The following is a 282,155-nucleotide window of genomic DNA, read 5'->3' on the forward strand; positions in this document are numbered from 1 at the left end:
AGTACAACAGTAGTTGGATTTATCATATTGATTTAACAAAATATGTGTTACGTGGATTTTTATTATACTTAATATCAATCTTTGCACAAAAATTGCTCTAAGCCTGAGTCTTGCTGTTCGCTGGTTCCCTCGTTGGTGCAGTAGGCAGCACTTCATTCTCATATTCTGAAGGTCGTAAATTCGAGCCTCACACGGGGCACAGAGTTTTAGAAACTATCAAGTATCATGCATTGTGCCAATGTTTGTAAAAGAAATTGGGTATCAGTGCCATGTGTAAAGATTCTTGATTTCCAGGTTATCTTAATATTCTGAAGGTATTACTCATGAGAATCTTGTGGCTTCTGAGAAGAAATGACTTGACAGCCATAACACATGGCATTCTTCATTGAGTTCAACCGTAGTTAAATTTTTCATATTGATTTATCATAATACGTGTAACATGGATTTTTATTATACTTGATATCAATCTTAGCACAAAAAATGCTGTAAGCCTGATTCTTGCTGTTCAATGGTTCCCTTGTTGGTGCAGTAGGCAGCACTTCATTCTCATGATCTGCAGGTCGTGAGTTCGAGCCTCACTTGGGGCACAGAGTTTAAGAAACTAAATTGTATCATGCATTGTAAAAATATTTGTAAAAAAAATCGGATACCAGTGCCCGGTTTAAAGATTCTTGATTTCCAGGCTATCTTAATATTCCGAAGCTGTTACTTATGAGAATCTTGTTGCTTCTGGGAAGAAATGACTTGACAGCCACAAAACATGGCATTCCTAATTGTGTACAACAGTAGTTCAATTTGTCATATTGATTTAACATTATATGTGTAACATGGATTTCTATTATACATTAAATCGATCTAAGCGCAAAAATTGGTATGAGCCTGAATAGTTATGTTATTGCTGCCTCGTTGGCGCAGTAGGCAGCGCGTCAGTCTCATAATCTGAAGGTCGTGAGTTCGAGCCACACACGGGGCATAGTGTTTTAGAAACTAACGAGTATCATGCATTGTAAAAATGTTTGTAAAAAAATCGGATACCAGTGCCCGGTTGAAAGAAACTTCATTTCCAGGCTGTCTTAATATACTGAAGGTAAGACTTGTGAGAATCTTGTGGCTTCTGAGAAGAAATGACTTGACAGCCATAAAACATGGTATTCTTAATTGAGTACAACAGTAGTTGGATTTATCATATTGATTTAACAAAATATGTGTTACGTGGATTTTTATTATACTTAATATCAATCTTTGCACAAAAATTGCTCTAAGCCTGAGTCTTGCTGTTCGCTGGTTCCCTCGTTGGTGCAGTAGGCAGCACTTCATTCTCATATTCTGAAGGTCGTAAATTCGAGCCTCACACGGGGCACAGAGTTTTAGAAACTATCAAGTATCATGCATTGTGCCAATGTTTGTAAAAGAAATCGGGTATCAGTGCCATGTGTAAAGATTCTTGATTTCCAGGTTATCTTAATATTCTGAAGGTATTACTCATGAGAATCTTGTGGCTTCTGAGAAGAAATGACTTGACAGCCATAACACATGGCATTCTTCATTGAGTTCAACAGTAGTTAAATTTTTCATATTGATTTATCATAATATGTGTAACATGGATTTTTATTATACTTGATATCAATCTTAGCACAAAAAATGCTGTAAGCCTGATTCTTGCTGTGCAATGGTTCCCTTGTTGGTGCAGTAGGCAGCACTTCATTCTCATGATCTGAAGGTCGTGAGTTCGAGCATCACTTGGGGCACAGAGTTTAAGAAACTAAATTGTATCATGCATTTTAAAAATGTTTGTAAAAAAAATCGGATACCAGTGCCCGGTTTAAAGATTCTTGATTTCCAGGCTATCTTAATATTCCGAAGCTATTACTTATGAGAATCTTGTTGCTTCTGGGAAGAAATGACTTGACAGCCACAAAACATGGCATTCCTAATTGTGTACAACAGTAGTTCAATTTGTCATATTGATTTAACATTATATGTGTAACATGGATTTCTATTATACATTAAATCGATCTAAGCGCAAAAATTGGTATGAGCCTGAATAGTTATGTTATTGCTGCCTCGTTGGCGCAGTAGGCAGCGCGTCAGTCTCATAATCTGAAGGTCGTGAGTTCGAGCCTCACACGGGGCATAGTGTTTTAGAAACTAACGAGTATCATGCATTGTAAAAATGTTTGTAAAAAAATCGGATACCAGTGCCCGGTTGAAAGAAACTTCATTTCCAGGCTGTCTTAATATACTGAAGGTAAGACTTGTGAGAATCTTGTGGCTTCTGAGAAGAAATGACTTGACAGCCATAAAACATGGTATTCTTAATTGAGTACAACAGTAGTTGGATTTATCATATTGATTTAACAAAATATGTGTTACGTGGATTTTTATTATACTTAATATCAATCTTTGCACAAAAATTGCTCTAAGCCTGAGTCTTGCTGTTCGCTGGTTCCCTCGTTGGTGCAGTAGGCAGCACTTCATTCTCATATTCTGAAGGTCGTAAATTCGAGCCTCACACGGGGCACAGAGTTTTAGAAACTATCAAGTATCATGCATTGTGCCAATGTTTGTAAAAGAAATCGGGTATCAGTGCCATGTGTAAAGATTCTTGATTTCCAGGTTATCTTAATATTCTGAAGGTATTACTCATGAGAATCTTGTGGCTTCTGAGAAGAAATGACTTGACAGCCATAACACATGGCATTCTTCATTGAGTTCAACAGTAGTTAAATTTTTCATATTGATTTATCATAATATGTGTAACATGGATTTTTATTATACTTGATATCAATCTTAGCACAAAAAATGCTGTAAGCCTGATTCTTGCTGTTCAATGGTTCCCTTGTTGGTGCAGTAGGCAGCACTTCATTCTCATGATCTGAAGGTCGTGAGTTCGAGCCTCACTTGGGGCACAGAGTTTAAGAAACTAAATTGTATCATGCATTGTAAAAATGTTTGTAAAAAAAATCGGATACCAGTGCCCGGTTTAAAGATTCTTGATTTCCAGGCTATCTTAATATTCCGAAGCTATTACTTATGAGAATCTTGTTGCTTCTGGGAAGAAATGACTTGACAGCCACAAAACATGGCATTCCTAATTGTGTACAACAGTAGTTCAATTTGTCATATTGATTTAACATTATATGTGTAACATGGATTTCTATTATACATTAAATCGATCTAAGCGCAAAAATTGGTATGAGCCTGAATAGTTATGTTATTGCTGCCTCGTTGGCGCAGTAGGCAGCGCGTCAGTCTCATAATCTGAAGGTCGTGAGTTCGAGCCACACACGGGGCATAGTGTTTTAGAAACTAACGAGTATCATGCATTGTAAAAATGTTTGTAAAAAAATCGGATACCAGTGCCCGGTTGAAAGAAACTTCATTTCCAGGCTGTCTTAATATACTGAAGGTAAGACTTGTGAGAATCTTGTGGCTTCTGAGAAGAAATGACTTGACAGCCATAAAACATGGTATTCTTAATTGAGTACAACAGTAGTTGGATTTATCATATTGATTTAACAAAATATGTGTTACGTGGATTTTTATTATACTTAATATCAATCTTTGCACAAAAATTGCTCTAAGCCTGAGTCTTGCTGTTCGCTGGTTCCCTCGTTGGTGCAGTAGGCAGCACTTCATTCTCATATTCTGAAGGTCGTAAATTCGAGCCTCACACGGGGCACAGAGTTTTAGAAACTATCAAGTATCATGCATTGTGCCAATGTTTGTAAAAGAAATCGGGTATCAGTGCCATGTGTAAAGATTCTTGATTTCCAGGTTATCTTAATATTCTGAAGGTATTACTCATGAGAATCTTGTGGCTTCTGAGAAGAAATGACTTGACAGCCATAACACATGGCATTCTTCATTGAGTTCAACAGTAGTTAAATTTTTCATATTGATTTATCATAATATGTGTAACATGGATTTTTATTATACTTGATATCAATCTTAGCACAAAAAATGCTGTAAGCCTGATTCTTGCTGTGCAATGGTTCCCTTGTTGGTGCAGTAGGCAGCACTTCATTCTCATGATCTGAAGGTCGTGAGTTCGAGCATCACTTGGGGCACAGAGTTTAAGAAACTAAATTGTATCATGCATTGTAAAAATGTTTGTAAAAAAAATCGGATACCAGTGCCCGGTTTAAAGATTCTTGATTTCCAGGCTATCTTAATATTCCGAAGCTATTACTTATGAGAATCTTGTTGCTTCTGGGAAGAAATGACTTGACAGCCACAAAACATGGCATTCCTAATTGTGTACAACAGTAGTTCAATTTGTCATATTGATTTAACATTATAAGTGTAACATGGATTTCTATTATACATTAAATCGATCTAAGCGCTAAAATTGGTATGAGCCTGAATAGTTATGTTATTGCTGCCTCGTTGGCGCAGTAGGCAGCGTGTCAGTCTCATAATCTGAAGGTCGTGAGTTCGAGCCTCACACGGGGCATAGTGTTTTAGAAACTAACGAGTATCATGCATTGTAAAAATGTTTGTAAAAAAATCGGATACCAGTGCCCGGTTGAAAGAAACTTCATTTCCAGGCTGTCTTAATATACTGAAGGTAAGACTTGTGAGAATCTTGTGGCTTCTGAGAAGAAATGACTTGACAGCCATAAAACATGGTATTCTTAATTGAGTACAACAGTAGTTGGATTTATCATATTGATTTAACAAAATATGTGTTACGTGGATTTTTATTATACTTAATATCAATCTTTGCACAAAAATTGCTCTAAGCCTGAGTCTTGCTGTTCGCTGGTTCCCTCGTTGGTGCAGTAGGCAGCACTTCATTCTCATATTCTGAAGGTCGTAAATTCGAGCCTCACACGGGGCACAGAGTTTTAGAAACTATCAAGTATCATGCATTGTGCCAATGTTTGTAAAAGAAATTGGGTATCAGTGCCATGTGTAAAGATTCTTGATTTCCAGGTTATCTTAATATTCTGAAGGTATTACTCATGAGAATCTTGTGGCTTCTGAGAAGAAATGACTTGACAGCCATAACACATGGCATTCTTCATTGAGTTCAACCGTAGTTAAATTTTTCATATTGATTTATCATAATACGTGTAACATGGATTTTTATTATACTTGATATCAATCTTAGCACAAAAAATGCTGTAAGCCTGATTCTTGCTGTTCAATGGTTCCCTTGTTGGTGCAGTAGGCAGCACTTCATTCTCATGATCTGCAGGTCGTGAGTTCGAGCCTCACTTGGGGCACAGAGTTTAAGAAACTAAATTGTATCATGCATTGTAAAAATATTTGTAAAAAAAATCGGATACCAGTGCCCGGTTTAAAGATTCTTGATTTCCAGGCTATCTTAATATTCCGAAGCTGTTACTTATGAGAATCTTGTTGCTTCTGGGAAGAAATGACTTGACAGCCACAAAACATGGCATTCCTAATTGTGTACAACAGTAGTTCAATTTGTCATATTGATTTAACATTATATGTGTAACATGGATTTCTATTATACATTAAATCGATCTAAGCGCAAAAATTGGTATGAGCCTGAATAGTTATGTTATTGCTGCCTCGTTGGCGCAGTAGGCAGCGCGTCAGTCTCATAATCTGAAGGTCGTGAGTTCGAGCCACACACGGGGCATAGTGTTTTAGAAACTAACGAGTATCATGCATTGTAAAAATGTTTGTAAAAAAATCGGATACCAGTGCCCGGTTGAAAGAAACTTCATTTCCAGGCTGTCTTAATATACTGAAGGTAAGACTTGTGAGAATCTTGTGGCTTCTGAGAAGAAATGACTTGACAGCCATAAAACATGGTATTCTTAATTGAGTACAACAGTAGTTGGATTTATCATATTGATTTAACAAAATATGTGTTACGTGGATTTTTATTATACTTAATATCAATCTTTGCACAAAAATTGCTCTAAGCCTGAGTCTTGCTGTTCGCTGGTTCCCTCGTTGGTGCAGTAGGCAGCACTTCATTCTCATATTCTGAAGGTCGTAAATTCGAGCCTCACACGGGGCACAGAGTTTTAGAAACTATCAAGTATCATGCATTGTGCCAATGTTTGTAAAAGAAATCGGGTATCAGTGCCATGTGTAAAGATTCTTGATTTCCAGGTTATCTTAATATTCTGAAGGTATTACTCATGAGAATCTTGTGGCTTCTGAGAAGAAATGACTTGACAGCCATAACACATGGCATTCTTCATTGAGTTCAACAGTAGTTAAATTTTTCATATTGATTTATCATAATATGTGTAACATGGATTTTTATTATACTTGATATCAATCTTAGCACAAAAAATGCTGTAAGCCTGATTCTTGCTGTGCAATGGTTCCCTTGTTGGTGCAGTAGGCAGCACTTCATTCTCATGATCTGAAGGTCGTGAGTTCGAGCATCACTTGGGGCACAGAGTTTAAGAAACTAAATTGTATCATGCATTTTAAAAATGTTTGTAAAAAAAATCGGATACCAGTGCCCGGTTTAAAGATTCTTGATTTCCAGGCTATCTTAATATTCCGAAGCTATTACTTATGAGAATCTTGTTGCTTCTGGGAAGAAATGACTTGACAGCCACAAAACATGGCATTCCTAATTGTGTACAACAGTAGTTCAATTTGTCATATTGATTTAACATTATATGTGTAACATGGATTTCTATTATACATTAAATCGATCTAAGCGCAAAAATTGGTATGAGCCTGAATAGTTATGTTATTGCTGCCTCGTTGGCGCAGTAGGCAGCGCGTCAGTCTCATAATCTGAAGGTCGTGAGTTCGAGCCTCACACGGGGCATAGTGTTTTAGAAACTAACGAGTATCATGCATTGTAAAAATGTTTGTAAAAAAATCGGATACCAGTGCCCGGTTGAAAGAAACTTCATTTCCAGGCTGTCTTAATATACTGAAGGTAAGACTTGTGAGAATCTTGTGGCTTCTGAGAAGAAATGACTTGACAGCCATAAAACATGGTATTCTTAATTGAGTACAACAGTAGTTGGATTTATCATATTGATTTAACAAAATATGTGTTACGTGGATTTTTATTATACTTAATATCAATCTTTGCACAAAAATTGCTCTAAGCCTGAGTCTTGCTGTTCGCTGGTTCCCTCGTTGGTGCAGTAGGCAGCACTTCATTCTCATATTCTGAAGGTCGTAAATTCGAGCCTCACACGGGGCACAGAGTTTTAGAAACTATCAAGTATCATGCATTGTGCCAATGTTTGTAAAAGAAATCGGGTATCAGTGCCATGTGTAAAGATTCTTGATTTCCAGGTTATCTTAATATTCTGAAGGTATTACTCATGAGAATCTTGTGGCTTCTGAGAAGAAATGACTTGACAGCCATAACACATGGCATTCTTCATTGAGTTCAACCGTAGTTAAATTTTTTATATTGATTTATCATAATACGTGTAACATGGATTTTTATTATACTTGATATCAATCTTAGCACAAAAAATGCTGTAAGCCTGATTCTTGCTGTTCAATGGTTCCCTTGTTGGTGCAGTAGGCAGCACTTCATTCTCATGATCTGCAGGTCGTGAGTTCGAGCCTCACTTGGGGCACAGAGTTTAAGAAACTAAATTGTATCATGCATTGTAAAAATATTTGTAAAAAAAATCGGATACCAGTGCCCGGTTTAAAGATTCTTGATTTCCAGGCTATCTTAATATTCCGAAGCTATTACTTATGAGAATCTTGTTGCTTCTGGGAAGAAATGACTTGACAGCCACAAAACATGGCATTCCTAATTGTGTACAACAGTAGTTCAATTTGTCATATTGATTTAACATTATATGTGTAACATGGATTTCTATTATACATCAAATCGATCTAAGCGCAAAAATTGGTATGAGCCTGAATAGTTATGTTATTGCTGCCTCGTTGGCGCAGTAGGCAGCGCGTCAGTCTCATAATCTGAAGGTCGTGAGTTCGAGCCTCACACGGGGCATAGTGTTTTAGAAACTAACGAGTATCATGCATTGTAAAAATGTTTGTAAAAAAATCGGATACCAGTGCCCGGTTGAAAGAAACTTCATTTCCAGGCTGTCTTAATATACTGAAGGTAAGACTTGTGAGAATCTTGTGGCTTCTGAGAAGAAATGACTTGACAGCCATAAAACATGGTATTCTTAATTGAGTACAACAGTAGTTGGATTTATCATATTGATTTAACAAAATATGTGTTACGTGGATTTTTATTATACTTAATATCAATCTTTGCACAAAAATTGCTCTAAGCCGGAGTCTTGCTGTTCGCTGGTTCCCTCGTTGGTGCAGTAGGCAGCACTTCGTTCTCATATTCTGAAGGTCGTAAATTCGAGCCTCACACGGGGCACAGAGTTTTAGAAACTATCAAGTATCATGCATTGTGCCAATGTTTGTAAAAGAAATCGGGTATCAGTGCCATGTGTAAAGATTCTTGATTTCCAGGTTATCTTAATATTCTGAAGGTATTACTCATGAGAATCTTGTGGCTTCTGAGAAGAAATGACTTGACAGCCATAACACATGGCATTCTTCATTGAGTTCAACAGTAGTTAAATTTTTCATATTGATTTATCATAATATGTGTAACATGGATTTTTATTATACTTGATATCAATCTTAGCACAAAAAATGCTGTAAGCCTGATTCTTGCTGTTCAATGGTTCCCTTGTTGGTGCAGTAGGCAGCACTTCATTCTCATGATCTGAAGGTCGTGAGTTCGAGCCTCACTTGGGGCACAGAGTTTAAGAAACTAAATTGTATCATGCATTGTAAAAATGTTTGTAAAAAAAATCGGATACCAGTGCCCGGTTTAAAGATTCTTGATTTCCAGGCTATCTTAATATTCCGAAGCTATTACTTATGAGAATCTTGTTGCTTCTGGGAAGAAATGACTTGACAGCCACAAAACATGGCATTCCTAATTGTGTACAACAGTAGTTCAATTTGTCATATTGATTTAACATTATATGTGTAACATGGATTTCTATTATACATTAAATCGATCTAAGCGCAAAAATTGGTATGAGCCTGAATAGTTATGTTATTGCTGCCTCGTTGGCGCAGTAGGCAGCGCGTCAGTCTCATAATCTGAAGGTCGTGAGTTCGAGCCACACACGGGGCATAGTGTTTTAGAAACTAACGAGTATCATGCATTGTAAAAATGTTTGTAAAAAAATCGGATACCAGTGCCCGGTTGAAAGAAACTTCATTTCCAGGCTGTCTTAATATACTGAAGGTAAGACTTGTGAGAATCTTGTGGCTTCTGAGAAGAAATGACTTGACAGCCATAAAACATGGTATTCTTAATTGAGTACAACAGTAGTTGGATTTATCATATTGATTTAACAAAATATGTGTTACGTGGATTTTTATTATACTTAATATCAATCTTTGCACAAAAATTGCTCTAAGCCTGAGTCTTGCTGTTCGCTGGTTCCCTCGTTGGTGCAGTAGGCAGCACTTCATTCTCATATTCTGAAGGTCGTAAATTCGAGCCTCACACGGGGCACAGAGTTTTAGAAACTATCAAGTATCATGCATTGTGCCAATGTTTGTAAAAGAAATCGGGTATCAGTGCCATGTGTAAAGATTCTTGATTTCCAGGTTATCTTAATATTCTGAAGGTATTACTCATGAGAATCTTGTGGCTTCTGAGAAGAAATGACTTGACAGCCATAACACATGGCATTCTTCATTGAGTTCAACAGTAGTTAAATTTTTCATATTGATTTATCATAATATGTGTAACATGGATTTTTATTATACTTGATATCAATCTTAGCACAAAAAATGCTGTAAGCCTGATTCTTGCTGTGCAATGGTTCCCTTGTTGGTGCAGTAGGCAGCACTTCATTCTCATATTCTGAAGGTCGTAAATTCGAGCCTCACACGGGGCACAGAGTTTTAGAAACTATCAAGTATCATGCATTGTGCCAATGTTTGTAAAAGAAATCGGGTATCAGTGCCATGTGTAAAGATTCTTGATTTCCAGGTTATCTTAATATTCTGAAGGTATTACTCATGAGAATCTTGTGGCTTCTGAGAAGAAATGACTTGACAGCCATAACACATGGCATTCTTCATTGAGTTCAACAGTAGTTAAATTTTTCATATTGATTTATCATAATATGTGTAACATGGATTTTTATTATACTTGATATCAATCTTAGCACAAAAAATGCTGTAAGCCTGATTCTTGCTGTGCAATGGTTCCCTTGTTGGTGCAGTAGGCAGCACTTCATTCTCATGATCTGAAGGTCGTGAGTTCGAGCATCACTTGGGGCACAGAGTTTAAGAAACTAAATTGTATCATGCATTGTAAAAATGTTTGTAAAAAAAATCGGATACCAGTGCCCGGTTTAAAGATTCTTGATTTCCAGGCTATCTTAATATTCCGAAGCTATTACTTATGAGAATCTTGTTGCTTCTGGGAAGAAATGACTTGACAGCCACAAAACATGGCATTCCTAATTGTGTACAACAGTAGTTCAATTTGTCATATTGATTTAACATTATAAGTGTAACATGGATTTCTATTATACATTAAATCGATCTAAGCGCAAAAATTGGTATGAGCCTGAATAGTTATGTTATTGCTGCCTCGTTGGCGCAGTAGGCAGCGCGTCAGTCTCATAATCTGAAGGTCGTGAGTTCGAGCCTCACACGGGGCATAGTGTTTTAGAAACTAACGAGTATCATGCATTGTAAAAATGTTTGTAAAAAAATCGGATACCAGTGCCCGGTTGAAAGAAACTTCATTTCCAGGCTGTCTTAATATACTGAAGGTAAGACTTGTGAGAATCTTGTGGCTTCTGAGAAGAAATGACTTGACAGCCATAAAACATGGTATTCTTAATTGAGTACAACAGTAGTTGGATTTATCATATTGATTTAACAAAATATGTGTCACGTGGATTTTTATTATACTTAATATCAATCTTTGCACAAAAATTGCTCTAAGCCTGAGTCTTGCTGTTCGCTGGTTCCCTCGTTGGTGCAGTAGGCAGCACTTCATTCTCATATTCTGAAGGTCGTAAATTCGAGCCTCACACGGGGCACAGAGTTTTAGAAACTATCAAGTATCATGCATTGTGCCAATGTTTGTAAAAGAAATCGGGTATCAGTGCCATGTGTAAAGATTCTTGATTTCCAGGTTATCTTAATATTCTGAAGGTATTACTCATGAGAATCTTGTGGCTTCTGAGAAGAAATGACTTGACAGCCATAACACATGGCATTCTTCATTGAGTTCAACCGTAGTTAAATTTTTCATATTGATTTATCATAATACGTGTAACATGGATTTTTATTATACTTGATATCAATCTTAGCACAAAAAATGCTGTAAGCCTGATTCTTGCTGTTCAATGGTTCCCTTGTTGGTGCAGTAGGCAGCACTTCATTCTCATGATCTGCAGGTCGTGAGTTCGAGCCTCACTTGGGGCACAGAGTTTAAGAAACTAAATTGTATCATGCATTGTAAAAATATTTGTAAAAAAAATCGGATACCAGTGCCCGGTTTAAAGATTCTTGATTTCCAGGCTATCTTAATATTCCGAAGCTATTACTTATGAGAATCTTGTTGCTTCTGGGAAGAAATGACTTGACAGCCACAAAACATGGCATTCCTAATTGTGTACAACAGTAGTTCAATTTGTCATATTGATTTAACATTATATGTGTAACATGGATTTCTATTATACATCAAATCGATCTAAGCGCAAAAATTGGTATGAGCCTGAATAGATATGTTATTGCTGCCTCGTTGGCGCAGTAGGCAGCGCGTCAGTCTCATAATCTGAAGGTCGTGAGTTCGAGCCTCACACGGGGCAAAGTGTTTTAGAAACTAACGAGTATCATGCATTGTAAAAATGTTTGTAAAAAAATCGGATACCAGTGCCCGGTTGAAAGAAACTTCATTTCCAGGCTGTCTTAATATACTGAAGGTAAGACTTGTGAGAATCTTGTGGCTTCTGAGAAGAAATGACTTGACAGCCATAAAACATGGTATTCTTAATTGAGTACAACAGTAGTTGGATTTATCATATTGATTTAACAAAATATGTGTTACGTGGATTTTTATTATACTTAATATCAATCTTTGCACAAAAATTGCTCTAAGCCGGAGTCTTGCTGTTCGCTGGTTCCCTCGTTGGTGCAGTAGGCAGCACTTCGTTCTCATATTCTGAAGGTCGTAAATTCGAGCCTCACACGGGGCACAGAGTTTTAGAAACTATCAAGTATCATGCATTGTGCCAATGTTTGTAAAAGAAATCGGGTATCAGTGCCATGTGTAAAGATTCTTGATTTCCAGGTTATCTTAATATTCTGAAGGTATTACTCATGAGAATCTTGTGGCTTCTGAGAAGAAATGACTTGACAGCCATAACACATGGCATTCTTCATTGAGTTCAACAGTAGTTAAATTTTTCATATTGATTTATCATAATATGTGTAACATGGATTTTTATTATACTTGATATCAATCTTAGCACAAAAAATGCTGTAAGCCTGATTCTTGCTGTTCAATGGTTCCCTTGTTGGTGCAGTAGGCAGCACTTCATTCTCATGATCTGCAGGTCGTGAGTTCGTGCCTCACTTGGGGCACAGAGTTTAAGAAACTAAATTGTATCATGCATTGTAAAAATATTTGTAAAAAAAATCGGATACCAGTGCCCGGTTTAAAGATTCTTGATTTCCAGGCTATCTTAATATTCCGAAGCTATTACTTATGAGAATCTTGTTGCTTCTGGGAAGAAATGACTTGACAGCCACAAAACATGGCATTCCTAATTGTGTACAACAGTAGTTCAATTTGTCATATTGATTTAACATTATATGTGTAACATGGATTTCTATTATACATCAAATCGATCTAAGCGCAAAAATTGGTATGAGCCTGAATAGTTATGTTATTGCTGCCTCGTTGGCGCAGTAGGCAGCGCGTCAGTCTCATAATCTGAAGGTCGTGAGTTCGAGCCTCACACGGGGCATAGTGTTTTAGAAACTAACGAGTATCATGCATTGTAAAAATGTTTGTAAAAAAATCGGATACCAGTGCCCGGTTGAAAGAAACTTCATTTCCAGGCTGTCTTAATATACTGAAGGTAAGACTTGTGAGAATCTTGTGGCTTCTGAGAAGAAATGACTTGACAGCCATAAAACATGGTATTCTTAATTGAGTACAACAGTAGTTGGATTTATCATATTGATTTAACAAAATATGTGTTACGTGGATTTTTATTATACTTAATATCAATCTTTGCACAAAAATTGCTCTAAGCCGGAGTCTTGCTGTTCGCTGGTTCCCTCGTTGGTGCAGTAGGCAGCACTTCGTTCTCATATTCTGAAGGTCGTAAATTCGAGCCTCACACGGGGCACAGAGTTTTAGAAACTATCAAGTATCATGCATTGTGCCAATGTTTGTAAAAGAAATCGGGTATCAGTGCCATGTGTAAAGATTCTTGATTTCCAGGTTATCTTAATATTCTGAAGGTATTACTCATGAGAATCTTGTGGCTTCTGAGAAGAAATGACTTGACAGCCATAACACATGGCATTCTTCATTGAGTTCAACCGTAGTTAAATTTTTCATATTGATTTATCATAATACGTGTAACATGGATTTTTATTATACTTGATATCAATCTTAGCACAAAAAATGCTGTAAGCCTGATTCTTGCTGTTCAATGGTTCCCTTGTTGGTGCAGTAGGCAGCACTTCATTCTCATGATCTGCAGGTCGTGAGTTCGAGCCTCACTTGGGGCACAGAGTTTAAGAAACTAAATTGTATCATGCATTGTAAAAATATTTGTAAAAAAAATCGGATACCAGTGCCCGGTTTAAAGATTCTTGATTTCCAGGCTATCTTAATATTCCGAAGCTATTACTTATGAGAATCTTGTTGCTTCTGGGAAGAAATGACTTGACAGCCACAAAACATGGCATTCCTAATTGTGTACAACAGTAGTTCAATTTGTCATATTGATTTAACATTATATGTGTAACATGGATTTCTATTATACATCAAATCGATCTAAGCGCAAAAATTGGTATGAGCCTGAATAGTTATGTTATTGCTGCCTCGTTGGCGCAGTAGGCAGCGCGTCAGTCTCATAATCTGAAGGTCGTGAGTTCGAGCCTCACACGGGGCAAAGTGTTTTAGAAACTAACGAGTATCATGCATTGTAAAAATGTTTGTAAAAAAATCGGATACCAGTGCCCGGTTGAAAGAAACTTCATTTCCAGGCTGTCTTAATATACTGAAGGTAAGACTTGTGAGAATCTTGTGGCTTCTGAGAAGAAATGACTTGACAGCCATAAAACATGGTATTCTTAATTGAGTACAACAGTAGTTGGATTTATCATATTGATTTAACAAAATATGTGTTACGTGGATTTTTATTATACTTAATATCAATCTTTGCACAAAAATTGCTCTAAGCCGGAGTCTTGCTGTTCGCTGGTTCCCTCGTTGGTGCAGTAGGCAGCACTTCGTTCTCATATTCTGAAGGTCGTAAATTCGAGCCTCACACGGGGCACAGAGTTTTAGAAACTATCAAGTATCATGCATTGTGCCAATGTTTGTAAAAGAAATCGGGTATCAGTGCCATGTGTAAAGATTCTTGATTTCCAGGTTATCTTAATATTCTGAAGGTATTACTCATGAGAATCTTGTGGCTTCTGAGAAGAAATGACTTGACAGCCATAACACATGGCATTCTTCATTGAGTTCAACAGTAGTTAAATTTTTCATATTGATTTATCATAATATGTGTAACATGGATTTTTATTATACTTGATATCAATCTTAGCACAAAAAATGCTGTAAGCCTGATTCTTGCTGTTCAATGGTTCCCTTGTTGGTGCAGTAGGCAGCACTTCATTCTCATGATCTGCAGGTCGTGAGTTCGTGCCTCACTTGGGGCACAGAGTTTAAGAAACTAAATTGTATCATGCATTGTAAAAATATTTGTAAAAAAAATCGGATACCAGTGCCCGGTTTAAAGATTCTTGATTTCCAGGCTATCTTAATATTCCGAAGCTATTACTTATGAGAATCTTGTTGCTTCTGGGAAGAAATGACTTGACAGCCACAAAACATGGCATTCCTAATTGTGTACAACAGTAGTTCAATTTGTCATATTGATTTAACATTATATGTGTAACATGGATTTCTATTATACATCAAATCGATCTAAGCGCAAAAATTGGTATGAGCCTGAATAGTTATGTTATTGCTGCCTCGTTGGCGCAGTAGGCAGCGCGTCAGTCTCATAATCTGAAGGTCGTGAGTTCGAGCCTCACACGGGGCATAGTGTTTTAGAAACTAACGAGTATCATGCATTGTAAAAATGTTTGTAAAAAAATCGGATACCAGTGCCCGGTTGAAAGAAACTTCATTTCCAGGCTGTCTTAATATACTGAAGGTAAGACTTGTGAGAATCTTGTGGCTTCTGAGAAGAAATGACTTGACAGCCATAAAACATGGTATTCTTAATTGAGTACAACAGTAGTTGGATTTATCATATTGATTTAACAAAATATGTGTTACGTGGATTTTTATTATACTTAATATCAATCTTTGCACAAAAATTGCTCTAAGCCGGAGTCTTGCTGTTCGCTGGTTCCCTCGTTGGTGCAGTAGGCAGCACTTCGTTCTCATATTCTGAAGGTCGTAAATTCGAGCCTCACACGGGGCACAGAGTTTTAGAAACTATCAAGTATCATGCATTGTGCCAATGTTTGTAAAAGAAATCGGGTATCAGTGCCATGTGTAAAGATTCTTGATTTCCAGGTTATCTTAATATTCTGAAGGTATTACTCATGAGAATCTTGTGGCTTCTGAGAAGAAATGACTTGACAGCCATAACACATGGCATTCTTCATTGAGTTCAACAGTAGTTAAATTTTTCATATTGATTTATCATAATATGTGTAACATGGATTTTTATTATACTTGATATCAATCTTAGCACAAAAAATGCTGTAAGCCTGATTCTTGCTGTGCAATGGTTCCCTTGTTGGTGCAGTAGGCAGCACTTCATTCTCATGATCTGAAGGTCGTGAGTTCGAGCATCACTTGGGGCACAGAGTTTAAGAAACTAAATTGTATCATGCATTGTAAAAATGTTTGTAAAAAAAATCGGATACCAGTGCCCGGTTTAAAGATTCTTGATTTCCAGGCTATCTTAATATTCCGAAGCTATTACTTATGAGAATCTTGTTGCTTCTGGGAAGAAATGACTTGACAGCCACAAAACATGGCATTCCTAATTGTGTACAACAGTAGTTCAATTTGTCATATTGATTTAACATTATATGTGTAACATGGATTTCTATTATACATTAAATCGATCTAAGCGCAAAAATTGGTATGAGCCTGAATAGTTATGTTATTGCTGCCTCGTTGGCGCAGTAGGCAGCGCGTCAGTCTCATAATCTGAAGGTCGTGAGTTCGAGCCTCACACGGGGCATAGTGTTTTAGAAACTAACGAGTATCATGCATTGTAAAAATGTTTGTAAAAAAATCGGATACCAGTGCCCGGTTGAAAGAAACTTCATTTCCAGGCTGTCTTAATATACTGAAGGTAAGACTTGTGAGAATCTTGTGGCTTCTGAGAAGAAATGACTTGACAGCCATAAAACATGGTATTCTTAATTGAGTACAACAGTAGTTGGATTTATCATATTGATTTAACAAAATATGTGTTACGTGGATTTTTATTATACTTAATATCAATCTTTGCACAAAAATTGCTCTAAGCCTGAGTCTTGCTGTTCGCTGGTTCCCTCGTTGGTGCAGTAGGCAGCACTTCATTCTCATATTCTGAAGGTCGTAAATTCGAGCCTCACACGGGGCACAGAGTTTTAGAAACTATCAAGTATCATGCATTGTGCCAATGTTTGTAAAAGAAATTGGGTATCAGTGCCATGTGTAAAGATTCTTGATTTCCAGGTTATCTTAATATTCTGAAGGTATTACTCATGAGAATCTTGTGGCTTCTGAGAAGAAATGACTTGACAGCCATAACACATGGCATTCTTCATTGAGTTCAACCGTAGTTAAATTTTTCATATTGATTTATCATAATACGTGTAACATGGATTTTTATTATACTTGATATCAATCTTAGCACAAAAAATGCTGTAAGCCTGATTCTTGCTGTTCAATGGTTCCCTTGTTGGTGCAGTAGGCAGCACTTCATTCTCATGATCTGCAGGTCGTGAGTTCGAGCCTCACTTGGGGCACAGAGTTTAAGAAACTAAATTGTATCATGCATTGTAAAAATATTTGTAAAAAAAATCGGATACCAGTGCCCGGTTTAAAGATTCTTGATTTCCAGGCTATCTTAATATTCCGAAGCTATTACTTATGAGAATCTTGTTGCTTCTGGGAAGAAATGACTTGACAGCCACAAAACATGGCATTCCTAATTGTGTACAACAGTAGTTCAATTTGTCATATTGATTTAACATTATATGTGTAACATGGATTTCTATTATACATTAAATCGATCTAAGCGCAAAAATTGGTATGAGCCTGAATAGTTATGTTATTGCTGCCTCGTTGGCGCAGTAGGCAGCGCGTCAGTCTCATAATCTGAAGGTCGTGAGTTCGAGCCACACACGGGGCATAGTGTTTTAGAAACTAACGAGTATCATGCATTGTAAAAATGTTTGTAAAAAAATCGGATACCAGTGCCCGGTTGAAAGAAACTTCATTTCCAGGCTGTCTTAATATACTGAAGGTAAGACTTGTGAGAATCTTGTGGCTTCTGAGAAGAAATGACTTGACAGCCATAAAACATGGTATTCTTAATTGAGTACAACAGTAGTTGGATTTATCATATTGATTTAACAAAATATGTGTTACGTGGATTTTTATTATACTTAATATCAATCTTTGCACAAAAATTGCTCTAAGCCTGAGTCTTGCTGTTCGCTGGTTCCCTCGTTGGTGCAGTAGGCAGCACTTCATTCTCATATTCTGAAGGTCGTAAATTCGAGCCTCACACGGGGCACAGAGTTTTAGAAACTATCAAGTATCATGCATTGTGCCAATGTTTGTAAAAGAAATCGGGTATCAGTGCCATGTGTAAAGATTCTTGATTTCCAGGTTATCTTAATATTCTGAAGGTATTACTCATGAGAATCTTGTGGCTTCTGAGAAGAAATGACTTGACAGCCATAACACATGGCATTCTTCATTGAGTTCAACCGTAGTTAAATTTTTCATATTGATTTATCATAATACGTGTAACATGGATTTTTATTATACTTGATATCAATCTTAGCACAAAAAATGCTGTAAGCCTGATTCTTGCTGTGCAATGGTTCCCTTGTTGGTGCAGTAGGCAGCACTTCATTCTCATGATCTGAAGGTCGTGAGTTCGAGCCTCACTTGGGGCACAGAGTTTAAGAAACTAAATTGTATCATGCATTGTAAAAATATTTGTAAAAAAAATCGGATACCAGTGCCCGGTTTAAAGATTCTTGATTTCCAGGCTATCTTAATATTCCGAAGCTATTACTTATGAGAATCTTGTTGCTTCTGGGAAGAAATGACTTGACAGCCACAAAACATGGCATTCCTAATTGTGTACAACAGTAGTTCAATTTGTCATATTGATTTAACATTATATGTGTAACATGGATTTCTATTATACATTAAATCGATCTAAGCGCAAAAATTGGTATGAGCCTGAATAGTTATGTTATTGCTGCCTCGTTGGCGCAGTAGGCAGCGCGTCAGTCTCATAATCTGAAGGTCGTGAGTTCGAGCCACACACGGGGCATAGTGTTTTAGAAACTAACGAGTATCATGCATTGTAAAAATGTTTGTAAAAAAATCGGATACCAGTGCCCGGTTGAAAGAAACTTCATTTCCAGGCTGTCTTAATATACTGAAGGTAAGACTTGTGAGAATCTTGTGGCTTCTGAGAAGAAATGACTTGACAGCCATAAAACATGGTATTCTTAATTGAGTACAACAGTAGTTGGATTTATCATATTGATTTAACAAAATATGTGTTACGTGGATTTTTATTATACTTAATATCAATCTTTGCACAAAAATTGCTCTAAGCCTGAGTCTTGCTGTTCGCTGGTTCCCTCGTTGGTGCAGTAGGCAGCACTTCATTCTCATATTCTGAAGGTCGTAAATTCGAGCCTCACACGGGGCACAGAGTTTTAGAAACTATCAAGTATCATGCATTGTGCCAATGTTTGTAAAAGAAATCGGGTATCAGTGCCATGTGTAAAGATTCTTGATTTCCAGGTTATCTTAATATTCTGAAGGTATTACTCATGAGAATCTTGTGGCTTCTGAGAAGAAATGACTTGACAGCCATAACACATGGCATTCTTCATTGAGTTCAACAGTAGTTAAATTTTTCATATTGATTTATCATAATATGTGTAACATGGATTTTTATTATACTTGATATCAATCTTAGCACAAAAAATGCTGTAAGCCTGATTCTTGCTGTGCAATGGTTCCCTTGTTGGTGCAGTAGGCAGCACTTCATTCTCATGATCTGAAGGTCGTGAGTTCGAGCATCACTTGGGGCACAGAGTTTAAGAAACTAAATTGTATCATGCATCTTAAAAATGTTTGTAAAAAAAATCGGATACCAGTGCCCGGTTTAAAGATTCTTGATTTCCAGGCTATCTTAATATTCCGAAGCTATTACTTATGAGAATCTTGTTGCTTCTGGGAAGAAATGACTTGACAGCCACAAAACATGGCATTCCTAATTGTGTACAACAGTAGTTCAATTTGTCATATTGATTTAACATTATATGTGTAACATGGATTTCTATTATACATTAAATCGATCTAAGCGCAAAAATTGGTATGAGCCTGAATAGTTATGTTATTGCTGCCTCGTTGGCGCAGTAGGCAGCGCGTCAGTCTCATAATCTGAAGGTCGTGAGTTCGAGCCTCACACGGGGCATAGTGTTTTAGAAACTAACGAGTATCATGCATTGTAAAAATGTTTGTAAAAAAATCGGATACCAGTGCCCGGTTGAAAGAAACTTCATTTCCAGGCTGTCTTAATATACTGAAGGTAAGACTTGTGAGAATCTTGTGGCTTCTGAGAAGAAATGACTTGACAGCCATAAAACATGGTATTCTTAATTGAGTACAACAGTAGTTGGATTTATCATATTGATTTAACAAAATATGTGTTACGTGGATTTTTATTATACTTAATATCAATCTTTGCACAAAAATTGCTCTAAGCCTGAGTCTTGCTGTTCGCTGGTTCCCTCGTTGGTGCAGTAGGCAGCACTTCATTCTCATATTCTGAAGGTCGTAAATTCGAGCCTCACACGGGGCACAGAGTTTTAGAAACTATCAAGTATCATGCATTGTGCCAATGTTTGTAAAAGAAATCGGGTATCAGTGCCATGTGTAAAGATTCTTGATTTCCAGGTTATCTTAATATTCTGAAGGTATTACTCATGAGAATCTTGTGGCTTCTGAGAAGAAATGACTTGACAGCCATAACACATGGCATTCTTCATTGAGTTCAACAGTAGTTAAATTTTTCATATTGATTTATCATAATATGTGTAACATGGATTTTTATTATACTTGATATCAATCTTAGCACAAAAAATGCTGTAAGCCTGATTCTTGCTGTGCAATGGTTCCCTTGTTGGTGCAGTAGGCAGCACTTCATTCTCATGATCTGAAGGTCGTGAGTTCGAGCATCACTTGGGGCACAGAGTTTAAGAAACTAAATTGTATCATGCATTTTAAAAATGTTTGTAAAAAAAATCGGATACCAGTGCCCGGTTTAAAGATTCTTGATTTCCAGGCTATCTTAATATTCCGAAGCTATTACTTATGAGAATCTTGTTGCTTCTGGGAAGAAATGACTTGACAGCCACAAAACATGGCATTCCTAATTGTGTACAACAGTAGTTCAATTTGTCATATTGATTTAACATTATATGTGTAACATGGATTTCTATTATACATTAAATCGATCTAAGCGCAAAAATTGGTATGAGCCTGAATAGTTATGTTATTGCTGCCTCGTTGGCGCAGTAGGCAGCGCGTCAGTCTCATAATCTGAAGGTCGTGAGTTCGAGCCTCACACGGGGCATAGTGTTTTAGAAACTAACGAGTATCATGCATTGTAAAAATGTTTGTAAAAAAATCGGATACCAGTGCCCGGTTGAAAGAAACTTCATTTCCAGGCTGTCTTAATATACTGAAGGTAAGACTTGTGAGAATCTTGTGGCTTCTGAGAAGAAATGACTTGACAGCCATAAAACATGGTATTCTTAATTGAGTACAACAGTAGTTGGATTTATCATATTGATTTAACAAAATATGTGTCACGTGGATTTTTATTATACTTAATATCAATCTTTGCACAAAAATTGCTCTAAGCCTGAGTCTTGCTGTTCGCTGGTTCCCTCGTTGGTGCAGTAGGCAGCACTTCATTCTCATATTCTGAAGGTCGTAAATTCGAGCCTCACACGGGGCACAGAGTTTTAGAAACTATCAAGTATCATGCATTGTGCCAATGTTTGTAAAAGAAATCGGGTATCAGTGCCATGTGTAAAGATTCTTGATTTCCAGGTTATCTTAATATTCTGAAGGTATTACTCATGAGAATCTTGTGGCTTCTGAGAAGAAATGACTTGACAGCCATAACACATGGCATTCTTCATTGAGTTCAACCGTAGTTAAATTTTTCATATTGATTTATCATAATACGTGTAACATGGATTTTTATTATACTTGATATCAATCTTAGCACAAAAAATGCTGTAAGCCTGATTCTTGCTGTTCAATGGTTCCCTTGTTGGTGCAGTAGGCAGCACTTCATTCTCATGATCTGCAGGTCGTGAGTTCGAGCCTCACTTGGGGCACAGAGTTTAAGAAACTAAATTGTATCATGCATTGTAAAAATATTTGTAAAAAAAATCGGATACCAGTGCCCGGTTTAAAGATTCTTGATTTCCAGGCTATCTTAATATTCCGAAGCTATTACTTATGAGAATCTTGTTGCTTCTGGGAAGAAATGACTTGACAGCCACAAAACATGGCATTCCTAATTGTGTACAACAGTAGTTCAATTTGTCATATTGATTTAACATTATATGTGTAACATGGATTTCTATTATACATCAAATCGATCTAAGCGCAAAAATTGGTATGAGCCTGAATAGTTATGTTATTGCTGCCTCGTTGGCGCAGTAGGCAGCGCGTCAGTCTCATAATCTGAAGGTCGTGAGTTCGAGCCTCACACGGGGCATAGTGTTTTAGAAACTAACGAGTATCATGCATTGTAAAAATGTTTGTAAAAAAATCGGATACCAGTGCCCGGTTGAAAGAAACTTCATTTCCAGGCTGTCTTAATATACTGAAGGTAAGACTTGTGAGAATCTTGTGGCTTCTGAGAAGAAATGACTTGACAGCCATAAAACATGGTATTCTTAATTGAGTACAACAGTAGTTGGATTTATCATATTGATTTAACAAAATATGTGTTACGTGGATTTTTATTATACTTAATATCAATCTTTGCACAAAAATTGCTCTAAGCCGGAGTCTTGCTGTTCGCTGGTTCCCTCGTTGGTGCAGTAGGCAGCACTTCGTTCTCATATTCTGAAGGTCGTAAATTCGAGCCTCACACGGGGCACAGAGTTTTAGAAACTATCAAGTATCATGCATTGTGCCAATGTTTGTAAAAGAAATCGGGTATCAGTGCCATGTGTAAAGATTCTTGATTTCCAGGTTATCTTAATATTCTGAAGGTATTACTCATGAGAATCTTGTGGCTTCTGAGAAGAAATGACTTGACAGCCATAACACATGGCATTCTTCATTGAGTTCAACAGTAGTTAAATTTTTCATATTGATTTATCATAATATGTGTAACATGGATTTTTATTATACTTGATATCAATCTTAGCACAAAAAATGCTGTAAGCCTGATTCTTGCTGTGCAATGGTTCCCTTGTTGGTGCAGTAGGCAGCACTTCATTCTCATGATCTGAAGGTCGTGAGTTCGAGCATCACTTGGGGCACAGAGTTTAAGAAACTAAATTGTATCATGCATTGTAAAAATGTTTGTAAAAAAAATCGGATACCAGTGCCCGGTTTAAAGATTCTTGATTTCCAGGCTATCTTAATATTCCGAAGCTATTACTTATGAGAATCTTGTTGCTTCTGGGAAGAAATGACTTGACAGCCACAAAACATGGCATTCCTAATTGTGTACAACAGTAGTTCAATTTGTCATATTGATTTAACATTATATGTGTAACATGGATTTCTATTATACATTAAATCGATCTAAGCGCAAAAATTGGTATGAGCCTGAATAGTTATGTTATTGCTGCCTCGTTGGCGCTCCCCGTCGCCTGTGGGTCGAGGTAGAACCTACCAAGAATTGGCCAATCAGCGCTCGTATCATCTACCAAGAATTGGCCAATCAGCGCTCGTATCATCTACCAAGAATTGGCCAATCAGCGATCGTATATCGCGTGGCCTTTCGAGCGCCAATCAGCGCTCGTATTGCTACCAAGAATTACTTCACTTCAGTATTTTGATTTGCGAGTGACATTAGAAATTTACGAAAATCTTCACACCTTTCGTTTGATTACTTCACTTCACTTCTGATGAACATTTCCGAGGTAAGTCAGTCCTTTCTAGCTATTTTCAATACAAATAAATTGGATAATATCACGTTAACATATCCGTCAAATGCCAAAAGTCTGCTTCGACGATAGGTCGTCGTTCATCATTGTAACGTGTATGAATTATACGTATAAGGTAATGTGTATGTTCAGTAATGCATTTTATTGAATAGGTAACGTTAGTTGAATTAGTTTTAACATTTCAAAAAAATCCGTTACCGTTGGAACACGCAAGACCAGTAAACATAGCTGTGCAGTAAACACCAGTCAGAAGGCCCGTTACTACCAAGCAACAACTAGTACAGTGAATAAGCAGTAACTTGTTAGGTATCTAATAAATCGCTGTGTAATCAGTACTTCATTCAATGCCTCTTCCGTGGTCATTACAATACGGTTTGTTAAGTATCTAATTCTATCAAAAAAAATCGCTGTGTAATCAATACTTCATTCACTGCCTCTTCCGTCAGTAATGACGCAGTTTATATTTCCGTTACATGGCCTATATATGTTACAGCTTATATATGTTACATCTATACACAGCTTATATATGTTACACGGCCTATGGAGAGCTGCCTAGTCTTTATTCGTAATTTTGATCTGTTTCTCTCGTTTACTATTCTTAAAACACATTAGCCTATTATATAAAATTCATTCATTATATGTATTAGATTGAATAGGTCCAGTGCCGTTAAAACGATCATTTCATAAAGCCCACCGCGATTTAAAGCAGGTTAACATCCACTCTACTGCAAAATAGGCATGTAATATAAAATCACTATTCACAGAGCCTAATAATAGTCTGCTGTCGTGCAACAGGGCCATAACGAGGTGGTCACCCTAACTAACCCATAGTGACAAATATACAGAGAGCAGAATATTAAAGCAACATTACGAGGTGATCATGACTGAATATAACCGTTATTAATATAATATTCACAGCTGCCTTAAGTAATGTGTTCAAGTATTTGTTGTATTTTCTTTCTTTGTTCTTAAGATATTAAGTGGTAGGCTATATAACTTTACACAGTATTACTGGATTATGTCATAAGTATAACACTTTTATGAACTGAGAAGATTGATGTTGATTGTTGACTGTGTCTCTGTAATGGGAGATTTCTTACTTTATTATTGATATTTCCTCCACTTTCAGAATACAAAATGGATCCTAAATTTAGGAAGAAGGATGGCTGTATCTGCCTTTTTGACTCGGAGGATGCCAAGAAGGTCAAGGCGGAGAAACGGCCATGGACCAGAGCTCTTTCACCAGATGAGGTGAAAGAGTCTGCAAGGGAAGCTGTTGAGCATAAAGGTGGGGACCCAAACAACGAGGAGCATGTTCTTGGCCAGCATAAATTGCAGTTTGGGGCCTTCAGGCATCAAACATTTAAATGGCTGGCTGAGAACGCTCTGGGGTATGCTGGCTATGTGGTGGCATCCATGTCGGTGGAGTCAGGTCGCTCTGATTCAAACAACAATATGATAAATAAGAGACTTTTGGAGAAGTACGTATCTCAGTTTCCTGCTGGCCGCTATGCCATTCGGGTGAAGAAGGACGCACTGAGCTCCCAACCTGCCACTACAGCTTCTGCCTCTACACAGGCCGCCTCCACATCCCAACAGCCTTCAGCCTCCTTGCAGGCTGCTGTCAATGTAGCACCCGCCTTCTCTCCACGATCATCCGTTGTGCCTGTATCCTCCCTACGCGGCCTCTTGTCAAGGAGAGACCAGTCTCCCCAGGCTATCGCCAAAAATGTAAAGAGCCTCTTCACAAAACCAAGGTTTCAGCCATGTAAGTATGCAACAATACAATTAATTTGTGTTATACTGAGTTTTACATGTTTTCATATTTTTAATGTACACCATATTGATCTCATTATTTTTTAGCTATTCCTGCCCTGCCACGCGCTGGATCCATTACGGCATCATCTGCAGTGACAGTAAAAACGGAACCAACTGACAGCGAGCTCATGCAGGCTGCCGCAGAAGTTGACCCCGACACATCGCGTAAGTGTTTTTATTTTATGCACACAGCCCCTCTCTCTCTCTCTCTCTCTCTCTCTCTCTCTCTCTCTCTGTCTCTGTCTCTGTCTCTGTCTGTCTCACTCCTCTTGCTGTAAAAAAGAAATGTATGTCGTTACATGAGGACATTACAATCATGATTACAAATTTGAATTTAGCATACTTGAATATAATCAAAATGAAGATAGTGTGGTTTATCATATATAATTATTATTTCCATAATAACTTTCATGGTCTGTCTGTTTCCTTGTCTTGTTTTGGTGTGTTCCCTGTGTTTCCTGTTTTACTTTGGTATCTCTGTCTTGTTTCCACCCATGTTTTGAGCTAATAAATTATCCTTTACCTGAACAGAGAGCAGAATTTGCCTCCCCGCTGGTTGGATCCCCGCCCTGCCAGAGGTTGACCAGCACTGGATCTCGAAGGCTCTGTTCCGGTGGTCACCCTCTGGTCAACCAGAGTTTGAACTTGACAAGGTGGACAGAATGTGGTGGTATCCACCTCAGCAGTCGCTGACATCCAGTGCCATCCCAGCAATGGAGCAGTTCTTTGGGCACCCTCTGTTCCTGTGGATGCCCAGGAAGCTGTGGCGTGTGCGACTGCTCTGTCCACATCAAGACTGTGGGAAGGCAGAGCTCACCTCTGCGGGACTCCATCAGAGGGTCAGGCTGGTGGTTGGTGTCAGCGGCTCTTACTACCTGGTAGCCGAATACCTTGCATGTAAGAGTTGCAAAAGGAAGGTCATCAGCTGGAGCCACAACATCGTCTCTCAGCTAGACATTGGTCACCGCCTGCATTTCCCATGTCTGCTGACATACAAGCTGGGGTGCGACATGCAGGTTGTGCGCTTGATGCGTCAGCGGGGACTGGGGAACAGCAGCAGCCAGCTCCAAAAACAGCTGGAGGAGCAGCATGCAGAGAGCTGGCTGGGGAAAACAATTCAGTTCCTCACTGCTTACAGAGGAGTTGCACGTGCAATATCCTCGGGGCTGATTTTGCCAGTGCCGCTAGGGGACTTGCCAGTTATGCCTGCAGTGCCAAAACATCGCTGGTTGATGCAGGTGTATGCCCAAGATGTCCTTGGCAGACTGGACGAAGTTAAGGCTTCCATCACCTCACTCTTTGGCCAGGTCCTGAAGATGGACTCTACAAAGAAAATTGTAAGGAAGCTAGCTGGTCAGGCACGGTCTACAGCTTCTTGGGCCACCAACGTTGGAAATGAGCATGGACATGTCATCATGTCTGTTCTCACAGCAAGTGAGGGCTGGGGCCTGATGAAGATGGCAGAGGGTCTTGTGAGGCGTTACAAGGATGCTGGTGTGCCACCTCCAGAGATCCTTTATGTGGACCGGGACTGCTGTGGGAACTCTCACCTTTTAAAAATCTTTGGTGCATGGCCAGGCATGAAGATCCGGTTGGACATCTGGCACTTCATGAGGAGATTTGCCACCGGTTGCACCACAGATTCCCATGCCCTCTACACCAGCTTCATGGCCCAACTCTCCCGCTGCATCTTTGCGTGGGATCAGAGCGACCTGCAGCGACTCAAAGCTGCCAAGCGGGCAGAGCTGGAAGCAAGCCACCTGCGTCCCACAGTGGAAGATGTCGCACGCCATATCTCCAAGGCTGAGACTATGCTTCACTGCAGGAGAGCTGTCCGGGAAAGTGGGGAGATGGGTGACCTGCTGAAGGACTTGATAGAGGCATACTCTGGAGAGAAGGGTTGCAATACCCTTGGTGTGCCTCTGATCAACAGAGCAAGGATGGCAGAAATCTTGAAGGCCCAGCTAAAACACCTTCCCTGCCTCCAGGACCCTCCAGGTTTCCAGTTATACACCCAGACTGGGACACTGAAGAAGGCTGGTCATGTGCTTCCTACATTCCGATGTGCCAGAGGGTCCACCTCGTTGGAAAGTTTCCACTTGCACATGAATAGATTCATCCCAGGTGAATAGTTTACTCTGTTAGGTTACTTTCCATATTAATTGAAATGTAATAATAAGTACTGCATGCAAGGACTCACAATGCAAATATCACAATGCAAATATTCAATATTTTTCAGGAACCCTGGCAAGTGACACCTTTTTCCAGGCATATCTGGTTGATGGTCTATTCAGGTGGAATGAGGACAGGACCATAACAGCAGAGGGGACCGAGGGGCCTCGTTCATACAGTGGCCTCCTAAAGCATGCTGCCAACCAGTTGTCAGAGGAGGTGCTTGGGAGAAAACTGGTGGAGTACACGGCCCCACGGAAATACACTGGTGTGTATGTAGTAAATTGTTATTAAAAAAATTAATATTTGGCAGCTCAATCACTTATGACCGTTTTTTTTGGATTGTTGCAGGAGAGCTTATAGGTATAGAATACCTATACAACCAAAATAATGCAGTGATGGAGGACTACAAGTTGGCCTTGGTGACACTGGAGACAGAAGACATCACTGTTGCAGAGGGGGAGTCTTCTTTGGAGCCATGTGACATCGAGGATCCAACTGTCCCAACCCTGGAGACAATATGGCCTCCACAACAGCTCACCCCTCCAGCTGCCCGTCCAGCCACTGCTCTGCCAGCTGCCCGTCCAGCCACTGCTCTGCCAGCTGCCCGTCCAGCCACTGCTCTGCCAGCTGCCCGTCCAGCCACTGCTCTGCCAGCTGCCCGTCCAGCCACTGCTCTGCCAGCTGCCCGTCCAGCCACTACTCTGCCAGCTGCCCGTCCAGCCACTGCTCTGCCAGCTGCCCGTCCAGCCACTGCTCTGCCAGCTGCCCGTCCAGCCACTGCTCTGCCAGCTGCCCGTCCAGCCACTGCTCTGCCAGCTGCCCGTTCAGCCACTGCTCTGCCAGCTGCACTCTCTGCAGCTTTTACAGTTGCCCCTATGCATAGTGGTAAGTTTTTATTGAAATGTCAAAAGTAACAATTATTGTCATTAATATGAAACATTACAATAAGATGCTTATGATGTTCATTTCATCTGACTTCATCTTCACACATGTTCTCTTGATCTCTCTCAATTTTATTTTTTTCTAATTTAGCTCCCCAGCAAGACACACAGGACTTGGTAGACGATCAGCCTTCAACATCAGCTCTGGGCTCCACCAGTCATGATGTAGGTTTATGTTTTTGACAACATTGTAAACTTCATAAACTTAAAGTTCTATGTTTACTTACTTAAACATATGGATATAATATTTTACAATTTAAAATGCATATCTGATTTTAATCGCTCTGTTAATTCTAGGACTCGGTTGGACCTGAAAATGTTGAGGGCTTTCAAGCAGTCCAGGACTTGACTGTTTTTTTATTTAAATTAAAAGAACACAGTCTTGCCCTGTCAAGGGAGGAGGCTGAGGAAATAATTTCCCTGTGGAATTATTTGTCAGACTTTGACAAGTGTCGCACAGTGTACCCCCCACGTCACCAGGATACACTCGCACATGGCAGATTCAGGACGTCAAAAAAGGCTGTTGCGCCTGGTGTGGAGAGTACAAAGCGGTACGTATGTTTTTCTGAGCAAGCTTGACCATGCTGCATGCTATAACATCATGTCTTGTACTACACTAATGCAACCAATACCTTTGCAGATGCTTTGCAGGAGGGAGAAGCCCAGCACAGTGGCCAGACTGCAATCGGGTTTGTGAGGCACTCTTCGTCCAACTTTGTGAGGAGTACCGTGGATCGAGGCGGATTGATGGGGTCCGCCACGAGCGCTGGAGTCTGGTCATGAAAGCATACCTCCACATCCGTCAGGTTGTTTTAAACAACGCCACGGTGATGGAGAAGACCTCACTTCAGCTCCCGGTCGTGAACACGGCAACACTCTCGAGTTGGTGAGTTAACAAAGTATTAACATAGTAGCTGTGTTTTCTGTGTAGGTATATCTTGCTTTGGTATACAAAAAACACTTTTATATTTGTAGGTACTGCAAACGGGAAAGAGGACAGGAGAAGAGGATTCTCGAGCAAGGGATCTGTCCGCCTCAGACAAAAACTGTGAGCCCCGAGAGCCTGCCTCCTGCAGTTCAGAGGAAAGGCAAACCGTGTATGCCTCAAAGCATCGCGGCATATTCCCACGTGTTTGTTCTGCCACCTAACACTGCAGGGACGGCAACACTGCAGGGACGGAAGATCAGAAGAGTGAACCCTCCTTCTGATCTTCTGAGGCCACCATTCCTCGCAGCCCTCGAGCCTCAAATCCAGCCCCCCACACCTGTGTTTCCCACACCTCCATTCATCCCACCTCTCCTGCCTCAACCCCTCTGGTCTGTGCCTCAACCTCACCTGCCTGCCTTACAGCCTGCAGGAGCATCTGTGGTACATGTGCCATACTTACCCTATACCACCACCCACCATCGAAAGAAAAAAAGAGAGGAGGAGGAGAAGACTGGTTTTAAGAAGAGGAAATACTCAAGGAGTAGTGCCACCATTTTCTGCCGTCAGTGTCAGAGGGAGCGGGACCCTGCCACTCACAATCAGTACTTTGGGAACTGGTACTGCCACGCCACAGCAACCATGACCCTGGCTGAGTGGAGGGCTGCACTTGAAGCCAAGGGTTATGGGAGGAAGAAGGGAGCTCCACCTTAAATTGGCAGTGTATCGGGCACAAAAAGTTTTTAATGTTTTTTAATGTTGTTTTTAAGTTTTAATTTAAGTTTTTAGTTGTGACTTTTTGTGCAATAACGTTTTACTGTGAGTGTGACACAATCTTAATTTAATTTCCCTCTTAATGCTTTAATAAAACACAATATGACAAAATACAAATGTTGTTTATTCAAATACAATATACCACTGGAGAGCTTGAAGTTACAAAAAATCAAATCAAGTTATATACCCTTTATCATAATGCCAGCCTACTTAATCACAATGGTTAGCTTATACATTTTACATGACTTCCTATTAATTGTCAATGCTTTTGATTTAGTTTAATTTAAATGCAGAGCGCAAAATGCGTTCATATGACCATGCATAACAAACAAAGCACAACAGACAGTATTAATTATTATTGCTTGGACAGCATTTATAATGAACCTGATCACTTAGACACTGTTTTACAGTGATATTAACATCTCTATAATCACTGTTAACATGGCCTCTTAATGCTTTAATAAAACGGGCACTAAACACACCGGTGTAGGAGATCGTAATGAAATTAAGACGGAGACTTGATTGCCGGTGAAAATACCACGAGAATGATTTATTTCCCCAAACACAGAACCACGCACAGCCAGAGGTGCGTTCCTTAAGTCATGCGTCGCACCACCCAGGTGGGTCTCACGCCCCCTTCCCTTAAAGGGGGCACGCACCATCCATCATACACATAGTGAATTACGATACCGCTACACCGGCATGGTTTAGTTTCATTGGTGAACACAGCGACGACCGGCAAAGATATATATTTGATACAACATTATTATTCGTTTGCATAAGGATCTGGACATGTTTCTGACAATATGAATGTACAGTAGTCATGTTATGATCATAACAAATTAGGATCTACCAGGATTCGATACGATGAAAATCAGCATGTTTTTTGGTATATGATGGTACTTTACCTAGACAAACACGCAGCTTTCTTGGCGCAGTAGGCAGCGCGTCAGTCTCATAATTTGAAGGTCGTGAGTTCGAGCCTCACACGGGGCATAGTGTTTTAGAAACTAACGAGTATCATGCATTGTAAAAATGTTTGTAAAAAAATCGGATACCAGTGCCCGGTTGAAAGAAACTTCATTTCCAGGCTGTCTTAATATACTGAAGGTAAGACTTGTGAGAATCTTGTGGCTTCTGAGAAGAAATGACTTGACAGCCATAAAACATGGTATTCTTAATTGAGTACAACAGTAGTTGGATTTATCATATCGATTTAACAAAATATGTGTTACGTGGATTTTTATTATACTTAATATCAATCTTTGCACAAAAATTGCTCTAAGCCTGAGTCTTGCTGTTCGCTGGTTCCCTCGTTGGTGCAGTAGGCAGCACTTCATTCTCATATTCTAAAGGTCGTAAATTCGAGCCTCACACGGGGCACAGAGTTTTAGAAACTATCCAGTATCATGCATTGTGCCAATGTTTGTAAAAGAAATCGGGTATCAGTGCCATGTGTAAAGATTCTTGATTTCCAGGTTATCTTAATATTCTGAAGGTATTACTCATGAGAATCTTGTGGCTTCTGAGAAGAAATGACTTGACAGCCATAACACATGGCATTCTTCATTGAGTTCAACAGTAGTTAAATTTTTCATATTGATTTATCATAATATGTGTAACATGGATTTTTATTATACTTGATATCAATCTTAGCACAAAAAATGCTGTAAGCCTGACTCTTGCTGTTCAATGGTTCCCTTGTTGGTGCAGTAGGCAGCACTTCATTCTCATGATCTGAAGGTCGTGAGTTCGAGCCTCACTTGGGGCACAGAATTTAAGAAACTAAATTGTATCATGCATTGTAAAAATGTTTGTAAAAAAAATCGGATACCAGTGCCCGGTTTAAAGATTCTTGATTTCCAGGCTATCTTAATATTCCGAAGCTATTAATTATGAGAATCTTGTTGCTTCTGGGAAGAAATGACTTGAAAGCCATAAAACATGGCATTCCTAATTGTGTACAACAGTAGTTCAATTTGTCATATTGATTTGACATTATATGTGTAACATGGATTTCTATTATACATTAAATCGATCTAAGCGCAAAAATTGGTATGAGCCTGAATTGGCATGTTATGGCTGCCTCGTTGGCGCAGTAGGCAGCGCGTCAGTCTCATAATCTGAAGGTCGTGAGTTCGAGCCTCACACGGGGCATAGTGTTTTAGAAACTAACGAGTATCATGCATTGTAAAAAAATCGGATACCAGTGCCCGGTTGAAAGAAACTTCATTTCCAGGCTGTCTTAATATACTGAAGGTAAGACTTGTGAGAATCTTGTGGCTTCTGAGAAGAAATGACTTGACAGCAATAAAACATGGTATTCTTAATTGAGTACAACAGTAGTTGGATTTATCATATCGATTTAACAAAATATGTGTTACGTGGATTTTTATTATACTTAATATCAATCTTTGCACAAAAATTGCTCTAAGCCTGAGTCTTGCTGTTCGCTGGTTCCCTCGTTGGTGCAGTAGGCAGCACTTCATTCTCATATTCTGAAGGTCGTAAATTCGAGCCTCACACGGGGCACAGAGTTTTAGAAACTATCCAGTATCATGCATTGTGCCAATGTTTGTAAACGAAATCGGGTATCAGTGCCATGTGTAAAGATTCTTGATTTCCAGGTTATCTTAATATTCTGAAGGTATTACTCATGAGAATCTTGTGGCTTCTGAGAAGAAATGACTTGACAGCCATAACACATGGCATTCTTCATTGAGTTCAACAGTAGTTAAATTTTTCATATTGATTTATCATAATATGTGTAACATGGATTTTTATTATACTTGATATCAATCTTAGCACAAAAAATGCTGTAAGCCTGACTCTTGCTGTTCAATGGTTCCCTTGTTGGTGCAGTAGGCAGCACTTCATTCTCATGATCTGAAGGTCGTGAGTTCGAGCCTCACTTGGGGCGCAGTGTTTAAGAAACTAAATTGTATCATGCATTGTAAAAATGTTTGTAAAAAAAATCGGATACCAGTGCCCGGTTTAAAGATTCTTGATTTCCAGGCTATCTTAATATTCCGAAGCTATTACTTATGAGAATCTTGTTGCTTCTGGGAAGAAATGACTTGACAGCCATAAAACATGGCATTCCTAATTGTGTACAACAGTAGTTCAATTTGTCATATTGATTTGACATTATATGTGTAACATGGATTTCTATTATACATTAAATCGATCTAAGCGCAAAAATTGGTATGAGCCTGAATTGGCATGTTATGGCTGCCTCGTTGGCGCAGTAGGCAGCGCGTCAGTCTCATAATCTGAAGGTCGTGAGTTCGAGCCTCACACGGGGCATAGTGTTTTAGAAACTAACGAGTATCATGCATTGTAAAAAAATCGGATACCAGTGCCCGGTTGAAAGAAACTTCATTTCCAGGCTGTCTTAATATACTGAAGGTAAGACTTGTGAGAATCTTGTGGCTTCTGAGAAGAAATGACTTGACAGCAATAAAACATGGTATTCTTAATTGAGTACAACAGTAGTTGGATTTATCATATCGATTTAACAAAATATGTGTTACGTGGATTTTTATTATACTTAATATCAATCTTTGCACAAAAATTGCTCTAAGCCTGAGTCTTGCTGTTCGCTGGTTCCCTCGTTGGTGCAGTAGGCAGCACTTCATTCTCATATTCTGAAGGTCGTAAATTCGAGCCTCACACGGGGCACAGAGTTTTAGAAACTATCCAGTATCATGCATTGTGCCAATGTTTGTAAACGAAATCGGGTATCAGTGCCATGTGTAAAGATTCTTGATTTCCAGGTTATCTTAATATTCTGAAGGTATTACTCATGAGAATCTTGTGGCTTCTGAGAAGAAATGACTTGACAGCCATAACACATGGCATTCTTCATTGAGTTCAACAGTAGTTAAATTTTTCATATTGATTTATCATAATATGTGTAACATGGATTTTTATTATACTTGATATCAATCTTAGCACAAAAAATGCTGTAAGCCTGACTCTTGCTGTTCAATGGTTCCCTTGTTGGTGCAGTAGGCAGCACTTCATTCTCATGATCTGAAGGTCGTGAGTTCGAGCCTCACTTGGGGCGCAGAGTTTAAGAAACTAAATTGTATCATGCATTGTAAAAATGTTTGTAAAAAAAATCGGATACCAGTGCCCGGTTTAAAGATTCTTGATTTCCAGGCTATCTTAATATTCCGAAGCTATTACTTATGAGAATCTTGTTGCTTCTGGGAAGAAATGACTTGACAGCCATAAAACATGGCATTCCTAATTGTGTACAACAGTAGTTCAATTTGTCATATTGATTTGACATTATATGTGTAACATGGATTTCTATTATACATTAAATCGATCTAAGCGCAAAAATTGGTATGAGCCTGAATAGTTATGTTTTTGCTGCCTCGTTGGCGCAGTAGGCAGCGCGTCAGTCTCATAATCTGAAGGTCGTGAGTTCGAGCCTCACACGGGGCATAGTGTTTTAGAAACTAACGAGTATCATGCATTGTAAAAATGTTTGTAAAAAAATCGGATACCAGTGCCCGGTTGAAAGAAACTTCATTTCCAGGCTGTCTTAATATACTGAAGGTAAGACTTGTGAGAATCTTGTGGCTTCTGAGAAGAAATGACTTGACAGCCATAAAACATGGTATTCTTAATTGAGTACAACAGTAGTTGGATTTATCATATTGATTTAACAAAATATGTGTTACGTGGATTTTTATTATACTTAATATCAATCTTTGCACAAAAATTGCTCTAAGCCTGAGTCTTGCTGTTCGCTGGTTCCCTCGTTGGTGCAGTAGGCAGCACTTCGTTCTCATATTCTGAAGGTCGTAAATTCGAGCCTCACACGGGGCACAGAGTTTTAGAAACTATCAAGTATCATGCATTGTGCCAATGTTTGTAAAAGAAATCGGGTATCAGTGCCATGTGTAAAGATTCTTGATTTCCAGGTTATCTTAATATTCTGAAGGTATTACTCATGAGAATCTTGTGGCTTCTGAGAAGAAATGACTTGACAGCCATAACACATGGCATTCTTCATTGAGTTCAACAGTAGTTAAATTTTTCATATTGATTTATCATAATATGTGTAACATGGATTTTTATTATACTTGATATCAATCTTAGCACAAAAAATGCTGTAAGCCTGATTCTTGCTGTGCAATGGTTCCCTTGTTGGTGCAGTAGGCAGCACTTCATTCTCATGATCTGAAGGTCGTGAGTTCGAGCATCACTTGGGGCACAGAGTTTAAGAAACTAAATTGTATCATGCATTTTAAAAATGTTTGTAAAAAAAATCGGATACCAGTGCCCGGTTTAAAGATTCTTGATTTCCAGGCTATCTTAATATTCCGAAGCTATTACTTATGAGAATCTTGTTGCTTCTGGGAAGAAATGACTTGACAGCCACAAAACATGGCATTCCTAATTGTGTACAACAGTAGTTCAATTTGTCATATTGATTTAACATTATATGTGTAACATGGATTTCTATTATACATTAAATCGATCTAAGCGCAAAAATTGGTATGAGCCTGAATAGTTATGTTATTGCTGCCTCGTTGGCGCAGTAGGCAGCGCGTCAGTCTCATAATCTGAAGGTCGTGAGTTCGAGCCTCACACGGGGCATAGTGTTTTAGAAACTAACGAGTATCATGCATTGTAAAAATGTTTGTAAAAAAATCGGATACCAGTGCCCGGTTGAAAGAAACTTCATTTCCAGGCTGTCTTAATATACTGAAGGTAAGACTTGTGAGAATCTTGTGGCTTCTGAGAAGAAATGACTTGACAGCCATAAAACATGGTATTCTTAATTGAGTACAACAGTAGTTGGATTTATCATATTGATTTAACAAAATATGTGTCACGTGGATTTTTATTATACTTAATATCAATCTTTGCACAAAAATTGCTCTAAGCCTGAGTCTTGCTGTTCGCTGGTTCCCTCGTTGGTGCAGTAGGCAGCACTTCATTCTCATATTCTGAAGGTCGTAAATTCGAGCCTCACACGGGGCACAGAGTTTTAGAAACTATCAAGTATCATGCATTGTGCCAATGTTTGTAAAAGAAATCGGGTATCAGTGCCATGTGTAAAGATTCTTGATTTCCAGGTTATCTTAATATTCTGAAGGTATTACTCATGAGAATCTTGTGGCTTCTGAGAAGAAATGACTTGACAGCCATAACACATGGCATTCTTCATTGAGTTCAACCGTAGTTAAATTTTTCATATTGATTTATCATAATACGTGTAACATGGATTTTTATTATACTTGATATCAATCTTAGCACAAAAAATGCTGTAAGCCTGATTCTTGCTGTTCAATGGTTCCCTTGTTGGTGCAGTAGGCAGCACTTCATTCTCATGATCTGCAGGTCGTGAGTTCGAGCCTCACTTGGGGCACAGAGTTTAAGAAACTAAATTGTATCATGCATTGTAAAAATATTTGTAAAAAAAATCGGATACCAGTGCCCGGTTTAAAGATTCTTGATTTCCAGGCTATCTTAATATTCCGAAGCTATTACTTATGAGAATCTTGTTGCTTCTGGGAAGAAATGACTTGACAGCCACAAAACATGGCATTCCTAATTGTGTACAACAGTAGTTCAATTTGTCATATTGATTTAACATTATATGTGTAACATGGATTTCTATTATACATCAAATCGATCTAAGCGCAAAAATTGGTATGAGCCTGAATAGTTATGTTATTGCTGCCTCGTTGGCGCAGTAGGCAGCGCGTCAGTCTCATAATCTGAAGGTCGTGAGTTCGAGCCTCACACGGGGCATAGTGTTTTAGAAACTAACGAGTATCATGCATTGTAAAAATGTTTGTAAAAAAATCGGATACCAGTGCCCGGTTGAAAGAAACTTCATTTCCAGGCTGTCTTAATATACTGAAGGTAAGACTTGTGAGAATCTTGTGGCTTCTGAGAAGAAATGACTTGACAGCCATAAAACATGGTATTCTTAATTGAGTACAACAGTAGTTGGATTTATCATATTGATTTAACAAAATATGTGTTACGTGGATTTTTATTATACTTAATATCAATCTTTGCACAAAAATTGCTCTAAGCCGGAGTCTTGCTGTTCGCTGGTTCCCTCGTTGGTGCAGTAGGCAGCACTTCGTTCTCATATTCTGAAGGTCGTAAATTCGAGCCTCACACGGGGCACAGAGTTTTAGAAACTATCAAGTATCATGCATTGTGCCAATGTTTGTAAAAGAAATCGGGTATCAGTGCCATGTGTAAAGATTCTTGATTTCCAGGTTATCTTAATATTCTGAAGGTATTACTCATGAGAATCTTGTGGCTTCTGAGAAGAAATGACTTGACAGCCATAACACATGGCATTCTTCATTGAGTTCAACAGTAGTTAAATTTTTCATATTGATTTATCATAATATGTGTAACATGGATTTTTATTATACTTGATATCAATCTTAGCACAAAAAATGCTGTAAGCCTGATTCTTGCTGTTCAATGGTTCCCTTGTTGGTGCAGTAGGCAGCACTTCATTCTCATGATCTGCAGGTCGTGAGTTCGTGCCTCACTTGGGGCACAGAGTTTAAGAAACTAAATTGTATCATGCATTGTAAAAATATTTGTAAAAAAAATCGGATACCAGTGCCCGGTTTAAAGATTCTTGATTTCCAGGCTATCTTAATATTCCGAAGCTATTACTTATGAGAATCTTGTTGCTTCTGGGAAGAAATGACTTGACAGCCACAAAACATGGCATTCCTAATTGTGTACAACAGTAGTTCAATTTGTCATATTGATTTAACATTATATGTGTAACATGGATTTCTATTATACATCAAATCGATCTAAGCGCAAAAATTGGTATGAGCCTGAATAGTTATGTTATTGCTGCCTCGTTGGCGCAGTAGGCAGCGCGTCAGTCTCATAATCTGAAGGTCGTGAGTTCGAGCCTCACACGGGGCATAGTGTTTTAGAAACTAACGAGTATCATGCATTGTAAAAATGTTTGTAAAAAAATCGGATACCAGTGCCCGGTTGAAAGAAACTTCATTTCCAGGCTGTCTTAATATACTGAAGGTAAGACTTGTGAGAATCTTGTGGCTTCTGAGAAGAAATGACTTGACAGCCATAAAACATGGTATTCTTAATTGAGTACAACAGTAGTTGGATTTATCATATTGATTTAACAAAATATGTGTTACGTGGATTTTTATTATACTTAATATCAATCTTTGCACAAAAATTGCTCTAAGCCGGAGTCTTGCTGTTCGCTGGTTCCCTCGTTGGTGCAGTAGGCAGCACTTCGTTCTCATATTCTGAAGGTCGTAAATTCGAGCCTCACACGGGGCACAGAGTTTTAGAAACTATCAAGTATCATGCATTGTGCCAATGTTTGTAAAAGAAATCGGGTATCAGTGCCATGTGTAAAGATTCTTGATTTCCAGGTTATCTTAATATTCTGAAGGTATTACTCATGAGAATCTTGTGGCTTCTGAGAAGAAATGACTTGACAGCCATAACACATGGCATTCTTCATTGAGTTCAACAGTAGTTAAATTTTTCATATTGATTTATCATAATATGTGTAACATGGATTTTTATTATACTTGATATCAATCTTAGCACAAAAAATGCTGTAAGCCTGATTCTTGCTGTGCAATGGTTCCCTTGTTGGTGCAGTAGGCAGCACTTCATTCTCATGATCTGAAGGTCGTGAGTTCGAGCATCACTTGGGGCACAGAGTTTAAGAAACTAAATTGTATCATGCATTGTAAAAATGTTTGTAAAAAAAATCGGATACCAGTGCCCGGTTTAAAGATTCTTGATTTCCAGGCTATCTTAATATTCCGAAGCTATTACTTATGAGAATCTTGTTGCTTCTGGGAAGAAATGACTTGACAGCCACAAAACATGGCATTCCTAATTGTGTACAACAGTAGTTCAATTTGTCATATTGATTTAACATTATATGTGTAACATGGATTTCTATTATACATTAAATCGATCTAAGCGCAAAAATTGGTATGAGCCTGAATAGTTATGTTATTGCTGCCTCGTTGGCGCTCCCCGTCGCCTGTGGGTCGAGGTAGAACCTACCAAGAATTGGCCAATCAGCGCTCGTATCATCTACCAAGAATTGGCCAATCAGCGCTCGTATCATCTACCAAGAATTGGCCAATCAGCGATCGTATATCGCGTGGCCTTTCGAGCGCCAATCAGCGCTCGTATTGCTACCAAGAATTACTTCACTTCAGTATTTTGATTTGCGAGTGACATTAGAAATTTACGAAAATCTTCACACCTTTCGTTTGATTACTTCACTTCACTTCTGATGAACATTTCCGAGGTAAGTCAGTCCTTTCTAGCTATTTTCAATACAAATAAATTGGATAATATCACGTTAACATATCCGTCAAATGCCAAAAGTCTGCTTCGACGATAGGTCGTCGTTCATCATTGTAACGTGTATGAATTATACGTATAAGGTAATGTGTATGTTCAGTAATGCATTTTATTGAATAGGTAACGTTAGTTGAATTAGTTTTAACATTTCAAAAAAATCCGTTACCGTTGGAACACGCAAGACCAGTAAACATAGCTGTGCAGTAAACACCAGTCAGAAGGCCCGTTACTACCAAGCAACAACTAGTACAGTGAATAAGCAGTAACTTGTTAGGTATCTAATAAATCGCTGTGTAATCAGTACTTCATTCAATGCCTCTTCCGTGGTCATTACAATACGGTTTGTTAAGTATCTAATTCTATCAAAAAAAATCGCTGTGTAATCAATACTTCATTCACTGCCTCTTCCGTCAGTAATGACGCAGTTTATATTTCCGTTACATGGCCTATATATGTTACAGCTTATATATGTTACATCTATACACAGCTTATATATGTTACACGGCCTATGGAGAGCTGCCTAGTCTTTATTCGTAATTTTGATCTGTTTCTCTCGTTTACTATTCTTAAAACACATTAGCCTATTATATAAAATTCATTCATTATATGTATTAGATTGAATAGGTCCAGTGCCGTTAAAACGATCATTTCATAAAGCCCACCGCGATTTAAAGCAGGTTAACATCCACTCTACTGCAAAATAGGCATGTAATATAAAATCACTATTCACAGAGCCTAATAATAGTCTGCTGTCGTGCAACAGGGCCATAACGAGGTGGTCACCCTAACTAACCCATAGTGACAAATATACAGAGAGCAGAATATTAAAGCAACATTACGAGGTGATCATGACTGAATATAACCGTTATTAATATAATATTCACAGCTGCCTTAAGTAATGTGTTCAAGTATTTGTTGTATTTTCTTTCTTTGTTCTTAAGATATTAAGTGGTAGGCTATATAACTTTACACAGTATTACTGGATTATGTCATAAGTATAACACTTTTATGAACTGAGAAGATTGATGTTGATTGTTGACTGTGTCTCTGTAATGGGAGATTTCTTACTTTATTATTGATATTTCCTCCACTTTCAGAATACAAAATGGATCCTAAATTTAGGAAGAAGGATGGCTGTATCTGCCTTTTTGACTCGGAGGATGCCAAGAAGGTCAAGGCGGAGAAACGGCCATGGACCAGAGCTCTTTCACCAGATGAGGTGAAAGAGTCTGCAAGGGAAGCTGTTGAGCATAAAGGTGGGGACCCAAACAACGAGGAGCATGTTCTTGGCCAGCATAAATTGCAGTTTGGGGCCTTCAGGCATCAAACATTTAAATGGCTGGCTGAGAACGCTCTGGGGTATGCTGGCTATGTGGTGGCATCCATGTCGGTGGAGTCAGGTCGCTCTGATTCAAACAACAATATGATAAATAAGAGACTTTTGGAGAAGTACGTATCTCAGTTTCCTGCTGGCCGCTATGCCATTCGGGTGAAGAAGGACGCACTGAGCTCCCAACCTGCCACTACAGCTTCTGCCTCTACACAGGCCGCCTCCACATCCCAACAGCCTTCAGCCTCCTTGCAGGCTGCTGTCAATGTAGCACCCGCCTTCTCTCCACGATCATCCGTTGTGCCTGTATCCTCCCTACGCGGCCTCTTGTCAAGGAGAGACCAGTCTCCCCAGGCTATCGCCAAAAATGTAAAGAGCCTCTTCACAAAACCAAGGTTTCAGCCATGTAAGTATGCAACAATACAATTAATTTGTGTTATACTGAGTTTTACATGTTTTCATATTTTTAATGTACACCATATTGATCTCATTATTTTTTAGCTATTCCTGCCCTGCCACGCGCTGGATCCATTACGGCATCATCTGCAGTGACAGTAAAAACGGAACCAACTGACAGCGAGCTCATGCAGGCTGCCGCAGAAGTTGACCCCGACACATCGCGTAAGTGTTTTTATTTTATGCACACAGCCCCTCTCTCTCTCTCTCTCTCTCTCTCTCTCTCTCTCTCTCTGTCTCTGTCTCTGTCTCTGTCTGTCTCACTCCTCTTGCTGTAAAAAAGAAATGTATGTCGTTACATGAGGACATTACAATCATGATTACAAATTTGAATTTAGCATACTTGAATATAATCAAAATGAAGATAGTGTGGTTTATCATATATAATTATTATTTCCATAATAACTTTCATGGTCTGTCTGTTTCCTTGTCTTGTTTTGGTGTGTTCCCTGTGTTTCCTGTTTTACTTTGGTATCTCTGTCTTGTTTCCACCCATGTTTTGAGCTAATAAATTATCCTTTACCTGAACAGAGAGCAGAATTTGCCTCCCCGCTGGTTGGATCCCCGCCCTGCCAGAGGTTGACCAGCACTGGATCTCGAAGGCTCTGTTCCGGTGGTCACCCTCTGGTCAACCAGAGTTTGAACTTGACAAGGTGGACAGAATGTGGTGGTATCCACCTCAGCAGTCGCTGACATCCAGTGCCATCCCAGCAATGGAGCAGTTCTTTGGGCACCCTCTGTTCCTGTGGATGCCCAGGAAGCTGTGGCGTGTGCGACTGCTCTGTCCACATCAAGACTGTGGGAAGGCAGAGCTCACCTCTGCGGGACTCCATCAGAGGGTCAGGCTGGTGGTTGGTGTCAGCGGCTCTTACTACCTGGTAGCCGAATACCTTGCATGTAAGAGTTGCAAAAGGAAGGTCATCAGCTGGAGCCACAACATCGTCTCTCAGCTAGACATTGGTCACCGCCTGCATTTCCCATGTCTGCTGACATACAAGCTGGGGTGCGACATGCAGGTTGTGCGCTTGATGCGTCAGCGGGGACTGGGGAACAGCAGCAGCCAGCTCCAAAAACAGCTGGAGGAGCAGCATGCAGAGAGCTGGCTGGGGAAAACAATTCAGTTCCTCACTGCTTACAGAGGAGTTGCACGTGCAATATCCTCGGGGCTGATTTTGCCAGTGCCGCTAGGGGACTTGCCAGTTATGCCTGCAGTGCCAAAACATCGCTGGTTGATGCAGGTGTATGCCCAAGATGTCCTTGGCAGACTGGACGAAGTTAAGGCTTCCATCACCTCACTCTTTGGCCAGGTCCTGAAGATGGACTCTACAAAGAAAATTGTAAGGAAGCTAGCTGGTCAGGCTACAGCTTCTTGGGCCACCAACGTTGGAAATGAGCATGGACATGTCATCATGTCTGTTCTCACAGCAAGTGAGGGCTGGGGCCTGATGAAGATGGCAGAGGGTCTTGTGAGGCGTTACAAGGATGCTGGTGTGCCACCTCCAGAGATCCTTTATGTGGACCGGGACTGCTGTGGGAACTCTCACCTTTTAAAAATCTTTGGTGCATGGCCAGGCATGAAGATCCGGTTGGACATCTGGCACTTCATGAGGAGATTTGCCACCGGTTGCACCACAGATTCCCATGCCCTCTACACCAGCTTCATGGCCCAACTCTCCCGCTGCATCTTTGCGTGGGATCAGAGCGACCTGCAGCGACTCAAAGCTGCCAAGCGGGCAGAGCTGGAAGCAAGCCACCTGCGTCCCACAGTGGAAGATGTCGCACGCCATATCTCCAAGGCTGAGACTATGCTTCACTGCAGGAGAGCTGTCCGGGAAAGTGGGGAGATGGGTGACCTGCTGAAGGACTTGATAGAGGCATACTCTGGAGAGAAGGGTTGCAATACCCTTGGTGTGCCTCTGATCAACAGAGCAAGGATGGCAGAAATCTTGAAGGCCCAGCTAAAACACCTTCCCTGCCTCCAGGACCCTCCAGGTTTCCAGTTATACACCCAGACTGGGACACTGAAGAAGGCTGGTCATGTGCTTCCTACATTCCGATGTGCCAGAGGGTCCACCTCGTTGGAAAGTTTCCACTTGCACATGAATAGATTCATCCCAGGTGAATAGTTTACTCTGTTAGGTTACTTTCCATATTAATTGAAATGTAATAATAAGTACTGCATGCAAGGACTCACAATGCAAATATCACAATGCAAATATTCAATATTTTTCAGGAACCCTGGCAAGTGACACCTTTTTCCAGGCATATCTGGTTGATGGTCTATTCAGGTGGAATGAGGACAGGACCATAACAGCAGAGGGGACCGAGGGGCCTCGTTCATACAGTGGCCTCCTAAAGCATGCTGCCAACCAGTTGTCAGAGGAGGTGCTTGGGAGAAAACTGGTGGAGTACACGGCCCCACGGAAATACACTGGTGTGTATGTAGTAAATTGTTATTAAAAAAATTAATATTTGGCAGCTCAATCACTTATGACCGTTTTTTTTGGATTGTTGCAGGAGAGCTTATAGGTATAGAATACCTATACAACCAAAATAATGCAGTGATGGAGGACTACAAGTTGGCCTTGGTGACACTGGAGACAGAAGACATCACTGTTGCAGAGGGGGAGTCTTCTTTGGAGCCATGTGACATCGAGGATCCAACTGTCCCAACCCTGGAGACAATATGGCCTCCACAACAGCTCACCCCTCCAGCTGCCCGTCCAGCCACTGCTCTGCCAGCTGCCCGTCCAGCCACTGCTCTGCCAGCTGCCCGTCCAGCCACTGCTCTGCCAGCTGCCCGTCCAGCCACTGCTCTGCCAGCTGCCCGTCCAGCCACTGCTCTGCCAGCTGCCCGTCCAGCCACTACTCTGCCAGCTGCCCGTCCAGCCACTGCTCTGCCAGCTGCCCGTCCAGCCACTGCTCTGCCAGCTGCCCGTCCAGCCACTGCTCTGCCAGCTGCCCGTCCAGCCACTGCTCTGCCAGCTGCCCGTTCAGCCACTGCTCTGCCAGCTGCACTCTCTGCAGCTTTTACAGTTGCCCCTATGCATAGTGGTAAGTTTTTATTGAAATGTCAAAAGTAACAATTATTGTCATTAATATGAAACATTACAATAAGATGCTTATGATGTTCATTTCATCTGACTTCATCTTCACACATGTTCTCTTGATCTCTCTCAATTTTATTTTTTTCTAATTTAGCTCCCCAGCAAGACACACAGGACTTGGTAGACGATCAGCCTTCAACATCAGCTCTGGGCTCCACCAGTCATGATGTAGGTTTATGTTTTTGACAACATTGTAAACTTCATAAACTTAAAGTTCTATGTTTACTTACTTAAACATATGGATATAATATTTTACAATTTAAAATGCATATCTGATTTTAATCGCTCTGTTAATTCTAGGACTCGGTTGGACCTGAAAATGTTGAGGGCTTTCAAGCAGTCCAGGACTTGACTGTTTTTTTATTTAAATTAAAAGAACACAGTCTTGCCCTGTCAAGGGAGGAGGCTGAGGAAATAATTTCCCTGTGGAATTATTTGTCAGACTTTGACAAGTGTCGCACAGTGTACCCCCCACGTCACCAGGATACACTCGCACATGGCAGATTCAGGACGTCAAAAAAGGCTGTTGCGCCTGGTGTGGAGAGTACAAAGCGGTACGTATGTTTTTCTGAGCAAGCTTGACCATGCTGCATGCTATAACATCATGTCTTGTACTACACTAATGCAACCAATACCTTTGCAGATGCTTTGCAGGAGGGAGAAGCCCAGCACAGTGGCCAGACTGCAATCGGGTTTGTGAGGCACTCTTCGTCCAACTTTGTGAGGAGTACCGTGGATCGAGGCGGATTGATGGGGTCCGCCACGAGCGCTGGAGTCTGGTCATGAAAGCATACCTCCACATCCGTCAGGTTGTTTTAAACAACGCCACGGTGATGGAGAAGACCTCACTTCAGCTCCCGGTCGTGAACACGGCAACACTCTCGAGTTGGTGAGTTAACAAAGTATTAACATAGTAGCTGTGTTTTCTGTGTAGGTATATCTTGCTTTGGTATACAAAAAACACTTTTATATTTGTAGGTACTGCAAACGGGAAAGAGGACAGGAGAAGAGGATTCTCGAGCAAGGGATCTGTCCGCCTCAGACAAAAACTGTGAGCCCCGAGAGCCTGCCTCCTGCAGTTCAGAGGAAAGGCAAACCGTGTATGCCTCAAAGCATCGCGGCATATTCCCACGTGTTTGTTCTGCCACCTAACACTGCAGGGACGGCAACACTGCAGGGACGGAAGATCAGAAGAGTGAACCCTCCTTCTGATCTTCTGAGGCCACCATTCCTCGCAGCCCTCGAGCCTCAAATCCAGCCCCCCACACCTGTGTTTCCCACACCTCCATTCATCCCACCTCTCCTGCCTCAACCCCTCTGGTCTGTGCCTCAACCTCACCTGCCTGCCTTACAGCCTGCAGGAGCATCTGTGGTACATGTGCCATACTTACCCTATACCACCACCCACCATCGAAAGAAAAAAAGAGAGGAGGAGGAGAAGACTGGTTTTAAGAAGAGGAAATACTCAAGGAGTAGTGCCACCATTTTCTGCCGTCAGTGTCAGAGGGAGCGGGACCCTGCCACTCACAATCAGTACTTTGGGAACTGGTACTGCCACGCCACAGCAACCATGACCCTGGCTGAGTGGAGGGCTGCACTTGAAGCCAAGGGTTATGGGAGGAAGAAGGGAGCTCCACCTTAAATTGGCAGTGTATCGGGCACAAAAAGTTTTTAATGTTTTTTAATGTTGTTTTTAAGTTTTAATTTAAGTTTTTAGTTGTGACTTTTTGTGCAATAACGTTTTACTGTGAGTGTGACACAATCTTAATTTAATTTCCCTCTTAATGCTTTAATAAAACACAATATGACAAAATACAAATGTTGTTTATTCAAATACAATATACCACTGGAGAGCTTGAAGTTACAAAAAATCAAATCAAGTTATATACCCTTTATCATAATGCCAGCCTACTTAATCACAATGGTTAGCTTATACATTTTACATGACTTCCTATTAATTGTCAATGCTTTTGATTTAGTTTAATTTAAATGCAGAGCGCAAAATGCGTTCATATGACCATGCATAACAAACAAAGCACAACAGACAGTATTAATTATTATTGCTTGGACAGCATTTATAATGAACCTGATCACTTAGACACTGTTTTACAGTGATATTAACATCTCTATAATCACTGTTAACATGGCCTCTTAATGCTTTAATAAAACGGGCACTAAACACACCGGTGTAGGAGATCGTAATGAAATTAAGACGGAGACTTGATTGCCGGTGAAAATACCACGAGAATGATTTATTTCCCCAAACACAGAACCACGCACAGCCAGAGGTGCGTTCCTTAAGTCATGCGTCGCACCACCCAGGTGGGTCTCACGCCCCCTTCCCTTAAAGGGGGCACGCACCATCCATCATACACATAGTGAATTACGATACCGCTACACCGGCATGGTTTAGTTTCATTGGTGAACACAGCGACGACCGGCAAAGATATATATTTGATACAACATTATTATTCGTTTGCATAAGGATCTGGACATGTTTCTGACAATATGAATGTACAGTAGTCATGTTATGATCATAACAAATTAGGATCTACCAGGATTCGATACGATGAAAATCAGCATGTTTTTTGGTATATGATGGTACTTTACCTAGACAAACACGCAGCTTTCTTGGCGCAGTAGGCAGCGCGTCAGTCTCATAATTTGAAGGTCGTGAGTTCGAGCCTCACACGGGGCATAGTGTTTTAGAAACTAACGAGTATCATGCATTGTAAAAATGTTTGTAAAAAAATCGGATACCAGTGCCCGGTTGAAAGAAACTTCATTTCCAGGCTGTCTTAATATACTGAAGGTAAGACTTGTGAGAATCTTGTGGCTTCTGAGAAGAAATGACTTGACAGCCATAAAACATGGTATTCTTAATTGAGTACAACAGTAGTTGGATTTATCATATCGATTTAACAAAATATGTGTTACGTGGATTTTTATTATACTTAATATCAATCTTTGCACAAAAATTGCTCTAAGCCTGAGTCTTGCTGTTCGCTGGTTCCCTCGTTGGTGCAGTAGGCAGCACTTCATTCTCATATTCTAAAGGTCGTAAATTCGAGCCTCACACGGGGCACAGAGTTTTAGAAACTATCCAGTATCATGCATTGTGCCAATGTTTGTAAAAGAAATCGGGTATCAGTGCCATGTGTAAAGATTCTTGATTTCCAGGTTATCTTAATATTCTGAAGGTATTACTCATGAGAATCTTGTGGCTTCTGAGAAGAAATGACTTGACAGCCATAACACATGGCATTCTTCATTGAGTTCAACAGTAGTTAAATTTTTCATATTGATTTATCATAATATGTGTAACATGGATTTTTATTATACTTGATATCAATCTTAGCACAAAAAATGCTGTAAGCCTGACTCTTGCTGTTCAATGGTTCCCTTGTTGGTGCAGTAGGCAGCACTTCATTCTCATGATCTGAAGGTCGTGAGTTCGAGCCTCACTTGGGGCACAGAATTTAAGAAACTAAATTGTATCATGCATTGTAAAAATGTTTGTAAAAAAAATCGGATACCAGTGCCCGGTTTAAAGATTCTTGATTTCCAGGCTATCTTAATATTCCGAAGCTATTAATTATGAGAATCTTGTTGCTTCTGGGAAGAAATGACTTGAAAGCCATAAAACATGGCATTCCTAATTGTGTACAACAGTAGTTCAATTTGTCATATTGATTTGACATTATATGTGTAACATGGATTTCTATTATACATTAAATCGATCTAAGCGCAAAAATTGGTATGAGCCTGAATTGGCATGTTATGGCTGCCTCGTTGGCGCAGTAGGCAGCGCGTCAGTCTCATAATCTGAAGGTCGTGAGTTCGAGCCTCACACGGGGCATAGTGTTTTAGAAACTAACGAGTATCATGCATTGTAAAAAAATCGGATACCAGTGCCCGGTTGAAAGAAACTTCATTTCCAGGCTGTCTTAATATACTGAAGGTAAGACTTGTGAGAATCTTGTGGCTTCTGAGAAGAAATGACTTGACAGCAATAAAACATGGTATTCTTAATTGAGTACAACAGTAGTTGGATTTATCATATCGATTTAACAAAATATGTGTTACGTGGATTTTTATTATACTTAATATCAATCTTTGCACAAAAATTGCTCTAAGCCTGAGTCTTGCTGTTCGCTGGTTCCCTCGTTGGTGCAGTAGGCAGCACTTCATTCTCATATTCTGAAGGTCGTAAATTCGAGCCTCACACGGGGCACAGAGTTTTAGAAACTATCCAGTATCATGCATTGTGCCAATGTTTGTAAACGAAATCGGGTATCAGTGCCATGTGTAAAGATTCTTGATTTCCAGGTTATCTTAATATTCTGAAGGTATTACTCATGAGAATCTTGTGGCTTCTGAGAAGAAATGACTTGACAGCCATAACACATGGCATTCTTCATTGAGTTCAACAGTAGTTAAATTTTTCATATTGATTTATCATAATATGTGTAACATGGATTTTTATTATACTTGATATCAATCTTAGCACAAAAAATGCTGTAAGCCTGACTCTTGCTGTTCAATGGTTCCCTTGTTGGTGCAGTAGGCAGCACTTCATTCTCATGATCTGAAGGTCGTGAGTTCGAGCCTCACTTGGGGCACAGAATTTAAGAAACTAAATTGTATCATGCATTGTAAAAATGTTTGTAAAAAAAATCGGATACCAGTGCCCGGTTTAAAGATTCTTGATTTCCAGGCTATCTTAATATTCCGAAGCTATTAATTATGAGAATCTTGTTGCTTCTGGGAAGAAATGACTTGAAAGCCATAAAACATGGCATTCCTAATTGTGTACAACAGTAGTTCAATTTGTCATATTGATTTGACATTATATGTGTAACATGGATTTCTATTATACATTAAATCGATCTAAGCGCAAAAATTGGTATGAGCCTGAATTGGCATGTTATGGCTGCCTCGTTGGCGCAGTAGGCAGCGCGTCAGTCTCATAATCTGAAGGTCGTGAGTTCGAGCCTCACACGGGGCATAGTGTTTTAGAAACTAACGAGTATCATGCATTGTAAAAAAATCGGATACCAGTGCCCGGTTGAAAGAAACTTCATTTCCAGGCTGTCTTAATATACTGAAGGTAAGACTTGTGAGAATCTTGTGGCTTCTGAGAAGAAATGACTTGACAGCAATAAAACATGGTATTCTTAATTGAGTACAACAGTAGTTGGATTTATCATATCGATTTAACAAAATATGTGTTACGTGGATTTTTATTATACTTAATATCAATCTTTGCACAAAAATTGCTCTAAGCCTGAGTCTTGCTGTTCGCTGGTTCCCTCGTTGGTGCAGTAGGCAGCACTTCATTCTCATATTCTGAAGGTCGTAAATTCGAGCCTCACACGGGGCACAGAGTTTTAGAAACTATCCAGTATCATGCATTGTGCCAATGTTTGTAAACGAAATCGGGTATCAGTGCCATGTGTAAAGATTCTTGATTTCCAGGTTATCTTAATATTCTGAAGGTATTACTCATGAGAATCTTGTGGCTTCTGAGAAGAAATGACTTGACAGCCATAACACATGGCATTCTTCATTGAGTTCAACAGTAGTTAAATTTTTCATATTGATTTATCATAATATGTGTAACATGGATTTTTATTATACTTGATATCAATCTTAGCACAAAAAATGCTGTAAGCCTGACTCTTGCTGTTCAATGGTTCCCTTGTTGGTGCAGTAGGCAGCACTTCATTCTCATGATCTGAAGGTCGTGAGTTCGAGCCTCACTTGGGGCGCAGAGTTTAAGAAACTAAATTGTATCATGCATTGTAAAAATGTTTGTAAAAAAAATCGGATACCAGTGCCCGGTTTAAAGATTCTTGATTTCCAGGCTATCTTAATATTCCGAAGCTATTACTTATGAGAATCTTGTTGCTTCTGGGAAGAAATGACTTGACAGCCATAAAACATGGCATTCCTAATTGTGTACAACAGTAGTTCAATTTGTCATATTGATTTGACATTATATGTGTAACATGGATTTCTATTATACATTAAATCGATCTAAGCGCAAAAATTGGTATGAGCCTGAATTGGCATGTTATGGCTGCCTCGTTGGCGCAGTAGGCAGCGCGTCAGTCTCATAATCTGAAGGTCGTGAGTTCGAGCCTCACACGGGGCATAGTGTTTTAGAAACTAACGAGTATCATGCATTGTAAAAAAATCGGATACCAGTGCCCGGTTGAAAGAAACTTCATTTCCAGGCTGTCTTAATATACTGAAGGTAAGACTTGTGAGAATCTTGTGGCTTCTGAGAAGAAATGACTTGACAGCAATAAAACATGGTATTCTTAATTGAGTACAACAGTAGTTGGATTTATCATATCGATTTAACAAAATATGTGTTACGTGGATTTTTATTATACTTAATATCAATCTTTGCACAAAAATTGCTCTAAGCCTGAGTCTTGCTGTTCGCTGGTTCCCTCGTTGGTGCAGTAGGCAGCACTTCATTCTCATATTCTGAAGGTCGTAAATTCGAGCCTCACACGGGGCACAGAGTTTTAGAAACTATCCAGTATCATGCATTGTGCCAATGTTTGTAAACGAAATCGGGTATCAGTGCCATGTGTAAAGATTCTTGATTTCCAGGTTATCTTAATATTCTGAAGGTATTACTCATGAGAATCTTGTGGCTTCTGAGAAGAAATGACTTGACAGCCATAACACATGGCATTCTTCATTGAGTTCAACAGTAGTTAAATTTTTCATATTGATTTATCATAATATGTGTAACATGGATTTTTATTATACTTGATATCAATCTTAGCACAAAAAATGCTGTAAGCCTGACTCTTGCTGTTCAATGGTTCCCTTGTTGGTGCAGTAGGCAGCACTTCATTCTCATGATCTGAAGGTCGTGAGTTCGAGCCTCACTTGGGGCGCAGAGTTTAAGAAACTAAATTGTATCATGCATTGTAAAAATGTTTGTAAAAAAAATCGGATACCAGTGCCCGGTTTAAAGATTCTTGATTTCCAGGCTATCTTAATATTCCGAAGCTATTACTTATGAGAATCTTGTTGCTTCTGGGAAGAAATGACTTGACAGCCATAAAACATGGCATTCCTAATTGTGTACAACAGTAGTTCAATTTGTCATATTGATTTGACATTATATGTGTAACATGGATTTCTATTATACATTAAATCGATCTAAGCGCAAAAATTGGTATGAGCCTGAATAGTTATGTTTTTGCTGCCTCGTTGGCGCAGTAGGCAGCGCGTCAGTCTCATAATCTGAAGGTCGTGAGTTCGAGCCTCACACGGGGCATAGTGTTTTAGAAACTAACGAGTATCATGCATTGTAAAAATGTTTGTAAAAAAATCGGATACCAGTGCCCGGTTGAAAGAAACTTCATTTCCAGGCTGTCTTAATATACTGAAGGTAAGACTTGTGAGAATCTTGTGGCTTCTGAGAAGAAATGACTTGACAGCCATAAAACATGGTATTCTTAATTGAGTACAACAGTAGTTGGATTTATCATATTGATTTAACAAAATATGTGTTACGTGGATTTTTATTATACTTAATATCAATCTTTGCACAAAAATTGCTCTAAGCCGGAGTCTTGCTGTTCGCTGGTTCCCTCGTTGGTGCAGTAGGCAGCACTTCGTTCTCATATTCTGAAGGTCGTAAATTCGAGCCTCACACGGGGCACAGAGTTTTAGAAACTATCAAGTATCATGCATTGTGCCAATGTTTGTAAAAGAAATCGGGTATCAGTGCCATGTGTAAAGATTCTTGATTTCCAGGTTATCTTAATATTCTGAAGGTATTACTCATGAGAATCTTGTGGCTTCTGAGAAGAAATGACTTGACAGCCATAACACATGGCATTCTTCATTGAGTTCAACAGTAGTTAAATTTTTCATATTGATTTATCATAATATGTGTAACATGGATTTTTATTATACTTGATATCAATCTTAGCACAAAAAATGCTGTAAGCCTGATTCTTGCTGTTCAATGGTTCCCTTGTTGGTGCAGTAGGCAGCACTTCATTCTCATGATCTGCAGGTCGTGAGTTCGTGCCTCACTTGGGGCACAGAGTTTAAGAAACTAAATTGTATCATGCATTGTAAAAATATTTGTAAAAAAAATCGGATACCAGTGCCCGGTTTAAAGATTCTTGATTTCCAGGCTATCTTAATATTCCGAAGCTATTACTTATGAGAATCTTGTTGCTTCTGGGAAGAAATGACTTGACAGCCACAAAACATGGCATTCCTAATTGTGTACAACAGTAGTTCAATTTGTCATATTGATTTAACATTATATGTGTAACATGGATTTCTATTATACATCAAATCGATCTAAGCGCAAAAATTGGTATGAGCCTGAATAGATATGTTATTGCTGCCTCGTTGGCGCAGTAGGCAGCGCGTCAGTCTCATAATCTGAAGGTCGTGAGTTCGAGCCTCACACGGGGCATAGTGTTTTAGAAACTAACGAGTATCATGCATTGTAAAAATGTTTGTAAAAAAATCGGATACCAGTGCCCGGTTGAAAGAAACTTCATTTCCAGGCTGTCTTAATATACTGAAGGTAAGACTTGTGAGAATCTTGTGGCTTCTGAGAAGAAATGACTTGACAGCCATAAAACATGGTATTCTTAATTGAGTACAACAGTAGTTGGATTTATCATATTGATTTAACAAAATATGTGTTACGTGGATTTTTATTATACTTAATATCAATCTTTGCACAAAAATTGCTCTAAGCCGGAGTCTTGCTGTTCGCTGGTTCCCTCGTTGGTGCAGTAGGCAGCACTTCGTTCTCATATTCTGAAGGTCGTAAATTCGAGCCTCACACGGGGCACAGAGTTTTAGAAACTATCAAGTATCATGCATTGTGCCAATGTTTGTAAAAGAAATCGGGTATCAGTGCCATGTGTAAAGATTCTTGATTTCCAGGTTATCTTAATATTCTGAAGGTATTACTCATGAGAATCTTGTGGCTTCTGAGAAGAAATGACTTGACAGCCATAACACATGGCATTCTTCATTGAGTTCAACAGTAGTTAAATTTTTCATATTGATTTATCATAATATGTGTAACATGGATTTTTATTATACTTGATATCAATCTTAGCACAAAAAATGCTGTAAGCCTGATTCTTGCTGTGCAATGGTTCCCTTGTTGGTGCAGTAGGCAGCACTTCATTCTCATGATCTGAAGGTCGTGAGTTCGAGCATCACTTGGGGCACAGAGTTTAAGAAACTAAATTGTATCATGCATTGTAAAAATGTTTGTAAAAAAAATCGGATACCAGTGCCCGGTTTAAAGATTCTTGATTTCCAGGCTATCTTAATATTCCGAAGCTATTACTTATGAGAATCTTGTTGCTTCTGGGAAGAAATGACTTGACAGCCACAAAACATGGCATTCCTAATTGTGTACAACAGTAGTTCAATTTGTCATATTGATTTAACATTATATGTGTAACATGGATTTCTATTATACATTAAATCGATCTAAGCGCAAAAATTGGTATGAGCCTGAATAGTTATGTTATTGCTGCCTCGTTGGCGCTCCCCGTCGCCTGTGGGTCGAGGTAGAACCTACCAAGAATTGGCCAATCAGCGCTCGTATCATCTACCAAGAATTGGCCAATCAGCGCTCGTATCATCTACCAAGAATTGGCCAATCAGCGATCGTATATCGCGTGGCCTTTCGAGCGCCAATCAGCGCTCGTATTGCTACCAAGAATTACTTCACTTCAGTATTTTGATTTGCGAGTGACATTAGAAATTTACGAAAATCTTCACACCTTTCGTTTGATTACTTCACTTCACTTCTGATGAACATTTCCGAGGTAAGTCAGTCCTTTCTAGCTATTTTCAATACAAATAAATTGGATAATATCACGTTAACATATCCGTCAAATGCCAAAAGTCTGCTTCGACGATAGGTCGTCGTTCATCATTGTAACGTGTATGAATTATACGTATAAGGTAATGTGTATGTTCAGTAATGCATTTTATTGAATAGGTAACGTTAGTTGAATTAGTTTTAACATTTCAAAAAAATCCGTTACCGTTGGAACACGCAAGACCAGTAAACATAGCTGTGCAGTAAACACCAGTCAGAAGGCCCGTTACTACCAAGCAACAACTAGTACAGTGAATAAGCAGTAACTTGTTAGGTATCTAATAAATCGCTGTGTAATCAGTACTTCATTCAATGCCTCTTCCGTGGTCATTACAATACGGTTTGTTAAGTATCTAATTCTATCAAAAAAAATCGCTGTGTAATCAATACTTCATTCACTGCCTCTTCCGTCAGTAATGACGCAGTTTATATTTCCGTTACATGGCCTATATATGTTACAGCTTATATATGTTACATCTATACACAGCTTATATATGTTACACGGCCTATGGAGAGCTGCCTAGTCTTTATTCGTAATTTTGATCTGTTTCTCTCGTTTACTATTCTTAAAACACATTAGCCTATTATATAAAATTCATTCATTATATGTATTAGATTGAATAGGTCCAGTGCCGTTAAAACGATCATTTCATAAAGCCCACCGCGATTTAAAGCAGGTTAACATCCACTCTACTGCAAAATAGGCATGTAATATAACATCACTATTCACAGAGCCTAATAATAGTCTGCTGTCGTGCAACAGGGCCATAACGAGGTGGTCACCCTAACTAACCCATAGTGACAAATATACAGAGAGCAGAATATTAAAGCAACATTACGAGGTGATCATGACTGAATATAACCGTTATTAATATAATATTCACAGCTGCCTTAAGTAATGTGTTCAAGTATTTGTTGTATTTTCTTTCTTTGTTCTTAAGATATTAAGTGGTAGGCTATATAACTTTACACAGTATTACTGGATTATGTCATAAGTATAACACTTTTATGAACTGAGAAGATTGATGTTGATTGTTGACTGTGTCTCTGTAATGGGAGATTTCTTACTTTATTATTGATATTTCCTCCACTTTCAGAATACAAAATGGATCCTAAATTTAGGAAGAAGGATGGCTGTATCTGCCTTTTTGACTCGGAGGATGCCAAGAAGGTCAAGGCGGAGAAACGGCCATGGACCAGAGCTCTTTCACCAGATGAGGTGAAAGAGTCTGCAAGGGAAGCTGTTGAGCATAAAGGTGGGGACCCAAACAACGAGGAGCATGTTCTTGGCCAGCATAAATTGCAGTTTGGGGCCTTCAGGCATCAAACATTTAAATGGCTGGCTGAGAACGCTCTGGGGTATGCTGGCTATGTGGTGGCATCCATGTCGGTGGAGTCAGGTCGCTCTGATTCAAACAACAATATGATAAATAAGAGACTTTTGGAGAAGTACGTATCTCAGTTTCCTGCTGGCCGCTATGCCATTCGGGTGAAGAAGGACGCACTGAGCTCCCAACCTGCCACTACAGCTTCTGCCTCTACACAGGCCGCCTCCACATCCCAACAGCCTTCAGCCTCCTTGCAGGCTGCTGTCAATGTAGCACCCGCCTTCTCTCCACGATCATCCGTTGTGCCTGTATCCTCCCTACGCGGCCTCTTGTCAAGGAGAGACCAGTCTCCCCAGGCTATCGCCAAAAATGTAAAGAGCCTCTTCACAAAACCAAGGTTTCAGCCATGTAAGTATGCAACAATACAATTAATTTGTGTTATACTGAGTTTTACATGTTTTCATATTTTTAATGTACACCATATTGATCTCATTATTTTTTAGCTATTCCTGCCCTGCCACGCGCTGGATCCATTACGGCATCATCTGCAGTGACAGTAAAAACGGAACCAACTGACAGCGAGCTCATGCAGGCTGCCGCAGAAGTTGACCCCGACACATCGCGTAAGTGTTTTTATTTTATGCACACAGCCCCTCTCTCTCTCTCTCTCTCTCTCTCTCTCTCTCTCTCTCTGTCTCTGTCTCTGTCTCTGTCTGTCTCACTCCTCTTGCTGTAAAAAAGAAATGTATGTCGTTACATGAGGACATTACAATCATGATTACAAATTTGAATTTAGCATACTTGAATATAATCAAAATGAAGATAGTGTGGTTTATCATATATAATTATTATTTCCATAATAACTTTCATGGTCTGTCTGTTTCCTTGTCTTGTTTTGGTGTGTTCCCTGTGTTTCCTGTTTTACTTTGGTATCTCTGTCTTGTTTCCACCCATGTTTTGAGCTAATAAATTATCCTTTACCTGAACAGAGAGCAGAATTTGCCTCCCCGCTGGTTGGATCCCCGCCCTGCCAGAGGTTGACCAGCACTGGATCTCGAAGGCTCTGTTCCGGTGGTCACCCTCTGGTCAACCAGAGTTTGAACTTGACAAGGTGGACAGAATGTGGTGGTATCCACCTCAGCAGTCGCTGACATCCAGTGCCATCCCAGCAATGGAGCAGTTCTTTGGGCACCCTCTGTTCCTGTGGATGCCCAGGAAGCTGTGGCGTGTGCGACTGCTCTGTCCACATCAAGACTGTGGGAAGGCAGAGCTCACCTCTGCGGGACTCCATCAGAGGGTCAGGCTGGTGGTTGGTGTCAGCGGCTCTTACTACCTGGTAGCCGAATACCTTGCATGTAAGAGTTGCAAAAGGAAGGTCATCAGCTGGAGCCACAACATCGTCTCTCAGCTAGACATTGGTCACCGCCTGCATTTCCCATGTCTGCTGACATACAAGCTGGGGTGCGACATGCAGGTTGTGCGCTTGATGCGTCAGCGGGGACTGGGGAACAGCAGCAGCCAGCTCCAAAAACAGCTGGAGGAGCAGCATGCAGAGAGCTGGCTGGGGAAAACAATTCAGTTCCTCACTGCTTACAGAGGAGTTGCACGTGCAATATCCTCGGGGCTGATTTTGCCAGTGCCGCTAGGGGACTTGCCAGTTATGCCTGCAGTGCCAAAACATCGCTGGTTGATGCAGGTGTATGCCCAAGATGTCCTTGGCAGACTGGACGAAGTTAAGGCTTCCATCACCTCACTCTTTGGCCAGGTCCTGAAGATGGACTCTACAAAGAAAATTGTAAGGAAGCTAGCTGGTCAGGCACGGTCTACAGCTTCTTGGGCCACCAACGTTGGAAATGAGCATGGACATGTCATCATGTCTGTTCTCACAGCAAGTGAGGGCTGGGGCCTGATGAAGATGGCAGAGGGTCTTGTGAGGCGTTACAAGGATGCTGGTGTGCCACCTCCAGAGATCCTTTATGTGGACCGGGACTGCTGTGGGAACTCTCACCTTTTAAAAATCTTTGGTGCATGGCCAGGCATGAAGATCCGGTTGGACATCTGGCACTTCATGAGGAGATTTGCCACCGGTTGCACCACAGATTCCCATGCCCTCTACACCAGCTTCATGGCCCAACTCTCCCGCTGCATCTTTGCGTGGGATCAGAGCGACCTGCAGCGACTCAAAGCTGCCAAGCGGGCAGAGCTGGAAGCAAGCCACCTGCGTCCCACAGTGGAAGATGTCGCACGCCATATCTCCAAGGCTGAGACTATGCTTCACTGCAGGAGAGCTGTCCGGGAAAGTGGGGAGATGGGTGACCTGCTGAAGGACTTGATAGAGGCATACTCTGGAGAGAAGGGTTGCAATACCCTTGGTGTGCCTCTGATCAACAGAGCAAGGATGGCAGAAATCTTGAAGGCCCAGCTAAAACACCTTCCCTGCCTCCAGGACCCTCCAGGTTTCCAGTTATACACCCAGACTGGGACACTGAAGAAGGCTGGTCATGTGCTTCCTACATTCCGATGTGCCAGAGGGTCCACCTCGTTGGAAAGTTTCCACTTGCACATGAATAGATTCATCCCAGGTGAATAGTTTACTCTGTTAGGTTACTTTCCATATTAATTGAAATGTAATAATAAGTACTGCATGCAAGGACTCACAATGCAAATATCACAATGCAAATATTCAATATTTTTCAGGAACCCTGGCAAGTGACACCTTTTTCCAGGCATATCTGGTTGATGGTCTATTCAGGTGGAATGAGGACAGGACCATAACAGCAGAGGGGACCGAGGGGCCTCGTTCATACAGTGGCCTCCTAAAGCATGCTGCCAACCAGTTGTCAGAGGAGGTGCTTGGGAGAAAACTGGTGGAGTACACGGCCCCACGGAAATACACTGGTGTGTATGTAGTAAATTGTTATTAAAAAAATTAATATTTGGCAGCTCAATCACTTATGACCGTTTTTTTTGGATTGTTGCAGGAGAGCTTATAGGTATAGAATACCTATACAACCAAAATAATGCAGTGATGGAGGACTACAAGTTGGCCTTGGTGACACTGGAGACAGAAGACATCACTGTTGCAGAGGGGGAGTCTTCTTTGGAGCCATGTGACATCGAGGATCCAACTGTCCCAACCCTGGAGACAATATGGCCTCCACAACAGCTCACCCCTCCAGCTGCCCGTCCAGCCACTGCTCTGCCAGCTGCCCGTCCAGCCACTGCTCTGCCAGCTGCCCGTCCAGCCACTGCTCTGCCAGCTGCCCGTCCAGCCACTGCTCTGCCAGCTGCCCGTCCAGCCACTGCTCTGCCAGCTGCCCGTCCAGCCACTACTCTGCCAGCTGCCCGTCCAGCCACTGCTCTGCCAGCTGCCCGTCCAGCCACTGCTCTGCCAGCTGCCCGTCCAGCCACTGCTCTGCCAGCTGCCCGTCCAGCCACTGCTCTGCCAGCTGCCCGTTCAGCCACTGCTCTGCCAGCTGCACTCTCTGCAGCTTTTACAGTTGCCCCTATGCATAGTGGTAAGTTTTTATTGAAATGTCAAAAGTAACAATTATTGTCATTAATATGAAACATTACAATAAGATGCTTATGATGTTCATTTCATCTGACTTCATCTTCACACATGTTCTCTTGATCTCTCTCAATTTTATTTTTTTCTAATTTAGCTCCCCAGCAAGACACACAGGACTTGGTAGACGATCAGCCTTCAACATCAGCTCTGGGCTCCACCAGTCATGATGTAGGTTTATGTTTTTGACAACATTGTAAACTTCATAAACTTAAAGTTCTATGTTTACTTACTTAAACATATGGATATAATATTTTACAATTTAAAATGCATATCTGATTTTAATCGCTCTGTTAATTCTAGGACTCGGTTGGACCTGAAAATGTTGAGGGCTTTCAAGCAGTCCAGGACTTGACTGTTTTTTTATTTAAATTAAAAGAACACAGTCTTGCCCTGTCAAGGGAGGAGGCTGAGGAAATAATTTCCCTGTGGAATTATTTGTCAGACTTTGACAAGTGTCGCACAGTGTACCCCCCACGTCACCAGGATACACTCGCACATGGCAGATTCAGGACGTCAAAAAAGGCTGTTGCGCCTGGTGTGGAGAGTACAAAGCGGTACGTATGTTTTTCTGAGCAAGCTTGACCATGCTGCATGCTATAACATCATGTCTTGTACTACACTAATGCAACCAATACCTTTGCAGATGCTTTGCAGGAGGGAGAAGCCCAGCACAGTGGCCAGACTGCAATCGGGTTTGTGAGGCACTCTTCGTCCAACTTTGTGAGGAGTACCGTGGATCGAGGCGGATTGATGGGGTCCGCCACGAGCGCTGGAGTCTGGTCATGAAAGCATACCTCCACATCCGTCAGGTTGTTTTAAACAACGCCACGGTGATGGAGAAGACCTCACTTCAGCTCCCGGTCGTGAACACGGCAACACTCTCGAGTTGGTGAGTTAACAAAGTATTAACATAGTAGCTGTGTTTTCTGTGTAGGTATATCTTGCTTTGGTATACAAAAAACACTTTTATATTTGTAGGTACTGCAAACGGGAAAGAGGACAGGAGAAGAGGATTCTCGAGCAAGGGATCTGTCCGCCTCAGACAAAAACTGTGAGCCCCGAGAGCCTGCCTCCTGCAGTTCAGAGGAAAGGCAAACCGTGTATGCCTCAAAGCATCGCGGCATATTCCCACGTGTTTGTTCTGCCACCTAACACTGCAGGGACGGCAACACTGCAGGGACGGAAGATCAGAAGAGTGAACCCTCCTTCTGATCTTCTGAGGCCACCATTCCTCGCAGCCCTCGAGCCTCAAATCCAGCCCCCCACACCTGTGTTTCCCACACCTCCATTCATCCCACCTCTCCTGCCTCAACCCCTCTGGTCTGTGCCTCAACCTCACCTGCCTGCCTTACAGCCTGCAGGAGCATCTGTGGTACATGTGCCATACTTACCCTATACCACCACCCACCATCGAAAGAAAAAAAGAGAGGAGGAGGAGAAGACTGGTTTTAAGAAGAGGAAATACTCAAGGAGTAGTGCCACCATTTTCTGCCGTCAGTGTCAGAGGGAGCGGGACCCTGCCACTCACAATCAGTACTTTGGGAACTGGTACTGCCACGCCACAGCAACCATGACCCTGGCTGAGTGGAGGGCTGCACTTGAAGCCAAGGGTTATGGGAGGAAGAAGGGAGCTCCACCTTAAATTGGCAGTGTATCGGGCACAAAAAGTTTTTAATGTTTTTTAATGTTGTTTTTAAGTTTTAATTTAAGTTTTTAGTTGTGACTTTTTGTGCAATAACGTTTTACTGTGAGTGTGACACAATCTTAATTTAATTTCCCTCTTAATGCTTTAATAAAACACAATATGACAAAATACAAATGTTGTTTATTCAAATACAATATACCACTGGAGAGCTTGAAGTTACAAAAAATCAAATCAAGTTATATACCCTTTATCATAATGCCAGCCTACTTAATCACAATGGTTAGCTTATACATTTTACATGACTTCCTATTAATTGTCAATGCTTTTGATTTAGTTTAATTTAAATGCAGAGCGCAAAATGCGTTCATATGACCATGCATAACAAACAAAGCACAACAGACAGTATTAATTATTATTGCTTGGACAGCATTTATAATGAACCTGATCACTTAGACACTGTTTTACAGTGATATTAACATCTCTATAATCACTGTTAACATGGCCTCTTAATGCTTTAATAAAACGGGCACTAAACACACCGGTGTAGGAGATCGTAATGAAATTAAGACGGAGACTTGATTGCCGGTGAAAATACCACGAGAATGATTTATTTCCCCAAACACAGAACCACGCACAGCCAGAGGTGCGTTCCTTAAGTCATGCGTCGCACCACCCAGGTGGGTCTCACGCCCCCTTCCCTTAAAGGGGGCACGCACCATCCATCATACACATAGTGAATTACGATACCGCTACACCGGCATGGTTTAGTTTCATTGGTGAACACAGCGACGACCGGCAAAGATATATATTTGATACAACATTATTATTCGTTTGCATAAGGATCTGGACATGTTTCTGACAATATGAATGTACAGTAGTCATGTTATGATCATAACAAATTAGGATCTACCAGGATTCGATACGATGAAAATCAGCATGTTTTTTGGTATATGATGGTACTTTACCTAGACAAACACGCAGCTTTCTTGGCGCAGTAGGCAGCGCGTCAGTCTCATAATTTGAAGGTCGTGAGTTCGAGCCTCACACGGGGCATAGTGTTTTAGAAACTAACGAGTATCATGCATTGTAAAAATGTTTGTAAAAAAATCGGATACCAGTGCCCGGTTGAAAGAAACTTCATTTCCAGGCTGTCTTAATATACTGAAGGTAAGACTTGTGAGAATCTTGTGGCTTCTGAGAAGAAATGACTTGACAGCCATAAAACATGGTATTCTTAATTGAGTACAACAGTAGTTGGATTTATCATATCGATTTAACAAAATATGTGTTACGTGGATTTTTATTATACTTAATATCAATCTTTGCACAAAAATTGCTCTAAGCCTGAGTCTTGCTGTTCGCTGGTTCCCTCGTTGGTGCAGTAGGCAGCACTTCATTCTCATATTCTAAAGGTCGTAAATTCGAGCCTCACACGGGGCACAGAGTTTTAGAAACTATCCAGTATCATGCATTGTGCCAATGTTTGTAAAAGAAATCGGGTATCAGTGCCATGTGTAAAGATTCTTGATTTCCAGGTTATCTTAATATTCTGAAGGTATTACTCATGAGAATCTTGTGGCTTCTGAGAAGAAATGACTTGACAGCCATAACACATGGCATTCTTCATTGAGTTCAACAGTAGTTAAATTTTTCATATTGATTTATCATAATATGTGTAACATGGATTTTTATTATACTTGATATCAATCTTAGCACAAAAAATGCTGTAAGCCTGACTCTTGCTGTTCAATGGTTCCCTTGTTGGTGCAGTAGGCAGCACTTCATTCTCATGATCTGAAGGTCGTGAGTTCGAGCCTCACTTGGGGCACAGAATTTAAGAAACTAAATTGTATCATGCATTGTAAAAATGTTTGTAAAAAAAATCGGATACCAGTGCCCGGTTTAAAGATTCTTGATTTCCAGGCTATCTTAATATTCCGAAGCTATTAATTATGAGAATCTTGTTGCTTCTGGGAAGAAATGACTTGAAAGCCATAAAACATGGCATTCCTAATTGTGTACAACAGTAGTTCAATTTGTCATATTGATTTGACATTATATGTGTAACATGGATTTCTATTATACATTAAATCGATCTAAGCGCAAAAATTGGTATGAGCCTGAATTGGCATGTTATGGCTGCCTCGTTGGCGCAGTAGGCAGCGCGTCAGTCTCATAATCTGAAGGTCGTGAGTTCGAGCCTCACACGGGGCATAGTATTTTAGAAACTAACGAGTATCATGCATTGTAAAAAAATCGGATACCAGTGCCCGGTTGAAAGAAACTTCATTTCCAGGCTGTCTTAATATACTGAAGGTAAGACTTGTGAGAATCTTGTGGCTTCTGAGAAGAAATGACTTGACAGCAATAAAACATGGTATTCTTAATTGAGTACAACAGTAGTTGGATTTATCATATCGATTTAACAAAATATGTGTTACGTGGATTTTTATTATACTTAATATCAATCTTTGCACAAAAATTGCTCTAAGCCTGAGTCTTGCTGTTCGCTGGTTCCCTCGTTGGTGCAGTAGGCAGCACTTCATTCTCATATTCTGAAGGTCGTAAATTCGAGCCTCACACGGGGCACAGAGTTTTAGAAACTATCCAGTATCATGCATTGTGCCAATGTTTGTAAACGAAATCGGGTATCAGTGCCATGTGTAAAGATTCTTGATTTCCAGGTTATCTTAATATTCTGAAGGTATTACTCATGAGAATCTTGTGGCTTCTGAGAAGAAATGACTTGACAGCCATAACACATGGCATTCTTCATTGAGTTCAACAGTAGTTAAATTTTTCATATTGATTTATCATAATATGTGTAACATGGATTTTTATTATACTTGATATCAATCTTAGCACAAAAAATGCTGTAAGCCTGACTCTTGCTGTTCAATGGTTCCCTTGTTGGTGCAGTAGGCAGCACTTCATTCTCATGATCTGAAGGTCGTGAGTTCGAGCCTCACTTGGGGCGCAGAGTTTAAGAAACTAAATTGTATCATGCATTGTAAAAATGTTTGTAAAAAAAATCGGATACCAGTGCCCGGTTTAAAGATTCTTGATTTCCAGGCTATCTTAATATTCCGAAGCTATTACTTATGAGAATCTTGTTGCTTCTGGGAAGAAATGACTTGACAGCCATAAAACATGGCATTCCTAATTGTGTACAACAGTAGTTCAATTTGTCATATTGATTTGACATTATATGTGTAACATGGATTTCTATTATACATTAAATCGATCTAAGCGCAAAAATTGGTATGAGCCTGAATTGGCATGTTATGGCTGCCTCGTTGGCGCAGTAGGCAGCGCGTCAGTCTCATAATCTGAAGGTCGTGAGTTCGAGCCTCACACGGGGCATAGTATTTTAGAAACTAACGAGTATCATGCATTGTAAAAAAATCGGATACCAGTGCCCGGTTGAAAGAAACTTCATTTCCAGGCTGTCTTAATATACTGAAGGTAAGACTTGTGAGAATCTTGTGGCTTCTGAGAAGAAATGACTTGACAGCAATAAAACATGGTATTCTTAATTGAGTACAACAGTAGTTGGATTTATCATATCGATTTAACAAAATATGTGTTACGTGGATTTTTATTATACTTAATATCAATCTTTGCACAAAAATTGCTCTAAGCCTGAGTCTTGCTGTTCGCTGGTTCCCTCGTTGGTGCAGTAGGCAGCACTTCATTCTCATATTCTGAAGGTCGTAAATTCGAGCCTCACACGGGGCACAGAGTTTTAGAAACTATCCAGTATCATGCATTGTGCCAATGTTTGTAAACGAAATCGGGTATCAGTGCCATGTGTAAAGATTCTTGATTTCCAGGTTATCTTAATATTCTGAAGGTATTACTCATGAGAATCTTGTGGCTTCTGAGAAGAAATGACTTGACAGCCATAACACATGGCATTCTTCATTGAGTTCAACAGTAGTTAAATTTTTCATATTGATTTATCATAATATGTGTAACATGGATTTTTATTATACTTGATATCAATCTTAGCACAAAAAATGCTGTAAGCCTGACTCTTGCTGTTCAATGGTTCCCTTGTTGGTGCAGTAGGCAGCACTTCATTCTCATGATCTGAAGGTCGTGAGTTCGAGCCTCACTTGGGGCGCAGAGTTTAAGAAACTAAATTGTATCATGCATTGTAAAAATGTTTGTAAAAAAAATCGGATACCAGTGCCCGGTTTAAAGATTCTTGATTTCCAGGCTATCTTAATATTCCGAAGCTATTACTTATGAGAATCTTGTTGCTTCTGGGAAGAAATGACTTGACAGCCATAAAACATGGCATTCCTAATTGTGTACAACAGTAGTTCAATTTGTCATATTGATTTGACATTATATGTGTAACATGGATTTCTATTATACATTAAATCGATCTAAGCGCAAAAATTGGTATGAGCCTGAATTGGCATGTTATGGCTGCCTCGTTGGCGCTACCTAAATCCGATCCGTCTGCTTTCTAGATTCAGGATCGTCCAACCAAATCATCGGAATTCCAATATCTTTTCACCAGAATGACCAATCACACGTTCCACTGTCCATTTCTCTCCATTTCTCTTCCATATCTTTTCACCAGAATGACCAATCACACGTTCCCCTGTCCATTTCTCTCCCTGCGCTAAGCCAATCACGGACAGGCTAGCGACGCTCCGAATGCGGAATGGATTTAAACTGTAGAACAACACACACGTTTTCAGCATTCCTGAAAACGACTATGTAAGGTACGGTTTTGAATTACATTAAAACACATTTGACACATTTAACACATCCAATCGCGGAAATGATCCACCTTATAAATTCGGACAGGTCATGCTCTGGAAAAGGTAGCGGTATTAACGGTAGTAATTACGCTCTTCTGAAAACTAGTCTGCAATGTAACTGTTTGTAATTTACATTACAACAAATGCTTTACATTTAAGAACCAATAAATCGCGGAAATGATCGACGTTATAAATTCGTTCTACTGAATATTGGTATTACTTTATCCAAAAGTCTGACCGTGCGGATTGTCTTACCTTGTCCGGACATGTCACTAATTTTCCTTGTCATTTCACTGACTTTGGTTAATTTACTAGCATGTTAGCATCGGTTTAACTTTACTCACTTGGGTCAACTTCTTGTTAACTTATTGCATGTCAGCCTCAGTAGGAACTAGTAGTACGATTACGGTGAACGACCATTTTAATTCACCTGTACGGTAAACAACCATTTTAAATTACATGGGGATATCCTAGGGATTATTTTGTATGTATCATATGATTCATGAAGTGTAAAGGTAGGTAAAGGTAACTGTCCCATACCAAATATGATGAGTCCTAGTTTGTACACACACACACACACACACACACACACACACACACACACACACACACACACACACACACACACACACACACACACACACACACACACACACACACACACACACACACACACACACACACACACACACATATGTATATATATGTATAGCATATGTCTTTGACAATGTATGGTAACTTGGCCATTCTTCCCCTTGTCTTCAGATGTCTACTAAGAAGCATCGAGCCACGGGGTCCTGTTCCCTGTGCAGGGAACAGGCCATCTCCGAAACAGGCCAAGTGGCACAACCTCTACCAGAAGGTAAACTTTGCCCCAACAGTAAACCAAAACTCCAAAGTGAACCGATTGTGTCTAAGTAAATCATTCATTTCAATTAATTACAGATTGAGTAGTGTCCCACGATGCTGCGTGGGCAGACCTCTATCTTAAGGGTAGCGCAGACATGTACCTGTGGCTTTCACCCCCAGCAGGTAATATTGAGAGCCTGGTGAAATAAATGCATTTTGTAGGCTTACGACTTGTGATGTGGACAAAATCCCATTAGTATTAATGCGTGTTTAATGGTTTTATTGTTTCTGTCTGTCAGTCTGTGAGAAGCCCTGCAGCTACCTCTGCCTCCACCTCTGCTGCGCCTGCACGGAGCCCTGGGAGGCCTGCATTGACGCTGGCGATGGTGAATATTTCCATCACATTAAATACCATGTCATTCACCTGGTTAGCCATGATCAACTCATCTCAGATCTGTGTGTTTACATAACTTTCATGCGTATCACTGGTGTGTATAATGCCATTTTTAACACCATTTTATTAAGACTATTCTTGGTTGATTTTCAGTTTGAGAAAGCCCGGTTCGGTGGGACTTTGTCTGCTGCAGCCAAGCCGAATGTCAATCTGACTAGGAGTCCTGTTGAGGTAATTGATGTACCTATAGCTGTGCCTGATGCCTTAGAACACAGCCATACAGCCAACACTATCCTTGTTTTGTAATTGTACTTCATCGGCTCCGTTTCCCCCTCTTCCCAGCGTCCCTCCAGCCCTGCCACTGTCCCGTCTGGGAGAAGCACTCCATCCGCTACCCCACCTCGAGTGACGCCCCCTTCCAGTCCCAGCTTCTACAGGCCTGTCTCCCCTTTCTCTCTGCCTCCATCCAGCCCTGTCATGTCGGCGGTGAGGACCAGCTCTTCTCCTCTTGTTAGTGCAACTGTAATAACCTCTATACAGGTCTTACATACTGTAGCGTGTAGCGGATAGATGATTTATGATTTTTTTCATTTTCTTTATGTAGGTTGTATCAGATATGAGCCCTGCTCCTCCTGGTCCCCTCCCTGCTCCTCCTGGTCCCCTCCCTGCTCCTCCTGGTCCCCTCCCTGCTCCTCCTGGTCCCCTCCCTGCTCCTCCAGGTCTCCTCCCTGCTCCTCCTGGTCCCCTCCCTGCTCCTCCTGGTCTCCTCCCTGCTCCTCCTGGTCTCCTCCCTGCTCCTCCTGGTCCCCTCCCTGCTCCTCCTGGTCTCCTCCCTGCTCCTCCTGGTCCCCTCCCTGCTCCTCCTGGTCTCCTCCCTGCTCCTCCTGGTCCCCTCCCTGCTCCTCCTCTTGCTGCTCCAGATCAGTTCTGGCTGCAGGTGGAAATGAGGAAGACCATTCCCCAGCAGGACCAGCGCTGGATTGCGTCCACGCTGTGGAGGAACCAGCGGCTGCGCCCGGACGTCCAGCTCTGGTATGAGCCACCGGTTCCTGCCCTCATCTACAACCAGGTCCCGTCACCAGACCGCTTTTTTATGCACCCTGCCCCTCCTCCGAGTCCCTGACCAAGGAGCAGTGGTTGGCGGAGGGGAGGAAATAAGATCACCAGTGTTGTATACTATCTATGTTATATGTTAAAATAAACATGTTTATATATTAACAAATGTTTTAAGAATTATTTGCTGGTCATCTTATTCGAATCATTAGCCAGATCCACTCCACAAGAGGAAGCACCATACTACTATTGCAATATAATATGCACACAAAATGATTTATAGTTGAAATACTTGTAGGTTGAAGATGGAGGCTAAATTGAGCCCACAGGTCACAATACAAATAATAACTAAACAAGTAGCTTGCTAAAGAGTGCACAGGTGTGCTGTGAATAGCTGTATGGCTACAACAATAGTGGAATAGAAAGTAACATAGTAATTAGAATATTCCCATTAAAATAAGTGCATATGTGTGTCAATGGAGGGCAAGGGTAATTATATTTGAGAGATCTTGAGTACATCCATGAATGAACCAAACATTTTTTTTGTCACTGGTGGGACTTGAACCGCCGACCTTCTGTTCCAAGGCTGAAGAATTGCAAACAAAACTCCACATTCTCAGGTTTTTATTTGTTTTTTATGTCATGAAATGTTTTTTTTGTAATTTATGTCCTAAATTTCTCTCATTCCCTTCCCTTTCCCCTTTTTCTCTCTTTTTCTCCCTTTTTCCTCTCTTTTTCCTCTCTTTTTCCTTCCTTTTCTTCTCCCCCCCTTCTCCCCCCTTTCCTTCCTTCTTCCCCCCCCTTAAAAGACTATTGTTCCCCAGCTTTGGCGCAGTAGGCAGCGCGTCAGTCTCATAATCTGAAGGTCGTGAGTTCGAGCCTCACACGGGGCATAGTGTTTTAGAAACTAACGAGTATCATGCATTGTAAAAAAATCGGATACCAGTGCCCGGTTGAAAGAAACTTCATTTCCAGGCTGTCTTAATATACTGAAGGTAAGACTTGTGAGAATCTTGTGGCTTCTGAGAAGAAATGACTTGACAGCCATAAAACATGGTATTCTTAATTGAGTACAACAGTAGTTGGATTTATCATATTGATTTAACAAAATATGTGTTACGTGGATTTTTATTATACTTAATATCAATCTTTGCACAAAAATTGCTCTAAGCCTGAGTCTTGCTGTTCGCTGGTTCCCTCGTTGGTGCAGTAGGCAGCACTTCGTTCTCATATTCTGAAGGTCGTAAATTCGAGCCTCACACGGGGCACAGAGTTTTAGAAACTATCAAGTATCATGCATTGTGCCAATGTTTGTAAAAGAAATCGGGTATCAGTGCCATGTGTAAAGATTCTTGATTTCCAGGTTATCTTAATATTCTGAAGGTATTACTCATGAGAATCTTGTGGCTTCTGAGAAGAAATGACTTGACAGCCATAACACATGGCATTCTTCATTGAGTTCAACAGTAGTTAAATTTTTCATATTGATTCATCATAATATGTGTAACATGGATTTTTATTATACTTGATATCAATCTTAGCACAAAAAATGCTGTAAGCCTGATTCTTGCTGTTCAATGGTTCCCTTGTTGGTGCAGTAGGCAGCACTTCATTCTCATGATCTGCAGGTCGTGAGTTCGAGCCTCACTTGGGGCACAGAGTTTAAGAAACTAAATTGTATCATGCATTGTAAAAATATTTGTAAAAAAAATCGGATACCAGTGCCCGGTTTAAAGATTCTTGATTTCCAGGCTATCTTAATATTCCGAAGCTATTACTTATGAGAATCTTGTTGCTTCTGGGAAGAAATGACTTGACAGCCACAAAACATGGCATTCCTAATTGTGTACAACAGTAGTTCAATTTGTCATATTGATTTAACATTATACGTGTAACATGGATTTCTATTATACATTAAATCGATCTAAGCGCAAAAATTGGTATGAGCCTGAATAGTTATGTTATTGCTGCCTCGTTGGCGCAGTAGGCAGCGCGTCAGTCTCATAATCTGAAGGTCGTGAGTTCGAGCCTCACACGGGGCATAGTGTTTTAGAAACTAACGAGTATCATGCATTGTAAAAATGTTTGTAAAAAAATCGGATACCAGTGCCCGGTTGAAAGAAACTTCATTTCCAGGCTGTCTTAATATACTGAAGGTAAGACTTGTGAGAATCTTGTGGCTTCTGAGAAGAAATGACTTGACAGCCATAAAACATGGTATTCTTAATTGAGTACAACAGTAGTTGGATTTATCATATCGATTTAACAAAATATGTGTTACGTGGATTTTTATTATACTTAATATCAATCTTTGCACAAAAATTGCTCTAAGCCTGAGTCTTGCTGTTCGCTGGTTCCCTCGTTGGTGCAGTAGGCAGCACTTCATTCTCATATTCTGAAGGTCGTAAATTCGAGCCTCACACGGGGCACAGAGTTTTAGAAACTATCAAGTATCATGCATTGTGCCAATGTTTGTAAAAGAAATCGGGTATCAGTGCCATGTGTAAAGATTCTTGATTTCCAGGTTATCTTAATATTCTGAAGGTATTACTCATGAGAATCTTGTGGCTTCTGAGAAGAAATGACTTGACAGCCATAACACATGGCATTCTTCATTGAGTTCAACAGTAGTTAAATTTTTCATATTGATTTATCATAATATGTGTAACATGGATTTTTATTATACTTGATATCAATCTTAGCACAAAAAATGCTGTAAGCCTGATTCTTGCTGTTCAATGGTTCCCTTGTTGGTGCAGTAGGCAGCACTTCATTCTCATGATCTGAAGGTCGTGAGTTCGAGCCTCACTTGGGGCACAGAGTTTAAGAAACTAAATTGTATCATGCATTGTAAAAATGTTTGTAAAAAAAATCGGATACCAGTGCCCGGTTTAAAGATTCTTGATTTCCAGGCTATCTTAATATTCCGAAGCTATTACTTATGAGAATCTTGTTGCTTCTGGGAAGAAATGACTTGACAGCCACAAAACATGGCATTCCTAATTGTGTACAACAGTAGTTCAATTTGTCATATTGATTTAACATTATATGTGTAACATGGATTTCTATTATACATCAAATCGATCTAAGCGCAAAAATTGGTATGAGCCTGAATAGTTGTGTTATTGCTGCCTCGTTGGCGCAGTAGGCAGCGCGTCAGTCTCATAATCTGAAGGTCGTGAGTTCGAGCCTCACACGGGGCATAGTGTTTTAGAAACTAACGAGTATCATGCATTGTAAAAATGTTTGTAAAAAAATCGGATACCAGTGCCCGGTTGAAAGAAACTTCATTTCCAGGCTGTCTTAATATACTGAAGGTAAGACTTGTGAGAATCTTGTGGCTTCTGAGAAGAAATGACTTGACAGCCATAAAACATGGTATTCTTAATTGAGTACAACAGTAGTTGGATTTATCATATTGATTTAACAAAATATGTGTTACGTGGATTTTTATTATACTTAATATCAATCTTTGCACAAAAATTGCTCTAAGCCTGAGTCTTGCTGTTCGCTGGTTCCCTCGTTGGTGCAGTAGGCAGCACTTCGTTCTCATATTCTGAAGGTCGTAAATTCGAGCCTCACACGGGGCACAGAGTTTTAGAAACTATCAAGTATCATGCATTGTGCCAATGTTTGTAAAAGAAATCGGGTATCAGTGCCATGTGTAAAGATTCTTGATTTCCAGGTTATCTTAATATTCTGAAGGTATTACTCATGAGAATCTTGTGGCTTCTGAGAAGAAATGACTTGACAGCCATAACACATGGCATTCTTCATTGAGTTCAACAGTAGTTAAATTTTTCATATTGATTTATCATAATATGTGTAACATGGATTTTTATTATACTTGATATCAATCTTAGCACAAAAAATGCTGTAAGCCTGATTCTTGCTGTTCAATGGTTCCCTTGTTGGTGCAGTAGGCAGCACTTCATTCTCATGATCTGAAGGTCGTGAGTTCGAGCCTCACTTGGGGCACAGAGTTTAAGAAACTAAATTGTATCATGCATTGTAATAATGTTTGTAAAAAAAATCGGATACCAGTGCCCGGTTTAAAGATTCTTGATTTCCAGGCTATCTTAATATTCCGAAGCTATTACTTATGAGAATCTTGTTGCTTCTGGGAAGAAATGACTTGACAGCCACAAAACATGGCATTCCTAATTGTGTACAACAGTAGTTCAATTTGTCATATTGATTTAACATTATATGTGTAACATGGATTTCTATTATACATTAAATTGATCTAAGCGCAAAAATTGGTATGAGCCTGAATAGTTATGTTATTGCTGCCTCGTTGGCGCAGTAGGCAGCGCGTCAGTCTCATAATCTGAAGGTCGTGAGTTCGAGCCTCACACGGGGCATAGTATTTTAGAAACTAACGAGTATCATGCATTGTAAAAATGTTTGTAAAAAAATCGGATACCAGTGCCCGGTTGAAAGAAACTTCATTTCCAGGCTGTCTTAATATACTGAAGGTAAGACTTGTGAGAATCTTGTGGCTTCTGAGAAGAAATGACTTGACAGCCATAAAACATGGTATTCTTAATTGAGTACAACAGTAGTTGGATTTATCATATTGATTTAACAAAATATGTGTTACGTGGATTTTTATTATACTTAATATCAATCTTTGCACAAAAATTGCTCTAAGCCTGAGTCTTGCTGTTCGCTGGTTCCCTCGTTGGTGCAGTAGGCAGCACTTCATTCTCATATTCTGAAGGTCGTAAATTCGAGCCTCACACGGGGCACAGAGTTTTAGAAACTATCCAGTATCATGCATTGTGCCAATGTTTGTAAAAGAAATCGGGTATCAGTGCCATGTGTAAAGATTCTTGATTTCCAGGTTATCTTAATATTCTGAAGGTATTACTCATGAGAATCTTGTGGCTTCTGAGAAGAAATGACTTGACAGCCATAACACATGGCATTCTTCATTGAGTTCAACAGTAGTTAAATTTTTCATATTGATTTAACATTATATGTGTAACATGGATTTCTATTATACATTAAATCGATCTAAGCGCAAAAATTGGTATGAGCCTGAATAGTTATGTTATTGCTGCCTCGTTGGCGCTGTAGGCAGCGCGTCAGTCTCATAATCTGAAGGTCGTGAGTTCGAGCCTCACACGGGGCATAGTATTTTAGAAACTAACGAGTATCATGCATTGTAAAAATGTTTGTAAAAAAATCGGATACCAGTGCCCGGTTGAAAGAAACTTCATTTCCAGGCTGTCTTAATATACTGAAGGTAAGACTTGTGAGAATCTTGTGGCTTCTGAGAAGAAATGACTTGACAGCCATAAAACATGGTATTCTTAATTGAGTACAACAGTAGTTGGATTTATCATATTGATTTAACAAAATATGTGTTACGTGGATTTTTATTATACTTAATATCAATCTTTGCACAAAAATTGCTCTAAGCCTGAGTCTTGCTGTTCGCTGGTTCCCTCGTTGGTGCAGTAGGCAGCACTTCATTCTCATATTCTGAAGGTCGTAAATTCGAGCCTCACACGGGGCACAGAGTTTTAGAAACTATCCAGTATCATGCATTGTGCCAATGTTTGTAAAAGAAATCGGGTATCAGTGCCATGTGTAAAGATTCTTGATTTCCAGGTTATCTTAATATTCTGAAGGTATTACTCATGAGAATCTTGTGGCTTCTGAGAAGAAATGACTTGACAGCCATAACACATGGCATTCTTCATTGAGTTCAACAGTAGTTAAATTTTTCATATTGATTTAACATTATATGTGTAACATGGATTTCTATTATACATTAAATCGATCTAAGCGCAAAAATTGGTATGAGCCTGAATAGTTATGTTATTGCTGCCTCGTTGGCGCTGTAGGCAGCGCGTCAGTCTCATAATCTGAAGGTCGTGAGTTCGAGCCTCACACGGGGCATAGTATTTTAGAAACTAACGAGTATCATGCATTGTAAAAATGTTTGTAAAAAAATCGGATACCAGTGCCCGGTTGAAAGAAACTTCATTTCCAGGCTGTCTTAATATACTGAAGGTAAGACTTGTGAGAATCTTGTGGCTTCTGAGAAGAAATGACTTGACAGCCATAAAACATGGTATTCTTAATTGAGTACAACAGTAGTTGGATTTATCATATTGATTTAACAAAATATGTGTTACGTGGAATTTTATTATACTTAATATCAATCTTTGCACAAAAATTGCTCTAAGCCTGAGTCTTGCTGTTCGCTGGTTCCCTCGTTGGTGCAGTAGGCAGCACTTCATTCTCATATTCTGAAGGTCGTAAATTCGAGCCTCACACGGGGCACAGAGTTTTAGAAACTATCCAGTATCATGCATTGTGCCAATGTTTGTAAAAGAAATCGGGTATCAGTGCCATGTGTAAAGATTCTTGATTTCCAGGTTATCTTAATATTCTGAAGGTATTACTCATGAGAATCTTGTGGCTTCTGAGAAGAAATGACTTGACAGCCATAACACATGGCATTCTTCATTGAGTTCAACAGTAGTTAAATTTTTCATATTGATTTATCATAATATGTGTAACATGGATTTTTATTATACTTGATATCAATCTTAGCACAAAAAATGCTGTAAGCCTGATTCTTGCTGTTCAATGGTTCCCTTGTTGGTGCAGTAGGCAGCACTTCATTCTCATGATCTGAAGGTCGTGAGTTCGAGCCTCACTTGGGGCACAGAGTTTAAGAAACTAAATTGTATCATGCATTGTAAAAATGTTTGTAAAAAAAATCGGATACCAGTGCCCGGTTTAAAGATTCTTGATTTCCAGGCTATCTTAATATTCCGAAGCTATTACTTATGAGAATCTTGTTGCTTCTGGGAAGAAATGACTTGACAGCCACAAAACATGGCATTCCTAATTGTGTACAACAGTAGTTCAATTTGTCATATTGATTTAACATTATATGTGTAACATGGATTTCTATTATACATTAAATCGATCTAAGCGCAAAAATTGGTATGAGCCTGAATAGTTATGTTATTGCTGCCTCGTTGGCGCAGTAGGCAGCGCGTCAGTCTCATAATCTGAAGGTCGTGAGTTCGAGCCTCACACGGGGCATAGTATTTTAGAAACTAACGAGTATCATGCATTGTAAAAATGTTTGTAAAAAAATCGGATACCAGTGCCCGGTTGAAAGAAACTTCATTTCCAGGCTGTCTTAATATACTGAAGGTAAGACTTGTGAGAATCTTGTGGCTTCTGAGAAGAAATGACTTGACAGCCATAAAACATGGTATTCTTAATTGAGTACAACAGTAGTTGGATTTATCATATTGATTTAACAAAATATGTGTTACGTGGATTTTTATTATACTTAATATCAATCTTTGCACAAAAATTGCTCTAAGCCTGAGTCTTGCTGTTCGCTGGTTCCCTCGTTGGTGCAGTAGGCAGCACTTCATTCTCATATTCTGAAGGTCGTAAATTCGAGCCTCACACGGGGCACAGAGTTTTAGAAACTATCCAGTATCATGCATTGTGCCAATGTTTGTAAAAGAAATCGGGTATCAGTGCCATGTGTAAAGATTCTTGATTTCCAGGTTATCTTAATATTCTGAAGGTATTACTCATGAGAATCTTGTGGCTTCTGAGAAGAAATGACTTGACAGCCATAACACATGGCATTCTTCATTGAGTTCAACAGTAGTTAAATTTTTCATATTGATTTAACATTATATGTGTAACATGGATTTCTATTATACATTAAATCGATCTAAGCGCAAAAATTGGTATGAGCCTGAATAGTTATGTTATTGCTGCCTCGTTGGCGCAGTAGGCAGCGCGTCAGTCTCATAATCTGAAGGTCGTGAGTTCGAGCCTCACACGGGGCATAGTATTTTAGAAACTAACGAGTATCATGCATTGTAAAAATGTTTGTAAAAAAATCGGATACCAGTGCCCGGTTGAAAGAAACTTCATTTCCAGGCTGTCTTAATATACTGAAGGTAAGACTTGTGAGAATCTTGTGGCTTCTGAGAAGAAATGACTTGACAGCCATAAAACATGGTATTCTTAATTGAGTACAACAGTAGTTGGATTTATCATATTGATTTAACAAAATATGTGTTACGTGGATTTTTATTATACTTAATATCAATCTTTGCACAAAAATTGCTCTAAGCCTGAGTCTTGCTGTTCGCTGGTTCCCTCGTTGGTGCAGTAGGCAGCACTTCATTCTCATATTCTGAAGGTCGTAAATTCGAGCCTCACACGGGGCACAGAGTTTTAGAAACTATCCAGTATCATGCATTGTGCCAATGTTTGTAAAAGAAATCGGGTATCAGTGCCATGTGTAAAGATTCTTGATTTCCAGGTTATCTTAATATTCTGAAGGTATTACTCATGAGAATCTTGTGGCTTCTGAGAAGAAATGACTTGACAGCCATAACACATGGCATTCTTCATTGAGTTCAACAGTAGTTAAATTTTTCATATTGATTTATCATAATATGTGTTACATGGATTTTTATTATACTTGATATCAATCTTAGCACAAAAAATGCTGTAAGCCTGACTCTTGCTGTTCAATGGTTCCCTTGTTGGTGCAGTAGGCAGCACTTCATTCTCATGATCTGAAGGTCGTGAGTTCGAGCCTCACTTGGGGCGCAGAGTTTAAGAAACTAAATTGTATCATGCATTGTAAAAATGTTTGTAAAAAAAATCGGATACCAGTGCCCGGTTTAAAGATTCTTGATTTCCAGGCTATCTTAATATTCCGAAGCTATTACTTATGAGAATCTTGTTGCTTCTGGGAAGAAATGACTTGACAGCCACAAAACATGGCATTCCTAATTGTGTACAACAGTAGTTCAATTTGTCATATTGATTTAACATTATATGTGTAACATGGATTTCTATTATACATTAAATTGATCTAAGCGCAAAAATTGGTATGAGCCTGAATAGTTATGTTATTGCTGCCTCGTTGGCGCAGTAGGCAGCGCGTCAGTCTCATAATCTGAAGGTCGTGAGTTCGAGCCTCACACGGGGCATAGTATTTTAGAAACTAACGAGTATCATGCATTGTAAAAATGTTTGTAAAAAAATCGGATACCAGTGCCCGGTTGAAAGAAACTTCATTTCCAGGCTGTCTTAATATACTGAAGGTAAGACTTGTGAGAATCTTGTGGCTTCTGAGAAGAAATGACTTGACAGCCATAAAACATGGTATTCTTAATTGAGTACAACAGTAGTTGGATTTATCATATTGATTTAACAAAATATGTGTTACGTGGATTTTTATTATACTTAATATCAATCTTTGCACAAAAATTGCTCTAAGCCTGAGTCTTGCTGTTCGCTGGTTCCCTCGTTGGTGCAGTAGGCAGCACTTCATTCTCATATTCTGAAGGTCGTAAATTCGAGCCTCACACGGGGCACAGAGTTTTAGAAACTATCCAGTATCATGCATTGTGCCAATGTTTGTAAAAGAAATCGGGTATCAGTGCCATGTGTAAAGATTCTTGATTTCCAGGTTATCTTAATATTCTGAAGGTATTACTCATGAGAATCTTGTGGCTTCTGAGAAGAAATGACTTGACAGCCATAACACATGGCATTCTTCATTGAGTTCAACAGTAGTTAAATTTTTCATATTGATTTAACATTATATGTGTAACATGGATTTCTATTATACATTAAATCGATCTAAGCGCAAAAATTGGTATGAGCCTGAATAGTTATGTTATTGCTGCCTCGTTGGCGCAGTAGGCAGCGCGTCAGTCTCATAATCTGAAGGTCGTGAGTTCGAGCCTCACACGGGGCATAGTATTTTAGAAACTAACGAGTATCATGCATTGTAAAAATGTTTGTAAAAAAATCGGATACCAGTGCCCGGTTGAAAGAAACTTCATTTCCAGGCTGTCTTAATATACTGAAGGTAAGACTTGTGAGAATCTTGTGGCTTCTGAGAAGAAATGACTTGACAGCCATAAAACATGGTATTCTTAATTGAGTACAACAGTAGTTGGATTTATCATATTGATTTAACAAAATATGTGTTACGTGGATTTTTATTATACTTAATATCAATCTTTGCACAAAAATTGCTCTAAGCCTGAGTCTTGCTGTTCGCTGGTTCCCTCGTTGGTGCAGTAGGCAGCACTTCATTCTCATATTCTGAAGGTCGTAAATTCGAGCCTCACACGGGGCACAGAGTTTTAGAAACTATCCAGTATCATGCATTGTGCCAATGTTTGTAAAAGAAATCGGGTATCAGTGCCATGTGTAAAGATTCTTGATTTCCAGGTTATCTTAATATTCTGAAGGTATTACTCATGAGAATCTTGTGGCTTCTGAGAAGAAATGACTTGACAGCCATAACACATGGCATTCTTCATTGAGTTCAACAGTAGTTAAATTTTTCATATTGATTTATCATAATATGTGTAACATGGATTTTTATTATACTTGATATCAATCTTAGCACAAAAAATGCTGTAAGCCTGATTCTTGCTGTTCAATGGTTCCCTTGTTGGTGCAGTAGGCAGCACTTCATTCTCATGATCTGAAGGTCGTGAGTTCGAGCCTCACTTGGGGCACAGAGTTTAAGAAACTAAATTGTATCATGCATTGTAAAAATGTTTGTAAAAAAAATCGGATACCAGTGCCCGGTTTAAAGATTCTTGATTTCCAGGCTATCTTAATATTCCGAAGCTATTACTTATGAGAATCTTGTTGCTTCTGGGAAGAAATGACTTGACAGCCACAAAACATGGCATTCCTAATTGTGTACAACAGTAGTTCAATTTGTCATATTGATTTAACATTATATGTGTAACATGGATTTCTATTATACATTAAATCGATCTAAGCGCAAAAATTGGTATGAGCCTGAATAGTTATGTTATTGCTGCCTCGTTGGCGCAGTAGGCAGCGCGTCAGTCTCATAATCTGAAGGTCGTGAGTTCGAGCCTCACACGGGGCATAGTATTTTAGAAACTAACGAGTATCATGCATTGTAAAAATGTTTGTAAAAAAATCGGATACCAGTGCCCGGTTGAAAGAAACTTCATTTCCAGGCTGTCTTAATATACTGAAGGTAAGACTTGTGAGAATCTTGTGGCTTCTGAGAAGAAATGACTTGACAGCCATAAAACATGGTATTCTTAATTGAGTACAACAGTAGTTGGATTTATCATATTGATTTAACAAAATATGTGTTACGTGGATTTTTATTATACTTAATATCAATCTTTGCACAAAAATTGCTCTAAGCCTGAGTCTTGCTGTTCGCTGGTTCCCTCGTTGGTGCAGTAGGCAGCACTTCATTCTCATATTCTGAAGGTCGTAAATTCGAGCCTCACACGGGGCACAGAGTTTTAGAAACTATCCAGTATCATGCATTGTGCCAATGTTTGTAAAAGAAATCGGGTATCAGTGCCATGTGTAAAGATTCTTGATTTCCAGGTTATCTTAATATTCTGAAGGTATTACTCATGAGAATCTTGTGGCTTCTGAGAAGAAATGACTTGACAGCCATAACACATGGCATTCTTCATTGAGTTCAACAGTAGTTAAATTTTTCATATTGATTTAACATTATATGTGTAACATGGATTTCTATTATACATTAAATCGATCTAAGCGCAAAAATTGGTATGAGCCTGAATAGTTATGTTATTGCTGCCTCGTTGGCGCAGTAGGCAGCGCGTCAGTCTCATAATCTGAAGGTCGTGAGTTCGAGCCTCACACGGGGCACAGTATTTTAGAAACTAACGAGTATCATGCATTGTAAAAATGTTTGTAAAAAAATCGGATACCAGTGCCCGGTTGAAAGAAACTTCATTTCCAGGCTGTCTTAATATACTGAAGGTAAGACTTGTGAGAATCTTGTGGCTTCTGAGAAGAAATGACTTGACAGCCATAAAACATGGTATTCTTAATTGAGTACAACAGTAGTTGGATTTATCATATTGATTTAACAAAATATGTGTTACGTGGATTTTTATTATACTTAATATCAATCTTTGCACAAAAATTGCTCTAAGCCTGAGTCTTGCTGTTCGCTGGTTCCCTCGTTGGTGCAGTAGGCAGCACTTCATTCTCATATTCTGAAGGTCGTAAATTCGAGCCTCACACGGGGCACAGAGTTTTAGAAACTATCCAGTATCATGCATTGTGCCAATGTTTGTAAAAGAAATCGGGTATCAGTGCCATGTGTAAAGATTCTTGATTTCCAGGTTATCTTAATATTCTGAAGGTATTACTCATGAGAATCTTGTGGCTTCTGAGAAGAAATGACTTGACAGCCATAACACATGGCATTCTTCATTGAGTTCAACAGTAGTTAAATTTTTCATATTGATTTATCATAATATGTGTTACATGGATTTTTATTATACTTGATATCAATCTTAGCACAAAAAATGCTGTAAGCCTGACTCTTGCTGTTCAATGGTTCCCTTGTTGGTGCAGTAGGCAGCACTTCATTCTCATGATCTGAAGGTCGTGAGTTCGAGCCTCACTTGGGGCGCAGAGTTTAAGAAACTAAATTGTATCATGCATTGTAAAAATGTTTGTAAAAAAAATCGGATACCAGTGCCCGGTTAAAAGATTCTTGATTTCCAGGCTATCTTAATATTCCGAAGCTATTACTTATGAGAATCTTGTTGCTTCTGGGAAGAAATGACTTGACAGCCACAAAACATGGCATTCCTAATTGTGTACAACAGTAGTTCAATTTGTCATATTGATTTAACATTATATGTGTAACATGGATTTCTATTATACATTAAATCGATCTAAGCGCAAAAATTGGTATGAGCCTGAATAGATATGTTATTGCTGCCTCGTTTGCGCAGTAGGTAGCGCGTCAGTCTCATAATCTGAAGGTCGTGAGTTCGAGCCTCACACGGGGCATAGTGTTTTAGAAACTAACGAGTATCATGCATTGTAAAAATGTTTGTAAAAAAATCGGATACCAGTGCCCGGTTGAAAGAAACTTCATTTCCAGGCTGTCTTAATATACTGAAGGTAAGACTTGTGAGAATCTTGTGGCTTCTGAGAAGAAATGACTTGACAGCCATAAAACATGGTATTCTTAATTGAGTACAACAGTAGTTGGATTTATCATATTGATTTAACAAAATATGTGTTACGTGGATTTTTATTATACTTAATATCAATCTTTGCACAAAAATTGCTCTAAGCCTGAGTCTTGCTGTTCGCTGGTTCCCTCGTTGGTGCAGTAGGCAGCACTTCATTCTCATATTCTGAAGGTCGTAAATTCGAGCCTCACACGGGGCACAGAGTTTTAGAAACTATCAAGTATCATGCATTGTGCCAATGTTTGTAAAAGAAATCGGGTATCAGTGCCATGTGTAAAGATTCTTGATTTCCAGGTTATCTTAATATTCTGAAGGTATTACTCATGAGAATCTTGTGGCTTCTGAGAAGAAATGACTTGACAGCCATAACACATGGCATTCTTCATTGAGTTCAACAGTAGTTAAATTTTTCATATTGATTTATCATAATATGTGTAACATGGATTTTTATTATACTTGATATCAATCTTAGCACAAAAAATGCTGTAAGCCTGATTCTTGCTGTTCAATGGTTCCCTTGTTGGTGCAGTAGGCAGCACTTCATTCTCATGATCTGAAGGTCGTGAGTTCGAGCCTCACTTGGGGCACAGAGTTTAAGAAACTAAATTGTATCATGCATTGTAAAAATGTTTGTAAAAAAAATCGGATACCAGTGCCCGGTTTAAAGATTCTTGATTTCCAGGCTATCTTAATATTCCGAAGCTATTACTTATGAGAATCTTGTTGCTTCTGGGAAGAAATGACTTGACAGCCACAAAACATGGCATTCCTAATTGTGTACAACAGTAGTTCAATTTGTCATATTGATTTAACATTATATGTGTAACATGGATTTCTATTATACATTAAATCGATCTAAGCGCAAAAATTGGTATGAGCCTGAATAGTTATGTTATTGCTGCCTCGTTGGCGCAGTAGGCAGCGCGTCAGTCTCATAATCTGAAGGTCGTGAGTTCGAGCCTCACACGGGGCATAGTATTTTAGAAACTAACGAGTATCATGCATTGTAAAAATGTTTGTAAAAAAATCGGATACCAGTGCCCGGTTGAAAGAAACTTCATTTCCAGGCTGTCTTAATATACTGAAGGTAAGACTTGTGAGAATCTTGTGGCTTCTGAGAAGAAATGACTTGACAGCCATAAAACATGGTATTCTTAATTGAGTACAACAGTAGTTGGATTTATCATATTGATTTAACAAAATATGTGTTACGTGGATTTTTATTATACTTAATATCAATCTTTGCACAAAAATTGCTCTAAGCCTGAGTCTTGCTGTTCGCTGGTTCCCTCGTTGGTGCAGTAGGCAGCACTTCATTCTCATATTCTGAAGGTCGTAAATTCGAGCCTCACACGGGGCACAGAGTTTTAGAAACTATCCAGTATCATGCATTGTGCCAATGTTTGTAAAAGAAATCGGGTATCAGTGCCATGTGTAAAGATTCTTGATTTCCAGGTTATCTTAATATTCTGAAGGTATTACTCATGAGAATCTTGTGGCTTCTGAGAAGAAATGACTTGACAGCCATAACACATGGCATTCTTCATTGAGTTCAACAGTAGTTAAATTTTTCATATTGATTTAACATTATATGTGTAACATGGATTTCTATTATACATTAAATCGATCTAAGCGCAAAAATTGGTATGAGCCTGAATAGTTATGTTATTGCTGCCTCGTTGGCGCAGTAGGCAGCGCGTCAGTCTCATAATCTGAAGGTCGTGAGTTCGAGCCTCACACGGGGCACAGTATTTTAGAAACTAACGAGTATCATGCATTGTAAAAATGTTTGTAAAAAAATCGGATACCAGTGCCCGGTTGAAAGAAACTTCATTTCCAGGCTGTCTTAATATACTGAAGGTAAGACTTGTGAGAATCTTGTGGCTTCTGAGAAGAAATGACTTGACAGCCATAAAACATGGTATTCTTAATTGAGTACAACAGTAGTTGGATTTATCATATTGATTTAACAAAATATGTGTTACGTGGATTTTTATTATACTTAATATCAATCTTTGCACAAAAATTGCTCTAAGCCTGAGTCTTGCTGTTCGCTGGTTCCCTCGTTGGTGCAGTAGGCAGCACTTCATTCTCATATTCTGAAGGTCGTAAATTCGAGCCTCACACGGGGCACAGAGTTTTAGAAACTATCCAGTATCATGCATTGTGCCAATGTTTGTAAAAGAAATCGGGTATCAGTGCCATGTGTAAAGATTCTTGATTTCCAGGTTATCTTAATATTCTGAAGGTATTACTCATGAGAATCTTGTGGCTTCTGAGAAGAAATGACTTGACAGCCATAACACATGGCATTCTTCATTGAGTTCAACAGTAGTTAAATTTTTCATATTGATTTATCATAATATGTGTTACATGGATTTTTATTATACTTGATATCAATCTTAGCACAAAAAATGCTGTAAGCCTGACTCTTGCTGTTCAATGGTTCCCTTGTTGGTGCAGTAGGCAGCACTTCATTCTCATGATCTGAAGGTCGTGAGTTCGAGCCTCACTTGGGGCGCAGAGTTTAAGAAACTAAATTGTATCATGCATTGTAAAAATGTTTGTAAAAAAAATCGGATACCAGTGCCCGGTTAAAAGATTCTTGATTTCCAGGCTATCTTAATATTCCGAAGCTATTACTTATGAGAATCTTGTTGCTTCTGGGAAGAAATGACTTGACAGCCACAAAACATGGCATTCCTAATTGTGTACAACAGTAGTTCAATTTGTCATATTGATTTAACATTATATGTGTAACATGGATTTCTATTATACATTAAATCGATCTAAGCGCAAAAATTGGTATGAGCCTGAATAGATATGTTATTGCTGCCTCGTTTGCGCAGTAGGTAGCGCGTCAGTCTCATAATCTGAAGGTCGTGAGTTCGAGCCTCACACGGGGCATAGTGTTTTAGAAACTAACGAGTATCATGCATTGTAAAAATGTTTGTAAAAAAATCGGATACCAGTGCCCGGTTGAAAGAAACTTCATTTCCAGGCTGTCTTAATATACTGAAGGTAAGACTTGTGAGAATCTTGTGGCTTCTGAGAAGAAATGACTTGACAGCCATAAAACATGGTATTCTTAATTGAGTACAACAGTAGTTGGATTTATCATATTGATTTAACAAAATATGTGTTACGTGGATTTTTATTATACTTAATATCAATCTTTGCACAAAAATTGCTCTAAGCCTGAGTCTTGCTGTTCGCTGGTTCCCTCGTTGGTGCAGTAGGCAGCACTTCATTCTCATATTCTGAAGGTCGTAAATTCGAGCCTCACACGGGGCACAGAGTTTTAGAAACTATCAAGTATCATGCATTGTGCCAATGTTTGTAAAAGAAATCGGGTATCAGTGCCATGTGTAAAGATTCTTGATTTCCAGGTTATCTTAATATTCTGAAGGTATTACTCATGAGAATCTTGTGGCTTCTGAGAAGAAATGACTTGACAGCCATAACACATGGCATTCTTCATTGAGTTCAACAGTAGTTAAATTTTTCATATTGATTTATCATAATATGTGTAACATGGATTTTTATTATACTTGATATCAATCTTAGCACAAAAAATGCTGTAAGCCTGATTCTTGCTGTTCAATGGTTCCCTTGTTGGTGCAGTAGGCAGCACTTCATTCTCATGATCTGCAGGTCGTGAGTTCGAGCCTCACTTGGGGCACAGAGTTTAAGAAACTAAATTGTATCATGCATTGTAAAAATATTTGTAAAAAAAATCGGATACCAGTGCCCGGTTTAAAGATTCTTGATTTCCAGGCTATCTTAATATTCCGAAGCTATTACTTATGAGAATCTTGTTGCTTCTGGGAAGAAATGACTTGACAGCCACAAAACATGGCATTCCTAATTGTGTACAACAGTAGTTCAATTTGTCATATTGATTTAACATTATATGTGTAACATGGATTTCTATTATACATTAAATCGATCTAAGCGCAAAAATTGGTATGAGCCTGAATAGATATGTTATTGCTGCCTCGTTGGCGCAGTAGGTAGCGCGTCAGTCTCATAATCTGAAGGTCGTGAGTTCGAGCCTCACACGGGGCATAGTGTTTTAGAAACTAACGAGTATCATGCATTGTAAAAATGTTTGTAAAAAAATTGGATACCAGTGCCCGGTTGAAAGAAACTTCATTTCCAGGCTGTCTTAATATACTGAAGGTAAGACTTGTGAGAATCTTGTGGCTTCTGAGAAGAAATGACTTGACAGCCATAAAACATGGTATTCTTAATTGAGTACAACAGTCGTTGGATTTATCATATTGATTTAACAAAATATGTGTTACGTGGATTTTTATTATACTTAATATCAATCTTTGCACAAAAATTGCTCTAAGCCTGAGTCTTGCTGTTCGCTGGTTCCCTCGTTGGTGCAGTAGGCAGCACTTCATTCTCATATTCTGAAGGTCGTAAATTCGAGCCTCACACGGGGCACAGAGTTTTAGAAACTATCAAGTATCATGCATTGTGCCAATGTTTGTAAAAGAAATCGGGTATCAGTGCCATGTGTAAAGATTCTTGATTTCCAGGTTATCTTAATATTCTGAAGGTATTACTCATGAGAATCTTGTGGCTTCTGAGAAGAAATGACTTGACAGCCATAACACATGGCATTCTTCATTGAGTTCAACAGTAGTTAAATTTTTCATATTGATTTATCATAATATGTGTAACATGGATTTTTATTATACTTGATATCAATCTTAGCACAAAAAATGCTGTAAGCCTGATTCTTGCTGTTCAATGGTTCCCTTGTTGGTGCAGTAGGCAGCACTTCATTCTCATGATCTGCAGGTCGTGAGTTCGAGCCTCACTTGGGGCACAGAGTTTAAGAAACTAAATTGTATCATGCATTGTAAAAATGTTTGTAAAAAAAATCGGATACCAGTGCCCGGTTTAAAGATTCTTGATTTCCAGGCTATCTTAATATTCCGAAGCTATTACTTATGAGAATCTTGTTGCTTCTGGGAAGAAATGACTTGACAGCCACAAAACATGGCATTCCTAATTGTGTACAACAGTAGTTCAATTTGTCATATTGATTTAACATTATATGTGTAACATGGATTTCTATTATACATCAAATCGATCTAAGCGCAAAAATTGGTATGAGCCTGAATAGTTATGTTATTGCTGCCTCGTTGGCGCAGTAGGCAGCGCGTCAGTCTCATAATCTGAAGGTCGTGAGTTCGAGCCTCACACGGGGCATAGTGTTTTAGAAACTAACGAGTATCATGCATTGTAAAAATGTTTGTAAAAAAATCGGATACCAGTGCCCGGTTGAAAGAAACTTCATTTCCAGGCTGTCTTAATATACTGAAGGTAAGACTTGTGAGAATCTTGTGGCTTCTGAGAAGAAATGACCTGACAGCCATAAAACATGGTATTCTTAATTGAGTACAACAGTAGTTGGATTTATCATATCGATTTAACAAAATATGTGTTACGTGGATTTTTATTATACTTAATATCAATCTTTGCACAAAAATTGCTCTAAGCCTGAGTCTTGCTGTTCGCTGGTTCCCTCGTTGGTGCAGTAGGCAGCACTTCGTTCTCATATTCTGAAGGTCGTAAATTCGAGCCTCACACGGGGCACAGAGTTTTAGAAACTATCAAGTACCATGCATTGTGCCAATGTTTGTAAAAGAAATCGGGTATCAGTGCCATGTGTAAAGATTCTTGATTTCCAGGTTATCTTAATATTCTGAAGGTATTACTCATGAGAATCTTGTGGCTTCTGAGAAGAAATGACTTGACAGCCATAACACATGGCATTCTTCATTGAGTTCAACAGTAGTTAAATTTTTTCATATTGATTTATCATAATATGTGTAACATGGATTTTTATTATACTTGATATCAATCTTAGCACAAAAAATGCTGTAAGCCTGATTCTTGCTGTTCAATGGTTCCCTTGTTGGTGCAGTAGGCAGCACTTCATTCTCATGATCTGAAGGTCGTGAGTTCGAGCCTCACTTGGGGCACAGAGTTTAAGAAACTAAATTGTATCATGCATTGTAAAAATGTTTGTACAAAAAATCGGATACCAGTGCCCGGTTTAAAGATTCTTGATTTCCAGGCTATCTTAATATTCCGAAGCTATTACTTATGAGAATCTTGTTGCTTCTGGGAAGAAATGACTTGACAGCCACAAAACATGGCATTCCTAATTGTGTACAACAGTAGTTCAATTTGTCATATTGATTTAACATTATATGTGTAACATGGATTTCTATTATACATCAAATCGATCTAAGCGCAAAAATTGGTATGAGCCTGAATAGTTGTGTTATTGCTGCCTCGTTGGCGCAGTAGGCAGCGCGTCAGTCTCATAATCTGAAGGTCGTGAGTTCGAGCCTCACACGGGGCATAGTGTTTTAGAAACTAACGAGTATCATGCATTGTAAAAATGTTTGTAAAAAAATCGGATACCAGTGCCCGGTTGAAAGAAACTTCATTTCCAGGCTGTCTTAATATACTGAAGGTAAGACTTGTGAGAATCTTGTGGCTTCTGAGAAGAAATGACTTGACAGCCATAAAACATGGTATTCTTAATTGAGTACAACAGTAGTTGGATTTATCATATTGATTTAACAAAATATGTGTTACGTGGATTTTTATTATACTTAATATCAATCTTTGCACAAAAATTGCTCTAAGCCTGAGTCTTGCTGTTCGCTGGTTCCCTCGTTGGTGCAGTAGGCAGCACTTCGTTCTCATATTCTGAAGGTCGTAAATTCGAGCCTCACACGGGGCACAGAGTTTTAGAAACTATCAAGTATCATGCATTGTGCCAATGTTTGTAAAAGAAATCGGGTATCAGTGCCATGTGTAAAGATTCTTGATTTCCAGGTTATCTTAATATTCTGAAGGTATTACTCATGAGAATCTTGTGGCTTCTGAGAAGAAATGACTTGACAGCCATAACACATGGCATTCTTCATTGAGTTCAACAGTAGTTAAATTTTTCATATTGATTTATCATAATATGTGTAACATGGATTTTTATTATACTTGATATCAATCTTAGCACAAAAAATGCTGTAAGCCTGATTCTTGCTGTTCAATGGTTCCCTTGTTGGTGCAGTAGGCAGCACTTCATTCTCATGATCTGAAGGTCGTGAGTTCGAGCCTCACTTGGGGCACAGAGTTTAAGAAACTAAATTGTATCATGCATTGTAATAATGTTTGTAAAAAAAATCGGATACCAGTGCCCGGTTTAAAGATTCTTGATTTCCAGGCTATCTTAATATTCCGAAGCTATTACTTATGAGAATCTTGTTGCTTCTGGGAAGAAATGACTTGACAGCCACAAAACATGGCATTCCTAATTGTGTACAACAGTAGTTCAATTTGTCATATTGATTTAACATTATATGTGTAACATGGATTTCTATTATACATTAAATTGATCTAAGCGCAAAAATTGGTATGAGCCTGAATAGTTATGTTATTGCTGCCTCGTTGGCGCAGTAGGCAGCGCGTCAGTCTCATAATCTGAAGGTCGTGAGTTCGAGCCTCACACGGGGCATAGTATTTTAGAAACTAACGAGTATCATGCATTGTAAAAATGTTTGTAAAAAAATCGGATACCAGTGCCCGGTTGAAAGAAACTTCATTTCCAGGCTGTCTTAATATACTGAAGGTAAGACTTGTGAGAATCTTGTGGCTTCTGAGAAGAAATGACTTGACAGCCATAAAACATGGTATTCTTAATTGAGTACAACAGTAGTTGGATTTATCATATTGATTTAACAAAATATGTGTTACGTGGATTTTTATTATACTTAATATCAATCTTTGCACAAAAATTGCTCTAAGCCTGAGTCTTGCTGTTCGCTGGTTCCCTCGTTGGTGCAGTAGGCAGCACTTCATTCTCATATTCTGAAGGTCGTAAATTCGAGCCTCACACGGGGCACAGAGTTTTAGAAACTATCCAGTATCATGCATTGTGCCAATGTTTGTAAAAGAAATCGGGTATCAGTGCCATGTGTAAAGATTCTTGATTTCCAGGTTATCTTAATATTCTGAAGGTATTACTCATGAGAATCTTGTGGCTTCTGAGAAGAAATGACTTGACAGCCATAACACATGGCATTCTTCATTGAGTTCAACAGTAGTTAAATTTTTCATATTGATTTAACATTATATGTGTAACATGGATTTCTATTATACATTAAATCGATCTAAGCGCAAAAATTGGTATGAGCCTGAATAGTTATGTTATTGCTGCCTCGTTGGCGCTGTAGGCAGCGCGTCAGTCTCATAATCTGAAGGTCGTGAGTTCGAGCCTCACACGGGGCATAGTATTTTAGAAACTAACGAGTATCATGCATTGTAAAAATGTTTGTAAAAAAATCGGATACCAGTGCCCGGTTGAAAGAAACTTCATTTCCAGGCTGTCTTAATATACTGAAGGTAAGACTTGTGAGAATCTTGTGGCTTCTGAGAAGAAATGACTTGACAGCCATAAAACATGGTATTCTTAATTGAGTACAACAGTAGTTGGATTTATCATATTGATTTAACAAAATATGTGTTACGTGGATTTTTATTATACTTAATATCAATCTTTGCACAAAAATTGCTCTAAGCCTGAGTCTTGCTGTTCGCTGGTTCCCTCGTTGGTGCAGTAGGCAGCACTTCATTCTCATATTCTGAAGGTCGTAAATTCGAGCCTCACACGGGGCACAGAGTTTTAGAAACTATCCAGTATCATGCATTGTGCCAATGTTTGTAAAAGAAATCGGGTATCAGTGCCATGTGTAAAGATTCTTGATTTCCAGGTTATCTTAATATTCTGAAGGTATTACTCATGAGAATCTTGTGGCTTCTGAGAAGAAATGACTTGACAGCCATAACACATGGCATTCTTCATTGAGTTCAACAGTAGTTAAATTTTTCATATTGATTTAACATTATATGTGTAACATGGATTTCTATTATACATTAAATCGATCTAAGCGCAAAAATTGGTATGAGCCTGAATTGTTATGTTATTGCTGCCTCGTTGGCGCTGTAGGCAGCGCGTCAGTCTCATAATCTGAAGGTCGTGAGTTCGAGCCTCACACGGGGCATAGTATTTTAGAAACTAACGAGTATCATGCATTGTAAAAATGTTTGTAAAAAAATCGGATACCAGTGCCCGGTTGAAAGAAACTTCATTTCCAGGCTGTCTTAATATACTGAAGGTAAGACTTGTGAGAATCTTGTGGCTTCTGAGAAGAAATGACTTGACAGCCATAAAACATGGTATTCTTAATTGAGTACAACAGTAGTTGGATTTATCATATTGATTTAACAAAATATGTGTTACGTGGATTTTTATTATACTTAATATCAATCTTTGCACAAAAATTGCTCTAAGCCTGAGTCTTGCTGTTCGCTGGTTCCCTCGTTGGTGCAGTAGGCAGCACTTCATTCTCATATTCTGAAGGTCGTAAATTCGAGCCTCACACGGGGCACAGAGTTTTAGAAACTATCCAGTATCATGCATTGTGCCAATGTTTGTAAAAGAAATCGGGTATCAGTGCCATGTGTAAAGATTCTTGATTTCCAGGTTATCTTAATATTCTGAAGGTATTACTCATGAGAATCTTGTGGCTTCTGAGAAGAAATGACTTGACAGCCATAACACATGGCATTCTTCATTGAGTTCAACAGTAGTTAAATTTTTCATATTGATTTATCATAATATGTGTAACATGGATTTTTATTATACTTGATATCAATCTTAGCACAAAAAATGCTGTAAGCCTGATTCTTGCTGTTCAATGGTTCCCTTGTTGGTGCAGTAGGCAGCACTTCATTCTCATGATCTGAAGGTCGTGAGTTCGAGCCTCACTTGGGGCACAGAGTTTAAGAAACTAAATTGTATCATGCATTGTAAAAATGTTTGTAAAAAAAATCGGATACCAGTGCCCGGTTTAAAGATTCTTGATTTCCAGGCTATCTTAATATTCCGAAGCTATTACTTATGAGAATCTTGTTGCTTCTGGGAAGAAATGACTTGACAGCCACAAAACATGGCATTCCTAATTGTGTACAACAGTAGTTCAATTTGTCATATTGATTTAACATTATATGTGTAACATGGATTTCTATTATACATTAAATCGATCTAAGCGCAAAAATTGGTATGAGCCTGAATAGTTATGTTATTGCTGCCTCGTTGGCGCAGTAGGCAGCGCGTCAGTCTCATAATCTGAAGGTCGTGAGTTCGAGCCTCACACGGGGCATAGTATTTTAGAAACTAACGAGTATCATGCATTGTAAAAATGTTTGTAAAAAAATCGGATACCAGTGCCCGGTTGAAAGAAACTTCATTTCCAGGCTGTCTTAATATACTGAAGGTAAGACTTGTGAGAATCTTGTGGCTTCTGAGAAGAAATGACTTGACAGCCATAAAACATGGTATTCTTAATTGAGTACAACAGTAGTTGGATTTATCATATTGATTTAACAAAATATGTGTTACGTGGATTTTTATTATACTTAATATCAATCTTTGCACAAAAATTGCTCTAAGCCTGAGTCTTGCTGTTCGCTGGTTCCCTCGTTGGTGCAGTAGGCAGCACTTCGTTCTCATATTCTGAAGGTCGTAAATTCGAGCCTCACACGGGGCACAGAGTTTTAGAAACTATCAAGTATCATGCATTGTGCCAATGTTTGTAAAAGAAATCGGGTATCAGTGCCATGTGTAAAGATTCTTGATTTCCAGGTTATCTTAATATTCTGAAGGTATTACTCATGAGAATCTTGTGGCTTCTGAGAAGAAATGACTTGACAGCCATAACACATGGCATTCTTCATTGAGTTCAACAGTAGTTAAATTTTTCATATTGATTTATCATAATATGTGTAACATGGATTTTTATTATACTTGATATCAATCTTAGCACAAAAAATGCTGTAAGCCTGATTCTTGCTGTTCAATGGTTCCCTTGTTGGTGCAGTAGGCAGCACTTCATTCTCATGATCTGAAGGTCGTGAGTTCGAGCCTCACTTGGGGCACAGAGTTTAAGAAACTAAATTGTATCATGCATTGTAATAATGTTTGTAAAAAAAATCGGATACCAGTGCCCGGTTTAAAGATTCTTGATTTCCAGGCTATCTTAATATTCCGAAGCTATTACTTATGAGAATCTTGTTGCTTCTGGGAAGAAATGACTTGACAGCCACAAAACATGGCATTCCTAATTGTGTACAACAGTAGTTCAATTTGTCATATTGATTTAACATTATATGTGTAACATGGATTTCTATTATACATTAAATTGATCTAAGCGCAAAAATTGGTATGAGCCTGAATAGTTATGTTATTGCTGCCTCGTTGGCGCAGTAGGCAGCGCGTCAGTCTCATAATCTGAAGGTCGTGAGTTCGAGCCTCACACGGGGCATAGTATTTTAGAAACTAACGAGTATCATGCATTGTAAAAATGTTTGTAAAAAAATCGGATACCAGTGCCCGGTTGAAAGAAACTTCATTTCCAGGCTGTCTTAATATACTGAAGGTAAGACTTGTGAGAATCTTGTGGCTTCTGAGAAGAAATGACTTGACAGCCATAAAACATGGTATTCTTAATTGAGTACAACAGTAGTTGGATTTATCATATTGATTTAACAAAATATGTGTTACGTGGATTTTTATTATACTTAATATCAATCTTTGCACAAAAATTGCTCTAAGCCTGAGTCTTGCTGTTCGCTGGTTCCCTCGTTGGTGCAGTAGGCAGCACTTCATTCTCATATTCTGAAGGTCGTAAATTCGAGCCTCACACGGGGCACAGAGTTTTAGAAACTATCCAGTATCATGCATTGTGCCAATGTTTGTAAAAGAAATCGGGTATCAGTGCCATGTGTAAAGATTCTTGATTTCCAGGTTATCTTAATATTCTGAAGGTATTACTCATGAGAATCTTGTGGCTTCTGAGAAGAAATGACTTGACAGCCATAACACATGGCATTCTTCATTGAGTTCAACAGTAGTTAAATTTTTCATATTGATTTAACATTATATGTGTAACATGGATTTCTATTATACATTAAATCGATCTAAGCGCAAAAATTGGTATGAGCCTGAATAGTTATGTTATTGCTGCCTCGTTGGCGCTGTAGGCAGCGCGTCAGTCTCATAATCTGAAGGTCGTGAGTTCGAGCCTCACACGGGGCATAGTATTTTAGAAACTAACGAGTATCATGCATTGTAAAAATGTTTGTAAAAAAATCGGATACCAGTGCCCGGTTGAAAGAAACTTCATTTCCAGGCTGTCTTAATATACTGAAGGTAAGACTTGTGAGAATCTTGTGGCTTCTGAGAAGAAATGACTTGACAGCCATAAAACATGGTATTCTTAATTGAGTACAACAGTAGTTGGATTTATCATATTGATTTAACAAAATATGTGTTACGTGGATTTTTATTATACTTAATATCAATCTTTGCACAAAAATTGCTCTAAGCCTGAGTCTTGCTGTTCGCTGGTTCCCTCGTTGGTGCAGTAGGCAGCACTTCATTCTCATATTCTGAAGGTCGTAAATTCGAGCCTCACACGGGGCACAGAGTTTTAGAAACTATCCAGTATCATGCATTGTGCCAATGTTTGTAAAAGAAATCGGGTATCAGTGCCATGTGTAAAGATTCTTGATTTCCAGGTTATCTTAATATTCTGAAGGTATTACTCATGAGAATCTTGTGGCTTCTGAGAAGAAATGACTTGACAGCCATAACACATGGCATTCTTCATTGAGTTCAACAGTAGTTAAATTTTTCATATTGATTTATCATAATATGTGTAACATGGATTTTTATTATACTTGATATCAATCTTAGCACAAAAAATGCTGTAAGCCTGATTCTTGCTGTTCAATGGTTCCCTTGTTGGTGCAGTAGGCAGCACTTCATTCTCATGATCTGAAGGTCGTGAGTTCGAGCCTCACTTGGGGCACAGAGTTTAAGAAACTAAATTGTATCATGCATTGTAAAAATGTTTGTAAAAAAAATCGGATACCAGTGCCCGGTTTAAAGATTCTTGATTTCCAGGCTATCTTAATATTCCGAAGCTATTACTTATGAGAATCTTGTTGCTTCTGGGAAGAAATGACTTGACAGCCACAAAACATGGCATTCCTAATTGTGTACAACAGTAGTTCAATTTGTCATATTGATTTAACATTATATGTGTAACATGGATTTCTATTATACATTAAATCGATCTAAGCGCAAAAATTGGTATGAGCCTGAATAGTTATGTTATTGCTGCCTCGTTGGCGCAGTAGGCAGCGCGTCAGTCTCATAATCTGAAGGTCGTGAGTTCGAGCCTCACACGGGGCATAGTATTTTAGAAACTAACGAGTATCATGCATTGTAAAAATGTTTGTAAAAAAATCGGATACCAGTGCCCGGTTGAAAGAAACTTCATTTCCAGGCTGTCTTAATATACTGAAGGTAAGACTTGTGAGAATCTTGTGGCTTCTGAGAAGAAATGACTTGACAGCCATAAAACATGGTATTCTTAATTGAGTACAACAGTAGTTGGATTTATCATATTGATTTAACAAAATATGTGTTACGTGGATTTTTATTATACTTAATATCAATCTTTGCACAAAAATTGCTCTAAGCCTGAGTCTTGCTGTTCGCTGGTTCCCTCGTTGGTGCAGTAGGCAGCACTTCATTCTCATATTCTGAAGGTCGTAAATTCGAGCCTCACACGGGGCACAGAGTTTTAGAAACTATCCAGTATCATGCATTGTGCCAATGTTTGTAAAAGAAATCGGGTATCAGTGCCATGTGTAAAGATTCTTGATTTCCAGGTTATCTTAATATTCTGAAGGTATTACTCATGAGAATCTTGTGGCTTCTGAGAAGAAATGACTTGACAGCCATAACACATGGCATTCTTCATTGAGTTCAACAGTAGTTAAATTTTTCATATTGATTTAACATTATATGTGTAACATGGATTTCTATTATACATTAAATCGATCTAAGCGCAAAAATTGGTATGAGCCTGAATAGTTATGTTATTGCTGCCTCGTTGGCGCAGTAGGCAGCGCGTCAGTCTCATAATCTGAAGGTCGTGAGTTCGAGCCTCACACGGGGCATAGTATTTTAGAAACTAACGAGTATCATGCATTGTAAAAATGTTTGTAAAAAAATCGGATACCAGTGCCCGGTTGAAAGAAACTTCATTTCCAGGCTGTCTTAATATACTGAAGGTAAGACTTGTGAGAATCTTGTGGCTTCTGAGAAGAAATGACTTGACAGCCATAAAACATGGTATTCTTAATTGAGTACAACAGTAGTTGGATTTATCATATTGATTTAACAAAATATGTGTTACGTGGATTTTTATTATACTTAATATCAATCTTTGCACAAAAATTGCTCTAAGCCTGAGTCTTGCTGTTCGCTGGTTCCCTCGTTGGTGCAGTAGGCAGCACTTCATTCTCATATTCTGAAGGTCGTAAATTCGAGCCTCACACGGGGCACAGAGTTTTAGAAACTATCCAGTATCATGCATTGTGCCAATGTTTGTAAAAGAAATCGGGTATCAGTGCCATGTGTAAAGATTCTTGATTTCCAGGTTATCTTAATATTCTGAAGGTATTACTCATGAGAATCTTGTGGCTTCTGAGAAGAAATGACTTGACAGCCATAACACATGGCATTCTTCATTGAGTTCAACAGTAGTTAAATTTTTCATATTGATTTATCATAATATGTGTTACATGGATTTTTATTATACTTGATATCAATCTTAGCACAAAAAATGCTGTAAGCCTGACTCTTGCTGTTCAATGGTTCCCTTGTTGGTGCAGTAGGCAGCACTTCATTCTCATGATCTGAAGGTCGTGAGTTCGAGCCTCACTTGGGGCGCAGAGTTTAAGAAACTAAATTGTATCATGCATTGTAAAAATGTTTGTAAAAAAAATCGGATACCAGTGCCCGGTTTAAAGATTCTTGATTTCCAGGCTATCTTAATATTCCGAAGCTATTACTTATGAGAATCTTGTTGCTTCTGGGAAGAAATGACTTGACAGCCACAAAACATGGCATTCCTAATTGTGTACAACAGTAGTTCAATTTGTCATATTGATTTAACATTATATGTGTAACATGGATTTCTATTATACATTAAATTGATCTAAGCGCAAAAATTGGTATGAGCCTGAATAGTTATGTTATTGCTGCCTCGTTGGCGCAGTAGGCAGCGCGTCAGTCTCATAATCTGAAGGTCGTGAGTTCGAGCCTCACACGGGGCATAGTATTTTAGAAACTAACGAGTATCATGCATTGTAAAAATGTTTGTAAAAAAATCGGATACCAGTGCCCGGTTGAAAGAAACTTCATTTCCAGGCTGTCTTAATATACTGAAGGTAAGACTTGTGAGAATCTTGTGGCTTCTGAGAAGAAATGACTTGACAGCCATAAAACATGGTATTCTTAATTGAGTACAACAGTAGTTGGATTTATCATATTGATTTAACAAAATATGTGTTACGTGGATTTTTATTATACTTAATATCAATCTTTGCACAAAAATTGCTCTAAGCCTGAGTCTTGCTGTTCGCTGGTTCCCTCGTTGGTGCAGTAGGCAGCACTTCATTCTCATATTCTGAAGGTCGTAAATTCGAGCCTCACACGGGGCACAGAGTTTTAGAAACTATCCAGTATCATGCATTGTGCCAATGTTTGTAAAAGAAATCGGGTATCAGTGCCATGTGTAAAGATTCTTGATTTCCAGGTTATCTTAATATTCTGAAGGTATTACTCATGAGAATCTTGTGGCTTCTGAGAAGAAATGACTTGACAGCCATAACACATGGCATTCTTCATTGAGTTCAACAGTAGTTAAATTTTTCATATTGATTTAACATTATATGTGTAACATGGATTTCTATTATACATTAAATCGATCTAAGCGCAAAAATTGGTATGAGCCTGAATAGTTATGTTATTGCTGCCTCGTTGGCGCAGTAGGCAGCGCGTCAGTCTCATAATCTGAAGGTCGTGAGTTCGAGCCTCACACGGGGCATAGTATTTTAGAAACTAACGAGTATCATGCATTGTAAAAATGTTTGTAAAAAAATCGGATACCAGTGCCCGGTTGAAAGAAACTTCATTTCCAGGCTGTCTTAATATACTGAAGGTAAGACTTGTGAGAATCTTGTGGCTTCTGAGAAGAAATGACTTGACAGCCATAAAACATGGTATTCTTAATTGAGTACAACAGTAGTTGGATTTATCATATTGATTTAACAAAATATGTGTTACGTGGATTTTTATTATACTTAATATCAATCTTTGCACAAAAATTGCTCTAAGCCTGAGTCTTGCTGTTCGCTGGTTCCCTCGTTGGTGCAGTAGGCAGCACTTCATTCTCATATTCTGAAGGTCGTAAATTCGAGCCTCACACGGGGCACAGAGTTTTAGAAACTATCCAGTATCATGCATTGTGCCAATGTTTGTAAAAGAAATCGGGTATCAGTGCCATGTGTAAAGATTCTTGATTTCCAGGTTATCTTAATATTCTGAAGGTATTACTCATGAGAATCTTGTGGCTTCTGAGAAGAAATGACTTGACAGCCATAACACATGGCATTCTTCATTGAGTTCAACAGTAGTTAAATTTTTCATTTTGATTTATCATAATATGTGTAACATGGATTTTTATTATACTTGATATCAATCTTAGCACAAAAAATGCTGTAAGCCTGATTCTTGCTGTTCAATGGTTCCCTTGTTGGTGCAGTAGGCAGCACTTCATTCTCATGATCTGAAGGTCGTGAGTTCGAGCCTCACTTGGGGCACAGAGTTTAAGAAACTAAATTGTATCATGCATTGTAAAAATGTTTGTAAAAAAAATCGGATACCAGTGCCCGGTTTAAAGATTCTTGATTTCCAGGCTATCTTAATATTCCGAAGCTATTACTTATGAGAATCTTGTTGCTTCTGGGAAGAAATGACTTGACAGCCACAAAACATGGCATTCCTAATTGTGTACAACAGTAGTTCAATTTGTCATATTGATTTAACATTATATGTGTAACATGGATTTCTATTATACATTAAATCGATCTAAGCGCAAAAATTGGTATGAGCCTGAATAGTTATGTTATTGCTGCCTCGTTGGCGCAGTAGGCAGCGCGTCAGTCTCATAATCTGAAGGTCGTGAGTTCGAGCCTCACACGGGGCATAGTATTTTAGAAACTAACGAGTATCATGCATTGTAAAAATGTTTGTAAAAAAATCGGATACCAGTGCCCGGTTGAAAGAAACTTCATTTCCAGGCTGTCTTAATATACTGAAGGTAAGACTTGTGAGAATCTTGTGGCTTCTGAGAAGAAATGACTTGACAGCCATAAAACATGGTATTCTTAATTGAGTACAACAGTAGTTGGATTTATCATATTGATTTAACAAAATATGTGTTACGTGGATTTTTATTATACTTAATATCAATCTTTGCACAAAAATTGCTCTAAGCCTGAGTCTTGCTGTTCGCTGGTTCCCTCGTTGGTGCAGTAGGCAGCACTTCATTCTCATATTCTGAAGGTCGTAAATTCGAGCCTCACACGGGGCACAGAGTTTTAGAAACTATCCAGTATCATGCATTGTGCCAATGTTTGTAAAAGAAATCGGGTATCAGTGCCATGTGTAAAGATTCTTGATTTCCAGGTTATCTTAATATTCTGAAGGTATTACTCATGAGAATCTTGTGGCTTCTGAGAAGAAATGACTTGACAGCCATAACACATGGCATTCTTCATTGAGTTCAACAGTAGTTAAATTTTTCATATTGATTTAACATTATATGTGTAACATGGATTTCTATTATACATTAAATCGATCTAAGCGCAAAAATTGGTATGAGCCTGAATAGTTATGTTATTGCTGCCTCGTTGGCGCAGTAGGCAGCGCGTCAGTCTCATAATCTGAAGGTCGTGAGTTCGAGCCTCACACGGGGCATAGTATTTTAGAAACTAACGAGTATCATGCATTGTAAAAATGTTTGTAAAAAAATCGGATACCAGTGCCCGGTTGAAAGAAACTTCATTTCCAGGCTGTCTTAATATACTGAAGGTAAGACTTGTGAGAATCTTGTGGCTTCTGAGAAGAAATGACTTGACAGCCATAAAACATGGTATTCTTAATTGAGTACAACAGTAGTTGGATTTATCATATTGATTTAACAAAATATGTGTTACGTGGATTTTTATTATACTTAATATCAATCTTTGCACAAAAATTGCTCTAAGCCTGAGTCTTGCTGTTCGCTGGTTCCCTCGTTGGTGCAGTAGGCAGCACTTCATTCTCATATTCTGAAGGTCGTAAATTCGAGCCTCACACGGGGCACAGAGTTTTAGAAACTATCCAGTATCATGCATTGTGCCAATGTTTGTAAAAGAAATCGGGTATCAGTGCCATGTGTAAAGATTCTTGATTTCCAGGTTATCTTAATATTCTGAAGGTATTACTCATGAGAATCTTGTGGCTTCTGAGAAGAAATGACTTGACAGCCATAACACATGGCATTCTTCATTGAGTTCAACAGTAGTTAAATTTTTCATATTGATTTATCATAATATGTGTTACATGGATTTTTATTATACTTGATATCAATCTTAGCACAAAAAATGCTGTAAGCCTGACTCTTGCTGTTCAATGGTTCCCTTGTTGGTGCAGTAGGCAGCACTTCATTCTCATGATCTGAAGGTCGTGAGTTCGAGCCTCACTTGGGGCGCAGAGTTTAAGAAACTAAATTGTATCATGCATTGTAAAAATGTTTGTAAAAAAAATCGGATACCAGTGCCCGGTTAAAAGATTCTTGATTTCCAGGCTATCTTAATATTCCGAAGCTATTACTTATGAGAATCTTGTTGCTTCTGGGAAGAAATGACTTGACAGCCACAAAACATGGCATTCCTAATTGTGTACAACAGTAGTTCAATTTGTCATATTGATTTAACATTATATGTGTAACATGGATTTCTATTATACATTAAATCGATCTAAGCGCAAAAATTGGTATGAGCCTGAATAGATATGTTATTGCTGCCTCGTTTGCGCAGTAGGTAGCGCGTCAGTCTCATAATCTGAAGGTCGTGAGTTCGAGCCTCACACGGGGCATAGTGTTTTAGAAACTAACGAGTATCATGCATTGTAAAAATGTTTGTAAAAAAATCGGATACCAGTGCCCGGTTGAAAGAAACTTCATTTCCAGGCTGTCTTAATATACTGAAGGTAAGACTTGTGAGAATCTTGTGGCTTCTGAGAAGAAATGACTTGACAGCCATAAAACATGGTATTCTTAATTGAGTACAACAGTAGTTGGATTTATCATATTGATTTAACAAAATATGTGTTACGTGGATTTTTATTATACTTAATATCAATCTTTGCACAAAAATTGCTCTAAGCCTGAGTCTTGCTGTTCGCTGGTTCCCTCGTTGGTGCAGTAGGCAGCACTTCATTCTCATATTCTGAAGGTCGTAAATTCGAGCCTCACACGGGGCACAGAGTTTTAGAAACTATCAAGTATCATGCATTGTGCCAATGTTTGTAAAAGAAATCGGGTATCAGTGCCATGTGTAAAGATTCTTGATTTCCAGGTTATCTTAATATTCTGAAGGTATTACTCATGAGAATCTTGTGGCTTCTGAGAAGAAATGACTTGACAGCCATAACACATGGCATTCTTCATTGAGTTCAACAGTAGTTAAATTTTTCATATTGATTTATCATAATATGTGTAACATGGATTTTTATTATACTTGATATCAATCTTAGCACAAAATATGCTGTAAGCCTGATTCTTGCTGTTCAATGGTTCCCTTGTTGGTGCAGTAGGCAGCACTTCATTCTCATGATCTGCAGGTCGTGAGTTCGAGCCTCACTTGGGGCACAGAGTTTAAGAAACTAAATTGTATCATGCATTGTAAAAATATTTGTAAAAAAAATCGGATACCAGTGCCCGGTTTAAAGATTCTTGATTTCCAGGCTATCTTAATATTCCGAAGCTATTACTTATGAGAATCTTGTTGCTTCTGGGAAGAAATGACTTGACAGCCACAAAACATGGCATTCCTAATTGTGTACAACAGTAGTTCAATTTGTCATATTGATTTAACATTATATGTGTAACATGGATTTCTATTATACATTAAATCGATCTAAGCGCAAAAATTGGTATGAGCCTGAATAGATATGTTATTGCTGCCTCGTTGGCGCAGTAGGTAGCGCGTCAGTCTCATAATCTGAAGGTCGTGAGTTCGAGCCTCACACGGGGCATAGTGTTTTAGAAACTAACGAGTATCATGCATTGTAAAAATGTTTGTAAAAAAATTGGATACCAGTGCCCGGTTGAAAGAAACTTCATTTCCAGGCTGTCTTAATATACTGAAGGTAAGACTTGTGAGAATCTTGTGGCTTCTGAGAAGAAATGACTTGACAGCCATAAAACATGGTATTCTTAATTGAGTACAACAGTAGTTGGATTTATCATATTGATTTAACAAAATATGTGTTACGTGGATTTTTATTATACTTAATATCAATCTTTGCACAAAAATTGCTCTAAGCCTGAGTCTTGCTGTTCGCTGGTTCCCTCGTTGGTGCAGTAGGCAGCACTTCATTCTCATATTCTGAAGGTCGTAAATTCGAGCCTCACACGGGGCACAGAGTTTTAGAAACTATCAAGTATCATGCATTGTGCCAATGTTTGTAAAAGAAATCGGGTATCAGTGCCATGTGTAAAGATTCTTGATTTCCAGGTTATCTTAATATTCTGAAGGTATTACTCATGAGAATCTTGTGGCTTCTGAGAAGAAATGACTTGACAGCCATAACACATGGCATTCTTCATTGAGTTCAACAGTAGTTAAATTTTTCATATTGATTTATCATAATATGTGTAACATGGATTTTTATTATACTTGATATCAATCTTAGCACAAAAAATGCTGTAAGCCTGATTCTTGCTGTTCAATGGTTCCCTTGTTGGTGCAGTAGGCAGCACTTCATTCTCATGATCTGCAGGTCGTGAGTTCGAGCCTCACTTGGGGCACAGAGTTTAAGAAACTAAATTGTATCATGCATTGTAAAAATATTTGTAAAAAAAATCGGATACCAGTGCCCGGTTTAAAGATTCTTGATTTCCAGGCTATCTTAATATTCCGAAGCTATTACTTATGAGAATCTTGTTGCTTCTGGGAAGAAATGACTTGACAGCCACAAAACATGGCATTCCTAATTGTGTACAACAGTAGTTCAATTTGTCATATTGATTTAACATTATATGTGTAACATGGATTTCTATTATACATCAAATCGATCTAAGCGCAAAAATTGGTATGAGCCTGAATAGTTATGTTATTGCTGCCTCGTTGGCGCAGTAGGCAGCGCGTCAGTCTCATAATCTGAAGGTCGTGAGTTCGAGCCTCACACGGGGCATAGTGTTTTAGAAACTAACGAGTATCATGCATTGTAAAAATGTTTGTAAAAAAATCGGATACCAGTGCCCGGTTGAAAGAAACTTCATTTCCAGGCTGTCTTAATATACTGAAGGTAAGACTTGTGAGAATCTTGTGGCTTCTGAGAAGAAATGACTTGACAGCCATAAAACATGGTATTCTTAATTGAGTACAACAGTAGTTGGATTTATCATATCGATTTAACAAAATATGTGTTACGTGGATTTTTATTATACTTAATATCAATCTTTGCACAAAAATTGCTCTAAGCCTGAGTCTTGCTGTTCGCTGGTTCCCTCGTTGGTGCAGTAGGCAGCACTTCGTTCTCATATTCTGAAGGTCGTAAATTCGAGCCTCACACGGGGCACAGAGTTTTAGAAACTATCAAGTACCATGCATTGTGCCAATGTTTGTAAAAGAAATCGGGTATCGGTGCCATGTGTAAAGATTCTTGATTTCCAGGTTATCTTAATATTCTGAAGGTATTACTCATGAGAATCTTGTGGCTTCTGAGAAGAAATGACTTGACAGCCATAACACATGGCATTCTTCATTGAGTTCAACAGTAGTTAAATTTTTTCATATTGATTTATCATAATATGTGTAACATGGATTTTTATTATACTTGATATCAATCTTAGCACAAAAAATGCTGTAAGCCTGATTCTTGCTGTTCAATGGTTCCCTTGTTGGTGCAGTAGGCAGCACTTCATTCTCATGATCTGAAGGTCGTGAGTTCGAGCCTCACTTGGGGCACAGAGTTTAAGAAACTAAATTGTATCATGCATTGTAAAAATGTTTGTACAAAAAATCGGATACCAGTGCCCGGTTTAAAGATTCTTGATTTCCAGGCTATCTTAATATTCCGAAGCTATTACTTATGAGAATCTTGTTGCTTCTGGGAAGAAATGACTTGACAGCCACAAAACATGGCATTCCTAATTGTGTACAACAGTAGTTCAATTTGTCATATTGATTTAACATTATATGTGTAACATGGATTTCTATTATACATCAAATCGATCTAAGCGCAAAAATTGGTATGAGCCTGAATAGTTGTGTTATTGCTGCCTCGTTGGCGCAGTAGGCAGCGCGTCAGTCTCATAATCTGAAGGTCGTGAGTTCGAGCCTCACACGGGGCATAGTGTTTTAGAAACTAACGAGTATCATGCATTGTAAAAATGTTTGTAAAAAAATCGGATACCAGTGCCCGGTTGAAAGAAACTTAATTTCCAGGCTGTCTTAATATACTGAAGGTAAGACTTGTGAGAATCTTGTGGCTTCTGAGAAGAAATGACTTGACAGCCATAAAACATGGTATTCTTAATTGAGTACAACAGTAGTTGGATTTATCATATTGATTTAACAAAATATGTGTTACGTGGATTTTTATTATACTTAATATCAATCTTTGCACAAAAATTGCTCTAAGCCTGAGTCTTGCTGTTCGCTGGTTCCCTCGTTGGTGCAGTAGGCAGCACTTCGTTCTCATATTCTGAAGGTCGTAAATTCGAGCCTCACACGGGGCACAGAGTTTTAGAAACTATCAAGTATCATGCATTGTGCCAATGTTTGTAAAAGAAATCGGGTATCAGTGCCATGTGTAAAGATTCTTGATTTCCAGGTTATCTTAATATTCTGAAGGTATTACTCATGAGAATCTTGTGGCTTCTGAGAAGAAATGACTTGACAGCCATAACACATGGCATTCTTCATTGAGTTCAACAGTAGTTAAATTTTTCATATTGATTTATCATAATATGTGTAACATGGATTTTTATTATACTTGATATCAATCTTAGCACAAAAAATGCTGTAAGCCTGATTCTTACTGTTCAATGGTTCCCATGTTGGTGCAGTAGGCAGCACTTCATTCTCATGATCTGAAGGTCGTGAGTTCGAGCCTGACTTGGGGCACAGAGTTTAAGAAACTAAATTGTATCATGCATTGTAAAAATGTTTGTAAAAAAAATCGGATACCAGTGCCCGGTTTAAAGATTCTTGATTTCCAGGCTATCTTAATATTCCGAAGCTATTACTTATGAGAATCTTGTTGCTTCTGGGAAGAAATGACTTGACAGCCACAAAACATGGCATTCCTAATTGTGTACAACAGTAGTTCAATTTGTCATATTGATTTAACATTATATGTGTAACATGGATTTCTATTATACATTAAATCGATCTAAGCGCAAAAATTGGTATGAGCCTGAATAGTTATGTTATTGCTGCCTCGTTGGCGCTACCTAAATCCGATCCGTCTGCTTTCTAGATTCAGGATCGTCCAACCAAATCATCGGAATTCCAATATCTTTTCACCAGAATGACCAATCACACGTTCCACTGTCCATTTCTCTCCATTTCTCTTCCATATCTTTTCACCAGAATGACCAATCACACGTTCCCCTGTCCATTTCTCTCCCTGCGCTAAGCCAATCACGGACAGGCTAGCGACGCTCCGAATTCGGAATGGATTTTAACTGTAGAACAAACCACACGTATTCAATCGTCATTCCTGAAAACGACTCTGTAAGGTAAGGGTTTGAATTACATTAAAACACATTTAACACATCCAATCGCGGAAATGATCCACCCTATAAATTCGGACAGGTCATGCTCTGGAAAAGGTAGCGGTAATAACGGTAGTAAGTACGCTCTTCTGAAAACTAGTACAACAAATGCTTTAGATTTAAGAACCAATAAATCGCGGAAATTATCGACGTTATAAATTCGTTCTACTGAATATAGGGTATTACTTTATCCAAAAGTCTGACCGTGCGGATTCTTAAATTCGGACAGGTCATGCTCTGGAAAAGGTAGCGGTAATAACGGTAGTAAGTACGCTCTTCTGAAAACTAGTCTGCAATTGTTTGCAATTTACATTACAACAACAAATGCTTTAGATTTAAGAACCAATAAATCGCGGAAATTATCGACGTTATAAATTCGTTCTACTGAATATAGGGTATTACTTTATCCAAAAGTCTGACCGTGCGGATTCTTAGCTTGTCCGGACATGTCACTACTTTTCCTCGTCATTTCACTGACTTTGGTTAATTTACAAGCATGTTAGCTTCGGTTTAACTTTACTAACTTGAAATGATCGACGTTCTAAATTCGTTCTACTGAATATTGGTATTATTTAATCCAAAAGTCTGACCGTGCGGATTGTCTTACCTTGTCCGGACATGTCACTACTTTTCCTTGTCATTTCACTGACTTTGGTTAATTTACTAGCATGTTAGCATCGGTTTAACTTTACGAACTTGGGTCAACTTCTTGTTAATTTATTGCATGTCAGCCTCAGTAGGAACTAGTAGTACGATTACGGTGAACGACCATTTTAATTCACCTGTACGGTGAACGACCATTTTAATTCACCTGTACGGTAAACAACCATTTTAAATTACATGGGGATATACTAGGGATTATTTTGTATGTAACACACACACACACACACACACACACACACACACACACACACACACACACACACACACACACACACACACACACACACACACACACACACACACACACACACACACACACACACATATATATATATATATATATATATATATATATATATATATATATATATATATATATATATATATATATATATATAGCATATGTCTTTGACAATGTATGGTAACTTGGCCATTCTTCCCCTTGTCTTCAGATGTCTACTAAGAAGCATCGAGCCATGGGGTCTGAGGAGTGGGTGAGCCGCCTGAAGGCATTTGCCTCTTCTGGCACTTGGCCCTCCAGTGCAGGGAACAGGCCATCTCCGAAACAGGCCAAGTGGCACAACCTCTACCAGAAGGTAAGCTTTGCCCCAACAGTAAACCAAAACTCCAAAGTGAACCAATTGTGTCTAAGTAAATCATTCTTTTCAATTAATTACAGATTGAGAAGTGTCCCATGATGCTGCGTGGGCAGACCTTAATCTTAGGGATAGCCCAGACATGTACCTGTGGCTTTCACTCCCAGCAGGTAATATTGAGAGCCTGGTGAAATAAATGCATTTTGTAGGCTTACAATTTGTGATGTGGACAAAATCCCATATTGATTAGTATTAATGCTTGTTTAATGGTTTTATTGTTTCTGTCTGTCAGTCTGTGAGAAGCCCTGCAGCTACCTCTGCCTCCACCTCTGCTGCGCCTGCACGGAGCCCTGGGAGGCCTGCATTGACGCTGGCGATGGTGAATATTTCCATCACATTAAATACCATGTCATTCACCTGGTTAGCCATGATCAACTCATCTCAGATCTGTGTGTTTACATAACTTTCATGCGTATCACTGGTGTGTATAATGCCATTTTTAACACCATTTTATTAAGACTATTCTTGGTTGATTTTCAGTTTGAGAAAGCGCGGTTCGGTGGGACTTTGTCTGCTGCAGCCAAGCCGAATGTCAATCTGACCAGGAGGCCTGTTGAGGTAATTGATGTACCTATAGCTGTGCCTGATGCCTAAGAACACAGCCATACAGCCAACACTGTCCTTGTTTTGTAATTGTACTTCATCGGCTCCGTTTCCCCCTCTTCCCAGCGTCCCTCCAGCCCTGCCACTGTCCCGTCTGGGAGAAGCACTCCATCCGCTACCCCACCTCGAGTGACGCCCCCTTCCAGTCCCAGATTCTACAGGCCTGTCTCCCCTTTCTCTCTGCCTCCATCCAGCCCCGTCATGTCGGCGGCGAGGACCAGCTCTTCTCCTCTGGTTCGTGCAACTGTAATAACCTCTCTACAGGTCTTACATGCTGTAGCGTGTAGCGGATAGATGATTTATGATCTTTTTCTTTTTCTTTATGTAGGTAGAATCAGATACGAGTCCTGCTCCTCCAGGTCTCCTCCCTGCTCCTCCAGGTCTCCTCCCTGCTCCTCCAGGTCCCCTCCCTGCTCCTCCAGGTCCCCTCCCTGCTCCTCCAGGTCCCCTCCCTGCTCCTCCAGGTCCCCTCCCTGCTCCTCCTGGTCCCCTCCCTGCTCCTCCTGGTCCCCTCCCTGCTCCTCCTCTTGCTGCTCAGTTCTGGCTGCCGGTGGAAATGAGGAAGACCATTCCCCAGCAGGACCAGCGCTGGATTGCATCCACGCTGTGGAGGAACCAGCGGCTGCGCCCGGACGTCCAGCTCTGGTATGAGCCACCTGTTCCTGCCCTCATCTACAACCAGGTCCCATCACCAGACCGCTTTTTTATGCACCGGCTCCTGGTGTGGATGCCCTACCACCTGTGGAAGGTGAGGCTGTCCTGCCCCCAGTGCAAGGGGCAGCTCACCGGGGCCGGCATCCATAAGAGGGCACGGAAGGTCCTGGACGTGGACAGGTACTACCTGATGGTGACGGAGACCCTCAGGTGCAACTCCTCCAGTTGCGTATCAAATTACCTGTCCACGAGCCAGACCGTCCTGGACCAGCTGAGCTTGGCTCTCCGCGGGGAGTTCCGCCTCATCCTGACCCGCAAGTGAGTTCAGATCATGAAAGCAAATATCTTTTTTCAGTAATCAGTAATCCAGCAAATAGCAATATTTGATCACACTAAACCCCATCAATATTAGATCAAAAATATTTATAACATTTTGCCCATAGAAAACTCTTTGTCCAGCCAAACTAAATAATTTGATACAATCATACCTGTCCACAAAGGTATGCGTGTGACATCCGTGTCATCCGGATGCTACGGGAGAGGACCCTCGGCAACAGCTCCACACGCCTGGCCAAACAGCTGCGGGAGAACCACGGCGAGGAGTGGCTGCAGCGGTTGGCCCGCTACATGGAGCTGGCCAATGACTTTGCCCGCAGGCCCGGTCTCTTCCCTGTGGTCTGTCAGAGCCCCCCCGAGCCTATCGCTGTCCCGACCAACAGGTGGCTCCTGACGGTGTACGGGAAGGACTTGATGAGCCGTATGGGTCACATCAAGGCCAGCATCACCTCCACCTTTGGCTCCATTTTAAAAATGGATTCTACAAAGAAGGTAAAAAGGACATCAGTAATAATGCATCAACAATATATGAAATGGGTTTTCTCATAACACCATATCCCAGCTTGGGAGCCATTGAAGTTATAGTCACAAATGTGTCAATGTTTATTTGTGCATTTTTGCGTGTGTAAATGCCTCTTTTATATGTTTATTCCTAGATATATATTTTGCTTCTGTTTTGTTCTTATTCTAATTTATATTACTGTTTTGAAAGCACTCTGAATTAGTTTATTCTGATTAATTCCAGATGACCAAAAAGCTGGCTGGAGCCGCCAAGGGGACGGCGCTCTGGGTGTCCTCCGTCAGCAACGAGAAGGGGCAGGTCCTGATCAGCGTCCTGACAGCCCAGGAGGGACCTGGACTGGACCGGATGGTGTCAGGCCTCATCAGGCGCTACAGCGAGGCGGGCGTGGCTCCCCCTATACTCCTCTATGTGGACTGTGGCTGCTGCAAGGAGACGGGAGGGGAGAGCAAGCTGCAGGCCAGGTTCGGCGGCTGGCCAGACCTCGTCATCCGGCTGGACATCTGGCACTTCCTTCGGCGGCTTGCGGCCGGATGCATGACCGACGCCCACGCCCTGTACCCCATCTTCATGGCCACGCTCTCCGTCTGCCTGTTTGAGTGGGACCCTGAAGATGTGGCCCTTCTGCGCCACGCCAAGAGGGAGGAGCTCCGGAGGGAGGGTGTGCCCGGCATCTCCGAGGCTCTGGTGGACAGCCGGTTGACCAAGGCCCAGTTGGCGCTGTACTGCAGGCGGAGGACCCGTGGAGAGGAGGCCACCATCCGCCAGGTGGAGGCCCTGCTGCAGGAGCTGATGGGGGACAAAGGCAGGGACCTGCTGGGTGTTCCCCTCCTGGACCGGGTGAGGATGGAGCACATCTGGCGGGTTCAGAAGAGGCACGTCAAGTGCATCCAGGACCTGCCAGGTGTGCCTCTGTACACAAAGACCGGCACCACCACCACCAAGGACGGCGTCGTCCTCACCAAATACAGGTGTGCGCGAGGTTCAACGTCACTGGAGTCCTTCCACTGCCACCTGAACCGCTTTATTCCAGGTGAGTTTTAATGGCATCACCAGCGTCTAACACACTGACGACCATTTACTTTTATTGGTAATACATGTTTTACAATACAATATTCTGTACTTTCAGGGACCCAGGCCAATGACCTGAACTTCCAGCTCTACTTGCTGGACGGGCTGAACCGGTGGAACCAGGACCGGGCTGCTGCTGCTGTGGCTGAGAAGATGTCCGCTCTCCTCAGCTACTCAGGGGATCTGGTACACTGTGTGAACACATTTGGCACCAATGTGTTTGGACAGATGTTTGTCCCCTCTTTCCGCCTCCCCAGCAAGTACACTGGTAAGTTGCACTGAATACTGAATGCTTCACACTGGGACATGAAATGACGACCAGGCATGTATACGTTTATAATGAAATGTTGTTAATTATGCAAAACAGATTAGATTCACATATTTGCATATTCTGTCGTCCAATCTGTCATCATAAATATGTTAACAAGTCACAACAAGAAGGTGCTATAATCAAATAATGAATGGGGGCTGCTCACTTTCTATCTATATTCAGACCAACATTAATATGGGTTCCACACATGTTGATGTACTTATTCTGCTAATCACAATGTTGTTTTCATTCCCAGGAGAGTTGATAGGCATTGACTACCTCTACATGCAGACGGGGAAGTGCATGCAGGACATGGATCCTGAGGGGGAGGAGACGGAGCAGCTGCTGGAGGACCTGGGCGACGAGGCAGAGGATGAGGGCTTCACAGACGACACCGAGGCTAGTCTGGAGCTCTTCTCTGCCCTCATTTCACTACCACCTGCTCAGCCCTCCACCAGTGGTTCCTGGTCCGCTGCTCCACCTCCTCCTTCTCCTCCACCACCGGCTCAGCCCTCCACCAGTGGTTCCTGGTCCGCTGCTCCACCTCCTCCTTCTCCACCACCACCGGCTCAGCCCTCCACCAGTGGTTCCTGGTCCGCTGCTTCACCTCCTCCTTCTCCACCACCACCGGCTCAGCCCTCCACCAGTGGTTCCTGGTCCGCTGCTCCACCTCCTCCTTCTCCTCCACCACCGGCTCAGCCCTCCACCAGTGGTTCCTGGTCCGCTACTCCACCTCCTCCTTCTCCTCCACCACCGGCTCAGCCCTCCACCAGTGGTTCCTGGTCCGCTGCTCCACCTCCTCCTTCTCCACCACCACCTCCACCTGCGTCATCTGCTGTCACCGCTCCGGGTGCCGCCCCACAGGTTCCTGTTGAGCAGTTGGTAAGTACCTTTGAGCAATAGTGAAACATAACATTTAGATTTCTTTCCTATTTGTCCAGCATCAATGTTAAAATGGTTTTATTTTTCAGGCAGTGGATGAAAACAACATCCCGGGCCTGGAGAGGGTGGACCGCCTAGCCGAGTATCTGGTGGGGCTGAGGAGCCAGACCAGCCTGGCCCTCAGCAACCGGGACGTCGGCATCATCGTCGGCCTGTGGGAGGACCTGCTGCCCTACGACCAGCAGAAGGCGGTGTACCATGCACGGCACCAGGACAGGCTGCTGACGGGGCGCTTCAGGTCGCCGAAGAAGAAGGGAGAGTTCACGTCGGGTGTGGACAGTTTGCGGAGATGCACCATAACAGCGAGTGCATCTCCTGCACAGTGGCCTTCATGCTGCCGCCTGGTTGATGCCATCTGTGTTAGGCTCTGCACCCTCCACCCTTCCCCTACCAAGAAGGGGAAGGGGTACCTCTCAAGGTGGAGTCTGATCCTGAGGGACTACCGCAGGATCAGACAGCTCATCCTGGCCAACGGGGCCGTGATGTCCACCACCAGCCTGCAGCTGGTTGAGGTGAACCAGACCACCCTCATCCAGTGGCACAACAGGAGGGTGGCCAGGCAGGGTGTCTCCGTGTTGTGCCAGGGTGTGGACCTGCCTGCCCCTGTGCCTGTTGCCACCGTGGTCTTACCTCCGGGTATGGACCGCCCCGCTGTGGCTCCTCAAACCCCGGGCCTGGTGAAATATTCCTACCACCTCCCGGAGAGCACAGCGGGGCGGGCCAAAATGAACCGGAGGGCCACAGCCACTGCCACCGCAGCCGTAGCACCAGCACCGGCACCGGCACCAGCACCAGCAACGGCACCTGCAACGGCTGTAAGGCCCAGGATGAAGACAGCCCAGAGGCGGCTGTTTCCCTGTCCTCCCACCCCTACCCCTGTCATCAGCAGCACCCCTGCTCCATTTGTTTTTGCCCTCCCCCGGGCCCCTGCTCCATTTGTTTTTGCCCTCCCCCGGGCCCCTACTCTCTCCGGCACTCCTGCCCTCACCCAATCCCTCCCTAGCACATCATTCCTCCCGGTAAACCCCCTGTTGCGCTACCCTCACGCCCAGCCCCCCATTATGTTTGCTGTCCCCTCAGCAGTGCCTCCTGCAGAACGGAAGAGGCCTTACAACAGGACTGGGGAGGCAAATAAATGCAGGAGGTGTGGGGAGCCCCGGAGTGCAGCGACTGGCCACAGCCAGTACAAGGGGAAAATCTACTGCCCCTCCTCCGAGTCCCTGACCAAGGAGCAGTGGTTGGCGGAGAGGAGGAAATAAGATTACCAGTGTATAGTATCTATGTTATATGTTAAAATAAACATGTTTATATATTAACAAATGTTTTAAGAATTATTTGCTGGTCATCTTATTCGAATCATTAGCCAGATCCACTCCACAAGAGGAAGCACCATACTACTATTGCAATATAATATGCACACAAAATGATTTATAGTTGAAATACTTGTAGGTTGAAGATGGAGGCTAAATTGAGCCCACAGGTCACAATACAAATAATAACTAAACAAGTAGCTTGCTAAAGAGTGCACAGGTGTGCTGTGAATAGCTGTATGGCTACAACAATAGTGGAAAAGAAAGTAACATATTCATTAGAATATTCCCATTAAAATAAGTGCATATGTGTGTCAATGGAGGGCAAGGGTAATTATATTTGCGCAAGAGATCTTGAGTACATCCATGAATGAACCAAAAAATGTTTTTGTCACCGGTGGGACTTGAACCGCCGACCTTCTGTTCCAAGGCTGAAGAATTGCAAACAAAACTCCACATTCTCAGGTTTTTATTAGTTTTTTATGTAATGAAATGTTTTTTTGTAATTTATGTCCTAAATTTCTCTCATTCCCTTCCCTTTCCCCTTTTTCTCCCTTTTTCTCCCTTTTTCCTCTCTTTTTCCTCTCTTTTTCCTTCCTTTTCTTCTCCCCCCCTTCTCCCCCCTTTCCTTCCTTCTTCCCCCCCCTTAAAAGACTATTGTTCCCCAGCTTTGGCGCAGTAGGCAGCGCGTCAGTCTCATAATCTGAAGGTCGTGAGTTCGAGCCTCACACGGGGCATAGTGTTTTAGAAACTAACGAGTATCATGCATTGTAAAAATGTTTGTAAAAAAATCGGATACCAGTGCCCGGTTGAAAGAAACTTCATTTCCAGGCTGTCTTAATATACTGAAGGTAAGACTTGTGAGAATCTTGTGGCTTCTGAGAAGAAATGACTTGACAGCCATAAAACATGGTATTCTTAATTGAGTACAACAGTAGTTGGATTTATCATATTGATTTAACAAAATATGTGTTACGTGGATTTTTATTATACTTAATATCAATCTTTGCACAAAAATTGCTCTAAGCCTGAGTCTTGCTGTTCGCTGGTTCCCTCGTTGGTGCAGTAGGCAGCACTTCATTCTCATATTCTGAAGGTCGTAAATTCGAGCCTCACACGGGGCACAGAGTTTTAGAAACTATCAAGTATCATGCATTGTGCCAATGTTTGTAAAAGAAATCGGGTATCAGTGCCATGTGTAAAGATTCTTGATTTCCAGGTTATCTTAATATTCTGAAGGTATTACTCATGAGAATCTTGTGGCTTCTGAGAAGAAATGACTTGACAGCCATAACACATGGCATTCTTCATTGAGTTCAACAGTAGTTAAATTTTTCATATTGATTTATCATAATATGTGTAACATGGATTTTTATTATACTTGATATCAATCTTAGCACAAAAAATGCTGTAAGCCTGATTCTTGCTGTTCAATGGTTCCCTTGTTGGTGCAGTAGGCAGCACTTCATTCTCATGATCTGAAGGTCGTGAGTTCGAGCCTCACTTGGGGCACAGAGTTTAAGAAACTAAATTGTATCATGCATTGTAAAAATGTTTGCAAAAAAAATCGGATACCAGTGCCCGGTTTAAAGATTCTTGATTTCCAGGCTATCTTAATATTCCGAAGCTATTACTTATGAGAATCTTGTTGCTTCTGGGAAGAAATGACTTGACAGCCACAAAACATGGCATTCCTAATTGTGTACAACAGTAGTTCAATTTGTCATATTGATTTAACATTATATGTGTAACATGGATTTCTATTATACATTAAATCGATCTAAGCGCAAAAATTGGTATGAGCCTGAATAGTTATGTTATTGCTGCCTCGTTGGCGCAGTAGGCAGCGCGTCAGTCTCATAATCTGAAGGTCGTGAGTTCGAGCCTCACACGGGGCATAGTGTTTTAGAAACTAACGAGTATCATGCATTGTAAAAATGTTTGTAAAAAAATCGGATACCAGTGCCCGGTTGAAAGAAACTTCATTTCCAGGCTGTCTTAATATACTGAAGGTAAGACTTGTGAGAATCTTGTGGCTTCTGAGAAGAAATGACTTGACAGCCATAAAACATGGTATTCTTAATTGAGTACAACAGTAGTTGGATTTATCATATTGATTTAACAAAATATGTGTTACGTGGATTTTTATTATACTTAATATCAATCTTTGCACAAAAATTGCTCTAAGCCTGAGTCTTGCTGTTCGCTGGTTCCCTCGTTGGTGCAGTAGGCAGCACTTCATTCTCATATTCTGAAGGTCGTAAATTCGAGCCTCACACGGGGCACAGAGTTTTAGAAACTATCAAGTATCATGCATTGTGCCAATGTTTGTAAAAGAAATCGGGTATCAGTGCCATGTGTAAAGATTCTTGATTTCCAGGTTATCTTAATATTCTGAAGGTATTACTCATGAGAATCTTGTGGCTTCTGAGAAGAAATGACTTGACAGCCATAACACATGGCATTCTTCATTGAGTTCAACAGTAGTTAAATTTTTCATATTGATTTATCATAATATGTGTAACATGGATTTTTATTATACTTGATATCAATCTTAGCACAAAAAATGCTGTAAGCCTGATTCTTGCTGTTCAATGGTTCCCTTGTTGGTGCAGTAGGCAGCACTTCATTCTCATGATCTGAAGGTCGTGAGTTCGAGCCTCACTTGGGGCACAGAGTTTAAGAAACTAAATTGTATCATGCATTGTAAAAATGTTTGTAAAAAAAATCGGATACCAGTGCCCGGTTTAAAGATTCTTGATTTCCAGGCTATCTTAATATTCCGAAGCTATTACTTATGAGAATCTTGTTGCTTCTGGGAAGAAATGACTTGACAGCCACAAAACATGGCATTCCTAATTGTGTACAACAGTAGTTCAATTTGTCATATTGATTTAACATTATATGTGTAACATGGATTTCTATTATACATCAAATCGATCTAAGCGCAAAAATTGGTATGAGCCTGAATAGTTATGTTATTGTTGCCTCGTTGGCGCAGTAGGCAGCGCGTCAGTCTCATAATCTGAAGGTCGTGAGTTCGAGCCTCACACGGGGCATAGTGTTTTAGAAACTAACGAGTATCATGCATTGTAAAAATGTTTGTAAAAAAATCGGATACCAGTGCCCGGTTGAAAGAAACTTCATTTCCAGGCTGTCTTAATATACTGAAGGTAAGACTTGTGAGAATCTTGTGGCTTCTGAGAAGAAATGACTTGACAGCCATAAAACATGGTATTCTTAATTGAGTACAACAGTAGTTGGATTTATCATATTGATTTAACAAAATATGTGTTACGTGGATTTTTATTATACTTAATATCAATCTTTGCACAAAAATTGCTCTAAGCCTGAGTCTTGCTGTTCGCTGGTTCCCTCATTGGTGCAGTAGGCAGCACTTCATTCTCATATTCTGAAGGTCGTAAATTCGAGCCTCACACGGGGCACAGAGTTTTAGAAACGATCAAGTATCATGCATTGTGCCAATGTTTGTAAAAGAAATCGGGTATCAGTGCCATGTGTAAAGATTCTTGATTTCCAGGTTATCTTAATATTCTGAAGGTATTACTCATGAGAATCTTGTGGCTTCTGAGAAGAAATGACTTGACAGCCATAACACATGGCATTCTTCATTGAGTTCAACAGTAGTTAAATTTTTCATATTGATTTATCATAATATGTGTAACATGGATTTTTATTATACTTGATATCAATCTTAGCACAAAAAATGCTGTAAGCCTGATTCTTGCTGTTCAATGGTTCCCTTGTTGGTGCAGTAGGCAGCACTTCATTCTCATGATCTGAAGGTCGTGAGTTCGAGCCTCACTTGGGGCACAGAATTTAAGAAACTAAATTGTATCATGCATTGTAAAAATGTTTGTAAAAAAAATCGGATACCAGTGCCCGGTTTAAAGATTCTTGATTTCCAGGCTATCTTAATATTCCAAAGCTATTACTTATGAGAATCTTGTTGCTTCTGGGAAGAAATGACTTGACAGCCACAAAACATGGCATTCCTAATTGTGTGCAACAGTAGTTAAATTTGTCATATTGATTTAACATTATATGTGTAACATGGATTTCTATTATACATTAAATCGATCTAAGCGCAAAAATTGGTATGAGCCTGAATAGTTATGTTATTGCTGCCTCGTTGGCGCAGTAGGCAGCGCGTCAGTCTCATAATCTGAAGGTCGTGAGTTCGAGCCTCACACGGGGCATAGTGTTTTAGAAACTAACGAGTATCATGCATTGTAAAAATGTTTGTAAAAAAATCGGATACCAGTGCCCGGTTGAAAGAAACTTCATTTCCAGGCTGTCTTAATATACTGAAGGTAAGACTTGTGAGAATCTTGTGGCTTCTGAGAAGAAATGACTTGACAGCCATAAAACATGGTATTCTTAATTGAGTACAACAGTAGTTGGATTTATCATATTGATTTAACAAAATATGTGTTACGTGGATTTTTATTATACTTAATATCAATCTTTGCACAAAAATTGCTCTAAGCCTGAGTCTTGCTGTTCGCTGGTTCCCTCGTTGGTGCAGTAGGCAGCACTTCATTCTCATATTCTGAAGGTCGTAAATTCGAGCCTCACATGGGGCACAGAGTTTTAGAAACTATCAAGTATCATGCATTGTGCCAATGTTTGTAAAAGAAATCGGGTATCAGTGCCATGTGTAAAGATTCTTGATTTCCAGGTTATCTTAATATTCTGAAGGTATTACTCATGAGAATCTTGTGGCTTCTGAGAAGAAATGACTTGACAGCCATAACACATGGCATTCTTCATTGAGTTCAACAGTAGTTAAATTTTTCATATTGATTTATCATAATATGTGTAACATGGATTTTTATTATACTTGATATCAATCTTAGCACAAAAAATGCTGTAAGCCTGATTCTTGCTGTTCAATGGTTCCCTTGTTGGTGCAGTAGGCAGCACTTCATTCTCATGATCTGAAGGTCGTGAGTTCGAGCCTCACTTGGGGCACAGAGTTTAAGAAACTAAATTGTATCATGCATTGTAAAAATGTTTGCAAAAAAAATCGGATACCAGTGCCCGGTTTAAAGATTCTTGATTTCCAGGCTATCTTAATATTCCGAAGCTATTACTTATGAGAATCTTGTTGCTTCTGGGAAGAAATGACTTGACAGCCACAAAACATGGCATTCCTAATTGTGTACAACAGTAGTTCAATTTGTCATATTGATTTAACATTATATGTGTAACATGGATTTCTATTATACATTAAATCGATCTAAGCGCAAAAATTGGTATGAGCCTGAATAGTTATGTTATTGCTGCCTCGTTGGCGCAGTAGGCAGCGCGTCAGTCTCATAATCTGAAGGTCGTGAGTTCGAGCCTCACACGGGGCATAGTGTTTTAGAAACTAACGAGTATCATGCATTGTAAAAATGTTTGTAAAAAAATCGGATACCAGTGCCCGGTTGAAAGAAACTTCATTTCCAGGCTGTCTTAATATACTGAAGGTAAGACTTGTGAGAATCTTGTGGCTTCTGAGAAGAAATGACTTGACAGCCATAAAACATGGTATTCTTAATTGAGTACAACAGTAGTTGGATTTATCATATTGATTTAACAAAATATGTGTTACGTGGATTTTTATTATACTTAATATCAATCTTTGCACAAAAATTGCTCTAAGCCTGAGTCTTGCTGTTCGCTGGTTCCCTCATTGGTGCAGTAGGCAGCACTTCATTCTCATATTCTGAAGGTCGTAAATTCGAGCCTCACACGGGGCACAGAGTTTTAGAAACTATCAAGTATCATGCATTGTGCCAATGTTTGTAAAAGAAATCGGGTATCAGTGCCATGTGTAAAGATTCTTGATTTCCAGGTTATCTTAATATTCTGAAGGTATTACTCATGAGAATCTTGTGGCTTCTGAGAAGAAATGACTTGACAGCCATAACACATGGCATTCTTCATTGAGTTCAACAGTAGTTAAATTTTTCATATTGATTTATCATAATATGTGTAACATGGATTTTTATTATACTTGATATCAATCTTAGCACAAAAAATGCTGTAAGCCTGATTCTTGCTGTTCAATGGTTCCCTTGTTGGTGCAGTAGGCAGCACTTCATTCTCATGATCTGAAGGTCGTGAGTTCGAGCCTCACTTGGGGCACAGAGTTTAAGAAACTAAATTGTATCATGCATTGTAAAAATGTTTGTAAAAAAAATCGGATACCAGTGCCCGGTTTAAAGATTCTTGATTTCCAGGCTATCTTAATATTCCGAAGCTATTACTTATGAGAATCTTGTTGCTTCTGGGAAGAAATGACTTGACAGCCACAAAACATGGCATTCCTAATTGTGTACAACAGTAGTTCAATTTGTCATATTGATTTAACATTATATGTGTAACATGGATTTCTATTATACATCAAATCGATCTAAGCGCAAAAATTGGTATGAGCCTGAATAGTTATGTAATTGCTGCCTCGTTGGCGCAGTAGGCAGCGCGTCAGTCTCATAATCTGAAGGTCGTGAGTTCGAGCCTCACACGGGGCATAGTGTTTTAGAAACTAACGAGTATCATGCATTGTAAAAATGTTTGTAAAAAAATCGGATACCAGTGCCCGGTTGAAAGAAACTTCATTTCCAGGCTGTCTTAATATACTGAAGGTAAGACTTGTGAGAATCTTGTGGCTTCTGAGAAGAAATGACTTGACAGCCATAAAACATGGTATTCTTAATTGAGTACAACAGTAGTTGGATTTATCATATTGATTTAACAAAATATGTGTTACGTGGATTTTTATTATACTTAATATCAATCTTTGCACAAAAATTGCTCTAAGCCTGAGTCTTGCTGTTCGCTGGTTCCCTCATTGGTGCAGTAGGCAGCACTTCATTCTCATATTCTGAAGGTCGTAAATTCGAGCCTCACACGGGGCACAGAGTTTTAGAAACGATCAAGTATCATGCATTGTGCCAATGTTTGTAAAAGAAATCGGGTATCAGTGCCATGTGTAAAGATTCTTGATTTCCAGGTTATCTTAATATTCTGAAGGTATTACTCATGAGAATCTTGTGGCTTCTGAGAAGAAATGACTTGACAGCCATAACACATGGCATTCTTCATTGAGTTCAACAGTAGTTAAATTGTTCATATTGATTTATCATAATATGTGTAACATGGATTTTTATTATACTTGATATCAATCTTAGCACAAAAAATGCTGTAAGCCTGATTCTTGCTGTTCAATGGTTCCCTTGTTGGTGCAGTAGGCAGCACTTCATTCTCATGATCTGAAGGTCGTGAGTTCGAGCCTCACTTGGGGCACAGAGTTTAAGAAACTAAATTGTATCATGCATTGTAAAAATGTTTGCAAAAAAAATCGGATACCAGTGCCCGGTTTAAAGATTCTTGATTTCCAGGCTATCTTAATATTCCGAAGCTATTACTTATGAGAATCTTGTTGCTTCTGGGAAGAAATGACTTGACAGCCACAAAACATGGCATTCCTAATTGTGTACAACAGTAGTTCAATTTGTCATATTGATTTAACATTATATGTGTAACATGGATTTCTATTATACATCAAATCGATCTAAGCGCAAAAATTGGTATGAGCCTGAATAGTTATGTTATTGCTGCCTCGTTGGCGCAGTAGGCAGCGCGTCAGTCTCATAATCTGAAGGTCGTGAGTTCGAGCCTCACACGGGGCATAGTGTTTTAGAAACTAACGAGTATCATGCATTGTAAAAATGTTTGTAAAAAAATCGGATACCAGTGCCCGGTTGAAAGAAACTTCATTTCCAGGCTGTCTTAATATACTGAAGGTAAGACTTGTGAGAATCTTGTGGCTTCTGAGAAGAAATGACTTGACAGCCATAAAACATGGTATTCTTAATTGAGTACAACAGTAGTTGGATTTATCATATTGATTTAACAAAATATGTGTTACGTGGATTTTTATTATACTTAATATCAATCTTTGCACAAAAATTGCTCTAAGCCTGAGTCTTGCTGTTCGCTGGTTCCCTCGTTGGTGCAGTAGGCAGCACTTCATTCTCATATTCTGAAGGTCGTAAATTCGAGCCTCACACGGGGCACAGAGTTTTAGAAACTATCAAGTATCATGCATTGTGCCAATGTTTGTAAAAGAAATCGGGTATCAGTGCCATGTGTAAAGATTCTTGATTTCCAGGTTATCTTAATATTCTGAAGGTATTACTCATGAGAATCTTGTGGCTTCTGAGAAGAAATGACTTGACAGCCATAACACATGGCATTCTTCATTGAGTTCAACAGTAGTTAAATTTTTCATATTGATTTATCATAATATGTGTAACATGGATTTTTATTATACTTGATATCAATCTTAGCACAAAAAATGCTGTAAGCCTTATTCATGCTGTTCAATGGTTCACTTGTTGGTGCAGTAGGCAGCACTTCATTCTCATGATCTGAAGGTCGTGAGTTCGAGCCTCACTTGGGGCACAGAGTTTAAGAAACTAAATTGTATCATGCATTGTAAAAATGTTTGTAAAAAAAATCGGATACCAGTGCCCGGTTTAAAGATTCTTGATTTCCAGGCTATCTTAATATTCCGAAGCTATTACTTATGAGAATCTTGTTGCTTCTGGGAAGAAATTACTTGACAGCCACAAAACATGGCATTCCTAATTGTGTACAACAGTAGTTCAATTTGTCATATTGATTTAACATTATATGTGTAACATGGATTTCTATTATACATCAAATCGATCTAAGCGCAAAAATTGGTATGAGCCTGAATAGTTATGTTATTGCTGCCTCGTTGGCGCAGTAGGCAGCGCGGCAGTCTCATAATCTGAAGGTCGTGAGTTCGAGCCTCACACGGGGCATAGTGTTTTAGAAACTAACGAGTATCATGCATTGTAAAAATGTTTGTAAAAAAATCGGATACCAGTGCCCGGTTGAAAGAAACTTCATTTCCAGGCTGTCTTAATATACTGAAGGTAAGACTTGTGAGAATCTTGTGGCTTCTGAGAAGAAATGACTTGACAGCCATAAAACATGGTATTCTTAATTGAGTACAACAGTAGTTGGATTTATCATATTGATTTAACAAAATATGTGTTACGTGGATTTTTATTATACTTAATATCAATCTTTGCACAAAAATTGCTCTAAGCCTGAGTCTTGCTGTTCGCTGGTTCCCTCGTTGGTGCAGTAGGCAGCACTTCATTCTCATATTCTGAAGGTCGTAAATTCGAGCCTCACACGGGGCACAGAGTTTTAGAAACTATCAAGTATCATGCATTGTGCCAATGTTTGTAAAAGAAATCGGGTATCAGTGCCATGTGTAAAGATTCTTGATTTCCAGGTTATCTTAATATTCTGAAGGTATTACTCATGAGAATCTTGTGGCTTCTGAGAAGAAATGACTTGACAGCCATAACACATGGCATTCTTCATTGAGTTCAACAGTAGTTAAATTTTTCATATTGATTTATCATAATATGTGTAACATGGATTTTTATTATACTTGATATCAATCTTAGCACAAAAAATGCTGTAAGCCTGATTCTTGCTGTTCAATGGTTCCCTTGTTGGTGCAGTAGGCAGCACTTCATTCTCATGATCTGAAGGTCGTGAGTTCGAGCCTCACTTGGGGCACAGAGTTTAAGAAACTAAATTGTATCATGCATTGTAAAAATGTTTGCAAAAAAAATCGGATACCAGTGCCCGGTTTAAAGATTCTTGATTTCCAGGCTATCTTAATATTCCGAAGCTATTACTTATGAGAATCTTGTTGCTTCTGGGAAGAAATGACTTGACAGCCACAAAACATGGCATTCCTAATTGTGTACAACAGTAGTTCAATTTGTCATATTTATTTAACATTATATGTGTAACATGGATTTCTATTATACATCAAATCGATCTAAGCGCAAAAATTGGTATGAGCCTGAATAGTTATGTTATTGCTGCCTCGTTGGCGCAGTAGGCAGCGCGTCAGTCTCATAATCTGAAGGTCGTGAGTTCGAGCCTCACACGGGGCATAGTGTTTTAGAAACTAACGAGTATCATGCATTGTAAAAATGTTTGTAAAAAAATCGGATACCAGTGCCCGGTTGAAAGAAACTTCATTTCCAGGCTGTCTTAATATACTGAAGGTAAGACTTGTGAGAATCTTGTGGCTTCTGAGAAGAAATGACTTGACAGCCATAAAACATGGTATTCTTAATTGAGTACAACAGTAGTTGGATTTATCATATTGATTTAACAAAATATGTGTTACGTGGATTTTTATTATACTTAATATCAATCTTTGCACAAAAATTGCTCTAAGCCTGAGTCTTGCTGTTCGCTGGTTCCCTCGTTGGTGCAGTAGGCAGCACTTCATTCTCATATTCTGAAGGTCGTAAATTCGAGCCTCACACGGGGCACAGAGTTTTAGAAACTATCAAGTATCATGCATTGTGCCAATGTTTGTAAAAGAAATCGGGTATCAGTGCCATGTGTAAAGATTCTTGATTTCCAGGTTATCTTAATATTCTGAAGGTATTACTCATGAGAATCTTGTGGCTTCTGAGAAGAAATGACTTGACAGCCATAACACATGGCATTCTTCATTGAGTTCAACAGTAGTTAAATTTTTCATATTGATTTATCATAATATGTGTAACATGGATTTTTATTATACTTGATATCAATCTTAGCACAAAAAATGCTGTAAGCCTGATTCTTGCTGTTCAATGGTTCCCTTGTTGGTGCAGTAGGCAGCACTTCATTCTCATGATCTGAAGGTCGTGAGTTCGAGCCTCACTTGGGGCACAGAGTTTAAGAAACTAAATTGTATCATGCATTGTAAAAATGTTTGCAAAAAAAATCGGATACCAGTGCCCGGTTTAAAGATTCTTGATTTCCAGGCTATCTTAATATTCCGAAGCTATTACTTATGAGAATCTTGTTGCTTCTGGGAAGAAATGACTTGACAGCCACAAAACATGGCATTCCTAATTGTGTACAACAGTAGTTCAATTTGTCATATTGATTTAACATTATATGTGTAACATGGATTTCTATTATACATTAAATCGATCTAAGCGCAAAAATTGGTATGAGCCTGAATAGTTATGTTATTGCTGCCTCGTTGGCGCAGTAGGCAGCGCGTCAGTCTCATAATCTGAAGGTCGTGAGTTCGAGCCTCACACGGGGCATAGTGTTTTAGAAACTAACGAGTATCATGCATTGTAAAAATGTTTGTAAAAAAATCGGATACCAGTGCCCGGTTGAAAGAAACTTCATTTCCAGGCTGTCTTAATATACTGAAGGTAAGACTTGTGAGAATCTTGTGGCTTCTGAGAAGAAATGACTTGACAGCCATAAAACATGGTATTCTTAATTGAGTACAACAGTAGTTGGATTTATCATATTGATTTAACAAAATATGTGTTACGTGGATTTTTATTATACTTAATATCAATCTTTGCACAAAAATTGCTCTAAGCCTGAGTCTTGCTGTTCGCTGGTTCCCTCGTTGGTGCAGTAGGCAGCACTTCATTCTCATATTCTGAAGGTCGTAAATTCGAGCCTCACACGGGGCACAGAGTTTTAGAAACTATCAAGTATCATGCATTGTGCCAATGTTTGTAAAAGAAATCGGGTATCAGTGCCATGTGTAAAGATTCTTGATTTCCAGGTTATCTTAATATTCTGAAGGTATTACTCATGAGAATCTTGTGGCTTCTGAGAAGAAATGACTTGACAGCCATAACACATGGCATTCTTCATTGAGTTCAACAGTAGTTAAATTTTTCATATTGATTTATCATAATATGTGTAACATGGATTTTTATTATACTTGATATCAATCTTAGCACAAAAAATGCTGTAAGCCTTATTCATGCTGTTCAATGGTTCACTTGTTGGTGCAGTAGGCAGCACTTCATTCTCATGATCTGAAGGTCGTGAGTTCGAGCCTCACTTGGGGCACAGAGTTTAAGAAACTAAATTGTATCATGCATTGTAAAAATGTTTGTAAAAAAAATCGGATACCAGTGCCCGGTTTAAAGATTCTTGATTTCCAGGCTATCTTAATATTCCGAAGCTATTACTTATGAGAATCTTGTTGCTTCTGGGAAGAAATTACTTGACAGCCACAAAACATGGCATTCCTAATTGTGTACAACAGTAGTTCAATTTGTCATATTGATTTAACATTATATGTGTAACATGGATTTCTATTATACATCAAATCGATCTAAGCGCAAAAATTGGTATGAGCCTGAATAGTTATGTTATTGCTGCCTCGTTGGCGCAGTAGGCAGCGCGGCAGTCTCATAATCTGAAGGTCGTGAGTTCGAGCCTCACACGGGGCATAGTGTTTTAGAAACTAACGAGTATCATGCATTGTAAAAATGTTTGTAAAAAAATCGGATACCAGTGCCCGGTTGAAAGAAACTTCATTTCCAGGCTGTCTTAATATACTGAAGGTAAGACTTGTGAGAATCTTGTGGCTTCTGAGAAGAAATGACTTGACAGCCATAAAACATGGTATTCTTAATTGAGTACAACAGTAGTTGGATTTATCATATTGATTTAACAAAATATGTGTTACGTGGATTTTTATTATACTTAATATCAATCTTTGCACAAAAATTGCTCTAAGCCTGAGTCTTGCTGTTCGCTGGTTCCCTCGTTGGTGCAGTAGGCAGCACTTCATTCTCATATTCTGAAGGTCGTAAATTCGAGCCTCACACGGGGCACAGAGTTTTAGAAACTATCAAGTATCATGCATTGTGCCAATGTTTGTAAAAGAAATCGGGTATCAGTGCCATGTGTAAAGATTCTTGATTTCCAGGTTATCTTAATATTCTGAAGGTATTACTCATGAGAATCTTGTGGCTTCTGAGAAGAAATGACTTGACAGCCATAACACATGGCATTCTTCATTGAGTTCAACAGTAGTTAAATTTTTCATATTGATTTATCATAATATGTGTAACATGGATTTTTATTATACTTGATATCAATCTTAGCACAAAAAATGCTGTAAGCCTGATTCTTGCTGTTCAATGGTTCCCTTGTTGGTGCAGTAGGCAGCACTTCATTCTCATGATCTGAAGGTCGTGAGTTCGAGCCTCACTTGGGGCACAGAGTTTAAGAAACTAAATTGTATCATGCATTGTAAAAATGTTTGCAAAAAAAATCGGATACCAGTGCCCGGTTTAAAGATTCTTGATTTCCAGGCTATCTTAATATTCCGAAGCTATTACTTATGAGAATCTTGTTGCTTCTGGGAAGAAATGACTTGACAGCCACAAAACATGGCATTCCTAATTGTGTACAACAGTAGTTCAATTTGTCATATTTATTTAACATTATATGTGTAACATGGATTTCTATTATACATCAAATCGATCTAAGCGCAAAAATTGGTATGAGCCTGAATAGTTATGTTATTGCTGCCTCGTTGGCGCAGTAGGCAGCGCGTCAGTCTCATAATCTGAAGGTCGTGAGTTCGAGCCTCACACGGGGCATAGTGTTTTAGAAACTAACGAGTATCATGCATTGTAAAAATGTTTGTAAAAAAATCGGATACCAGTGCCCGGTTGAAAGAAACTTCATTTCCAGGCTGTCTTAATATACTGAAGGTAAGACTTGTGAGAATCTTGTGGCTTCTGAGAAGAAATGACTTGACAGCCATAAAACATGGTATTCTTAATTGAGTACAACAGTAGTTGGATTTATCATATTGATTTAACAAAATATGTGTTACGTGGATTTTTATTATACTTAATATCAATCTTTGCACAAAAATTGCTCTAAGCCTGAGTCTTGCTGTTCGCTGGTTCCCTCGTTGGTGCAGTAGGCAGCACTTCATTCTCATATTCTGAAGGTCGTAAATTCGAGCCTCACACGGGGCACAGAGTTTTAGAAACTATCAAGTATCATGCATTGTGCCAATGTTTGTAAAAGAAATCGGGTATCAGTGCCATGTGTAAAGATTCTTGATTTCCAGGTTATCTTAATATTCTGAAGGTATTACTCATGAGAATCTTGTGGCTTCTGAGAAGAAATGACTTGACAGCCATAACACATGGCATTCTTCATTGAGTTCAACAGTAGTTAAATTTTTCATATTGATTTATCATAATATGTGTAACATGGATTTTTATTATACTTGATATCAATCTTAGCACAAAAAATGCTGTAAGCCTGATTCTTGCTGTTCAATGGTTCCCTTGTTGGTGCAGTAGGCAGCACTTCATTCTCATGATCTGAAGGTCGTGAGTTCGAGCCTCACTTGGGGCACAGAGTTTAAGAAACTAAATTGTATCATGCATTGTAAAAATGTTTGCAAAAAAAATCGGATACCAGTGCCCGGTTTAAAGATTCTTGATTTCCAGGCTATCTTAATATTCCGAAGCTATTACTTATGAGAATCTTGTTGCTTCTGGGAAGAAATGACTTGACAGCCACAAAACATGGCATTCCTAATTGTGTACAACAGTAGTTCAATTTGTCATATTGATTTAACATTATATGTGTAACATGGATTTCTATTATACATTAAATCGATCTAAGCGCAAAAATTGGTATGAGCCTGAATAGTTATGTTATTGCTGCCTCGTTGGCGCAGTAGGCAGCGCGTCAGTCTCATAATCTGAAGGTCGTGAGTTCGAGCCTCACACGGGGCATAGTGTTTTAGAAACTAACGAGTATCATGCATTGTAAAAATGTTTGTAAAAAAATCGGATACCAGTGCCCGGTTGAAAGAAACTTCATTTCCAGGCTGTCTTAATATACTGAAGGTAAGACTTGTGAGAATCTTGTGGCTTCTGAGAAGAAATGACTTGACAGCCATAAAACATGGTATTCTTAATTGAGTACAACAGTAGTTGGATTTATCATATTGATTTAACAAAATATGTGTTACGTGGATTTTTATTATACTTAATATCAATCTTTGCACAAAAATTGCTCTAAGCCTGAGTCTTGCTGTTCGCTGGTTCCCTCGTTGGTGCAGTAGGCAGCACTTCATTCTCATATTCTGAAGGTCGTAAATTCGAGCCTCACACGGGGCACAGAGTTTTAGAAACTATCAAGTATCATGCATTGTGCCAATGTTTGTAAAAGAAATCGGGTATCAGTGCCATGTGTAAAGATTCTTGATTTCCAGGTTATCTTAATATTCTGAAGGTATTACTCATGAGAATCTTGTGGCTTCTGAGAAGAAATGACTTGACAGCCATAACACATGGCATTCTTCATTGAGTTCAACAGTAGTTAAATTTTTCATATTGATTTATCATAATATGTGTAACATGGATTTTTATTATACTTGATATCAATCTTAGCACAAAAAATGCTGTAAGCCTTATTCATGCTGTTCAATGGTTCACTTGTTGGTGCAGTAGGCAGCACTTCATTCTCATGATCTGAAGGTCGTGAGTTCGAGCCTCACTTGGGGCACAGAGTTTAAGAAACTAAATTGTATCATGCATTGTAAAAATGTTTGTAAAAAAAATCGGATACCAGTGCCCGGTTTAAAGATTCTTGATTTCCAGGCTATCTTAATATTCCGAAGCTATTACTTATGAGAATCTTGTTGCTTCTGGGAAGAAATTACTTGACAGCCACAAAACATGGCATTCCTAATTGTGTACAACAGTAGTTCAATTTGTCATATTGATTTAACATTATATGTGTAACATGGATTTCTATTATACATCAAATCGATCTAAGCGCAAAAATTGGTATGAGCCTGAATAGTTATGTTATTGCTGCCTCGTTGGCGCAGTAGGCAGCGCGGCAGTCTCATAATCTGAAGGTCGTGAGTTCGAGCCTCACACGGGGCATAGTGTTTTAGAAACTAACGAGTATCATGCATTGTAAAAATGTTTGTAAAAAAATCGGATACCAGTGCCCGGTTGAAAGAAACTTCATTTCCAGGCTGTCTTAATATACTGAAGGTAAGACTTGTGAGAATCTTGTGGCTTCTGAGAAGAAATGACTTGACAGCCATAAAACATGGTATTCTTAATTGAGTACAACAGTAGTTGGATTTATCATATTGATTTAACAAAATATGTGTTACGTGGATTTTTATTATACTTAATATCAATCTTTGCACAAAAATTGCTCTAAGCCTGAGTCTTGCTGTTCGCTGGTTCCCTCGTTGGTGCAGTAGGCAGCACTTCATTCTCATATTCTGAAGGTCGTAAATTCGAGCCTCACACGGGGCACAGAGTTTTAGAAACTATCAAGTATCATGCATTGTGCCAATGTTTGTAAAAGAAATCGGGTATCAGTGCCATGTGTAAAGATTCTTGATTTCCAGGTTATCTTAATATTCTGAAGGTATTACTCATGAGAATCTTGTGGCTTCTGAGAAGAAATGACTTGACAGCCATAACACATGGCATTCTTCATTGAGTTCAACAGTAGTTAAATTTTTCATATTGATTTATCATAATATGTGTAACATGGATTTTTATTATACTTGATATCAATCTTAGCACAAAAAATGCTGTAAGCCTGATTCTTGCTGTTCAATGGTTCCCTTGTTGGTGCAGTAGGCAGCACTTCATTCTCATGATCTGAAGGTCGTGAGTTCGAGCCTCACTTGGGGCACAGAGTTTAAGAAACTAAATTGTATCATGCATTGTAAAAATGTTTGCAAAAAAAATCGGATACCAGTGCCCGGTTTAAAGATTCTTGATTTCCAGGCTATCTTAATATTCCGAAGCTATTACTTATGAGAATCTTGTTGCTTCTGGGAAGAAATGACTTGACAGCCACAAAACATGGCATTCCTAATTGTGTACAACAGTAGTTCAATTTGTCATATTTATTTAACATTATATGTGTAACATGGATTTCTATTATACATCAAATCGATCTAAGCGCAAAAATTGGTATGAGCCTGAATAGTTATGTTATTGCTGCCTCGTTGGCGCAGTAGGCAGTGCGTTAGTCTCATAATCTGAAGGTCGTGAGTTCGAGCCTCACACGGGGCATAGTGTTTTAGAAACTAACGAGTATCATGCATTGTAAAAATGTTTGTAAAAAAATCGGATACCAGTGCCCGGTTGAAAGAAACTTCATTTCCAGGCTGTCTTAATATACTGAAGGTAAGACTTGTGAGAATCTTGTGGCTTCTGAGAAGAAATGACTTGACAGCCATAAAACATGGTATTCTTAATTGAGTACAACAGTAGTTGGATTTATCATATTGATTTAACAAAATATGTGTTACGTGGATTTTTATTATACTTAATATCAATCTTTGCACAAAAATTGCTCTAAGCCTGAGTCTTGCTGTTCGCTGGTTCCCTCGTTGGTGCAGTAGGCAGCACTTCATTCTCATATTCTGAAGGTCGTAAATTCGAGCCTCACACGGGGCACAGAGTTTTAGAAACTATCAAGTATCATGCATTGTGCCAATGTTTGTAAAAGAAATCGGGTATCAGTGCCATGTGTAAAGATTCTTGATTTCCAGGTTATCTTAATATTCTGAAGGTATTACTCATGAGAATCTTGTGGCTTCTGAGAAGAAATGACTTGACAGCCATAACACATGGCATTCTTCATTGAGTTCAACAGTAGTTAAATTTTTCATATTGATTTATCATAATATGTGTAACATGGATTTTTATTATACTTGATATCAATCTTAGCACAAAAAATGCTGTAAGCCTGATTCTTGCTGTTCAATGGTTCCCTTGTTGGTGCAGTAGGCAGCACTTCATTCTCATGATCTGAAGGTCGTGAGTTCGAGCCTCACTTGGGGCACAGAGTTTAAGAAACTAAATTGTATCATGCATTGTAAAAATGTTTGCAAAAAAAATCGGATACCAGTGCCCGGTTTAAAGATTCTTGATTTCCAGGCTATCTTAATATTCCGAAGCTATTACTTATGAGAATCTTGTTGCTTCTGGGAAGAAATGACTTGACAGCCACAAAACATGGCATTCCTAATTGTGTACAACAGTAGTTCAATTTGTCATATTGATTTAACATTATATGTGTAACATGGATTTCTATTATACATCAAATCGATCTAAGCGCAAAAATTGGTATGAGCCTGAATAGTTATGTTATTGCTGCCTCGTTGGCGCAGTAGGCAGTGCGTCAGTCTCATAATCTGAAGGTCGTGAGTTCGAGCCTCACACGGGGCATAGTGTTTTAGAAACTAACGAGTATCATGCATTGTAAAAATGTTTGTAAAAAAATCGGATACCAGTGCCCGGTTGAAAGAAACTTCATTTCCAGGCTGTCTTAATATACTGAAGGTAAGACTTGTGAGAATCTTGTGGCTTCTGAGAAGAAATGACTTGACAGCCATAAAACATGGTATTCTTAATTGAGTACAACAGTAGTTGGATTTATCATATCGATTTAACAAAATATGTGTTACGTGGATTTTTATTATACTTAATATCAATCTTTGCACAAAAATTGCTCTAAGCCTGAGTCTTGCTGTTCGCTGGTTCCCTCGTTGGTGCAGTAGGCAGCACTTCATTCTCATATTCTGAAGGTCGTAAATTCGAGCCTCACACGGGGCACAGAGTTTTAGAAACGATCAAGTATCATGCATTGTGCCAATGTTTGTAAAAGAAATCGGGTATCAGTGCCATGTGTAAAGATTCTTGATTTCCAGGTTATCTTAATATTCTGAAGGTATTACTCATGAGAATCTTGTGGCTTCTGAGAAGAAATGACTTGACAGCCATAACACATGGCATTCTTCATTGAGTTCAACAGTAGTTAAATTGTTCATATTGATTTATCATAATATGTGTAACATGGATTTTTATTATACTTGATATCAATCTTAGCACAAAAAATGCTGTAAGCCTGATTCTTGCTGTTCAATGGTTCCCTTGTTGGTGCAGTAGGCAGCACTTCATTCTCATGATCTGAAGGTCGTGAGTTCGAGCCTCACTTGGGGCACAGAGTTTAAGAAACTAAATTGTATCATGCATTGTAAAAATGTTTGCAAAAAAAATCGGATACCAGTGCCCGGTTTAAAGATTCTTGATTTCCAGGCTATCTTAATATTCCGAAGCTATTACTTATGAGAATCTTGTTGCTTCTGGGAAGAAATGACTTGACAGCCACAAAACATGGCATTCCTAATTGTGTACAACAGTAGTTCAATTTGTCATATTGATTTAACATTATATGTGTAACATGGATTTCTATTATACATTAAATCGATCTAAGCGCAAAAATTGGTATGAGCCTGAATAGTTATGTTATTGCTGCCTCGTTGGCGCAGTAGGCAGCGCGTCAGTCTCATAATCTGAAGGTCGTGAGTTCGAGCCTCACACGGGGCATAGTGTTTTAGAAACTAACGAGTATCATGCATTGTAAAAATGTTTGTAAAAAAATCGGATACCAGTGCCCGGTTGAAAGAAACTTCATTTCCAGGCTGTCTTACTATACTGAAGGTAAGACTTGTGAGAATCTTGTGGCTTCTGAGAAGAAATGACTTGACAGCCATAAAACATGGTATTCTTAATTGAGTACAACAGTAGTTGGATTTATCATATTGATTTAACAAAATATGTGTTACGTGGATTTTTATTATACTTAATATCAATCTTTGCACAAAAATTGCTCTAAGCCTGAGTCTTGCTGTTCGCTGGTTCCCTCGTTGGTGCAGTAGGCAGCACTTCATTCTCATATTCTGAAGGTCGTAAATTCGAGCCTCACACGGGGCACAGAGTTTTAGAAACTATCAAGTATCATGCATTGTGCCAATGTTTGTAAAAGAAATCGGGTATCAGTGCCATGTGTAAAGATTCTTGATTTCCAGGTTATCTTAATATTCTGAAGGTATTACTCATGAGAATCTTGTGGCTTCTGAGAAGAAATGACTTGACAGCCATAACACATGGCATTCTTCATTGAGTTCAACAGTAGTTAAATTTTTCATATTGATTTATCATAATATGTGTAACATGGATTTTTATTATACTTGATATCAATCTTAGCACAAAAAATGCTGTAAGCCTTATTCATGCTGTTCAGTGGTTCACTTGTTGGTGCAGTAGGCAGCACTTCATTCTCATGATCTGAAGGTCGTGAGTTCGAGCCTCACTTGGGGCACAGAGTTTAAGAAACTAAATTGTATCATGCATTGTAAAAATGTTTGTAAAAAAAATCGGATACCAGTGCCCGGTTTAAAGATTCTTGATTTCCAGGCTATCTTAATATTCCGAAGCTATTACTTATGAGAATCTTGTTGCTTCTGGGAAGAAATGACTTGACAGCCACAAAACATGGCATTCCTAATTGTGTACAACAGTAGTTCAATTTGTCATATTGATTTAACATTATATGTGTAACATGGATTTCTATTATACATCAAATCGATCTAAGCGCAAAAATTGGTATGAGCCTGAATAGTTATGTTATTGCTGCCTCGTTGGCGCAGTAGGCAGCGCGTCAGTCTCATAATCTGAAGGTCGTGAGTTCGAGCCTCACACGGGGCATAGTGTATTAGAAACTAACGAGTATCATGCATTGTAAAAATGTTTGTAAAAAAATCGGATACCAGTGCCCGGTTGAAAGAAACTTCATTTCCAGGCTGTCTTAATATACTGAAGGTAAGACTTGTGAGAATCTTGTGGCTTCTGAGAAGAAATGACTTGACAGCCATAAAACATGGTATTCTTAATTGAGTACAACAGTAGTTGGATTTATCATATTGATTTAACAAAATATGTGTTACGTGGATTTTTATTATACTTAATATCAATCTTTGCACAAAAATTGCTCTAAGCCTGAGTCTTGCTGTTCGCTGGTTCCCTCGTTGGTGCAGTAGGCAGCACTTCATTCTCATATTCTGAAGGTCGTAAATTCGCGCCTCACACGGGGCACAGAGTTTTAGAAACTATCAAGTATCATGCATTGTGCCAATGTTTGTAAAAGAAATCGGGTATCAGTGCCATGTGTAAAGATTCTTGATTTCCAGGTTATCTTAATATTCTGAAGGTATTACTCATGAGAATCTTGTGGCTTCTGAGAAGAAATGACTTGACAGCCATAACACATGGCATTCTTCATTGAGTTCAACAGTAGTTAAATTTTTCATATTGATTTATCATAATATGTGTAACATGGATTTTTATTATACTTGATATCAATCTTAGCACAAAAAATGCTGTAAGCCTGATTCTTGCTGTTCAATGGTTCCCTTGTTGGTGCAGTAGGCAGCACTTCATTCTCATGATCTGAAGGTCGTGAGTTCGAGCCTCACTTGGGGCACAGAGTTTAAGAAACTAAATTGTATCATGCATTGTAAAAATGTTTGCAAAAAAAATCGGATACCAGTGCCCGGTTTAAAGATTCTTGATTTCCAGGCTATCTTAATATTCCGAAGCTATTACTTATGAGAATCTTGTTGCTTCTGGGAAGAAATGACTTGACAGCCACAAAACATGGCATTCCTAATTGTGTACAACAGTAGTTCAATTTGTCATATTGATTTAACATTATATGTGTAACATGGATTTCTATTATACATCAAATCGATCTAAGCGCAAAAATTGGTATGAGCCTGAATAGTTATGTTATTGCTGCCTCGTTGGCGCAGTAGGCAGTGCGTCAGTCTCATAATCTGAAGGTCGTGAGTTCGAGCCTCACACGGGGCATAGTGTTTTAGAAACTAACGAGTATCATGCATTGTAAAAATGTTTGTAAAAAAATCGGATACCAGTGCCCGGTTGAAAGAAACTTCATTTCCAGGCTGTCTTAATATACTGAAGGTAAGACTTGTGAGAATCTTGTGGCTTCTGAGAAGAAATGACTTGACAGCCATAAAACATGGTATTCTTAATTGAGTACAACAGTAGTTGGATTTATCATATCGATTTAACAAAATATGTGTTACGTGGATTTTTATTATACTTAATATCAATCTTTGCACAAAAATTGCTCTAAGCCTGAGTCTTGCTGTTCGCTGGTTCCCTCGTTGGTGCAGTAGGCAGCACTTCATTCTCATATTCTGAAGGTCGTAAATTCGAGCCTCACACGGGGCACAGAGTTTTAGAAACTATCAAGTATCATGCATTGTGCCAATGTTTGTAAAAGAAATCGGGTATCAGTGCCATGTGTAAAGATTCTTGATTTCCAGGTTATCTTAATATTCTGAAGGTATTACTCATGAGAATCTTGTGGCTTCTGAGAAGAAATGACTTGACAGCCATAACACATGGCATTCTTCATTGAGTTCAACAGTAGTTAAATTTTTCATATTGATTTATCATAATATGTGTAACATGGATTTTTATTATACTTGATATCAATCTTAGCACAAAAAATGCTGTAAGCCTGATTCTTGCTGTTCAATGGTTCCCTTGATGGTGCAGTAGGCAGCACTTCATTCTCATGATCTGAAGGTCGTGAGTTCGAGCCTCACTTGGGGCACAGAATTTAAGAAACTAAATTGTATCATGCATTGTAAAAATGTTTGTAAAAAAAATCGGATACCAGTGCCCGGTTTAAAGATTCTTGATTTCCAGGCTATCTTAATATTCCGAAGCTATTACTTATGAGAATCTTGTTGCTTCTGGGAAGAAATGACTTGACAGCCACAAAACATGGCATTCCTAATTGCGTACAACAGTAGTTCAATTTGTCATATTGATTTAACATTATAAGTGTAACATGGATTTCTATTATACATTAAATCGATCGAAGCGCAAAAATTGGTATGAGCCTGAATAGTTATGTTATTGCTGCCTCGTTGGCGCAGTAGGCAGCGCGTCAGTCTCATAATCTGAAGGTCGTGAGTTCGAGCCTCACACGGGGCATAGTGTTTTAGAAACTAACGAGTATCATGCATTGTAAAAATGTTTGTAAAAAAATCGGATACCAGTGCCCGGTTGAAAGAAACTTCATTTCCAGGCTGTCTTAATATACTGAAGGTAAGACTTGTGAGAATCTTGTGGCTTCTGAGAAGAAATGACTTGACAGCCATAAAACATGGTATTCTTAATTGAGTACAACAGTAGTTGGATTTATCATATTGATTTAACAAAATATGTGTTACGTGGATTTTTATTATACTTAATATCAATCTTTGCACAAAAATTGCTCTAAGCCTGAGTCTTGCTGTTCGCTGGTTCCCTCGTTGGTGCAGTAGGCAGCACTTCATTCTCATATTCTGAAGGTCGTAAATTCGAGCCTCACACGGGGCACAGAGTTTTAGAAACTATCCAGTATCATGCATTGTGCCAATGTTTGTAAAAGAAATCGGGTATCAGTGCCATGTGTAAAGATTCTTGATTTCCAGGTTATCTTAATATTCTGAAGGTATTACTCATGAGAATCTTGTGGCTTCTGAGAAGAAATGACTTGACAGCCATAACACATGGCATTCTTCATTGAGTTCAACAGTAGTTACATTTTTCATATTGATTTATCATAATATGTGTAACATGGATTTTTATTATGCTTGATATCAATCTTAGCACAAAAAATGCTGTAAGTCTGACTCTTGCTGTTCAATGGTTCCCTTATTGGTGCAGTAGGCAGCACTTCATTCTCATGATCTGAAGGTCGTGAGTTCGAGCCTCACTTGGGGCACAGAGTTTAAGAAACTAAATTGTATCATGCATTGTAAAAATGTTTGTAAAAAAAATCGGATACCAGTGCCCGGTATAAAGATTCTTGATTTCCAGGCTATCTTAATATTCCGAAGCAATTACTTATGAGAATCTTGTTGCTTCTGGGAAGAAATGACTTGACAGCCATAAAACATGGCATTCCTAATTGTGTACAACAGTAGTTCAATTTGTCATATTGATTTAACATTATATGTGTAACATAGATTTCTATTATACATTAAATCGATCTAAGCGCAAAAATTGGTATGAGCCTGAATAGTTATGTTAAGGCTGCCTCGTTTGCGCAGTAGGCAGCGCGTCAGTCTCATAATCTGAAGGTCGTGAGTTCGAGCCTCACACGGGGCATAGTGTATTAGAAACTAACGAGTATCATGCATTGTAAAATAATTTGTAAAAAAATCGGATACCAGTGCCTGGTTGAAAGAAACTTCATTTCCAGGCTGTCTTAATATACTGAAGGTAAGACTTGTGAGAATCTTGTGGCTTCTGAGAAGAAATGACTTGACAGCCATAACACATGGCATTCTTCATTGAGTTCAACAGTAGTTAAATTTTTCATATTGATTTATCATAATATGTGTAACATGGATTTTTATTATACTTGATATCAATCTTAGCACAAAAAATGCTGTAAGCCTGATTCTTGCTGTTCAATGGTTCCCTTGTTGGTGCAGTAGGCAGCACTTCATTCTCATGATCTGAAGGTCGTGAGTTCGAGCCTCACTTGGGGCACAGAGTTTAAGAAACTAAATTGTATCATGCATTGTAAAAATGTTTGCAAAAAAAATCGGATACCAGTGCCCGGTTTAAAGATTCTTGATTTCCAGGCTATCTTAATATTCCGAAGCTATTACTTATGAGAATCTTGTTGCTTCTGGGAAGAAATGACTTGACAGCCACAAAACATGGCATTCCTAATTGTGTACAACAGTAGTTCAATTTGTCATATTGATTTAACATTATATGTGTAACATGGATTTCTATTATACATCAAATCGATCTAAGCGCAAAAATTGGTATGAGCCTGAATAGTTATGTTATTGCTGCCTCGTTGGCGCAGTAGGCAGTGCGTCAGTCTCATAATCTGAAGGTCGTGAGTTCGAGCCTCACACGGGGCATAGTGTTTTAGAAACTAACGAGTATCATGCATTGTAAAAATGTTTGTAAAAAAATCGGATACCAGTGCCCGGTTGAAAGAAACTTCATTTCCAGGCTGTCTTAATATACTGAAGGTAAGACTTGTGAGAATCTTGTGGCTTCTGAGAAGAAATGACTTGACAGCCATAAAACATGGTATTCTTAATTGAGTACAACAGTAGTTGGATTTATCATATCGATTTAACAAAATATGTGTTACGTGGATTTTTATTATACTTAATATCAATCTTTGCACAAAAATTGCTCTAAGCCTGAGTCTTGCTGTTCGCTGGTTCCCTCGTTGGTGCAGTAGGCAGCACTTCATTCTCATATTCTGAAGGTCGTAAATTCGAGCCTCACACGGGGCACAGAGTTTTAGAAACGATCAAGTATCATGCATTGTGCCAATGTTTGTAAAAGAAATCGGGTATCAGTGCCATGTGTAAAGATTCTTGATTTCCAGGTTATCTTAATATTCTGAAGGTATTACTCATGAGAATCTTGTGGCTTCTGAGAAGAAATGACTTGACAGCCATAACACATGGCATTCTTCATTGAGTTCAACAGTAGTTAAATTGTTCATATTGATTTATCATAATATGTGTAACATGGATTTTTATTATACTTGATATCAATCTTAGCACAAAAAATGCTGTAAGCCTGATTCTTGCTGTTCAATGGTTCCCTTGTTGGTGCAGTAGGCAGCACTTCATTCTCATGATCTGAAGGTCGTGAGTTCGAGCCTCACTTGGGGCACAGAGTTTAAGAAACTAAATTGTATCATGCATTGTAAAAATGTTTGCAAAAAAAATCGGATACCAGTGCCCGGTTTAAAGATTCTTGATTTCCAGGCTATCTTAATATTCCGAAGCTATTACTTATGAGAATCTTGTTGCTTCTGGGAAGAAATGACTTGACAGCCACAAAACATGGCATTCCTAATTGTGTACAACAGTAGTTCAATTTGTCATATTGATTTAACATTATATGTGTAACATGGATTTCTATTATACATTAAATCGATCTAAGCGCAAAAATTGGTATGAGCCTGAATAGTTATGTTATTGCTGCCTCGTTGGCGCAGTAGGCAGCGCGTCAGTCTCATAATCTGAAGGTCGTGAGTTCGAGCCTCACACGGGGCATAGTGTTTTAGAAACTAACGAGTATCATGCATTGTAAAAATGTTTGTAAAAAAATCGGATACCAGTGCCCGGTTGAAAGAAACTTCATTTCCAGGCTGTCTTACTATACTGAAGGTAAGACTTGTGAGAATCTTGTGGCTTCTGAGAAGAAATGACTTGACAGCCATAAAACATGGTATTCTTAATTGAGTACAACAGTAGTTGGATTTATCATATTGATTTAACAAAATATGTGTTACGTGGATTTTTATTATACTTAATATCAATCTTTGCACAAAAATTGCTCTAAGCCTGAGTCTTGCTGTTCGCTGGTTCCCTCGTTGGTGCAGTAGGCAGCACTTCATTCTCATATTCTGAAGGTCGTAAATTCGAGCCTCACACGGGGCACAGAGTTTTAGAAACTATCAAGTATCATGCATTGTGCCAATGTTTGTAAAAGAAATCGGGTATCAGTGCCATGTGTAAAGATTCTTGATTTCCAGGTTATCTTAATATTCTGAAGGTATTACTCATGAGAATCTTGTGGCTTCTGAGAAGAAATGACTTGACAGCCATAACACATGGCATTCTTCATTGAGTTCAACAGTAGTTAAATTTTTCATATTGATTTATCATAATATGTGTAACATGGATTTTTATTATACTTGATATCAATCTTAGCACAAAAAATGCTGTAAGCCTTATTCATGCTGTTCAATGGTTCACTTGTTGGTGCAGTAGGCAGCACTTCATTCTCATGATCTGAAGGTCGTGAGTTCGAGCCTCACTTGGGGCACAGAGTTTAAGAAACTAAATTGTATCATGCATTGTAAAAATGTTTGTAAAAAAAATCGGATACCAGTGCCCGGTTTAAAGATTCTTGATTTCCAGGCTATCTTAATATTCCGAAGCTATTACTTATGAGAATCTTGTTGCTTCTGGGAAGAAATGACTTGACAGCCACAAAACATGGCATTCCTAATTGTGTACAACAGTAGTTCAATTTGTCATATTGATTTAACATTATATGTGTAACATGGATTTCTATTATACATCAAATCGATCTAAGCGCAAAAATTGGTATGAGCCTGAATAGTTATGTTATTGCTGCCTCGTTGGCGCAGTAGGCAGCGCGTCAGTCTCATAATCTGAAGGTCGTGAGTTCGAGCCTCACACGGGGCATAGTGTATTAGAAACTAACGAGTATCATGCATTGTAAAAATGTTTGTAAAAAAATCGGATACCAGTGCCCGGTTGAAAGAAACTTCATTTCCAGGCTGTCTTAATATACTGAAGGTAAGACTTGTGAGAATCTTGTGGCTTCTGAGAAGAAATGACTTGACAGCCATAAAACATGGTATTCTTAATTGAGTACAACAGTAGTTGGATTTATCATATTGATTTAACAAAATATGTGTTACGTGGATTTTTATTATACTTAATATCAATCTTTGCACAAAAATTGCTCTAAGCCTGAGTCTTGCTGTTCGCTGGTTCCCTCGTTGGTGCAGTAGGCAGCACTTCATTCTCATATTCTGAAGGTCGTAAATTCGCGCCTCACACGGGGCACAGAGTTTTAGAAACTATCAAGTATCATGCATTGTGCCAATGTTTGTAAAAGAAATCGGGTATCAGTGCCATGTGTAAAGATTCTTGATTTCCAGGTTATCTTAATATTCTGAAGGTATTACTCATGAGAATCTTGTGGCTTCTGAGAAGAAATGACTTGACAGCCATAACACATGGCATTCTTCATTGAGTTCAACAGTAGTTAAATTTTTCATATTGATTTATCATAATATGTGTAACATGGATTTTTATTATACTTGATATCAATCTTAGCACAAAAAATGCTGTAAGCCTGATTCTTGCTGTTCAATGGTTCCCTTGTTGGTGCAGTAGGCAGCACTTCATTCTCATGATCTGAAGGTCGTGAGTTCGAGCCTCACTTGGGGCACAGAGTTTAAGAAACTAAATTGTATCATGCATTGTAAAAATGTTTGCAAAAAAAATCGGATACCAGTGCCCGGTTTAAAGATTCTTGATTTCCAGGCTATCTTAATATTCCGAAGCTATTACTTATGAGAATCTTGTTGCTTCTGGGAAGAAATGACTTGACAGCCACAAAACATGGCATTCCTAATTGTGTACAACAGTAGTTCAATTTGTCATATTGATTTAACATTATATGTGTAACATGGATTTCTATTATACATCAAATCGATCTAAGCGCAAAAATTGGTATGAGCCTGAATAGTTATGTTATTGCTGCCTCGTTGGCGCAGTAGGCAGTGCGTCAGTCTCATAATCTGAAGGTCGTGAGTTCGAGCCTCACACGGGGCATAGTGTTTTAGAAACTAACGAGTATCATGCATTGTAAAAATGTTTGTAAAAAAATCGGATACCAGTGCCCGGTTGAAAGAAACTTCATTTCCAGGCTGTCTTAATATACTGAAGGTAAGACTTGTGAGAATCTTGTGGCTTCTGAGAAGAAATGACTTGACAGCCATAAAACATGGTATTCTTAATTGAGTACAACAGTAGTTGGATTTATCATATTGATTTAACAAAATATGTGTTACGTGGATTTTTATTATACTTAATATCAATCTTTGCACAAAAATTGCTCTAAGCCTGAGTCTTGCTGTTCGCTGGTTCCCTCGTTGGTGCAGTAGGCAGCACTTCATTCTCATATTCTGAAGGTCGTAAATTCGAGCCTCACACGGGGCACAGAGTTTTAGAAACTATCAAGTATCATGCATTGTGCCAATGTTTGTAAAAGAAATCGGGTGTCAGTGCCATGTGTAAAGATTCTTGATTTCCAGGTTATCTTAATATTCTGAAGGTATTACTCATGAGAATCTTGTGGCTTCTGAGAAGAAATGACTTGACAGCCATAACACATGGCATTCTTCATTGAGTTCAACAGTAGTTAAATTTTTCATATTGATTTATCATAATATGTGTAACATGGATTTTTATTATACTTGATATCAATCTTAGCACAAAAAATGCTGTAAGCCTGATTCTTGCTGTTCAATGGTTCCCTTGTTGGTGCAGTAGGCAGCACTTCATTCTCATGATCTGAAGGTCGTGAGTTCGAGCCTCACTTGGGGCACAGAGTTTAAGAAACTAAATTGTATCATGCATTGTAAAAATGTTTGCAAAAAAAATCGGATACCAGTGCCCGGTTTAAAGATTCTTGATTTCCAGGCTATCTTAATATTCCGAAGCTATTACTTATGAGAATCTTGTTGCTTCTGGGAAGAAATGACTTGACAGCCACAAAACATGGCATTCCTAATTGTGTACAACAGTAGTTCAATTTGTCATATTGATTTAACATTATATGTGTAACATGGATTTCTATTATACATCAAATCGATCTAAGCGCAAAAATTGGTATGAGCCTGAATAGTTATGTTATTGCTGCCTCGTTGGCGCAGTAGGCAGTGCGTCAGTCTCATAATCTGAAGGTCGTGAGTTCGAGCCTCACACGGGGCATAGTGTTTTAGAAACTAACGAGTATCATGCATTGTAAAAATGTTTGTAAAAAAATCGGATACCAGTGCCCGGTTGAAAGAAACTTCATTTCCAGGCTGTCTTAATATACTGAAGGTAAGACTTGTGAGAATCTTGTGGCTTCTGAGAAGAAATGACTTGACAGCCATAAAACATGGTATTCTTAATTGAGTACAACAGTAGTTGGATTTATCATATCGATTTAACAAAATATGTGTTACGTGGATTTTTATTATACTTAATATCAATCTTTGCACAAAAATTGCTCTAAGCCTGAGTCTTGCTGTTCGCTGGTTCCCTCGTTGGTGCAGTAGGCAGCACTTCATTCTCATATTCTGAAGGTCGTAAATTCGAGCCTCACACGGGGCACAGAGTTTTAGAAACTATCAAGTATCATGCATTGTGCCAATGTTTGTAAAAGAAATCGGGTATCAGTGCCATGTGTAAAGATTCTTGATTTCCAGGTTATCTTAATATTCTGAAGGTATTACTCATGAGAATCTTGTGGCTTCTGAGAAGAAATGACTTGACAGCCATAACACATGGCATTCTTCATTGAGTTCAACAGTAGTTAAATTTTTCATATTGATTTATCATAATATGTGTAACATGGATTTTTATTATACTTGATATCAATCTTAGCACAAAAAATGCTGTAAGCCTGATTCTTGCTGTTCAATGGTTCCCTTGATGGTGCAGTAGGCAGCACTTCATTCTCATGATCTGAAGGTCGTGAGTTCGAGCCTCACTTGGGGCACAGAATTTAAGAAACTAAATTGTATCATGCATTGTAAAAATGTTTGTAAAAAAAATCGGATACCAGTGCCCGGTTTAAAGATTCTTGATTTCCAGGCTATCTTAATATTCCGAAGCTATTACTTATGAGAATCTTGTTGCTTCTGGGAAGAAATGACTTGACAGCCACAAAACATGGCATTCCTAATTGCGTACAACAGTAGTTCAATTTGTCATATTGATTTAACATTATAAGTGTAACATGGATTTCTATTATACATTAAATCGATCGAAGCGCAAAAATTGGTATGAGCCTGAATAGTTATGTTATTGCTGCCTCGTTGGCGCAGTAGGCAGCGCGTCAGTCTCATAATCTGAAGGTCGTGAGTTCGAGCCTCACACGGGGCATAGTGTTTTAGAAACTAACGAGTATCATGCATTGTAAAAATGTTTGTAAAAAAATCGGATACCAGTGCCCGGTTGAAAGAAACTTCATTTCCAGGCTGTCTTAATATACTGAAGGTAAGACTTGTGAGAATCTTGTGGCTTCTGAGAAGAAATGACTTGACAGCCATAAAACATGGTATTCTTAATTGAGTACAACAGTAGTTGGATTTATCATATTGATTTAACAAAATATGTGTTACGTGGATTTTTATTATACTTAATATCAATCTTTGCACAAAAATTGCTCTAAGCCTGAGTCTTGCTGTTCGCTGGTTCCCTCGTTGGTGCAGTAGGCAGCACTTCATTCTCATATTCTGAAGGTCGTAAATTCGAGCCTCACACGGGGCACAGAGTTTTAGAAACTATCCAGTATCATGCATTGTGCCAATGTTTGTAAAAGAAATCGGGTATCAGTGCCATGTGTAAAGATTCTTGATTTCCAGGTTATCTTAATATTCTGAAGGTATTACTCATGAGAATCTTGTGGCTTCTGAGAAGAAATGACTTGACAGCCATAACACATGGCATTCTTCATTGAGTTCAACAGTAGTTACATTTTTCATATTGATTTATCATAATATGTGTAACATGGATTTTTATTATGCTTGATATCAATCTTAGCACAAAAAATGCTGTAAGCCTGACTCTTGCTGTTCAATGGTTCCCTTATTGGTGCAGTAGGCAGCACTTCATTCTCATGATCTGAAGGTCGTGAGTTCGAGCCTCACTTGGGGCACAGAGTTTAAGAAACTAAATTGTATCATGCATTGTAAAAATGTTTGTAAAAAAAATCGGATACCAGTGCCCGGTATAAAGATTCTTGATTTCCAGGCTATCTTAATATTCCGAAGCAATTACTTATGAGAATCTTGTTGCTTCTGGGAAGAAATGACTTGACAGCCATAAAACATGGCATTCCTAATTGTGTACAACAGTAGTTCAATTTGTCATATTGATTTAACATTATATGTGTAACATAGATTTCTATTATACATTAAATCGATCTAAGCGCAAAAATTGGTATGAGCCTGAATAGTTATGTTAAGGCTGCCTCGTTTGCGCAGTAGGCAGCGCGTCAGTCTCATAATCTGAAGGTCGTGAGTTCGAGCCTCACACGGGGCATAGTGTATTAGAAACTAACGAGTATCATGCATTGTAAAATAATTTGTAAAAAAATCGGATACCAGTGCCTGGTTGAAAGAAACTTCATTTCCAGGCTGTCTTAATATACTGAAGGTAAGACTTGTGAGAATCTTGTGGCTTCTGAGAAGAAATGACTTGACAGCCATAACACATGGCATTCTTCATTGAGTTCAACAGTAGTTAAATTTTTCATATTGATTTATCATAATATGTGTAACATGGATTTTTATTATACTTAATATCAATCTTTGCACAAAAATTGCTCTAAGCCTGAGTCTTGCTGTTCGCTGGTTCCCTTGTTGGTGCAGTAGGCAGCACTTCATTCTCATATTCTGAAGGTCGTAAATTCGAGCCTCACACGGGGCACAGAGTTTTAGAAACTATCCAGTATCATGCATTGTGCCAATATTTGTAAAAGAAATCGGGTATCAGTGCCATGTGTAAAGATTCTTGATTTCCAGGTTATCTTAATATTCTGAAGGTATTACTCATGAGAATCTTGTGGCTTCTGAGAAGAAATGACTTGACAGCCATAACACATGGCATTCTTCATTGAGTTCAACAGTAGTTACATTTTTCATATTGATTTATCATAATATGTGTAACATGGATTTTTATTATACTTGATATCAATCTTAGCACAAAAAATGCTGTAAGCCTGACTCTTGCTGTTCAATGGTTCCCTTGTTGGTGCAGTAGGCAGCACTTCATTCTCATGATCTGAAGGTCGTGAGTTCGAGCCTCACTTGGGGCACAGAGTTTAAGAAACTAAATTGTATCATGCATTGTAAAAATGTTTGTAAAAAAAATCGGATACCAGTGCCCGGTTTAAAGATTCTTGATTTCCAGGCTATCTTAATATTCCGAAGCTATTACTTATGAGAATCTTGTTGCTTCTGGGAAGAAATGACTTGACAGCCATAAAACATGGCATTCCTAATTGTGTACAACAGTAGTTCAATTTGTCATATTGATTTAACATTATATGTGTAACATGGATTTCTATTATACATTAAATCGATCTAAGCGCAAAAATTGGTATGAGCCTGAATAGTTATGTTATGGCTGCCTCGTTGGCGCTCCCCGTCGCCTGTGGGTCGAGGTAGAACCTACCAAGAATTGGCCAATCAGCGCTCGTATCATCTACCAAGAATTGGCCAATCAGCGCTCGTATCATCTACCAAGAATTGGCCAATCAGCGATCGTATATCGCGTGGCCTTTCGAGCGCCAATCAGCGCTCGTATTGCTACCAAGAATTACTTCACTTCAGTATTTTGATTTGCGAGTGACATTAGAAATTTACGAAAATCTTCACACCTTTCGTTTGATTACTTCACTTCACTTCTGATGAACATTTCCGAGGTAAGTCAGTCCTTTCTAGCTATTTTCAATACAAATAAATTGGATAATATCACGTTAACATATCCGTCAAATGCCAAAAGTCTGCTTCGACGATAGGTCGTCGTTCATCATTGTAACGTGTATGAATTATACGTATAAGGTAATGTGTATGTTCAGTAATGCATTTTATTGAATAGGTAACGTTAGTTGAATTAGTTTTAACATTTCAAAAAAATCCGTTACCGTTGGAACACGCAAGACCAGTAAACATAGCTGTGCAGTAAACACAAGTCAGAAGGCCCGTTACTACCAAGCAACAACTAGTACAGTGAATAAGCAGTAACTTGTTAGGTATCTAATAAATCGCTGTGTAATCAGTACTTCATTCAATGCCTCTTCCGTGGTCATTACAATACGGTTTGTTAAGTATCTAATTCTATCAAAAAAAATCGCTGTGTAATCAATACTTCATTCACTGCCTCTTCCGTCAGTAATGACGCAGTTTATATTTCCGTTACATGGCCTATATATGTTACAGCTTATATATGTTACATCTATACACAGCTTATATATGTTACACGGCCTATGGAGAGCTGCCTAGTCTTTATTCGTAATATTGATCTGTTTCTCTCGTTTACTATTCTTAAAACACATTAGCCTATTATATAAAATTCATTCATTATATGTATTAGATTGAATAGGTCCAGTGCCGTTAAAACGATCATTTCATAAAGCCCACCACGATTTAAAGCAGGTTAACATCCACTCTACTGCAAAATAGGCATGTAATATAAAATCACTATTCACAGAGCCTAATAATAGTCTGCTGTCCTGCAACAGGGCCATAACGAGGTGGTCACCCTAACTAACCCATAGTGACAAATATACAGAGAGCAGAATATTAAAGCAACATTACGAGGTGATCATGACTGAATATAACCGTTATTAATATAATATTCACAGCTGCCTTAAGTAATGTGTTCAAGTATTTGTTGTATTTTCTTTCTTTGTTCTTAAGATATTAAGTGGTAGGCTATATAACTTTACACAGTATTACTGGATTATGTCATAAGTATAACACTTTTATGAACTGAGAAGATTGATGTTGATTGTTGACTGTGTCTCTGTAATGGGAGATTTCTTACTTTATTATTGATATTTCCTCCACTTTCAGAATACAAAATGGATCCTAAATTTAGGAAGAAGGATGGCTGTATCTGCCTTTTTGACTCGGAGGATGCCAAGAAGGTCAAGGCGGAGAAACGGCCATGGACCAGAGCTCTTTCACCAGATGAGGTGAAAGAGTCTGCAAGGGAAGCTGTTGAGCATAAAGGTGGGGACCCAAACAACGAGGAGCATGTTCTTGGCCAGCATAAATTGCAGTTTGGGGCCTTCAGGCATCAAACATTTAAATGGCTGGCTGAGAACGCTCTGGGGTATGCTGGCTATGTGGTGGCATCCATGTCGGTGGAGTCAGGTCGCTCTGATTCAAACAACAATATGATAAATAAGAGACTTTTGGAGAAGTACGTATCTCAGTTTCCTGCTGGCCGCTATGCCATTCGGGTGAAGAAGGACGCACTGAGCTCCCAACCTGCCACTACAGCTTCTGCCTCTACACAGGCCGCCTCCACATCCCAACAGCCTTCAGCCTCCTTGCAGGCTGCTGTCAATGTAGCACCCGCCTTCTCTCCACGATCATCCGTTGTGCCTGTATCCTCCCTACGCGGCCTCTTGTCAAGGAGAGACCAGTCTCCCCAGGCTATCGCCAAAAATGTAAAGAGCCTCTTCACAAAACCAAGGTTTCAGCCATGTAAGTATGCAACAATACAATTAATTTGTGTTATACTGAGTTTTACATGTTTTCATATTTTTAATGTACACCATATTGATCTCATTATTTTTTAGCTATTCCTGCCCTGCCACGCGCTGGATCCATTACGGCATCATCTGCAGTGACAGTAAAAACGGAACCAACTGACAGCGAGCTCATGCAGGCTGCCGCAGAAGTTGACCCCGACACATTGCGTAAGTGTTTTTATTTTATGCACACAGCCCCTCTCTCTCTCTCTCTCTCTCTCTCTCTCTCTCTCTCTCTCTCTCTCTCTCTCTCTCTCTCTCTCTCTCTCTCTCTCTCTCTCTCTCTCTCTCTCTCTCTCTCTCTCTCTCTCTCTCTCTCTCTCTCTCTCTCTCTCTCTCTCTCTCTCTCTCTCTCTCTCTCTCTCTCTCTCTCTCTCTCTCTCTCTCTCTCTCTCTCTCTCTCTCTCTCTCTCACTCCTCTTGCTGTAAAAAAGAAATGTATGTCATTACATGAGGACATTACAATCATGATTACAAATTTGAATTTAGCATACTTGAATATAATCAAAATGAAGATAGTGTGGTTTATCATATATAATTATTATTTCCATAATAACTTTCATGGTCTGTCTGTTTCCTTGTCTTGTTTTGGTGTGTTCCCTGTGTTTCCTGTTTTACTTTGGTATCTCTGTCTTGTTTCCACCCATGTTTTGAGCTAATAAATTATCCTTTACCTGAACAGAGAGCAGAATTTGCCTCCCCGCTGGTTGGATCCCCGCCCTGCCAGAGGTTGACCAGCACTGGATCTCGAAGGCTCTGTTCCGGTGGTCACCCTCTGGTCAACCAGAGTTTGAACTTGACAAGGTGGACAGAATGTGGTGGTATCCACCTCAGCAGTCGCTGACATCCAGTGCCATCCCAGCAATGGAGCAGTTCTTTGGGCACCCTCTGTTCCTGTGGATGCCCAGGAAGCTGTGGCGTGTGCGACTGCTCTGTCCACATCAAGACTGTGGGAAGGCAGAGCTCACCTCTGCGGGACTCCATCAGAGGGTCAGGCTGGTGGTTGGTGTCAGCGGCTCTTACTACCTGGTAGCCGAATACCTTGCATGTAAGAGTTGCAAAAGGAAGGTCATCAGCTGGAGCCACAACATCGTCTCTCAGCTAGACATTGGTCACCGCCTGCATTTCCCATGTCTGCTGACATACAAGCTGGGGTGCGACATGCAGGTTGTGCGCTTGATGCGTCAGCGGGGACTGGGGAACAGCAGCAGCCAGCTCCAAAAACAGCTGGAGGAGCAGCATGCAGAGAGCTGGCTGGGGAAAACAATTCAGTTCCTCACTGCTTACAGAGGAGTTGCAAGTGCAATATCCTCGGGGCTGATTTTGCCAGTGCCGCTAGGGGACTTGCCAGTTATGCCTGCAGTGCCAAAACATCGCTGGTTGATGCAGGTGTATGCCCAAGAGGTCCTTGGCAGACTGGACGAAGTTAAGGCTTCCATCACCTCACTCTTTGGCCAGGTCCTGAAGATGGACTCTACAAAGAAAATTGTAAGGAAGCTAGCTGGTCAGGCACGGTCTACAGCTTCTTGGGCCACCAACGTTGGAAATGAGCATGGACATGTCATCATGTCTGTTCTCACAGCAAGTGAGGGCTGGGGCCTGATGAAGATGGCAGAGGGTCTTGTGAGGCGTTACAAGGATGCTGGTGTGCCACCTCCAGAGATCCTTTATGTGGACCGGGACTGCTGTGGGAACTCTCACCTTTTAAAAATCTTTGGTGCATGGCCAGGCATGAAGATCCGGTTGGACATCTGGCACTTCATGAGGAGATTTGCCACCGGTTGCACCACAGATTCCCATGCCCTCTACACCAGCTTCATGGCCCAACTCTCCCGCTGCATCTTTGCGTGGGATCAGAGCGACCTGCAGCGACTCAAAGCTGCCAAGCGGGCAGAGCTGGAAGCAAGCCACCTGCGTCCCACAGTGGAAGATGTCGCACGCCATATCTCCAAGGCTGAGACTATGCTTCACTGCAGGAGAGCTGTCCGGGAAAGTGGGGAGATGGGTGACCTGCTGAAGGACTTGATAGAGGCATACTCTGGAGAGAAGGGTTGCAATACCCTTGGTGTGCCTCTGATCAACAGAGCAAGGATGGCAGAAATCTTGAAGGCCCAGCTAAAACACCTTCCCTGCCTCCAGGACCCTCCAGGTTTCCAGTTATACACCCAGACTGGGACACTGAAGAAGGCTGGTCATGTGCTTCCTACATTCCGATGTGCCAGAGGGTCCACCTCGTTGGAAAGTTTCCACTTGCACATGAATAGATTCATCCCAGGTGAATAGTTTACTCTGTTAGGTTACTTTCCATATTAATTGAAATGTAATAATAAGTACTGCATGCAAGGACTCACAATGCAAATATCACAATGCAAATATTCAATATTTTTCAGGAACCCTGGCAAGTGACACCTTTTTCCAGGCATATCTGGTTGATGGTCTATTCAGGTGGAATGAGGACAGGACCATAACAGCAGAGGGGACCGAGGGGCCTCGTTCATACAGTGGCCTCCTAAAGCATGCTGCCAACCAGTTGTCAGAGGAGGTGCTTGGGAGAAAACTGGTGGAGTACACGGCCCCACGGAAATACACTGGTGTGTATGTAGTAAATTGTTATTAAAAAAAATAATATTTGGCAGCTCAATCACTTATGACCGTTTTTTTTGGATTGTTGCAGGAGAGCTTATAGGTATAGAATACCTATACAACCAAAATAATGCAGTGATGGAGGACTACAAGTTGGCCTTGGTGACACTGGAGACAGAAGACATCACTGTTGCAGAGGGGGAGTCTTCTTTGGAGCCATGTGACATCGAGGATCCAACTGTCCCAACCCTGGAGACAATATGGCCTCCACAACAGCTCACCCCTCCAGCTGCCCGTCCAGCCACTGCTCTGCCAGCTGCCCGTCCAGCCACTGCTCTGCCAGCTGCCCGTCAAGCCACTGCTCTGCCAGCTGCCCCTCCAGCCACTGCTCTGCCAGCTGCCCGTCCAGCCACTGCTCTGCCAGCTGCCCGTCCAGCCACTGCTCTGCCAGCTGCCCGTCCAGCCACTGCTCTGCCAGCTGCCCGTCCAGCCACTGCTCTGCCAGCTGCCCGTCCAGCCACTGCTCTGCCAGCTGCCCCTCCAGCCACTGCTCTGCCAGCTGCCCGTCCAGCCACTGCTCTGCCAGCTGCCCGTTCAGCCACTGCTCTGCCAGCTGCACTCTCTGCAGCTTTTACAGTTGCCCCTATGCATAGTGGTAAGTTTTTATTGAAATGTCAAAAGTAACAATTATTGTCATTAATATGAAACATTACAATAACATGCTTATGATGTTCATTTCATCTGACTTCATCTTCACACATGTTCTCTTGATCTCTCTCAATTTTATTTTGTTCTAATTTAGCTCCCCAGCAAGACACACAGGACTTGGTAGACGATCAGCCTTCAACATCAGCTCTGGGCTCCACCAGTCATGATGTAGGTTTATGTTTTTGACAACATTGTAAACTTCATAAACTTAAAGTTCTATGTTTACTTACTTAAACATATGGATATAATATTTTACAATTTAAAATGCATATCTGATTTTAATCGCTCTGTTAATTCTAGGACTCGGTTGGACCTGAAAATGTTGAGGGCTTTCAAGCAGTCCAGGACTTGACTGTTTTTTTATTTAAATTAAAAGAACACAGTCTTGCCCTGTCAAGGGAGGAGGCTGAGGAAATAATTTCCCTGTGGAATTATTTGTCAGACTTTGACAAGTGTCGCACAGTGTACCCCCCACGTCACCAGGATACACTCGCACATGGCAGATTCAGGACGTCAAAAAAGGCTGTTGCGCCTGGTGTGGAGAGTACAAAGCGGTATGTATGTTTTTCTGAGAAAGCTTGACTATGCTGCATGCTATAACATCATGTCTTGTACTACACTAATGCAACCAATACCTTTGCAGATGCTTTGCAGGAGGGAGAAGCCCAGCACAGTGGCCAGACTGCAATCGGGTTTGTGAGGCACTCTTCGTCCAACTTTGTGAGGAGTACCGTGGATCGAGGCGGATTGATGGGGTCCGCCACGAGCACTGGAGTCTGGTCATGAAAGCATACCTCCACATCCGTCAGGTTGTTTTAAACAACGCCACGGTGATGGAGAAGACCTCACTTCAGCTCCCGGTCGTGAACACGGCAACACTCTCGAGTTGGTGAGTTAACAAAGTATTAACATAGTAGCTGTGTTTTCTGTGTAGGTATATCTTGCTTTGGTATACAAAAAACACTTTTATATTTGTAGGTACTGCAAACGGGAAAGAGGACAGGAGAAGAGGATTCTCGAGCAAGGGATCTGTCCGCCTCAGACAACAACTGTGAGCCCCGAGAGCCTGCCTCCTGCAGTTCAGAGGAAAGGCAAACCGTGTATGCCTCAAAGCATCGCGGCATATTCCCACGTGTTTGTTCTGCCACCTAACACTGCAGGGACGGCAACACTGCAGGGACGGAAGATCAGAAGAGTGAACCCTCCTTCTGATCTTCTGAGGCCACCATTCCTCGCAGCCCTCGAGCCTCAAATCCAGCCCCCCACACCTGTGTTTCCCACACCTCCATTCATCCCACCTCTCCTGCCTCAACCCCTCTGGTCTGTGCCTCAACCTCACCTGCCTGCCTTACAGCCTGCAGGAGCATCTGTGGTACATGTGCCATACCTACCCTATACCACCACCCACCATCGAAAGAAAAAAAGAGAGGAGGAGGAGAAGACTGGTTTTAAGAAGAGGAAATACTCAAGGAGTAGTGCCACCATTTTCTGCCGTCAGTGTCAGAGGGAGCGGGACCCTGCCACTCACAATCAGTACTTTGGGAACTGGTACTGCCACGCCACAGCAACCATGACCCTGGCTGAGTGGAGGGCTGCACTTGAAGCCAAGGGTTATGGGAGGAAGAAGGGAGCTCCACCTTAAATTGGCAGTGTATCGGGCACAAAAAGTTTTTAATGTTTTTTAATGTTGTTTTTAAGTTTTAATTTAAGTTTTTAGTTGTGACTTTTTGTGCAATAACGTTTTACTGTGAGTGTGACACAATCTTAATTTAATTTCCCTCTTAATGCTTTAATAAAACACAATATGACAAAATACAAATGTTGTTTATTCAAATACAATATACCACTGGAGAGCTTGAAGTTACAAAAAATCAAATCAAGTTATATACCCTTTATCATAATGCCAGCCTACTTAATCACAATGGTTAGCTTATACATTTGACATGACTTCCTATTAATTGTCAATGCTTTTGATTTAGTTTAATTTAAATGCAGAGCGCAAAATGCGTTCATATGACCATGCATAACAAACAAAGCACAACAGACAGTATTAATTATTATTGCTTGGACAGCATTTATAATGAACCTGATCACTTAGACACTGTTTTACAGTGATATTAACATCTCTATAATCACTGTTAACATGGCCTCTTAATGCTTTAATAAAACGGGCACTAAACACACCGGTGTAGGAGATCGTAATGAAATTAAGACGGAGACTTGATTGCCGGTGAAAATACCACGAGAATGATTTATTTCCCCAAACACAGAACCACGCACAGCCAGAGGTGCGTTCCTTAAGTCATGCGTCGCACCACCCAGGTGGGTCTCACGCCCCCTTCCCTTAAAGGGGGCACGCACCATCCATCATACACATAGTGAATTACGATACCGCTACACCGGCATGGTTTAGTTTCATTGGTGAACACAGCGACGACCGGCAACGATATATATTTGATACAACATTATTATTCATTTGCATAAGGATCTGGACATGTTTCTGACAATATGAATGTACAGTAGTCATATTATGATCATAACAAATTAGGATCTACCAGGATTCGATACGATGAAAATCAGCATGTTTTTTGGTATATGATGGTACTGTAACAGACTGTTCGGCGTTTAGTCTGGAAAAGGAGGTCTGTCCCTCGTGAGTTGCTGTAAGGGGGGAAGTTGACAGTTGATGTGTTGTGTGTGGGGGAGGGGTGATTAAAGTGAAGCCGAGTGGGCTGCTGAACGCACTACCTCGTCTCTGGTCCCGGTCTTTGTCTTATATAATAATTAGTATAGTTGAACCCAGAACGCTCGGCTACATTGGTGGCAGCGGTGTTCTTCAGTGAACCGCTGATTGTGTTTAGTTGAGTATTTTGTCTGCTGCGGCGCCTTGTCGGTGTTAGTTTTAGTTTCAGTTAGTTATTGGTTTAGCCGCCCCAGTATAGCTAGCTGGCTGACCGCACGTGGTGCGTGATAGACGGTTGACATGTGGAGCGCAGACGAGGACCCTTTTAAACCCAGTGCAAGCATGCTGGGCAGATACTCGCCGGGCGGAGCTGTAAAGATCGACCTGCCTGCTCCTTTTACCGGGGACGGGAGCCAGAGTTTCCTCAGCTGGGCGAGGCAGTTGGAGGTGGCCGTCGGCGCCACGGCAGGGGGCGGCCACGGCTGTACGGAAGAGCTGGTGAGGATTCTTCCCACTCGCCTCTGCAAGTCCGCTTTTCTGCTGTGGGACAGTCTTCCTGATGCGACCAAGTTGGATTATGCGGCGATTAAAGAGAGGCTGGGAGCAGCGTTTGGACAGAGACAGTTAATGGACCGGTTCAGAGCAAGCCTGTCAGCCCGTGTGCGTGCTTCTGGTGAAAGTCTGGAGGTGTACGCTGCTGATGTGAGCCGGCTGGTCACAGAGGCATTTCCGGATTATGGTGGTGTTGCACAGAGGGAGGAGAAGTTTCGGCGTTTCCTGGCTGGTCTTGACCCGGCTTTGAAGGCCAAGTGTTTGGAGATGGGCGCCACGGACCTGGAGGAGGCTTTACACGTGGCGGAGCGATGTGAGAACGCCAGAATGACCCTACAGAGAGACTGCGTGAGTACTGCTGCTGCTGCCTACGGTGGTGGGGGCCCATCTGTACAGTCCGTGTCAGTCTCTGATGGTCTCCAGAGAGCTGTTGAAAAGCTAACTGAGGACATGCACACCATGAGAGTGGGAATGAAAGAACTTTGTGAGGAAAATCGGAGACTGAGGTCGGGGGATGCTGACACAAGGGGGCGAAGGTTTCGCTCGCCCTCAGGAGGAGGCTGTAACTGTACCTGTGGCGAGTGGGGCTGCCAGTTGAGAGGCTCTCGTGAGGAACACCGTGGCCGCTCCCCCGAGCCTGGGCGGTCCCCACGCCAGGGGGGTTTTCCGTCTCGTGGCTATCGTTCAGATCCGTCTGGGATGCCCTCCAGGCCGCCTGGGGGTAGAAGCCCTAGCCCGAACTGGCGTGCCCGACGTGAGGACGAGCCCAGGCGACGTGAGGACGAGCCCAGGCGACGTGAGGACGAGCCCAGGCGACGTGAGGACGAGCCCAGGCGACGTGAGGACGAGCCCAGGCGACGCGGTGTGCACTTCCTGCCACGACAGCAGGATACTGACAACGGCCATCAGGGAAACGGCCGGTAGCTGGTGTCGAGGCCCAAACGCCAGCTACTCCTATGGTGGGTCCCTTGAGCCATGACTTTTCCAATGACATTGCTTGTATGGATTATACTGGCCAATCAACTTCTTTCATCAGGGGTGTGGTTGAAGGCACAGAGGTTCTCATGTTGGTGGACTCCGGGGCCTCGGTGTCACTAATTAGTGCAGACTTCCGTATGTCAGTCCCTGCCCTGCGAAACAGGCCTCTGAAAAAGAACTATATTGACTCTTGGGCAGTTAATGGACAAAAATTAGACACACTGGGTACCAGTGAGATCACCTTCCGTCTGGGCCCGACCTGCTGGCAGCACACTTTCCATGTGCTAAGGGAATCCACTCAGTGTGTTCTACTCGGACTGGACTTTCTGGCTAAGAATCATGCATTGTTGGATTTGGGGCGAGGGGTTTTACAACTATGGGACGTTTCTGTTCCCCTGCTTCAGGGTGGAGAGTTGGTCCCAAGTTGTTGTAACGTATCCCTCGCTGACGTCATGACCATTCCTCCGCTGAGTGAGGCTCTGGTGCCAGTGAACATTCTCACTCCTGCTGGAGCTAGTCAACCTGCTGCAGACTTTCAGGGATATCTGGAGCCTAACATCCCCGAAACAACGGGGCTGGTGGTTGCTCGTACAGTGAGCAGTGTGAGGAATGGTGTGACCTCAGCCCGCATCCTCAATCCCACAGGGGAGGCGGTTGAACTCAGGCAGGGTCTACACCTGGGTGAGTTTTACCCAGTCGGAAAGGGAGACATTTTAGTGCCGCCTCGTGTCGTCGACAATCATCCAGCTGTGCCGCCGGCTGCTGCAGGCCCTGTCTCCTTAGAGGAGTCTCCTGTTACGGCTGAGCAGAGGGCCAAGCTGGCTGAGTTGCTGCAGAGGTTCACTGATGTCTTTAACCTGGGCGACAGAAACACGGGCAGGTGCACATTGATCAAACACCATATAAGGACTGGGGACCACCCCCCTGTGAAGCAGCGTGCTTATCGGGCAGCACCTGGGAAACGGACAGAGATTGAACGTCAGGTGGCTGAACTGCTGGCTGATGGAGTTGTGGAAGAGAGTTGTAGCCCCTGGGCATCTCCAGTGGTGCTTGTGAGGAAGAAAGGGGGACAGTGGAGGTTCTGCATTGATTATCGTCGGCTGAATGCAGTGACGATCAAAGACTCACACCCCCTCCCGCGAGTGGATGATAGCCTAGATGCTCTGGCTGGCTCGGCCTGGTTCAGCACGCTTGACTACTGGCAGGTAGAGATGGCTGAGGAGGATCGCGAGAAGACAGCTTTCACGACCGGCCGGGGCCTGTATCAGTGGCGGGCTATGCCTATGGGTCTGACCAATTCTCCAGCCACGTTTCAACGAATGATGGAGCTCATTCTGAGGGGCCTGCCATGGCACATTTGTGTGGTATATCTGGATGATATACTGATTTACAGCCGTACATTCTCAGACCATCTCCTTCATTTGGATGAAGTCCTTTCTAGGATCCAGCTGGCGGGCCTGAAGTTGAATTCCAAGAAATGCCACTTTGCCAGGGACCATGTCGTGTTTTTGGGCCACGTGGTCTCCAGGGATGGTCTCCAACCAGACCCGAGGAACACTGATAAGGTGAGAACTTGGCCAACCCCCCGCACCCCGTCAGAGGTCAGGGCCTTTGTGGGTCTATGCTCCTATTATAGGAGATTTGTGCGTAATTTCTCCCAGCACGCTGCACCACTGAACCGGCTGGCAGGGAAGAATGTGCCCTTTGAGTGGTCGGCTGAGTGTGAGGCGGCGTTCACCTACCTCAGGCAAGTGCTTACATCTTCTCCGGTAGTTACGCTACCTAACTTTGCACTTCCTTTCAAGGTGTACACCGACGCCTCTAAAGACTCGGTTGGGGCAGTGCTAGCGCAGGATGAAGAGGGTTGTGAGAAGGTGATTGCTTACGCAAGCCAGGCCCTCACACACACACAGAAGAGATGGTCCACCTTTGACAGGGAACTATGGGCTGTGGTGTGGGCAGTCCGTGAGTTCAAACACTATGTGGGACTATCCACGTTCTGCATCATCACTGACCATCGCCCTCTGCTGGGCCTTAGGCGCATGGCCATTGATAATGACCCTACTGGACGGAGGTGTAGGTGGGTGCTGGAGTTGGACCCATTTGACTGGGTCATGGTCCACAAGGATGGCGCCCGCCACAAAAATGCGGACGCTCTGTCCCGCCGACCCGTGTCTCCAGACTTTGTCGAGCCAGATGCTCCTTCAGCCGGACTTTGCGCCGTGGCCTCAGTGGAGGTGTCTGACCACTCTCCGCCTGCAGATGGGGCACAAACAGAGCCAGTTCCGGTCTATTCACTCAGTGGTGGTGGAGCTGAATTGCGGTCAGCACAGCGTGAAGACCCTGACATTAGTGCTGTGTTGTCTTGGTTGGAGCAGGGCAGAGTGCGGCGGCCTCGTAGACTCCCCGGGGGTTCCTCTGCCAGCTTGAGGAAGTTATGGACTGAGTTCCACCGTCTGTCGGTAATGGAGGGGCTGCTGTGCCGCACGGCGTTGCCTGAAACCACGGGAGAGAAGCAAATTCAGGCTGTTGTTCCTGCAGCCATGGTGCCGGAGATCCTTCAACAGTTGCATGGGGGGCCGGCTGCTGCACACTTTTCCGCTGAACGTGTGTGGGAGAAAGCCAAGCAATCTTGCTACTGGCCCTTCATGTTGAGGGACATAAGACGGTGGTGTGAGCAATGCAGGGCCTGTCAGACTCGCAGGAGCCCAGTCCCAGGGCCGAGGGCTCCTATGGGAGGGTCCCAAGTTGACCGTCCTCTGCAGAGGGTGGCCGCAGACATTCTGGAGCTGCCCATGACATCTCGGGGGAACAGGTACATCTTAGTGGTCGAGGACTACTTTACAAAGTTTGTTGCCCTGTATGCCTTACCGAATCAGACAGCACACTCAGTCGCGCGCTGCCTTTTTGAGGATTATGTGTTGGTGCATGGTGTTCCAGAAATCCTGCATACCGACCAGGGCCGGCAGTTCGAAGCAGAGGTGATTCAGAGCCTCTGTCAATGGCTGGGGATTAAGAAAACACGCACCACTGCCTATAATCCCAAATCTGATGGCATGGTGGAGCGTCACAACCGGACTCTGATCGATCAGCTGGCGAAGATGTTGCTTTCGCATGGAGGTGAATGGGACACTTATGTGAAGCAAGTCGCCTTTGCATACAACTCCTCTAAACATGCCAGCACCCGGTTCACCCCCTTCTACCTAATGCATGGACGTGAGGCCCGGGTTCCTGCTGACGTGCTGGTGCCTGCTGGTGATCTGGACTCCCGGGGCACTGGGTCCCAGATGGATTATGCATCCACCATTGCAGAGCGGCTGGAGTCAGCCTTCGGCGCAGCCAGGCTTAACTCTGCGGAGGCCCGCGAGAGACAGAAACTGTACCATGACCAGAGTAGCTGCCACCGTCCCTTTAGTGTAGGTGGGCTGGTGTGGCTGAATAACCCCACGGAAAGGCGTATGAAGCTGGCACCGCACTGGAAGGGCCCATATCGGGTCGTGCAAGTGCTGGTTTCTGGTGGGGAGGCTGCACTAACATATCGCATTATCAGTGCTCTCGACCCGATGGAGCGGGCTCAAGTGGTTCATCATGACAGACTGAAACCGTACACTCTGCCATTGCCGGCACAGACTGTTCCTGCCACTCCTGTTGCCGTTGGTTCTCCTCCTGTGGTCGAGTCTTCGCTCCCACAGAGCAGGGATCAGCCTCGGGCTGGTGAGTTGGACAATGGACTGTGTGGGAACTTACCGGAGCTCAGGTCCGGACAGTCTCGCGGCGGGCGAGTGGTGCGGCCTCCGTCCCATTTGCAGGACTTTGTCATGTTTTGAAGTTATGGTGTTCTGGATTTGTTAATGCAGTGGAAGCTTGCTTGATAAAAAAAAAAAGATTTGAATTGATGGAAAGGTGAAATGTACGGTGAAAACAAATGAGTTCATTGTATTGTTTTTGTTAATTTTGTTTCAGGTTGAGTTTATGTGTTTAGCCTCAAGGTGTTGCACAAATGTTTGGCAGCATTGGTTGTATGTTTGGGTCACTGGTTACAGGGTGACTGTATAGTTTGCGCTTAACAACTGCTTAGAGGATTTGGAATTCAGGTGTTGGATGTATGTTCTGATTATTTGTGTTGCCTATATTGTTGTTCTGTTGGAGTTACAGCAGATGGGGATTTGGGGGGATATTCTCCCTATGTTTTTTTGTTTTGTTTTGTTCAGGTGAAACGTGGACGTTTCTTATTGAGGAGGGGACGTGTGTAACAGACTGTTCGGCGTTTAGTCTGGAAAAGGAGGTCTGTCCCTCGTGAGTTGCTGTAAGGGGGGAAGTTGACAGTTGATGTGTTGTGTGTGGGGGAGGGGTGATTAAAGTGAAGCCGAGTGGGCTGCTGAACGCACTACCTCGTCTCTGGTCCCGGTCTTTGTCTTATATAATAATTAGTATAGTTGAACCCAGAACGCTCGGCTACAGTACTTTACCTCGACAAACACGCAGCTTTCTTGGCGCAGTAGGCAGCGCGTCAGTCTCATAATCTGAAGGTCGTGAGTTCGAGCCTCACACAGGGCATAATGTTTTAGAAACTAACGAGTATCATGCATTGTAAAAATGTTTGTAAAAAAATCGGATACCAGTGCCCGGTTGAAAGAAACTTAATTTCCAGGCTGTCTTAATATACTGAAGGTAAGACTTGTGCGAATCTTGTGGCTTCTGAGAAGAAATGACTTGACAGCCATAAAACATGGTATTCTTAATTGAGTACAACAGTAGTTGGATTTATCACATTGATTTAACAAAATATGTGTTACGTGGATTTTTATTATACTTAATATCAATCTTTGCACAAAAATTGCTCTAAGCCTGAGTCTTGCTGTTCGCTGGTTCCCTCGTTGGTGCAGTAGGCAGCACTTCATTCTCATATTCTGAAGGTCATAAATTCGAGCCTCACACGGGGCACAGAGTTTTAGAAACTATCCAGTATCATGCATTGTGCCAATGTTTGTAAAAGAAATCGGGTATCAGTGCCATGTGTAAAGATTCTTGATTTCCAGGTTATCTTAATATTCTGAAGGTATTACTCATGAGAATCTTGTGGCTTCTGAGAAGAAATGACTTGACAGCCATAACACATGGCATTCTTCATTGAGTTCAACAGTAGTTAAATTTTTCATATTGATTTATCAAAATATGTGTAACATGGATTTTTATTATACTTGATATCAATCTTAGCACAAAGAATACTGTAAGCCTGACTATTGCTGTTCAATGGTTCCCTTGTTGGTGCAGTAGGCAGCACTTCATTCTCATGTTCTGAAGGTCGTGAGTTCGAGCCTCACTTGGGGCACAGAGTTTAAGAAACTAAATTGTATCATGCATTGTAAAAATGTTTGTAAAAAAAATCGACTACCAGTGCCCGGTTTAAAGATTCTTGATTTCCAGGCTATCTTAATATTCCGAAGCTATTACTTATGAGAATCTTGTTGCTTCTGGGAAGAAATGACTTGACAGCCATAATACATGGCATTCCTAATTGTGTACAACAGTAGTTCAATTTGTCATATTGATTTAACATGATATGTGTAACATGGATTTCTATTATACATTAAATCGATCTTAGCGCAAAAATTGGTATGAGCCTGAATAGTTATATTCTGGCTGCCTCGTTGGCGCTACCTAAATCCGATCCGTCTGCTTTCTAGATTCAGGATCGTCCAATCAAATCATCGGATTTCCAATATCTTTTCACCAGAATGACCAATCACACGTTCCACTGTCCATTTCTCTCCATTTCTCTTCCATATCTTTTCACCAGAATGACCAATCACACGTTCCACTGTCCATTTCTCTCCCTGCGCTAAGCCAATCACGGACAGGCTAGCGACGCTCCGAATTCGGAATGGATTTTAACTGTAGAACAAACCACACGTATTCAATCGTCATTCCTGAAAACGACTCTATAAGGTGAGGGTTTGAATTACATTAAAACACATTTAACACATTTAACACATCCAATCGCGGAAATGATCCACCCTATAAATTCGGACAGGTCATGCTCTGGAAAAGGTAGCGGTAATAACGGTAGTAATTACGCTCTTCTGAAAACTAGTCTGCAATGTAACTGTTTGCAATTTACATTACAACAAATGCTTTACATTTAAGAACCAATAAATCGCGGAAATGATCGACGTTATAAATTCGTTCTACTGAATATTGGTATTATTTAATCCAAAAGTCTGACCGTGCGGATTGTCTTAGCTTGCCCGGACATGTCACTACTTTTCCTTGTCATTTCACTGACTTTGGTTAATTTACTAGCATGTTAGCATCGGTTTAACTTTACTAACTTGGGTCAACTTCTTGTTAATTTATTGCATGTCAGCCTCAGTAGGAACTAGTTTTAACAACCATTTTAAATTACATGGGGATATACTAGGGATTATTTTGTATGTATCATATGCACACACACACACACACACATGTATATGTATATGTATATATATATATATATATAGCATATGTCTTTGACAATATGTGGTAACTTGGCCATTCTTCCCCTTGTCTTCAGATGTCTACTAAGAAGCATCGAGCCATGGGGTCTGAGGAGTGGGTGAGCCGCCTGAAGGCATTTGCCTCTTCTGGCACTTGGCCCTCCAGTGCAGGGAACAGGCCATCTACAAAACAGGCCAAGTGGCACAACCTCTACCAGAAGGTAAGCATTGCCCCAACAGTAAACCAAAACTCCAAAGTGAACCAATTGTGTCTAAATAAATCATTCTTTTCAATTAATTACAGATTGAGAAGTGTCCCATGATGATGCGTGGGCAGACCTTAATGTTAGGGATAGCCCAGACATGTACCTGTGGCTTTCACTCCCAGCAGGTAATATTGAGAGCCTGGTGAAATCAATGCATTTTGTAGGCTTACAATTTGTGATGTGGACAAAATCCCATATTCATTAGTATTAATGCTTGTTTAATGGTTTTATTGTTTCTGTCTGTCAGTCTGTGAGAAGCCCTGCAGCTACCTCTGCCTCCACCTCTGCTGCGCCTGCACGGAGCCCTGGGAGGCCTGCATTGACGCTGGCGATGGTGAATATTTCCATCACATTAAATACCATGTCATTCACCTGGTTAGCCATGATCAACTCATCTCAGATCTGTGTGTTTACATAACTTTCATGCGTATCACTGGTGTGTGTATAATGTCATTTTTAACACCATTTTATTAAGACTATTCTTGGTTGATTTTCAGTTTGAGAAAGCGTGGTTTGGTGGGACTTTGTCTGCTGCAGCCAAGCCGAATGTCAATCTGACCAGGAGGCCTGTTGAGGTAATTGATGTACCTATAGCTGTGCCTGATGCCTTAGAACACAGCCATACAGCCAACACTATCCTTGTTTTGTAATTGTACTTCATCGGCTCTGTTTCCCCCTCTTCCCAGCGTCCCTCCAGCCCTGCCACTGTCCCGTCTGGGAGAAGCACTCCATCCGCTACCCCACCTCGAGTGACGCCCCCTTCCAGTCCCAGATTCTACAGGCCTGTCTCCCCTTTCTCTCTGCCTCCATCCAGCCCCGTCATGTCGGCGGCGAGGACCAGCTCTTCTCCTCTGGTTCGTGCAACTGTAATAACCTCTATACAGGTCTTACATACTGTAGCGTGTAGCGGATAGATGATTTATGATCTTTTTCATTTTCTTTATGTAGGTTGAATCAGATACGAGTCCTGCTCCTCCAGTTCTCCTCCCTGCTCCTCCAGGTCTCCTCCCTGCTCCTCCAGGTCTCCTCCCTGCTCCTCCAGGTCTCCTCCCTGCTCCTCCAGGTCTCCTCCCTGCTCCTCCAGGTCCCCTCCCTGCTCCTCCTGGTCCCCTCCCTGCTCCTCCTCTTGCTGCTCAGTTCTGGCTGCCGGTGGAAATGAGGAAGACCATTCCCCAGCAGGACCAGCACTGGATTGCATCCACGCTGTGGAGGAACCAGCGGCTGCGACCGGACGTCCAGCTCTGGTATGAGCCACCGGTTCCTGCCCTCATCTATGGGGCGGCAGTAGCTCAGGAGGTAGAGCGGGTGGGCTGGTAACCTGAAGGTTGCTGGTTCGATCCCCGGCTCCTCCTAGCTGAGTGTCGAGGTGCCCTTGAGCAAGGCACCTGCTCCTGACGAGCTGGCTGTCGCCTTGCATGGTTGACTCCGCCGTCGGTGTGTGAATGTGTGCGTGAATGGTGAATGTGAGGCAACATTGTAAAGCGCTTTGTGTGGCCGATGGTCAGAAAAGCGCTATATAAATGCAGTCCATTTACATAAATGCAGTCCATTTACATCTACAACCAGGTCCCGTCACCAGACCGCTTTTTTATGCACCGGCTCCTGGTGTGGATGCCCTACCACCTGTGGAAGGTGAGGCTGTCCTGCCCCCAGTGCAAGGGGCAGCTCACCGGGGCCGGCATCCACAAGAGGGCACGGAAGGTCCTGGACGTGGACAGGACCTTCCACTATCTGATGGTGACGGAGACCCTCAGGTGAAACTCCTCCAGGTGCATATCAAATTACCTGTCCACGAGCCAGACCGTCCTGGACCAGCTGAGCTTGGCTCTCCGCGGGGAGTTCCGCCTCATCCTGACCCGCAAGTGAGTTCAGATCATGAAAGCAAATATCTTTTTTCAGTAATCAGTAATCCAGCAAATAGCAATATTTGATCACACTAAACCCCATCAATATTAGATCAAAAATATTTATAACATTTTGCCCATAGAAAACTCTTTGTCCAGCCAAACTAAATAATTTGATACAATCATACCTGTCCACAAAGGTATGCGTGTGACATCCTTGTCATCCGGATGCTACGGGAGAGGACCCTCGGCAACAGCTCCACACGCCTGGCCAAACAGCTGCGGGAGAACCACGGCGAGGAGTGGCTGCAGCGGTTGGCCCGCTACATGGAGCTGGCCAATGACTTTGCCCGCAGGCCCGGTCTCTTCCCTGTGGTCTGTCAGAGCCCCCCCGAGCCTATCGCTGTCCCGACCAACAGGTGGCTCCTGACTGTGTACGGGAAGGACTTGATGAGCCGTATGGGTCACATCAAGGCCAGCATCACCTCCACCTTTGGCTCCATTTTAAAAATGGATTCTACAAAGAAGGTAAAAAGGACATCAGTAACAATGCATCAACAATATATGAAATAACACCATATCCCAGCTTGGGAGCCATTGAAGTTATAGTCACAAATGTGTCAATGTTTATTTGATGTGCATTTTTGCGTGCGTAAATGCCTCTTTTATATGTTTATTCCTAGATATATATTTTGCTTCTGTTTTGTTCTTATTCTAATTTATATTACTGTTTTGAAAGCAATCTGAATTAGTTTATTCTGATTAATTCCAGATGACCAAAAAGCTGGCTGGAGCCGCCAAGGGGACGGCGCTCTGGGTGTCCTCCGTCAGCAACGAGAAGGGGCAGGTCCTGATCAGCGTCCTGACAGCCCAGGAGGGACCTGGACTGGACCGGATGGTGTCAGGCCTCATCAGGCGCTACAGCGAGGCGGGCGTGGCTCCCCCTATACTCCTCTACGTGGACTGTGGCTGCTGCAAGGAGACGGGAGGGGAGAGCAAGCTGCAGGCCAGGTTCAGCGGCTGGCCAGACCTCGTCATCCGGCTGGACATCTGGCACTTCCTTCGGCGGCTTGCGGCCGGATGCACGACCGACGCCCACGCCCTGTACCCCATCTTCATGGCCACGCTCTCCGTCTGCCTGTTTGAGTGGGACCCTGAAGATGTGGCCCTTCTGCGCCACGCCAAGAGGGAGGAGCTCCGGAGGGAGTGTGTGCCCGGCATCTCCGAGGCTCTGGTGGACAGCCGGTTGACCAAGGCCCAGTTGGCGCTGTACTGCAGGCGGAGGACCCGTGGAGAGGAGGCCACCATCCGCCAGGTGGAGGCCCTGCTGCAGGAGCTGATGGGGGACAAAGGCAGGGACCTGCTGGGTGTTCCCCTCCTGGACCGGGTGAGGATGGAGCACATCTGGCGGGTTCAGAAGAGGCACGTCAAGTGCATCCAGGACCTGCCAGGTGTGCCTCTGTACACAAAGACCGGCACCACCACCACCAAGGACGGCGTCGTCCTCACCAAATACAGGTGTGCGTGAGGTTCAACGTCCCTGGAGTCCTTCCACTGCCACCTGAACCGCTTTATTCCAGGTGAGTTTTAATGGCATCACCAGCGTCTAACACACTGACGACCATTTACTTTTATTGGTAATACATGTTCTACAATACAATATTCTCTACTTTCAGGGACCCAGGCCAATGACCTGAACTTCCAGCTCTACCTGCTGGACGGGCTGAACCGCTGGAACCAGGACCGGGCTGCTGCTGCTGTGGCTGAGAAGATGTCCGCTCTCCTCAGCTACTCGGGGGATCTGGTACACTGTGTAAACACATTTGGCACCAATGTGTTTGGACAGATGTTTGTCCCCTCTTTCCACCTCCCCAGCAAGTACACTGGTAAGTTGCACTGAATACTGAATGCTTCACACTGGGACATGAAATGACGACCAGGCATGTATACGTTTATAATGAAATTAATTAATTAGTTAATTATACAAAACAGATTAGATTCACTTATTTGCATATTCTGTCGTCCAATCTGTCATCACAAATATGTTAACAAGTCACAACAAGAAGGTGCTATAATCAAATAATGAATGGGGGCTGCTCACTTTCTATCTATATTCAGACCAACATTAATATGGGTTCCACACATGTTGATGTACTTATTCTGCTAATCACAATGTTGTTTTCATTCCCAGGAGAGTTGATAGGCATTGACTACCTCTACATGCAGACGGGGAAGTGCATGCAGGACATGGATCCTGAGGGGGAGGAGACGGAGCAGCTGCTGGAGGACCTGGGCGACGAGGCAGAGGATGAGGGCTTCACAGACGACACCGAGGCTAGTCTGGAGGTCTTCTCTGCCCTCATTTCACTACCACCTGCTCAGCCCTCCACCAGTGGTTCCTGGTCCGCTGCTCCACCTCCTCCTTCTCCACCACCACCGGCTCAGCCCTCCACCAGTGGTTCCTGGTCCGCTGCTCCACCTCCTCCTTCTCCTCCACCACCGGCTCAGCCCTCCACCAGTGGTTCCTGGTCCGCTGCTCCACCTCCTCCTTCTCCTCCGGCTCAGCCCTCCACCAGTGGTTCCTGGTCCGCTGCTCCACCTCCTCCTTCTCCACCACCACCGGCTCAGCCCTCCACCAGTGGTTCCTGGTCCGCTGCTCCACCTCCTCCTTCTCCACCACCACCTCCACCTGCGTCATCTGCTGTCACCGCTCCGGGTGCCGCCCCACAGGTTCCTGTTGAGCAGTTGGTAAGTACCTTTGAGAAATAGTGAAACATAACATTTAGATTTCTTTCCTATTTGTCCAGCATCGATGTTAAAATGGTTTTATTTTTCAGGCAGTGGATGAAAACAACATCCCGGGCCTGGAGAGGGTGGACCGCCTAGCCGAGTATCTGGTGGGGCTGAGGAGCCAGAACAGCCTGGCCCTCAGCAACCGGGATGTCGGCATCATCGTCGGCCTGTGGGAGGACCTGCTGCCCTACAACCAGCAGAAGGCGGTGTACCATGCACGGCACCAGGACAGGCTGCTGACGGGGCGCTTCAGGTCGCCGAAGAAGAAGGGAGAGTTCACGTCGGGTGTGGACAGTTTGCGGAGATGCACCATAACAGCGAGTGCATCTCCTGCACAGTAGGGCTGTCACTTTTTCCAAAAATGAAATTCGAACGAATTTCGAATGTCCATAATTAATTCGAATACATTCGAATACATTCGACCCCCCCCCCCCCCCCCCCATAGAACTATTAAAAAAAAAAAAAAAAAAGAAACACGACAACGACTGTTGTCGTGTTTCTTTTTATTTCTTGTGGAAATCACGTATACCTACTGAATTCATAACAGCACAGGATAAAAACACATCTTTGATAACACATTTGTAAACACAACAAGAGGAAGCTCCGACACACAAGTGCGGCTGTCTTTTACGCATTAACAATAACTGCTCGGAGCGCGATATGCGGAGCGCATGTCGTCCATGGCACACACAGCCTATATAAACGAACAATCTGTGAGGCCGACCTCCAACACGGCATGCTGCTCTTTTGTACTTGTAAAGAAAATTACAAGTAGTCTCGCAGCTCTCCGTTACCGCTGCAGCTGCAGCCGCTACAGGCTGCCCATCGCGCCCAGCGCAGCAGCGGACTTTTCTCCCTGTCGTGTGCGATCAGTGTCGGTCTCCGTTTCAATGAGCTCGTGTGAGAGGCTTTCAGTCACGAGATGTTTCTGTGCAGGGGAAAGGTGGACTAACCGGGAGAAGCGGGGATCCAGGAGGGCCGCTTTATTGAGGAAAAGCCACTCGCCGCTCTCTTCTTTATAGCGCATTTTTACAGTTCGAATGGAGAATTACACTTCGAATTCGAACTTTTCACCCCACCTTCGAACAAATATTCGAACTTCGAATAAAAAGTGACAGCCCTACTGCACAGTGGCCTTCATGCTGCCGCCTGGTTGATGCCATCTGTGTTAGGCTCTGCACCCTCCACCCTTCCCCTACCAAGAAGGGGAAGGGGTACCTCTCAAGGTGGAGTCTGATCCTGAGGGACTACCGCAGGATCAGACAGCTCATCCTGGCCAACGGGGCCGTGATGTCCACCACCAGCCTGCAGCTGGTTGAGGTGAACCAGACCACCCTCATCCAGTGGCACAACAGGAGGGTGGCCAGGCAGGGTGTCTCCGTGTTGTGCCAGGGTGTGGACCTGCCTGCCCCCGTGCCTGTTGCCACCGTGGTCTTACCGCCGGGTATGGACCGCCCCGCTGTGGCTCCTCAAACCCCGGGCCTGGTGAAATATTCCTACCACCTCCCGGAGAGCACAGCGGGGCGGGCCAAAATGAACTGGAGGGCCACAGCCACCGCAGCCGTAGCACCATCACCAGCACCGGCACCAGCACCAGCAACGGCACCTGCAACGGCTGTAAGGCCCAGGATGAAGACAGCCCAGAGGCGGCTGTTTCCCTGTCCTCCCACCCCTGCCCCTGTCATCAGCAGCACCCCTGCTCCATTTGTTTTTGCCCTCCCCCGGGCCCCTACTCTCTCCGGCACTCCTGCCCTCACCCAATCCCTCCCTAGCACATCATTCCTCCCGGTAAACCCCCTGTTGTGCTACCCTCACGCCCAGCCCCCCATTATGTTTGCTGTCCCCTCACCAGTGCCTCCCCAAGCCCCACAACGGAAGAGGCCTTACAACCGGACTGGGGAGGCAAATAAATGCAGGAAGTGTGGGGAGCCCCGGAGTGCAGCGACTGGCCACAGCCAGTACAAGGGGACAATCTACTGCCCCTCCTCCGAGTCCCTGACCAAGGAGCAGTGGTTGACGGAGAGGAGGAAATAAGATCACCAGTGTTGTATACTATCTATGTTATATGTTAAAATAAACATGTTTATATATTAACAAATATTTTAAGAATTATTTGCTGGTCATCTTATTCGAACCATTAGCCAGATCCACTCCACAAGAGGAAGCACCATACTACTATTGCAATATAATATGCACAACACAAAATGATTTATAGTTGAAATACTTGTAGGTTGAAGATGGAGGCTAAATTGAGCCCACAGGTCACAATACAAATAATAACTAAACAAGTAGCTTGCTAAAGAGTGCACAGGTGTGCTGTGAATAGCTGTGGCTACAACAATAGTGGAATAGAAAGTAACATAGTAATTAGAATATTCCCATTAAAATAAGTGCATGTGTGTCAATGGAGGGCAAGGGTAATTATATTTGAGAGATCTTGAGTACATCCATGAATGAACCAAAAAAAATGTTTGTCACCGGTGGGACTTGAACCGCCGACCTTCTGTTCCAAGGCTGAAGAATTGCAAACAAAACTCCACATTCTCAGGTTTTTATTTGTTTTTTATGTCATGAAATGTTTTTTTGTAATTTATGTCCTAAATTTCTCTCATTCCCTTCCCTTTCCCCTTTTTCTCCCTTTTTCCTCTCTTTTTCCTTCCTTTTCTTCTCCCCCCCTTCCTTCCTTCTTCCCCCCCCCTTAAAAGACTATTGTTCCCCAGCTTAGGTCTCACCTCACTCTCGAAAGTCTGCTTTCCTCGAGTTTATACTGTCCAATGAAATCTTCCCATTTCCATTTCTTGTCCATATGTTGACCAATGCAATCTTCCCCCTTCCATTTCTTGTCCATATGTTGACCAATGAAATCCTCCCCTTCCATTTCTTATCCATATGTTGACCGACCAATCACATCGTCCCGTTCCTTTTCCTAACGGTCAAGTAAGCAAGTAGCGGTGTTCACGAGCGTATTTGTAGAAGCAATACTTTGGAGAACTACACGACAAGGTAACTATTTGATTTACATTTCGAGACATGATTTACATTTACAGATGAAATGATATTGTTGAAATGAGTGAGATTGTAAATCGGCCGTGAAATGAGTGAGATTGTAAATCGGCCGGCGTAATTCATTCAAAAGTCCGAGTTAAAATGCGATATAGGGGTCAAACTATTTGATTTACATTTCGAGACATGATTTACATTCACAGATGAAATGATATTGTTGAAATGAGTGAGATTGTAAATCGGCCAGCGTAATTCATTCAAAAGTCTGAGTTAAAATGCGATATATGGGTCGAACTATTTGATTTACATTTCGAGACATGATTTACATTTACAAATGGCCGGCGTAATTCATTCAAAAGTCAGACGGCCTGTTTAATCGGATATGATTGATTGACTAGCGATTATTTGTTTTGTATGTATGATTTGGAATAGTTAATTGTCATCTACAAACGACTATTACATTATTATAAGGTAATCAATTCAGAACAAATGATTTGGGAATATGATGATAGTAACTTATGATTTCATTGATTGAATGTCAAATGTGTGTCTCAAATAAAAGTGTGTATCTATGAAAGATATTGATATAGCATATGTCTATGACAATGTGTGGTAACTTAGCCATTCTTCCCCTTGTCTTCAGATGTCTACTACAAAGAAGCATCGAGCCATGGGGTCTGAGGAGTGGGTGGCGCGCCTGAAGGCATTTGCCTGTTCTGGCACTTGGCCCTCCGGTGCAGGGAACAGGCCATCTCCCAAACAGGGCAAGTGGCACAACCTCTACCAGAAGGTAACCTTTGCCCCAACAGTCAACCAAAACTCCAAAGTGAACCGATTGTGTCCGTAAGTAAATCATGCATTTTAATTCATTACAGATTGAGAAGTGTCCCATGATGCTGCGTGGGCAGACCTCAATCTTGAGGGTAGCGCAGACATGTTCCTGTGGCTTTCACCCTCGGCAGGTAATATTGAGAGCCTGGTGAAATAAATTTTGTAGGATATACAATACTTACTATGTGGACAAAATCCCATAATGAATAATATGGATTAGTATTAATGCTTCTTTCATGGGTTGATCTTTCTCAGTCTGTGAGTAGTCCTGCAGCATCCAGGCCAGCTACCTCAGCCTCCACTTCAGCTGCCTCAGCCTCCACCTCAGCGGCGCCTGTACAGAGCCCTGGGAGGCCTGCATTGACGCTGTCAATGGTGAATATTTCCGTCACATTAATTACCATGTCATTCACCTGGTTTACCATGATCAACTCATCTTTGATCTGTGTGTTTACATATCTTTCATGTCATATCATTGTGTGGTATTGGTGTGTATTATGTTCTTTTTAACACCGTTTCATTAAGACTATTGTTGTTTGATTCTCAGTTTGATAAAGCGCGGTTCGGCAGGACTTTGTCTGCGGCAGCCAGGCCTAATGTCAACGTGACCAGGAAGCATGTCGAGGTAATACATGTACCTTTAGCTGTGCCTGATGCCTAAGAATACAGCCATTAAGCCATACACTATCCTTGTTTTGTAAACTGACTTCATCAGGTACGCTTCCCCCTCTCTCACAGCGTCCCCCCAGCCCTGCCACTACCCCAGCTGGGAGAAGCACTCCCTCCGCTACCCCACCTCCAGCGACGCCCCCTTCCAGTCCGAGATACATTAGGCCCGTCTCCCCTTTCTCTCTGCCCCCATCCAGCCCTGTAATGTCCTCTGTGAGGACCGGCTCGTCCCCTCTGGTTAGTGCAACTGTAATAACCTCCATGCTGGTCTTACATACTGTAGCGTGTAGCGGATAGATGTTTTATTGTCGGTTTCGTTTTCTTTATGTAGGTTGCATCAGATAGGAGTCTTGCTCCCCCTGGTCCTGTCCCTGCTCCGCCTGGTCCCGTCCCTGCTCCGCCTGGTCCCGTCCCTGCTCCCCCTGCTCCCCTCCCTGCTCCCCCTGGTCCCGTCCCTACCCCTCCTTGTACTTCTTCATTTCTGGGTCCGGCTCCACAACAGTTCTGGCTACCAGCAGAAATGAAGAAGACCATTCCCCAGCAAGACCAGCGCTGGATTGCATCCACGCTGTGGAGGAACCAGCGGCTGCGCCCAGACCTACAGCTCTGGTATGAGCCACCGGTGCCAGGCCTGATCTACAATCAGGTCCCGTCACCAGATCGTTTTTTTACGCACCGGCTCCTGGTGTGGATGCCCTACCACCTTTGGAAGGTGAGGCTGTCCTGCCCAAAGTGTGGGAAGCAGCTCACCGGGGCCGGCATGCACAAGAGGGCACGGCAGGTCCTGGACGTGGACAGGTACTACCTGATGGTGACGGAGACCCTCAGGTGCAACGCCCTCGGTTGCGTCACCAATTACCTGTCCACGAGCCAGACCGTCCTGGACCAGCTGAGCCTGCCTCTCCGTGGGGAGTTCCGCCTCATCCTGACACGCAAGTGAGTTCTAATCAACACATGAAAGCAAATACCCTTTTTTATAATAATAATAATAATACATTTCATTGTACATTATTTATGTAGCGCAATTCATTCTGCCAGTAATGTAGCAAATAGCAATATTCACTTTTTACACTCTCCTGCAAAATATTCTATAGAATATCTATATTAGATATACTATATATATATAATAAAAAACAACATTTCCATTTTGACGATAAAAAACTCAAATAATTTGATACAAACATACCCCTTGTCCACAAAGGTATGCGTGTGACATCCGCGTCATCAGGATGCTACGGGAGAGGACCCTCGGCAACAGCTCTACCCTCCTAGCCAAACAGCTGCGGGAGAACCACGGCGAGGAGTGGCTGCAGCGTGTGGCCCGCTACCTGGAGGTGTGTGCCGACTTTGTGGACCAGCCGAGTCTCTTCCCTGTGGTCTGTCAGGAGCCCCCCGAGCCTGTGGCTGTCCCGACCAACAGGTGGCTCCTGACCGTGTACGGGAAGGACTTGATGAGCCGTATGGACCACATCAAGGCCAGCATCACCTGAGTTTTAATTGCATCACCATTATTTAATTACAATGAAGACCATTTACCTTTATTGTTTATATAGATGTTTGCACAATAAAAATAAACCTCTCAATCATGAGTGCATTCTTATCTACTTTCAGGGACCCAGGCCAATGACCTCAACTTCCAGCTGTACCTGCTGGATGGGCTCACCAGGTGGAACCAGGACCGGGCTGCTGCTGCTGTGACTGAGAGTAGATCAGCCCTCCTCAGCTACTCGGGGGACCTGGTGCAGTGTGTCAACACACACGGCTCCAAGGTGTTTGGACGTAAGTATGTCCCCTCCTTCCACCCCCCCGCCAAGTACACTGGTAAGTTACACTGAATAGGGATTACTTGCAATACTCAACATATGTTGTTTTATTTTGTGTTCTTGTGTTTCACACTTGGACATGAAATGACCACAAGGCATGTGTACGTTGGAAATAAAATGTCTTTAATTCGGCAAGACAGATTAGATCACGTATTTGCATGTTTGCAAATTCTAATATTGCAGTATATATAATATATATACTGTTGCAGGTGATCAAATAATAAATATGTTAACATATTTCATATAAGTCATAACAAGAAAGTACTATGATAAAATAATGACATGAATGTGGGGTGCACATTTTCTATCTATAATCAGACCCAAGATATGGGTTCCACATAGGGCTGGGCGATATGGGCCAAAATTAATATCTCGATATTTTTTTACTATATCTCGATACACGATATATATCTCGATATATTTTGAATCTCCTCTAGAGCACATCATAAATGCTCGATTCAACCATGTCTGGTATAATGTTACGTCAGTAATAATTCTAGTATTACTGAAACATAAGTCTGCATGTAGATTACATGAAACAACATATTGTTTAAACTCATCAGTGCTTTCTATTGGAACAATTTAGAACTTGCACATAAGAAAAGGAAAATCACAGCAAGTTAGATTTACCAACACAGCATTTATTCAAACCGTTAATTATTTATTAACAGTTTGAATAATAATTATTATATATACACTGCCAGACGAAGGATCCAGTGCTATTCTTTTTCGAAACCAAATCCTCAGTTTCCATCCTTTTTTCTCTCTCTGGCTGTTCTCACTCACCGGTCGGAGGTACACACATATACAGCAGCGCGCCTTCCAGACTACGTCACACACGCGCGTCCATGAGAATCTCGTGGACTCGCAATGGGCGGGGGGAGTGAGTGTTTAGAGAGCCACCGGAAATAGCGAGAGAAGGGAACGCTGTGCGTTAAACAAACCCTGAGAAGCCCAATCCCTATGAGAGCTCCCCACGCTACGGCCATCAGGAGGCACACAGAGCTTTTGGCCGTGATATTATATAAACAATTATATTATATTATATATTATTATATATAGAGCTCCGGGAGTCGCAAACGGCAACAATCACTTTCTCCTCCGTGCTGCAGTTCACCCCGGACTGCACTGCACCGAGTTTGACGGTTGAACGCTGGTTGGCTGTTACGTTACACATGTCACTCAGTGGCCACGCTGTTGAACGCTGATTGGCAGATACGCGTCTCTACGTTCACTTTGTATGAGATCTTGTCGCCCCGTCGCGTGAAAGCACAACGAGTATGCCGGCGGCGGCAAAAAGAAACATTGCGTGCCAATTTATATTCGATGTTCGCGATAGGGGCATTTTATACATCCCCTGGAGAACATCTCGCGATACATCGCATATATTCGATATATCGCCCAGCCCTAGTTCCACACATCGTCAATATACTTGTTATACTAATTCCATTAATGTTTTCATTCCCAGGAGAGTTGATAGGTGTCGACTACCTCTACAGGCAGACGGGGAACAGCATGCAGGACATGGATCCTGAGTCTGAGGGCACAGAGCAGCTGCTGGAGGACTTGGCCCTGGGCGACGAGGCAGAGGATGAGGGCTTCCAGGAGGACGTCATTGACCCCACAGTGACGAGTCTGGAGGTCATGTCTGCCTTCATCGCCACTGCACCACCTGCCCAATTCTCCTCCAGTGGTTCCTGGTGGTCCTCTCTTCCGCCGCCACCACCACCACCTGCTCAGCCCTCCACCAGTGGTTCCTGGTCCTCTCTTCCACCTCCTCCTTCTCCGCCGCCACCACCACCACCACCGGCCCCGTCATCTGCTGTCACCGCTCCGGGTGCTGCCCCACAGGTTCCTGTAGAGCAGTCGGTAAGTACATTTTAGAAATAGCAAAACATAACAACATTTATATTTATTTCCTATTTGTCCAGAATCAATGTTATATCGGTGTTCTTTTTCAGGCAGTGGATGTAAACAACATCCCGGGCCTGGACAGGGTGGACCGCCTGGCGGAGTATCTGGTGGGGCTGAGGAACCAGACCAGCCTGGCCCTGAGTAACCAGGACGTCAGCAGCATCGTGGGCATGTGGGAGGACCTGCTGCCCTACGACCAGCAGAAGGTGGTCTTTTCTGCACGGTACCAGGACAGGCTGCTCACTGGGCGATTCAGGTCGCCCAAAAAAAAGGCTGAGTTCACGCCTGGTGTGGAGAGTGTCAGGAGGTGCACCATAGCATCCACTGCATCTCCTGCACAGTGGCCAGACTGCTGCCGTGTCCTAGAGTCTGTCAGGGTGTGGGTGTCTCCCTGTGTTTCCCTCCTGTGTTGATTACTGTTCCCTCCCCTAATGTGTCTCAGCTGTTCCTCGTTGTGTTTGTTATTTAAGCCCTCGTCTTTCCTTTGTTCCTTGTGCTGTCATTGTGGTTGTTAGTTGTGGTTTGCTGTGGTTGTTTGTGGTGGCTAGTCCTGCGTGTTCCGTGTTCCCTGTCGTCTCCCGAGTTCCCTGTAGTCTCCCGAGTTCCGAGTTGTCTCCCGAGTTCCCTGATTCCTGTGCCTTAGCCTTTAGGCCTGAATAAAGTGCCGTTTCCTGAAACCGTCTGCGTTTGGGTCCTACTTGCCTGCTCTCACCACCACCTATCTTAACAGAGTCCATCTTCGTCAGGCTCTGCAACATCCACAAGTGTCCGTCCAAAAAGGGGAAGACGGACAAGCGCCTGACGAGATGGACTCTGATCCTGCAGGACTACCGCAGGATAAGGCAGCTGATCCTGGCCAATGGGGCCGTGATGACCAGCACCTCCCTGCAGCTGGTGGAGGTCAACCAGACCACCCTCATACAGTGGCACAACAAGAGGGTGGCCAGGCAGGATGTATCATTGTTGTGCCAGGGGGTTGACCTACCTGCCCCCATCCCTGTGGCCACCGAGGCCTTACCAGCGGCTATTGTCCGCCCCGCTATTGCTCCTCAACAGCCTGGTGTTGAGCACAAGTACCATCTTCCAGAGAGCACAGCGGGGCGGGCAAAAACCAAGAAGAGGAAGGCCACCGCTACAGCCACCGCAGTACCAGCTGTAAGGCCCCGGATGGCCACAGAGAGGCAGCTGTATCCCCGTCCTCCTCAGTTTGGAGCCCCTGCCCCTGTCTGCAGCAGCACCCCTGCCCTCAGCCGTGCCCCTGCTCCGGTTGGCTTTGCCCACCCAGGCCTCACCCAAGCCCCTGCCTTCTTCATGACCCAAGCCCCTGCCTTCTTTGGCACTCCTGCCCTCCCCCAAGCTCAATCCCACCCCAGTGCACCCCCCTTTGTGTTTGCTGTCCCCTCAGCAGTGCCTCCACATGCCCCCCCCCCGAAAAAAAAAAGACATATAACAGGACTGGGGAAGCAAACAAATGCCGAAAGTGTGGGGAGCCCCGGACTGCATTTACTGGACACAGCCAGTTCAGGGGGACCATTTACTGCCCCTCAATTGAGCAGGTGACAAAGGAGCAGTGGTTGGAGGGAATGCGGAAGAGTAAATAAACATATATTTCTTTTTAAGAAAGTCTTTTTCTGTATTTTTTTCTGCAACTATAACTATTTCTATACAACTTTAGTGGTTTAACAAACAACTATAGGTTAGTTTGGATTTATTTCGGACATGTAAATGCATAATATCAAAGATCAAAAGTCAACTAATGATAATGCATGCAATATAACATGCAAAATACAAAATATTTTATAGATAAGTTGCTAAGGTGAAAGCTGAAGCTAAATTGAGCCGACACATTTCACACGCAGGAAATATGGCACAAGGATAATTATATTTCCGCAAGAGATCCTAAATACATCCATAAAACCACCAAAAAGAAAGTATTTTGTTTGCCACTGGTGGGACTTGAACCGGTGACTTTCTGAGCCTCTCCTCCTCTCCTCAAAACTGGTCAGCAAAAGGTTTTTTAATGTTTTTAAATTAATTCTAATGAATAAAAACAACTGAATAGGTGGGAAATTGAAAAGAAGCCTACATTTCTCTCTTTCCCTTCCCTTTCCCCTTTTTCTCCTTTTTTCCTCTCTTTTTTTCTCCCTTTTCTTCTTCCCCCCTTCTTCCCCTTTTTCCTCCTTCTTCCCCCCCCTTAAAAGACTATTGTTCCCCAGCTTAGGTCTTCAGTTATATGTATGTATGCTCTTACATGAGGATGTGCAAGCGTTTCACATGTAGTATTCATACCAGTAATTTCAGTAGTGACGGTGAGAGCGTTTCAAGTGAATGTAAGAGTGTTTCATAGGTATGTGTGCATGAAATTCCAAGGTCAAGGTCAGCATTTAAACCGGAAGGCGGGAACAAAGAGTGCATTTTTGAACAGCCAGAGCGCGCCAATCTGAGCCAACCGTCAAGAGCGAGTAAGAGCGTGACATTACCTCAGTAATCAGACCGTTAATAGTCAGTTATCTCACTTACACCTTATCTCACTTACTACTTACACTAACCGTCAATGGCAGACAATAGCCTTTTAACCGCTGAAGCCGTGTCCTTACTGAGGAACTTACTACAGTCGCCTTCACTTATTAATAACGTAACAAACTCATTAGATACACCTTCTGCCAATTCAATTAATTCGGAAATTAGGTCTTTGTACCAACCTGGGTCTAGCAGCAGCAGCATGCAACCCGCACCAGTCAACGGACTACTGAATTATTGTCCCCGTTATGAAGCAAGGGCAACTTTTAGCTCATGGAAAGCTAAACCCAGGCAAAAGTAAGCATAATTGTTTATTTTTTATTGTTTAAGATAACTGTACCGTACCATTAATTTGCATTGTTCTAATATTGGCTAGCCAGCAACGTAAAGGTAATGTTGCTTGTTAGCTATCGTAGCCCGACCTATTAGCCCCCCACTCGCTGGTACACGTTCCTTAATATTAATTTCGGTGTCAACCAGGATAACGGATTTTAAACAACATAAGCTCCAGCCCAAAAGGGGTATTTAAATGGTATGTGTGCAAAACATTACAGTTGTAGAGCGTAATTAAGTGTACTAGATAGCCATTTATTTATGTGTGTACAAACTGTCATGAAACGAACTGCGCGAATTCGATTTTGCGACGTCGAGAACTTGTGAGGGTCATACAGTTTTCAACCGACACCGATATCTCTCTCCCTCTTTAAATTGAGGTTTACCCGCTTATCACAGGTGACAACTATTACAATTTGTAATAGCTTGGGGCTAATAGGTGTGTTTACGATAGCATATTTTTGGGAAGATAGCACTAACGTTGGCTCGTCTGACGTGTTGTTTTTCATAGAGTCAGACAGAAAACCCCGTACCACAGGACGTTCAACAAGGACGTTATTTTGCTGCTCAGTCCCTCAGACGACATAGTCGTCAAGCAGCGGAGGAAACAGCAATTGTACAAAAGAGACCATATATTAAATGCTTTCGAGTTCGATAAATCCTGGGACCATGGGGCAGTTCTCCGGGAAATACGTAACGCTTTTAAGCAGAAAATTCCCGAAGATGTGAGGTATGTAGCGTTAACATTATAGCAGAGCCAGTCAGACTCCAATTCACTGTAGTCTGTATTCGGAGACCTTTACTTATCTAATTAAACGATAATGTTTTTTCCAAGAAGCCCTTAAGGTATAGCTGTATACAATACATACATCCTAGTAAGTAGAAGTGCTCCAAAATAAACTTTCTTGTTAGCACACATACATTTTTAGAGCCATATACCCCAAAAGGGGAGCACTGTAGAGCCCTGGTTTAAGACATCTAAACAGAATTACTTTATAATTAATATTACACATTTTTCAGTGCTACGGCTCACGCCTAGGGATAACCCAATAGCGATAGCCTTAAAATGCTGCGCCTATACTCATAGAATCTAGAGTTACAATACGTAACTATCGTTTCACTGAGACAGTGGAAGAAGGGGGGAGAGGAGAAGGAGATTCACGAAGGGGGATAGAAGGAGGGAGGGGAGAGGGGGGTGTTGGATTAACGAGGAGGAGGAGGGTGCGGAGGGAGGGTGGTGGTGTGGGGGTTTCACTGAGACAGTGGGAGAAGGGGGGGGAGGAGATTACGAGGAGGGTGCGGAGATAGGGGGGGGTAGAGGTGGGGGGAGGGGTCCTCGGGTGTAAGGGGCCTGGAGTAAGGGAGGTGGGGACTTTACGAGCGAAAGGGGTCAGGGGGGGAACTCGTACCTTAATTATTCATCATCTTTAATAACAAAATACCAACAGACTTGAATGTAAAATGTAAGCATGCATTCCAGGGTGGTATCAGCGGATCGGCAGAAAAGATAGTATCCACTACTCAAAATAACTCAAGAGTGGGGCATGAAAGACAAAGCCACTCTGTGGGGGGGGGGGGGGGGGGGGGAAGTGGAGGCTTTGAAACGCAGAGGGCAAGGTGTATTTATGAGGAAGGGGGGGAGGGAGGGCCTATTTCCAGACAGACAGACAGACACACACATACACCAAGAGTATTTACAAATACCTCCACATGTATACATAAATATTATTCTCCCAAAGATGTCGAATGTTATACGTGTCAAAGGGTAGAATGTCGAGCGGTCTTAGGATCAGCACAAAAAGGCAGTGGTGAAGCAAAATTACTTTTATTTCCATTTTCTTCTCACATAACAGAGCATATACAGAGAGCACATGGCCTAGCTTCCGCCTTCTAGCTCCCCCCCTCGGGACTGACACGCCTCCCTTATATCAGCTGACCCGAGATTGGTACATACCAATCCCTCAAATATCGGCGGGGGTGTTTACATATCAATCAACTAAATATGCATCAAAACTGGTCAAAACAAACGTATCTTCAATGAATTAAACTACATCACCTTAGTTATTATTCGTGCGTGCATACCCGCCACTACTTACCAAGTATATGTTCAAACAAAGATCATTGATTTTGCGGAGACGCAACGGCGTCACTCACGCACGCCCCGCACCATATAGCTGTCCCCAGTCGGGCGCGCGCTTCCTAGAAGCCGCATGGATCGCACAGCTGACAACGGCGGTGAGCAGTTCTCCTTTTTACCACTCAATAAGCGAACCCGCCCACAATCGCATAATTCAACAAACCCCAAACAATATGCAGACAATATGCAGTAACTTGATTACTGGGCCCTGTACCACGAAGCTCGCTTAGAGGGTTAGCGAGGTATGTTGACCTCCAAGCCTGGGTTAGTTGTACCACGAAAGTCGATCTCTTTTAGCGTCGCTGTATCACCATGGTGACTTATGCTCGCAACCAAACCTGGTTGGGAGCAGTTTTTCGGCTTAGTCTAGCCGGAGATCGGCTACTTAAATCGGCGTGCGCAGCTTCCTAGCCCCTCCTCTGACAATGGCGTCACCATTTGTCAGTGACGTGCAGTCAGGGTAGGCAAGGTAGGCACTGCCTACCCTGACAAAATTCAAACGTAAAAATGTTTATTAAATAATTTTATTTAATAAACTTGTATTTGTATTTGTACAGAGTATTCTTGTGTTTTATATATGCAATATATACGTTATTCCAAACGATGACAATTGCATCAGTTACGCAACATCAAATACAAAAAACCGGTAGAATAAGCAGTGCCTTTACTGTCCATTCATTGTGAACGGCAACGAAAAACTAATGTGGCGCATGCGCACTTCGATCCTGTATTCTTTAACATCTACGCCGAAAGGCACAACTCTGCTGTGCCTTTGTACGTGAATATGTTATGCCAGTAATCATCTACGCTACGTATCAAACATGGACCAATCGAAATCGAGATATTACTGGACATTTGCGCAGCTGACGTCATTACACCGGCTACACGTAATCCCCGCGAAACTCAAAAAGTTAAAATGACAGCAGCGACATCTACCGATATTTTAGAGCTAAGAAATTTCTCTAAACTCAACTTTACTAGCAAAAATGAGCTACTGGCAAAAGGGAGGCCTATGCCAACACTTGATGCACTCTTGCAGAAAAAGGGACCGAAAATTGTTCGCTCGTTTCAAACGGATTGGTACGAGAAAAAGGATTGGCTTTGTGGCTGTGCCACCAGTCAGCGGCTGTTCTGCCATCCCTGCCTGCTTTTTTCATCCAGTCAGACTGTTTGGACTGCAACGGGATACTGTGATTTAAACAACCTGCCCGCAGCTTTAACTAAGCATGAAAAGTCATCAGCTCACATTCAGTGTCAGATTATGCTGAAAACCTTCGGCAATTCACGGATCGACCTTGCACTTGACGAGCAGAGGAGGCTGAATATAACCTGCCACAATGAAAAGGTGAGGGAAAACCGGGAGGTGTTGAAGGATCTGATAAATGCGACCTGCTTCCTTGCAAAGCAAGAGCTTTCTTTTCGTGGCAATGATGAGAGCACTAGCTCTTGCAATAGGGGCAATTACATTGAGTTGCTCGATGTCATAGCTGAGAAAGACGAGAGGTTGGCTAGACATCTAAGTACATCTACTGTGTTTTCTGGAACATCTAACAGAATACAGAATGATCTGATCGACTCAGTGGCAGACGTGCTCCTCGCTGACATTAGGAGTGACATCGATGCGGCCCCCTTTGTTGCTGTGGAGGTGGATGAGTCCACTGATGTGACAAATAAAGCCCAAATATCTGTTGTTGTACGTTATGTATGTGAAGGCAAAGTAAAGGAAGCCTTTCTTGGTTTTGATGATGTGAGCAACGACCGGAGAGCAGCAGCCATTTCGCAGTATGTATTGGGCTCGTTAGAGAAATACAACTGCTGCGATAAACTGGTTGCACAGACGTATGATGGAGCCTCTGTCATGGCCTCAGAGCTAAATGGGGTGCAGGCAAAAATTAAAGAGAAGGTGCCCGAAGCTATATTCACGCATTGCTATGCGCACAAGTTAAATTTGGTTCTAGCCCAATCCGCAAAATGCATCCCCGAGTGCAGAACCTTTTTCAAGACAGCTGAGGGACTTTCTGCCTTTTTTGGCAAATCATCCAAACGCACCCATCACTTGGATGAGACTGTCAAACGCCGCATCCCGAGAGCAGCAGCAACCAGGTGGAGTTCAAATTCAAGGCTGGTCCAAAGGATTTTATTTCACCTTCCAGATCTACGTGCCATGTTTAAAGGAATCGGCGACAATCCCGACAACTGGGACGGAGAAACATTGGCAATTGCTGCTGGGTTTGAGTTGTGGCTAGGAAAACGGTCAACCTGTTTCCTACTGATGGCTTTTGAAGGGATCTTCAATGACACCGATGCCCTCTTTAGCATCCTTCAGTCCAAAACCATGGATATCGGTTTCTGCTGTAATCGCATCAGAGACACAATGAAAGTGTTGGACAGCAAGTGACAGGATTTTGACCGTTTTCATGCACACTTTGAGGAAAGATGTGATGAGATGCAACTCGTTCACCGCGAGACAGGAGATGGGCTGTCAAACAAAACAGAACGAGCTCGCATCTACTACTGCCTTCTGGACAACGTCAATGTTCAGATGAAGACCAGGTTCGTCGATCACTTTTCTGATCTGGATTTCATTGGACTGGTAGATTGCAACAGGTTTGAGGAGATGTTGCGCCAGTTTGATGAGAGCAAACTGGAGAAGCTGTCAAAGTATGCCAGGTACTTTGACTTCGTCAGGCTGAAAAGTGATCTTGTGGGGTTGTATGGCAGAACTAAGGGGAAAATCACCAACACAGCTTCTTGACTTTTTAAAAAATTACGACCTGGAAGCAACAGTTCCTGAAGCAACAAAGTTGCTGCAACTGGTGTTGACAATACCAGCCACTACAGCTTCGGTGGAGCGCACATTTTCCACACTGAAACGCATCAAGACGTACAGTCGGAACCGGACCGGACAAGCACGTCTTTCAGCCCTGGCCATTCTGTCCATCGAGAGCCAGAGACTGTGCCAACTGAAGGCCCGTAAAGAGGTCTTTTACAACGCTGTGATCGACGCCTTCACGAGGAAAGAGCGGCGGATGGATTTTATCTACCGATAGGTGAGTCAGAATCTATTTTGGGCTTAATTTTGAATTGATAAGTGTGGTTGAATTAATGTCGACTGCAAGCCATTTGCCTTCATGTTCTCATTGTTGCTGACTGACAAACATAATTGGCCGCTGTGCAATAATTAAGGATACAGTGGTTGTATTCTGATGATGTGTGTGTGCGTGCGTGTGGGAGAGTGAGAGTAATAGACGATATGTCATCCTGATTTGATTTTTATTTATTTATGCAGGGGCGGAGTGGGACACAAAAATCTCAGTGCCTACTAGGGGTGAAACGGATCAGTGTGTCCACGGTTCGGTTCAGATAACCGTTTTGGGCCTCGGTTTCGGATACGGTTCGGATTAGGATCATGTCCGTGATAGTAAAAAAAAGAAAAAAAAACTCAAACCCTCCTTTTTTTTGACGGAGGGTTTGGGGGAGAAACACAAAAATGAATGAGACCCACAGGCTATTTGCAATGTGTTAATTGACTGCAATCAGACAAATTGCAAGGCTTTTTTGTGCAATAAATGTTCCCCTAAATGCATTTGAAAACATGGTGCACTGAGTGTAACATGTAAGGGATAACGGCCGACGAGGCTTAGAACTCTGGCGACGAGCGCAGCATGAAGCCAGAGTTGCCTCTACCTGTCCATTATTTCCATCGAACCGGTCGACCTCGAAGGCCGTTATCCCGCTTATCACCCGTTTGTATTTATCTCCCGTATATTTAGAATATAATTGTATCAATTACTTTCTTTAAATTTAGGAATCGTGCGCTTGAACTTCAGAAAACAACCTATTACAGCTACCGTTACACTGGAGAGTTACAGTAAAATAGCCCCTTACGGTCAAGTGTGCCTTTCCAATTTCCTCTTCTGTCAAACTTGTGTATCTCCCCTTGTCAGTCTCATTAAATGCCTCTTCAAGCCATTGTTCAAATGTTAAATCACCAAGAACATTTTATGACACAAAATTGATAACAAAATCATCTATTCTGTTCATCGTTTTTTCCGATGTCTTTTCCGCCGTCCATGACTTGTCAATCAACCGTCGGTTAGGCTACTTTTACTACTGTTGTTATGGTTACCATTCATAAGCGCATTGATATGGAACGGTGATTATTTTTTTTCTGGAACTACTTGAGAACGAAGCAGGTTATACGAAATTAATGGTCACCCCATCAGCCAACAAGAGAAGAGAATCCCATTGTTGAGGGTGATAATATGAAATAAGAGGCACTGGTGAAATCAAAGGCATTTTATTGAAAACATGGAATAGGCCCATCAATCCTGGGGTCAATCAATCACATGGATCCTAAACATGGATCATAATTTGATTCATAAACTGATATAAAAACATGGAATAGGCCCATCAATCCTGGGGTCAATCAATCACATGGATCCTAAACATGGATCATAATTTGATTCATAAACTGATAAAAAAAATGCTGTAAAGAACACTTTAACTTCCAAATAACACATAAAAGTGACTGATAGAATGTGAACATAACATTTAAATGTGCCAAAGTGAACTAAATGAAAATAAATAACATTTCAAAGTGGCTGATAAAATGTAAACATAAATAACACAATTAAACAAAGTGCCTTATAAAATGTAAATAAAAGAGTAAATGTGCAAAAACAAGTGCACTTTCAAGTCAATAAACTGCCTAATATAGGCACTATTCTGTTTTCATGTTCTTTTGTAAAAAGATAAGCATGTCAACATTTTCTGGGGAAAGGCAAGAACGACTTGCACTCACGATATCACCTGCAGTGGAAAACACTCTTTCACTTGCAACAGAGGTTCCAGGGACACAGAGATACCTTTTGGCATGTTTTGAGACACAAGGAAACTTGTGCTGATGTAATTTCCACCACTGAAATGGATTGCCATCTATATGGAGTGATTCCGCTGCTCTGTATAATGCCACCTCCCCCTCAATGGTTGCCGAAAGAGGTTTAGGATGTTGTTCCCCTGTTGTGAAAAGCTCCCCAAATAGGTCAGACATTGCAGTCTTCTTCTGGGGAGGGGGCAACGCTGATGCTGATGGCAGCTTTTCCTCATCTTCATCCTCTGCGTGTGTGCCTTCAACCTGCAAAATGAATAGTATTAAAATGATCAGCATGATCAATGGGTACATTATTTTCTAGAGGGGGTTCTGTTCCACGCACTACTTTCTCACTACTTTCTCTAACGGGAGCACTAGGCTTCAAATCAATAATTCATGAGGTTATTAAGTTTCCTAAAGATAAAGGAAATTCTAAATAATAATAATAATGAACAATTTTGGATGTTGTAAACGGGAGATAAGCGGGATAACGGCCTTCGAGCTGTGCAATTCAACAAAGATAATTGGACTTCGCGGAGCGTCGTGGAGTTCTTAGCCCCGCGTCGTTCAATTATCTTTGTAGAATTGCACAGCTCGTCGGCCGTTATCCCTTACATATATTCTAAAATATAAGTATTTAAATATAGGTCTATGTTGTTTATACTAAATAAATAAATACCTGTTGCTCATGGTCCAGAATTTCTGCAACAAGGCCTTTGTAGACTTGGTCACAGGCAGCTTCATCAATGAAGGGTAAAGACTTGAACCTGGGATCAAGTGCTGTAGCCCGGTGCAGGTAGTCAATCAGATCTGGATTTGTGTCACTTTTCTCCAAGTCTGCTGTGACGGCTCGCTTGGCTTCTCTGATGATTGGACTGTCTTGTGGGTTTGCGGTCATGGCTCGTAGTGTCCTTGTCTTGAGTGGCAGTATCATAGATGTTGTAGCTGTTGATTCACTGCTCATCAGTGTTGTCATCTGTTTTAGTGGAGAAAGCAGCTGGATAAGGCCTTCTGCCAGCTTCATCTCGCCGTCACTGAGCATGGCCAGGTCTTTCCCCGTCTTCTTCGCCGTCTTGTCCAGCAAGGCAGAGAATATTGCAGGTTGCTGCTCCACATACCGCACCAACATGTCGTGCGCGGTGTTCCAACGGGTCGGGACGTCGTGGATCAATTTATGTTCCGGTATGTTGAGCATTTGTTGCTTTTGTGTCAGAACGTTGGCTGCAGTGGTGCTCTTGTGGAAAAAGGTGACGACTCTTCTGACTATCCCCAGCAGGCGGGACACAGCATTGATGGAAACAGCTTTTTTCGCGGCCAGGTTAAGCGTGTGGGCAAAGCAGGGAATATGCGGGCCAAAGGCAGAAGTGTCACGGATGGCATTCACTATGTTGGTGGCATTGTCCGTGGCGACAGGGATAGTGACGTTCGCTCACTCCAGCTTCCATTCGGTGGCTGCTTGCAGTAGTTCTTCAGCCAAATGTTGGCTTGTGTGGCTTTCGTACACCAGACGAGTTTGCAGCACGTAACACTTCATCTCCCAGTCTGCTATGAAATGGACAGTTACCGTCAGGTAGCTGATGGTGGCTCTTGACGTCCAGCTGTCAGTGGAAAGGGCGAGGAAGTCCTCGTCTCTCAGTTCCCCCTCAACTTCACCCCGAGAGACCGCATAAAGTCCTGGGACCACTTTCCGACTGAAATATGTCCGGGAAGGTATGCTGTAGCGAGGCTCAATCGTCTTCATCATATAGCGGAATCCCTTGTCAGTCACCACAGAATATGGCTGCATATCTTTGGCGATGAACATGCCGATCCCTTGGGTGATACGTTTATGACGGTCCGAATCCACAGGGTATTTTTGTTGAAAGGCCGACGAGATTGATGTTTGAATGGTCTTTGTTGAAGATGAGCCCAGATTTTTTCTAGCTGTTCCACTCACATTAATAGTTGGGTGGCTGCGGCGAAGGTGTCCTGCCATATTTGAAGTGCTACCCGAGGAGTAAACGAAGGACGAGAAACAGTGTTTGCATACTGTCCTTTGCTTGTCAACTGTCTTTTTCCCCTGATCATCGCACTCCACACTAAAACCGAAATGATCCCACACGGCTGACTTTAACGAGGCTGGTGCTTCCTCAAATTTCCTTTTATTGTCATTTCCATTCATCTTTTCCATTCATACATTTAAAATTTAAAGACCGCTTAAAGTTTAAAGCCCAGTTTGTTTTGAACGCTGACAGGCTGAAGGGAGGGGCGGGAAAAGTCTCATTGGCTCGGGCAGCACTGGAGAGAATGCATTCCGCTGGGTCCTAAACACCCTTTGTATCGGACGTAGGCTACAGTAGGCAAAATACGCTACATAAGGCAATGCCTTCATGAAACCGAAATCCGCGGATCTCCAGAATGCTCCGAACTGTGGTAAACGAACCGAACGGATTCGGATACAATTCGAATCCGCTGCAGCCCTAGTGCCTACCCACTTACTGACTTCACCGCACGTCACTGCCATTTGTGGGTGTTCCCGTGGACCCCGGCGCACTTCTCGTACAGGCGTCTCTCCGGAGACAAGGGTTTTACGGGACAGAACCGATCCCTTGGCATCGTCTGACGATATTCAGATTTCAGACTTTATTGTCATTGTGCAAACAACGAAATTGGGGTTCTTCATGAGAGATACAGATTCTCATCATAGGGTGTTCGTTATTTGATCGTCCTTTTGGACCTTATGTAGACAATGATTACTGTTGCGCATAGTGTCTCAGTGACAGAGTGCTAGAGTGGAGGTAGCGCGTCAGTCTTGAATTTCTGCGCGGGGGGTTCGACTCCCAAGTGACGCGAATTTATGTGAAGCTTAAAAAGTCCCAATTCTCATGCATATGGAATACTTATTCACTAAAGCTTATGGAATTATATTTTTGTGCTTATTTCGAACTTGAACCCATATTTTCAAGGCCGTGCTGGCACAACATCTATGGGGGTAAAATGCATGATGATAGACCGGCGAATTTGAACCCCGGTCGCTGGCGTTCGGGTCTTATACTAATCCACTACTACGCTACAGCCGCTACCTCTCAGTGGTCGAAAACATGCGATACATTTCTTAAATAGGGTGTATTTAAAGTGAATTCCCTAAATGATAGAATAAGGCAGGATGGACGTTGCTTATGCATTTTTAAATCATCATCATTCTATTTGGATTAATGGCGAACAATTCTGCATTTGCGAACAATTCTGTTATTTTACAGACAATATGCAGAATCTTTTCACTTATACTCATATAGACTGCTTGATCTATCGTAAAGGTGAGAAAAATGACGCAAAAAACGCCCCTTTCACGTGAACGTGCACTGAACCTAAAGCGGAAAACCTGGTTCAACGAATTGAATCTAAAGTGAGCTTCGTGGTACGATTTAACTCTGATTGCGAGTTGCGGCTCTGTCGAGCCAGGTTTTCCCAAGAAAGCCTGGGTATGTTTAGCGAGCTTCGGGGTACAGGGCACTGGTGATTACTCTTGCATGTCAGATAAATGCCCCGGTGCGGCCTCAATACGGACGCGCCAATAGACGCGTCATCACAATATGTTACAAAATTATAGCCAAAATATTATGTGCCCAGAAACTTGTGACATTACTGATGGTTTCCAACTTATTGCTATGGATTTAATGAGACTTAGAGGTCGAGGGCACTCAATGAGCGTGCGAAAACTGTTGTTATGATCAAAATATTGATATTTAAAGCAAACTCAAACTGAATACTTCAAATATTGGAATTAAATAATCTAACTAAATATGATAGCTCCAGCTGTTGACTAGTGAAATGTGATAATTATACTATCACTTGAAACTGTAATGGATCTTTTGGGGAATATATCAATAAAGAGAGACAGACAGACAGAGACTGACAGAGAGAGAGAGTATATATATAACGAGAGAGAACATATATAACGAGAGAGAGAACATATATAACGAGAGAGAGAGAACATATATAACGAGAGAGAGAGAGAGAGAACATATATAACGAGAGAGAGAGAGAGGGAGAGAACATATATAACGAGAGAGAGAGAGAACATATATAACGAGAGAGAGAGAGAGAACATATATAACGAGAGAGAGAGAGAACATATATAACGAGAGAGAGAGAACATGTATAACGAGAGAGAGAGAGAACATATATAACGAGAGTGGAGAGAGAGAGAACATATATAACGAGAGAGAGAGAGAGAACATATATAACGAGAGTGGAGAGAGAGAGAGAGAGAGAGAGAGAGAGAGAGAGAGAGAGAGAGAGAGAGAGAGAGAGAGAGAGAGAGAGAGAGAGAGAGAGAGAGAGAGAGAGAGAGAGAGAGAGAGAGATCAACACCCAAACTGGGTATCCTGTTGCAATTGTTTCAGGAAAACAAGATGGCGACTATCACCCTACAGGACAGCGCCAGAGCACCCAGGCCGCAAAATGCAACTGTTGCTTTCAAAACACGTTAATCACTTTCCCCTATTGAGGAGGGGGAGTGTGTGTGAGAGAGAGGTAGAGAGAGAGAGAGGTAGAGAGAGAGGGAGAGAGGGGTAACACCTGAACTGGGTACCCCGCTGCTATTGTTTCATGCAAGAGACCATGCGGTCCTTACAAATAACAAGATGGCGTCTATCGACCTACAGAACAGCGCCAGAGGCACCCAAACCACAAAGACGGCACTGGTGCTTTTAACAAAGGGATCACACGTCAACAAAAAGCGCCGTTCCTTTGAACACCGAAACCACGGTGCTTCACCCAATGCCCGTGAAACAAAACAAAGTACTTTGCAAATTGTCCTAGTTAATATTCGGGCAAACGCACTGTATTAGATCTCTGTAGGAGATATAAGATGCCGGTCAGTGTCTGTAGCCACGGCGGTTCAGTGAAGCTTGCAAAGCAGCTGGGTCAAAACTGCGCGAGGCCGCCTCACTTACGGAAGGGAGACTATCTTAGAAGAAGATGCACAATGGTATTAAAGCTACCGTGCTGGGGGGAACCGATCCCATTCGAACCCTTACCGCCTGTGTAACATGCGGTATCGCCTCAGGGGAAACAAAGCCCAAGCCAACGGGAGAATATGCAACCGATTAATAAAGTAACAAGACTATTCCGACCAGCTGCACCGCTCCGTAACGGCGATCAACCCAAATAGTCCATATTCAATTATGAATATGGACAATCCATAACGTTAATTCTCTGGCTCATAGCTCAGTGGACTAGAATGCCTCATTGCTTGTTGGCCGGAAACGGAAAAGGGGGCTGTTTACGTTTGGTTGTAGTCTTTTCACTCGGTTCTCCGTGTCAACAGTAGGGATAGAACCGAGCAAAAAGACTACAACCAAACGTGAACCCCCCCGCCTTTACGTTTCCGGCCAACAAGCAATGAGCCTTCCAACATAAATCAATGGGATTTACAAAATGCGCTAAATGTGCAATAAAACACGATAGAAACTGTATTTCGCTACGATACTTGATTCAACCACTCTATTTCATCCTAGACAAACCACAAAGCGGGCTCAATGTTCAAAATACCGGAAAAAATGAATAGCTCACAGCAACATATTGAAAAAAAGAACTATGAACTAGTTCATTTTTTGGAACTGTGAACTTAGTTCAAAATGTTGAATTATGAATTCAACGTTGAACTGAACTAGTTCATTTTAAAATTTGTGAACTGAACTTTGAACTACCGTATTGGTCCGAATATAAGACGACCCTGATTATAAGACGACCCCCCGTTTTTCCACACAAACATTTAGAAAAAAAGATTTGCAGACCAGATTTGCAGAACAAAGAACAGTGAATTAAACACTTGTTATATTAATGACAATAATAATAATGCCAGTAAAGGCACTTTCAAGGCAAAATATGTACAGTATGATTCAAAATTAATATCAAGCAATAATCAAGCAACATTGGGAACATTTTTAAATAACATAGAAAAATACAGGCCACATATTTAACTAAACTTAACTAAAATTCACCAAACTTCTCCTCCGATCTCTCTCTATCGCTCACACACGTCCTCTGCCCCGCTGTGTTTGCTCTCGCTGTCATCGCTCCCCAGCTGCTCCGCTTCCACCGGCTCCGCCCAAAGCGCGTTTTCTCTGACGTATTCAAAAACTCTCCGGTCAACCTCACTGAAATGGCCACTTTAAGGACCACGGTAGGATTTGCGCTGACTGTTGACGTCTTTGAGACGTTATTTTGGTGCTCGCCATCTTCTTGCGTTACACTCCGTGACCCCAAACTTCTTGGCAGTTTGGCAGTTGTTACTTGACTCTGCCTTATTGACGACCATTCTTTTAAAATTGGCATCATAGCTCCTCCGCTGTTGTTGATTGACCTGACCCACTTTTGAGCCACTTGTCTCTAATGGTCAGCCTGTCTTTAAACACCGGTAACGGTCTGGTTGTTAAGGACGCTGGACTACTTCTTCCCGGAACCAATTTCTGGCGCAACCTGCGGCCGCAAATGTGTATTGACATTTAAAGGGAGAGGCAAAGAAGAGAAACTGCGCTCTGAATACTAGACCCCGAATATAAGACGACCCAACTTTTTCAGACCTATTTCGAGGGAAAAAAAGGCTGTCTTATATTCGGACCAATACGGTAATACAAACGCGAGTAATTCGTCCCCTCACTATTTAACCATCTCCTGATGGTCAAACACAAATAAACCGCTGTAATTCGTCTCCAGACGGTACAAACATCAGGCCTAGATGGGATGGATACTGTCGATCTACATTCCCATAAAAACACACTTCTGGCCCCTTGCTCCTTGAATACAATTATTTAATTAAATCTGTTAGCGTTTTCCGCGGCCGTCCAACTACACGGCTGTTATGATTTTTAACCCGAGGCCCAAAACCACGGAACTCCGCAACCAGACGGAGACACCACCAGCTCTTACACCTAAACTTTCCTATACTAAGCTATTACAGAGTTTAGTCGATAGACAACAGGTTCTGTTACCTTTCAGTGGCGCCTGCGAAGAGCTTTTGTGCGTCTCGGTGGCCGCGTGTCCCAGAGACCCCGGTACTTTCCAAGAACGTCGAGGGTCACCAAATTGCTGAGTTCTTCGAAGAAAGTCCAATCCGGATCGCTTTTAACTCACTTTATCTGTCAAAGTATTTCGGTATGGTAACTACGGAGCAAAAGCAGGGGAATTGTGTCGAACACGTGCTGAGCAACTCCCAGCTGATTAAAACTCTAACCCGCAAGTCTGAGCTACCGAAAGTTTCTGGCGTCCAACCTCTCTGTTGAGATTGTGAGGGTCAAGTCAGCGTGGCCTGTGTGAAGTGGGCATGGCCGGTGTGATGTATTAGCCTCAGCTTCTTCACCTATCTGAAGGTGCTGCCTTCTGTGGATGGAGCAGCTATTGCAGCCTTCAGTAAGGTCCTGCTCCCCTTGTGGCTATGTACAGTATTTTACGGCTTATATGTTCGGTCCTGCTTCCTAGTGGCTATGTGAGGGTAATACAGCTTGTGTGTTTGAATCTGCTTCCTAGAGGCTATGTGGGGGCAGCTTATGTTCTTAAAATATGTAACATTACCATCCCGAAATATGCCTACTTTAACAAATAAAGTCAGTTAAAAGAGACACCTGTACATCCTCTGTTTGCATTGTTACGTATTTTAAGCACATAAGCTGCCCCCACATAGCCATTAGGAAGCAGGATCGAACACAAAAGCTGCATTACCCACACACATAGGCGTCGATTACGCCGGGGACGCGTCCCCACAAGATTTCGTCATGAATCAGTTTGTACCCACCATTTTATAAAAAAAAAGAAAAAAGTTTAATTATTATGGATTATTACACGGGTCTTCTCAATGCCGTGGAACGCTCCGTTCACTTGCATGGGCTCTTCTCAACTTTGCGGTGAATGCTAGATATAAATTGACCGCTGTCAAGGAAAACAAAGGACTTTTTGCCTATAATGACGTCTTTGGTATCACTCCTCAAGAGGTCCGGTAACTTTTCAACCCCAGCGTCTTCGGTTGCTAAGTGACGTCAACGTCTTTGGCGGACTATTTCTCTGCTGATCAACGCTACGAATGATGGTATTGGTAACAAATAAATTATAACAAGCCACACCATGTGAAGTCATTTTTTCGTTTTGGAAAGTAGCCGTGTCATAAGCGGGATAATATATAGAACGTCGCCGGTCTAATTTAAGCCCCTTCAGTGGGAAGCAATTACCCTCGCTGCGTGTCGGTGTCCTGTTCGCCCTGTCGGGGCTTATTTTCCCAATAATGACCGGCATTCTATACATTATCCCTTGCTCATTACACGGCTCTTCTCAATGCTGTAGACTACATTCGTATTCGGTTGCTAAGCGACGTCAACAACTTTGGCGAATTATTTCTCTGCTGATCAACGCTACGAATGATAACAAATACATTGGAAAAAGACAGACTGTGTGAAGTTATTTTTAAGTAGCCATTACTAATAATACCAAATACTCTTTGGCTGGGATGATGAGGCATCAGACAATCAAGTCCTTTTAGCCTGAATACATAGGTAAGAAGCACCGGAGTAGGTAGCTAGTACCATGGACAGTATCAGAACGATAACCTGTTGAACTAAATGGATGTGGTAGGCTACACCACGGGATGCATCTGCAGACCACTGCCACATAAATAAAGGTAAGACGTGATATTTATTGCTTAAGATTTGCTGGTGCTGTGGCGAGGTCTTTTGTGTTTTTTGCAAAAGTGGTCGGCTGTTTTAACTTGCAATTGATAGTCGGTGGAGTCAGTCTCTTGTTGACACAAAGTGTCATTCCTGAATTCTGGAGTAATTGAGGGGGGGAGTTCATGAGTTTTGGTCAGAATGCCTGATGTAGGCTAGTTTTGATGGAATGTGTGTTGTGAATTGAGAACAGCCAGCTCCTGATGTGATACAGCGTTCACATCGAAATACAAATCACACCACTTTTAAAAATGTGCAAACCAATTGCGACTGAAAAAATCCCCACATACTCAACCGAAATCGTCAAGTCTAAAATCATGCGATAGGCGTGCACAAAGACGTCATTTATTAGATAGACCTACCTAATAAACCGTTGGAACACACAAGACCGGAACCCATAGCAACGCCGGTAAACAAACCCCGACTCCCGAGAAGCCCAATCCCTATGAGCTCCCCGCGCTACGGCCATCCGGAGGCGCACAGAGCTTTTGGCCGTGATATTATAGATACAATTATATTATATTATATACTATTATATATAGAGCTCCGAGAGTCGCAAACGGCAACAATCACTTTCTCCTCCCTGCTGGGTGCCATGCCGTAATTCCGACGCCTCATTGTTCCGACGTCTCAATGGTCCGAAATATTTCCCATTAGATCGACATGCCACGTGCTCCACAAAACGGTACGAGAGAGAGAGAGGGACAGAGAGAGAGAGAGAGAGAGAGAGAGAGAGAGAGAGAGAGAGAGAGAGAGAGAGAGAGAGAGAGAGAGAGAGAGAGAGAGAGAGAGAGAGAGAGAGAGGTTCTGTCCCGGAGCGTTCTCCCTAATGTCCCTTATGGAGCTCCGTACAGATCATTCATTGTTGAAAATTGTCTGTGATAACTAACAAATGACAGCTTTTGGCCACCCGTTTCTACTTAAAATTGTCTGTGATAACTAACAATATGACAGCTTTTGGCCACCCGTTTCTACTTTCACCTTTTGATACTGAGAAATTGTGACAATAAACTGATATATTAAATGCAGGTGCGCTGCTCTGCAGGCAAACCGCGAAGGAAAAAAGGGTAGCTGCTTCGTCTGTTCTTTTTAGAATTGTATGTCTTGATGTTATCTAGCCATCTATTCTCTTGTTTTCGGCTATGTGAATGAACGTCCGCGTTGATGCCTCGCAAGTCCAGTGTCGCGAGCGGACATTGCCATGACATCTAGAAATCATACCGTATTTAATGGGTTGTAGTGAGTGTAACATAATTCACCTACAGTATTTTGTTATGTGTTGTTCTTTCAATTGTGTTAGGAATTTCGTTTACTGTCTTGGTGGTTCAGGGATCGCTGTCCCTTTAAGGATTATGAGCGTCTCATGACGTCAGAGCCGATGCGGGATTTGTTTACTTGCAGCACGTTTTGATTTCCTGTTTCTCTCTTACTAAATAAACGAGTCACACAACTGTGTGTGTGTATCTCTCACTTATTGCAATTTCCACAGGGTTATCATTAATATCGATGTGTAGGGGTTGATTATAACTCGTGAATAATATTGTTTAGACCACGGTCTGGGGGAATACTTGTATTCTGATTGGCGGCAGTGCGTGAATTAACTCCTGATATAGCCCTACAGACACCGCTAAGTAGTTCCAGTCAGTGTTTAGATTCTCTGCCCGAGCCCGACGCGGGCCGGGTCGGGCCGGGCCGATATTTCCCACCACTATACTCGGGCCGGGCCTTTGATCGAGCGTTTTTATTTTTATTTTACCATTGGTTTATTGGCCTAATTTGAGGAGAAATCTATGCCATAAACAGAAATATTATAGGCCTTTATTACACGGGTCTTCTCAATGCCGTGGAACGCTCCGTTCACTTGCATGGGTAGTAGTCCGGTGACTTGTCTACCCCAGCGTCTTCCGTTGCTAAGCGACGTCACCGTCTTTGCGGACAAATAATTTCTCTGCTGATCAACACTACGAATGGCCAAAAGACATTTGCATCTTTGAAGCACCTCCTCAAAAACGGAAAATAAATAAATAAATAAAAATAACTGTGCTTCAAAAAACGAAATGTAAACCAATGCATTCTGAATGGGAGTGTTTCTCCGATTTTTCCATGCTACACAGAACGAAATGTAAACCCATGCAAGTAAAGCTTCATGGTCATAATAATTTAAATATCATTAATCTCCTGAGTGTAGGGTGGTATTCTTTTTTTTTCAACGGGGCTGCATGCAGTCACTTGACCGTTATGGTTGCTATGGTGGTTGCTATCACTTTATGTTATGACGAAGAATCATAATGTGAATGTGAATATTCTATAAATGTCTTGATATCATCTTTCGTCTCAACACTTCTGCTGCAGCCGCTTAAAGTCTCACTCCGAGAACCTTAAAATATGAATCAATCCATTAGAAGTATGAAAATATCTTCCCGGTGGCGTAACGGGGCAAAGAAGGTTTCCTTTGACATCTACGTTTCGAGGCGATTGCAACAGTGCCACACATGATCATATTTGAATATGTTTCGGGGTAGTAATTAGCTGTCGATTTTGGAGGCCTTTATCAATAATGACCAGCTATAGATTTGCTTCCCGATGGGAGATTTCTGACAAATTACATGTTATTTAGCATCTACACGTTAATCTGAGTCCAATGAGATCAATGTCCTAGACCATAGGTGTACCATGTAAAATACATGTTACCATTTGCTAGAGTGTCATGCTTGGTGTCATTGGACTCAACGTGTAGATGCTAAATAACATGTCATTTGTCACAAATTTCTATCGGGAAGCAAATCAATAGCTGCTCATTATTGATTAAGGCCTCCAATTTCGACAGCTAATTACTACCATTAAACATGTTCAAATATGCTCATGTTTGGCACCGTTGCAATCGCCTGGAAGCGTAGATGTTGAAGAACACCTTGTTCGCCCTCTTACACCTCTTACGCCTATTTTTTTCAACGGGGCTGCATCCAGTCACTTGACCGTTATGGTTGCTATGGTGGTTGCTGTCGACCGCCCACTCTAATCCTTATATGGCTCTAAAAACCACGCGGCAAAGGAGCTGCCGTCAATTGTGTTGTTTTTGTCGTAAACTAGGGTTATAAAATAGACAGATATTCCAAGGTATCCTTAAAAGGCAGCTTGGACGTTTTTATTTTCTGCAGTTTAGACTTCTATTATAACCTATTTTTGAAAGCAAAACATCAAGCTCATTGATTTAACGAGGCAGGGTTATTTGAAACAATTTATTAAATAAATATTTGTGAGATGTCATTACTTCTCCTGAGTTTTCTTCCTATTTATGTAGAGTATACACCCCTATATTGTCCACAAGCACCCCCCCCCCTCCCCATATGGATTTGGAGAATTGTTGCCGCGTCCCAGTGGTGGAGGTATCATATATATGAAAGAGGGCATTCAATTATACTATAATGATCAATTAGGAGGCCGAAGCCCTAAAAGAAGTGATGCAATAGGTGACTGAGTCGACAACTTTTAAGTAAGCTGTACCTTGAGGTCTCTTATATATCAAAGGGGGTCTCAAAGGACGCATACGCTTCAACCTGTGGCTCCAGCCCTACAGGAAATGACTCAGCAAGTGCTCCATCTCGTTGCACCTGCACCCAGCGGCTCGCTTGAAAGATTTTGGCCAAATAACGCTGTCAAATAACGCTGCCTCGTTAAATCAATGAGCTTGGTGTTTTGCTTTCAAAAATAAGTTATAGTAGAAGTCTAAACTGCAGAAAATAAAAACGTCCAAGCTGCCTTTTAAGGATACCTTGGAATATCTGTCTATTTTATAACCCTAGTTTACGACAAAAAAACAACACAATTGACGGCAGCTCCTTTGCCGTGTGGTTTTTAGAGCCATATAAGGATTAGAGTGGGCGGTCGACAGCAACCACCATAGCAACCATAACGGTCAAGTGACTGGATGCAGCCTCGTTGAAAGAAATAGGCGTAAGAGGCGTAAGAGGGCGAACAAGGTGTTCTTCAACATCTACGCTTCCAGGCGATTGCAACGGTGCCAAACATGGGCATATTCGAACATGTTTAATGGTAGTAATTAGCTGTCGAAATTGGAGGCCTTAATCAATAATGAGCAGCTATTGATTTGCTTCCCGATATAAATTTGTGACAAATGACATGTTATTTAGCATCTACACGTTGAGCTGAGTCCAATGACACCAAGCATGACACTCTAGCAAATGGTAACATGTATTTTACATGGTACACCTATGGTCTAGGACATTGATCTCATTGGACTCAGATTAACGTGTAGATGATAAATAACATGTAATTTGTCAGAAATCTCCATCGGGAAGCAAATCTATAGCTGGTCATTATTGGTAAAGGCCTCCAAAATCGACAGCTAATTACTACCCCGAAACATATTCAAATATGATCATGTGTGGCACTGTCGCCTCGAAACGTAGATGTCAAAGGACACCTTGTTTGCCCCGTTACGCCACCGGGAAGATATTTTCATACTTCTAATGGATTGATTCATATTTTAAGGTTCTCGGAGTGAGACTTTAAGCGTTGAGACGAAAGATGATATCAAGACATTTATAGAATATTCCCATTCACATTATGATTCTTCGTCATAACATAAAGTGATAGCAACCACCATAGCAACCATAACGGTCAAGTGACTGGATGCAGCCCCGTCGAAAAAAAAATAGAATAGCACCCTACACACTCAGGAGATTAATGATATTTAAATTATGACCATTTAGCTTTACTTGCATGGGTTTACATTTCGTTCTGTGTAGCATGGAAAAATCGGAGAAACACTCCCATTCAGAATGCATTGGGTTACATTTCGTTTTTTGAAGCACAGTTATTTTTATTTATTTATTTATTTTCAGTTTTTGAGGAGTTGCTTCAAAGATGCTAATGTTTCTGCAATAATCCAAAATCCAATAGTAAAACCCGTTGGCTTTTTGTCGAGGGTATCCAGGGCGACGCTCACTTCCGGGTTGGCCGACATACGTCATCCCTCCACCACTCTACTGTAAAAACATGTTCAAGTTGAATGTGAATAATAATAATAATAAAAATAATTCTGCCATAGTATTTATCTAAGGGGGGGGGGGGGGGGGGGGGGATACAAGTCTTTTGGCCATTCGTAGTGTTGATCAGCAGAGAAATAATTTGTCCGCAAAGACGGTGACGTCGCTTGGCAACGGAAGACGCTGGGGTAGACCATGCAAGTGAACGGAGCGTTCCACGGCATTTAGAAGACCCGTGTAATAAAGGCCTATAATATTTCTGTTTATGGTATAGATTTCTCCTCAGATTAGGCCAATAAACCAATGGTAAAATAAAAATAAAAACGCTTGATCAAAGGCCCGGCCCGAGTATAGTGGTGGGAAATATCGGCCCGACCCGGCCCGCGTCGGGCTCGGGCAGAGAATCTAAACACTGACTGGAACTACTTAGCAGGTGTCTGTAGGGCTATATCAGGAGTTAATTCACGCACTGCAGCCAATCAGAATACGAGTATTCCCCCAGACCGTGGTCTAAACAATATTATTCACGAGTTATAATCAACCCCTACACATCGATATTAATGATAACCCTGTGGAAATTGCAATAAGTGAGAGATACAATTTCGCACGTTGAGCACACAGTTGTGTGACTCGTTTATTTAGTAAGAGAGAAACAGGAAAACAAAACGTGCTGCAAGTAAACAAATCCCGCATGGGCTCTGACGTCATGAGACGCTCGTAATCCTTACCCTGCGTTCACACCAAAAGATGCAAAAAGTTGACGCGCGGCACGATCCCATTCAAAGTGAATGTAGAGACGCTTTGCTGCCGCAGCACTTGCTGCCGAGAAAACGGGCAGCAAAATTTGATTTGCGGCGCGTCAAAATCAGATTTGCAGCGTGATGACAGCCAATCAGCGTTCAACAGCGTTGCCACTGAGGCGTTGCCACTGAGTGACATGCCGTAACAGCCAATCAGTGTTACTCCCTTGGAGTGACTTTGAGTTCACTACCTGATCCAGATCAAAGCGCTAAAATGGAGGAGAAGATCATAATTGCAGTCTCCGCATACCCGGTGATCTGCAACACCACCGTGGCCAGTTATAAGTGTCCAATACATATATATATATATATATATATAAGTATAAATGTCCAACCGAGAGATCCTAGCACCGATCCTAGCTAGCAGGTCATCAAACTGGGCCGGAGTCAACCTCAAATAGCGCTGGAAGCGTTCGTCATCCAGACGGAGCTCCTGCAGAAGACGGTGAAATTCACCGAGCTCTGTAGGGCTCCAAATGGTCTCATGAACCCATAAACGACGGGCATTCAGACGTCTCTCCCTCTTCCACAACAGGTACACAGTAAAAAACATAGTGTCAATTTTACTCTTTAAGAGTTGAATTTAACTCTGTCAGATAACATTTGGTCCCACCCTAAATCAGTGTAAAATTTACTCTGTAGCCAGTGTAAGATTTGCAGAGTTAATTTTACTCTATTTTGTGTCACAATTTACAATGAAATGTGTAAAAACATTTAACACTGTGATCTGTTTACACTGTTAGAGTAAAATGATTTCACTACATAGAGTAGTTTCCACTCTAAATAGGCTATTCTTAAAATACACTATATAGTGTATATTTATTTCATTTTATTTTAATGAAATAGTAATGTTTTTAACTGCTATAATATAAGACAATACACACCATCAGGTACTGTAGCACCATTTATTTCCTGATAACTCCTCAGAGATAACAATATGGGACAACATACATAGTGGTGTCATTCTTTCCACATGACATTTGTATGTCAAAAGGCCTTGGATAAGGCAGATCATCAACTTGAAAAGCAACAAAATCTTTCTTAGTCCCAGTCACTTCATAAGCAAAGAAATGTTCTTGGAAAGCTACTGTAAATAAAGGTATGGTGAGCAGCACTGGTTTGTTCTGTATGATCAACTGATCAGTTGTTCTGAACTGATTCAATCTGGTAAAACAGAGGCATTTCACATAGAACTTCACCACAAACGACCAGGTGTCGGCGGTATACATACCCATTGTGCTTAGCCCACGTCACTTTAATAACCTTATCAAAATTGGACATTTTCATTTGCATAGCAATCACTGAACCACCATTAATCATATTTAAAGACACACTTTTTCCTGGACCAATGTCCAAGCGAATAAAGGTTGTTGAGGATCGCCACTTGTGTGCCATATAATATTGGTGCTTTTTGGCCAATGTTTTTGTGACATTTTTAAAGGACTTCAGTTGTTTCTTGAAAAAATTATGTTTGCCTTCGTATCTCATGCACCAGCTATGGAGTACAGGTCCTATTTTGTGAATGCAGCGAGGATAGTGAATTAGGAAATGGTGTTTTGGTAAAAGTCTTTTCTGAGGATATACCTCCTTAAACAGTTTATGATGTTCAACAATCAAATGTTTCAAATACACACACAGGCCTTGAGATAACGTGGGAGAGAATACAAGGTTTACTATCTGTAATAACAAAATAAGCAGGGCCCAGTGTTGGTTTGTAGAGGCTACCAAATCTCCAAATATAAGGGGAACATTCCTCAGTAAGCACCATGACTGAATTGCGTTTAGTCCCAAATCATTAGACTCTGCACTTAAATTCACAGCCACTGGCCTATTACATCTCTCTGTGAATCCATAATCAAAACTTAATATTCTTGAATTCAGTTCTGCCAGTGTAATGTGTTCTTTCAAATAGAAAAACAGCTGCTTTAATTCAAATTGTGCGACGCCTTCTAAAAGATCATGCATTACATCAACTGAGTAGTTCTCAGTTGTATGAAAATATGTAAGTGAATTTAGCAAGCATGATCTCTTCACGCCAAATACGCCAAATACGAACACAACCACCATAAAATGGTATATGATGATGATGATGGATTGAATTTATATAGCGCTTTTCTAGACACTCAAAGACGCTGTTTACAGGGAAGGGGGAACCTTACTAACCACCACCAGTGGTTATATCAATGCCATTACTCTCTAACTGTTTAAGATCACGAACAATAGGATCTAAAATTGCGCTAAAACTGTAACGTTTTATATCTTGAGCATGAAACAAGGCACAAAGATGAATATTGGCCAAAATAGAATTCCACTTTGGTGAGAAATTCCTTAAAGTAAAATAGATTCCACCCATTTTATGAACTCCCTTCTTGGACCCCAAGGGGTTGGCAACTTCAAAGTCGTCATAAAACATTTGGATCTGTATAGTGTGTCTCTCTGATGAAAATAGAGGATGAGTGTTGAAGAAAGAGCCATCACAAATATCTCTGAGTTTTGAATCACTAATATTTGGGCTTTTGAGCATTTCTCTAGCATGTTCACTTTTAAATATTGATTTTAATGTCGATAAAATTGGTACATACATAAATTTGTCTCTAACAACTACTTGGTCATATGTTCCTGTGTTTTTGTTGAGCCTCGAGTCAAATCTTGAGCCAATTACAAGCTCCACTGGCTCCACAGTTTCCCACTTACTGGTAATAAATTTTGATTGTTTGTAATCTGAATTTAGAGCTGTGAATGGATTCTCTAATTGGTTAAAACATCCCTCCACATTCTTGCATGTTTCAGTGTCTCTTTGATCACGAAATACACCCTGGATGACTGACTCTTTTGCATGCTCATGAATTTCCTGCACAATATCCTCCATAGAGGTCACAAAAGAATTAACAACAGACTGGGCTACACCTGCTGCCTTTAGATCTGAAATGACAGAGGCACAACTATTTACAAGGTGTTCTGACGATAATGCTGGCTCTGACTCAACCTCAGCCTCATATGTCTCTTCTGCGGGATTTGCATTAGTACTATCAAGAACACATTGACAATGTGGTGGTTCAGTTTCAACAATAACATCACATGCACTATTCACATGACACTTATTCAGATGCTTCCTAAGACCAGAAAAACTATTGAAAAAACGTGACCATCCCACTTGGCCACATTGAAGATAAAGAGTCCTTCCCGTACAGAGTCCATGTATTACTTTGAGGTGCTTTACTAGATTGTTTGCTTCACCAAAGACATTGCTGCAAAGAAAGCACCTCATTGTTTAATTTCAAGAGTGCCTAACGCACCATTCTCGCTCGCAACTCTGCAATTCTTGGCGCTTCCTTAGTTTTCCCCACGTCAATGTTGTAAATGGAAGTTTGCAGAAAAGTGAAAAAGTTGTTCAAGGCAGGACTGTAAGATGTACCAAACACATAGTGGGCCTTGAAGAGCTCATCCAGGGCTCCAACCGAGCTGGTGGCTTGGCATGGAAGTGCATGCTTGTCGATGGCAATGAAGAAAGAGTGAATGCTGCTTTTTGTGGGTCCCTGAGCAAGGAGGTAGGGCTGACTGCTTTGAGCGATGTTGTCAAGATGCTGCTGCACGCTTGTTCCCGTCTATAACAAAACACATTCAACAACACTATTTATTAAAACAATAACATGATATCACTCCAATCTCTAAACAATTTAAGGATTCAAGAATTTTATGTCACATGCATAGAATTACTTGCGCAAAGCACATGCAGTGAAACTGTAAGGTTCTCCAGAAGAAAGAAAGGTTCAAAGGGAAGAGTGCTGTGTGTGGGATAGGTGCTCATAGTAGTATGTGGTGTATAACGTGTGTGTGTGTGTGTGTGTGTGTGTGTGTGTGTGTGTGTGTGTGTGTGTGTGTGTGTGTGTGTGTGTGTGTGTGTGTGTGTGTGTGTGTGTGTGTATTGTAGAACTTTGAGTGATGACAGAAATTAGATAGATAAAATGATACAATGATGTTTGAGGGGATGCACGGCTGCAGTGTGTGTGTTTGGGGGTGAGTGATGTTTGAGTGTAGGGTGGCGTTGACAAAGGGGTAGTGAGTGTGGGTGGGGTGGAGTTGGGGTGTGTTGGTGGATGTTTGGAGTTTGAGGTGTTGTTGGCAGGGGGGTGGGTGGTGGTGGTGTTGGGAAAAATAACCTGCTGAGTACATCACATGTACATTACAAATATAGCTAACTCCTACCCTAGCCTGATGAGCACATCACATGGCAGGAACACAATATAGTCAACTCTTGCTCTAAACCAACGAACACATAACACAAACATGATAATATAGTCAGGTCAAGGCCAGAGCCGAAGGCCCCATTTCCCAGGCTGGCAAATGGTGGACACTCAGACAATGCACCAGTCATCCTCAAGAACGGGAGAGCCACATTAATCTATCACACAAGAGACACTTCGAGGAGCTCTCCCCCATTAGGAGGAACACAAGAGATACACATGGATATACTAGGGCCTGAGAGCCAAGGTCAAGCAAAAACACACAGAACCACACACACCTCAAACGCACACACCTCATCGAGAGGAGGATACAGCATAAGACTGTACCACCCAGAGACTCTTGATCTTCTTCTGAAGCAGACCTTCCACGGAGGCGAAGCTCTGGACGAACCATCAGCGCTGATTAGGGACTTAGACATATTCGATCTCTCACGCTTTATGACTCTGTATAACCGTTGCCACTTTACTGAATAAATCCAAGGTCCTCGTGCCGACAGACTTTATTACCTCTCCGTCTCATTTCATCTGGTCCAGTAACTAGACAGACCGTTTTTCCCCTCAGTGGGAGGGATGAGGTTTGATTAATGTCTAGTGTACCTTTTGGAATTTGATGAGGTGATAAACTGCATTAGATGCTGATATCTTCCCTGGCCTCTTTCGTCCCTGTGCAGATGGTGGTAGCAGATGTAGCAGCAGTATGATGGCAGACATGTCACTGTCCCAGCCTAGAGGCCAGCAAGTATCAGGTTAACATTATGCCATAATTTTCCACCATCCTCAATATATTTAGCAACATGCTTCTCCACATTCAAAGACTTACCTTTTTCAACTTCAGTAGATGTCTCAGCGTTGCGCATTAAATCAAGAAGGTCTGTGGAGGGGACCAGTCCATGGCTTTCCTTAATGACTCCTGCTTTGAAAGTGGTAGGCCACCTCTCCATGAACTTGTTGGCAGTCTGCTCACCAAACATCACTCTAAAATCTTGTTCTATCTGTAGTTTGAAAAAGAAAAAAAAGAAGAAAAGGAGGACAACCTGAGTTGGTACCTTGTGCTACATTTTACAATATGTCTCAGTATTCAATGAATGTAGATGCCATACCAGTCCTGGTGTGTCTAGGAACCGTGGAAATACTGAGAAGACCTCTGCTGATTTGTTCTCATCATTGACCATGGCGTGGCGGTATGCGAAAGTGACTTTCATCTTTTCACGGATGGTCTCCTCATCAGAAGTGTGTCTCAACAAAGCGATAGCGCATTCCACTTCCTCGTCAGTCAGGACTGTGTCGGCAGTAAAGGGTCTAGTATGCCCATGGCCTGGCCCACCAACTTTAGAACAAGACAATTTTGTTGTTGCTGTTAATAACTACACAGTTTCATATCCTCCTTTAAACACATTTCACAGGTTGATAATTCCACCTCATGATAAATATTACCTTTAGGAGATGTACTAACTGCAGGACCTCTTTCCTCAGCAGCTTTTCGTTGAATTGTCTTCAACCGCCATGCAATGTAGCCTGAACCACTTTCAGGATCGTAGTAATGTTCCTATGTATAATGTAGGCACAGTGTGATATATACATTCATATGATCTCTGAGCTCTGGATAAAAGCGTCTGCTAAATGCATAAATGTAAATGTAAATCTCAGCAGTTCGAAGGGCAAATATATTTTAAAACCTTTACTTACATAGCCATTCTGTGAATATGGGTCTTCAAGGTATGGAAACAGAGCGACAATCCCCTGTGCATACATCACTTTTACACTCCGGGGCGGCGATGTCCTGGTGTATTCAATAATCAACATTCATAGATAGCATTGAACAACATGATCTAAACAATAATTGCTATGTTTAAACAATGTCTCATGATAACATATTTGATCCATACTTACCCATGTGTTTCCGTCATCCCTGCAGTAAGTATGTTGATGAGCTGTCTTCTGGTTGAATCTGTAATTGATTTAGTTTTCGCATACTCCTCCATGACACGGTCACCTCCAGGCTTTGTCGTCAAGATTTTTTCAATCAGCTAAGAAATAAAATGTGCAGTATTGTATTTTGAAAAATACTTGGAAATTATGAAACAAATAAGATGCACCTCAAATTAAACATGTGAAACACACAACTCACAGCTTTTGCTTCATAGTTAATGCGGCAAGGCCTTTTAGGTTGACTTCCTTCGGCTGCAACTGGCTCCTCAGCTGGGTCACACAACGAGAAGTTGAGGATCATTGTGTCTTCCGATGCAATTGAGCATGGAGATGACGTGGACTGAGGGTAACCTGAGCATTGGGAAATAAGAACACAATTACATAGTTCAACACTTCCACTTCAACGATGTGTGTGTAGTCTTATGCAGGTAGGCAGCAATTACCAGGTGCTTCATTGGCCAATGAAATTAGGAAAGGTCCATGGAACTCTTGTACGATCTCCTCAAAAACCTCAGAGTCGACCTCTGTGTTAGACTGGTCATAAACCTTGATGTCCAACCGTCTGTCTTCAGCAATGTTACATTTTAGACTCACTAGAGTAAAATAAATAAACAGTGCACAAAATGTTCTGATGAGAAACAATTGCAATATGCCACCACTTGATCAGGCTACTTTCAATCCAAATTTAGTGACTAACCTTCTCTCAAGAAATCACAGAATGTTAGTTCAGGCAGCTTCATGTACTTCTGCACTCCGCCAAACGAGACACGCAGAAGCATTTTCTGTTAAATTTAAATTTAAGGAAGGTTGAATAACTGTTAATATCCATCAAAATATTCTCTGAAGAATCAGAGCAAAGTTATTAGAAAACGTAATGGTCTAATAAACACTCACGGACTTATGGTATTGTAACGCTGGGTGTAAGTTAGCGTCACCTTAATAAAGTCTATTTTTGGGGTCGTGGGTAAGAACAGCACGGGGACAGCTTCTTCAGAGCAACTTGTATATGTTTTATTCTCCGCTCAAGAAAACAGACAAGTGGCACCCTTGTCGCCGGTAACAAACTTGAAACTAGCCTCTTGTGTGCGGCGTATCACTCCGCCCAACCTAACTACGGTGAACCCTATGGATACAAACTACATAGGAAGAAGTAGTTCCCCAATCTAAATAATAATGTAAAGAATATATTTATCAAATCATTAACCATCATAGAAATCATATTTTCTTTTACACAATTATTCACAAAAATAAATCTCCTCTTACAGTATCAATAGGTTGATATACGGGGTGCTAATAAACTTGTTAGCTGAGAGTATAACCTCGTGTCTTTCTAATGACTTTCTTGCCATTCAGCAATTGTTGAAATTACTCTCAATGTCTGGTTTCAGACAGGCACAAGTCAAGCACGACAACATAACATCTTGCAAATTATTTCAACTTGGGCAGAAACCACGTTGTCAAGCTAACTTGCTAACATTTTGGTACGTTAACCCAACGTCACCCACCCGGCCGAACAACTTCAATTATCACTAACCCATACATTGCACGGTGTTAACAAGTAAATCAAGTCTGAAATGTGTAATTTAAATGAATTTCGTTATCAACTGTATTACTTCTAAGTTCTTGACGTGGTATTGCAGTCGAATGCATCTGAACTTGAAGTCAGTGAGGCATATTGATTAGCTAACTACATCTATGCATGCCTAACTTAACTTAATACGCCTACCATCGTCTATCATCGTCAATGTATTGCAAAAAGTTGGTCGTTAGTGGAAAAATATCTAGCTAGATGGTGAAAACCTACAAATATTCATACAAACTTACCAAACTTAAAAGAGAGACGATTTCCAACGTGCCACTGCCAGCTCGAGCTCCAGTTCAGTTCTAGTACTTTCGCGGGGAATCATCACCATGTAGAGTAGATTTGGTCATTGTGTGCATGTTGGACTTAACTCTCACTTTTGACACTACTATTTAGACGATTTTACTCTGTACATTGTTATAACTACTCTATCCAGAGGAAAATAGGTTTACTCTGCAATAATGACACTCCATTTTTTACTGTATAAAGACATGCAATGCTCGTAATGTCGGCCATGGTTGTGAATGAATTCAGAAGCACCGCGGGCAAAACTTGCCGCGCAACAGAACTGCGGCGCAGCAAAACTTTTGCGGCACAGCAAAACCTTTGCCGCGCTCCAAAATTTGTGCTGCGCCGCAAAACTTCGCCGGCAACGCGTTCGGGCAGCAAATGCATCTTTTGGTGTGAACGCAGGGTTAAAGGGACAGCGATCCCTGAACCACCAAGACAGTAAACGACATGCCTAACACAATTGAAAGAACAACACATAACAAAATACTGTAGTTGAATTATGTTAAACTCACTACAACCAATTAAATACGGTATTATTTCTAGATGTCATGGCAACGTCCGCTCGCGACACTGGACTTGCGAGGCATCGACACGGACGTTCATTCACATAGCCAAAAACAAGAGAATAGATGGCTAGATAAAATAAACATCAAGACATACAATTCTAAAAAGAACAGATGAAGCAGCTACCCTTTTTTCCTTCGCGGTTTGCCTACAGAGCAGCGCACCTGCATTTGGGCATGGGTTGAATTGCGTGTGTCTCACGCCGAATGCATGAGACATGAGAGCCCTGTACTTACGTGACACAAACCAGCACCGCAAACGTTCTCTCCCGCTTGAGATGACGCCTTTCTTTATAGGTTCATGGGTCTGATGCGCCGATTTCCCATGCTGATATCCCCGGAGATTCTCGGGCATCTTCGAAAATTTGGCTATAGATTGTGTCATTACACGCTAAATAATATAATTATAGCCTAATTATATATAAAGCCTATATATATATATATATATATATATATATATATATATATATAGGCAATACACATAATTACGCCATATATATATATATGTATAGCATTTGTGGTTTTGGCATAAACATAAATAGGGTGCACTGTACTATCTGCACACACCCTTTCTGAAGCCTCTCTCTCGCTCTCTCTCTCTCTGTCCCTCTCTCATTCTCTTTCTCTCTTTCTCGTACCGTTTTGTGGAGAACGTTAATTGTCTGAGAACACTCCCATTCAGAATGCATTGGTTTACATTTCGTTCTGTGTAGCACGAGAAAAGTCGGACTATCGTGCTCTGGAACACGCCTCAATAGATTAACGTTTGTGCGCATAAGCACGCAATCGCGTGATACCGGGTTGGATATGGATACATCATCTAGCCTGCATGTGGAGGGCCACATAAGGTAAGAAATTGGTTTACGTAAACTTTGCTGCTGCTGCTCTGCTCGTGATGTCCTGGCCAAAGGTTATCCACGGTCCTAAGCGATTGTGATCTGATTCTGGTTGGTGCTCCAGCTAGTATGCATTGTATAGATTGCAGCTACTAGCAGCTACACATGATGCGATTGCTATGCCAATGTGGTTATAGTTGTTTTGTCTGATTGAGATATGTGACGACTTGGAGCCTGGTAGGCCTATCCTGACATAAATATGTTCTCGCATAACCTGTGTGATTATCCTAAACTGTAGGGGATTTTATTTGCTGGCAATTTGCTTATAATGTTGCAACGAGTGAAGTCTACATCGGTCCTTCGCAAGTGTTTACTGGTGGTCAGGATTTGGCAGATGCAATTCTCCTCTGGGCGCTTGTTTTCTTCTTCTTTTTTTAATGCAGCATAACATATGCTACCAGCAGCCCTTGCTCGTCTTCAAAAGGCTGATGCTCAGTACCTCGTTTCATTTTGTACCCCCTTTACAGTCTGGCATTGTTTGTCTGGTAAACTTTGTTGATGTCAAGATAAATGTTAAATTGCCAACACTGTTCTTTGTCCTATGTTTATTAGTATTAGATATCCCGAGCCAATACGCTGGTGTTTCCAACGCCGTTTTGCAAAACAAGCCAAAACACAAACTGTGTTTTCAACTTATTGTTCGAATGGGATTTTCAACACCTGACTATACACTGTAGAGCATATTGTAATGCAGCGTTGAATGGATGAATAGCTTACATAAGGGTACCCAGCACTTTTCAAACCACACTCAAGTTTATGGTTATTGTCCCCACCACTTCTAAAAACAAACTGACGCCCTTGCGTTCAGCTGTGCAACAAATATTTTTTTCTTTTTCAATCTTGACGACTTTTGTAGTGCTGTGTGTAGCCACACCTTTGGCCCTTCCGAGCTTAAACACGCAGTTATATTCCTTTCCTAGCTCCTCTTGTTTATGTTGTTAGCTTAGCCATATCATGTCACGTTGTCAACATTGGATACATGGAGCAGAACATAGTGGGTCATATGTCCGATGCTTTTTGAAAACGTTTTCTTCATAAAACATGCCAGACAGATTTTGTATACATTTTATTCCTTAGTAATTAGCTACATGGTTATGCCGTCTTTCAGAACCTTTCATTACCGGCACTTAAGAGAGAAAAAGGAGTGCATCCTCATTGTACCCAGCACTTCTAAAAATGCACTTCCGAATGCGTCTCTGTCCCCAGCACATTTCAAACCAAACTGACGCCAATGCCCACACATAGCCACTAGGAAGCAGGATCGAACACATAAGCTGCAACAACTACTCCAGGCAGTGTTGCCAACTCTTCAGTAAGAAAAGTAGCCACTATATAAAAGTGGCTCTCCTAAAAGTCGCTAGAATTAGCTAGATGACGTCATCGCAAAATTTGCATAACCAGAAGTAAAAATCCCATTCATTTTCTCCATAGCATAGCCATTATAAAACATTATTAGCCCTAATTTCATCACCATCCAAGGGAGACTTATAAGACTTGATATAAGGCCCTGTACATGACACAGTTTGCATGGTATCAACCTTGTTTTAAGAAAAACATAGTTTATGGCACAGAAATCTACCTTGCAATAGTGACAGTATGCTCGTATATCGTCTCCAATAAACGGCTTTAACCAGCCCTTAAAAGCAGTGTTTGCTTCCCACTCTTTTCTATATTTGTGTTGGTACAGTTTTGACTGCGACATTGTGAAGACAGTTTGTGTAGCCTATTTGTCACAGAAAGGCACACACACACAGTGGACGAAGTGAGGTGAGTAAGTGACTGAGCCAGTGTGAGTCAAACTCTAACACAGTGATTTATTTAGTGCAGTGATTTATTATTTTATTTAAACAAAGAAAATATGACATTATCCTGCCCTGACTGTACGTCTGGGGGCGGGATCAGTCGGCGGCGGCTTGCTGGCCGTGACGCTGTTTCATATGCAGCCCGGATGCCCAGGCGTGAACGTCTCCTGCTCCAGAGCAGCTGGGAGGGACTGCTGCACGAGGACTGGCTGCCTGTAAGTGCTTTGAGAGGGGGAGGGGCCGCGCAGGCACCCGCTGCTCGTTGTGAAGAGATAATAGCGATACGTGCTTTCACCTCAAAAAGTCGCCAAAAGTCACTAAAACAAACTAGATTTGCGCTTGTCGCTTTTTAAAAAAAAAGTCGCCAAGGGGGGCTGAAAAGTCACTAAATATAGCGACAAAATCGCTAAGTTGGAAACACTGACTCCAGGTGAGGATGGCGGAGCCATTACGTCACACTGGCCACGCCCACTTCATAGGTCACGCCCACTTTACGATAGACCGCGGAAATTCTGATGGAGAGGACTGAGAGCTCATAGGTAGACCCGCGGAGAGACATGGGCCTATGCCCGTGGCTCGAAGTAGCTCACGGTATTTCTCTCACACGCGTTACATACAATTCCCTCCCTTTTGCTTCATAGTTACCACACCGAAATAAGCCTACTTTAACAAATAAAGTGAGTTAAAAGCGACCAAGGATTGGACTACTTTCTTCAAGAGAAAAAACGCAACAGCATAGAGGTTAATATATGTTCAAAGATACAGTATGACCTAAAAAAACATGTTATGCAAATCAATATTTTATGTAAAGTCCAACTTTGTATTATGTAAAGGTGCGGACACACCAAAAGCGTATCCCGCGTACCATGTACGCGCGTAACGCAGTTAAAATGTTGCTTGACCATTTTGTGTAAAAAATGGTCCTACATACGCAGCTACGCGCCTGTGGCTGCGCTGGATTTAGGAGTCCGAGGAAGGAAACCCAAACGCCGCCGTGTCTGGGTGCATGATAGGGCTTGAATCGGGTTAGATTAAATAATCTCGGATATAAATAACAATAATCGGGTTAAATAACTTCACATGGTGTGTCTGGTGTGTTTCCAGCATTCGTAGTGTTGATCGGCAGAGAAATAGTCCGCCAAGACGTTGAGGTTGCTTAGCAACCAGAGACTCTGTCCCTGCAAGTGAACGGAGCGTTCACTCTTCGTCATAACTATCAAACCAAACATCCTTCACATTCACCGAGTGAACATTATGAAAGTAAAATGCACATTTCTCGCTAAAAATGTTTCCATAAACGCATTTAATGGCGTAACTATGTTACTATTTCCACCCAGAATAAAGAAAGATGTCGGCCGTATGCTTCTGTGCAAGGGTCACTACTCTCTGCCAGTGACGTCGGGTCAAGCTCCACGCTGATTGGCTATTGCGGCTAAGTATCACGCGTATGAGCGTAAAAAGTTCAATTTTTTGAACTCCTCGCGTACGCGCGTATATGTACGCGCGTATATGTACGCGCGTATATGTACGCGCGTATATGTACGCGCGTATATGTACGCGCGTATATGTACGCGCGTATATGTACGCGCGTATATGTACGCGAGTATATGCGCCTCATACGCCCCTAACGCGAGTAAAATGTTGCTTGGTACGCATGATACGCGTGTACGCACCTCATACGCGCGTAAACCAATGCTTCCCTATGGAAAAATTGCCGATTTTATACGCGTGGTACGCGGGTAACGCGTTTGGTGTGGCCGTACCTTAAGGATTGGGTATATAAGGAGCAGGACGAGAACCATTCTGGAGTGTCTTTGCAAACCTCACTCGGCTTTATTGTTGCTTGCTTACGGGTAGCAATAAAGTCTCTGTCAATACTTGATCCGGACTCTCCGATTCCTCATGTTTTTAGTTATTTGAAGTGATAGATAATTCGGTTATAATTTCCACTACAGTGACTTCAGTCCCCAAACGAAATCTCTACTGTGGTCCTTGCAGAGCTCAGATACACGTTGAATGACTCCTGAGGGGTGATGTTTGGGGAATGGATGTAGCCTTTCATGAGCCAGTCCATGAGTGGATAAGCTGGATCTCCCAACAGAAAGTGGTTGATGGGGACGCCATTGATTTCTCTTGGTTCCTGAGTGTAAAAAGACAATGGTTCACCAGTACCTTCACTACTTATAGCTAAGTTAGTAACTTGCTATAATTCTCAGTAGCGTCACTATTGCCTGTATCAAGTAACTTTTCAGTAGCTTAACTCCTTTATTGATCAAGTAGCTTGGCCACGGGAGCTACTTTCATGCAGTGTTTTGAACATTAAGGTTTCATACAAAAGGGTTATACCTACATGGGTGTGGAAGACGCGTCGATGGGGATAATAATTAATACTATTTTATGCATGCAGTAAGATAACTTGAGAATACAGTAGGACTTACTTTTGGTAGCAGATGTGCCTGGCTAAACAACGTTGACTGCCTAAGCACGTTGGCGTCGTGAGCACACCCAGGCATCTTGCAGTTGATGTTCCAGAATCTATAAGGAATCATATCAGCAGTTATTAAGCGTTTGCGATGCAAAGACTGTACAGACAACTAAATAAAAGGTGTTTGGCCCAAACTTACGATACATGTCGTCGACCACGGCTTGGAGGACATACGAGGGCCAGCCTTTGCGGTTTGCAAAGTCTTTGTAGCCATCACTTGGCGGTAAAACTGGAATGTGGCTGCCATCAATGCACCCGATGATTTGGGGGATATTGAACTTCTGTTCAAATCGGCGTGCAATGCCGATGGCTTCTGCTGTCGTGGGCACCTTGATGAAGTTGTGGATGATCGACGACACCATTCCTTTGCAAAACATGTACACAAACTTCTTATCGTACTCTGTATTCGGCGCAACTGGCCAGTTTGTAAAGAACAATGGCAACCCTCATTTCGAGCGTTACAGGTGCACGAACGGTCACGTCCTCAGGCTTCATGACTCCTTCCATCATCCCAAATTGTCTTTCCACTCGTCGTCATCAAATTCCATCAGAAACACTCTCCCACCAGTCTTTGCTCCTGACCCGCATCCAGCATGTTCGTCGAGACCTTCTCTGCAGCAGAGAGGCTGCAAAGTTCAACAACAAATTGTTGGTCCGCATGACACCCTCCTGTAGCATTTGGTGGCGGTGTCTTTCCTCCGAAATCAACAAAAGCAAGAGCGCTTTACATCTATTTTGTAAAATGATCGCGTACATGACATACAAAATGAGGAAGGGTGTCGCTTCGTGTTGCTCTTCGTACGCCATCTTTCTTGAATGCCGCCAGTGTTCTTCTTCTTGTAAGTTGTTTCCCGCCTGAGTTTGTTGTTGCTAGTGACGTAAAGAGGTTAACCGGTGGCTCTATTACCTCTAGTTGAAATGGGCACAGCGCCACCTATCGTACCAGGTCATGACATGCTTCGGCCAATGAATAGCATTACTCACCGCAATGTATACTGGGACAATTGCAGTTTGCCGAAAGGGAGCAATAGCCAAACTATGGCCTTAATCGGATTAAGCTGTGCATGTAAACGTACTGACTGTTATGGAAGCTACACTCCTGTCACAAGCTGAGCAGGCAGGGCATGCCTCTGCTAATGACACACACACCCAGCCCTTTCGGGCAGAGCTCCCCATGGGCTGCGAGGAGGACTCCTCCCCTCGCAGCGGTGGTAGGGGTTCAAGCGTGGCTCGTTTCCATGACATCAAAACAAGAGGCTGCACAGCCGCTTTCAGAGCATTACTCAGAATGGCTGAACGCGTGCACCCTGGCCAGATGGATGCTATGGATGGATTCTATGCTGGATGGAGGCAGATGGATGGACAGGCTGATCAGCAAGGGTCACACCCTGCAGTTCAACTCCATTCCGCCACGATTCAACGGGATTGTGGAAACAACGCTGTCATCCAAGGATCAAGAGCTGTCACTTTTGGCAGAGCTCCAGCAGCCTCTGGCGAAAACAGTGATTTCCACAGTCCCGAAGGGAGAGGAAATGCAGGGATTCTATTCCCTTTATTTCCTGGTAACAACGAAAAAAGGGGGGCTGGGACCGATTCTCGATCAAGCCCTATTCAACAAATGCATCGCGGAGAGGCCGTTTCACATGTTAACAATCAGACGAGGGTTACAGTGTGTAAAACCAGGCGACTTGAAGGACGCATACTTCCACGTCACAGTGATCCCCAAACACAGGAAATACCTGCGTTTCTCATTCCAAGGGTCACACTACCAGTACAACAAACGTTTTCCAAGTGCGTGGAGACGGCTCTCCGGCCGCTGCACGCAACAGGAATGAGAGTACTTGGACAATTTGCTTTTGATAGCTCGCTCCAAGGAGGAAGCAGCTATTCAAACAAAAGAGCTGGTAATTCACCTGTCGAATTTAGGTTTCGCCATAAATTGGAAGAGCTCCCCCCTCCCCTCACAGAGTGATGTATTTGGGGGTAGAGCTGGATTCAGCTGTAATGAGAGCACCGCTCTCACAGCAGAGGATGGAGACGCTGTGGTCTCTCCTCCGCCGCTGTTCACCGGGCAGCGTCGTGACAGCCCTCTCTGTCATGAGGCTGCTGGGCATGATGTCAGCCACTCACACGGTGGTGCCGCTGGGGCTGCTTCACATGAGGCGGCTGCAGAGATGGTTTCTCGCCTGCGCATCGACCCGGACCGCCAACGGCGGCGCAAAGTGACCATTCCCCTATCAGTGGGCCTGGGCCCCGATTTGACCCACTGGGGCGATCCCCGAACTCTCGTGAGAGGGGTGACGTTGGGCAGAGCAACGTCACACATCTCGGTGTTCACGGATGCTTCTCTGTCGGGCTGGGGAGGAACATTCGAGTTTCACGTAGGGGGCGGCGTTTGGCTCCTCACTGTGTTGAAAGTGGTCCAACACTTTGCCCCAATGTCAACAAATCAACATGTAATGATTCGCACGGACAACAAGGCGACAGCAGCATACATAAATCCCCAAGGGGGCGTGCGCTCGGCACAGCTGCTGAGCATAGCGAGGCAGCTGTTATGCTGGGCGCACACACACTTGCTCTCCATCAGAGCAGCGTACAACCCCGGTGTCCTGAACAGAGGGGCAGACATAATGTCGAGGGGGTGTCCCAAACCTCTGCACCATGATCTGATCATTCAGATATGGAGTGAGTTTGGGACCTATTCGCCACGCGGGAGAACACACAGTGTGAGCTGTGCTCTCAGCACGAAGGACAATCCCCCACTCGGTGTGGATGCGTTCGCTGACAGACCGTGGCCGAACACACTCCTGTACACTTTCCCACCCGTCCCCCTGATTCCCCAAGTCTTGGACTTGGCTAAATGGGCGGCTTTCCAGAAATGGTGCACGGAGAGGGGTTGTGATCCCATCTCCTGCCCTTTGTGCTCTCTGCGTGTGCTCTCTCCTCCAGACACTGATGAAAAGAGGGCTGGCTTTTAGCACGGTTAAAACGTATGCGGCTGCTGTTTCATCATGCCACGAAGGCTTCGGGGATAAAACTGTTTTTAGCCACCCCTTAATGAAGCGCTTCCTAAAAGGTGTGAGGAGAGAGAGACTCGTGACACGCTCTCTCACTCCACAATGGGATTTAACAATGGTGCTGCGCGCACTATTTAAAGCCCCATTTGAGCCTCTTGACCGGGTGCCCCTCAAGTTTGTGTCAGCCAAGTTTGACGTCAGCTAAGAGAGTGAGCGACCTGTCTGCACTCTCTGTAGCCCCTTCTTGTCTTAGAATACAAGGAGACGGCAGCCTCCTGGGCTTCCCCATGCTCTTTTATTAGGTTTTACCTAAGAGACATGTCATGCCTCTCTATGACACACTCAGTCCTAGGTGCTTTGTCAGAGTGAGTGTGATTGTGTGACTATTCCCCTCGCATATTAACACAATGTTCGGTGGAGTCAAATATTCATGCTGAGAGCTCTTGTGTCTTATCAGCAGTGTTGGGCGTAACGCGTTACAAAAGCAACGCGTTACCGTAATATATTACATTTAGGCAGTAACGGAGTAATATAACGCGTTACTAACTATATTACGGTAATATTATTACAGCTACTGAGTCCGGTAACGCGTTACAATCCGAGCTGTCTCACAGGCGGAGGTTTCGAAAAAACAACACAGGCGCAACAGCCGTAAATAAAGAGAAGAAGACGGTTTTAAATCAACAGAAGAAGAAGACGGTTTTAAATCAACAGAAGAAGAAGACGGTTTTAAATCAACAGAAGAAGAAGACGGTTTTAAATCAACAGAAGAAGAAGATGGTTTGGTTTGGAGATTGCAAGATGGCAACAACGACGGATAATTCAACGAAATAGAGGTAATAGATTATCTTAAATCTGCACCTGTGATGGAAAGCCTACACCACTTTCCAGGAGTTAAAAAAGTGGCACTCCGGTATAACGCTGCAACACCATCCAGTGCACCAGTCGAAAGGCTGGTAGGAGGACTTGTGCTCACCCCAAAGCGAAACCATCTTGGTGATGAACGCTTTCAGCGGCTTCTCCTGTTGCGCTATAACAAATACTTTAGTGGCATGGAGTAGTTCTGTAGAACCTTAGGCTAAGGTCAAGGCTAAATGCCTTCAGTAGTTGTGTTCATTATTATCAGCTTTTGTTTGGCTGTATATTTTCCTCAGTTGTACTGCATATTTAGCCCTAGTTTGGCTGTATATTTTCCTCAGGTGTACTGTATATTTAGCCCTTGTTTGGCTGCATATTTTGTCTATTAAGACTTTGTTGTTTGGTCCTAACCAAAACATTAATAGGCTCTAAGCATAAGTTCCTTGTAAAGTCTCTGTGGGACTGAAATGTTGAATGTGTTTCATTATTTATGCTGTTCTCATGCTCTTTTTTATTACTGCTATTTCAGGGCAGGATATATGCTCAGGTTCTAAAATACTTAATTACAAAACATGCCCTGTCTGGTGGCTGTTAGACGTCATTCTTGAAGTGCACTTTTATTTTATTATTGAAATAGTATAAACTATTAACATGTTTGATTTCATGGAAATGCAACTTTTTTGTTAAATCTTTGTGTGGCTGCACTTTGTAACTCAGGAGCTGATAAATGAGGCATAGAAAAAGAGTTTGTGTCATGTTGTGTAACGGTTTTGGTTGTTTAATTATTCTATATCATAACATTATTGTAATTCAGCTATTCATGGTACACACTACATGCAGATGCAATATAGACCTCATTAGACTTTAATGTTTGCCCCCCCCTCCGCCTTGTCCTGAATGTTTATTTTGGTGAAAGTAATAAGTAACTTATTACTTATTATTCTACACAGAAGGTAATATTGTAAAGAAACGTATTACTTTCAAATGCAAGTAACTAGTAATACGAAATATATTACATTTTGGAAGTAACTTGCCCAACACTGCTTATCAGACACATTAGATCTGCTCGTTGATGACGTGCCGTTAGACGCATGACGTATGTTATGCTACGTCTGACTCATGATACTAGCGCGTATGTAGCTGTGTTTCTGGTACTGATCGGGACCAATGAGGCATATATCTATATATGCCTATATCGTGCTTCGCCCTTTTAACCCAATAGCGATAGCCTTAAAAGGCGAAGCCTATACGACATAGAACTTTAGTTACGTATTGTAACTCTAGATTCAATGAGTATAGGCGCAGCCTTTTAAGTGTCGGCCTCATTGACCTTTAAATAGCTGAAGAAAAGCTGTCTATTGGGAGCAGAACGTCCGCCGGCGCACAGTTATATGTGGGGACTGCGGACGTGATTGAGGCCCATGCTGTTGGTGGACGGGGATTACAAATTTTTCAGTGCTACGGCTCGCGCCTAGGGGTAACCCAATAGCGATAGCCTTAAAAGGCTGCGCCTATACTCATAGAATCTAGAGTTACAATACATAACTATCGTTTTCTTCCAGAAGTTGTTTTGCTTTTGTTGTACATCTGCTCTGCTGTCCAAGAAGTAATATTTATCTTTCCCCTCTGAATACGGATGCAACCAAATCATTATTCATCTCACAGCAATGTTCCATACAGCTTGACATAAATCCTTCGGTGGTTGTAGGGACAGATAAGGGAGTGACTGAACCCTCTTTTTCCCAGTTTGTTGTTCTTGAGCTTCAGGTTGCAAAGGACAGTATCTCATGTGTCTCCACAATGTCTCTCTTTTGCATACATGCCTTGACAATGAATGCAGTGCTTGTAATCTTCAGCTGATTTTGCTTTGATGGGCCGCCGTCGTGCCACCATCTCTCCTGTCCCTGCTTGACACTTTTGCATTGTGTAAAAAGTTTCCTCTAGTTGTCAGTATGTGTAAAAGCACTCTTCTTTTGTGCGATTTCTTGTCGAAGCTAAATGCTTTTGCCACATCAGGCTCCCTGGAATGGACATGCTCAAGGTGCCTTGTTAGTTTGGATTTAGGCTTCTTACAGTAAAGACAGAATTCATTTTTGTTGTATCTTCCATACTTTGCTCTTGTTGGTGACCTTTTTGGCATTGGTGTGACAGATGCTTTTCTCTGGTGGGCTACAACAATCCATGGGTTCTGAAAAAGCACAGCTCAAGCTTACTGATGTATTAGCCTTTTTGTGTGATGCAATTATTGCTACTTTATGGCCCATAGGATTAATAATGTTTAACTCTTTGCTGTGAGAGCTATTTGAAGAATCACCATCTGTATCTGGGATGTAGTCTTTGTCACTATAGTCATCCGAGATCTGGCCTCTCCTGGAACCGTCATCTTATCGTGGTGGAGAGGTTTGCGTGTCCCTGTGAACCTGAGGGCTGTGTTGTCTGGAGCCTTGTGCTCCTGGTAGGGGCCAGACTAAGAATGGTTCAAAAACCTCAATGAATAACGTAAGAGAGATGGAAGAAGAGATGTGACCCGGCCCGGAGGAAGCCCGGGGCCCCCATCTGGAGCCTGGCCCAGACGGAGGGCTCGATGGCGAGCGCCTGGTGGCCGGGTTTGCCACGGAGCCCGGTCGGGCACAGCCCGAACAAACTACGTGGCACCCCCCTTCTCTTCATCCCATGGGCCCACCACCTGTGGGAAGACCCGTTGGGGTCGGGTGCGCAGCCACATGGGTGGCAGCGAAGGTCAGGGGCCTCGACGGACCAGACCCGGGCGGCAGATGCTGGCTCTGGGGACGTGGAACGACACCTCGCTGTGGGGAAAGGAACCCGGAGCTTGTGAGGGAGGTGGAGCGCTATCAGTTAGATCTGGTGGGGCTTACCTCCACGCACAGTCTCAGCTCTGGTACCGTACTCCTGGATAGGGGTTGGACTCTATTCTTCTCCGGAGTTGCCGAGGACGTGAGGCGCCGGGCGGGTGTGGGGATACTCATAAATCCCAGACTGAGCGCCGCTGTGTTGGAGTTTACCCCGGTAGACGAGAGGGTCGCCTCCCTGCGCCTAAGGGTTGTAGGGGGGAAAACTCTGACTGTTGTTCAGAGTACTCTGCCTTCTTGGAGACCCTGAATGGAGTCCTGTATGGGGCTCCAGTAGGGGACTCCGTAGTTCTGCTGGGAGACTTCAACGCCCACGTGGGCAACGATAGAGACACCTGGAGAGGCGTGGTGGGGAGGAACGGCCTCCCTGATCTAAACCCGAGCGGTCGTTTGTTATTGGACTTCTGTGCTAGTCATGGATTATCCATAACGAACACCATGTTCGAACATAAGGGTGCTCATAAGTGTACCTGGTACCAGAGTACCCTAGGCCGAAGATCGATGATCGATTTCGTGATCGTGTCATCTGATCTGAGGCCGCATGTTTTGGACACTCGGGTTAAGAGAGGGGCGGAACTGTCAACCGACCGATGGTGGTGAGTTGGATCAGGGAATGGGGGAAATTTCCGGATAGACCTGGTAAGCCCAAACGAGTAGTGCAGGTGAATTGGGAACGTCTGGAGGAGGCCCCCGTCCTAGGTATCTTCAACTCACACCTCCGGCAGAGTTTTTCTGGCATTCCTGTGGAGGTTGGGGGCATTGAGCCGGAGTGGGCGGTGTTCAAAGCCTCCATTGCTGAAGCTGCGGTGGCTAGCTGTGGCCTCCGGGTCTTAGGCTCCTCAAGGGGCGGTAACCCTCGGACACCGTGGTGGACACCGGTGGTCAGGCAGGCTTCCAATGCAGAGCTGGTCAATGTGGCCCGGGAAAGGGAAGTCTGGGGCCCCCTGCTTGAGCTGCTCCCCCCGCGACCCGACCCCGGATAAGCGGATGAGGATGAGGATGAGGATGAGGACAACCTATCAAAAATACATTTTAAAAAGGAAAATAAAACACACTTAATACTACTATAATGTCACCCACTTTCTTCTACCGCTAAGACATTTTCTAATGCTAACATAGTCCTAAACATACTCAAACACACCATATACCCCATCATCATCCCCAGTCGACTCAAACAGGCGCATTCTGTATTCATCAACAGTTGTGCTCCATGGATCTTCATTCGCCTTAACCATAGGATCAATCTCCTCAAAAATTGCACGTAGTGCTGACAAATCAGCCCACTGAATGAAAAAGACATTATCAAAATTATCAGCAGCTTTTACAACACTGGTGCGTAGAGGAGAGCTACCGATGCAATGCATATCATAGCACTGTGGTAGCTCATCTGTATCAATGCAGCGTCTGAAAAAAATGAACTCCTGTGGTCTCTTCGTATGATAGTTTGCGTCCATGCGATGAATCCTCGATTCATACTGAAAAGTCCATTGGAATACATAGGTTCCTGCAATCCAAGTGTCCCGGACACCGTCTAGCTTGGGGCATGAATTCTCAAAGAAAAAATCCCACTCATTAATGTTCAACCGCCACTCTGTAGCACAATCTTTGACTTTTAATATGACACATCCATCGACCCATGATATTACGTACTCCAAGCCGTATTCGCCAACGTGTGTGAATGAATCCCCGGCACTCCGGTCTCTCAAGCCTGAAACAGGCCTCGTTCTTTTGAGCGGAGCATTAAGCAATGCCTCATCTCCATAACTATTGACATGGTTAGACACAGGCGTACGAATGCTGGACGTACCCTCATGCAACTGGTTTTCAACGTCCTCCATGCTCGATGCAGAGCAGTCCATGGTGGGAGAAGACATTGGAGACATGGTACGAGGGTCCCTAGCGATCCAATTAGCGCTGTTTGATCCGTGGGTTTCTTCTGATGAGCAGTCCATGTTGAACAAAAAGAACACTGCCGACAACCTGATGAATGCTATGACCCTACAGCAATCTTCTCGCCCTTTTTAAACTATTTGGGTACACGCTGCCCGCCCACCCATCCTCGCGAGAAAACACACACACACACAAACACACCCACACACGAGCACCTACCATCACACACACACACCCCACACGCACGCACATGCACTAGTTACAATACATTGATTATACAGACCCGCGCCCCCTACAGGTTCAACACATGCATTATACAAGTCATAACAACGTATGACGGTTATACCCCGTCATAAAACCCCGCCTCCCTGCCCCTCCCCCCAACCGGATGTAGTTGGTTTTCAAAACCAGCCCAAGTGGGGTCTAATATATACAACTTGTGCGTTTGAGGAAGAAGAGGAGTGTGTGCGTTTGAGGAAGAAGAGGAGTGTGTGCGTTTGAGGAAGAAGAGGAGTGTGTGCGTTTGAGGAAGAAGAGGAGTGTGTGCGTTTGAGGAAGAAGAGTGTGTGCGTTTGAGGAAGAAGAGGGGTGTGTGCGTTTGAGGAAGAAGAGGAGTGTGTGCGTTCGAGGAAGAAGAGGAGAGAGAGAGAGAGAGAGATTAACACCTGAACTGGGTATCCTGTTGCTATTGTTTCAGGCAAGAGACCATGTGGCCTTTACTCAAAACAAGATGGCGCCTATCGACCTACAGAACAGCGTACATTCAGTTTATGAAATGGCATTGTTGCTTTAAACAAAGAGATCGTATGCTATCGAAATGGCGCGGTCCCTTTGAACACAGAGACCACGGTGCTTCACTCAAAGCCTGTGGACAAAACAAGAGTACTTTGCAAATTGTTCGAGTTAACACTTAGACAAACACAATCGCATTGGATCCCTGTAGGAAAGAAAGCAGGTTAATGTTTTCTCCACGGTGGGTCAGTGAGGCATGCATAGCAATCGGGTTGAAACGTGCGGTTGGCAGCCTCACCTAAGGAAAGAAGATTATTTACAAAAGGACGTTGCCATTTACGCACATTGGTGTACCAGCTTCTGTGGTGGGGGCACCGATCGCATTCGCACCCTTACCGCCGATATAACATATCATACGCACCCGTATCGACAATATAGCATGTGTTTCGCCTCCGGGGAAACAGATCCCAAGCCAATGGGAGAATATGCAACCGATTGATGAGGTAATAGACTATTCCAGTCAGCTGTACCGCTTCGTAACGGCGATTAACTCAAATAGTCCGTCTCCCCACTATCTAACCATCATTAACATCTCCTAATGGTTATAAACAAATAAACCGCTGTGATCCGTCTCCATACGTTTACAAACAAATAAACCGACGTAATCTTTCTCTGTACGGTACAGACGTTAGGCCTGGCCAAGGCCTATATGGGATTGATACAGTCTATCCACATTCCCATTAATACAATTCCATCCCTTAGCCTCCTCAATATGATTATTCTAATTAAATCTCCTTCAGAGTTCTCCCCGACCGTTCATCTACACGTCTTGTTGTGCTTTTTAATCCGAGGCCCAGGCCTCCGGAGCAACACGACCGGACGGTGGCTCAAACAACTCTTACACCTACACTGTAAAAACGAAAACTTAAAATTGTTGGTCTCATTATGATTTCTGAGTAAAATGAATATAAAACATTAAGTATTCATGTCAACTGTGCAATGCAATTTAGTCCAACCAACAATGTTGAGTTTTGGGTCAAGAGTTGGGCTCACTGTAGTCTCTTTGTTAGCAAGACACACGGGTTTAAGTCAGACTCTGTCTGAGGCTGGGCCAACTACGGTGCACATGCGCATTTCGACACTACCCCCCGGGGAGTCTGGGTATTCGTGATGCCGGTTGGGAAAAAGGGGTTTATTGCCTTTTGTCAATTTGTTTCTGTTTGGTTAAGTTGGGTTTACGGGTTTGGGGTCTTTATTGTTTGTGTGTTGTTTATTGTGCGAAGTGTTGCCACCACCGTTACCGAGACTTGCATGTCCGTTGTGGCTGTGCGGTGCGCTGTGTGTTGCGGGTGTGTGTTAAATAAAGGCAGCTCTCGGGATCGTGCGGTGTATGAGGCACGCGAGTTGCATCACCGTTTAACCTGGGCTCCCGTCTCGTGCAGAACAAGTTTGACCAAAATGTCAAACTTGTTCTGCACTTTGGATTGCTGCATTTAGACAGCGATTCTCTGCTGCTGAACTAGCTACATGTTGCTTGTTCTATTGCTGTCTGGCATTCAGAAATGTAAAATGGAAGTTTCAAATTATTAATTTTAATAAAGTGAACTTAAAACTTGTTTCGCATTCTTTGAAATGTTTTTTTTTTTAAATAATATTAACCTTAATTTGAAATATTAAGTTAACACCCCTGACTTATTTTTTTGAGTTTGTAAAATATAAAAATCTTAGTTGGTATAACTAAACTTTCAAGTTTGTCTAAAGAAGAAAATGACCTTTTTGATGGGCTCAAAACTCAAAAATGTATTGCAGTAAGTTGCCTTGCAATTTTGAGTTTGCTCAACTTTTTATTTTTTACAGTGTAAATGTTCCTAGAAATAATCCTATTGCAGATTCAATCTTTAAAACAATAGGTTCTGCTTACCTGATATGTGCGTGGCCTGCAGAAGAGTTGCTGAGCGACGCGCCCGCCGGGAGTCTCCCAGCCTCTTACCTCGGGACTTTCTTCGAGACGTCAGGGTCACCAATTGTTGCATTTTTTCTTGAAGAAAGTAGTCCAAACCTTGGTCGCTTTTAACTCGCTTTATTTGTTAAGCAATATCGGGCACTACTTCGAGCCCCGGGCAAAGGCCCAGGACTCTCGGCCGGGCTCCTATTGATTCCCTCCTCTCAACCCAGTCGCCAAGAAAAAACGTTGACGGTGTACGTTTCCATGAACACTGGATACGTAGCTATTTCAACGTAAAAAATAGCATGTTATACCTACAGTATCCACGCGTGCCGCTGTGGAGGCGGGTTTCGGGGTTTGGGTTTCACGGCTTTCGCGGCAAATTGTGGACACGATTGTTTAGGGGGGGGGGGGGGGGGGGGGGGTAGACTGTTGTTGACCAGGGGGGGGGGGGGAAGACACGTTTGTTGAGGGGGACGATGACGACCCGATTGTAGGGGGGGGGGGGGGGGAGGGTGGAACACGTTAGTTGAAGGGGGGGGGGGGGACGACGACACGTTTGTTGAGGGGGGGGGGGGGGGGGGACACGTTTGTAGGGGGGGGGGCACGCTCGACAACGAGAGTTGGTTTTTATTGAACGCTCGACAACGAGAGTTGGTTTTTATTGAACGAGACTTCAACACGGAACAGCTGCACGAAACGATGGTCACGTCACTCTCGGTGAAGGTGTCGACAACAATGAACACACGAACAATGTTAATAGAACAACACACAACCACATAACATCCCAAACCCATTAACCCCACTTAATCCTAACAACAAAACAAGTTAACAAAAGCCCCATTTGTCAACTGACAACCCCAATTCCCAGAATCCCCCGCGGCTCCGGAACACGGCGTAGCTTAAATCTTTATTATCTGAATGGGAAATGCAATATTTTAGGACAGATACACCATTAAACGCGTTTCTAATGACATTTCTAGCGAGAAATGTACATTTTCCTTACATAATCTTCAATCAGTGAATGTGTATGATCTTTATTAATCTTTATTATCTGAATGGGAAATGCAATATTTTAGGACCGATTCACCGTTAAACGTGTTTCTAATAACATTTCTAGCGAGAAATATACTCTTTACTTGCATAATCTTCAGTCAGTGACTGATCTTTAGTTTTATAGTTATTAGGATTTGATCGGCTCGCTCGCATGTTTCAACGACGTCAGGTTGTGCGCTGCTTTCGCTATAGCAGCTCACGTGCTTCCTGTGTTTGTGTTATTAAACTGTTACTTTATGTAACTTTTAATGATATCATCTTGTTAGAAACACGTATATCTGAGAGCCAACCCAGTCGCCAAAAGCATTCGTTGACAGTGTACGTTTCGTGAACACTGGATTACGTCGCATTTCAACATAAAATAGCGTGTTATACACACACACACACACACACACACACACACGCACACACGCACACGCACGCACAGACACACACAGACACACAGACACAGACACACACACACACACACACACACACACACGCACACGGTGCATTTCGCTGCTAAAACAACAAAAAAAAATATTCCCTCAAATATTATTACTAAAGAACCGTTTTCCAAAGAACGAAATGTAAACCAATGCATTCTGAATGGGAGTGTTTCTCCGATTTTTCCATGCTACACAGAACGAAATGTAAATATGCAAATAAAGACTTCATGGTCATAATAATTTAAATATCATTAATCTCCTGAGTGTGTTGGGTGGTATTCTATTTTTTTCAACGGGGCTGGTGCCGTCTCCTTTTGACCTTTTGACCCCAGACTTCTGGGGGAATAGCTGAATCAATTCATTAGTCAATCAGAAGCATGTAAATATCTTCCCGGTGGCGTAGGAGGATGAACAAGGTGTCCTTCAACATCTACGCTTCCAGGCGATTACAACGGTGCCACACATGAGCATATTCGAACATGTTTAATGGTAGTAATTAGCTGTCGAAATTGGAGGCCTTAATCAATAATGAGCAGCTATTGATTTGCTTCCCGATAAAAAATTGTGACAAATGACATGTTATTTAGCATCTACACGTTGAGATGAGTCCAATGACACCAAGCATGACACTCTAGCTAATGGTAACATGTATTTTACATGGTACACCTAGGTCTAGGACATGATCTCGGTGTAGCAAGAGGGCGAGCTTGATCTCATTGGACTCAGCTTAACGTGTAGATGCTAATTAACATGTAATTTGTCAAAAATCTCCATCGGGAAGCAAATCTATAGCTGGTCATTATTGATAAAGGCCTCCAAAATCGACAGCTAATTACTACCCCGAAACATATTCAAATATGATCATGTGTGGCACTGTTGCAATCGTCTCGAAACGTAGATGACAAAGGACACCTTGTTTGCCCTGTTGCACGACCGGGAATATATATTCATACTTCTAATGGATTGATTCATATTTTAAGGTTCTCGGAGTGAGACTTTAAGCGGCTGCAGCAGAAGGGTTGAGACGAAAGATGATATCAAGACATTAATAGAATATTCCCATTCACATTATGATTCTTCATCATAACATCCGACCAAACATCCTTTACATTCACCGAGCGAAGATTATGAAAGTCCAGGCCCCCCCTTCCTGCACTCGGGGTCCGACCGGGCCAAGTTTCGGTGCGGGGGTCCCAGTTAGGCCCTAGAATATGGTATTCAAATTTCAGGGCGGTAGGACCTTCCTATCTCAAAAACTGTTTTTCCACCACATTCTGAACCATTAGGTCTCGCAGGCAACACTTCTGAAGGGGCTTTGTCCAATTGGGAAAACTTTTTTTCTCTATGGGCTAGAACTACAAATCTTGGATATGTCGTTCTCGGGGCCCCGGGAAATGTGTGTAAACATTTTAGCATCACTAGCTATCTCGAAAAGGCCGGAAAAGGGGCGTGACCTCCAACAGTACAGTCAATGTACATAAGACAGAGGTTAGTTTCTAGGCCCCATTGTTTGCGGGATGGAGGTGTACATTTGTGGCTTAATGTGTGTAGACACAGCTGGCCTGTGGCCACGTCTTTGAAGTCTGGGGTCAAAAGGTCAAAAGGAGCCGGCACCACGCCGCTTATGAGATAACAAAAAGTGAATCTGTATTTCTCTCATAACATTTTGTCATTATTGAAGAGAGGCCTGATTCTCAGATATGCATGTTGGACTGTTAGGGTATAGGTCTGGGAAGAACTTCAGGCCAAAATCTTGCAAGCGAGCCGCTGGGTGCAGGTGCAACGAGATGGAGCACTTGCTGAGTCATTTCCTGTAGGGCTGGAGCCACAGGTTGAAGCGTATGCGTCCTTTGAAACCCCCTTTGATATATAAGAGACCCCAAGGTACAGTTTACTTAAATGTTCTCGCCTCAGTCACCTATTGCATCACTTCCTTTAGGGCTTCGGCCTCCTAATTGATCATTGTAGTATAATTGAATGCCCTCTTTCATATTATATGATACTTCCACCACTGGGACGTGGCAACAACTCTCCAAATCCATATGGGGAGGGGGGGGTGGGGGGATGCTTTTGGACAGTAGGGGTGTACACTAGACATAAATAGGAAGCAAACTCAGGAGAAGGAATGACCTCTCACAAATATTTATTGAATAAATTGTTTCAAATAACCCTGCCTCGTTAAATCAATGAACTTGGTGTTTTGCATTAAAAAATAGGTTATAGAAGAAGTCTAAACTGCAGAAAATAAAAACATCCAAGCTGCCTTTTAAGGATACCTCGGAATATCTGTCTATTTTTTAACCGTCGGACCCCAGTTTACGACAAAAACAACACAATTTACGGCAGCTCCTTTGCCGCGTGGTTTTTAGAGCCATGTAAGGATTAGAGGGGGCGGTCGATAGCAACCACCATAGCAACCATGACGGTCAAGTGACTGGATGCAGCCCCGTTGAAAAAAATAGAATACCACCCAACACACTCAGGAGATTAATGATATTTAAATTATTATGACCATGAAGTCTTTATTTGCATGGGTTTACATTTCGTTCTGTGTAGCATGGAAAAATCTGAGAAACACTCCCATTCAGAATGCATTGGTTTACATTTCGTTCTTTGGAAAACGGTTCTTTAGTAATGATATTTGAGGGAATATTTGTTTTAGCAGCGAAATGCACCGTGTGCGTGTGCGTGTGTGTGTGTGTGTGTGTGTGTGTGTGTGTGTGTGTGTGTGTGTCTGTGCGTGCGTGTGCGTGTGTGTGCGTGTGTGTGTGTGTATAACACGCTATTTTATGTTGAAATGCGACGTAATCCAGTGTTCACGAAACGTACACTGTCAACGTATGCTTTTGGCGACTGGGTTGGCTCTCAGATATACGTGTTTCTAACAAGATGATATCATTAAAAGTTACATAAAGTAACAGTTTAATAACACAAACACAGGAAGCACGTGAGCTGCTATAGCGAAAGCAGCGCACAACCTGACGTCGTTGAAACATGCGAGCGAGCCGATCAAATCCTAATAACTATAAAACTAAAGATCAGTCACTGACTGAAGATTATGCAAGTAAAGAGTATATTTCTCGCTAGAAATGTTATTAGAAACACGTTTAACGGTGAATCGGTCCTAAAATATTGCATTTCCCATTCAGATAATAAAGATTAATAAAGATCATACACATTCACTGATTGAAGATTATGTAAGGAAAATGTACATTTCTCGCTAGAAATGTCATTAGAAACGCGTTTAATGGTGTATCTGTCCTAAAATATTGCATTTCCCATTCAGATAATAAAGATTAATATAAGCTACGCCGTGTTCCGGAGCCGCGGGGGATTCTGGGAATTGGGGTTGTCAGTTGACAAATGGGGCTTTTGTTAACTTGTTTTGTTGTTAGGATTAAGTGGGGTTAATGGGTTCGGGATGTTATGTGGTTGTGTGTTGTTCTATTAACATTGTTCGTGTGTTCATTGTTGTCGACACCGTCACCGAGAGTGACGTGACCATCGTTTCGTGCAGCTGTTCCGTGTTGAAGTCTCGTTCAATAAAAACCAACTCTCGTTGTCGAGCGTTCAATAAAAACCAACTCTCGTTGTCGAGCGTGCCCCCCCCCCCCCTACAAACGTGTCCCCCCGTCCCCCTCAACAAACGTGTCGTCCCCCCGTCCGCCCCCCCTTCAACTAACGTGTTCCACCCCCCCCCCCCTACAATCGTGTCGTCATCGTCCCCCTCAACAAACGTGTCTTCCCCCCCCCCCTCTCCCCGGTCAACAACAGTCTACCCCCCCCCCCCCCCCCCTAAACAATCGTGTCCACAATTTGCCGCGAAAGCCGTGAAACCCAAACCCCGAAACCCGCCTCCACAGCGGCACGCGTGGATACTGTAGGTATAACATGCTATTTTTTACGTTGAAATAGTTACGTATCCAGTGTTCATGGAAACGTACACCGTCAACGTTTTTTCTTGGCGACTGGGTTGCTCCTCTTCAATCTGAACTCCGTCTTGGTTTCTATCAAGTGGGCGTGGCCTATGTGAAGTGGCCGTGGCCGGTGTGACGTAATGGCTCCGCCATCCTCACCTGTCAAAAGGTGCTGCCATCTGTGGCTGGAGTAGTTATTGCAGATTATGTGTTCGATCCTGCTTCCTAGTGGCTATGTGAGGGTAATGCAGCTTGTGTGTTCGATCCTGCTTCCTAGTGGCTATGTGGGGGCAGCTTATGTGCTTAAAATACATAACACGCATATAGCTTTTCCACACTCAGGGAGTCCTTTTTCTGGCGGTTCTAGGGCAGAACTGTGGTAGGCCAGGACTTTTCGTTGTCCTCGTTGTTTCCGCCACAGGATTTCATTGACCACACAGTCTCTTACTGACACATCCAGGCGAAAGGGTTCTTTGTAATCTGGGGCGGCCAGGGCCGCGGCACTATTGTTGGGAAAAACGGTCTGTCTAGCTACTGGACCAGATAAAATGAGACGGAGAGGTAATAAAGTCTATCGGCACGAGGACCTTGGATTTATTAAGTAAAGTGGCAGCGGTTATACAGAGTCATAAAGCGTGAGAAATCGAATATGTCTAAGTCCCTAATCAGCGCTGATGGTTCATCTGGAGCTTCGCCTCCGTGGAAGGTCTGCTTCAGAAGAAGGTGAAGAGTCCCTGTGTGGTGCAGTCTTATGCTGTATCCTCCTCTCGATGAGGTGTGTGCGTTTGAGGTGTGTGCGGTTCGGTGTGTTTTGGCTCCCAGGCCCTGAGAGAGCTTCGTAACGGGGAGAGTTCCTCATGTCTCTGGTGTGATGAATTAAAACGGGGGAGTGCCCCCCCGAAGTGTCTCGTGTGTGGTAATTTAATGTGGCTCTGAGGCCCTGGTATGGGCAGAGGTATCTCTTGGTTCCTCCTAACGGGGAAGAGCTCTCAAAATGTCTCCTGTGTGATAAATTAATGTGGCTCTCCCGTTCTGGAGATGATACTGGTGCATTGTCTGAGTGTCCACCATCTGCCTGCCTGGGAGATGGGGCCTTCAGCTCCGGCCTTGACCTGACTATATATTATCATGTTTGTGTTATGTGTTCGTTGGGTTTAGAGCAAGAGTCGACTATATATTAATGTGCCTGCCATGTGATGTGCTCATCAGGTTATTTTTCCCAACACTATACATGCTTTGTTTTAGCCTGGTGAATGCTTCTTCTGCTTCAGGGGTCCATTCCAAGGGGGCTTTCAGATTCCTGTGTCCTGCTTTGGTGATGAGCAGTGGCAGTTTAGTTGTTTCGCCGGTGTAATCAGGGATGTAGGTCCGGCTATATCCTGTCAGTCCTAGGAATGCTAGCATTTGTCGGACTATGATGGGCTTTGGATAGCTTCTGATCGCGCTTCTGTGTCCTTTGCTGATCTCTCTTCTATTCCCTCCTATTACTTTCCCCAAGAAAGTAATCTCTTCTTTCACCAGTTGTAGTTTGGTTTTCTTGAGCTTGCATCCTTTGTGTGCTATTGTCTGCAGCAAGGTTTCAGTCGCCTGTAGACAAGCTTCCTTTGTCTCAGCTGCCAAGAGGAGGTCGTCCACGTATTGTATCAGGACCGCGCCAGAAGGGAGATCCAGTTCTGCAAGGTCCTCCTTGAGGCAGGTGTTGAAGATGGTGGGGATGCTTCGGAAACCTTGTGGCATCCTTGTGTATGTGTATCGTTGTCCTCTATACGTGAAAGCGAAGAAGGGTCTCGACTCAGTCGCTAAGGGGAGGCAGAAAAATGCATTGACGAGAATCCACCACAGTGAACCATCGATGTTCAGAGCTCACAGGATTCAGGGCCACGTATGGGTTTGGGACCTTTTCCGGGGGGGCCACGGTCCGCGTGTTGATGGCCCTCAAATCATGTACCATCCTCCAGGTCAGTCCATCAGGTTTTCTTACTGGCAGGATCGGTGTGTTCCATTCCGAGGTGGTCTTCTCCAGCACACCCGCTTCCAGCAGGCCCGTTATGGTGTCGCTGATTCCCTCCTCAGCATCTGGCTTTATCCTTTATTGATGTTGCCATTCTGGTCGATGAGGGCTCTTAACGTTCACAGCAAGGTTGTGCTGTGGGGTGCGTCCCACATCATGGATCAGAATCCAGCTACACCTTAAATGTTTTCTACCATTAGATATACAGGCCTAATAATAATCATGGTTTACCATAGAATATAATCATTAATTTCTACCACATAACCAAGATAATTGTTCTTGTGTGAGGTCGACTCCTGCCACCACTCCTTCGGGTCCCAGGAATATGTCTCCACATCTTAGGTCCTCCAGTTTCCCATCCTTCTGGTTGTACCATGGTTCATCGTAGGTCAGATCTTGCTCGTGTGTGATGTTGAGTGTGCAGTGTAACGGGTCCAACAGCTCATTGTACTCCCCGATCTCCCGGATCCACATTTCTCATTCTCGATATGTGCTTTCCAGTCCCGGAGTCGTCTTTGCTGTTCCCGTCAGTTCCTGCCAGTAGATGGTGGTATCGTCATGAGCTTCTGGCCTTGGGTCGTCTATTAACATGAACATGTGTGTGTCTTCTGGGGCGGGGTTGGTGGGGTGGTACAGAGTGATGCCTCCCAAGTCGCAGGCCAGAGTGATTTGTAGGGAACCCATTAGGTCCCTCCCTAATAGATTGACGGGCCATGATGGGGCGTATAGGAACGAATAAGATCCTCTCTGTTCCAGTATGTTGAAGTCGAGTGGGGTGGTGAATGGTTGTTCCATGGGTTTCCCAGAGAACCCCATGGTTTTTAGAGAGCGGCGAGATAGTGGAGGTGGTCTTCCCGCGAGACTTCCGATAGTTGATACAGATGCTCCCGAGTCCACTAGAAACGTGCATCGATGGCCACCTACGTATGCGTCCACCGTATGTAGTCCGAGCCCCAGTTCCGTCCTCGCCCGCTCATCCTCTGGGAATCCCTATTGTTGTAAGGCGAACATGGGTTCATTTATTCTCAGAAGCCACAAGATTATCATAAGTCATACCTTCAGAATATTAAAATAGCCTGCAAATCAAGTTTTTTTAAACCGGGCACTGGTATCCGATTTTTTTTTACAATGCATGATACTAGTTAGTTTCTAAAACTCTATGCCCCGTGTGAGGCTCGAACTCACGACCTTCAGTTTATCAGACTGACACGCTGCGTACTGCGCCAAAGCTGAGGAACATCAGTCTTTCAGGGGGGGGGAAGAAGGAAGGAAAGGGGGGAGAGGAAAAAGAGAGGAAAAAGGGAGAAAAAGGGGAAAGGGAAGGGAATGAGAGAAATTTAGGCCTCCATTACATAAAAAACTAAAAAACACCTGAGGCTGTGGAGTTTTGTGTGCAATTGTTCAGCCTTGGAATGGAACAGAAGGTCGGCGGTTCAAGTCTCACCGGTGACATACATTTTTTTCTGTCATGGATGTACTCAAGATCTCTAGCACAAATATAATTACCCTTGTCCTCCATCGACACAAATATGCACTTATTGTAATGGGAATGTTCTAATTACTATGTTACTTTCTATTCCACTATTGTTGTAGCCATACAGCTATTCACAGCACACCTGTGCACTCTTTAGCAAGCTACTTGTTTAGTTATTATTTGTAATGTGACCTGTAGGCTCAATTTAGCCTCCATCTCCAACCCACAAGTATTTCAACCATAAATAATTTTGTGTGCATATTATATTGCAATAGTAGTATTTTGCTTCCTCTTCTGGAGTGGATCTGGCTAATGATTCGAATAAGATGACCCGCAAATAAATCCTGAAACATTTGATAGCATATAAACATGTTTATTTGAACATATAACATAGATTTAACACGGGTGATCTTTGTTCCTCCTCTCCGCCAACCACTGCTCCTTGGTCAGGGACTCGGAGGAGGGGCAGTAGATCGTCCCCTTGTACTGGCTGTGGCCAGTAGCTGCACTCCGGGGCTCCCCAAACCTCCTGTATTTATTTGCCTCCCCAGTCCTGTTGTACGGCCTCTTCCGTTGTGGGGCTTGGGGAGGCACTGGTGAGGGGACAGCAAACATAATGGGGGGCTGGGCGTGAGGGTAGCGCAACAGGGGGTTGACCGGGAGGAATGGTGTGCTAGGGAGGGATTGGGTGAGGGCAGGAGTGCCGGAGAGAGCAGGGGCTCGGGAGAGGGCAAAAACAAAGGGAGCAGGGGCCCGGGGGGGGGGGGGGGGGGGGGCAGGGTGGGAAAAAACAAATTGAGCAGGGGTGCTGCTGAAGACAGGGGCGGGAGGACGGGGAAACAGCCGCCTCTGGGCTGTCTTTAACCTGGGCCTCACAGCCGTTGCTGGGGATGGTGCCGGTGCCGGTGATGGTGCTGGTGCTGGTGCCGATGCCGGTGCGGTGGCTGTGGCTCTGGCCCTCCGGTTCATTTTGGCCCACCCCGCTGTGCTCTCCGGGAGGTGGTAGGAATATTTCACCAGGCCCGGGGTTTGAGGAGCCACAGCGGGGCGGTCCATACCCTGAGGTAAGACCACGGTGGCAACAGGCACGGGGGCAGGCAGGTCCACACCCTGGCACAACACGGAGACACCCTGCCTGGCCACCCACCTTGTTGTGCCACTGGATGAGGGTGGTCTGGCTCACCTCAACCAGCTGCAGGCTGGTGGTGGACATCAGGGCCCCGTTGGCCAGGATGAGCTGCCTGATCCTGCGGTAGATTCTCAGGATCAGACTCCACCTTGAGAGGTACCCCTTCCCCTTCTTGGTAGGGGAAGGGTGGAGGGTGCAGAGCCTGACGCAGATGGCATCTACCAGGCGGCAGCCAGGTGTACAGAGGCACACCTGGCAGGTCCTGGATGCACTTGACGTGCCTCTTCTGAACCCGCCAGATGTGCTCCATCCTCACCCGGTCCAGGAGGGGAACGCCCAGCAGGTCCCTGCCTTTGTCCCCTATCAGCTCCTGCAGCAGGGCCTCCACCTGGCGGATGGTGGCCTCCTCTCCGCGGGTACTCCGCCTGCAGTACAGTGCCAACTGGGCCTTGGTCAATCGGCTGTCCACCAGAGCCTCGGAGATGCCGGGCACACCCTCCCTCCGGAGCTCCTCCCTCTTGGCGTGGCGCAGAAGGGCCACATCTTCAGGGTCCCACTCGAACAGGCAGACGGAGAGCGTGGCCATGAAGATGGGGTACAGGGCGTGGGCGTCGGTCGTGCATCCGGCCGCAAGCCGCCGAAGGAAGTGCCAGACGTTCAGCCGGATGACGAGGTGTGGCCAGCCGCCGAACCTGGCCTTCAGCTTGCTCTCCCCTCCCGTCTCCTTGCAGCAGCCACAGTCCACGTAGAGGAGTATAGGGGGAGCCACGCCCGCCTCGCTGTAGCGCCTGATGAGGCCTGACACCATCCGGTCCAGTCCAGGTCCCTCCTGGGCTGTCAGGACGCCTGGAAATGAAGTTTCTTTAAACCGGGCACGGGTATCCGATTTTTTTACAAAATTTTTTACAATGCATGATACTAGTTAGTTTCTAAAACTCTATGTCCCGTGTGAGGCTCGAACTCACGACCTTCAGATTATGAGAATGAAGTGCGGCCTACTGCACCAACAATGGAACCATTAAACAGCAAGAGTCAGGCTTGCAGCAATTTTTGCGCTAAGATTGATATTAAGTATAATAAAAATCCACGTAACACATATTATGTTAAATCAATAAGAAAAATTGAACTACTGTTGTACTCAATTAAGAATGCCATGTTTTATGGCTGTCAAGTAATTTCTTCTCAGAAGCCACAAGATTCTCATAAGTAATACCTTCAGTATATTAAGACAGCCTGGAAATGAAGTTTCTTTAAACCGGGCACGGGTATCCGATTTTTTTACAATTTTTTTTACATTGCATGACTCTAGTTAGTTTCTAAAACACTATGCCCCGTGTGAGGCTCGAACTCACTACCTTCAGATTATGAGACTGACGCGCTGTCTTCTGCACCAAGAAAGCTGCGTGTTTGTCGAGGTAAAGTACCATTATATACCAAGAAACATGCTGATTTTCATCGTATCAAATCCCGGTAGATCCTAATTCGTTATGATCATAATATGACTACTGTACATTCATATTGTCAGAAACATGTCCAGATCCTTATGCAAACGAATAATAATGTTGTATCAAATATATATCGTTGCCGGTCGTCGCTGTGTTCACCAATGAAACTAAACCATGCCGGTGTAGCGGTATCGTAATTCACTATGTGTATGATGGATGGTGCGTGCCCCTTAAGGGAGGGGGGTGTGAGACCCACCTGGGTGGTGCGACGCATGACTTAAGGAACGCACCTCTGGCTGTGTGTGGTTCTGTGTTTGGGGAAATAAATCCTTCTCGTGGTATTTTCACCGGCAATCAAGTCTCCGTCTTAATTTCATTACGATCTCCAACACCGGTGTGTTTAGTGCCCGTTTTATTAAAGCATTAAGAGGCCATGTTAACAGTGATTATAGAGATGTTAATATCACTGTAAAACATAGTGTCTAAGTGATCAGGTTCCTTATAAATGCTGTCCAAGCAATAATAATTAATACTGTCTGTGCTTTGTTTGTTATGCATGGTAATATGAACGCATTTTGCGCTCTGCATTTAAATTAAATTAAATCAAAAGCATTGACAATTAATAGGAAGTTATGTAAAATGTATAAGCTAACCATTGTGATTAAGTAGGCTGGCATTATGATCAAGTTCAAGTTCAAGTGTTTTTATTTGTCACATACAATAAATTGAAGTGAAATGTTAAAGGGACAATGCTCCACACTGTGCAAAAATACATAAAAATATAAAATAAAATAAATTAGTTAATTTATTTAGATAAAATAAAAAATGTAAATAAAATCAAATTTAAAAATAAGGTGTTGAATTAAAAATTTGAATTCAAGTGTCTCACTGCCTGTGGATAAAAACTTCTCTTAAGTCTCTCAGTCCTTGAGTTAAGGCTTCGTAGGCGTCTACCCGACGGCAGCAGGGTGAAGAGGCTGGCATTGGGGTGTGTGTCATCCCTCCTGATGCTTTTTGCCCTCGACTCCACCCTCTTGTGGTAGATGTCCTTCACGTTGGGTAGGGACGCTCTGATAGTCCGCTCAGCTGAGCGCACCACCCTCTGTAGGTTGGCCTGGTCTTGAGCGGTACAGCTTCCGTACCATACGGAGATGCATCCTGTGAGGACGCTCTCCACGGCTGAGGAGTAGAAGGTCTTCAGGATGGAAGGGGAGACCTTGAATTTCCTCAGCCTCCGGAGGAAGTACAGTCGCTGCCTAGATGACTTTGTCACATGTTGTGTGTGGAGGGTCCAGGTTAGGTCTTCAGTGATGTGCACACCCAGGTACTTAAAACTAGGAACCCTCTCCACAGGCTCCCCGTTGATGATGAGGGGGGTGAACCCGCTGTCCTGCTTCCGCCAGAAGTCCACCACCATTTCCTTTGTCTTTTTTATATTTAGGGCCAAATTGTTGGACTGACACCACAGTGCCAGGTCTGCCACTTGGTTCTGGTAGGGCTGCTCGTTGTTATCAGAGATAAGACCCAGCACCACAGTGTCGTCTGCAAATTTAATGATGGAGGTTGAACTTCCGGAGGCTGTGCAGTCATAAGTGTAGATGTTGTACAGCAGCGGGCTCAGAACACAGCCCTGGGGGGAACCGATGTTGAGGGTCAGCGGCCCAGAGGTTACACCACCCTCCACTTTCACCACCTGGGGGCGGTCAGTAAGGAAGCTGAGCACCCAGTTGCACATTTGGGTGTTGATCCCCAGCGACCTCATCTTGTCGATCAGGCGGAGGGGGACTATGGTATTGAAAGCTGAACTGTAATCAATGAACAGCATCCTCACATAGTTCCCCCCCCCACCATCCAGATGAGTAAGAGTGGTGTTTAGCAGTTTGGAGATGGCATCGTCTCTGCTTCTGTTTGCTTTGTAAGCAAACTGGAGGGGGTCGAACGAGTTTGGCAGGGAGGTGCAGATGTAATTTTTCACCAGCCTTTCGAAACATTTCATCACTGCAGAGGTCAGGGCCACTGGACGGTAATCGTTCAAACATGATGGATTACTATTTTTGGGCACCGGTACAATGATAGACTTTTTAAAGCAAGATGGGACGACAGCTTGGGCCAGGGATGTATTAAAGATCATGGTGTACACTGGAGCTAGTTGGTCAGCACAGGATTTAAGGACCCTTTCAGGGATCTGGTCAGGCCCGGCAGCCTTTTTCCCATTTACCCCTTTGAACACCCTCCTCACATCACTCTCACTTACTATGAAGGGGGGTTTGGTGTTATTCCCAAACATGTCGGCCATGACTGCCATTGAGTTATGATCTTCACTCTCCATCTCAAACCGTGCAAAGAAAGTGTTGAGTTCATCAGCAAGGGAGGGGTCAGAGCTACACACCGAGCCGGCCTTGTTCTTAAAGTCTGTCATTATTCGCAGGCCCTTCCACACACTAGCGGGGTCACCAGCGATGAAGTCGGCTTCCACTTTGTCCTTATATCGGCACTTTGCAGCTTTTACGACCTTCCTTAGGCCATAAGCAGCCACTTTGTAGTCCAACATGTCCCCCGTAGTAATCCCAACATTATAGGCAGCAGTACGCGCTGAAAGTGCTGCCCTGACAGTTCCATCTACCCATGGCTTCTGATTTGGGAAAACTTTTATTTTGACTGATGGTATAATGTCATTTACCAGTAGGTGTATGTAGTTCCCGACCACTTCCGCAAACTCACTGACGTTGTTGGAGGACTCCCGGAACATTTCCCAGTCAGCGTTGTCAAGCGCGTCTTGCAGCAAGCCTTCTGATTGGTCATTCCAACGTTTTACTTCCTTAGTCACCACAGCTTCGTTAAGGATCTTTTGCTTGTATTTAGGGAGAAGGAAGATGGCAACGTGATCGGACTTACCGAATGCAGGCAGGGGGATAGCCTTGTAGCTGTCCTTGAACGGAGTGTAGCAGTGATCCAAGGTGTTGTCTCCTCGCGTCGGGAAGTGGATATGCTGTTTAAATTCAGGCAGGCCCCGGGAAAGTTTGGCTTTGTTAAAATCACCGAGAACGATGATAGCAGCTGCCGGATGACGATGTTGTTGTTTGTTTATCACCTCCTGCAGCTCGGATATGGCAGTATCTGTGTTGGCTTGTGGGGGGATGTAAACCGCGGTGGTGATGATTGCGGTGAACTCACGGGGTAGATAGTGGGGGCGGCACATAATGGACAGATGTTCCTGATGGGGAGTACAGCCCTGGGAGAGAACGGTAATGTTCCTCGGATCACACCACTTGTTGTTAGTCATGAAACAAACTCCTCCACCCTTGGACTTTCCGGACTCTTCCGTTCTATCCATGCGAGCGATGGAGAAATGCTCGGCGGGTGTAACAGAGTGATCCGGGATAGATGGGGACAGCCAGGATTCGGTAAAACATAAAATGCTACAATCTCTGACGTCTCGCTGGAAGGCAATCCTTGCTCTAATATCATCCATCTTATTCTCTAGAGACTGGACATTTGCTAGCAGAATACTGGGCAAAGGTGGATGGTTTGCCTTCCTCCTCAGTCTGTCCCGGATCCCCCCTCTTCTCCCTCTGTGTTTTGACCGTTTCCAGGGCTTGTCGCTATTACTATTATGACCGTCAGTTGGTCGGAGAATCTCAGCTGGAAACGCCGACTTGCTGTCAAAAGACGTGCTAACAAAAAATATGCCGCACTGATCCCTTATTTCTAAAAGCATTTGGTGATCATATGTGATCATACTAAAAGTCACATCAGTAAAAAAGATTAAATATAAAAAAAATAGGTAAAAAGCACAGTCTAAACAGAGAGACCCTAACGGCGTCTGGACACAGCCGCGCCGTCACCCGGCGATAAAGGGTGATAAAGGGTATACAACTTGATTTGATTTTTTGTAACTTCAAGCTCCCCAGTGGTATATTGTATTTGAATAAACAACATTTGTATTTTGTCATATTGTGTTTTATTAAAGCATTAAGAGGGAAATTAAATTAAGATTGTGTCACACTCACAGTAAAACGTTATTGCACAAAAAGTTACAACTAAAAACTTAAATTAAAACTTAAAAACAACATTAAAAAACATTAAAAACTTTTTGTGCCCGATACACTGCCAATTTAAAGTGGAGCTCCCTTCTTCCTCCCATAACCCTGGGCTTCAAGTGCAGCCCTCCACTCAGCCAGGGTCATGGTGGCTGTGGCGTGGCAGTACCAGTTCCCAAAGTACTGATTGTGAGTGGCAGGGTCCCGCTCCCTCTGACACTGACGGCAGAGAATGGTGGCACTACTCCTTGTATATTTCCTCTTCTTAAAACCAGTCTTCTCCTCCTCCTCTCTTTTTTTCTTTCGATAGTGGGTGGTGGTATATGGTAGGTATGACACATGTACCACAGATGCTCCTGCAGGCTGTAAGGCAGGCAGGTGAGGTTGAGGCACAGACCAGAGGGGTTGAGGCAGGAGAGGTGGGATGAATGGAGGTGTGGGAAACACAGGTGTGGGGGGCTGGATTTGAGGCTCGAGGGCTGCGAGGAATGGTGGCCTCAGAAGATCAGAAGGAGGGTTCACTCTTCTGATCTTCCGTCCCTGCAGTGTTGCCGTCCCTGCAGTGTTAGGTGGCAGAACAAACACGTGGGAATATGCCGCGATGCTTTGAGGCATACACGGTTTGCCTTTCCTCTGAACTGCAGGAGGCAGGCGCTCGGGGCTCACAGTTGTTGTCTGAGGCGGACAGATCCCTTGCTCGAGAATCCTCTTCTCCTGTCCTCTTTCCCGTTTGCAGTACCTACAAATATAAAAGTGTTTTTTGTATACCAAAGCAAGATATACCTACACAGAAAACACAGCTACTATGTTAATACTTTGTTAACTCACCAACTCGAGAGTGTTGCCGTGTTCACGCTGATCTTTAGCGCCCACTGTTTCGGAGAATTTAAGCAACATACAGACACTGACAACGTCTCGCCAAACTCTATTTGTGAAACATGTGGACAGTGTAGTGACGCTGCTAGCAGGGAGCAGCAGAGAGCTGCAATGACGGCGGTCCACACTAGTCCATCCCAGGTTTTGCAACGCTACGTTTCTTCAAAAGATCACGCAAACGTTGACGCCCAAGCAGTGTAATGCATTGCGTTCAAATATGGAACTCTGAGTCTGGAATAACGTATTCATTTGCCCATCTGCTACCGCGGGGAACAATGCTAGCACGCTAGGCTTCAACTGTATGGTCGTAACGACAGTGGCCAAAGCCCGCCAAGACATGCTAATAGGCTACGAACCGTCCTTTGCACGCTAGACGATCCAGGATGAGACGGTTACCCCAGAAGTCCATGCTGGAGAGGTGCACAAAGAAGACCCAGGAACGCTAGGCAAATCAGGAAAGGAGGTTGACACCCAGACACTTCTAAGAACTTCTCACAACTAGAGTTAGAGTTTAACTTTCATACAGTCTATGCTCTCAACTGCGAGCACTAAATACAAATACTTTGACCATGTTTCCGCCCGGTCTCGAACCGGGGACCTTTCGCGTGTTAGGCGAACGTGATAACCACTACACTACGGAAACCTTTCAGTTTGATCAAAACCCTCGAACATTTTGTCATGAGAAGCACCCGCATGAACAGGTTTTCAGCGCTGGTTTAAACACTTAATAATATGACGAGGCTATTGGTTGAAGAGGTGGCGTGGTGCCAAGTAGACGCTGCTGAAGGTTCTGTTGAAGATAGACTTTTCACGAATAGCTGCTTGATAGTAAAGCAGGAGAATTTAAACATTAACTTTGTATGTCTCAAAACAGTAATGCTGTTTCAGCCCGGTTTCGAACCGGGGACCTTACGCGTGTTAAGGTGCAGACACGACACGAACAGAAATGGAGGTGGATCAAAATATCATCGTCGCCGTGTGCGGCCGTCCTGCCCTGTACGACACCACGATGGTGTCGTACAGGGACAGGAACAAAACAGAGAGGGGGCGTGGGTCGACGTGGCAGAGGATATTGGCGTTCCTGGTAAGATCAGTGAATAATGTGTATGTGTATTTTGCTTGGCTTCAGCTATCGGTTGTGTTCTACTATGAAAAAAGTTAGTGCCGGTTAGCGGTAGCACCAGTTAGCAGTAATATTAAGTGATACTACTACAACAGACTGTCCCGCTTGTCAGGTTACACAACTTAATATGTATATATGTTCTTGTCAGTGGACGTATGTCGCAGGAGGTGGAAGTCACTCAGGGACAGGTATAGCGCGTATTGCGCGTATGCGACCATTTTTGACACAAAATGGTCAAGCAACATTATACGCACGTATCTCGCGTAAAAAGTACGCGAGATACGCGTCTGGTGTGGCCGCACCTTTAGGCAAACATGATAACCACTACACTACGAAAATATTGTCATCAGAAGCACCCGCATGAACAGGTTTTCCGCGCAGGTTTAAATACTTAATAATATGACGAGGCTATCGGTTGAAGAGGTGGTGTGGTGCCAAGTAGACGCTGCTGATGGTTCTGTTCAAGATAGACTTTTCACGAATAGCTGCTTGATAGTAAAGCAGGAGAATTTAAACATTAACTTTGTATATCTCAAAACAGTAATGCTGTTTCCCCGGTTTCGAACCGGGGACCTTTCGCGTGTGAGGCGAACGTGATAACCACTACACTACGGAAACCTGTGCGATTTAAAAAAAAATAATCTAAAAAATTGTCATCAGAAGCTCCCGCATGAACAGGTTTTTCGCGCAGGTTTAAATACTTAATAATATGACGAGGCTATCGGTTGAAGAGGTGGCGTGGTGCCAAGTAGACGCTGCTGAAGGTTCTGGTGTCTCATTTATAAAACTGTGCGTGGGATTGTTACTAAAAATGTGCGTACGCCCAGAAGCCAAGTTTTGCGTGCGCCAAAAAATATTCAGATTTATAAAACACTGCGTACGCACACCGTACGCAATCTTTTCTTTATAAATCACAGACTGCCTACAAGTGTGCGCAGCTGAATCAGCTTCACGTTCCGCCCTGTACACGCCCCTTTTTAACCATAAATGGTCAATGCAAATGACCTCATGAATTCGATCTGCATATAAAGCAGACTCAGATGCAAGTATTGTGTCTTGTCGGAAACAATGGCAGAAGTACTGAGAAAATCAAAAAAGCGAAATTTCACGGAGGTTGAAGTGGAGACACTTGTGGGTGAGATGGAGGCCCGAAAAGTAGTTTTGTTCGGCGGTCACGGGATTGGGATCGCCAACAACAAAAAGCAGAGTGAGTGGCAACATGTTGCTGCAGCAGTGAACTCTGTCAGTAGCAAGGAGGGCAGTAGCGCACAGTCCCAGAATTAAAAAAGAAGTGGTCTGACATAAAGTTACATATTTTTATGTAGCCTACCAATAAATCGTTATGGTCCCTAAAGACCATCTCCCTCCGAATCCTGTCATTTGCATGGTCCGCCAGAAGTGCCATATGGTGCAGCATTAACCACGGCGCTCACCTCTGCATTTATAGGGTTACTGTAATAAGACAGACCGAGAACACCTTGGATAACCGGTTTGTAATCATCCACGTAAAATGTTCTTGAACATAACCCCTTTTTAATGCCTGATTTGTCATGAAAAGCATCAAGAGTAACGGACAACGATTGTGATGAGGAGTGTGGTTTGGTTTTCCACACTTGGGATTTAATTGACGTTTGATCATGTGTTTACAGTGTCACATAAAAAAAAATAATAATTATTGTCACATGTTGGACTGCTGCTTTATTCCATGCAGTCGCGCCGTCAGTGGACAGTATGGAGTGAAGGGATTAAATATAGAGATTTTTTTTGTATTTATATTCTAAGGAGATGTTTCTGGAGTTATAACTGAGAAATAACGCAGTTGACTTAAATTATTCTGATTGCATAGATTTAACGCATGACACGGGTTGAAATTAAATTTATGAAGGGCGATGATAAAAAATAATCGTTCTTCTCACTCTACAATTCTTCGGCCTGACTTCAGTTAACCACCACACCATCTGTGTCGCAAATTCTCATTTTCCTCCAAACCATGCGTACGCATGGGTCAGAGTTTGCTTAGGGCTGCGCACATTTTCCCGTCAAGTTGGCTTTTTATAGATCACAACCTTGGCGTGGAAAGTCACGTACACCAATTTCAGCCCCGTTTTGTGCGTACGCAACGGTTATAAATGAGACCCCTGTTCCAGATAGACTTTTCCCGAAGAGCTGCTTGATAGTAAAGCAGGAGAATTTAAACATTAACTTTGTTGATCTCCAACGAGTAATACTGTTTCCACCCGGTTTCGAACCGGGGACCTTTCGCGTGTTAAGCGAACGTGATAACCACTACACTACGGAAAGCTTTTAGTTTGAACAAAACCCTAGAAAATTGTGTCATCAGAAGCACCCGCATGGACAGGTTTGCAGCACTGGTTTAAACACTTAATAATATGACAAGGCTATTTGTTGAAGAGGTGGCGTGGTGCCCAGTAGACACTGCTGAAGGTTGTGTTCCAGACAGACTTTTCCCGAATAGCTGCTTGATAGTAAAGCAGGAGAATTTAAACATTAAATTTGTATGCATCTAAACAGTAATGCTGTTTCCGCCCGGTCTTGAACCGGGGACCTTTGTCGTGTAAGGCGAACGTGATAACCACTGTGATAACCACTACTATACACTACACTAACGCTAGGCAAAACCGGAAAGGTGGTTGACACCCAGACACTTCTAAGAACTTCTCACAACTAGAGTTCGAGTTTAACTTTCAATGCAGTCTATGCTCTCAACTGCGAGCCCTAAATAAAAATACTTTGACTATGTTTCCGCCCGGTCTCGAACCTGGGACCTTTCGCGTGTTAGTCAAACGTGATAACCACTACACTACGGAAACCTGTGAGATTGAAAAAAAAACTAGAAAATATTGTCATCAGAAGCACCCGCATGAACAGGTTTGCAGCACTGGTTTAAACACTTAATAATATGACAAGGCTATTTGTTGAAGAGGTGGCGTGGTGCCCAGTAGACACTGCTGAAGGTTGTGTTCCAGACAGACTTTTCCCGAATAGCTGCTTGATAGTAAAGCAGGAGAATTTAAACATTACATTTGTATGCATCTAAACAGTATTGCTGTTACCGCCCGGTCTTGAACCGGGGACCTTTGTCGTGTAAGGCGAACGTGATAACCACTGTGATAACCACTACTATACACTACACTAACGCTAGGCAAAACCGGAAAGGTGGTTGACACCCAGACACTTCTAAGAACTTCTCACAACTAGAGTTCGAGTTTAACTTTCAATGCAGTCTATGCTCTCAACTGCGAGCCCTAAATACAAATACTTTGACTATGTTTCCGCCCGGTCTCGAACCTGGGACCTTTCGCGTGTTAGTCAAACGTGATAACCACTACACTACGGAAACCTGTGAGATTGAAAAAAAAACTAGAAAATATTGTCATCAGAAGCACCCGCATGAACAGGTTTTCCGCGCAGGTTTAAATACTTAATAATATGACGAGGCTATCGGTTGAAGAGGTGGAGTGGTGCCAAGTAGACGCTGCTGAAGGTTCTGTTCAAGATAGACTCTTCACGAATAGCTGCTTGATTGTAAAGCAGGAGAATCTAAACATTATCTTTGTACACCTCAAAAAAGTAATGCTTTTTCCGCCTGGTTTCGAACCTGGGACCTTTCGCGTGTGAGGCGAACGTGATAACCACTACACTACGGAAACACGGAAAATCTGGCAACCCATCAGAATCCCGTCATCAACCGTCCAGTCTAGTTCACAACATTTAATGGAACCAGGGTCAGAGTGGTCAGGTGTGAATGTAAGTGGTTATATCATACATATTTGAAACATATTATCCTAATCCTATGCCAATGGCCTACGAACCGTCCATTAGTGGTGCCGAGATGATGCCTCATGAAACGTCAAAGCCTCAAAGCCAGATGAACCACCAAAGTGGTTCGTGCTCGAAGCTTCAAATGAGTACGCTAGGGACATCTAGTGGTGAATGAAATTATGACAACCCAACCCAAAATGTGATTTTTGCTTCGTGTGCCGATACAACATTAAATCATTTGAGAATTGAAGTCATTTCAGTGATACATGTGTGTGAGTGTGACATTCATAAAATGGCACAGAGCTCATGCTAGAAAATAAATCATTTGGCAAAAGTGTGTCTTAACAGACGCTTTTATCCAATACGACTTACATCGGTAAATACACACATTGACACACCGACGGCAGAGTCAACCATGCAAGGCGACAGTCAGCTGTAAGGAGCAAGATGACAGGGTGAAGACAACACTGAGCTAGGAGGAGCTGGGGATTGAACTAGCAACCTACTGGTTACAGGTCAACTGCTTTACCACCTGAGCGAAGCCGACCCACTCTGCATGATAACTGAGAAGGACTCATTAATTTAATAGCCATTAAAGTGTTCTGGACAGTGGTTATTGAATTTTTTTGGCAGAATGATAGAACTGATTTTGTAAAAGGGGAAATGTGGATGAGATGTGGGGGACAGTGTTTTGTGTAACTTTGGAGGGAGGTGCAGGGGGGGTAATGTTTCACGTATGTTTCTACGTGATGTTTACACAATGTGTGATGTTTCGATTGATACTACAGAAAATGCAATGCTCAAACTACTACGATCACAGACTAGTGGTATATTGAATATACCACAAGGTTGTGATCGTATACGGGACATCTTTATAGTCGAAATCTCCCGCCAATACTGAACCCATATTTCGAAGCAGAAGCCCGAGGCGAAGCCTCGAACGTCACACCCTACGTCATTTTGCCAACGTGAATCCTACTCGAAGCGGAGCTTCGCTGGGGGAGGAGCCGAGATACTCGACACACGCCTCGATGCCTCGACGCAAAACGTAACATCACTACCGTCCATTGCATGCTAGACGATCCAGGATGAGACGGTTACCCCAGAAGTCCATGCTGGAGAGGTGCACGTAGAAGACTCAGTAACAGTAGGCAAATCAGGAAAGGAGGTTGACACCCAGACACTTCTCACAACTAGAGTTCGAGTTTAACTTTCATACAGTCTATGCTCTCAACTGCGAGCGCTAAATCCAAATACTTTGACCAAGTTTCCACCCGGTCTCGAACCGGGGACCTTTCGCGTGTTAGGCGAACGTGATAACAACTACACTACGGAAACCTGTTAGTTTGAGCAAAACCCTAGAAAATGTCAGCAGAAGCTCCCGCATGAACAGGCTTTCAGCGCAGGTTTAAACATTTAATAATATGACGAGGCTATCGGTTGAAGAGGTGGAGTGGTGCCAAGTAGACGCTGCTGAAGGTTCTGTTCAAGATAGACTTTTCACGAATAGCTGCTTGATAGTAAAGCAGGAGAATCTAAACATTAACTTTGTATGTCTCAAAACAGTAATGCTGTTTCCGCCCGGTTTCGAACCGGGGACCTTTCGCGCGGGAACCGAGAATAGTCGTCCTTAACTTCCTTAACTTTTCCCATTCATTCTCTATGGTAGTTCTTATCACTACGGATGTAATATTTTTCCGGCCACAAGCGGGATTTCGGTGGCGCTGTTTCCCCCCTCGGCAGAAGTAAGGAGATGATTTCTTCTCTGAGTGACAGACAATGGAGCGTCGAAAGGAGACCACAAACACGTTTTCGGAGATAGATGACAATTATTTTCATCCGTCGACAAGTTAACTTTTCAATTGTAAGTTGGAGATATTGTTTTTAACTCATAAATTCACTTTTCTCAGTCGTATATGGTCGTACTGTATTTACAATGTAGTAATGTTTACACTAACTCGGGTTGTCATAAGCTAACAACATTAGCTTACGTTAGTAACTTTACATTAATTTGGTTGTCGTAAGCATTAACATTAGCTTACGTTAGTAACTTTACATTAATTTGGTAGTGACGTTATATGTTATAACAGCTTCTAAATAATATTACTGTGCACACTGTAAGAGCCATCCTTCAGGTCAGCGTCACACTGAAATATCTCGTATCTATATATATAAATACAAATTCCCCTCATTAATCGATACTCTCTGACTACTATCTGAAGGGGGATTAGTATTGTCTCAGTTAAGAGTTGGGAAACTGAGATTACGTGGGTTGAACCCACTACACTCATTACAAATGCTCATTAATGTTGATATGAATAATGCTGTTAATATAACAGTATAATTATATAGCTTTAATTATTACTACATTACAATATAACTTAGACTAGCTACTATTACTGTGTAATCATATATTACCATGTAACACGCATTATTTTTTGCAGTGAAAAGAAATCATGAATACCATCAGCCTCTTTCCCGGAAAGATGACGGTGACATTTAGGAAGGGACCATCGGGTCATCTGCGGCAGGACCCATCCTCTGAGGCCATGAGGATAAAACACAATCCTGGGCTTCAGGTCAAGATTCCCGCTCATAAAACATGACCTAGTGAAGACCAGCGCTCGCACTGTGGTCTTCCAGCGAGGAGGGGATGTGTCGGACTGACAGGAGGTGATGGGAGAGTACCTGCTGCAGTTCGGAAAGTACCTGAGAAAATCTTTCAAGTGGCTCCTAGAGAACGATGTTGGCTACACCATCTACCTTATGAAAAAGGTAGATGAGGAGGAGAGAGCCGGGACCTTCAACCCACAGGGACACAGTAAGGACAGCCTGCTGTCTTTTCTGGACTATGCCAGGAGCTTCCAGGAAATCCAGGACCTGAGGAACTACATGATCTCTAGGAAGCCTACTGATCCAGTGGCGTCAGAGGGGGACAATATTGTCGGCTTTGGTCGCAGGGCCAAAAATGGAGTTCCAGCAGTCTGACTTTTTTGAGGCAGAAAGGGGCCGATGGGTTTCAGTAAAGAGGAGTTGAGGAGGACTATTAGTCCTCCTCAACTCCTCTTTTCTGAAATGAAATGATTAGTCCTGGACTAATCATTTCATAATATTGTATATGTTTACACTTTTTACTAAATATATTCTGTACATTTTTATTGTTCCTTTGCTTACATATTATCTTTAGTTACCTTCAATGTCAGTTTTGATTTAATTATTCAGCTTGTGTTTATGTACAATAAAATATGACACTTTCATTAAAGGGCAGCAACTTGTTTCTGGATTATTTGCTTATTGGAGGATATTGTGGTGCCTTTCATGCAAACTTTATATAATCTAAATATTTTTAATGATTATTGTTGTTTTTATTATCATTAAGTTCAATTAAAACTTTTCAAGAAACAGTAAGCAAAGGTAGAATTACAATACGCGATAATCTCCATCTCAACACCACAAAGACAAAGGAGATAGTTGTGGATTACAGGAGGGGGAGGAGGAGGACTCAACCAACACCAATCAGCATCGGGGGCACTGTGGTGGAGATGGTCGCCAACCACAGGTACCTTGGTGTGCAGCTCGACAGTGAGCTGGACTGGAAAAGTCATATGGAAGCGGTGTACAAGAAGGGACAAAGTCGACTCTTTTTCTTGAGGAGACAAAGGTCATTCAACATCTGCCATCCCCTACTCTGCACTTGTCTACCACTCAGTGGTGGCCAGTGCTCTGTTTTTCGCTGTGGCATGTTGGGGAGAAGGCGCCCGCAAAGCGGACGAAAACAGACTGGACAAGCTGATCAGGAAGGACAGCTCAGTGGTCGGGGCTGAGCAGCTAAAGGTCCAGCAGGTGGCAGAGGCCAGAATCCTCAACAAACTGGCCTCAATAATGTCTAACCCCACTCACCCACTCCACGCCCTGAAGGTGATCAAGAACAGCACCTTCAGTCAGAGTCTAATTGCACCAATGTGCAAAACGGAGCGGTACATGAAGTCCTGTATACCAGCTGCCATACGGTTTTACAATGCACAAAATTAACTTTGCACCTTATAGTATTTATTATTGTATTTAATGTTTAAGTATTTTAGCTATATGAGAGAATGTGTGTTTGATCTATCTATCTAATTATTATCTATCCTTTAATAACAAGGTCTTATTAGCATATTATCCTCAAAGATTAATTATTTCCACATTTGTACAAAAAGTGATTAAAGTACTCTTATATGTACACATGCTGTAGAAAGAATATAAGAGTATTCTAAATCAAATAAGGGTTCGATTTGTTTGGCTAACGTGGGATTCGATCCACCTCCTCTGGGAGATCTGCGGCATTTTCTTTCTCTCTTCTGATTGGCTAGTCAGCGTTCTACGGCTATACGCATGCTCACACGCTGGCCCCGCGTGTGAGGCGAACGTGATAACCACTACACTACGGAAACACAAACACGGAAAATCTGGCAACCCATCAGAATCCCGCCATCAACCGTCCAGTCTAGTTCACAACATTTAATGGAACCAGGGTCAGAGTGGTCAGGTGTGAATGTAAGTGGTTATATCATACATATTTGAAACATATTATCCTAAACATCCATTCGCCCATTTGCTACCGTGGGGAACAATGCTAGCACGCCAGGCCTCAATTGAAAAGTCGTAACGACAGCGGCCAAAGCCCGCCACGACATGCTAATGGGCTACGAACCGTCCATTGCACGCTAGATGATCCAGGATGAGACGGTTACCCCAGAAGTCCATGCTGGAGAAGTGCACGTAGAAGACACAGTAACGCTAGGCAAAACAGGAAATAGAGGTTGAGTCCCAGACACTTCTAAGAACTACTCACAACTAGAGTTAGAGTTTAACTTTCATACAATCTATGCTCTCAACTGCGAGCGCTAAATACAAATACTTTAACCATGTTTCCACCCGGTTTTGAACCGGGGACCTTTCGCGTGTTAGGCGATCGTGATAACCACTACACTACGGAAACCAATCAGTTTGAAAAAAAAAACCTAGAAAATTTTGTCATCAGAAGCACCCGCATGGACAGGTTTTCAGCACTGGTTTAAACACTTAATAATATGACAAGGCTATTTGTTGAAGAGGTGGCGTGGTGCCCAGTAGACACTGCTGAAGGTTCTGTTCCAGACAGACTTTTCCCGAATAGCTGCTCGATAGTAAAGCAGGCGAATTTAAACATTAACTTTGTATACCTCTAAACAATGAAACTGTTTCCGCCCGGTTTCGAACTGGGGACCCTTCGCGTGTTAGGCGAACGTGATAACCACTACACAACGGAAACCTAGCGTTACTGTGTCTTCTACGTGCACTTCTCCAGCATGGACTTCTGGGGTAACCGTCTCATCCTGGATCGTCTAGCGTGCAACGGACGGTTCGCAGCCCATTAGCATGTCGTGGCGGGCTTTGGCCGCTGTCGTTACGACTTTACAATTGAGGCCTAGCGTGCTAGCATTGTTCCCCGCGGTAGCAGATGGGCGAATGGATGGGTGCTTGTGTGGTAGATGTGAGGCTATGCCGTCAGCAGTGTAGTGTGTGCAGTAGGGAGATTGACGCCTATTGCTCCCTTGTCCAAAACCTAGATCCCCCAGAAGATATTGCCTGCCTAAAACTCCATCCAGGGTTTGAAGCATCCTGTCCTCCTGGCCAGCAGACCAGAGTAGGTTTTGAGCAAAAATAATTAAACTAATTTAAAGAACCAGCTTTTCTACACCAAAACAGTCAATCCTAATAAGCAGGTTTTTAAACTCAGAGGTTCCATTTACTTCCTATAAAAACAACGTTGGTGTTGTGTAGTACAGTAGAATATCAGCCAACAGGACATGCAATATTTACCATTGAAATTGTTTACTATGAAAACATGGTATGATCAAAATGAAATTATGTCCCCATCTCCACCAGATAGTTCCGATACAAAGCATAAAGGCAGGTTGTCCGCTGGGCGTACGAAGTTCCAGGCAGGGACATCAGGAAAGCCATACCTTCATGTGTTGTTGCAGCAATAAGGAGGCAGTTTGCAGGAGAAGGACAAGGATATAAAGGTTTCCAGTGGCCCCGTTTGGAAGACGATGAATAAATTCAATAGTGAAACAAACTGTACTGGTAAAATGTATTAGAGTAGATTTATTTGTCATTGCACAGGAAATTCAGTGCCATTGTATGCATTATTTTGTTTTTATTAGGGTTAGCCTATCTTTTAGGCTAATAAACTAACTAAAGAGTACCGATACGTGTGTCTTCTCACAATTTCTTTCACGTATGTTTTATTATATGTCAAATTATTCCACACGCGTAGATATTAACTGCGAGCGCGCAAATGATCTCTGCGCGCGCACAAATGACCTCTGCGCGCGCAAAACAGCCTCTCGCGCGTGCAAATTACCTCAGCGCGCGCAAACCAGCCTCTCGCGCCTAACAGCCTCTCGCGAAAGATGTTTTTACGCTCGCTCGAATTTAATTTTGGCACTATGGGGGAGGGAACCAAGGCAGGGCGGGCTTTCCTATGATTGGCCGTTTCTGAAGCGCGATATTTGATTGACAGCCCTCCTCAGCCCTCCTCTCATTCAATTCTGAATTGTTCAGTAAATGGCTGAAATGATAGTTACGTATTGTAACTCCAGATTCTATGAGTATAGGCGCAGCCTTTTAAGTGTCGGCCTCATTGTCCTTTAAATAGCTGAAGAAAAGCTGTTTATTGGGAGCAGAACGTCCGCCGGCGCCCGACTATGTCTGCGAAATGCGGACGTCGTTGAGGCACGCCGCACGCGGACGTAATTGAGGCCCACGCTGTTGGTGGTCGGGGATTACACATTTTTCAGTGCTACGGCTCACGCCTAGGGATAACCCAATAGCAATAGCCTTAAAAGGCTGTGCCTATACTCCTAGAATCTAGAGTTACAATACGTAACTATCGTTTCAGCCATTTACTGTACAATTCAGAATTGAATGAGAGGAAGGCTGAGGAGGGCTGTCAATCAAATATCGCGCTTCAGAAACGGCCAATCATAGGAAAGCCCGCCCTGCCTTGGTTCCCTCCCCCATAGTGCCAAAATTAAATTTGAGCGAGCGTAAAAACATCTTTCGCGAGAGGCTGTTACGCGCGAGAGGCTGTTTTGCGCGCGCTGAGGTAATTTGCGCGCGCGAGAGGCTGTTTTGCGCGCACAGAGGTAATTTGCGCGCGCGCAGAGATCATTTGCGCGCTCGCAGTTAATATCTACGCGTGTGGAATAATATAATACGCCCGAATGCATCTTTTATCACATTGGTGAATTATGGCACTAATGTGTCGCCATAGTCAAAACGCAAGTGTCGTGCGAGATGGAGGCTGACTGCCTCATACTTGGCAATCTTCTGGAGGGAAGTGGTGAGGGGGGGCGGGGCAGCAGAAGACAAGACAGCACTGCTTCCTTGTAGGGCCTGTGGTGATCTAGAGTATTCCTCTACCAGAGAGACCATAAGATTTGTTGCGTATCCTTGAGGAGAGAAATGTTAAGAACACATTTAGTGACATGGTTGACTTGCATAAAAAAAAGATAGATTCACAAAAGATATTGTGAAACTACTAACCGTAAGATGGTTTCTCCTTGATGGGTCGGACTACCCAGCCACCTTTCCGAAACCGCGGGTAGCGAACGGCGTAGCATGCCTCACCCTCACTGGTTCGAGCTACATCTCTGCCATTACTGTTGAAATTTAGGGCCGCCAAGAGAAGTCTGTAGGAGACAAGTAAATAGAACATTAGGTCTCCAAAGTCAACCCAACACAGTAATGCAATAGAAATACAATACATACGATTAATGTTTTCAGTTCAAATGGGTCTAAGACAAGGACGCAACTTTCGGGCACAATATGTAATGCTGTTATCAATAACATTTTAGTCTGCTATACAACACTACATTACTTTTTAGCCATATTCATTCCGTCGCCATTTACCTGCTGTTAGTGATGCACAGAAGTACAAAAGTATAGCAATATCCTGAAATTAAAAAATGTCACAAGACCTAATTTTATTAGTATCGATACTTTTAAGTGATAACACTACCTGCTGTACATCCCAAGAAAAGAGAAACCAGTGTGTTTGGGAGCAAAGTGCAGAATGAGGGAATGGTAGGTGTTGGGAAAAATAACCTGATGAGCACATCATATGGCAGGCACATTAATATATAGTCAACTCTTGCTCTAAACCCAACGAACACATAACACAAACATGATAATATATAGTCAGGTCAAGGCCGGAGCTGAAGGCCCCATCTCCCAGGCAGGCAGATGGTGGACACTCAGACAATGCACCAGTATCATCTCCAGAACGGGAGAGCCACATTAATTTATCACACAGGAGACACCTCGAAGCTCTCCCCCACTAGAAGGAACACATGCAGATACTAGGGGCCTGAGAGCCACATTTAATTTATCACACAGGAGACACCTCGAAGCTCTCCCCCACTAGAAGGAACACATGCAGATACTAGGGGCCTGAGAGCCACATTTAATTTATCACACAGGAGACATTTTGAGAGCTCTGCCCCGTTAGGAGGAACCAAGAGATACACCTGCCCATACCAGGGCCTCAGAGCCACATTAAATTACCACACACGAGACACTTCGGGGGGGCACTCCCCCGTTTTAATTTATCACACCAGAGACACGAGGAACTCTCCCCGTTACGAAGCTCTCTCAGGGCCTGGGAGCCAAAACACACAGAACCGCACACACCTCAACCGCACACACCTCAACCGCACACACCTCAACCGCACACACCTCATCGAGAGGAGGATACAACATAAGACTGCATCACACAGGGACTCTTCACCTTCTTCTGAAGCAGACCTTCCACGGAGGCGAAGCTCCAGACGAACCATCAGCGCTGATTAGGGACTTAGACATATTCGATTTCTCACGCTTTATGACTCTGTATAACCGTTGCCACTTTACTTAATAAATCCAAGGTCCTCGTGCCGATAGACTTTATTACCTCTCCGTCTCATTTTATCTGGTCCAGTAGCTAGACAGACCGTTTTTCCCAACAATTTGGTGACCCACAACGTGATAGTTTTTCTGAATTGAACCGCAACTGGGAAACGAGAGACGGAGAGCGGCACGACCTCGGGACCCCGGAGCACCGGACCGGTTCCTGCAGTCTCACCTCGTGCACGCCCAACAAAAGGTAGGCAGAACCTGTTGATAAAATCCAAACTCTGCATAGTTATATAGGAACCATATTAGGAGGTGAGACTGTGAGAGCGGTTCGCTACGGGATATCTCGTGGGGACGAATAGGACTGTATCCCAGCATTTCCCCATAAACCCGATTGACCCTGAACGCGTGACACATCGAATATCGGCTCGTTGCATGGTGAAAGAATACCCTCGAGACCATAGGGCCTATAAGAATCGGGCATAGTGATACAAGACTATCGATGGCCACGTAATGGATGTGTAATGGAGACACCTATGTCTTAAAGGGGGGTTAGAGTCCCCTTCTTTGTTTAGGTATTAAATAATTTCGGTGGTAAGGGGGTTAGAGTCCCCAACTATGTCTTAAGGGGGTTAGGGTCCCTCGGGTGGGATTAAAGTCCCCACCTATGTCTTAAAGGGGGGTTAGAGTCCCCTTCTTTGTTTAGGTATTAAATAATTTCGGTGGTAAGGGGGTTAGAGTCCCCAACTATGTCTTAAGGGGGTTAGGGTCCCTCGGGTGGGATTAAAGTCCCCACCTATGTCTTAAAGGGGGGTTAGAGTCCCCTTCTTTGTTTAGGTATTAAATAATTTCAGTGGTAAGGGGGTTAGAGTCCCCAACTATGTCTTAAGGGGGTTAGGGTCCCTCGGGTGGGATTAAAGTCCCCACCTATGTCTTAAAGGGGGGTTAGAGTCCCCTTCTTTGTTTAGGTATTAAATAATTTCGGTGGTAAGGGGGTTAGAGTCCCCAACTATGTCTTAAGGGGGTTAGGGTCCCTCGGGTGGGATTAAAGTCCCCACCTATGTCTTAAAGGGGGGTTAGAGTCCCCTTCTTTGAATGGGTATTAAATAATTCTATGTGGTAAGAAGGTTAGAGTCCTTTATCAGGGTTAGAGTCCCTTTGCAGAGGAAACGGTGCCTAGGGCATGAGTGACACACAGAGAGAATAAGATAAACTAGGCTCGTTGCGTGGTGAAAGAACACCCTCGAGGCCTAAGGCTCGCCGCCCTTGATAAGTGAATCTGAGGCGCCCGAAGAAGCACAACGATTTCTTGGCCATATATTCATTGCATATGCGGGGACTGACGGACAGACACCTGAACTGACGCAGACTAGGGATAGCAGAGACCTCTCACCCCCACCTTCACGACCAGAGAGCAAGTGCGTGTGTACGGAGTCGAGAACGAGAGTCGGCGTGGGTGGAAGAATAGGAGAGCATGGGTGAAAGAGAGAGACAGAGAGACAGTGTGTATGCGCGTGAGAGTGAGAGAAAGGCTGTGAGCGACTCCGTGTGTGCGCGTGTACGCAAGAGGTGATGTTTCTGTGTGTGTAAGAGGCTGTGAGAGACAGAATGAAAAGTCTGTTGTTATGTTTCTGTGTACATCTGTGAGAGACAGAACGAAAGGTCTGTTGATATGTTTCTGTGTGTGCGTCTGCGGGAGACAGAACGAGAAATCTGTTGATATGTTTCTGTGTGTGCGTTTAGAGGAGACAGAGTGAGAAAGGCTGTGTGCGTCTCTGTGCGCGTGTACGCAAGAGGTGATGTTTCTGCGTGTGCGTTTGGAGGAGACAGAATGGAAAGAGAAGTGTGTGTGTGTGTGTGTTTGTGTGAGAGGGAGCAAGAGAGATAGCGAGAGAGATAGACTAGGAGAGCTAAAGTCGGAGGACGATCGAGAGGGACCATTTTCCCTCTAGACAGTTGGAGGTAGCGATAGAGTGCGTGTTTTTCTAACAATGAACGGTTGTTTCAGGACCACGAGAAGGGACTCTGTATGGTTTTCAGGCCCAGAGTGTAATCCCCTTTTCCATATGTGTAGTCCTCCCATTTGAGGTCCCCGTCCACCATATTTGAAGTCCTCTACTCCACATCATGTTGTAGTTCCCCTCCCTAGAATTGTATGGAAGTTAGAACCTGTGAGAGTGTTTTTGGTTCGGCCTGACGAGGCCTGTACCAATTTCGGTGGTCAGCCTCGTAGTTTTGTGTATATAGAAATTTGGAAAGGGGGAGCAGTATTAAGTTATATATCCGGGAATTAATCCGGATATATAGTGCTTATATCTAAGCACTTTGAGATTCTTGAATACGAAGTGCATTATAAATAAAATGTATTATTATTATTATTATATATATAATAAAGTGAAAAGTTATTTATGAATGAAGGGACAGAAGGATCTTTTTGTGTGTGAGAGATAGTTATTAGGCCTTGTTCCATGATGGATAGTTCAGGATGTTGCATTCCAGGTTTATCTGTTAACGGTCCTAAGTGCAGCCTGACCCCAAGAGGGGGAGGAAGAATGAGAGAGAGAGAACACATTTCACCCCCATTTGTTGACCCACACCATTAAGGCAGCACAGAGAGACACACTAACACACAGTACAGAGAAAGTGAGTGAGACCGTATACGTGCGTTTGTGTGAGTGTGTGCATGTGTGTGTACGTCAGTGTGTACGTGCGTGTCAGCGAGTATGCGTCAACATGCGTTTGGGTGTGTACGTTTGCGTGAGAGAAAGCTGGATAGAGGGAAAGAGAGAATCTGTGAGTGAATCAGTGGTCCGCTATATCTTTACCCGTTAAAACGGGTAAAGGAAAGAATAGATAGATTGATAATGATGAATAATGTCTCTCTGACGTATTGTTTTGGTCTATGGCTTAACCTGCGGAAATAAATAAATTGACAATGATGGATAACGACTTAAGGATATGAGGAATTTCTGGATGTATTAAATAACGTCTCTAGGCCCTGTTGTTGTTTTTTGCCCCCCCCCCCCCCTCCTTCTTTCTCGTTCTCCTCCTCCAAGAGTGACAAGAGTTACCCCCTAGTCTCTCATCCGCTCTCGTGTGGTAGACAGGCCCCACAGAGTTATAGCATCACGGCCGCCATTTTTTGAGTTCTCTCACTCAGTCCCAAGTCACCTCCCCCTCCGCCAAACCTGGAACACTCCAACCCTACCCTTCCCCAACTACACCGCCCCCTGCTGGACCACTCCAACCCTACCTTTCCCCAACTACACCGCCCCCTGCTGGACCACTCCAACCTTACCCTTCCCCAACTACACCGCCCCCTGCTGGACCACTCCAACCTTACCCTTCCCCAACTACACCGCCCCCTGCTGGACCACTCCAACCTTACCCTTCCCCAACTACACCGCCCCCTGCTGGACCACTCCAACCTTACCCTTCCCCAACTACACCGCCCCCTGCTGGACCACTCCAACCCTACCCTTCCCCAACTACACCGCCCCCTGCTGGACCACTCCAACCCTACCCTTCCCCAACTACACCGCCCCCTGCTGGACCACTCCAACCCTACCCTTCCCCAACTACACCGCCCCCTGCTGGACCACTCCAACCTTACCCTTCCCCAACTACACCGCCCCCTGCTGGACCACTCCAACCCTACCCTTCCCCAACTACACCGCCCCCTGCTGGACCACTCCAACCCTACCCTTCCCCAACTACACCGCCCCCTGCTGGACCACTCCAACCCTACCCTTCCCCAACTACACCGCCCCCTGCTGGACCACTCCAACCCTACCCTTCCCCAACTACACCGCCCCCTGCTGGACCACTCCAACCCTACCCTTCCCCAACTACACCGCCCCCTGCTGGACCACTCCAACACTGCCCTTCCCCAACTACACCGCCCCCTACTGAACAGCATCAATACCAACCCAACCCCGACTCTCGATCACCCCCTGCTAGAAGAATTATCCCAGTTACTAATAAAGCTAAAAAGACAAACCTCCCCGCACCCTGCCTTCAGTGCAAGGGCGTCCACAACCCCGACCACCCCCATACCAGGCTGCTGTAAGAAGAAGCGAAAAAAAAAAAACACGCCCACCATGTCGGACGAGCAACGAACCAGAGCGCTGGGCTGGCTGTGCCTCAACGCTGAACCGGGGAAAATATTGAAAGGCCAAGACCGGAAGAAATGGGAGGACCGATGTGATGTCTACATTAAAACCTGGCAGAGAGAGGGCGTGATCCGAATGGGACCCCTCGACCAGACCGGCCGGACCGCCATACACACGCACATTGGCAGCCAGTATGAGCAGGCGAAGGTCCGCCGCGACAACGCTGGAACCAAGGCGGGACGAGCGGATGCACTCGAAGCCCAAGACCGGATAAAACAAAAGAGAATCTTAGTATTAAATGCATTGGCCTCTTGCCTCCCGCCCCACACCCTAAAAATAGCCCCCTCCGCCAGGAATCCCTTCCTAGCGGACCTTACAACCCCTGCCCAACCGAACCTGATAGCCCCAGTCTATCCGGCACCTACCCAATCGAGCCCGACAGCCCCGCTCTATCCCTCCCTACCGAGGGCCGACGTACAGGCCCGCCCACCTCCGTACACCCACTCCCTCCCCTATGCCCCGACCGACTTCCCGCCCCTGCCCACCCAGGTACCCGCAGATGGAGTGAGTGGCACCGAGATGGGTCCTCCCCAGGTCCCTGCGCCCCCCCATCTCATGTACCCAGTTATCGAAATAACCCACGCCACACCTCAGTCCCCGGTCACGGTGACCTGGCAAAACCCCGCCCCCCTGGAACCGGAACGAGCCAAAAAAGGGGTCCACTTCACAAAGAGAAACCATCCACAAAGCAAGGATAGACTGAAGCCGACGACGGCTTCCTCCCCATGGCCGATGATACCAGGAAGAGCCGGGCCATTGGGGCAAGAACCACCCAGCGCTGAGAACTGGACACCCCCCTCCTCAAACTACAGCCAAGCCCAGGCCCCCGAAACCAGGTTACCACCACCAGAGCGAGCCCAGCCGAAAGCAGAAAGGATACGGACGCGGATCGGCGCCCCTGGCGCCAGCGCATTGGACCTGGCCTCCTTCCTGATCAACCTATCGTCTAAAGAAGAAGAAGCAGAAGTAGCAGGAGCAACAGAAGAAATGAGAAGACACTCCGGAATTCCCCAAGGGAGACACGCAAGACACGAGGAAACAGATGATGATGATGCAGACACCTTGGAATGGGACCCACTGGGAGCAAAATGGAAAGAAGAAGCGCTGGAAAGAATGACCCACAGCATCGAGTCAGAAGTCCATCTCCTGTCTCGACAGCTGCGGGAAAGGAACGAAGGCAGAGACCAGAGGTGGGGAAGAGGCGCAATCCGCGGGACAATTGGCCCGGGCAGATCACAAGCCCGAAGTATCGAAACCCCGATCACGACCACGGCCACCACCAGCACTCCACAAGAGTCCGGGTCCCAAAGGAACCAAGCCCCCAGCCACCGGATGGACCGCGACCAGAATGAAGGCCCAGAATCAATGTACCCACTAATGGACACCCCTGCAGGACAAGCAATGTACGTTCCCTGGACCCACCGCGACCTCAAGGGACTACTGGAAGACCTTCCCTCGATCAAACTGGGGGCGGGCAAGTGGATCAGAAACCTTGAGCGACTGACCACAGCTGACCGGCTCACCATGGGGGACATCCGAGCGGTCCTCATGAGAGAAGAAGGACCCCGAGCAGTCAACGACGTGGAAAACGTGGCCAGAACCACCAGAGAGCCGGACAACGCCCCCTTCGACCCCTACCGCCCCATATGGTGGGAGGCCCTGAGGGGCCTCTACCCCCCCCAGAATTCAGCAGCATGCATGACCGGCCTGAAAAGAAAACCCAGTGAATCAGCGGGCGAATTCCTTACAAGAGCCACTGAACGATGGAAAGACGGATTTGGAACCCTTCCAGGAGCCTCCGACGCCACCGAAGCCATGTTCCGGACCGCGGTTGAGACGGGTCTCTGCACCAAGATCCGCGAAGCCCTCAAGACGGTGATTGGACTCGGAAGAATGAACACCATGGACTGGGAGGAGGCCATTACACACCACGTGAACCTGGAGCAAGACCGGGAAGACGAAGACGTCAAAGAAGACCGCGACCTGAAGAAACGACTCTTGCGCATGGACGTGAAGAAAGCAACCCAGGAACACAACCGGGACAAGAAGGAGCTCAACAAAGACCACGCCTCCGAGATCATGCCCCTCGAAGTGGCCCCGCCCCCGGCCCCGCCACCTACCCCCAACCCCTTGGTCCAGCCAGGCGGGCCTCCTCCGACCCAGGTGCAAGCCCCTCCCGCTCAAGTGTGGGGGCCCCAACCCCCGCCGTACCCGTACCCATACCCACCCTCGAACCCAGCAACACAGGTGGGACCCGGGATGTACCAGAACCATCAGTCCAGATATAGAGGCGGATCCAAATGGAGAGGGAGGGGCCGGACCCCAAACACAAACCCAACCCGGTCCTACCCCTGCTTCATTTGTGGGCTCGTGGGACACTGGTCGAGGGAATGCCCCCAGTCGGGACCGCCGGGGATGCAATACGACCAACATGATCGTCAACCGCGACCCGGTCCGCCGTACGGTAACCCTGGAAATGGATCGACGCAGGCCTCAAACCCCGGAACCCCGATGTACCCTCTCTGGAGGGACCCGGGATACGACAGCCAATACTGACGGGACCCGAGAGCCTCGAGAGGGACCCAGGTGGTGAACCTGGGAACGGGAACCCCAATGGTGGACGGACTCGTAAACCAGACCCCGATTCGGTTCATGGTTGACACCGGAGCCACAGTATCCACCATCGGGGACCTGAACCATGAGATCCCACCCCTCTCCACTCGAACCCTGACTACCATGGGGTTCTCGGGAATAGAAAAGACAAACCCCCTCACCACCCCCTTGCCGCTCACCATCCTGGGGCAAACGTTCTACCACTCCCTCCTATATGCCCCCGAGTGCCCCACCAACCTCATGGGTAGAGACATCCTGAGCAAGATCAATTGCCACATCAGCTGTTCCCCCGAAGGAACTTCAATGACGACAGAAGCCGACCAACCCCCCCAGATGATGCTGGTGCATGAACCCCCGCCCCTGAGCCCCCCGTCAGACGTATATTGGATTCGGAACATGACTACCACGGACGGACTCAAGCCCCTAGAAGAAACGTATCGAGAGTGGGCCCCCTGGATCCAGCAACAGGGGGACTTCTACCCACCGCACGACCCCCTCCACACGACCCTCAATGTCCTTCGTGACCCAGACGAAAGCTACGACGAACAATGGAGCCGCATCATGGAGGGAACCGGCCAGAAATGCCTCTACGAAGCAATGTACGTCGGACCTGAGGGGGTGGCGGCCCCCACCCTCCTCACCCCGGATCAAGAATACTGGTACCGTCTTAAACCCGAGTCCCGACCACACGTGACCCTGGCAGTAGCCAAGCACCACACGGCCATGAAGCTGGGGCCCATGATCTGCCGAGCGACTCAAGTACGAGAGTGGGCCCCCACCGACAACCCCCACATACACCTAGCCCCTGACAAAGGCTTGATCCGAGTCTCCTTCCCCCGGACGGCCTCCTGGGGGGTGGCAGAACGAGTGGAGCGCGGACGACCGCTCGCCCCCGAGGATGTCAACGCCCCCAGCCCCCTGGAAGCCGAAGATCCCGACGTAAAGATCATGCTAGACGACCTCCCTCCAGAGCTCTGGGCCACCGGCGCCTACGACATGGGGTTTACCCCCCAGCACAACATCCAAATACCTCTCAAACCCGACCAAACCCCGATTCACCAGCCCCAGTACAAGGTCAGACCCGAGGCAGAAGCAGGGATCACAGCCACCATACAGGGACTCAAAGAGGCAGGAGTCCTCCGACCCTCTCAGTCCCTTTGGAACACCCCGATTCTCCCAGTAAAAAAGGCGGACGGACTCACATGGAGGATGGCCCACGATCTCCGTCTAGTGAACGACGCCACAGAAGGACCCCCAGAGAGGGTGCCGAACCCGCAGGTGGCGCTCCACGTGGTTAACCCCAAACACCTCTGGTTCTCTGCAATAGACCTGGCCAACGCCTTCTTCTGCATCCCCCTGAACAAAGACTCACAAGACATCTTCTCTTTTACCTGGAAGGGAGAGAAACTCACCTACACCCGAATGCCGCAGGGGTACCGATCGACCCCCACCATATTCAACGACTGTGTGCGAAAGGACCTCAAGGACACTGTACTTCCCGACGGAGTGGTTATGGTCCAGTATGTAGACGACATCCTGCTCGCTGCGCCTACCAGACAAGCCTGTGTGGACGCTACCAAGACCCTGCTCGAGACCCTAGGGAAAGCAGGGTACAAGGTCAAGCGGCCCAAACTACAGGCTGTCCGGCCCATGGTGAGATTCCTGGGGAGGTTGGTCGGAGGAGATACCAGAGACATGACCCAGGACACCCGAGAAACCATCCTGAATTACCCAAAACCCGCCACGGTTCAGCAAATGTTGGCCTTCCTGGGCCTGTGCAATTACAGCCGCCAGTACCTCCCGGAATTCACAGAGCGGACGTCCGAACTCCGCCAGATGGTCACCACAGCCGGGGCCCGACACCTACGGGCCCCGCTGGAATGGGACCCAGGAAAAGACACCGCCTTCCATCAGCTGAAGCAGGCCCTCCACTCAGCCGCCGCCCTCCAAGCCCCCGACTATACGACCCCCTTCCATCTGGACGTCACACAGAGGAACGGAAATGTAGCGGCCACCCTCTGGCAGGCAAAGGCCGGCACCCGAAGGATCCTCCTCTACCACAGCTCGGCCCTACCCATTCCGGCCCTAGGACTCCCTCACTGCGCCAGACATCTCATGGCCATCGCCATCGCCCTACGAAAAACACAGTTCCTCACCATGAACAACCCCACGGTGGTGCACACCACCCACGGAGTTAAGGCTGCGGTGGAGAGCTCACTCTTCACCCTGTCGACCGCCATCACCCAGATCCGGTTGACCGAGGCCCTGACAGATCCCTCGGTGAGCTACTCGACGAAAGGAGTGAATATGACCGGAGAGTATCCCGCAGACACGGACGGCACCCCCCACAACTGCACGCCTCGCATCCTGTCGGAACTCCGAGCACGACCAGACCTCCAAGGGTCACCCCTAGGAACACCCAAAACAGTGTGGTACACCGACGGCTGCTGCTACAAGGATGCCCTGGGAACCAACATCGCCTCTTGGGCGGTGGTGGAACAGGGGTCGACAGGGGTCTGCCACACCAGACACTCAGGGATACTCCCGGAGTATCCCTCGGCCCAAAGGGCTGAACTCACGGCCATGGTCGTAGCCCTCGAAGCCGCGAAGGGCCTACGCCTCGACCTTTACACCGACAGCAACTACGTGTATGAGCTCTGCCATCTGAACGCTACCCAAGCAGAAAGGCGGGGTATGTTGACCTCTACAGGGGCGCCCCTGAAGCACAGGGACCTCGTCGTCCGCCTGCTCCTCGCCATTCAGCTACCAGAGTCTGTGGCCATCATCAAGTGCCAGGGCCACACAAAAGGAGACTCCCTGGTCACCCGCGGTAACAACGCCGCCGATGCGGCCGCCAAGAAGGCGGGGGGCTACACACCGCCGCTAGTCCTGTCCCTGATGAACCCCCTAGGGGAGGGGCCACACCCGAGGAGCATGAGCGACTTCCTGATATGCCTTGGCGAGATGCAAGAACACGCCGGTCCTTATGAGAAAAGCACCTGGATCACACGAGGATGCACTAAGGACGAGTCCGAAATCTACCGCTACTCAGATGGCAAACCGGCACTCAGCTCACGAGCTCTCTCTCTCATGGCTCGGTCACACCACTCCCATACCCACCAGTCCACCACCGCGACAATGGAGACAATCCGGCGAGACTGGTGGCACCCCGAAATGAGGGCCAGCATCCAGGAAGTGATCAGAGACTGTCACGCCTGCCAAATACACAACCCACGCCCAGCCCACAAACCCCCTAGAGGAGTTTTCCCTGTTCCCCAACTACCCTTCCAAGAACTCTACATAGACTATACCGACATGGGGCTGGACAACCGCACCCAGGGGAAACGCTACCTCCTGGTGATCGTCGATAGATTTACCAAATGGGTAGAGGCCTTCCCCACCAAACGTGAAGACAGCGCGTCCGTGGTCAAAATTTTGCTAAATGACATCATTCCCCGTTGGGGTTACCCCAAGCTACTCTGCTCAGACAACGGGTCCCATTTCTCTAACGCCAAATTGCAGGAGGTAGAGGCCGCGTTAGGAATAGCACACCGGTTTGGCTCCGTCTACCATCCCCAGAGCCAGGGACTGGTGGAAAGGGCGAACCGGACACTCAAAAGCGTGATCGCGAAGGCAGTTCACCCTGGGGACACAGGTCCCCAGCAGCAACAATTGCTGCAGGAAGAGCTAGCGGGCTACGCCTCTAAGAAAAAGATGAGCTGGATAGAGGCTCTCCCATTGGCATTGTTCAGCGTGCGCTCCCATCCTAGCTCCCGGTGCGGGCTTAGCCCCTTCGAGTTAGTGACAGGTAGGCCCATGCCCGGGCCACATTCTCCCCCCAGGGGCCCGGTACTAGACCATTATGATGAAGCCCTCTTAGAATATGTACAGGCCCTGACTCTCGCCTCCCGAGCCTTGTACACACAGGTCACCTCCCTCCCGACCCCCGAAGATCCCAACCCCGTCCTCGTTAATCCCGGGGATTGGGTCTGGGTCAGGGTCCACAAGAGACAGTGCCTTCAGCCACGATGGGAAGGCCCCTATAAGGTACTTCTGGCCACCCCCTTCTCTGTCTCCCTTTCAGGAAAGAGCGGCGCCCGCTGGCACCATCTGTCTACCACCCGCAAGGCCGACAACCCACATGACCGCACCCTGGCTACCGTTCAACGCGACCTCGCACGGCTGCATCATGAGGCCACCACTGACGCCACAGGAGGCCCGGACCAATAGACGTTGCATCATCGGCATGGTAGGAATAACCGGAGTCATGATGGGTTTCTTCATCCTGTGGGGAATGGACTTCCATACAGCCATCCCGGGGAAGTTCTCCACCATCGAGCCCCCGTCTACGACGATACAACCCTCATCGGGACCCCCAACCCAGGGTCCACACCGCCACAAGAGACAGACACCCCTGCAAGCCGTCAAGTCCCCCAGCGACCCCTGCCTCAGCCGATACGGTGGGCTATCCTTAACCTATACTTACGGTTCCAGCGCCGCCTATACCTTCCTCCTATGCGACGTCGTTTCGTGCGTAGGCGGACCCGCAGCCTGGGAAAAATACGATGCATACATCTGCGATAAACCCAAGGGTTCCTTAGCGGGAGTCCAGGGCAACGGGGTAATGATGTCCCCGGACAACAGCATAAGCCAGCGCTGGTGTAGTGGGTGGGGGAATGTACTATGGATGACAGGGAAGCACCAGGGGTACTATGTGACTAACCGCTCTCAGACTCTCCACAGGCCTGACGCGACGGCCGCACTACAGGCGAATGGCTTCCTCTCGGGAGGCAACGGCAGAATCACCCTTACCCTCAGGAACATTACCAGCAACCCGTACCAAGGATGGGGTAACCCCAAATTTGGGTCGATTCGGGTGTGCGGTGTGGACACTGACTCTGCCTATCTCGCGTTCGGGGTGTCCCATTCCGGCCCGGACACGCTGGTCTTGTTGAAAGTAAATTTCAGAATGGCCCCCACCACACTCACCGCACCAGCCTCCAGGGCCAACACGACAACTCCTAAACCTCAGGTCCGACCCATAATGACTCGCGACGGCCCGGTCACGATTTTTGATTTAGATTCCGTGGGGCGGCTCCCCACCCACGATTCCATCGCGCTCGCAACCGGCTACGCAGACGATAATGCATGGCTCAGCTGGATTGCTGCTACGATCCGATTCCAGGGGCTGTCCGACTGCGTAGCCTGTGCGTCAGCTCGCCCCCATCTCATCTCGACCCCGGTACTGTTCGATTTTACCAGCGACCCCATCGGTTCTCATTGCATGTTAGCTCTGTTTGTTACCCGCAAACCGGCCGGCTGCGGCCTCCTTAGCTCTCTGTTTCCACCCGGCCTTAACAACTCATTTCCCCGGTGTACTCCCCTGGGGAGTACACCCACTCTTGCATCACCAGGGTCGGTACGGTAAATGTTGGGGCGGTACCACCGTTGTGGTGCCACTCCATCACGAACGTTACGCTTTGGCCCAACATGACCAAACCGGGCCTAGGACGACAAGACCTATTCTGGTCCTGTGACAAATTCACCCTTAGACTTACACTCCCGGCACAATGGTCCGGAACCTGCATTATAGTGCGGCTACTTATGCCCGTCACGCTCTTTACCCGGGGTTCGCCCGGGCCCGATAACCAAACTACCTCTCGACACCGCCGCGACACCGCTCTCACCGACCACTTTGACCTAACCAATAACACCCCCACGTACATGGATAGCATAGGCATTCCCCGGGGCGTTCCAAACCAGTTTAAGTTAGCAGATCAGATAGCCGCGGGTTTCGAGAACATACCCCTTATCTCTGCCATATTTCCAATCACCCCCAACAAAAACGTAGATCGCATTAATTACATTCACTACAACGTCCAGCGCCTATCCAACCTGACTCGCGACGCGGTAGAAGGGCTGGCCTCACAACTGGCCGCCACCTCTCTAATGGCGTATCAAAACCGTCTAGCCCTGGACATGTTGTTAGCCGAGAAAGGGGGGGTCTGTTCGATGTTTGGGGCTCAGTGCTGCACCTTCATTCCCAACAACACGGCCCCTGACGGGTCAGTAACAAAGGCCCTGGCCGGCCTTCGAGCTCTTTCCGTCCAGATGGCAGAGGACTCTGGGGTCGACAACCCAATGGAGAAATGGATGACTGACATGTTCGGCAAGTGGACGGGCCTTCTCATGGCCGTCCTGTCATCCCTGGCTTGCTTTGTCGGGATTGTGGTCTGCTGCAGGTGTTGCTGCATCCCCTGCGCCCGCACCCTCTGCTCGCGCCTCATCACCACGGCCCTCGAAAAGGAGAAACAACAGCCCCCTCCCTACTCCGAAGCAGCCCCCCTCATGCCCCTGCTGGATTTCCCGGACCAGTTTCCCCTGGACGACCAGATAGCGCCTGCAAACTTTGACTGTGAGTATGGCCTCCCTCACCCTGCAACCTTTGACTTTGAGTATGAACTCCCCTACACACTCCCAACCCCCGCCATCGACTGCGTCCCCGCCGAGCCAGACATCTACCCGTGAGTGCTAGTGGCCTCTCCAGGTGCACGGCCCCGGCGTCCTGTTTCCACCACCGTATGCTGAAACCCCACCACCACGCCCCTCCCCCCCGCCTGTGACGTGCTAGTAACCTCTCCAGGTGGGCTGCCCCATTCCCGTCCCCGCCAACGGCACCACCCCCCTCCCACCTGATGCACCCACGTCGCCCGGACCAGGGATCTGCGTTCCGGTACCAGGGGCTGCGGCCCGTTCCCTTAAGGCTTGAGGGCGCCCCTGGCTGTATTCGCTTCTGTACGCTTCACTGTTTTTAGCCGCTCCCATATCTATGCCCGCGTCTACGCAACCGACGCCGGGAACGCAAATGTTGTTGTTTATATCGCTGTCCCACTAGATGGAGCTCGGGGATACACACGGGCGAGATTCCAGGGGCCTTGATTGCCCGTTTATCAGATGAGGTCCTGAGCGCAGTTGAATAAAAGGGTCTAATGCTCAGGTGGCGCCTTGCGACCACCTGCCCGTGATGACGCTCAGGACTATTCCGTGGTTTCAGTTGTTCCCGTGCCCCGGGCCTACCCTGAATACCCCATGCGTGTGATTGCTTATTGTTACACGACCAGTTAACTCCTCCTCACATCCTTAGTGTGCGGTCATCTAGGGATGGGTTGAGGGGGATTGCCATTCGTTGTTTACCTCATATCTTTCTGATATTATTATTATTATTTAGGGACACGTTTCAGGGTTGCATTTCTTTCCTGTGATTGTTATTGTGTAGTGTTTGTGTGATTGTTGCATTTTTGTTTATATCGTTATTGTTTATTGGTAGTTTTAATGTTGCATTTTGTTGTTGTTGTTATGGTTTGGTGTTGGTTTTGTTGTGTATCATCTGCTGCCAGTATTGTTGGTATTGTCTGCTCGCGATGTAAGGCCGGGGTGGATGCCACCCCCTAGGTGGGGTGTGTATGGCATACCCATGTCTGAAGCATGGGTAGTGTTTCTCCCACGTGGTTTCCCCATACACCAGGTCCAGCGAGTTGTTTTAGTCCCATGCTCATGGTTGTTTGTTTTTATGATCATTTTGCCTTCTTTCTGTTATTTCTAATGGTGTTATAATGGTAGTCCCACGCTGGAGTCCTATCCCTCGTACCCCTAATGAGTAAAAGTCGTCTTGCGACGACTTGAGGGGGATATGTTGGGAAAAATAACCTGATGAGCACATCACATGGCAGGCACATTAATATATAGTCGACTCTTGCTCTACACCCAACAAACACATAACACAAACATGATAATATAGTCAGGTCAAGGCCAGAGCCGAAGGCCCCATTTCCCAGGCAAATGGTTGACACTCAGACAATGCACCAGTCATCCTCAAGAACGGGAGACACATTAATTCATCACACAGGAGACACCTCGAAGCTCTCCCCCACTAGAAGGAACACATGCAGATACTAGGGGCCTCAGAGCCACATTAAATTATCACACACGAGACACTTCGGGGGGCACTCCCCCGTTTTAATTTATCACACCGAGACACAAGGAACTCTCCCCGTTAGGAGAAGACCCAGGGCCTGGGAGCCAAGGGGCAGCAAAAACACACAGAACCGCACACATCTCAAACGCACACACCTCATCGAGAGGAGGATACAGCATAAGACTGCATCACACAGGGACTCTTCATCTTCTTCTGAAGCAGACCTTCCACGGAGGCGAAGCTCCGGACGAACCATCAGCGCTGATTAGGGACTTAGACATATTCGATCTCTCACGCTTTATGACTCTGTATAACCGTTGCCACTTTACTTAATAAATCCAAGGTCCTCGTGCCGATAGACTTTATTACCTCTCCGTCTCATTTTATCTGGTCCAGTAGCTAGACAGACCGTTTTTCCCCACACCCACGGTCATATGGACGATATTCTTCCTGGAGGCCTCAATCTAGGCTTAACGACTAGGAGCGAATATACGGGTCGAAGTCGTATCGTTGAACTGATATCCCCTATACACGTTAATATGTTTTTCAGGAGAAACTGTTGATTAACGGAGTTGATCTACGCATGAGATTCATTAGAGCAAAAAATGATTTCTGTCTGATGTCCGATGGTGCTGTGGAATACCGTGTATCTATAGCGTCTGCAAATGTTTTCATTAAAAAGGTAGCGATAGCACCAGGCATCAAGCTGGCCCATGCCCGGGCGTTAAACCAAGCTAACGTCAAATACCCCGTTGATAGGATGTGTCTAAAGAATGTATCCATTGCTGCAGGCAGCAGAATATGCACCCAGGATAATCTATTTCTAGGACAAATACCCAAGATGGTTATTATAGGTTTTGTGAATAACGAAGCATTCACAGGGAGTTATGCTAGGAATCCTTTCAGTTTCCAGCATTTCGGCATTGAGTTTTTATCCCTATACTGCGACGGTCAGGCCTATCCTGCTAAACCCTTTCAGCCTGACTTTAGAAACGGTCTCTATACACGAGAATATTTTCAACTCATTCAGGCTACAGGTCGTCAGCTCAAAGATAGAGAAATAGCCATTAATCATAAGGAATTTGGTGATGGGTATGCATTATTTTGTTTCAACCTTGAGGCGGACGAGGGTTGTGGACAACATGTTTCGCTAGTCCGAACAGGGAATGTGAGGCTAGAAGCACGATTCAGAGCAGCGCTGGCTACAGCGGTCAATTTGATATGTTATGCAGTTTATGATTCTGTTATAGAGATATCAAATAGACGGCAGGTGTTGTTGGACTATTACTGAAAAGACGTTGCGATATGAATACTATAGAGCTGACAGCAGTGTGTCAGAAAATGGCACACAAGGCTTATTTTCTTGGTGCGTTACCATGTAATCATCTACCCCGGGAAATTCGTCAGAGGCCTGCAATGCTAGTGATCAACACCGAACCTTCACACATGGCCGGTGCCCATTGGCTAGCTATATATACAGGGCCGGCGATCGGCATAGGCGAGCTAGGCGACCGCCTAGGGCGACAAATGCGTTGGGGGCGCCCTCTGGTGGCGCCCTCTGGTGGCGCCCTTAATTAAAAAATATATCAATTAAAATATACGACGCGAACGGAGAAGCGAGGGGGCGCGGGAGCAATTGTCAGGGCGGCCCGAAACCGTCAGCGTAGCACCCCCCCCCCCCCCCCCTCGCAAGACCTGTCCAGGGCGCAAGTTGATTTAGAGTCGCCTAGGGCTCCGAAACGGCCAGCGCCGCCCCTGTATATATATTACGGCTGAGAGCCAGGGATACTTTTTCGACTCCTACGGCAACCCTCCCTCATACTCTGAGTTTCCTGAGACCATACAGCGCTTTCTCGATCAACACTGTATAGATGTAGTTCATTCTACACAACAGGTCCAAGATCCATCAAGTACCGCATGTGGGCATCATTGTGTTTTTTTCTTGTTTAATATGCAAAAGGTGTATCCTATCAAAAGTTTTTGAAAATGTACGGAGATAATCTACCCCGTAATGATGAAAAGGTTTATGACTTTGTTGGCCATGTACAACCTAGTGTCTGTAATGAACATGATATGTCATGTGTGCAGTCATGTATATGCGGATGTAACATGTAGCATGTGTTGTTTTGGTATGATAATAAAAAATAAAACAATGATTTGATTACATTTTCAGTCGTACTGTTTTTCTTTTCTTTTTACGGCTATAACATATACATAAAGATACATAAGAAATTCAAAATGGTATCCACTCGGACATAGGCATTCCAGGGGAGGTAATAGATGGCAATGGCTGATTACGTTTCCTCCTTTTACCAGATGAGACAGGCATAGCTGCCGCCGCATAGTCACCCTTAGTTGAGGGCGTATACTTATACATGTCTACAGTTTGTCTGAGCTGTTTATTAGGGATAGCCGATAGCGGTATATTATTACTGGCTAAAAATTTCAGAAATACATTCCATCCCTGTGGTCTGACAGATTCGACAACATGGTAAGGGGCGGTAACATTCTTTAACAGATCAAACATATGGGACCTCTTAATAGTTTCGCCTTGTAAAACGAGCTCCCCCTTGTCCGTCCATGAGACATTTTTAGATTTCTTTAAAGAGTCCAGGATATGCCTGGTGTTGCTCTTGCTTCTGATGGGTATATGTTTCATTATATCCTTATAAATATGATCGCCGTTGCCATCATCGTCATCAACACCATGCTGTGCCGCCACAGGTGTATGAACTGGGCCCCCATCCGCAAGTGACAGAGTTAATTCTCCATGCTCACGTTGCCCTTGTTTCACCATGGATAGATAACGCTGCAGGACCGCTCCGTACCTAGCAGCTTTTTCATATAGGTCTGTATCGGGAGTGTTCAACACCATCGCAATGGCCTTATCCAGCTCATTTTCAGCAGTCTGTCTAACAGAATCCCTGGGTTGGGTATGCTTTAAGGCATCGAGTTGATGTTGAGGAACTAGATACATCTTGTGCGTATGATCCATTATAATCACTAGGGATGGGAATCGAGAACCGGTTCTTGTTCAGAACCGGTTCCGAGTCAACCGATTCCTTGGAATCGTTAGCAAGCCTGCTTAACGATTCCGCTTATCGGTTCCGGTCGCGGCAAATGCGTCATGACGTCACACACACGCTGCTTTGATTTGGTTCAGAACGCAGCAAACATGTCGCCGCCGAGGAAGAATCGCATTGTGCGTTCAAACCAAACGCGACGGGGCGACAAGATCCCATACAAAGTGAACGTAGAGACGCGTATAAGGGCGAGTTTGTCAGTGGAGAAAACCGGTGACAAGTTTTTGTCGTGATGACAGCCAATCAGCGTTCAACAGCGTGATAACTGAGTGACATGTGTAACGTAACAGCCAATCAGCGTTCAGCCGTCAAACTCAGTGCAGTGCAGTCCGGGTGAACCGCGGAATGGAGGAGAAAGTGATTGTTGCAGTTTGCGACTCCCGGATCTCTATATATAATAGTATATAATATATTATATACTATATTATAATTGTATATATAATATCACGGCCAACAGCTCTGTTGCCTCCGGATGGCCGTAGCGTGGGGAGCTCTCATAGGGATTGGGCTTCTCGGGGTTTGTTTACCGGCATTGCTATGGTTTCCGGTCTTGTGTGTTCCAACGGTTTATTAGGTAGGCCCATCTAATAAATCTCTGTCTAATCAATGCTTCATTTTGTTTATGTCAGTTTAATTTTGTTACAAGTTGAATGCAAATGAGCACTGTTAGAATTCCAAAAGGCACAAGCTCTTACTTGGCTGTTTTCAGTCTGTGTTTTTAGTTGGATGGCACATAATGATGGCATTTGGGCTTAAAAAGCGATATATTTTTTCGTCGAGACCAATTGATTTGAAAATGTACAATTTCCTAATACTAGAAGCACTTCTGATCAGATATTAAAGAAATGTAATGCAAACAAACACATTTATACTTATTTTCTCACCCAATGAGAATCGATAAGAGAATCGATAAGGAATCGGATCGATAAGCAGAATCGGAATCGGAATCGTGAAATTCTTATCAATTCCCATCCCTAATAATCACCCTCCTCTTGAGAACAGGCTTGTAAACAACGGTATGGCCACAGACAGCAGGGGTAGAAGAAATCCACCAGTCTGATTGATTAGTCTTTTCTTTCTAGATATTAGTACATTTTTATTGGCGAGTATTCTGAGGTCCTTCTTTCGTCTACGCAATTTCGTATGCTGACGGGGGGTTAGTGGTATTTTGCGAAATGTTCAAGGCTATTTCACACAGTGAGTTGATAAAGTCGGTGTTGGCTGTCCTGAGGATAACTTTACGCTGTGCTGGAGGTGCTTTATATAGTTGCTTAAGACGCTCACGATTTCTGCTTATACGGGAGGACATGGTCTTTTGGGCTAATCACTTTGCTCTCTGAGTGTATACAACATGCCGGTCCGACAATATATCTGTTCTAAGTCTCATGTTGTATATGTATATATATATATATATATATATATATATATAGCATATCACTATACAGGAGATTATGGGGTTGTTTACCGTATTCCCATCCCTATAATACGATGACCACTATATATATATATATATATATATATGTATTAAGAGGTTACATATAATAATATTCAACGCCTTATTACATCAAACACACACACACACACACACACACACACACACACACACACACACACACACACACACACACACACACACACACACACACACACACACACACACACAGACGCTCACGATTTCTGCTTATAACGCCCCGTGCCCACTACCTCCGTCAGTTGTCCGTTGCCCATTGACTTTGAATGGGGACGGCCGCGCAATGCATTGTGGATCCGTCCGTTCGTTTGGAGCGTTCGCCACCGTCAGAAAGTTGAAAAATTTTCTACTTTTTCGGCAGCAACGGTTCCGTCATCCAATCAGATCGCGTATGCTTGGGCTTGGCTGACGTATGCCTCTGCAAAGACTACTCCCCCATCCGTCAGCCACGCCTTCCCACGTCCGTTGACTGACGGTGCAGTGGGCACGAGGCGTTAGGGATGTGTCGGTCGCGACTGATTCGTTACAACGAACAAATCCCGAACGTGAACGACAAGAACTGGTTCCCCAAAACAAGAAGAACTGGTTCTTTGATTCTTTTTTTTTAACATAAACCAAACATATGGTCACGTAAATAAAATATACAAACGAACAGAGCTCCGTCTCCCCGCGACTTCCATTGATTGAGTCTACAACTTTCTCAAAGATTCAGCCAATGAGAGGTAACAATGGTGTTGGAATGGCACCTGGGTAAACCAATGACAAGGCGGTACCGTCGAATATGCGCGCTTTCTCTGTCTGACGTATCTTGGGTCAAACCATTCGACTCATATATCCCCCTACATTTTTTCGAAAATAGACTTGACCTCCATCTGTTTATTGGATAAACGCATTTCCCAATCCCAGGAGTCTTTGCTCCATTCTACGTCAATTTAAGAACAAACAAAGAAATTAAACTGCAGTTCGTATTTTTTATTTATGACCATGCAAGTTCTGTAATGCCTGAACAATGAAGAATTAAATGTAAAGTAAAATAAAATTATAAATGTAAAACCATGAATGAAATATAGAGAGTAAGCAAGTAAGTGGTATAAATATTGGTGGGACGTTCGCCATACTAAATAGCAGGCATCTCCAAACGGCGGACTGCGGTCTTAACGGTCCTATCCGGACCCACGACCAATTAAAAAAAAAAAATATATATATATATATATATATATATTTTTTTTTTTTTAAGATGTAATCTGACGTAACGAACGAATGAAAACGAACGAATCAAATAAAAGAATCGTTATAGTGAACTGAACTGAAAGAACTAGTTCCCGGAAAAGAATCATTTTGCCCATCCATACTGCTTATACGTGAGGACATGGTCTTTTGGGCTAATCGCTTTGCTCTCTGAGTGTATACAACATGCCGGTCCGACAATATATCTGTTCTAAGTCTCATGTTGTCTGGGGTCATGGCTTTAAAGTCTACAAGCAGATAGCCATAAGGCATGTCGGTAGCATCGTTAAAGGCTTCTAGAAAATATTTTGTCTTACACGGAAACATCTGTTTGGCTATCAGCATAATCTGATATTTGTCACGTGGGTTCTTAAACAAAACCATGTAATTGGTATTTAGACTAATTGTACGGCTGGTTTTACCCTGCATGAATAAATTCTGGACCAGATACATACAACTGAGATTACGATGGTGTACATATTTGGTAAAAACGTACTGAACCTCTAAATTATTGCATGCGTCGTTCATCAAGTCGTCAATAATGAGCAGATTTCTAGTATGGACTGGTAAGACTGTATCATCGCATAGAGATTTGGGGAACCCTTCTATAAAGTGAATGTTCCTTATTTTAAGCAGATCATCATATATGGGCTGCCAGCATGAATAAATATATACTATATTTTCAATCTTTTCTGAGAATAACCGATCCATATTTTCAATGACTGTTTTGACAAAGTAGGTTTTGCCACTGTTTGACGTCCCGATACTACCATGCTGAACGGGTGCTGTAGCCTAGGATCAAACGTAGCGTGTACAACAGCCATCTCTGCGGTCTGTGTGCATCCCCTCTGACGGACGGCTGCCTTGTGACCAATACCCGACACACCTACCCCCGGTGTCATGACCTCCTGACCAATAGACACACCGTTAGTGCGCATGCCTAGATACCGATGGCCTACGCCTACTCATTCATACAATAGACATACTATCTACTATTGATAAGTACGGTTAATACATATATCTTATAATAAACGAAATTAATAGAAGATCATTTAATAGTATCATGATAACTCCTAATATGTTGTCTAAGTGATCCACAAACGGACCCTCATATGGTGAACACCTCTTTTTTATCCCCTGATATGTTTTATTTATATGTATATATATATACATATATATATAGCATATCACTATACAGGAGATTATGGGGTTGTTTACCGTATTCCCATCCCTATAATACGATGACCAATATATATATATATATATATATATATATATATATATATATATATATATGTATTAAGAGGTTACATATAATAATATTCAACGCATTATTACATCAAACACACACACACACACACACACACACCCACACACACACATTCACTTCGGTCGGCTGTCGTATCATGTAGCCCTCTGGCTTTCGTTGACGCTAGCCAGGGGAGTCGAGGAACAACACCATACACCATTAGGAGTCGTATACTTACCGTCACCGTGTGTCACGACATCCTGACCAGTAGACACGCTGATAATACACATTTCCTAGACACCGTTGACCTACGTCAGCTCATTCACACAATAGACATATATCTACTATTGATAAGTACATCTAATACATCTATCTTATAATAAATTAAATTATTAAAACATCAGTTAATAGTATCATGATAACTCCTAATATGTTTTCTATGTGAACCACAAACGGAACCCACATATGGTGAACACCACTTTTTAACCCTGATATATAATGGGCTTGTTTACCGTATTCCCATACGTCATACGTCGTATTCCCATACGTCATTCCCATACGTCCCATCCCTATGACCTCAGCTGACCACTATACACATATATATATATATATATATATGTATTAAGAGGTTTCATATAATAATATTTAACGCTTTATTACATCAAACACACACACACACACACACACACACACACACACACACACACACACACACACACACACATTCACTTAGGCTGGCTTATGGAGGATGTGGTGGTTTACCAGATGGTAAACATGTAACCCTCTGGCTATTGGCGACGCTAGCCAGAGGGACGAGGAACAACACCATACACCAAAACATTGCTTGAAAGCTGATTTACAACACACGCAAAGAGAGGAAGAGGCAGGCCATTAAAACGCATCACACGACCCTAGCAGGCTCGCACTCTAGTTGACCCCATAAGGAGAGGAGAACGTAGACCCTATATTAAAATACACAGAATAGCAATAAGTCATTAACACCCCACCACCCCCACCCCCCCTCCCCCCAACCGGAAGTTGCTATTTTCATAAACATACCCAGAGGGTGTCTAGTATTAACTACTCACCTCTGCCAGAACAGATCCGCAATATACTGGATTTGTTTCCATCTCTTCTTCTTTCTTTTATGGTAAACCCCATGATGAGGAAAATACCAAACTTGGATGTCATTTCTTTGGACTTGCTCTTGGGGTACCTTCTCTGAGTAGCCTTTCTGCAGCACATTTTTCATGAAGACCTTGTATTCTTCAGCATAGGTAGAGCTTCTCTTGAATTTCCCAGCCAGGTTTAATGTCCGCTGCAGTGCCACGTTAGTTAGTAGTTATTTGGCATTAGTAACTCCTTTTCTCGAAACGGCAGGGGCAAGATGTAATTTCCACTTGGGGCCAGCTCCATGAATCTCCTGTCCTCGCATGACATCTCTTTCTTCTCCTCAGATTCCTTTTCTGGGAACTCTTGGTTGTACCGCCTGAGTAGCAGGTCTTTCAGATTATCCATTGAGATGCGATTGACTGTCATTGATACTTTGTTTATCCATTGCAGATGAAGACTTGAGGGGCCCATTCACCACCCATCCGAGAAGTGTCTTCACTGCGTATGGTCCATTACTCTGGCTGTTAATTATCTGCCAGGGTTCCATAGCTTTAGGAACGTTAATTCCTATCAGCATTTCAATGTCAGCATCAATCTCTTCCTTTTGGATTCCACAGAGGTACGGCCATTTCCTGACTTCTGATTGGGTAAGTAGGTTTTCCTTTGAAACAGGGATTTTGACTTGTGTGTAAACTTCAGGTAGGTCAATAAACTCAGTTCCATCTAGATTGCCAACTTCCAGTCCTGTGATCCTATAACAGCTCACATTGTTTTCCTGTCCCAACGTTCCGCAGCAGAATGTCAGTTTTGCGTCCGGTCACATTCAGTTGGTTCATTAGCTTCTCTGTGCAAAATGTGGCTGAGCTTCCCGGATCAAGGAAAGTGTAAGTTTGAATGCACTTGCTTCCTTTGGCAGCTTTAACTCTAACTGGAACAATAGCGAGAGCACATTCTTTACCGGCCCCTGTTGCATCATCAGCCGACACTTGTACACTGTTTATTGATGTCTGCTTTGGTGCTGGGGAATTGCGGTTTTGCAGGGGTTGCTGATCTAAGGTTCTTGTGTCAATATACATATTGGATGTTGGATGTTTCCGCTGACATGTTTGGCAGTCTAGTTTTGTCTTGCAGTCTTTGCTCATGTGACCCTTTTTTAAGCAACCAAAGCAATATCCTTTTATTTTCAAACATTCCACCTTTTCGTTGTGTGGCTGTGATTTAAATTTGAAGCAGTCCAGTAGTGCATGCTTGCCTTCACAGAAACAGCAGACAGCTGAAGTAGCAGGATTAAAGTTGGTGTGTTGTTGTTCTTTAAATGCATACTGTCTGTTGTCTTGTTCTCCAGGTGCTGCCACAGCTGTCACAAATGTACTTCTGCTTTTAAGTGTCCTTATTTCAGTGCTCCTGTTATTTGGGGATATTCTTTGAGCAGGAGTTGGGTCTTTAATGTCTCCAAATGCTGGGTGCAGTAAGATGCTGGACTGATTTTCAATAAATTCAACAAGATGTCTGAACAATGAGCTTTAAGGTGGATGTCACATCCAGTTCATCCATGTACTCCAAGTCCTGCATGGCGTTATGGCATTCCCTCAAGTATAGAGAATATGCCTGAAGTGCATTCCCATCATCTGCTTTAATAGCTGTCCAGCTTAGCGCTTTATTCAGATAAGCATTTGCAATCTTCATCTCATCACCAAAATGTGTTTCTAGCAGTTGCATTGCTTCTGGATATCCTCTTCTTGCGTCCATGTGCATACAGCTACGAACAAGGTCTCTGGCCTGACCTGCTGTGAACTGTTCAAGAAAGTAGAGCCTATCCTGGGAACTACTTGTCTTGTCCTCTATTATGTACTTGAATGCATGCATGAAAGGTTGGTATGATAGCGGATAACCTTTAAACACTGGCACTTCTCTTTTAGGCAATAGAGACAGATTTTGTTGCATTATCATGAGCTCAGTGATATCCCTTTGACTTTTTACCATTGTGCTGATGTTTTCATGAGTGATGTAACTGGTTGCAGGGTCTCCCAGGTGTGGGTTTGGAGCCCTTGTTGCCACTTGAGAGCTCTGTGAGTGTCACCAACCGCTCTCTGTAGTGGAGTTTTAGGCACGGCACCCAATTGAATGAATTCCAAAGCAGATGTGTCTGTAAATGTTTGTTCCACATTTTCCTGTTTGCTTGTTTCCTCAAAATATTCAGTCATAGCATCACCATAAAACTCTGTTACATTTGGGTTTAGGAGTACTTTAATTTTTGCATCTGCCACTGCAATTTCTGCATCCAGTTCCACTTTTTCCATTTTTGATTTGATGATAGTTTCCTGCAACTGCAATGAATGTTTTTCCTCTAATGCAGCAGATTTAGCCTCCAGAGCTGCTTTCTCAGCTGAAGCCAGCCGAGCAGCAGAAGAAATATTTGATGCAGTTGTTTTCCTTGAGATGTTTGATATGCTGTCCAGTGGGTCAACCTGTGCACTCTGTCCCCTTTTCCATGTTTTAACCTCCTTTGTTAAGTAGTTGAAGTTCATCACTCTTGGCTCATACCAGTCCAGAGTGTCCGTTTCTTTTTCCTCTTGTGATAACATCTCTTGGACAGAATTGTGCACCTTATTAAACTCATCCACAGCTTGTTTGAACATATTCATAGATTTGTCAACATCATCAATATTTCCACCTTCAGTCAACAAGGCTTGTGTTTCATGTATTCTCCTTGTGCACACTCCAAGTTTCCCTCTGCGTGTCGCAGTCAGAGATTTTAAACGATCCTCCAGCAGCAGATCCTCCTTGCAGCAGACGGAGGATGACCACCGGCGGCGGCCGCGGCGACAGCGCCGGGCCCGGCCTCAGCGGCGGCGGTGGATCGTCCGGCGGCAGCAGCAACAGCGACGTCGGCGGTGCCTCAAGGCCGGGTGACGACAGCGGCAGCGAGGGGGGCGGTGCCGCTGTGGCAGCACCGGTGCCCGCTCTGCAGGCGCCAGTGGTGCACAGACGGCTACTGGCGCCACGACCACCTGCCCCCTCGGCTGCTTACCCGGCCTTCCTGCCGACGGCTGCTGCCGCAGCGGCAACTGGACCTTTTAGAGCAACACAGCCTCTCCTTGTGGACCTCTTACTGCCCCGGCAGAGTGTGTGGGTGCTCCCCCCCCCCCCCCCCCCTCCTGACGCTCCCTCGGACATTGCCGGCTCCACACGTCATCCCTCCGCCGCTGGCCGCCGCACAACACGCCGGCCCTGAGCTGCCAGTACCCCTGCCCGCCGCACAGCACGCCGGCCCTTAATGAAGATTAACTGAGATTTAAAACACTTAGACTAATTCAAGAGAGAGAGTGCAAAAGAAATCGAGGGGTCCGGAGCAAGAATTGACAAAAGACTTTATCGTGCAGAAAAACAACATCGACAACAGCCTGAGTAAGTTTGCAAAGTCACTGGCTGGACTTCGGTCCCAGCCCTCCTTTATACACATACAGGAACTTCGAAATCCAATGGAGGTTCCCTTTGTCCCTAATGAGGTTTTCCGCCTTGTCTCTTCATCTCAGCATGTTATCAACCGTGCCCCGATCTGAGGTACGCAGGGATTAGGCTTGTCAGTCAAAATGACCCACGCCTGAAAGGTGGAGGTCAACATGACTTGACCCTGCAGTTCCCAGGGCATTTCTGCGTACCTACCATCTGGTGTGAAACCTGACTCAGGCGTCATGTGTTTTCCACTATTTAAAATATTAAGCCTATTAATAATCATGGTTTACTATAGAATATACTCACTAATTTCTACCACAATCCCCCCTTTGTGACTACTAAGGTCACAACAAAAACATAACAGTCGTTTGGGTCATATTTTGCACTACATTTGATCATCGTTAAAAACCTTTAAACATGTTCAGGAGTCTCAACCTGATTTAAGGCAAAAAGATCTATCAAATGTCTAACATGTCTAACTAGAATTCACACATAACACAGTATTTTCAGCATGCATTGAAAATAAGCATTTCAAAATATATGACATAACAATATGAAACTCAAAAAATGATATTTCAAAAAATAAGTAAACAATAGGAATTAAAACTAAAAGAAATTAAAACTGAAAACTGTCAACAAGCTTGCATGGATTGGGATAGTTCTGATTATTGTCATGTACCGGTATGCTATATAATGTGGGGGGTTAGGGCACCAGTTAAGAGAATAGGAACTCCCCCTGATGTCCGATTCTCACATTCCGGTCTCCTTTCTAGTGTCACTCCAATCTATCTCCCCATAGAGTATCCTCTCCCACTCCCCCGACTCCTCTATGCCAGACACCATGAGGGCCATCTCCTTAGAAAGCCTGGATGCTATTACTGATCTGACTATGGGAATGCAGCAGCAGAAGATAAGATCCATTGCTGTTAGTACTATTAGGAGCACTACACCTATCTTAGCGAACATCATTCCCCACATGCCAAACTTTGTTTCAAGCCATCCAAACATTCCCTGATCATGGCCTGCGTTTTCCTTTAACTCTTTTCTTAAACGTTTTAAATTGTTCATTGCAAGTGTAAATGATCCATCTGGGGCAGTATTATTTGGAATGAAGGTACAACACATTTCACCAATAAGATCACAAACTCCCCCCCTTTCTGCTAGAAGCCAATCTAACGCCTGTCTGTTCTGCCAAGCCACAGCGCTTGTGGCTGTCAGCTGTTCGCCCAATGCAGATAATGCATCATCTGTGTAGTTAATGAACCTCTGTTGGTTGTAAAAGATATAATTGATCCATTCCGCATTTTTTAGCAATTCCGATTGCTGGCAGTAGTGCCTCAAATCCTGCTGCTACTTCACTTCGTGCCTTAAATTTATCGGGTATTCCCCTGGGTTGTCCTATTTTATCAATTTGTATGTTCTCGTCTGCCTCGTATGCTCTCTTCCGCCTATTTAGGTTATCTGTTTCTAAGTTATCGACTACATCTTTTATTGATGGTAGTATTGCAATTTCCGTAACCACTTGGACTTTCGCGCATCGTCCTCTCCACATTTTAGCAAGTATGGGACGAAGAATGTTATTACCGCAAAGCCAAAACTGATCTGCCACCACTCTGTCCTGGCTCACGAATGCTCCATCACTACACAGTATTGACATGTAATTCTCTCTAGACTTCTGCTGAGAGCCTGGTAAAAGCTGAACATTTTTAATCGCAGGTGGCTGATATAACATTCGTTTCCCGTCTATATCGAATAGCGTGACATTCCAAATTATGTTACATTGTT

At 42.9% G+C, this 282,155-nt stretch overlaps 14 protein-coding genes, 4 long non-coding RNA genes and 54 other non-coding genes across 74 annotated transcripts; 69 read left to right on the forward strand and 3 right to left on the reverse strand.

Annotated features, from left to right (window-relative positions):
• Positions 1-23,360: 23,360 nt before the first annotated feature.
• Positions 23,361-25,603, forward strand: LOC132446163 (uncharacterized). The gene is made up of 3 exons (XM_060036313.1): positions 23,361-23,643; positions 24,797-25,424; positions 25,531-25,603. Exons 2-3 carry the CDS (start codon positions 24,805-24,807, stop codon positions 25,601-25,603), a joined length of 693 nt encoding a protein of 230 aa, XP_059892296.1. The 5' UTR covers positions 23,361-23,643; positions 24,797-24,804.
• A 411-nt stretch (positions 25,604-26,014) lies between these two features.
• LOC132446164 (uncharacterized) lies at positions 26,015-28,722 on the forward strand. The gene is made up of 5 exons (XM_060036314.1): positions 26,015-27,609; positions 27,725-27,925; positions 28,009-28,217; positions 28,261-28,545; positions 28,693-28,722. Exons 1-5 carry the CDS (start codon positions 26,148-26,150, stop codon positions 28,720-28,722), a joined length of 2,187 nt encoding a protein of 728 aa, XP_059892297.1. The 5' UTR covers positions 26,015-26,147.
• A 182-nt stretch (positions 28,723-28,904) lies between these two features.
• On the forward strand, positions 28,905-29,910 carry LOC132447043 (uncharacterized). The gene is made up of 3 exons (XR_009523021.1): positions 28,905-29,152; positions 29,242-29,487; positions 29,577-29,910. It is a non-coding gene; the product is annotated as an uncharacterized LOC132447043 (long non-coding RNA).
• Positions 29,911-34,682: 4,772 nt separating this feature from the next.
• Positions 34,683-34,755, forward strand: trnam-cau (transfer RNA methionine (anticodon CAU)). Its single transcript has one exon. It is a non-coding gene; the product is annotated as a tRNA-Met (tRNA).
• A 1,088-nt stretch (positions 34,756-35,843) lies between these two features.
• On the forward strand, positions 35,844-35,916 carry trnam-cau (transfer RNA methionine (anticodon CAU)). The gene has a single exon. It is a non-coding gene; the product is annotated as a tRNA-Met (tRNA).
• A 1,088-nt stretch (positions 35,917-37,004) lies between these two features.
• Positions 37,005-37,077, forward strand: trnam-cau (transfer RNA methionine (anticodon CAU)). The gene has a single exon. It is a non-coding gene; the product is annotated as a tRNA-Met (tRNA).
• Positions 37,078-38,165: 1,088 nt separating this feature from the next.
• Positions 38,166-38,238, forward strand: trnam-cau (transfer RNA methionine (anticodon CAU)). Its single transcript has one exon. It is a non-coding gene; the product is annotated as a tRNA-Met (tRNA).
• A 1,101-nt stretch (positions 38,239-39,339) lies between these two features.
• Positions 39,340-44,695, forward strand: LOC132446165 (uncharacterized). The gene is made up of 8 exons (XM_060036315.1): positions 39,340-39,622; positions 40,776-41,414; positions 41,510-41,629; positions 41,996-43,582; positions 43,698-43,898; positions 43,982-44,190; positions 44,234-44,518; positions 44,666-44,695. Exons 2-8 carry the CDS (start codon positions 40,784-40,786, stop codon positions 44,693-44,695), a joined length of 3,063 nt encoding a protein of 1,020 aa, XP_059892298.1. The 5' UTR covers positions 39,340-39,622; positions 40,776-40,783.
• A 182-nt stretch (positions 44,696-44,877) lies between these two features.
• On the forward strand, positions 44,878-45,883 carry LOC132447044 (uncharacterized). Its single transcript, XR_009523022.1, has 3 exons — positions 44,878-45,125; positions 45,215-45,460; positions 45,550-45,883. It is a non-coding gene; the product is annotated as an uncharacterized LOC132447044 (long non-coding RNA).
• Positions 45,884-48,357: 2,474 nt separating this feature from the next.
• On the forward strand, positions 48,358-48,430 carry trnam-cau (transfer RNA methionine (anticodon CAU)). Its single transcript has one exon. It is a non-coding gene; the product is annotated as a tRNA-Met (tRNA).
• A 1,076-nt stretch (positions 48,431-49,506) lies between these two features.
• Positions 49,507-49,579, forward strand: trnam-cau (transfer RNA methionine (anticodon CAU)). The gene has a single exon. It is a non-coding gene; the product is annotated as a tRNA-Met (tRNA).
• A 1,076-nt stretch (positions 49,580-50,655) lies between these two features.
• On the forward strand, positions 50,656-50,728 carry trnam-cau (transfer RNA methionine (anticodon CAU)). Its single transcript has one exon. It is a non-coding gene; the product is annotated as a tRNA-Met (tRNA).
• A 1,076-nt stretch (positions 50,729-51,804) lies between these two features.
• On the forward strand, positions 51,805-51,877 carry trnam-cau (transfer RNA methionine (anticodon CAU)). The gene has a single exon. It is a non-coding gene; the product is annotated as a tRNA-Met (tRNA).
• A 1,088-nt stretch (positions 51,878-52,965) lies between these two features.
• trnam-cau (transfer RNA methionine (anticodon CAU)) lies at positions 52,966-53,038 on the forward strand. The gene has a single exon. It is a non-coding gene; the product is annotated as a tRNA-Met (tRNA).
• Positions 53,039-54,139: 1,101 nt separating this feature from the next.
• On the forward strand, positions 54,140-56,382 carry LOC132446166 (uncharacterized). Its single transcript, XM_060036316.1, has 3 exons — positions 54,140-54,422; positions 55,576-56,203; positions 56,310-56,382. The coding sequence occupies exons 2-3, from the start codon at positions 55,584-55,586 to the stop codon at positions 56,380-56,382; spliced, it is 693 nt and encodes a 230-aa protein (XP_059892299.1). The 5' UTR covers positions 54,140-54,422; positions 55,576-55,583.
• Positions 56,383-56,793: 411 nt separating this feature from the next.
• Positions 56,794-59,501, forward strand: LOC132446167 (uncharacterized). Its single transcript, XM_060036317.1, has 5 exons — positions 56,794-58,388; positions 58,504-58,704; positions 58,788-58,996; positions 59,040-59,324; positions 59,472-59,501. Exons 1-5 carry the CDS (start codon positions 56,927-56,929, stop codon positions 59,499-59,501), a joined length of 2,187 nt encoding a protein of 728 aa, XP_059892300.1. The 5' UTR covers positions 56,794-56,926.
• A 182-nt stretch (positions 59,502-59,683) lies between these two features.
• LOC132447041 (uncharacterized) lies at positions 59,684-60,689 on the forward strand. Its single transcript, XR_009523020.1, has 3 exons — positions 59,684-59,931; positions 60,021-60,266; positions 60,356-60,689. It is a non-coding gene; the product is annotated as an uncharacterized LOC132447041 (long non-coding RNA).
• Positions 60,690-63,163: 2,474 nt separating this feature from the next.
• Positions 63,164-63,236, forward strand: trnam-cau (transfer RNA methionine (anticodon CAU)). Its single transcript has one exon. It is a non-coding gene; the product is annotated as a tRNA-Met (tRNA).
• A 1,076-nt stretch (positions 63,237-64,312) lies between these two features.
• Positions 64,313-64,385, forward strand: trnam-cau (transfer RNA methionine (anticodon CAU)). The gene has a single exon. It is a non-coding gene; the product is annotated as a tRNA-Met (tRNA).
• A 2,199-nt stretch (positions 64,386-66,584) lies between these two features.
• Positions 66,585-68,542, forward strand: LOC132446791 (uncharacterized). Of its 2 annotated transcripts, none has more exons than XM_060037250.1 (6): positions 66,585-66,662; positions 66,746-66,832; positions 66,949-67,035; positions 67,197-67,274; positions 67,386-67,529; positions 67,648-68,542. In XM_060037250.1, the coding sequence occupies exons 2-6, from the start codon at positions 66,764-66,766 to the stop codon at positions 68,164-68,166; spliced, it is 897 nt and encodes a 298-aa protein (XP_059893233.1). In that variant the 5' UTR covers positions 66,585-66,662; positions 66,746-66,763; the 3' UTR covers positions 68,167-68,542. The 2 variants fall into 2 exon arrangements, with proteins under 2 accessions (XP_059893233.1, XP_059893234.1); XM_060037251.1 differs by having other exon boundaries at positions 66,960-67,035; positions 67,386-67,553; positions 67,648-68,533.
• Positions 68,543-70,065: 1,523 nt separating this feature from the next.
• Positions 70,066-70,138, forward strand: trnam-cau (transfer RNA methionine (anticodon CAU)). The gene has a single exon. It is a non-coding gene; the product is annotated as a tRNA-Met (tRNA).
• Positions 70,139-71,226: 1,088 nt separating this feature from the next.
• trnam-cau (transfer RNA methionine (anticodon CAU)) lies at positions 71,227-71,299 on the forward strand. Its single transcript has one exon. It is a non-coding gene; the product is annotated as a tRNA-Met (tRNA).
• Positions 71,300-72,387: 1,088 nt separating this feature from the next.
• trnam-cau (transfer RNA methionine (anticodon CAU)) lies at positions 72,388-72,460 on the forward strand. The gene has a single exon. It is a non-coding gene; the product is annotated as a tRNA-Met (tRNA).
• A 2,634-nt stretch (positions 72,461-75,094) lies between these two features.
• Positions 75,095-75,167, forward strand: trnam-cau (transfer RNA methionine (anticodon CAU)). The gene has a single exon. It is a non-coding gene; the product is annotated as a tRNA-Met (tRNA).
• A 700-nt stretch (positions 75,168-75,867) lies between these two features.
• Positions 75,868-75,940, forward strand: trnam-cau (transfer RNA methionine (anticodon CAU)). Its single transcript has one exon. It is a non-coding gene; the product is annotated as a tRNA-Met (tRNA).
• Positions 75,941-77,028: 1,088 nt separating this feature from the next.
• trnam-cau (transfer RNA methionine (anticodon CAU)) lies at positions 77,029-77,101 on the forward strand. The gene has a single exon. It is a non-coding gene; the product is annotated as a tRNA-Met (tRNA).
• Positions 77,102-77,801: 700 nt separating this feature from the next.
• trnam-cau (transfer RNA methionine (anticodon CAU)) lies at positions 77,802-77,874 on the forward strand. The gene has a single exon. It is a non-coding gene; the product is annotated as a tRNA-Met (tRNA).
• A 1,088-nt stretch (positions 77,875-78,962) lies between these two features.
• Positions 78,963-79,035, forward strand: trnam-cau (transfer RNA methionine (anticodon CAU)). Its single transcript has one exon. It is a non-coding gene; the product is annotated as a tRNA-Met (tRNA).
• A 700-nt stretch (positions 79,036-79,735) lies between these two features.
• Positions 79,736-79,808, forward strand: trnam-cau (transfer RNA methionine (anticodon CAU)). The gene has a single exon. It is a non-coding gene; the product is annotated as a tRNA-Met (tRNA).
• Positions 79,809-82,057: 2,249 nt separating this feature from the next.
• trnam-cau (transfer RNA methionine (anticodon CAU)) lies at positions 82,058-82,130 on the forward strand. The gene has a single exon. It is a non-coding gene; the product is annotated as a tRNA-Met (tRNA).
• Positions 82,131-82,830: 700 nt separating this feature from the next.
• Positions 82,831-82,903, forward strand: trnam-cau (transfer RNA methionine (anticodon CAU)). Its single transcript has one exon. It is a non-coding gene; the product is annotated as a tRNA-Met (tRNA).
• Positions 82,904-85,152: 2,249 nt separating this feature from the next.
• trnam-cau (transfer RNA methionine (anticodon CAU)) lies at positions 85,153-85,225 on the forward strand. Its single transcript has one exon. It is a non-coding gene; the product is annotated as a tRNA-Met (tRNA).
• Positions 85,226-86,313: 1,088 nt separating this feature from the next.
• On the forward strand, positions 86,314-86,386 carry trnam-cau (transfer RNA methionine (anticodon CAU)). The gene has a single exon. It is a non-coding gene; the product is annotated as a tRNA-Met (tRNA).
• Positions 86,387-87,475: 1,089 nt separating this feature from the next.
• Positions 87,476-87,548, forward strand: trnam-cau (transfer RNA methionine (anticodon CAU)). Its single transcript has one exon. It is a non-coding gene; the product is annotated as a tRNA-Met (tRNA).
• Positions 87,549-88,636: 1,088 nt separating this feature from the next.
• trnam-cau (transfer RNA methionine (anticodon CAU)) lies at positions 88,637-88,709 on the forward strand. The gene has a single exon. It is a non-coding gene; the product is annotated as a tRNA-Met (tRNA).
• A 2,634-nt stretch (positions 88,710-91,343) lies between these two features.
• trnam-cau (transfer RNA methionine (anticodon CAU)) lies at positions 91,344-91,416 on the forward strand. The gene has a single exon. It is a non-coding gene; the product is annotated as a tRNA-Met (tRNA).
• A 1,088-nt stretch (positions 91,417-92,504) lies between these two features.
• On the forward strand, positions 92,505-92,577 carry trnam-cau (transfer RNA methionine (anticodon CAU)). Its single transcript has one exon. It is a non-coding gene; the product is annotated as a tRNA-Met (tRNA).
• A 1,861-nt stretch (positions 92,578-94,438) lies between these two features.
• trnam-cau (transfer RNA methionine (anticodon CAU)) lies at positions 94,439-94,511 on the forward strand. The gene has a single exon. It is a non-coding gene; the product is annotated as a tRNA-Met (tRNA).
• A 700-nt stretch (positions 94,512-95,211) lies between these two features.
• Positions 95,212-95,284, forward strand: trnam-cau (transfer RNA methionine (anticodon CAU)). Its single transcript has one exon. It is a non-coding gene; the product is annotated as a tRNA-Met (tRNA).
• A 1,088-nt stretch (positions 95,285-96,372) lies between these two features.
• On the forward strand, positions 96,373-96,445 carry trnam-cau (transfer RNA methionine (anticodon CAU)). The gene has a single exon. It is a non-coding gene; the product is annotated as a tRNA-Met (tRNA).
• Positions 96,446-97,145: 700 nt separating this feature from the next.
• On the forward strand, positions 97,146-97,218 carry trnam-cau (transfer RNA methionine (anticodon CAU)). Its single transcript has one exon. It is a non-coding gene; the product is annotated as a tRNA-Met (tRNA).
• A 1,088-nt stretch (positions 97,219-98,306) lies between these two features.
• On the forward strand, positions 98,307-98,379 carry trnam-cau (transfer RNA methionine (anticodon CAU)). Its single transcript has one exon. It is a non-coding gene; the product is annotated as a tRNA-Met (tRNA).
• Positions 98,380-99,079: 700 nt separating this feature from the next.
• Positions 99,080-99,152, forward strand: trnam-cau (transfer RNA methionine (anticodon CAU)). Its single transcript has one exon. It is a non-coding gene; the product is annotated as a tRNA-Met (tRNA).
• A 2,249-nt stretch (positions 99,153-101,401) lies between these two features.
• On the forward strand, positions 101,402-101,474 carry trnam-cau (transfer RNA methionine (anticodon CAU)). The gene has a single exon. It is a non-coding gene; the product is annotated as a tRNA-Met (tRNA).
• Positions 101,475-102,562: 1,088 nt separating this feature from the next.
• trnam-cau (transfer RNA methionine (anticodon CAU)) lies at positions 102,563-102,635 on the forward strand. The gene has a single exon. It is a non-coding gene; the product is annotated as a tRNA-Met (tRNA).
• Positions 102,636-103,724: 1,089 nt separating this feature from the next.
• Positions 103,725-103,797, forward strand: trnam-cau (transfer RNA methionine (anticodon CAU)). Its single transcript has one exon. It is a non-coding gene; the product is annotated as a tRNA-Met (tRNA).
• Positions 103,798-104,897: 1,100 nt separating this feature from the next.
• Positions 104,898-112,927, forward strand: LOC132446480 (uncharacterized). The gene is made up of 12 exons (XM_060036796.1): positions 104,898-105,189; positions 106,341-106,484; positions 106,568-106,654; positions 106,777-106,863; positions 107,025-107,102; positions 107,214-107,381; positions 107,476-108,119; positions 108,302-108,629; positions 108,883-109,690; positions 109,787-109,996; positions 110,295-110,920; positions 111,010-112,927. Exons 2-12 carry the CDS (start codon positions 106,341-106,343, stop codon positions 112,237-112,239), a joined length of 4,410 nt encoding a protein of 1,469 aa, XP_059892779.1. The 5' UTR covers positions 104,898-105,189; the 3' UTR covers positions 112,240-112,927.
• A 1,188-nt stretch (positions 112,928-114,115) lies between these two features.
• On the forward strand, positions 114,116-114,188 carry trnam-cau (transfer RNA methionine (anticodon CAU)). The gene has a single exon. It is a non-coding gene; the product is annotated as a tRNA-Met (tRNA).
• Positions 114,189-115,276: 1,088 nt separating this feature from the next.
• On the forward strand, positions 115,277-115,349 carry trnam-cau (transfer RNA methionine (anticodon CAU)). The gene has a single exon. It is a non-coding gene; the product is annotated as a tRNA-Met (tRNA).
• Positions 115,350-116,437: 1,088 nt separating this feature from the next.
• trnam-cau (transfer RNA methionine (anticodon CAU)) lies at positions 116,438-116,510 on the forward strand. Its single transcript has one exon. It is a non-coding gene; the product is annotated as a tRNA-Met (tRNA).
• Positions 116,511-117,598: 1,088 nt separating this feature from the next.
• On the forward strand, positions 117,599-117,671 carry trnam-cau (transfer RNA methionine (anticodon CAU)). The gene has a single exon. It is a non-coding gene; the product is annotated as a tRNA-Met (tRNA).
• A 1,088-nt stretch (positions 117,672-118,759) lies between these two features.
• trnam-cau (transfer RNA methionine (anticodon CAU)) lies at positions 118,760-118,832 on the forward strand. The gene has a single exon. It is a non-coding gene; the product is annotated as a tRNA-Met (tRNA).
• A 1,088-nt stretch (positions 118,833-119,920) lies between these two features.
• On the forward strand, positions 119,921-119,993 carry trnam-cau (transfer RNA methionine (anticodon CAU)). The gene has a single exon. It is a non-coding gene; the product is annotated as a tRNA-Met (tRNA).
• A 2,249-nt stretch (positions 119,994-122,242) lies between these two features.
• On the forward strand, positions 122,243-122,315 carry trnam-cau (transfer RNA methionine (anticodon CAU)). Its single transcript has one exon. It is a non-coding gene; the product is annotated as a tRNA-Met (tRNA).
• A 1,088-nt stretch (positions 122,316-123,403) lies between these two features.
• trnam-cau (transfer RNA methionine (anticodon CAU)) lies at positions 123,404-123,476 on the forward strand. The gene has a single exon. It is a non-coding gene; the product is annotated as a tRNA-Met (tRNA).
• A 2,249-nt stretch (positions 123,477-125,725) lies between these two features.
• trnam-cau (transfer RNA methionine (anticodon CAU)) lies at positions 125,726-125,798 on the forward strand. Its single transcript has one exon. It is a non-coding gene; the product is annotated as a tRNA-Met (tRNA).
• A 1,088-nt stretch (positions 125,799-126,886) lies between these two features.
• trnam-cau (transfer RNA methionine (anticodon CAU)) lies at positions 126,887-126,959 on the forward strand. The gene has a single exon. It is a non-coding gene; the product is annotated as a tRNA-Met (tRNA).
• Positions 126,960-131,530: 4,571 nt separating this feature from the next.
• trnam-cau (transfer RNA methionine (anticodon CAU)) lies at positions 131,531-131,603 on the forward strand. Its single transcript has one exon. It is a non-coding gene; the product is annotated as a tRNA-Met (tRNA).
• A 1,088-nt stretch (positions 131,604-132,691) lies between these two features.
• trnam-cau (transfer RNA methionine (anticodon CAU)) lies at positions 132,692-132,764 on the forward strand. The gene has a single exon. It is a non-coding gene; the product is annotated as a tRNA-Met (tRNA).
• Positions 132,765-135,013: 2,249 nt separating this feature from the next.
• Positions 135,014-135,086, forward strand: trnam-cau (transfer RNA methionine (anticodon CAU)). Its single transcript has one exon. It is a non-coding gene; the product is annotated as a tRNA-Met (tRNA).
• Positions 135,087-138,108: 3,022 nt separating this feature from the next.
• On the forward strand, positions 138,109-138,181 carry trnam-cau (transfer RNA methionine (anticodon CAU)). Its single transcript has one exon. It is a non-coding gene; the product is annotated as a tRNA-Met (tRNA).
• A 1,088-nt stretch (positions 138,182-139,269) lies between these two features.
• Positions 139,270-139,342, forward strand: trnam-cau (transfer RNA methionine (anticodon CAU)). Its single transcript has one exon. It is a non-coding gene; the product is annotated as a tRNA-Met (tRNA).
• A 3,410-nt stretch (positions 139,343-142,752) lies between these two features.
• trnam-cau (transfer RNA methionine (anticodon CAU)) lies at positions 142,753-142,825 on the forward strand. The gene has a single exon. It is a non-coding gene; the product is annotated as a tRNA-Met (tRNA).
• Positions 142,826-145,087: 2,262 nt separating this feature from the next.
• Positions 145,088-150,624, forward strand: LOC132446168 (uncharacterized). The gene is made up of 8 exons (XM_060036318.1): positions 145,088-145,370; positions 146,524-147,162; positions 147,258-147,377; positions 147,892-149,484; positions 149,600-149,800; positions 149,884-150,173; positions 150,217-150,447; positions 150,595-150,624. Exons 2-8 carry the CDS (start codon positions 146,532-146,534, stop codon positions 150,622-150,624), a joined length of 3,096 nt encoding a protein of 1,031 aa, XP_059892301.1. The 5' UTR covers positions 145,088-145,370; positions 146,524-146,531.
• Positions 150,625-150,806: 182 nt separating this feature from the next.
• Positions 150,807-151,880, forward strand: LOC132447033 (uncharacterized). Its single transcript, XR_009523019.1, has 3 exons — positions 150,807-151,054; positions 151,144-151,389; positions 151,479-151,880. It is a non-coding gene; the product is annotated as an uncharacterized LOC132447033 (long non-coding RNA).
• Positions 151,881-161,214: 9,334 nt separating this feature from the next.
• On the forward strand, positions 161,215-163,321 carry LOC132446169 (proline-rich protein 36-like). The gene is made up of 8 exons (XM_060036319.1): positions 161,215-161,410; positions 161,494-161,580; positions 161,703-161,789; positions 161,953-162,030; positions 162,142-162,309; positions 162,404-162,751; positions 163,022-163,209; positions 163,252-163,321. Exons 1-8 carry the CDS (start codon positions 161,267-161,269, stop codon positions 163,319-163,321), a joined length of 1,170 nt encoding a protein of 389 aa, XP_059892302.1. The 5' UTR covers positions 161,215-161,266.
• On the forward strand, positions 163,229-165,178 carry LOC132446437 (uncharacterized). 2 transcript variants are annotated; one of them, XR_009522842.1, is made up of 3 exons: positions 163,229-163,827; positions 164,072-164,879; positions 164,976-165,108. XR_009522842.1 is itself a non-coding variant. In XM_060036748.1 (3 exons), the coding sequence occupies exons 1-3, from the start codon at positions 163,528-163,530 to the stop codon at positions 165,024-165,026; spliced, it is 1,068 nt and encodes a 355-aa protein (XP_059892731.1). In that variant the 5' UTR covers positions 163,229-163,527; the 3' UTR covers positions 165,027-165,178. The 2 variants fall into 2 exon arrangements, 1 of the variants encoding a protein (XP_059892731.1); XM_060036748.1 differs by having other exon boundaries at positions 164,072-164,817; positions 165,005-165,178.
• A 148-nt stretch (positions 165,179-165,326) lies between these two features.
• Positions 165,327-168,126, forward strand: LOC132446170 (uncharacterized). The gene is made up of 3 exons (XM_060036320.1): positions 165,327-166,047; positions 166,137-166,429; positions 167,265-168,126. The coding sequence occupies exons 1-3, from the start codon at positions 165,382-165,384 to the stop codon at positions 168,124-168,126; spliced, it is 1,821 nt and encodes a 606-aa protein (XP_059892303.1). The 5' UTR covers positions 165,327-165,381.
• A 1,422-nt stretch (positions 168,127-169,548) lies between these two features.
• Positions 169,549-172,085, forward strand: LOC132446171 (uncharacterized). Its single transcript, XM_060036321.1, has 6 exons — positions 169,549-170,057; positions 170,182-170,301; positions 170,474-170,551; positions 170,665-170,832; positions 170,927-171,531; positions 171,797-172,085. The coding sequence occupies exons 1-6, from the start codon at positions 169,950-169,952 to the stop codon at positions 172,083-172,085; spliced, it is 1,368 nt and encodes a 455-aa protein (XP_059892304.1). The 5' UTR covers positions 169,549-169,949.
• A 10,707-nt stretch (positions 172,086-182,792) lies between these two features.
• LOC132446500 (E3 SUMO-protein ligase ZBED1-like) lies at positions 182,793-185,390 on the reverse strand. Its single transcript, XM_060036828.1, has 2 exons — positions 184,875-185,390; positions 182,793-184,459 (listed from the first exon to the last, which is right to left on the reverse strand). Exons 1-2 carry the CDS (start codon positions 185,388-185,390, stop codon positions 184,046-184,048), a joined length of 930 nt encoding a protein of 309 aa, XP_059892811.1. The 3' UTR covers positions 182,793-184,045.
• Positions 185,391-201,600: 16,210 nt separating this feature from the next.
• Positions 201,601-206,935, reverse strand: LOC132446569 (uncharacterized). Its single transcript, XM_060036892.1, has 10 exons — positions 205,574-206,935; positions 205,320-205,469; positions 205,076-205,227; positions 204,838-204,974; positions 204,634-204,727; positions 204,382-204,493; positions 204,048-204,274; positions 203,768-203,939; positions 203,545-203,672; positions 201,601-202,308 (listed from the first exon to the last, which is right to left on the reverse strand). The coding sequence occupies exons 1-10, from the start codon at positions 205,653-205,655 to the stop codon at positions 201,991-201,993; spliced, it is 1,572 nt and encodes a 523-aa protein (XP_059892875.1). The 5' UTR covers positions 205,656-206,935; the 3' UTR covers positions 201,601-201,990.
• Positions 206,936-240,753: 33,818 nt separating this feature from the next.
• Positions 240,754-240,826, reverse strand: trnav-aac (transfer RNA valine (anticodon AAC)). The gene has a single exon. It is a non-coding gene; the product is annotated as a tRNA-Val (tRNA).
• Positions 240,827-282,155: the final 41,329 nt, after the last annotated feature.

The sequence above is a fragment of the Gadus macrocephalus genome, chromosome 18 (genome assembly GCF_031168955.1).
Source record: "Gadus macrocephalus chromosome 18, ASM3116895v1".
In the NCBI taxonomy this organism is placed as follows: Eukaryota; Metazoa; Chordata; class Actinopteri; order Gadiformes; family Gadidae; genus Gadus; species Gadus macrocephalus.

Excerpts from the sequence above, each read along its gene's own strand:
- LOC132446163 (XM_060036313.1), top strand. The coding sequence starts at position 24,805 with ATGGATCCTAAATTTAGGAAGAAGGATGGCTGTATCTGCCTTTTTGAC. Across the intron at positions 25,425-25,530 it reads AGCCTCTTCACAAAACCAAG|CTATTCCTGCCCTGCCACGC; the intron begins GTTTCAGCCATG and ends ATTATTTTTTAG.
- LOC132446164 (XM_060036314.1), top strand. The coding sequence starts at position 26,148 with ATGTGGTGGTATCCACCTCAGCAGTCGCTGACATCCAGTGCCATCCCA. Across the intron at positions 27,926-28,008 it reads GGCCCCACGGAAATACACTG|GAGAGCTTATAGGTATAGAA; the intron begins GTGTGTATGTAG and ends GGATTGTTGCAG. Across the intron at positions 28,218-28,260 it reads CCCCTCCAGCTGCCCGTCCA|CTGCCCGTCCAGCCACTGCT; the intron begins GCCACTGCTCTG and ends CTGCTCTGCCAG.
- LOC132446165 (XM_060036315.1), top strand. The coding sequence starts at position 40,784 with ATGGATCCTAAATTTAGGAAGAAGGATGGCTGTATCTGCCTTTTTGAC. Across the intron at positions 44,191-44,233 it reads CCCCTCCAGCTGCCCGTCCA|CTGCCCGTCCAGCCACTGCT; the intron begins GCCACTGCTCTG and ends CTGCTCTGCCAG. Across the intron at positions 44,519-44,665 it reads AGTTGCCCCTATGCATAGTG|CTCCCCAGCAAGACACACAG; the intron begins GTAAGTTTTTAT and ends TTTCTAATTTAG.
- LOC132446166 (XM_060036316.1), top strand. The coding sequence starts at position 55,584 with ATGGATCCTAAATTTAGGAAGAAGGATGGCTGTATCTGCCTTTTTGAC. Across the intron at positions 56,204-56,309 it reads AGCCTCTTCACAAAACCAAG|CTATTCCTGCCCTGCCACGC; the intron begins GTTTCAGCCATG and ends ATTATTTTTTAG.
- LOC132446167 (XM_060036317.1), top strand. The coding sequence starts at position 56,927 with ATGTGGTGGTATCCACCTCAGCAGTCGCTGACATCCAGTGCCATCCCA. Across the intron at positions 58,389-58,503 it reads CATGAATAGATTCATCCCAG|GAACCCTGGCAAGTGACACC; the intron begins GTGAATAGTTTA and ends AATATTTTTCAG. Across the intron at positions 59,325-59,471 it reads AGTTGCCCCTATGCATAGTG|CTCCCCAGCAAGACACACAG; the intron begins GTAAGTTTTTAT and ends TTTCTAATTTAG.
- LOC132446791 (XM_060037250.1), top strand. The coding sequence starts at position 66,764 with ATGCTGCGTGGGCAGACCTCTATCTTAAGGGTAGCGCAGACATGTACC. Across the intron at positions 66,833-66,948 it reads GTGGCTTTCACCCCCAGCAG|TCTGTGAGAAGCCCTGCAGC; the intron begins GTAATATTGAGA and ends TCTGTCTGTCAG. Across the intron at positions 67,036-67,196 it reads CTGCATTGACGCTGGCGATG|TTTGAGAAAGCCCGGTTCGG; the intron begins GTGAATATTTCC and ends GTTGATTTTCAG.
- LOC132446480 (XM_060036796.1), top strand. The coding sequence starts at position 106,341 with ATGTCTACTAAGAAGCATCGAGCCATGGGGTCTGAGGAGTGGGTGAGC. Across the intron at positions 106,864-107,024 it reads CTGCATTGACGCTGGCGATG|TTTGAGAAAGCGCGGTTCGG; the intron begins GTGAATATTTCC and ends GTTGATTTTCAG. Across the intron at positions 108,120-108,301 it reads CGCCTCATCCTGACCCGCAA|GTATGCGTGTGACATCCGTG; the intron begins GTGAGTTCAGAT and ends CTGTCCACAAAG.
- LOC132446168 (XM_060036318.1), top strand. The coding sequence starts at position 146,532 with ATGGATCCTAAATTTAGGAAGAAGGATGGCTGTATCTGCCTTTTTGAC. Across the intron at positions 147,163-147,257 it reads AAAACCAAGGTTTCAGCCAT|CTATTCCTGCCCTGCCACGC; the intron begins GTAAGTATGCAA and ends ATTATTTTTTAG. Across the intron at positions 147,378-147,891 it reads AGTTGACCCCGACACATTGC|AGAGCAGAATTTGCCTCCCC; the intron begins GTAAGTGTTTTT and ends TTACCTGAACAG.
- LOC132446169 (XM_060036319.1), top strand. The coding sequence starts at position 161,267 with ATGTCTACTAAGAAGCATCGAGCCATGGGGTCTGAGGAGTGGGTGAGC. Across the intron at positions 161,790-161,952 it reads CTGCATTGACGCTGGCGATG|TTTGAGAAAGCGTGGTTTGG; the intron begins GTGAATATTTCC and ends GTTGATTTTCAG. Across the intron at positions 163,210-163,251 it reads ATGGTGACGGAGACCCTCAG|CCAGACCGTCCTGGACCAGC; the intron begins GTGAAACTCCTC and ends CCTGTCCACGAG.
- LOC132446437 (XM_060036748.1), top strand. The coding sequence starts at position 163,528 with ATGCTACGGGAGAGGACCCTCGGCAACAGCTCCACACGCCTGGCCAAA. Across the intron at positions 163,828-164,071 it reads AAATGGATTCTACAAAGAAG|ATGACCAAAAAGCTGGCTGG; the intron begins GTAAAAAGGACA and ends GATTAATTCCAG. Across the intron at positions 164,818-165,004 it reads GTCGTCCTCACCAAATACAG|CTCTACCTGCTGGACGGGCT; the intron begins GTGTGCGTGAGG and ends CTGAACTTCCAG.
- LOC132446170 (XM_060036320.1), top strand. The coding sequence starts at position 165,382 with ATGAATGGGGGCTGCTCACTTTCTATCTATATTCAGACCAACATTAAT. Across the intron at positions 166,048-166,136 it reads AGGTTCCTGTTGAGCAGTTG|GCAGTGGATGAAAACAACAT; the intron begins GTAAGTACCTTT and ends TTTATTTTTCAG. Across the intron at positions 166,430-167,264 it reads GCGAGTGCATCTCCTGCACA|GCTCTGCACCCTCCACCCTT; the intron begins GTAGGGCTGTCA and ends CATCTGTGTTAG.
- LOC132446171 (XM_060036321.1), top strand. The coding sequence starts at position 169,950 with ATGCATTTTAATTCATTACAGATTGAGAAGTGTCCCATGATGCTGCGT. Across the intron at positions 170,552-170,664 it reads TGACCAGGAAGCATGTCGAG|CGTCCCCCCAGCCCTGCCAC; the intron begins GTAATACATGTA and ends CCTCTCTCACAG. Across the intron at positions 170,833-170,926 it reads GGACCGGCTCGTCCCCTCTG|GTTGCATCAGATAGGAGTCT; the intron begins GTTAGTGCAACT and ends TTCTTTATGTAG.
- LOC132446500 (XM_060036828.1), bottom strand. The coding sequence starts at position 185,390 with ATGCTCAACATACCGGAACATAAATTGATCCACGACGTCCCGACCCGT. Across the intron at positions 184,460-184,874 it reads TTCTGGACCATGAGCAACAG|GTTGAAGGCACACACGCAGA; the intron begins GTATTTATTTAT and ends TTCATTTTGCAG.
- LOC132446569 (XM_060036892.1), bottom strand. The coding sequence starts at position 205,655 with ATGCTTCTGCGTGTCTCGTTTGGCGGAGTGCAGAAGTACATGAAGCTG. Across the intron at positions 205,228-205,319 it reads ATTGGCCAATGAAGCACCTG|GTTACCCTCAGTCCACGTCA; the intron begins GTAATTGCTGCC and ends CCCAATGCTCAG. Across the intron at positions 204,275-204,381 it reads AGTTAGTACATCTCCTAAAG|TTGGTGGGCCAGGCCATGGG; the intron begins GTAATATTTATC and ends CTTGTTCTAAAG.